Below are 275,307 nucleotides of genomic sequence, written 5' to 3'. Positions count from 1 at the left end.
CTCATCCAGCTTGGGCTCTGGCATTCAAGCTGGGCCACTCCTGTGCATGGCCTCCCTCCTTTCACTTGTGCTCTGACACCTAGCCCCCAGCATGAGTGCCTACCTTGCTCTGCTCCACATAATGGCTTAAGGACTGAATTATTCAAGGAGGGAAGGAAAAAGGAGAGCTCCAGAAATATTAGCTATACCCACAGACACTTTTTCATGAAATGTTTTAGTAACACAACGCAATATATCAGTATACTGGGTCATGCTGTGAAATACATTCTTACTGTGGGTCTCAAGAAAGGTTTGAAGGCCACTGACTTAGAAAGATTCTAGAACGATGGTACAGTAGCACCCCATTTAGTACATCGTTGTTCTCTGGACTGCTATCTCAGGAGAGACCCTGTCACCTGTGTGAGCACCCTATCAAAAAGGACACTGCTTCCAGGCAAGAGATGTGACTTTGGTGGGCTAATGGGAGTCACAGACCCGGGTTCTAGCTCTGCTTCAACCCTTCACTAGGCAAGCAATCCAGTTACCTTATACATTAAATATGCAGATGATATGGAACGTACTTCTCTCCCGAAGTATAAAATTAGGTAGCACATGAAAAGTGCTTTGAAAACTACAATAATTATCACAATAACTGGCATTTAAGGAATGCATCAGTCCTTTACACACAATATAATTTTGAATCTTTAACTGTGACATTCACACCTAATAGATGAAGTAACTGAAGTCAGTATTTGAACCCAGGTCTGTCCATTGGACTCCACCCTCAATCATTAAATGGTACTTTTAAAACTCTGCATGAAGATAAAAGTTACTGCGTTAGAGACAAAGGAACATCTATGTTCTGTTACAGAGTTTGAATTATATGGAGAATGAATGTTTTTTACCATTCCCCTTAAATATAATTCTTGTAAGTTCTGAGTCCTGTAGGGTCTCCCCTTTTTCTATGTAAATATAGCCAAAATGCAAGAATTTGAGACAAAAAGGGGCAACTCAAAGGCCAACGGTGGCACAGTCATTTCCTTAGCTCTAAGATGGCAGCCAAGGTAAGGCCCTTGAATGAAGTGGGTGATGGATAAATATGTTGAAGAATGAATAAATGAGAGCCCGGCTAGGTCTACAACTCTAGCAGCTGGCTGGGGTGGGGATGTGGGCTGAGCAGTGGCCCTCAGCCCCAAGGTGGGGGGCTGTCAAGAGGAGGGCAGACCTCAGGGCAGAGTCAACCTGGCATTTTCTGGGACTGGCCATGGCTGTGTGTGGGACTAAGTCTCTGCTGAGGGGCCTGGAGAGCTTTCCCAGAGCTGCTTCTGGGCAGTTGGATGGGGCCAAGCAGAGCTAGAGACCAGGTGTGGGTGGACAGGAGCAAAGTGTTCTTCACAAGACCATTAAAATCCACCTCGAATGTTCTATTTTTAAAAGCCAAACAGCAGCATTCTTCCTCCTGCCCCAAAGGGAACATCCCCAGAGCAGCAGTGACTGTACTGGTCGAGGACATGGTGGGTGGGACAGGGAACAGACTGAGCCACAGGGGAAGAGAAGCAGCAGAGGGAAAGTGTGCATCTTCCACCCCATAAGCACAATGCTACCCCCTGTAGACACATCAGCCACAGAGACCAGAAACCTCACCAAGCCATCACTGGTCCCCTGTGCCTCTCTCCTCAGCAGAGGAAGACCTGTGCATGGGAAGAGGGGCTCTTTATCTTTGCCAGGGATAGCACTAAGGTGGACAAGAGCAGGTGCAGACAGTACAGAAGCCCAAATTCTAGCCCAATAGCAGTTTTTACTCCCTAGGAACAAAGAAATGTGGGGAAGAAACTCCAAAAGGAAACAGCATGAATGACCAAATGCCACTAGGGTGGCGTGGCTCAGGAGTCAGGCGGATGGCACGCTCCACAGTGGACCTGGTCATGCCCTAGTTTCTTAAATTAACACTTTCCCCGTCTCCAAGTACCCATTACAGAGGTGGGGGGTGGGGCAGCGAGGAAAAGGGAACGCTTCCCTACTCTACACAAGGGAGATGAATATACCTGTATGCTCCGAGACACCTCTCAGGGACACCAAAACCTCCCTCTCAAGAATGGAGGTAGACAGATAATGAGAGGGGCCTGGGTATCACAGACAACCTGAAAGTAGTGCCACAGGGGCCCTCTGTGGCTGACAGAACGTGTGCTCCAAGGGGACTGCGAGGGAAGCAACAGCTGGCCGACGCAGCTGAGTTTTACGGGGAGATGGTCAATCTTGACAAAGTGGGTCCAGCACTGCTATTTCTATTCACTTCAAAGGAGCCTGATGATGCGGAATTAGAAGCCATTATCCTTTTGTCAGAGGATTCACCTCTATCCCTTTCTCTGGCAAAATCCTACCCTCTGCAAGCCTGGTTCTCTAGAGAACAGACTGGCAAGGAACAAGGAAAAACCCTGTCCTACTCTCACACCTCCCGTGACATGACAGCTTCTACTGCAGCACAAACTCCCAAGAACAAGGCCCTGTGGTGCGGGCGAGGTCATCCAGTCCTTGACCACCCCTGAGGATCACCAAGGAACTCATTCCTGTGTCACAGGGTGGTCTCTGGGGCTGGGTCCCGAGTCCAGATCACAGTGAGGTCTCCTGAACGATGAAGGTGGGGCTGATCCCCTGGTGGGCTGGGCCTTCCTCAGGCACATCCACGGCCTCCTTGTCTCTGCTGCCCCTCAGCATCCCGTTGCTCACCTTCTCCGGAAACACAGCCGTGTCCACAGAGAGATCCTGGGGAACACAGAGCAAAGGGAGTGGGTGGGGTGAACGTGAGGCAAAGGGAGGTGAAGGAACCTCCCCTTTCTCTTGCAGCAAAGGTGACCCTGCTTTGATCCTGGCTAGAAAGGAGGCCAACGAGGAGCAGGCCCGGGGATGAGCACGGGGCTGGGAGGACGGAGACGAAAGGCCAGCAGCTGCGGCCTCTCGGGCCGAGACCCTTCTGCCCACCAAGCCCCCGCTCCCCTGTGGGAAGGAGCCAGGCAGCTGCTGCGGGACAGTCCAGCTCAGGCCGATCAGCAGAGAAAGGGGGGCTGGGAGGAGAAAGAAAAGGGAGGCACAGGAACCCAGGAGGCCCGGCAGTAGCCTGAGAGGGAAGGGAGGGGCGATCTGACAACAGACGTGCTACCTGGCTGTGGGTTCTGCAGTGAAGTCGCTTCTGACAGGACATGGGCAGGAGGGCAACGAGTTTCGGCAACACTGGGTAAATGGTCCGAGGGTTCAGGGTCCGGCCCCGCATTCCGCCTGAAGACAAAGCGCTCCTGAGGCTCCTACTGTGTAACCAGGTCACTCCCGCAGCCCCCTGCTCACCCCCTTCTCTCAGGACTCTAAACCCCCAGTCCCCGCCCACCTCCTTGAGCTCCACCAAGAAGCGTGACTGTTCCAGGCACCCAGGAGCCCAGGATTCCCTGAGCTCCAGACTCCAGACCCCTGAGTGTCCTCCCTCAGCTGGTCCTTGTTTCCCTGTGCCCCCATGCCACAGCCCCTCACCACTGAGCAGACTGACAGCCAGGCCCACCACAATGACCGTGGTGGAGTTGTGAGCGCTGTACCATAAATACGACAGGGAATAGAGCCGCTGTAGCCCTGTGGGTCTGGGGAGAGCAGAGGGTGAGGACAATTAGCAATTCAGTGACAGGCATTCCACAGGCACCTGGCTCCACCCTCCTACACGGTCCTAGAATCCTGGGACCCAACACCCGACAGCTGGCCCAAGTCCTCTGGTGGCCATCCCTTAGCAAGGTCCCTGGAAAACCCCTCAGAAATGAGCTGTTCTCCGCAAGGAGAAAGAGAGTGAGCTCTGACTCACTTGGAGATAGTAGTCGAGGGCATCAGTGTGGCCATGGTGACAGCAGTCAGATTGCTGGGCAGGGAAAAGCTGGACCCATTAGAGGGAGTGGGCGCTCTGCCAGAGCCCAGGCTGCTCACTGTGCTCCCAATGCCGATCCAGAAGGCCATGATCAGTCCAGCCAACAGGCCCACGATGGCACCCTGCCCAGAGAAACGGCACACTCTCTTGTCTCAATGCCAGCCCCACCAAACCTTCGCGTAAGTTCCCAGCAGTCACGGCGAGAGCGCTGCCAAGTCGTTCCCCAGGTCCACCCCCGCACATGACCGTGGAGCCAGATGGGTCACTCACAGGAGGATTGGCACAAGGAAAGAACATCCCAAGGCAGAAGAGTCCGAGCAGCGGGCCCCCAACCATACCGAAGATGCTGATTGCTGCCTGCGGAGGACAGGGTTGAGACAAAGCAAAGAACACTCAGGCTCAGAGATCCCCAGTCTCACCAGCGTGGCACCGCTACCACCACTGCCTCAGAGCCCTACCTGTCAGATCTGTCCATCTGTTCTACCTGGAATCATCAGAACGCAGGATTCCAGAGGGCAGAAATGGTTAAGGGAATGTGCTCAGGCTTCTCCTGAGGCCGATCCTTAGATATCTCTCAGCCAACAATGACCCTGGGGCTTCTGGCTACTTGAGACTCTGTTCACAGCTAAAGGGAGCTCATCAAAGGGGAATCTCTGACACCTGCCCCTATGTCATTCCTTTCACAATAGCTGTCTTCTTCAATTTCTGGTTTCAATCAGCTCCTTTTCTCCCTTAAAAATTGCTTTCTTCCCTCCATAGTCATTACCTGCAGCACAGGTCCCATCTGGGAGGAAATATAGGCCATTCCCAGACAAAGCAGCCCATAGCCAAAGGCTGGGGAAAAAGAAAGGAGGAAACAAGCAGATGTGAGTTAACACAATAAAACAGGGAAAAGCAGAGCAAAGCTCCTTCCCCAGCCCAACTACTACCTCTGTGTCCCTGGAAACAGGGCACATTACCTCAGGCCCCACCTCCAGGTCTCTCCCACCCCGTCCTCACTCTTATGTGACTCAGAGACCTCCCCAGGAAATTCCCTGACATGTAAACAAGGTTGGTGCTTCATTGGGCAAGTGCTGAGCCCAGGCTAAAACTGGTGCTTCAAAGCAGATGGACAACAGTTCTTAGGGTGTGTCTTAGAAAGAACAAGGCTGAAGAGATGAGGAAGCATAATCCCACCGATGATTCTGGAAAGCATGGTGGCCCGGACTTCAGAGAAATGAGGGAACCAGGGTCGAATCAAGTCTTCCATTGTAACAGTTGCCAGTGAATTGAAAGCAGAGGATATGGTGCTGAAAGAAGAAAGAGAAAGACAAGTCCAGAAGCTGAGAAACGCAAAACAAGGGACCCCACTGAGGGACTAGCACCCTGAAGGCAGGCAAGGACGTGTGCAGCCCAAACACCATCCTGACAGTTGGCAGAAGAGGAAGAGGCCTGGGAGGCAGGGACACCTGGCCTTCTCTGAGTGGGGTACAGGTTTGGTTCAAGTAGATCAATTCCTGGTATCATAAAAGAATCCTTCACCAAAAAGGGGACTCTCCCAGGAGAGGATACACTCTGTCCCACACAGATGAGCTGCCCCTTGTCATTCACACAAGAACGAACACAATGAGAGACTCAGAGGGACCCCCGCTCCACCCATCACCTTGTGCCAAGGAGGGAACAGCTGTGTCAAGCCTGATGGAAAAGGTCAGAGTGTACCTTAGGGAGCCACTGAAGAGGCAGGCAACAAAGAGCCCAGGCAGGCCTGGCAGGCCTCTCAGGAGATCCATCACGAAGTACAGGACGAACTGCAGGCGGAGCAGAAACGCACAGCTCCCCTCAGAGAAGCCGCCCCAGGGCACGCCGCCCGCCCCTGCTTGTGTCAGGCAGCGTCTGGAGACTGCGCGCTAGCAAGGGGGCCAGGCACTGAGGGCAAGCCCACAGTAAGTGGAGAGAAAGCAGGCTCTGGAGAGAGAAGGACGCAGCCCACAGCCCAGCTCTGCCCCAGCGAGTGGTGTGGCTTGAGCATGCTGGCCGCCCCGCTGTGCGTCCTTCTCTCCTCTGTAAAATGAGGCTGTCGGGAGGCTCCCCACAGAGCAGGTGGTGCAGAGCGGTGAGTCAGTGAAGGTAGGTCCCCGCCTCAGTAGGGTGGGCACTGTGATTAGCTGGGGGCTGGGATCCTCACATGCTGGATTGCAGATTTCCAGAACAAGAAGGACCTTCCATCCATTTCCCACCCAGGGTGGGAGTCCCTCCTGCAGCCACCCAGACACTCCCCTTGGGGGGGTCCAGGAGGGGCGTCAGGGAGGCCTTCTCACCTGGTCAGGGGCTGCTTGAGTCTGCTGGGTGCTCATGGGATACTCCTGGTAGTAGGCGAACATGACCAGGCCAATGAGGCAGCCCATGCAGAGGACCACCTGCTGGCAAGGGAAGACGGCGTAGCAGGAGCTGCAAAAGAGACCAGTGCCAAGCAGGGAGACGGTGCTAGCAGGCACGTCCCCAAGCCCCAGAAAGCAACTCCACGTCCTGCCCAATGGGTGCGCATGTGCTCCAACATCCTGTCCCATCCCAACTGCCTCAGTGGAGCCGGGGCCCACACTTCCCCCAGCCTGTGCTCCCCGGTCTTCCTGGCCCTGCACTCACAGCACTGCAGCCTTCTCCGTGCGGGAACTGAGGTAGCGCTGCACCTGAGCCTGGTTCACTCCATACAAGGAGAGCATCATGAAGACACCCCCGAAGGCCAGCGTCCAGAAAGTGTGCCGCACAAAAGGGTCCGGATCCAGCCTGCCAGAGACACCAACATGTCACTGTTGCCCCAGAGACTCAGCCTTCCCCGCCCTCCTACAACAGGGGGCAGGGCAGAGAGATGGCTGCCAGGGCGAAGCTGGACTCAAGACAGGGCAGCAGGTTGGGTGGGGAGGGGGTGGCTCCATCCCTCCAACCATAGCCTCATCCCAGGTGCTAAAAACATCCTGACACTCAACCACCGGCCAGAACGCTGTGCTCACCCATCTCCACAGTGCCAGCCTCCCACTGGCCTCAGTGCTGCACTTCAACTTCCACAGCTTGCCCTCTGCTTACTACAGCCCTAAGCGCAGGCTCTAGATGGGCTCAGCTGTCAGGCACTATAGACCCCAGCCGGGGAAGGGGTGTACTTACTCGATTCCAGAGATAAGGCCATGCTGGGAAGCCACATCCCACACGTGCCCCAAACCGCCCACCTTGGCCGACCCCACAATGATAACCACCAGCTGCCCTAGGAACATCACCAGGGTCTGGAACACATCTGTCCAGATGACTGCCTTCAGTCCACCCTGCAGGGAAAAGACAGCACACCTGCCACAGCTGTCTACGAAGCCACACCACCAGCGAGGGCACCAGACAGCCGCCAGCGGTGTATAGCTGCTGAGATTCTGCCGACGTCACTCCCAGCCCACCCCCACCTTCATCCCCCACCCCCCACCATAAGCCCATCCCATCTCCTACATCCCATTTCACAGCACCCTAGAAGGTCATGCCCTCTCCTCACCTATATTCTTATCTCATCTACCACCCACCTATTGATCTTATGCCATCTTTTCCCTTTCCTCCCATCTCCCTCCCAATTTCACCTCTTCTCCCTCCCCTAAGACTAACTGCGCTTACCAGAGCAGTGTAGACGGTACAGACAATGCCTAGGGTCAGCACTGACAGCCAGAGATCAAAGCCAGTCACTGTAAACAGATAAAAGTCACATTCCTGTCTCCCGAGGAGGGTTTCCCAGCAGAGAAGCCAGAGAAGGCTTGGTAAGATATGAAGCATTTAGTCATTAAGGATGCTATAAATCATTTACCACAACGGAAAAAAAAAGTTTGCAAAGCTCCACCAAAAGGTGTTGATTAACCAATTCAGATGGGGCCTGGTAATGTTTGATTAGCTTTCCACCTCTAGTAGAGACCAGCCAAGGGCCCAGGCAGTGAAATAATACCCTGGTCAAGGTTGGATTCTTTTCTGCACACTCTCCTCTACCTGCCCCTCCCAAAGGTTCTTCCCAGCCTGCTGTGGCTGGGAGTCAGGGGCTGTGACTCCTCACCTGCATTGAGGGCCAGTGATGGTGCATAGAGGACAACCCCCATGTAGATTACCTGTCGGGTATGGAAAAGAGAATGTGAGGGGAAGAGGAAATGAGGGTGGGCAGAGAGAGGAGGAAAGATGGACCTCAGCTCCAATATCCCAATGGCCTCCCTTCACCTAGGCTCACCCCCCTCTCCCTTCTTCCAAAGTTTGGCTTGCTGCCACCATAGTATCTGCGCCGGAACTGGAAGGAATGGGAAGCAGGATGCCTCTGGGGGCTAGCAGGAATTTCAATCTTGCTAGTCTGAGAGCAAGGAAGGCTCCAGCTGCCTCAGCAAGCCTAAGTCCAGTTCCCCCTACCATGCATCAGGCTCAATTTCTATCCTCATTCCACTTACCATCTGGAAGATGAAGGTCACGGTCCCACAAACCCGCACAGCTTTATTGAACCGGAGCTCCAGGTACTAGGTAGGAGTAGATTTTTTTTTTTATAAAAAGGTACTTCTCTCCACTCCACCCCCAACAATTCACACAAAACTTCCCTCAAGAAACCTAGGAGCAGAGGAAATATCCAACTCGTATCCACTCTGGGCCCCACTCAGCACAGCACCCTTCTTCTCCCCCAACTCCCACCCCGCCCAACTTCAACCAGAGAGAACTTATAAACACACAATGTATTCCCTGTCACTCTCATCAGGCAAAGGAGATCCAGGGGCCCAGATCCCTAGGTGCCCTGTTCCTCCTCTCCACCCCTGACTCTGGGGGTCCTATGTGCTCCTCCCTACCTACCTCGTAGGCACTGGTGAGATGCAGGCGGTAGAAGATTGGGATGAAGACATGTGCTGGGATCAGCAGCCCCAGGAAATAGGAGCAGCCCAGGAACCAATACTGTGTCCCAAATCGGTAGATCTCGGACGGCACACCCAGGATGGCCACGGCTGACTGGAAGGTGGCCAGCAAGGACAGCGCCACAGGAAAGCAGCCCATTTTGCGGTCCGCCAACAGCAACTGGCCGATGGTATGTCGCCCCCAGCCACGATAGGCATGGTAGAGCCCAATGGCAAGGGAGAGGACCAGCAGCAGGACAAAGACCACATAGTCCACCAGGGAGAAGGTGGATGTGACCATGTTGGTGTCTGAGGCTGGGGGGAGGGGAGCGGAGGTGCTCACCGCCACACTCATACCCTCTCTGTGTCTGTGACCTGCAGCCACTTGCTGCTCCTGGGCTCTGGGCTGCCCCTTGGCTGGGCAGTGGCAGGCAAGTGGCTACAATCTGACTCCCAGCCACCGTCTCACCGTCCTCCTCCACCATCAAGTGACATTGTCCGGGTGAGCTGCAAAGAAAGCGGCTCTTAGTCAGGCCTACCCTGCCTTCATGGCCACCCACCCTTGGGCCTGTGCATCCCACACCCATCAGATTTGGGCCAGCCAGCTCCGTGGCAGCCCTTGAAGGTGTGGAGATACTGATATGGGTTTGGTAGGGCAGAGAGGGGAGGGAGGAAGCAGCAGACTGAGATGGCCAGGAGACAACTACTTGGCCAAGTCCTTTTTGGGTGTGCACAGCTGTGAAACTTAAGAACCTTCTTAGGTCTCCACCCTAGCAGTGAAAGAAAAACCAACTCTAGCCCATGGTTCTTCTCAGAATTCCCTGCCCCCACCTGCAGGCACAGACCCAGTCATTACAATGTACTAAGCCAGCAGAGCCCAGCCTGGCGCCACAAGCCAGCCGGGAGGAAGAAACAGAGACGAATGACAGCATGGCCTCCTCCACTCTCCCAGCCTCAGTACCTGCACCCCCGTGACCCTCAGTGTCACCGTCCGAACAGCAGCCCTTCTCAACACTGATCACCGGGGAGGCCACCTCCACGGCAGCGCCAAATTCCATTTCAGGCAACCCCAGGCCAACCACTCTGTTCTCCCAACACTACTTAATAAGGCCGGCCACCCACCTCTCAGCTCCTCCACCTATGACACCACAGTCAGTAGGAGATCCAGGAAGAGTGGTGCCTTTCAAAAGTGAGACAGGGGCCTCCCTGGTGGCGCAGTGGTTGAGAGTCCGCCTGCCGATGCAGGGGACACGGGTTCGTGCCCCGGTCCGGGAGGATCCCACGTGCCGCGGAGCGGCTGGGCCCGTGAGCCATGGCCGCTGGGCCTGCGCATCCGGAGCCTGTGCTCCACAGCGGGAGGGGCGGCGGCAGTGAGAGGCCCACATACCGCAAAACAAAACAACAACAACAACAACAACAAAAAAAGTGAGACGGCAACATGCTGGAGCCAGGGTTTCACAGTTACAATTACAGGGGCACTTTGGAAACAAGCAAAGCAGCCAGGGAGCTGCGGGCAAGAGAAAGTCAGGGAACGTGGTCCTTCCCTCGGGCGCAGACACCCACCTCAAGAAGCAATCCCTGCTCTGAATCAAAGCTGCCTGGAGAAGCTGTGTGTCTGCAGCTGGGCAGAGGCTGAGGATCTGGTCTGTAAGTGGCTGAGGTGAGGTGAGGAACTGGGAGTAGAGGGAAGCTCAGCAGCTATTTGTTCTGGACCCTTCAGGGAACCAATCGCTGTGGACCAAATGGCCCTATCACCCTACAGCCCCCAAACTCCAGCTCGGCCCTAGAGGCTCCAGAATGGGGAGCAGGGAGCTCACATTCAATAGCATTCTTAGATGGATTAGGCTTTCACTGTAAGTCACACTTGGCACTGTGTGCAAGGGGGAACTAGAAAAGAGTTGCTGAGAGATGGGAAAGTTGCTTTTCTAACTCCTGCACAAGAAATACTAATCCTCAAAGAATATACCTACATTATCCTCAGAACAAGGACCAAATCACAGTATGTCAAAACTTAAAGGAATCTTAAGAGATCACTATTGCAACTCCCTCATTTACCAACAAACACACTGAGGCCCATGAATTTAGATAACCTAACACGATGTTAGTTAACATTTTTTGAACACCTGTCATATAATCCAGCAGTGTGTTATGTACTTTATAAACGTTAACAATAATAAATAAGTAACCATACCTACCACTTTCAAAACACCATGTCTCAGGTTCTGTACTTTATATGACACTCTCTAGTTCCCTAGGGTTATACAGCATGATATAAAACAAGGGAGAAAAAACAATGCTGTCAGTAGGTATGACAGCTAATTCACCAGGAGCCCCTCCTTCACTGCTCCCAGAACAAGGGCTGGAGCAGAGTGTTAATTGCTGTCAGTCACTCCTGAAGCAAAGATTAAATTTCAACTAATCTAGAGAGAGATGAATATAAACTATGTCTTTTGTCCTTGTCCACTAGGAGAAAGATCAGCCTAGCTGTCTTCGGCTCTCCTACACTGCGTTCTTGGACAGATGTTGCCTGGCTGGCGAGATATGACCTCATGCAAACCAGTCCTGCACTCTGAACCTCCTGGAGCCAATGGAGAGGAAATCAGAGTTGGCAACTCTTGAATCACATGTTCTACTGAGTCACAAATGTTAGTCCCCAGAACAATGTTCCCAACAGGCCACTCGGGTTGAACCTAAAGAGGCCCTGGGCCCTTGTGCATTGCAACACCTTGAGTTTTCTCACTCCTCTTTGGCAAGTTTTTATTACTGTGAAAGTGGTGAAGGGAACTACCAGAGACTAAGGGGAGAAAAGATGCCTGCTGTGTGCACATAACACTGTGTAGAGGTAAAGCGTTAATGATACGGCTAGGCAGGTGGTTGGAGAAAGGAAAAAGGTCCAAGTATAGACAGGAAAACAGATGTACAGAAATGGAGACCCTCTACTGCTGGGGTAAGCTGGCAGGGTTCCTGTGGATTCTATTTGCATGAGATACAGAGAACTCTCTTGGATGGCTGAAGAGAGAGCCAGGCAAGACAGGAAAAACCTGACCCAGAAACAAAGGCTTCATTAGACATGATTCTAAGAACAGGATAGTGGCCTTCTAAAACTGCTACAGTGGGGACCTCCCTGGTGGTCCAGTGGTAAGACTCTGTGCTTCCACTGCAGGGGGCATGGGTTGGATCCCAGGTCGGGGAACTAAGATCCCACATGCCGTGTGGCGTGGCCAAACAACCACAACAGCAACACAGCAACAACCGTACACTGATCTAAACCCCATGGATTTGCATAAGAGGGGAGCCAAAAGTAAGAGATAACTTGTTTCACTAAAACTCTAACACACAGAGCACAAACAGCGGGCTGTGGGACTCTTTTAAAAAGTCCAAGATACACACAGACAAGAAAAAGAATCATCCTTCACCACCCTAACTCCACTCTCACTTTGGTCACAAAGTGAATTGCTTTGACTCCTGCAAAAGGCAAAGGTGCCACTGAAGGATAAACCTTCCCAAAAAGATGCCTTCAAAATCCATCTTTGTGGACTTCCCTGGCGGCGCAGTGGTTAAGAATCCGCCTGCCAATGCAGGGGATGCGGGTTCGAGCCCTAGGCCAATAAGATCCCACGTGCCACGGAGCCACGAAGCCCGTGCACCACAACTACTGAGCCTGTGCTCTAGAGCCCACGAGCCACAACTACCGAGCCCACGCGCCACAACTACTGAAGCCCGTGTGCCTACAGCCCGTGCTCCGCAATAAGAGAAGCCACTGCAATGAGAGGCCCCTGCTCTCCGCAACTAGAGAAAGCCTGCGCGCAGCAACAAAGACCCAATGCAGCCAAAAGTAAATAAAATAAAATAAATTAATTTAAAAAAATTGCATAGCTCCCAAGGAAATTACTAAAAAAAAAAAATCTGTCTTTGTGCCTGGAATTCCTCAAGCTCTGAAAGGCTTTAGGGGCTCTCATTAAAATGCTAGTAACTACTAAAGCCTTAGAAAATGTGCCAGCCCTCTGAAGGTAAATCCTTTCAGGAGATTCCAGACACCTGGGGGTAGGTGGAAGGGAAGCCAGGCTACTGAAGACGAGCTTTGGTTAGCTTTGATGAGCTTCTTCTAACCCTAACCAAAGCCAACACTCAGTCCCTCCCGGCACGGGGCTCGCTTGGCGCCCTTCGGTCAGGGCGCCGGGCCACCACGGGACAGCGCTCGTCTTTCCCTTACTTCCGTGGCCCAGCCAAGGCTAAGACGGTCCCGTGGTTCTTCCCGAAATCTGCATCGCTCCCTTTTTCTGGGAAGGCAAAGAAATGAGGAGTTAGGGAAGCATCTATCCCGCCCCTACCTCCTCGCCAGAACACAGGACGCCACGTGGTTTCAGGACTGAGCTGAAGGAGACAGGGTGCTCCGGCTCGTCCCTTCCCGACAGGGTTTGCCCTTCGCCCTTCGCTCCTCCATCACCCTTACCCTCTTTATTTCCTGGCTTCTCTCCTTCCCTCCACACGCGAGGCGGCAGGACTACTACCACCTCGTCGCCGGCACCTCCGATCTTCCCGGGCCCCCACTCTAGGGGCCGGCCCATTCCGCCCTTCACCTCTCCGCTCCTCCCCTCCCCTCCCCTCCTCGTCCCTTCCCACCCTGACGCCACTCTCCCGAGCCTCTGTGCTCCGGCCCACCCCCTGTCGGCCCGCCCCAGTCCGGCCCACCTGCCGGGTCTCCACACGTGGGTCCGGCAGCCGCCTGAGAGCCGGCCCCGCAGCGCCAAACCGGGTGACAGCGGGGTCCCGCCCCCTGCCCGCCCACGTCGCCGCGCCGCCATGTTTACTGAGGGCAAATGGATTAACCCCCAGCCGCTACGGATACGCGACTCCGGCTCCAAGCGCAAGGAACACGGGGCTGAGGGAGCAGTGACGGGGAGGCCTTCGCTTAAGGGGGAAAAGGAGAAGGGGGTGGTCAGTCCCCCGCGAACGAGGACTGGGGCACATAGAGAAGAGCGCTGACCTCCGCGACTAGCAGCGTCCCCTAGCCCTCCCCGGACCGACGGGCCCAACGGACTAGCCTGGCAGACTAGGCCACGCCCCGGCGAGGGCGTGACACGGTGGGAGGCGGGGCCACACGCGCAAGTCTCGCGATCAGCCAAGAAGGACAGAGGGAGCGGAAAATGGCCCTTCGCGGGCTCGACAGTCCTTTGACCGTGGTGCCCTGGGCTGCAGCCCTACTCCTCGTTCTGAGCGTGGAAAGGGCTTTGGCGCTACCCGAGGTACTGAAGCAAATTAAAGGTTGGGTTGAAACAGAGTTGCTTGCCGGCCCTCGGCTCTCCCCACTCCTCTGCTTCCGCGCAGCCCCGATTTCGTCCCTGGGGCCTCCCTAGACGTAGCCCATACAGCTCCCACTCCGAGTACTCAGGCCGCTGTCTCGCAGCGCCTTCTCCTTGCCGACGTCCAAAGACCTTCTAAATTTGACCTCCTTGCACCTTAAAATCGTTGAATAACTTTAAGTCGTTCTTTCTACAAACGAGACCTCTGGCCATTCTGCAAGCTTAACAGCGTACGAATGCCGTATATCGTGCGTTGGCAGGACTGTACTTTCTGTAATGCTTGATGAGTTCTTTGTGTACCTGCAGTCCTTTTACACCCGCCAAATCGGGGCTGGCAGATTGAGAAGTCATTGGAGAGGGCATAATATGTATGTCCGAATAGTGATTCTCAAAGATGAGGTCCTTCCCTGGACAAGATCTGGTACAGAAATTCTCTGGTGCGCTGTTTTGGCGCCTGGTTCCAAGGGGAAGAAATGCGTCTTCTAGTAAACCTGACATAAAGGTAGGACACGTCCATGCCCTGTGTTAGAGGATTTCTGGAGAGTGTACTGGCAGTTAACTTTTGATCCTTGTTTGTTTCTTGGCTTTTCTTTCTGGAGTCCTAACAGTTTTCTTTCTTCTGCAGATATGCATCCAGTGTCCAGGGAGTGTGCAAAATTTGTCAGAAGTGGCTCTTTATTGTAAGCAGACATCAGACCTAATGCTGCACGCCCGCTGCTGCCTGAATAGGAAGGGCACCATCCTGGGGTGAGGGAGGAGAAGACATCCCTGGATACTGGAAAAGAGTTCCCAAACCAAATTCTTCAAGGCTTGCCTGATTGGCTTTTGAGATAAATATTCGTGCCTGTTTTGGAGGCATCTAAACCATGAGTCTCAGACTTTTTAATCTGTTATAGCATTTTTGGCTAAGTAAACAACCCTGTGGTTCTTCCTGGTTGAAATGCATAAAAGTCATAATTTTTAGCATTTTTTTAAGCTTGTTTCTTTTGTTTATTGTCAACTCTTTGGCTTATTTACTGTGTGTCTGCATGAAATGACTCCTTTGGCCTGAAGGACACTATGGAATATGGTTTTCTTCCCCTTCTCATTAATTCATGTTTGTCTTTGATGCAAATTTCTCTTCTTGTCCCCTTATGCAGATTAGTCTCTGCATTGTTTTCCTCTTACACTCTTGAGAATCCACCTCTTATGGCTTCAACCATTATGCAGGTGTCTCCCAAAACTAGATCTCTTTTAGTTTCCTTTGACCTCTCTCCAAGCTCCAGATACATGTGGGTACCTCTAGGTTCCTGTTAAACATTTCCTCTTTCAGAGCACCCTCACTTCAGACTCAAAATGTCTCATGTCTTGCTTCCATTCTTCTCTTTCCCTCATCTGCCTAAATACTTCTTTATATTAAACTTTATGAAAACCAATTTTTTTCCCTTATTACTCTCTGGCTTTAAAATTAGACTTATAATTGTCTGTTGTCCTAGGATAAAGTTCAAACCAGAAACTACCATAGACTGGCCCAACCCACCTTTTCAGCATTACTTTCAATTATTTGTCCACCCAAACCCTTCATGAGGGTCTGGCAGCAGCCAGACTCTCCTACCTCCAAAAGCATTCCGCCTTTCTTTCTTTGTTCAAACCTCTCTCTTTACCTAAAATTGCCTTCCTCCACCAAATTAAAACATATCTGTCCTTTAATTCCAACATCTTTTGTGAATGTTCCCTACTACTAAAAACCAGAGTAATTTCTTTTTATTTTTTATTTCCTCTAATTCTTAGTGTCTGTACCACTCAAATTAATTTTATATACTGTTCATATTTTAATTTAATGTTGTTTTTATTTTTGGTGATGGTCTTGTTCCCCTACTACATTGTAAGCCACTTGCAAGCTAAGATACTGAATGTTATTTTTAATTCTCCGAAATTTTGCAGTTAGTAGGCACTCAGTAAATATTTGTAGAATAAAGGAACAGACAGCAATAGATACTGAATAAAAAATAGTGTGGCATGGACCTTAATATCCAGTAGTTTACATCCATCCAATCTGTGGTAGGAAATGCACTTGGAAAAAACTTTCATTTATGTGACTTGAATTTTTTTCCCATATGATGGCCTTTTGTGGATCTGAGAATCATAATATTACAATGTGAGTGAGTTTCACTAATCCTGACAAGAAACAAATTTCTTTCAATATATGCACAGATGCATAGATATACTGATAAGAATGGTACTGTCCGGTGGAACTTTCTGCCACAATGAAAATGTTCTGTATCGGTACCTTCCAATACAGTAGCCACTAACCACCTTAGTGGTTACTGAACACTTGAAATGTGGCTAGTGCAAATGAAAGACTGAATTTTTTAAATTTAAATTAAGTAGCTGCATGTTGCTAGTGGTGACTTAATTGGACAATGCAGGATTAAAACATCTACCAGAGTACCTAGGTTGTGGCCGCGACACAGCTGTGTTCAATTAATATTAGCTGATAAGGGGGTTGTATTAGCTTACCTTGGATGAAGGGGAGAGACACACAGTTTTGCTGATTACCTATTTCCTCAGGCTGGATCTCCAGAACTGCTCTCTGAAGGACCCCGGTCCATACTTTCCTCAGGCGCGTACTGCTATCATCATGTAAGTCGTTAATTATCCTTCCCAAAAGGTGATTATGGCAAAGGGTTGATGGGAAAGTCTTTGAGGATGGACTCCTAAAAGGATGTTTAAATATTGTCTACATTTGGACAACTCAGAATGAGAACTGGATTACCAGTCCAGAAACACACTGGATTACCAGTCACACACATTCATGTGTGAATGGAAGTAAGGTGCTTTCCTAGAGCACAGTGCTAACAGTGTGTGCTTTGCAGAGACCTGCAGGCAAACTCCCTCCAGGGTGACTTGGCCAACACCTTCCGTGGCTTTACCCAGCTCCAGACTCTGTGAGTAAGAGGTGTGGGGTGTGGGAGAGAACCAAAGAGAGGCAGTGCTGTGAACTCAGCAACTTCAGGCTGCATATTGTGACTGCCTGTGTTGTGTTCAGGATACTGCCACAAGATGTCAACTGTCCTGGAGGTATTAATGCTTGGAAAACTATCACTTCTTATATAAACAACCAAACCTGCCAAGAACAAAGGAACCTTTGCAACAGCACTGGGGACCCAGGTATGTTGTCTCACCTCCACCCCTCCAGAAACTGCCCTTCCTCTCTTGTATTCTCCGATTTAGATCAGAAAGACAGTAAAGTTGCTTAAGTTTCTTTTGTTTGGGTTTCTGAAGCTTTAACCCCTCGGAGAGAAAAGGTCTTAACCTTTTGTTAATATTTTTAAAATAATTTTATGATGATGATGACAATGTTCTGATTATCTGTAATCTTTCCTCGCTACCTTTGACCTAGAAACAGTTGAGAGAATCTAAGTTGAAGGAGATATTTGGGAAACATACCTAATGAAATCCAGTGATGTTCTCTGTTTTTCTCTGGCTCCCAGAAATGTGTCCTGAGAATGGATCTTGTGCACCTGATGGTCCAGGTCGCTTGCAGTGTGTTTGTGCTGAAGGCTTCCATGGCTACAAGTGTATGCGCCAGGTGAGGAATTAGGTCTTCTAATTAGGGATAAGAGAAATGCATAGAGTAAGTACCTCTCTGAAAGAAGAGCCATAAGACCAGGAGCTGATGCAAATCACCTAGAGAAGGAAACTATAAGAGAATTGCCCTGGGTGAGGGGACAGGTATGCTAGGAAAGAACTGGGTGTTAGGTTGTAAGCCCTTGGTGTAACCCTGTGTGAAGTTTTTTTGGTCTGTTATTCACAGGGCTCCTTCTCACTGCTCATGTTCTTTGGTATTCTGGGATCCACCACATTATCCATCTCCACCCTCCTTTGGGGGACTCAACGTCGAAAAGCCAAGGCTTCATGAACCACATAGGTCTTCCTACTGACTAAAGATCATCCCCATCATAGTCCAGCCAGGGAGATTTGCTTCCTAGACATCATTGGTCAGCGGATCCTCCCTCCCAAGGCAGAGGCCGCCGTCGGAAGGAGGATGGAAATTTGCACAACCCTGGGTGTTGTAGACCCAGTCCAGGAGTGGACTAGTACCGGTTCCCATTTGTGCTGTTGACCATAATAAACAGTTTTTCTTTTTTTCTTTTTCGTCTCTTGGTTGGCGTGGTAAAGGATACTTTGGGAGAGCGGGCTTTCTCAGGTATCCCATCGCTTCGCGCAGGGTAGAGTAGAGGAGGTGACCCAACCCTTTCGCTGCCCTGGCCCCGCCCCTCACGTTCCTAGCCCCGCCCCTCACGCCGCCAGCTGCCCGCGCCGCCGCAGTTTGCCGCCGCCTAGAGCGCTTGGGCTCCTGCGCGGTCCACGCCGCCCTTGATCCAGACACCGGCGCGGCTAGCCACGTGGACCGAATCCGGGCGCGCCGTCCTCACGTGGTTCTAGCATCCGCTGGGGCTTGCTGCGTTTCCCGCTTCTCTGTAATCACCCCGGCTTCTGAGCTCCGCTCCCATGGCGGCCCTGGTATTGGAGGACGGGTCGGTCCTGCGGGGCCAGCCCTTTGGGGCCGCTGTGTCGACTGCCGGGGAAGTGGGTAAGCAAGTCCGGGCTGGCTGCCGACCTCATCCCACTCTCTGCTGCCCCTCTCTGCCCAGCCTGCCCTGCCCAGACCCCGCCATTTTCCCGCCTGCACACCCCCTCCCCCGCCATTCCCCAGCCCGGCCCCTTTTATCCCTGACGGTCAGGGCAGCCTGCACTGGGGCATTATCCTCGCTCGGGGCAGTGCTCCGAAGAGTGCCCTGCCTAAGCCCCCGCTCTGCCTCTTTCTTGCAGTGTTTCAAACCGGTATGGTCGGCTACCCCGAGGCCCTCACTGACCCTTCCTACAAAGCACAGATCTTAGTGCTGACATATCCTCTGATTGGTAACTACGGCATTCCCCCAGATGAAGTGGATGAGTTCGGACTCAGCAAGGTAGCCACATCCAATGCTTTCTCTACATTCCTTTTCAAATCAGTAATTGTTAACTGTTAGTGAAGACACTGACATTCCGCTAGGCATTCTGGAGAAAGCAGGTACACACTAAAGTGATAGACAAGCACTCTGCAGGGTTTGTTAGGTAACACCTTGAGAAGCACAGAGTGCTGGAGGCGAAGGCGAAGAGTCTGGGCTCTAGTAAGGAACCAGTGAAAATTTTTTAGCAGCAGAGTGATGTGATGGGAGCAGTGCTTTAAGAGTGCGTAAATTAATGGGAAAGAGACTGGAAACTAGGGTCACACCCTTCTCAGTGATGGTGGGTCACAGTTCACCTACCAGACCAATGAAGTTGATTGTCATCTAAACCTGCTTTCCTTACCTTGCCTCATTCTTTACCACTTTTCAGTAGAGTTCTTACAGTATGTAGATAAGAAACTCAGTTTCCTTCTCAGTGAGGTTTCTCCTATTCCTCCTCGTCTGGAATTTGGAAACTAAGTTGCCCTCTGAGAGTTCAAGTAATAAAAAAAAAAAAAAATCAACACAAGTTAATTTTAGAGCAGCCATAGCCTCCGGTGCAGTATTCCTCAAAACTCACTTTGTCCTAATTCTAGGGTTACTGAGCCTTTAATTCTTAATATGCTTTCCCTGTCACCCTGACACTTGGAAAAGGAAACTCTAAGAAAGAGAAGTGCTTGGTATTCCTGGAAGAACCATTCCTCATCACATAAATTCACTGCATTCTGTATAAATTCACTGCATTCTAGCTTATAATGCACTATCTTGGTTAATTGACCTAAGTCTTCAGCTTTGTCAACTCTAGATACATGTCAAAGTTGAGTTTATACACTTGCAAAATTGAGGCCCTGACAACCAAGGTGAGTAAGGCCTCCTGGAGCCACCAGCCCACCACGGATGCTTCTGCAGCACATATGCTATAAATGCACTTGTCCATGTGCAGACACCTAGCCATGGAGGGTTCTGCCAAACTAGCCTTCAGATCCCATTCATCTTTCTTTAAACCTTCCACCACTAAGCAGATGTAGTTTAAATATGCCACTTTCTCCTAGATAAACAATCTGTTTCTCTACTTAGTTATTATAAACTTATCTATCGAGTAGCAAATTTACATTACCTTTTTTCTTTTAATTTTTTTAAAAATTTATTTTATTTTCGACTGTGTTGGGTCTTCGTTGTTGCATGCAGGCTTTCTCTAGTTGCGGCGAGCGGGGGCTGCTCTTCATTGCGGTGCACAGGCTTCTCATTGTGGTGGCTTCTCTTGTTGCGGAGCACGGGCTCTAGGCGCTCGGGCTTCAGTAGTTGTGGCTCACGGGCTTAGTTGCTCCGCGACATGTGGGATCTTCCCAGACCAGGGATCGAGTCCTTGTCCCCTGCATTGGCAGGCGGATTCTTAACCACTGCGCCACCAGGGAAGCCGTACATTACCTTTTTTTTTAATGATAATCCCTTACGAAGTGGGGGGTGGGGGTGGGGTGGGGGTATAATGCCTAGTATTGCACCCTGAAGCTTTGTTTTTATTTAGTAAGGTATTGTGCCGCTGCCTATTCTACACTATGTTTTTATCACACCCTGTGATTATGATATTGTTTTATCTACGTTACTTTATTATTTTCTGGTTCCCTAGGTAGCAAATTAACATTCTGAAAACAGGACCTTGTCTTTTTTTATGCTCGTGCTCCTCCCCCAGCATCTGTTATAGTGCCTGGCACCAGGTGGGCCCTCAGTAAACGCTGACTACTATCATGTGTCAGGTACCTTGCTCTTGAGTTCATAGTTCGCTGATGAAGACATCTGGACACATTTGTAATACAATGGAAATAGCAAGTCAAGTAGAAACAAAGTGAACTTAGGTGAGCTCTAAGGAGGAGACACAAGCTGCAGTGGGTGAGAATGGGGGTGACTTCATGGAAAAGGGGATAGAAGAAAAGGAAGGGAAAAGGAAAATGTCATTTCAATTACTAATCAGGCACCCCAGGCCCACGTGTTCAGTGTTTCATGCGGGGGACAGCATTGCTGATAAAAGGCAAAAGCATGAGGTGCTTGGCATGTTAAAGGAACGACAGGTCATTGAGTGTGGCTGGAGTACAGGGTCCATGGCCCTGCAGGAAGGTGTGTGGCCCTGGGCTCCTCACAGTCTCCTCCTCCCATCGACAGTGGTTTGAATCCTCGGGGATCCACGTGGCAGGACTGGTGGTAGGAGAGTGCTGCCCCACACCCAGCCACTGGAGTGCCACCTGTACCCTGCATGAGTGGCTGCAACAGCGTGGCGTACCCGGCCTACAAGGTATGGTGCAAGCACAGGGGTGTCTGAGTGGAGCACAGATACCCAGATGGAAAGAATCAAGGACTCTGTGGACTCTTGGGACTTGAGTCCAAGATTGTGATACAGTGTACCTGATTCCAAAGCTTTAGACTGGGGGCTGGAGCTGGGGGGAGGAACTGAGCTCTCACTCAGATGGAAAATTTCAAACATGCAAAAGGAGAGAATAGGATAATGAACCCCCAGCTTCATCAACTCAGGGCTAAACTTATTTCATCACCACTACTACAACTCCCAGATTATTTTGAAGCAAATCTCAGACATAATATCATTTCACCCACAGAGAGTTCAATAGCTGTGAAAAAAAAACCCTTGTGAAAACATGATCACAGTAACATTACGGTAACCTTTTAAAAATTAACAGTAATTCCTTAATATCAAATATACAAGGAATGTTTCAAATTTCTCCAACTTTCTGATTTTTTAAAAACTTTGTTTATTTGAATCTGGGTCTACGCAAGGTCTGTACATTGCACTTGGTTGATAATCTTTACTCTTTGGGCCTTGTAACCTATTTGACACAAACCGTTGATTTTCCTTTAGAATACCCCACAGTCTGCATTTTATTGATTACATTCCTGTATTGTCATTTAGCGTGTTCTTTTGTTCCTTGGTATTATTTTCTGTAAACAGATCTGGAGTGGTGGTTCAATTCATATGTGATATTTGGGGGCAAGAGTACTTCATGGTAGGGTACTTCCAGCAGGATAGCCCGGGATTTTTGATGCCCATGGAACAGTCACAGTGTGTGACTCAGGCTCTGAAATGGAAGTCTGACGTCATGCGTGACTGCGTTGGGGGAGTGATCTCTCAGAGTCTGCTGTTTGGGCAGGAGTGGACACTCGGGAGCTGACTAAGAAGTTGCGAGAGCAAGGGTCTCTGCTGGGAAAGCTGGTCCAGGATGGGACGGAGCCTTCAACCCTGCCGTTCTTGGACCCCAATGCCCGCGCCCTGGTGCCGGAGGTCTCCATTAAGGTACAGAGGTAGAGTGGGAGAGTATCCCAGACTAAGCACAGTAGTTATATTCTGCCCATACTGAGGGGTGAACACTTGAGGGAGAACCAGAAGAGGCCTCCAAGGTAGGGATTGTTGTGTGTGCACATTATACCTACTAATCACAGCTGTCAACCATCGCCCTTTATTCCTCAGGTCCCACGGGTATTCAATTCAGGGGGCACCCCTCGGATCCTTGCTTTGGACTGTGGCCTCAAGTATAATCAGATCCGATGCTTGTGCCAGCGTGGGGCAGAGGTCACTGTGGTACCCTGGGACCACGCATTAGACAGTCAGGGTGAGTAGCTTAGGTCTGTACAAGGTGACAGACAAACAGCATGGGTGGAAGGTCTGGCCCTCGGTCCAGTTGCTGAAAGTCAACATGAGCTGCAGGGAAGAAGGTGGAGATAAGGGCTTTTGCTCTAGTGGTGTTTCTCTCTAGTTGAACCACGGGTTTTGACATCATCTTTTCTGCCCACTCCAGAGTATGAGGGTCTCTTTCTGAGTAATGGCCCTGGCGACCCCGCCTCCTATCCCAGCGTGGTATCCACACTGAGCCGTGTCTTATCTGAACCGAACCCCCGACCTGTCTTTGGGATCTGCCTGGGACACCAGCTGTTGGCCTTAGCCATTGGGGCCAAGACTTACAAGATGAGGTGGGACTTGTGGGGAGAGGAAGTGCCCACACCTCTGACATGATGAGGTGTGGGGAGTCTTGGGACTGGGAGTAGAGTTGGTGTTCATTAGTGTTGAAATAGGAGTGCGGGTTGTTGAGAATCGTGAGATCAGCAAGAGCTGGGTTTGGTACAGTAGTGAAGGGAGGGTGAAAGGGGCCTGTGACTCAGTACGTTTCCATCTCCAGATATGGGAACCGAGGCCATAACCAGCCATGCTTGCTGGTGGGCTCTGGGCGCTGCTTTCTAACATCCCAGAACCATGGGTTTGCTGTGGAAACAGACTCACTGCCAGCAGGCTGGCTTCCTCTTTTCACCAACGCCAACGATCACTCCAACGAAGGCATTGTACATGAGAGCCTGCCCTTCTTCAGGTGAGCCTGGGTGGTTCTGGCATGATGACTGGATCTGTACGGCTTTGAAGCCCACTGGGACTTGAAGATCAAAAAGTAAAGTGCAGCAGTGGCCCCCGTCACCTTTCCCACTACCTACCTCCAAGGCTGCCGATGATGCTGGCAATTTTCGTGATCCACTCTCTTCAACAGTGTCCAGTTTCACCCAGAGCACCACGCTGGCCCTTCAGATATGGAACTTCTTTTTGATATATTTCTGGACACTGTGAAAGAAGCCACCACCAGGGACCCTGGGGGCCAGACAGGTAAGCACTTGAGTAGAACTGGGTTGTGGATCTAAGAATGGGCTCCAGGAGAGGCATAAGATGGACCTGTCTCGGGAAACTGATAGGTGTTTGGGAGGTTAGGCGGGAGGGCTGGAAGGCAGTCAGGCCAAGATGATTCATGTATGCTTTTTCTATTCAAAGGAACCCAGAATCACAAGTCCTGGCTTCTTCTGGTCCTGCCTCTGCCACTCGTTAGAGGCATGACTTGTTCTTGATTCTTCTGTAAAGTGAGGGGTTAATCTAGATGACCTCTCGGTCTCATTCAGCTCTAACACTCTATGACTTTCTTTGCCTCCATAGTTCGAGAGCGGCTGGCTGAGCGCCTCTGTCTCCGTGGGATTCCCACCCCAGGCTCTGGGCTTCCACCACCACGAAAGGTTCTGATTCTGGGCTCAGGGGGCCTCTCCATTGGCCAAGCCGGAGAGTTTGACTACTCAGGCTCTCAGGTAAAGCACGTGCGTCCCTGACCCTCTGGGTGTGTGGCCCTCAGGAGCAGACAGGGCTGAGGCATGAGCATTAGTTGTAGGGAGGAAGTGACCCAGGAGATCTGGGGAATGTGCAGAAAGGTGAGGTGGTGAGGAACAGAAGTGGGTTTTTAGGGACTGAGAGTCCAGGGAGGGGAGAAGAGGAAGAGAAATACTGGTCTAAGACTGAAAATCTTGCTTCTGCATTCGAGGCCGATATGCCCTTTTTGTCCCCCTAGGCGATCAAGGCCCTGAAGGAGGAGAACATCCAGACGTTGCTGATCAACCCCAACATTGCCACCGTGCAGACCTCCCAGGGGCTGGCTGACAAGGTCTATTTCCTCCCAATAACGCCTCACTACGTAACCCAGGTATGACTCGGGTGAGGCTAGACTGAGGAGGGGACCCACGTGGGCAGGGGGATCCTGTGTCACTCTGGGTTTTTTCAACTTCTCTTTTTTCTTTCTTTTTTTTTTTTTTTGCGGTACGCGGGCCTCTCACTGTTGTGGCCTCTCCTGTTGCGGAGCACAGGCTCCGGACGCGCAGGCTCAGCGGCCATGGCTCACGGGCCCAGCCGCTCCGCGGCATCTGGGATCTTCCCACACCGGGGCACGAACCCGCGTCCCCTGCATCGGCAGGCGGACTCTCAACCACTGCGCCACCAGGGAAGCCCTTTCCAACTTCTTAGATCCACTCCCTAACCCCAGGGTCTTAATGACTATTATTCCTCTCTCCTCCCTCAGGTGATACGTAATGAGCGCCCAGATGGCGTGTTACTGACTTTTGGGGGCCAAACAGCTCTGAACTGTGGTGTGGAGCTGACCAAGGCTGGGGTGCTCGCTCGGTATGGGGTCCGGGTCCTGGGCACACCCGTGGAGACCATTGAGCTGACTGAGGATCGGCGCGCCTTCGCCTCCAGGATGGCCGAGATCGGAGAGCACGTGGCCCCCAGTGAGGCAGCAAACTCTCTTGAGCAGGTTCGGGGCATGGTTGGGGTGGACAGGTGTTGTTTCCTTGACGTCGTATTCTCTCCGGGTCCAGGAGCCCTCCGCGCAGCGCGCAGTCAAGGCCTGATCCGTTTGTCCGTCTCTGCTCGTTGCAGGCCCAGGCAGCTGCCGAGAGACTGGGGTACCCCGTGCTGGTGCGCGCAGCCTTTGCCCTGGGGGGCCTGGGCTCTGGCTTTGCCTCTAACAAAGAGGAGCTCTCTGCTCTCGTGGCCCCAGCTTTTGCCCATACCAGCCAAGTGCTGGTAGACAAGTCCCTGAAAGGATGGAAGGAGATTGAGTATGAGGTGGTGAGAGACACCTATGGCAACTGTGTCACGGTGAGTGACGGAGGAGGGGCATAGCATCAGGCAGTATGAGCCCTTGTAAGAGCCGGGGTCCAGCTGATATCTTTGAGAGTTCGATGTCCCTCAGACCCAGGATGGGTGCGTCTCCAGAGGCAACAGGACCCTGGGATGCAGCCTTCTGCCTCTCCTGACTCCCTTTGGCAGTGACCACTCTGGGACTCTCCCTTCACAGGTGTGTAACATGGAGAACCTAGATCCACTGGGCATCCACACTGGGGAGTCCATAGTGGTGGCTCCAAGCCAGACGCTGAATGACAGGGAGTACCAGCTACTGCGGCAGACGGCCATCAAGGTGACTCAGCACCTTGGAATTGTTGGGGAGTGCAACGTGCAGTATGCCTTGAATCCTGAGTCTGAGCAGGTGAGAATCTAGGCCGTGGGGCTGATACTGTAGCTGTTGGACTGCCTTCCATAATTTTGGGGCCTCTAGGCCAAGAGGCCCTTTAACCCTACAGACCCTGGAGTAGAAGCTGGGATTATCTTCGGTAGGGTCGGAGGATGCTGCTTTATTTTCCTGCCTTTCTGAGACCTTTCCTAGGCAGGCCTTCTAAGCCAGTTATCTGGTAACTCTTTCTCTGTTCTCTGTCTTTGCAGTATTACATCATTGAAGTGAATGCCAGGCTCTCTCGCAGCTCCGCCCTGGCCAGTAAGGCCACAGGCTATCCACTGGCCTACGTGGCAGCCAAGCTGGCTTTGGGCATCCCTCTACCTGAACTCAGGTACAAGGGTTGGGGAGAGATCAGGGAGGAAAGGTGGTGGGGAGCTTAAAAAAACATGTATGGGACAGGGAACGTGGAAAGGACGTTGGCCTGGATGTGTGGGATGGAGAGAACTATCTGGAAGCTCACCATTTACATCTCCTGCTCTGTCCTCTGGCACCCTCACCCGATGGCTCCCAGGAACTCGGTGACAGGGGGAACAGCAGCCTTTGAACCCAGTCTGGATTATTGTGTGGTGAAGATTCCTCGCTGGGACCTCAGCAAGTTCCTCCGTGTCAGCACAAAGATTGGGAGCTGCATGAAGAGTGTCGGTGAGAGACACACCCCAGGAGCCCCCTACCCAGATCACCTCATGGGGTCCCACATGTCCCAAGGATCTAGAATGTCATAGAGTCAGTTCCCTGGCATGATCTTTCAGCTCCTATATGAGCAGCTTCTTGGGAACACGGTTTCTCAGAACTAATATTTCCAACTAAGATAGCAGTCCTCCTCAGGGGCGGGAATCAAAGACATCTGGAAATCTGTCCGAATACACATGCTACCTCCACTCCCCAGATGGCATGTCAAAAATCTTGGGATGGGGTGATAGCCATTGGACTGTCTCATTTCTCTCATGTTACGAATGAGTAAGCAGGTCCCACAGAAGAAAAGTGTGTGCCTGAGTAAAGGGCGGAGCCAAGAACTGAAAACTAGATCAGTTGCTAGTTGCTTATGTTCCTCTGTTTACAGTATGTTGCCTGTCATGGGTGAGACCAGTTCCATGAAACTCCACGCACAGCACTTCATGGCATTTTGCCCATGGCCTCGTCACTAGGCTGTTAATACAGTGACAGTTTGTTCTCCACGCTTGTTTAAATACTGATTGCTTCAGGGAAACGACGACTGCTGTTTTCCTATGAACACTTCTAAGGCCAAGTCAGCGCAGTGGCAGCCACGCTGAGCGTGTCTCCTTCTCTGGGCACTTCCTGCCATGGGCACTAAATGAAATGTTGTTTAATACAATGTCTAAGATCAGAGCAGGACATCAGACACCTTTTCATAAAAACAGGGACACTTAGTAATGAATAGTGAATGGGCATGATGGTCAGCCTCCAAGCAGTGGAGAGCGTGCTGGGATTGAGTTAGTATGCTTCCTTATACTGACCCTTTAAATTGCCTTGGTTTGTCCTGCAAAGCATTTCCATTAAAACAAGCATGTGCATGTACCAAAGTGCCACCAGCTAAGGGTAAGAGCATTTTGCTGTGTTCCAGATTTTCCATTAAGAGCAATAGTAGCCTTTAAACACGTAAGTCTAAGCTCAGATATGATCTCAGAATGTTTAGAAATCTTACAGGACTGCCAAGTTGTTCCTTCTGGAGATGAATTTCTGTTAACGTAAAAATTATAATAAACATGGGAATGAAGCCATAAAGTGTGGCTAAAAGAAGTGGATTGAAAATAGGACAATCAAAAATTGATTCCTAGATGAGACATTTAAGTATCTTACATCTATTTGCGTGTTCTTGGAGTGTGATCTGCCATGGTCACTTTTTGTAACTTTTATTATACAAGTAAGATACATGAATCATTGAGAAATTAGAAAAGATAGTTTAACCAAAGAAGAGTCATCACCTGTAATCTTGTCATACAGAGATTAATTTGGGGATATGTGTGATTCCAGGATTTTTCTAGGCCTGCATGTATTAGTGCATTGGGTTTTTCTTTTACCCAGAATAAAAACTTTTATAATATAACCACATTACAAAGGAATTGAGCAAAATCACTCATCCACTTACTTAACATTACTGGTACCATCTTGACGTTTTAAAAATTTTTTTAAAGAAACAAATGTTAGGATTGTAAACAGAAAAATACATTTGGTAAGGAATATTTGAAGACCCTAGGGTAAATTGTCAGAGGACATGAACAGAACTTTATAGAATGGGAAATCAATAAGCAGGGCTGGGGGATGGGGGAAGTTCCCTCTTTTTAGTAGTTATAAATCTAGTTAAAATGAGATAATAATTTTTGCTTATTAGCAAAAACTTTTAAATGATTATACACACTTCTTAGAAGATTGGTTAAATTTATACTTTGTATTGTAAAGCGCAGACTTCTATAAAGCCACTAATACTTATCAAGGGCCAGAAGATTTATCTTACCTATTGCCCATGCACTTCTGGAAATGTATCCTAAGGAGATAACCTAAAGCACGGAAAACATCACAGCCTCACTTAGAATGATGAACACGTCAAAACTAAATGTCTTACAGTAAGTGAGCAGTTACATTATGGTAAATCATACAGGAGTTAAACGGCTGGTAATAAAGTGACATAGAATGTGGGAACAAGCTTACCATGAGGGAAAAAGCAGGATAGAAGTTATATGTGTACTATAATCATGTATAAAACATATTTGAAAAAAGTCCAGGAGGAAGTACTCTAAAGTGATAGCTGTAAATGTGATTAGCTCTGGATGGATTTATAGAGTGATGGGATCATCTTCCTGTTACCAGACTTTTAAAAAGTTTTAAAGGGTAAGCCAGATCCCAAATGGTATCATCACAATATGAATAAAGCAAACCGAATAACTGGATAACCCAACGGGTGGGTGGGGCCTCTGTGATACAAGTGCAACATGTTCCAGTATCCACATGCCCATTGTAGGCATTTTAGTTTCATTTCACTAATAAACACAAAACATGAAAATGGTAGGGAGAAGAGGTGCAAGTGTAAGATTCTCAATGAAACACCATAAATCCCACAACCGTGGGACTTGACTGTAAACTACAGACATTCTGGGGACTTCCCTGGCCATCCAGGGGTTAAGACTCCAAGCTTCCACTGCAGGGGGTGCGGGTTCGATCCCTGGTTGGGCAACTAAGATCCTGCAGGCCACAAGCTGAGGCCAAAAAAAAAAAAACAAAACAACTACAGACATTCTGGGCAGCACGCCCCCAGCTGCCTCTGCCCTCTGGCCCTCAGTGCTCACATGGTATCCCTCCAGGTGAGGTCATGGGCATTGGGCGTTCTTTTGAGGAAGCTTTCCAGAAGGCTCTGCGCATGGTGGATGAGAACTGCGTGGGCTTTGATCACACAGTCAAGCCCGTCAGTGACATGGTAAGCGGCTCCCCTTCCCCTGGCAGTACCCTCGGGACGGACCCTGCTTCTCTCTGTCCCCAGCCCCTGAGCTTGCTGCCAGTAGTACTAGCAGCAGTCACTGGCGGACCTTTGCTGTGTTTTCACTTTGCTGAGAGTTCGGTGACTTCATTTCTCATGTTTCATTATTCTGAGGACGTATCACTAGATTTGTTTCTACAGATGGGGAAGCGGAGGCTTAGCTTGTCTGCCCTCTCCCCGTTAGGAGCTGGAGACTCCAACAGACAAGCGCATCTTTGTGGTGGCAGCTGCCCTGTGGGCTGGCTACTCGGTGGATCGCCTGTACGAACTTACTCGCATCGACCGCTGGTTTTTGCACCGAATGAAGCGGATCGTAGCACACACCCAGCTGCTGGAGCAACACCGTGGACAGTCTCTGCCCCTACCCCTGCTGCAGCAGGCCAAGCGCCTCGGCTTCTCAGACAAGCAGATTGCCCTCGCAGTTCTCAGGTCAGGGATGGCGGGGAGGGCCTCGGGCTGAGAAGTGCCGGGCAGAGAACCTTTGTACCAGCGAGGGGCCCTCGGAGGGGAGGGTGTGGGGAGCTTTGGAGGCCCCTGACCTTCAGCCCTGGGAATTTTCCTCTCTGATCCCTACCTGGGATCTCCGCCCTCTACTTGGTCCATACCCCACTCCCAGGGCCTACGTTTCTGACCCTTCTTCTTCAGCACAGAGCTGGCTGTTCGCAAGCTGCGTCAGGAACTGGGGATCTGCCCAGCGGTGAAGCAGATTGACACAGTTGCAGCTGAATGGCCAGCCCAGACAAATTACTTGTACCTGACATACTGGGGCACCACCCATGACCTCAGCTTTCGAACGCCTCATGTCCTGGTCCTGGGCTCTGGCGTCTACCGTATCGGCTCCAGCGTCGAGTTTGACTGGTGTGCTGTGGGCTGCATCCAGCAGCTCCGAAAGGTCCAAGAGCTAGTCTTTCCTATGGTTTTCTCTGCTGTTCTAATCAGCTTTGGCAGCTGCCTTCCACCCACACTCAACCCTGGCGCTTTCTAGTCATTGCTGCACCTTAACATCTATTACAGGGCTTTGGGTTGGGGGGGTCCCCTTAAGCCGTCCTGTGCCTCACATGTGGTTCCTCTCCAGAACTCTGTATCTGCTTTAACGATAGCTTCATTGCTGGTCTGACTTCCCTCCCAAGGCAGCCGTCCTGTACAGCAGTTTCAGAGACAGCTGAGGCGGTGCTCTCTGGAGTACTGCTTTGGCTTTACTCTCTCGGTGCTCTTCTTCCCATCTGATTGCTGAATGTCATTCCCCTCGCTGTCGCAGATGGGGTATAAAACCATCATGGTGAACTACAACCCAGAAACAGTCAGCACCGACTATGACATGTGTGACCGACTCTACTTCGATGAGATCTCTTTTGAGGTGAGACGGGTGAAGGCTGCCCGTTAGCCTGGGAGGCCAGTCAAGTAGGAGTAGCTGACGGACCTAAGACTCTTTAGAACTTGTGGGGTTTGAGGGTGAAGGCTGAAGAGCAGTGAACAAGAAGACTCAGACCCCTGACCCTGCCTGCTGCCGCCACCTGTTTCTCCTCCTGCACCGTAGGTGGTGATGGACATCTATGAGCTAGAGAACCCCGAAGGCGTGATCCTGTCCATGGGCGGGCAGCTGCCCAACAACATGGCCATGGCTTTGCATCGGCAGCAGTGCCGGGTGCTGGGCACCTCCCCTGAAGCCATCGACTCGGCTGAGAACCGTTTTAAGTTCTCCCGGCTCCTGGACACCATTGGTATCAGCCAGCCTCAGTGGAGGGAGCTCAGTGACCTAGAGGTGGGCTGGGGCCTGGTGGGGTCTGGAGGCTGGACGACGTCACGGGTGAGTGTGAGCAACCCAGCTAAGCTCCCTTTGCCCTTAGTCTGCCCGCCAGTTCTGCCAGACCGTGGGGTACCCCTGTGTCGTGCGCCCCTCCTATGTGCTAAGTGGTGCTGCTATGAACGTGGCTTACACCGATGGGGACCTGGAGCGCTTCCTGAGCAGTGCGGCAGCTGTCTCCAAGGAGCACCCCGTGGTCATCTCCAAGTTCATCCAGGAGGCCAAGGTGGGAGGCTGCAGACAGGTCTCTGCAGGCAGGCTCCCAGCCTCAGAGGCGACTCCCCTCTCTGGTCCTACAGAAGTTTGTAGGCACAGGGGGCTGGATAGGACGGGTTGTGCCAGGGCTCTTAAAGGAAGGGAAGCTTCCTGCAGGGGCGAGCGGGAGAAGAAGATGGCCCTTGCTCTACATCACATTGCCCTGCACGCCGCCCACCCCCACCACCCACTAGGAGATTGATGTGGACGCTGTGGCCTGTGATGGTGTGGTGGCAGCCATCGCCATCTCCGAGCACGTGGAGAACGCAGGTGTGCATTCAGGTGATGCCACGCTGGTGACCCCGCCGCAGGACATCACTGCCAAAACCCTGGAGCGGATCAAAGCCATCGTGCACGCCGTGGGCCAGGAGCTGCAGGTCACAGGACCCTTCAATCTGCAGCTCATTGCCAAGGTAGTAAGAGGGGGCAAAAGGCAGGGACCAGAGGTCCGTGGTGCCTCCTTGTTCTGTGCCGGCCCTGGCGCCAGGGAGCCCTCATCGGAGGAGGAAAGCCTGAGGGGCAGGGTCACAGCTCGAGCCCACAGTATTGTCAGGGTTTCTAATAGTCACCCTGCCCCCTGTCCCGGGTTGATGACCCACAGAACGATGAGTGGGGGGAAGAGCCAAGGTCCCTGGGATGGTGTCACAAGCCCACCTGTGGAAGGCCCGACCAGTCCCTCTCTGCCCAGGACGACCAGCTGAAAGTCATTGAATGCAACGTGCGTGTCTCCCGCTCCTTCCCCTTCGTCTCCAAGACCCTGGGTGTGGACCTAGTAGCCTTGGCCACGCGGGTCATCATGGGGGAAGAAGTGGAGCCTGTGGGGCTCATGACTGGCTCTGGAGTCGTGGGGGTAAAGGTAAGGAGGATTGAAGCCCGAGGTTATCAGTCAGCGGGGAGGCAAATAGTGGAGGGAGTTCATCTCCTGCACAAGCTATATGTCAGTCGGCATATAAACCAAGCACCTCCTGTGGGCAAGGCCTTCCTGGGCCGTCAGGGCAATAAGATGGTCTTTGTCTCTTAGGAGCTTCCACTCTAGTGATGGGAGGCAAGAGAAGTCGGGTCCAAAAACAGCTTGTTTCTAGAACAGTGTGTGATAAACCTGCATAATAGAGATAAAAACAAAATGCTAAAGGAGGTGCGACTTCCAGAGAGGGTGGTGACCCTCAAGAAGGCTCAAGAAAAGAAGTGGTATTTGGAATGAGCCTTGGAGGACGGTCAGGATGTGAGATTTGAGATTGGCCAAGCTTGTTGAGGAGGTGTTCCGAGGCCAGGGAGTAGCCTCGTGGAGACCGAGGGGAGCCCGAGCATGTTTGGGAAGCAGCTGATGATTGGTGGGTTCACGTGGAGCCGCACAGGGAAGGCTCACCCCGCTGTCTGGAGGAGGCCGAGAGAGGGGATTGAGGCCCCCCCACTGGTGCAGGATATGGGCCTATCACGCCTGGGCCTCACTCACCTCCTGCTCTCTCAGGTGCCCCAGTTCTCGTTCTCCCGCCTGGCGGGTGCTGATGTGGTGCTGGGTGTGGAGATGACCAGTACCGGGGAAGTGGCTGGCTTCGGGGAGAGCCGCTGTGAGGCCTACCTCAAGGCCATGCTAAGCACTGGCTTTAAGATCCCCAAGAAGAACATCTTGCTGACCATTGGCAGCTATAAGGTACAGAATCCGGGGGGTGCCTGAAGATGGGGGGACAGATGGCCTTGGCTCCCTGGGCCAGGGCTGACCTTGAAGTGGAAGACGGGAGAAACACAGCCTCATCCTCCTTCTTGGTTCAGAACAAAAGTGAGCTGCTCCCAACTGTGCGACTGCTGGAGAGCCTGGGCTACAGCCTCTACGCCAGCCTGGGCACTGCTGACTTCTATACAGAGCACGGTGTCAAGGTATGGGCTGCTCCTGCCCTACCCCACGCTGCCCACTCTCCAAGGGTGTGAGAGCACCCAGGAATTCTCTCCCTGTTCGCCTGCTTTTCTTGTCATTGTATAAATTATATATTCCACGTAGAGCAGTAGAACATACAGAGAAGCAAAGAGAAAAAAAGAATTCCCTCATGACCTCCCCACCATTGTTAACATTTTGGCATGTTTCCTTCCAGAATTTTATCTTTCTGCGTGAAGTGTGGGCTCATACCGCAGAGTCCTTGGTAACCATAGTGTAGATGCCTTTCTTGTCAAGAAAAATGCTTTGCCTGTAGCTAAGAGAGGTAGCCTGGTCCCCATCCTCCTCATGGGCTCCCGGGCCACCTCTCCTCCCTTCCGGTTGGCCTTCCTGGCCCCTGCCAGCCTCGGGTTGGCCCCGACCTTGTCTCTGGGCCACAGGTAACGGCTGTGGACTGGCACTTTGAAGAAGCAGTGGATGGAGAGTGTCCACCACAGCGAAGTATCCTGGAGCAGCTCGCTGAGAAGAACTTCGAGCTAGTGATTAACCTGTCCATGCGCGGGGCCGGGGGCCGGCGTCTCTCTTCCTTTGTCACCAAGGGCTACCGCACCCGGCGCCTGGCCGCTGACTTCTCCGTGCCCCTCATCATCGATATCAAGTGCACCAAACTGTTTGTGGAGGTAACTGACACCTGGGTGCCGGGAAGGGGGCAGCCAGCGTCAGTGGGGGAAGAGGGAGAAGTGAGCGTGCCCTGGGGCTGGGAAATCTCAGTACGAAACAGCTATGCTAGTGATCAAGTTTTGTGGCTGCAGAGAGAGAAGGTGGGTATAGAGAGGCCGAAGCCTGGTTTATGGGAAAACCCAATCCCTCTCTGCACCTCCCAGGCTGCCCTTAAGTCAAAGCTGACCGTGGTTCCCACTTTGCAGGCCCTAGGACAGATTGGGCCAGCCCCTCCTTTGAAGGTGCATGTTGACTGCATGACCTCCCAGAAGCTCGTGCGGCTACCTGGTAAGTGCATCTCTTGAGAGAACCTGGTTTCTGGACACTGGTAGAAGCTTGCATGGACCCTGGGTGCAGCACAGGATGGCCGTGGGGCCCACTCTGCCCTGGAGTGTACAGAGTGGGGAGGGCCCAGAATCTGCCTCACCCTAAGCTCTTTTACTCCTCCATCCACGATGCCCTTGACAAACCTCACCACCTCTCACTTGTATCGGTCGCTGCTTATTTTCCTGCCACCCCAGTTCACCTCCTTGATGCCCTGCGTGTCTCGGAATCTTCCTCTAATCTGCTGCCTCCGTGTTCTCCCAGGATTGATTGATGTCCACGTGCACCTGCGGGAACCAGGGGGGACACACAAGGAGGACTTCGCTTCAGGCACAGCGGCTGCCCTGGCCGGGGGCATCACCATGGTGTGCACCATGCCTAATACCCGGCCCCCCATCATCGATGCCCCTGCTCTGGCCCTGGCACAGAAGGTGAGCCCTTGTTCTCCTGCTTCCTGGTGACCCCCATGCCCCCACCAGCCTCCCCCACCTCCCTGAACCCTGCTCCCTCTGCCCCTCCCCAGGGGCCCAGGCCATGCATGGGTGCCACGCTGGCACCGGTGCTGAGGGGCCTAATCTCAACTGTACCCTCTCCAGCTGGCAGAGGCCGGCGCCCGCTGTGACTATGCCTTATTCCTCGGAGCTTCGTCGGAAAACGCAGGGACCCTGGGTGCTGTGGCTGGGTCTGCTGCAGGGCTGAAGCTCTACCTCAACGAGACCTTCTCCGAGCTGCGGCTGGACAGTGTGGCCCAGTGGATGGAGGTAGGGGTGGGCAGGTGGGAGGAGGCAGCCAACCAGTACCTCCTGGCTTAGGGCCCCACACAGTGGGCTGGCAGCAGTGAGTCAGGAGCTCTGTGAGGGCTTGGGCTCTGCACGGTCCCAGAATGTTCTTCCTGCCCCCAGCACTTCGAGACGTGGCCGTCCCACCTCCCCATTGTGGCCCACGCAGAGCGTCAGAGTGTGGCCGCCGTCCTCATGGTGGCCCAGCTGACCCAGCGCTCGGTACACATCTGTCACGTGGCGCGGAAGGAAGAGGTGAGAGCCCAGCAGAGGTGCCCCTGTTGCTTTCCCAGTAACTCCAGGTGATCAGGGTAGTCCTTGGGGGCAGGAGAGGGGCAGGGCACGAGCAGGGGAGCCTGGAGCCCGTACCCAGCACATCTGCCCCATGACTTTCCGAGAGGGGAGGTGGGCTGCGGGGACTTTGCAGGGTGGGGCCTGGAGGGAGGCCTCCTCGAGGTCTCCCTGCTCTCCCCCAGATCCTGCTGATTAAAGCCGCAAAGGCACGGGGGCTGCCGGTGACCTGTGAGGTGGCGCCCCACCATCTGTTCCTGAGCCGCGATGACCTGGAGCGTCTGGGGCCCGGGAAGGGGGAGGTTCGGCCTGAGCTTGGCTCCCGGCAGGATGTGGAAGCCCTATGGGAGAACATGGCCGTCATCGACTGCTTTGCCTCCGACCATGGTGAGAGGGCCCAGGCCGAACCCCCTCTGCCCGGGCGGGCTCGTGCCCCATCCTCACGGGCAAGGACCTTGGGTTCCATGAAGATTGGGCCTTGATCTGGGTAGGATCCCAGCCTCTAATACAGTTCCTGGTCTGTCATAGGTGCTTGATAAATATTTACTAAAAGAACGAATGAGTAAACTGTAAATGAGAGAATGTGGGTGAAAGGGGTGGGCCCCCAAAGATGACAGCAGTCCCAGTTTCCCTACCTTCTGATTCCCAGAAAAAATTAGCATCGGGGTTGGTAGTGAGGCACCATCTTGGTGGCGTGCGTGACCTCTCGTGTGTGGAGGCGATCGGTTCCGAGGGTCATGCTCTCTTCTCCCAGCCCCCCACGCCGTGGACGAGAAGCGTGGGCCCCAGCCACCCCCCGGCTTCCCGGGGTTGGAGACCATGCTGCCCCTACTGCTGACGGCAGTGAGCGAGGGCCGGCTCAGCCTGGATGACCTGCTGCAGCGACTGCACCACAACCCCCGGCGCATCTTCCACCTGCCGCCCCAGGAGGACACCTATGTGGAGGTGTGGGGTTGAAGGCCGGGGGGCGGGGGCTCCCCAGCCCTGGGAGCCGTTCCACGCCGCAGCCCGTGCCTGGCGTAACCCGTGACTCTGACAGGTGGATCTGGAGCATGAATGGACGGTCCCCAACCACATGCCCTTCTCCAAGGCCCACTGGACACCCTTTGAAGGGCAGAAGGTGAAGGGCACCGTCCGCCGTGTGGTCCTGCGAGGAGAGGTTGCCTATATTGACGGGCAGGTATGTGTGTGGCCCATGCTCAGGCCGGTCGTGACCCGCTCGTGCTATATTCTCCTCCCACCCCAGCACATCTCTGTGGTCCCACTACCCGTCCAACTGCCCTGGGTGCGGGTGGGTGCAGGTCCCCAGGGCATTTTTTTCTTCTCGCTGGCTTCCACCCCTTTAGGACCCCAGTCTGGCTCACTTGCCCGCCCCTGCCTTCTGTCCGCAGGTGCTGGTGCCGCCGGGCTACGGACAGGATGTACGCAAGTGGCCACAGGGGGCTGTTCCCCAGCTCACGCCCTCGGCCCCCGCCGCCAGTGAGCTAAACACGGTATGCGCGCTGCTTCGGGCTGGGGGGCGGGGTTGGGGGTACAGTCAGGCGTCGGGCTGGCAGCATTGGTGGTTCGGGGCAGTGGAACGTTCGTCACTTAACACTTAATATCCTCACCACCTACCCCCTCTACTGCAAAACATAGAATTAACTCTCAGTTTAGGAGTCTTCCCACAGGAAACACACCCCATTATTAACCCAAGCAGAGAGACGTCTTGGAGAGGCCAGTGGGCCCGCGCCTGTTGAGGGCAGCCCAGTGGGAGGCGGGGCTGAGGGGACATGATGGAGGTAGAATCCTAGCGGACAGGGAGCAGTTTGGCTTTTCTTGAGGGATTGAATTTGAGGAGGGTCAGGTCAGTACCCAGTGTTGTCTCTCCAGACCCCAGAGAGGCCCCGCCGGGGCATCCCAGCGCTTCCCGATGGCCGCTTCCACCTGCCGCCCCGAATCCACCGAGCCTCTGACCCAGGTTTGCCAGGTAAGAGGAAGGTCCTATGACGTGGAGGGTGGGGCCACCTGGACTTAGAGACGTGTCCAGATGGGCTCCTCTCCCCCGCAGTGTCCCAGGTGGGCTGAGGTTGGGGGCTTTGTGGCCTAGGAACTGTCCCAGCGCCCCCCAGCACCTCACCTCTGTCCACTTACCTTGTCCTTCCTGCTGCCCTCATCTGACCTGCTGTGCCCGCCTTTGCCTAAATCAGCCCGCCCAGCTTGAGGGAGGCATCCCACAGCTTCTTCTCACAGGCCCTTTTTTGTTGTGGGCAGCTGTGTTCCTCCGCCTGGGAGCTGGGATCCCATGGGGCAGCAGAGCGTGGGGTAAATCCAGGTTGTTGGTTGGTGTGAGCCTGGCCGTTCTCCCTGCCTAGGAGCCTTTTGCCAACTGGGAGGGTTCCGGGAGGGCACCACTGATCACACACAACAGCCCCTGTGGGAAATCACGTGTCCGTGCCCAGAGCTGCCGGTCCTTCCTGCCCTCACCTAACCTGCTGTAGCTACTGTGGTGTGAGTTGGTTTAACACAGACACTGTGGTCCGGAGTCCTGGGGAAGCGGGGGCTCTTCACACACCTCAGCCACAGGCTTACATCTGTCCTGTTGCCCTCTTTGTAGCTGAGGAGCCAAAGGAGAAGACCTCCCGGAAGGCAGCTGAGCCAGGTGAGAGATGCCCCGGAACACGCGCTCACCTTGGGGACCTCTCTGATCTGGCCTGGGTAGGAGGAACCCTCTGACCAGCCTCTTCCACCCCGTCCCTCACTCTGCAGAGCTGATGGGAACCCTTGACGGCACCTGCTACCCTCCACCACCAATACCTAGACAGGCGTCGCCCCAGAACCTGGGGACCCCTGGCCTGCTGCACCCCCAGACCTCACCCCTGCTGCACTCATTGGTGGGCCAACATATCCTGTCTGTCCAGCAGTTCACCAAGGATCAGGTGCCTGGGGGAGGGAGGAGGGGAACACCCAGAGCTTTGAGGACCTGGAGAGTCGGGGCTAGGGCCCCTGGGGGCCACCGCCTTTCCAGCTGACTTGGGATCTTTCTTAGATGTCTCACCTGTTCAACGTGGCACACACGCTGCGCATGATGGTGCAGAAGGAGCGGAGCCTCGACATCCTCAAGGTCAGGGTCAGGGCTGTGGGCTGGGGATCCAGGCCCGTGTCAGCAGGGCTGTGCGGTGGTCAGAGGGGTCTCCCTCCCCTGCCATAGGTCCCCTCGTGTGAGTCCACACCCTCCATAGGTAAGCCCTACTCTGGGAGGTCCTGCTCCTCTAGGCCGCCCCCACGCTTGCCCTCCTCCGATCGGTATTCAGCTGACTTGCGGGGCCCTGAGCACCAGCACACAGGCCCGCTGATCTGGTCACTTGATTGGTGCTGGTGTATTCGTGGGAGTGAAGTCTAGGGTATTTCCTTCTCTCCCAGAGAATGAATGTCTCGTTCAGACTCTTAACAATGGCTTTTTGGAGGCAGACCTTTAGCTCAGAGTGACACTATGGTGGAAATGTCAAGGCTACAACAGGTCATGGGAAGGTTTGGGGGACAGGGTTCTAGCACCCCTCTTGCGTAAGTTGGGGAGGCAGGCATCAGCCCACGCGCTCCCCAAGGTGAACACGTGTGTGCACACATGACTCCCGCCTCCCCCAGGGGAAGGTGATGGCCTCCATGTTCTACGAGGTGAGCACGCGGACCAGCAGCTCCTTTGCAGCGGCCATGGCCCGGCTGGGGGGCGCCGTGCTCAGCTTCTCAGAAGCCACGTCCTCCGTCCAGAAGGGTGAATCCCTGGCTGACTCGGTGCAGACCATGAGCTGCTACGCCGACGTCGTGGTGCTGCGGCACCCCCAGCCCGGAGCGGTGGAGGTGAGGCCGGCCTGTGTGCCGGGGCAGGATTGATTTGGCTGGACCCAGGGACACGAGGGCCCTCCTGCCCACACTTCCTGTGACTGCAGGTCTCAGTCGGGCCAGATGGGTGCGGGGACCCCAGGAGGAGTGGGACTGCGGCAGGGAGTAGGGGTCCCTGAGACGCAGAAGACAGGATTCTCCTTCCTCGTCCCCGTGTTCACAGCTGGCAGCCAAGCACTGCCGGAGGCCAGTGATCAATGCCGGGGATGGGGTCGGAGAGCATCCCACCCAGGCCTTGCTGGACATCTTCACCATCCGGGAGGAGCTTGGGACGGTCAACGGCATGACGGTGAGGGTGGTGGCAGGGGTTGGAGGCCTGCCTGGTGATGGTCTGGAGAGGGGGACAGTGGGGAGGTGGTTTCTGCATTTCAGCGCGTGTTGCGCGCATTCTGAGGTCTACGTTCTGGTTCTGAGGCCGAGAGCTTTAAAATGGGGGTGCGGGTGTGCTCAGTCTGGGGGCCCTCTTGGTGACCGGCTTCCTCCCCAGATCACAATGGTTGGGGACCTGAAGCACGGACGCACGGTGCATTCACTGGCCTGCCTGCTCACCCAGTATCGCGTCAGCCTGCGCTACGTGGCGCCTCCCAGCCTGCGCATGCCCCCCGACGTGCGGGCTTTCGTGGCGTCCCGCGGCACCAAGCAGGTCAGGCCCTGGGAGCCCGTGGGGGACCTGGGCTGGGCGGTCAGTGCCAGCACCACACTCACCCTGGCTGGGCCTCACCCTCCAGGAGGAATTTGAGAGCATCGAGGAGGCGCTGCCCGACACCGACGTGCTCTACATGACTCGCATCCAGAAGGAGCGCTTTGGGTCTAGCCAGGAGTATGAAGCTGTGAGCACGAGGGCTGAGGAGAAGCCAGGGCTGGAGCTGCTGGGCATCCAGACTGGCAGCCGGGAAAGCTGGGTCCCTCGCTTGCGACAACTGAGTGCGAGGACGGGGGGTGGAACCCAGGCTCGTGGGCTCGTAGCCGCCCCTGCCCGGCCGTGCTCACGGGGCCCCTCTCTGCCTCGCAGTGCTTCGGCCAGTTCATCCTCACTCCCCACATCATGACCCGGGCCAAGAAGAAGATGGTGGTGATGCACCCCATGCCCCGAGTCAATGAGATAAGGTGACGTGGCGTGAAAATTGAGGATACGCTTGGGGGCGGGGTCTGGCTCTGGGAGTGCACTCAGTCCGTTCAGGCTGTCGTGGGCACATGGTAACCCTTCCTTCTCTTGCAGTGTGGAGGTGGACTCGGACCCCCGAGCAGCCTACTTCCGGCAGGCGGAGAATGGCATGTACATCCGCATGGCTCTGTTAGCCACTGTGCTCGGCCGCTTCTAGGGCCCGACCCCTCAGCCTCTTCTCAGGCCCAGCTGCTGGGCATGGAATCCGGTGCCCTCCACGGAGGCAGCACACTTAGTAGATGCTCTCGGGCATCCAGATAGGTCATGTGCTCATACGCACACACATGTGGACCACGCTTCAGACGCTGGACTGGACTGGAGCTGTCTAGCATGGGGGTGGGGCCTCTGATGCTGGGGCCCAGTCGGCCCCGTCTCCCTTATTGCACCTGAAATCTGTACTGTTACTTTTCCACTGACTTAGTAAAACAGCTGAGCTGCCTCTGGTTCTTGCTTCCTTGCATGTATCCTGGCTTCAGCAGAGGATGTTAAGTGTAATAGGCAGAGCTTTCTTTAGAAAACGAGAATAGTTTCCCAAATACGAGAGCAGCCTTGCCGGGCAGGCTCATGTTCTGGCCAGGGGAGCAGCCAGTCCCCCATTTTCAGAGTGGTGGCTCTTTGGGGTTCTGGGCGGGAACATGCCATTCTACTGGTGCTCTCCGTGGCCCGCACTACACTGATAGGTGTCCAGCCCTCCTTCCTCAATTCAGGTGCATGAGTCGTGGTGAAGGGAGGGCTGAGCATCTGCGTCCTGCTAGCGGTGTTCATTATCCCGTAGGCCTTTTCTCTCCTCTGGTTAATCCTCTCCTCAGTGGCTGAGGTGGCCACTGCATCCTCAAAACCTCGCTCGGAGTTCTCCGGCTGCCGGTACTGGGAGGAGCCCCTCCTACCTACTATCCCTGGGAGCCCGCCTCACTGGACTTCTCAGCCTGGACTAGGGTAAGGGGGGCTGAGGAGCACTTCCGCTTGGGAACCCTGGGCTGGGGGCTGACGTGGAGTAGCTCAGGTATCTGCACGCTAGCGCTTCTGTGGATCCTTCAAAGTGTGTGAGCTCTTCCATTGCATGAACTTGAGCAGTGTTACATTTCTGGATCCAGCAGGCTAACTTACACCCTCTGGGTACAAAGCACCATGTGCAGTGGGAGTATAAGGATGAACAAGGTAATTCTCATCCTCAACTTGAGGCCTCTTAGGTGGTGAGACATCCAGCGACTTCTACAGATTGAATTGGCACACGATGGTCCAAACTGCTCCAACATCATTCAGGAAGAACCTGCTTTGTGCAAAGAGCTATTAGCAAGTTGCAGGGATGGGAAAAGGAGATGGAACTCGTTTTTTGAAAACTTAGCACGAGCAGGAACTTTCCACATATATTTAATCCTATGCCAAACGTCCAACCGTTTTACAGACGCGACACACTCAGAAGATTACCAGGTGGCTTAACCAAAGTCACATCGCTAGGATTCACATATCAGGACCGCTTGACTTCAAACTCACCTTTCTGTTAAAAAGGAATAAGTTATTTCAGGCTTTAAGGGCATTCAGAATCAGTGGGAGAGACAAGCCACACAAATCTGAACCACCAGAGAACAAGTCTCAGGTGTGTGTGGGGAGCTGGTTCTCAGAAGAGACCAGCACGGGTCTCCTGGTGTCACAAGGATCCCGGGGTTGGGGTTTGGGCTGGTTCCTGAGGAAGGGGCGAGCTGTGCCAGGTGGCTGGGAGGAGGGCGCAGAATCTTGCCGTCCAGCTTGAACATAGGAGTGGTAGTTCTGTGTCTGCAGCACAGTGAGGACGTACACCTAGACCTAGCAGGACCTTTCTGCTCCATATTGTCAGGCATATTGTTAGGGTTGAGAGTCTGATGAGCCAGACCAAGAGGTTTGGATGTAGATTCCAACAGAAATAGGAGCTTATAACTGCAGGCACTGTTTGAAGAAGGGTGGGACTAGGTATAACATCGTCTGCTCGTCTGGGTCGCTGAGCTGTCTCCAGTCCCCCTAATGTTAGTCCTTCCCAGGCTTTTCAAACCCCTGACCCTGACGAGTTCTCCCTCAGGTACCTGGAGGACCTGGTTGGTTGGAAAGGAGAGCATCATTTCTAGAACGCTGCTACTCCTTTCTAGGACTTCAGTTACCCTTTTTATGCTATTCAAACAAATCAGAGATTATTTTCCCAAGTACTAGGAATCTGTCACACACAGATTCCCACAGAACTCAGGGAGGCTTGTCCTCAGCGGAAGCGGCGTTTGCTGCCAAGAGGCACACACATGCCACTCAGCTGCTAAGTGGTGGGAGGTGTCCCTGCCCTGACCCTTTCTTTGGCTCTGCTAATTGTAACACAGCTCTAAGTTGAATAAACTTCTTTCTCCTACAACCAGAAAGGAGATCTTATGACACTGGGAAGTATAAAGAGACTCAGCAAGAAATGAAAACAGACCTTTAAAGAAAACACCCATGTGTGAGACTGTCCCACATTCATTAAGAAACACCCTCCTGTGCTCCATGGGATTATCGTTAACCACATAAAGTTAATAAAGTTTCCTGGTCTCCCTTCCTCCTGAGATACTTAAGAGATGTGATCTATTTTTTTTTAAGTTAACATGGCTCTAATTATGTGCCAAGCACTGTTCTAGCACTTTACAACTATTCACATTCTTTTTTTTTTTTTTTTTTTTTTTTTGCGGTACGTGGGCCTTTCACTGCTGTGGCCACTCCCGTTGCGGAGCACAGGCTCCGGACGCGCAGGCTCAGCGGCCATGGCTCACGGGCCCAGCCGCTCCGCGGCACGTGGGATCTTCCCGGACCGGGGCACGAACCCGCATCCCCTGCATCGGCAGGCGGACCCCCAACCACTGCGCCACCAGGGAAGCCCTTAACATTCGTTTTTACCTACTCTTGGATGAACTCTTTAAATATATTCCCCTGTGAAAAGAGGTCTGACCTAATGTATTTGCTTATTTCCTTGCAAAATAATTTCCCCCAACTCTTCACTGCCTATATCCTAGTGAAGAAGAAAATCCCTTCAAGACAGATATTCCGCTTGGAGCTTGAGCACCCTCATCCTATTCCTGCCACTTGTCGCAATGACCTGCAACCGTGGGCCAGTAAGTCAGTGCACCTTAGGGCTTTAAGTTGAAAGGGTAGAGTTGGAAGTTGCCAGTGTAGCATCGGTAGGCATGTGTAATTCTGTGACGATATCCTGTAGACTGTGGGGGACCTTGCTGGTGATGGTGCGGGGTCGAGAATGAGTGCCAGAAGAGCTGGGGGTAGCAGCCATCCCATCATTAGGGAAGCCAGGTAGGATGTTGTTGCACTAGAAGCAGATGATGGCTGAAGAGAAGAAACGAGAATGGATGTTATAAAACACTAAGGATAGGAGAGTGAAGGGTGGCTCTGTGGGGTGGGCTCTTGAGGAGAACGGGGATGGGTACAGACCAGCTTGGGGTGGGAAAGGATGAATTGTTTGGGCAGGATACTGTTCAGCTGCTGTGGGACATCTCTATGGAAATGTCAATAACAAAGCTGGGGAATTGAAACAAGTGCAACAGAGGTAAATGCTATTTATATGTGATAACCTTACGTGCCCTGAGAACAGAGACGGTATTCACTGATGTATCCCAAGCACCTAGAAAAGTATTGAGCACAGAGTCGGTGCTTAATAAGCACCTGTTGACCGAATCATCAACGTAAAGGTAATGAAAGCTCTTTAAATTTGTGCCTCTGTATTATTCACCGAGAGAATGGGAGCAAAAGCTGTCAGCTAAAACCTGAACGTCAGAAAGGGTTGGAGAAGAGTTCAGAAGAAAGCCCTCAAAGAGGCCCAGAATCTCAGATATGTGAGATATGGGGAGAGGTGTGGACAGGATCAGATCCTGCAGGAGGCCACAGAGAATGCAGTCTGAGGCACAGACCCGGTCTGATGCTTTGTGCGTGGGAAGGTGGCACCATGTTCACGGGCTTCGTGAGGTATTGGCTGAGAAGCTGAGGGTTGTTTGCCGAGGAAAAAAGAGGTGTAGGGATTAGAACCTGAAAGTCTAGAAAAGGCTGGGAAAGCTGTGATGGATCCTCAGGAGATTCATAAAAGGGTCACCAAGCAGGGCTCAGAGGGGAAGCTAGACGTCGTGAGTTTGTGGTAGGGTTAGGCAGGCAATGCCCAGGCAGGGCCACGGCACCTCACCCACCTTGGAGGACCCTCTCTACAAATAGCAATTACTTCCTCCTTGACAGACTCCTGATCAGCTACCACCAAAGGGTGGTGCAGGTTTGCCCTGGGGAGTTAGCCCGGAAGGCACTGGCTTGCTGGCCCATGGCTGGGGGCCTGGGGACTAAGATGGCACCTAATGGGCCTGTATTGACCCCACGCCCGTTCCTTCCCCATCTTTGCATCCGTTCATTCCTTCACCAGCGGGCGTTCCTGAGAGTCTGCTAAGTGCCAGGCTGCGAGCTTGGTGCTGCGGAGGCAAACATGAGGAAAGCAGCGCCTTCCCTCAGGGGCCATAAGCAACCTGCAGGGCAACCTCACCCACTTGCTGTGCCTCCCAGAGGTCTTGTGTGACTGGGTCCTGATGTGAACCCTGCCCTGGTGCAGCAGGTGGGCGAGGTGGACCAGAGCCGGGAGGTGAGCTCTGGGCAGACTCCACGGTCAGGGAAAAGGCAAGTTTGCTGTTGTAACGTCTGAAACCTGTGTATTTTGGTAAGCTTTAGCTGTCTTTTAGTTCCTGGATTCGGTTCCCTTTTGTTTCTCCCTAGGCTTTTTGTCTACCGTCCTTTGAAAATTTATAGCCTATCTTGGTTGAGCCAAAGGGAACGAGAATGGAAATGGATGTTCAGACTGTTTGGGTCAGAGAGAAAGTCAGGCAGTAAACCCTGCCACCAGGTGCCATGGGCACAGCACCAAACAGGATAGGAAAACTCAAAAGGGGTGCACCTGGAGACCCACCTACGCAGAGCTTTCCTGTTCTATTCTGGGAAGATTTTAAGAATGGAAACTATTCTGTATCAGGAGGCTGCAGCCTTCCCTAGGATCATAGCTCTAGGCTAGGATGGGGGAGGCTGTGGATGGCTGCACTTTTCTTCTCTCCAGTAATGAGGCTTCTACTTAGGAATTGACCATGAAATCTTCTAGAAATGTAATAGGGAAGAACAAATCTGACTCCACATTGGAGCTAGCTTTTTTTTAATTCGTTTTGTTTTATTTGTTGTTGTTGTTTTTACTTTTAACCTTTGTAGGCTATTAGGTTTGCTACAAGTTAAGAATGTTGCCTACAGCCTGAAATATACAGGAGAGCCCCAGAGCTCTGACCTTTAAAGGTATAACACTTTTCCATTCATATAGAGATTAAAAAGTTGCAGAACAGAGAATAACATTTGTCTTGTTGGAGGTTTGTGGGAACATTGTGACCAGACCTACCTAAACAGCTGCAAGAACAAAGCATTCAGGCACCAAAAAGTTTGCAGCAAACAACCACACCTCCTCTCCGTTTAGTATAAAAGAAGCCTGAGGGACTTCCCTGGTGACCCAGTGGTTAAGAATCCGCCTTCCAGTACAGAGAGTTTGATCCCTGGTCAGGGAACTAAGATCCCATATCCTGCATGCCGCGAAGTGCAGCCAAATAAGTAAAGAAAGAAAGAAGCAAGCCTGATTTCTAACTCCGTTAAGATGGTTCTTTGGGACACCAGTCCACCATCTTCTCAGTATGCTGGCTTTCCAAATAAAGTCACTATTCCTTGACCCAACAACTCATCTCTTGATTTTATTGGCCTGTTGTGCAGTGAGCAGTATCAGCTTGGTAACAGAGGGAGTGGGATTTCTGGCTCAGGAGGAGAGGCTGGGAACAGCTCATGAGCGGGCTGTGATGTGCCCTTCCCCGGGTGGCTACCACGGCCTCTGCATTGGTGCTCGGTACAGAGGGTCAGCCCAGACAGGAGGAGACCTGCCCTCTGAGTGAGCGTCGCCCAGGCCTGGGGCTGCTTCCGGGGGCTTCAGGATGCTGTAGCCAGAGAGCAGCAGAGGGAGGGTGGGGAATGGGGCGCAGGAGTGGGGTGCAGGCTCTGGCAACCTCCCCACGCTCCCCACCCACTTTCTCTCATCAGTCCTGGCAACAGGGCCTACTTTGTGGGATCATTTGTGATCGTGGCTGCACGTGCAGCCTCAGGCTCTGCCCCACAGGCACCTGGGAACTGCCCAGCACCCTTTGGAAGGTGTTGACCAGGTGCTGATGGGATGGCCAGGGGGCTCAGAGCAGGGACAGGGAGGCCCAGGGAACTCAGAGTTGGGGAGGAAGAGTCCTTCTAGTATAAAAGAAACTCTAGGGAATTCCCTACCAGTCCAGTGGTGAGGACTTTCACAGCCAGGGCCCAGGCTCAATCCCTGGTGAGGGAACTAAGATCCCACAAGCCAAGTAACCAGGCCAATCAGTCAGTCAATCAATCAATAAACTCCCTAAGTACAGTTCTCCACAGAGGTGGGGGAATCTGCCAGGAATAGGGGCAGGGGTCTTCCCAGCCTGACTCAGGGTCCTGTGATTCCCTCCAGTCTTCCAGCTGCCTGGGCTGCTACCAAGGCACAGGCCTCATGGGGGCGCTGCTCCCCCTCTGATAGCATGGCTCAAGGCAGCCAGGATGGGCCCACCGCTTAGGGAAGTCCCCGAAGGGGCGGCAGAGTCTCTGGAGGGAGAACACCGCTTTATCACCCTGAGCTTGCTCTTGACCACAGACAGGCTGCTACCCTGGTCTGCCGGGTCCTCAGCCCTCGCCCCTCAAACAGGAAAGCAGGGCCGCCCACCCATGACCAGCTGACCCAGCGGCCCCCCAGGTGAGCAGCTCCCTGAGGAGGGCAGGGCCTGCCCAGCTGCCCAGCTTTTCCCCTTCAGCACCTGCCCTGTCTCTGCAGCACGAGGCCCTCCAATCCACAGCCTCCCATTCTGGCTTTTCCGTCTGACTCCTTGGTCTCTCTCAAGCGCTCCTACAACTGCACTGAGCCCTCCCTCCTGTCCACCTCATCTTCCTCTGGCTTTCCCTTTTTTCTGGTACATCTCCACCTCGGGAGCAGCCCTCTCCCCTCTCCTCCCCTGGTTAACCAGCTGTGTAAAGAGCTGCCAGGGCTGGGCTGATGGATGGGCCCTTCCCCCGCTCTGCTCTTCCTCAGGCCTCCCCTTGTCCCCACGCCTCCCTTCTGGCCCTTTCTCCTCACCTCTGCCTCCACCACTCATTTTTACCATCAAGGAAGGACACTAAGGGGAAAGGGCCTTCTGGATAAGCAAGTGGAGAGGTGGGTCAGGGAGATAATAGGGGTGTGCAGGCAGCTCCTGCAGATAAGGCTTTCCTGGACTCCCTGGGGAATGCCCTATAAATGGGGGAGAATGCTCCCGATCCTTCTGTACTTCCCTGTCCCTGACAGAGCAACGCCTGGAGTGGGGTGGAAAAGCAGGGTGGTGTTGAAAAGGGCTGGGGACTTAGTGCAGCCAGAACTGAATTTGGATCTCAACTCTGACGGTTATTAGCTGCATGATCTGGGGCAGGTAAGCCTCAGTTTCTCCATCTGTAAAGCACAGATAATACTGTCTGCCTCACAGCGCCTGGCACCAAGTGTAAGCTCAATAAATGTTGGTTCCTGTCCCTGCTGTCAGGGTGCTGGGTCACCCTTTTCCCTGAAATCCCTCATAGATTCCACCCAAAAGGTAACCCTTTCCTACATGCCCTCTATATACCAGGCACACTTCTACCCACAACGTCATGTAACCCCTCTGTTTATAATTAGGAAAGCTGGAACGCAGAGGGGTTACCAGTGACCAGAGTATTAGCAGAGGGCCGAGGCAGAAGCAAGGAGCCTGAGTGCAGAGCCCCAGGATGGGCTAGCCAGCAGCAGCAGGTTGCTGGGAAGGAGCCGAGAAGAGTTTTGCTGAGAAACTCAACTGTGCAAGTGCCTCCCAGGGCCTGGGTGGCAGTGAGAGCCCAGGCTCTGCACCTGACCCTGTCACTTGCTGGGTGACCTTGGGGAAGTCCTTTTCCCTCTCTGAGGCTCGGCTTCCTCTTCATTTTGCAGGGGTATGGGACAGAGATGGACTGCGTGCGTTGTGAGGTCTCTTCCTGCCCTGAACGTTCTGTTCCCTCTCCTGCAAAGGGATCCAGCCTTGTGCGTGTAGGGCAGGGCTGCAGCTTAAGGCTGTTCATAGAGTAAAAATCTAGTCCTCGTTTTCCCCACTCTCTATTTCCTCACTCTTCCCCACCCCCATCCTGTCACTTGGGGCCTGTAATCAATGAGTCATAAAATGAGAAAGTAGCAGGAACTAGCAAAGCATGGACAGCAGCTGGGGCAGCCTTGGTGCCCAGTGTGAGGGACTGCTAGCCCTTTGCCCGCGCCCAGCCTCCCGTGCTAGACTCAGGCCAGCAGCGACTCACCCATCCTGGTCGAGGGGCCCCCAGCTGAAGATCAGAATGGGAAGGCCTATTTTCAACCGGTCCAAAGACCACACCGTAAAACAAGTAATGAAATCTACGTGTATTAACGTGGAAAGACGCACCCAGGATGTATGGCTGAATCATAAAAGCAGGTTACATGTTATCACCTATAATGTAATCCTCTTATGTTATTACGAAGAAGTCTTTGTACATACAAGAAAATATGGGCAGAGAGACTGTGAATACCAGTTCTCTCTGGGAGTAAAAGTATAGGGGAATCATTCACTTTCTACTTTATACACTTTCCTTTGATAGGTTTTTATTTATTTATTTTTATTTTTGGCCACACTGCACAGCTTGTGGGATCTTAGTTCCCCAGCCAGGGATCGAACACATGCCCCTGGCAGTGGAAGCACAGAGTCCTAACCACTGGACTGCCAGGGAATTCCCTCCTTTGATAGGTTTTTAAAGCGAACATATATTGCCTTTATAATTTAAAAAAATCAACACAATTTAATAATAAAGATATTTCCATTTTGGGGGAGAAGCCTTGCAGAAATATGCATGAGCTAATGAAAATGCTCCGGGTCTTTGCTTCAGGCTGGAGTTATATCAACCTATGATGGGAAGGCCGGTGGACTCCTGCACTATATCCAAAACAAAAGCACAAAGGGCTTGTTTTTTTAAGAGAAAATGAACAATCCCTTAAAGAGATTTGTAAGGTCAAATCTGTCGAAATATATGATTCAACGTATATGAGGCAAAGGGAGGATAATTGTAAAACAGGTCCTTGGTGTCCACAGCTCAAACCTGGACTTGGGGTTGGCTGCTGTGAGGCAGGGCTGGGGCAGTCGGGACGGAGGGCTGCTCCCCAGCACCTCACACAGCTTGAGAACAAAGCCAAATCAGCACCGTGGTCCAACCCCTCTCTCCCAAATGGCTGCAGCTTCCCGCCAACAAGCCCAAGGCCACCCTGGCCTGTGGGAGCCTTTCAGAATGACTCCAGTATCCCTCAGCTCTTTGCCATCCAGCTTTCTCCTATAACCAATCCCAGAATGAATGGGCATCTCCCTGAGCCAAGGACCCAGGCTCAAGCACACTGCCAAGTAGGGGAAGGCAGTAAAGGGACTGGCGGGTTTCAGCCTACATCAGAATGGATATTTGAGGGTGGAGAGGATGGAGAGGGTGGGAAGGGGGTAGGGGGGCTGTGCAAGGTCACTCTGGCTGAGGGATTCTATCCGTTCCCAGGTGACCGGTTCTGTGTCCCCCTCCTGAGGAGTCAGCACAGGGGCTGAAAGGTGCAGTTAGATACAAGTTTATTGGCAGAGCTGCGGCGGAGTCCTCCCTCTCTCTGGGAGAGCCGAGGGCACAGCACCAACAGAGGGATGGCCAGACAGACCCCCAAACAGACACATGGATGGTGCAGACTCATAGAGACCATAGCACAGCCACACAGGCACAGAGACACACAGGCCACAGCACCAAGACACACACACACACACACACACACACAAAACCATAAGGCTAGAACACACGGACAACGTGCAGGCTTTGGGGCTCCTGCATAGACAGAGAGAGAGCCACATGGGGAGGGGGCCCCTGCTGCCCTCCCCCAGGCTTAGGCACACCAACAGCACAAAGACAGGCAGATCCTCCAGCCAGCCAGCCAGCCAGCCTGCCACACAGACAAATGAACTGCACGGAAAGGAGGCTGGGGGCTCCCCCGAGCACGGGGAGCAGGGACCACAGGACTTCTACACACCCCGACTGCCCTGACTTCCCTGTTCAGCCTGACCCTGGCTCCACTCCCCACACACACTTTGGTCTTGCCCACTGGAGCTGGGGGGTTGGCAGGTGGAAGCGGGCAGAGAGGAAGGGTACGGACCCAGCTCCGTCCCTTCTCCGTGAGCAGGGAGGCAGTTGCTGAGAGTCCAGGGCTGAGCCTGGGCCTGGCAGTGGGGTGAGGGTGCGGCCGTGGCTCAGGCTTGGGGGGGCTCCCTGCAGCGCAGGCACTGGGCCATCTCAGGCTGGTACTGCTCGACCTGCAGGGTAGAGCTGGAGAATCCAAACCGGGAGCGGAGCCGGGATGTGGCTTCAGCCAGGACGGCTTCAGAGTCAGCCGTGGAGTCTGCGGGGGAGTGATAAGAGGCAGCAGGTTTCCAGGGGAATTGGGAACCAGCCAGGGGCCCAGATAAGGATGGGTGAAGGGGACCCAGGGGTTTGCATGGCATGAAAGCCAAGATTGAATGGGAAGCTTTATTTTCTCTATATATTGTATGAACAGTGTAAAACTGTCAAAAAGATCAGACAGACTCATCCCTAATCGACTAGGCTAACACACTAGACCGTCATTTTTCTATTCTCTTCTGCTCTTTGAGTATCAGTATACAGCTGTGTATTTCAGCAGCCATACCACCCGCTTTTCCACGACATTCCAGATGTTAAATATTCTGTTCTCATTGTCCCTCTAGAGTTACCATCAAATATCCTACAAAGTATAATATTTTTGGCATCCAAATTGCATGTCTCTGATTGCTTCTTGCATCTGGAAGAAACTCAAAAATTCTTTGTCAGCTTGTGAGTCACCATATATATTTTAAATAGTTGAACCATAATGTAGCTACAATTTTATATTCTGCTTTCTCTCTTAGCATTATACCATAAACATTTTCCCTAGTTGCCCTACAGTCTTCATAATCATCAATTTTTAAAAGTTACATGATACTCCACTGAGTGGAGGAACCGTAATTTACCTAACTGTGCCCCATCACGAGACCTGTAGGTACCAGTGACCTTTTAAAGGGTTGCTGGTTCCCAGTACTACTTCAGAGAGAGTGAAACCTCCCCGAGAGAAAGAGAGAGAGAGAGAGAGAGAGAGAGAAGGAAAGAGAGATACAAAAGACAGAGAGATGGAAACATTCGCAGTTAATTCAGACCATCTTTCTATGTTTGGATGGTGGTACGGGAAGGGAGAAATGTTTCTGGAAAGTAACTGGCTGGGGTCAGTGTGGACTCACCAATCGCCAGGTGTGCGGAGGCAACATGGTAAGTAAGCGTAAGGGACCACAGGTGCAGCTCGTGGGTTGCCCGAACTCCTGGCACTGACAACAGGGTATCCCGCACAGGTTCAAACCCCACACTTCGGGGGGTACCTGCAAGCAACACCCACCGTGTCTTATTGCCAGGGCCACTCCTGCCCAGAGGCCAGGACCCCACCTCCCCCATCCTGTACCACTCACCCTGTTGATCCCCACAGTTTACCCCATCCCTGAACCCTCCTTCCACCAATAGGCCTTCTCCCCACACTTTCTCCAGAGAAAACAGAGGCGCCTAGTCCTGGGGTGAGGTCAGAGAGGGCCCCGGGGGGTGGGGAGCAGTGGCGTCTGACTCACCTTCCATGAGGACGCGGAGAACATCTCGGAGGGTGGGAGCGGTGGATCCAAGGGCACAGATGGAGAAGAGAAAGGTGCTGATGGGGTCAGCTGCCTTGTACTGAGGCTGTAGAGAAAGAGAGCTCTAAGCCTGGGAATCAGGGACCTTTCAGAGGAAGACCTAGGGGCATCCTGGACATACAGGACCTGAGAGGCCCCTGAGAACCCTGCTGGGGTGAAAGGACTATAACCCTGGGCCAGGAGTCCTGGGGAGCTGGGAGATGGAGTGGGGTGGGTGGGGGTCCAGGGAAGGAGGGGCTGGGGGGTGGAATTGGGGGAGGAAGGCTGGGGCAGGCTTGCACAGATGGTACCTTGAAGTAGATGAGGATGGAGGCGGCCAGCACCCCAAGGCTCTGCAGAAGGTCCCCCAGCACGTGCACAAAGGCCGCCCGGACGCTGGTGTTCCCCAGGGGCAGGGGCTCCCCGGGCCCCTCCTCCAGCGGTGCATACTCTGCCCCCCTGGACCCGTGGCTGTGGTGGGGCCCGGCCTGGTGCAGCACAAAGGCCATTCTGAGGGGGAAGCAGAGCAGCTCAGCCCAGGTGACCTGCTTCCAGGCTCCTCTGCCCACTTCCACACCTCCTCCTCTCACCTCCCCAGGAGCCCTCTCTCCATCTATTTTCTCCCTATTTTCCCAGTCCCAGGAAAGAGACAATACGGTCCAAGAGAGACAAGTAATGCAGCCTGGGGGCAAGAATACGTGGTGCCAGAGGCGTGGATTCAGATCCTGGCCCTGCTACTAAAGTAGCTATGTGCCCTGGGCAAGTCCCCTGGTCACCTCTTGGGGTCTATCTGATTAACTGTATACCAGAAGCGATGCTACCTACCTCATGGGGTGGTTGTGAGCTTTAAATGAGACAGTGCTGATGACAGCCCCCAGCAGGGTGGCCAGTACACAGCAGGCCTTTAACAAAGGTCTTTTGACTCTGAATTTTAGGTCTCTACCCCAGCCCCTTCTCAGGCATCCCTAGAGCAGAGAGATGAGAACAGCATGTGCGTGCTGCGAGTCTGTCCGGGAGAGGAGAGCCTGCTCTCCCATCCTGGAGGAGGAGCCCTCGCCCTGAATCCCACAGGTGCCCGCTCCACACTGGAACGTACAGCAGATTGGCACAGACTGCGACGCTGGCGGTCAGCAGCATGGCACCCCCCTCGATGTGGTAGTCGCTGTGCAGCAGGCGGATGAAGGCCAGGTACAGGAGGATGCCAGTGACCATCCAGAGGGAGACCACAGAGGCCAAAGCCCCCAGAGTCTCTGCAGGGGAAGACAAGCTATCAGAGGGCTGCCCAGGACCCTGAGAGGTACCTTCCGGCAAGACTGGGTGGGTCATCAGACCATGCAGGGGCCTTACCTGAGCGGTGCCAGCCAAAGGTCATGGTGCGGGTGGCTGGACGGGTAGAGAGCCAGAGGGAGAAGAGGCTGCCCATCATGCTGCCCACATCTGCCAACAGGTGGGCTGCGTCAGTCATAATGGCCAGGCTGTGCGCCAAATACCCACCTGTAAGGGTAAAGCGATATATGGTCTGGTCCATTTAGAAAATATCATGCGGTGTGTGCAGAGGCATGGAAAAGAGACGGGGGGACACACACCAAAACGTGAACAGCAGTTTTTCTCTGGTAATGGGATTACATGTGGGTTTTTGGTTTTTTTTTCTTTTCACTCATTCACATTTTCACAGTTTCACAGTTTTTCTACAATAACATTTTTTTGACCACGCCGCACAGCTTGTGGGATCTTAGTTCCCCGACCAGGGATTGAACCTGCGCCCTCAGCAGTGAAAGCGCGGAGTCCTAACCACTAGGGAATTCCCCACAATAACGTATTTTAATAAGAAGAAAATAGGGCTTTTACAAGACCAGTTCATACTGATGAGCCAGCCCTGAATTCCCTTGGTGCTGTCCCTCGCCCTCTCCCACTTCCTGAGTCCTGGGCACCCACCTCCCCTGTCCCAGCCATCCCCACCTTCTCTGCATCTCCACCCAGGAACACTCCTGGGACTCCGGGCGGGAAGTGGCTTAGGCAGGCGTCCGGAGGATGGTGTTGGAGGGACTGCTTTCCGACTTACCGACTACTTCCCCGGCCATGAAGACGCAGCACACAGCACAGGCGGCACACAGCTGCCTCTGTGCCTGCAGCCTCTCAGGGGTGAGACCTGGCTGTGGCAGAGGGTCCCTGTGGCAGTGGTGGAAGGACATCTCCACGGGTTTGGGCTCCTCGGGGAGGGGCTCAGAGGGCTCTGTGAAGAGACTGAGGCAGGCAGCCCAGTTCAAGTTGGGGCCTGGTTCAAGGGCTAACCTGCTTCTCACTCCCAGTCCTGGATCCCCCAGACTGGCTTCATCAGATGTCCCACCTCTCTATCCTTTCCCAAGGCCTTGTGGACAGAGGGCCACAGGAGAGATGGGGCTAAATGGACAACTCAGATTCCAGCCTCCCTTTTCCTTTCACGTACAGAGCCATAGAATCTCAGAGCTCACATGGAAAGCACCTTAGAGACGTCTGGTCTACCACTTATTAAAGAATTAGAAGTATGAGGTTCAAAGGGGGAAAGGACTTATGGAGGCCACACAGCTAGTTGGTGGTTGAGCTGAGATTAAACTTCAACCAAATCAATTCATTATGATAGGCACCACGAAGAATACAAGTGGGATAGGATATCCTTTCTGACCTCTGGGAGCCTCTGGTGAACAAGACAAATGTGTACCTAAATACTGTGAGATGTAGCAAAAGGTAGCTATTGCCTTAGAGCAATTAAAGCACTATCAGGGCTCCGAGTGACATACTGACTCTAATGAGGAAATCAGGGACACAACTGAAGGAGGCCCCTGAGAAGGGCCTGGAAGGATGGGAAGGATTTTGATAAAGAGGAGGTGCACGTGCCCGGCGAAGGCAATAGGAAGGGGAAGTGGTGTGAAAGTGTGGGGTGAGGCTCAGCACATGGTCCTGGCCTTAGTGCCTCCCTGCTGGACCTACCTCCTGGTGCCTCCACTCCCAGGTCCTTCACCTTCCCTCTCCAAGACATTCAGCTAGACGTGGCCCTTTAAGAGGAGAGCAGAATGCTGGGACCCAAAAAGTCTGAAGTTCCTGGCACAGAGAGCTAATGGCCAGATTCCAGAGCTGGGTTGTCATGGGGAGGAGAGAGCGCAGACTGATGTGGCTGGGATTGGTGGCAGGAGGAGTGCTGGGTTTGGAGTCTGCCACATGTTAGCTGGACCTCAGTGTGACCATAAGCACCCAGCAGAGGCCACTTTAACTGCACAGTGCAGTAAGCCTCCCTGGACAAATGAATGGGGCTGGAGGCCTCACCTGGGGATGCCACAGGCTGAGCTCAGGCTAACAGAGTTTTCAGTCCTTTCTGGCTTAATTCTCACCCCCATTACTACCCAACCTGAACCCCAGGGAGAAGAGAACCTTCCACAGCATAAAGGACCTAAATAGAAAAGTACAGTTCTAGAAATACTTGTGGAAGTGTCACAAGAATGCCCTTGAGAGAAAATGAAGGCTCCAGATAGAAATGTGATCACAGCAGTAAAGTGGGGAAGGGCGCCTGGGGCCTTCTGGCTGAGGACAGCTCTGCCCAATGGGCGAATTCAGCTGTGAGGGAGATGGGGGCACATTTGGTGCTTCTAGGGAAAATTCAAGTGCTGGCAGGTAGATTAACTTCTTGGAATCCCCTTCCAAAACTTAGAATCTGGGTGTGTATGATTCCAGGTGTGTTTCCAGAGGAGACGGGAGATGAGGGTGGCTTTGAGATCCATCCTCATTCCTCAATGAGACTACCAAGCAGCGTATACGTACTGAAGCTCAATCTAGTGGGAGAGACAGAAGTGTCGCAAATGACTGACTATGCAAGGAGAAGCTGGGGCCAGGAGGGTTATGAACAAAGGACTTTGGAGCACAGGGGAAGGACTGACCAACTCTAAAGGGGATGAGGAGACCTTCACAGAGGAGGAGATGTTTAAGAGAAGACCTAGGTAGAGAAAGGAGCTCCAGACACATGGAATGACAATGACAAGATATGCAGCTTGGAGCTTAAGTGTGAGGAACCAGGGGAAGGGCTGAGGAGGAAAGTGATGGGCTCAAAGTAACATAAAGGGAGATACACTGATTGATTTAATCTTTCCTGATCTGTGAGATGGATGACCTTGACGATGGACTAGTCTGGGAGGAAGAGAAGAGAGGAGATGGAGGGGTCCAGTACAGACAAGGCCAGAGGCTCCCTGCGCAGAATCTTAGAGACAGGCAGGCAGGTAGGGAAGAGCCTCTTCCAGAAAATACTGCAGGATTTGGTGACTAATGGTCATATGAGAATGAAAACAAGCTGGGAGTCAGAGATGCGGGTCTGAAGAGTAAACAGAGGGTGAGTGGCTTTGAGGCAGTGGGCAAGATGCCTTTCCTGGCCCTGTAAGACACAGCGCGGCCAGGCATCAAGGTAGTCACCCATCAACAGGCTGCTCCCTTTTGTTTTGCATTAACTGGGCACTAAAGAAGCCTCATTGTTGGTGTGTAGGGGTGCGGGGAGCTACCTGCTGTGTGCAGAGAAGGAAAGACAACTTGCTCTCCCTGGCCCTCTGAAACCCCCGACAAACAACAAATAATACTGAGTAGGGTAGAAGGAAGACTGGCCTGAAGCAGAGTCGAAAGGTACATTAAGAGATGCCAGGGCCACAGCTGCCCCCGTCTGCAGTCCTCCGCGGGAGAGATTCCGACGGAAGTCTTCCCTCCCTTCTGCTCATCCACTCCCCCATCCACCCAGGTTTACGGCCCCCATCCAGGGAAAGAGCGAGAAACCCACAGAGGCACCACACCCGAGACAAAGGGAGAGGGGTTGGGAGGAAAAAGGAAAGATAGGGAGAGATGAGGAAAGAGAAAAAGCCGGAGACCCTGTCAAATTCCCGAGATAAACGAACGGTGGGCAAACAGACAAAATGGCCAGCGGAGGTGGCCAGGGAGGGCCTGGCGCGGCCGCTCGGAGGGACAAGGCGGTCGGCGGGCGCCGGGCGCGGGAGGCTGGCGGGACGCGGAGGCGGTTCTCCGGCCGCCCCCGGCCCGCTGTCCCGACCGCTCCGAGCGCCTCATTTCACACCTCGCCGCCCCCGGCCCCGTCTGTGCGTAGCCGGGAATACCCCCGCCGCCCAGACCGCACCTGCTCCTTCCTTACCGCCCCCTCGCTTCCCAGCGGCCGCCCGCCCCACAGGAGCCCGGAAGACCCGCTGCGGAGCCCGGGCCCATCGTCGGCCCGGGTGCCCACAGCTGGCCACTCTGGAGGGGGCGCCCCGAGCCCGGGAGCGCGGAGGGTAGGGCCGGGGGCCTGGGCGGCGAGGGGCTCCTACGACCCCGGAGCAATGCGTACATCGGGGCACCTGGCGCGGACTCCGGCCAGACGGAGGGGCAGTCGCTCGCGGGGAAGTCAGACGCGGCGGGGGCGGCGGAGGGGTCGGGAAGCTTGGGGGGCGGGCCGAGGAGCAGTTTCCCGGGACCGGGAGAAAGAAGGTAGCCAGGAGGAGGCATGTCGGGCTGTTGAGCGGCGGGGGTCGGGGCTGGCTGGGCGGGCCGGAGGGGACAGAACGCAGCGCCACAAAGCCGAGGGGGTCGCGGTGCGCTGGGCCGGCTGGCCGAGAGAGACAACGAAGTGGACGGAAGTCGGAAGGGTGGCGCCCCCCCCCCCAGCCGAGGGCCGACCCAGGTCAATCCTACCTCTTCAAACGCAGGCCGCCACCAGCGCCGCCGCGGTCTCGGGGGCTCACCAGGCGAGTGGTCTCAGAGCCCCCCGTGGCGGGAGAGGGCTCCATTTCCCCGCGGCCCCGACCGTCTAGGCCGCACCGAGGTAGGGAGAGGCGTGGCCAACCCCGCGCCAAGTCCGAACGGCCAGTCGACCCCTAGACTCCCCGCAGGGCCTCGGGGCCACCACAGTGAAGGGAACTGCGGCGACTGTGGCGCCGGCAGTCCGAACTGCAGATCCCGCGGCTGCTGGAGCCCCGCCCCGCGTGGGGCGAGCTCCCCAAGCCCCGCCTCCAGGCTCCCCAGCCTCTCCCCCCACGCCGAAGCCCCGCACCCGGAGCCCCGTCCCCGTAGGCATAGCCCTATTTCCCGGTGCCGGAGCCAGGTGGGGCGGTGGGAGCTCTCTGCGCCCCCGCCGGGTTCTAGAGAACGCCTAATCTCCATAGCCCACCCCTAGGCAGACCAGCCCCGCCCCTACCTAAGCCCTGCCTACCAGTTTCCAGCCGAGCTCCTCAAGCCTAGGGACCTTCCAACCAATCTTCAACCAAGGGACACCGCCTCGTGCAGGTCCGCGCCAGGGCATCCCACCCCCTCTCCTCACCACCCGTCACCTCGTGGCCCCAGCCTCCCCACACGAAGGCAGAAACAGGTGTGGAGGAGAGAACCAGAAAGAGAATGTGGGGTAAGCAGTGTGACAAATCCGGGAGAACTCCAGGGACTCTGGCCAGAAACCCCTCTGTGGCGGATGTGGGGTCGGAATTCGCGAGCCAAGTCTGCTGCCAAGCACTGTACCGCTCATTATTATTTATTTTTATAGAGACATGGGGCGGACAAAAAGCTTCCAGCTCTCCTTCAATCCATTATTATCCCTATTTTTCGGACGAGTAACAGTCCCAGAGGAAGAAGTGTCCGGGGTCATGCGACCAGTGAATAAAGGACTGGGACTGGAACCCCATCCTCTCTCCCTCCCCGGTTCAGGACGCCACAAGGCGACTGGAGAGAGCACACAGCCGCAGTTTTGTCACTTAGAGGCTGGGGCAGCCGAAAGGAAGAGCGCTCCACTTCTCTGGGGTCACAAGCCCCAGGTTCATGGAGGGAGGCTGCGGTCAGCTTGTCCTTACCTCCAAACCTGTAGCACCTTCCCGGGCATTACTTCATCTTGCCTCATTTTAACTAAAGCCCAGGGGAAGGAGTGACTTACAGCAAAGTCTGTGGCTGAGCCTGGAGTCGAAGCTTCAAATGCTCAATGTTCTGTGCCCCTCACATCTGCCACCAGTGTACAATGAAAAGCGGTGGTGACTGGATTGTGCACTCCAAGCTGTGACACTCTGTGAAGAGAAGGATCCGTAGGAGGAGGGGAAAGAGTAAGCATGGATGGGGAAGGTGGAGGGTGAGAGTCGTTAACTAGCCCAGGCAAGAAACCCATCAAACGCACCCTTCAGAATACCCTAGGCTTCAGAATACCCGTCAGAATGAATTTAGGGTTCTGGTGACAGTCATCTAAGCCCAACATTCTTTTTTTCAGACAATGAGACTCCGTGCGTACTTCTAAAAACAAAAAAAAACTGGAGGACGTGCCAGCTAGAGTGGTTGGAAGTGATGGGGTTAACCTGGGAGAGCTTCGCGGAGGAGGTGAGGCTTGAACGGATTAGGCAAGCTGGGCGGCGGGCTGGCTGTTCCGGCGGGGAGAGTGCGGCTTGTGCCAAGGTTTGCGGGCGGCGTGTGCTAAGCGATCGTACTGCGCCGGGAGCGCTGCTGCACGGAAGAACGAAAGGGTCTGCGCGCGCCCTCGGCGCCGCCTCCACCCACGCCCTGCACGGGGCCCGCGCCAGCCTGTTCTCCACACTCTTCCCGCAAGGCCCAGCCCACAGTCCACGCGGAGCAAGGGAGCGAGGGTGGGGGTGGCTTTCGTCCCCCAACCTCCCCTAGAGGCATGGGGCCTCAGCTCCCTCCGTGGGTTATAGCAAGGCGAGAGGGGAAGCCACCAGCAAGGTCACCTTGTTGGTCCGCGTCAGAGCTGGGGTGGAATTCATGTCCCGCTCGCCTATGTCAGGGCCCCGGGCACGTCCCGCCTGGCGCCGTCGGTTTTCGAAGCTCCGTCCGCACTGGGCCTGGGGCATTGCCAATTCTGAGAGCCTTGGAGCTGGGACGTGAGGGCCACTGCTCACTCCAGGGCTCAGATGCGGTAGCCTCGCCCAAAGTGGCGCGGGGCGGGCGAGCTCGAAAATGGGCAGAAACCGCGGGACCCTATGCGGGACGGGGTGTGGGGGGCGGGCTTCTAGGAACGCCTCGGCCAATGACGACAGCAGGGGGACGTGGTAATAACAATGGCTTCCTCCGGGATTTCCTTTCCTGGGCAGCCCGTGGCGCAGGGACAGCAGCCCCGGGTGCCCGGGAGGGGGCGCAGACGCCGGCACGTGCCCGCCCCGCCACTGCCACCCGGCGGGGAGCGAGAAGGCAGGACTGGAAAGGGGCGTCGGAGCAGACGGATAACAGGGCTGCCCTTCGCCTCCCCTCCATGGCCTTGGAACTCGCTGCCTCCAGAAGTCCAGTGCAACGGCAGGGAGAATACCAACAGTTTCTTTTGCTTGGAATTTATGCATGAAAAGCCTGGCAGTGAAACAGACAGCTTGCACCTGTTTCTCAAAGAACCATCAAGGCCCTATGAAAATCTTTGCAAAGGGTCCTCTTGAATTCCAGGTCTGAGGAAGGCATTCTGCATCTGGACAGGAGCTAGGAAAACTGTGCAGGAGTTAGAAGGACAGCTGAGGGCTGGTGCCCTGTATGGAACTCTAGTCTTCATTCAACATTTACTGAACACTTATTCCTGCCATGTGCCCTGCTATCCTAGCTGCGGATTCCTGGTGAACAAGATAGACGTGTTCTCTCCCATCCTGGCTTTAACTTGATTGCAAGAGATTTCTATTCTGCAGACTTTGGTTACTGATTTACCCACATGCTCTTACGCCTTCCTCAGATACCAATTTTCCCTAAGGTGAGTCCTTAGTCTACTCTTAGTTGTGGAGGCAGGAAGGCCTGATGTTCCCGAGAGGACAGGTCAGTGCCAGCTTCCAGAGCAGAAGGCAACAGAGCAGCTTAGAAGGAGGCTTCAGGGAGACCCAGGCTGGAACAGTTCATATTGAGAGAGAAGGAGAGCAAAGCCCAGTGCTGAGGTCAGGATTTAGGCTGGGCCAGGGATCTCAGGCAAGATTTGGAATCCAAGGCTGTGGGCAAGGGTTAACACTTGAAAGGGCCAAGCTAAGCTGAAGGGTATGCACACAGGTGTTACCCCTAGAAAGCCTTTCCTGACCCCTCCCACCCCTGGGTGGGTTATGTGCCCTTCCCTGGTGATCTCAAGGCCCACTGTGCCTCGGTGATGTTAGCACTCACCACGTTTTAACAAAATTGTTTACTTGTCAGTCTCTTCACTAGAGTACAAGCTCTCTGAAGACAGATGTTGTCTTTCTCAACACTGTGTCCCCAGCACACCATAGTGCCTGATACATAGTCCTCGATAAAGCCATCCCAGAAAGGGGGAGCTGATTGTCAGAGTGGAAGCAGGATGGAGGAAGCAGGATTTTAGTTGGAGATACGGAAGATGAGGGAAGGCTGCAGCTTACGTGTCACATCCTCAGAGAAGCCTTCCTGACCCCCCAAATCAGCCTAGTGCATGTTATGCATTCTCATTGCACACTTCTTTTCCTGCCTTAGCACTTATCCTACTGTAATTAAATTGTTATTTGGAGATTATTTCTTTTTTCACTTGGCTTCCAGGATACCATAATCTAGTTTTCCTCCTATTTCACTGACTGCTTATTTTCGGTCTCCTTTGCTGGTTCCTCCACATCTTCCCAACCTTTTAACACTGGAATATCCCAGGACTTGGTCACCCTCTTCTCTTACCTTCCTACACTTAGTCCCATGGAGATATCATCCAGTCTCAAGGCTTTAAATACTACCTAGAAACAGCAAGAAGCAATGATTATTGAAGCTGGGTGATGGGTACATGGAGAATCATTGTACTATTCTGTTTCTATATGTGTTTGAAAGTTTCTATTAAAAAAAGAAACTTAAAAAATAAATGGCAGCTCATATGATGATTCCCAGATCTCTCACTTGAACTCTGAACTCATGTACCCAAATGTCAGCTTGACCTCTCCTCTTTAATGTCTAATAGGCATCTCAAGCTTCATCAAAAACTGAGCTCCTGATCGCCACCCTTTATCCCAAACCTTCTCTTCCAGCAGTCCTCCCATGTCAGAACATGCGAACTCCATCTTTCCACTTGCTCAGACCGGAAGCCTTAGAGTCATCCTTGACTTCTCTATTTTTACCCCACATCCAATCTGTCAACAAATCCTGCTCCCATCCTTGTCTAAACCACCATCGTCTGCCTTCTTGATTACTTCAGTAGCCTCCTAGGTTGTCTTCCTTTTTCTACCTTTGTTGCCCTATAGTCTATCCTCAATCCGGACTAGGCAACTAGGCCAGATTTCATCAGTCTCTGTCTCAGTATCAGCCAAAGGCCTTCCACTGGCCTGCAAAGCCCTATGCAATCTAACCCTCTCTGATCTCATTTCATGCTACTCCCACCTCACTCCCCAGCCACTCTGGCCTTTGTGCAAGTGGGTCCTATGACATACCCGGTGTGTTCCACCCCAGGGCCTTTGCATTTACTTACCTCTTTACCTATAATACACTCTGCCAGATGTCTTCAAGACTCACCTGAGCATCTGCTTCAGGTCTTGAATCAAATATCACTTTTACAGGGACTTCCCTGGTAGTCCAGTGGTTAAGAATCTGCCTTCCAATGCAGGGGACATGGGTTTGATCCCTGGTCAGGGAACTAAGATCCCACATGCCACAGGGCAACTAAGCCCGTGTTCCGCAACTACTGAGCACACGGGCCACAACTAGAAAGCCTGTGAACCACAACTAAAAAGCCGGTGAACCACAACTAGAGAGAGAAGCCCGCGCACCGCAATGGGCGCAACTAAGACCCGATGCAGCCAAAAATAAATAAATAAATAATACAAAATATACATATATATATATATCACTTGTACAGGCCCTCTCTGCTTATCCTTTTAAAAAGTGCAGTCTTCCCTCAAATTTTTTCCATCTCCATCCCTGCTTTATGCTTCTCCATAGCAACTATTACCACCTAACATACTGAATATTTTACTTATCTTGTTTACTGTCTATCTCCTCTCACCAGAATTTAAGCTACATGATGGCAGAAGTTTTTGTCTGTTCTGTATGTTGCTATATCCCCAGTACCTAGAACAGAATCTGGCAGAGGATAGCACCTAATAAATATTTGTTGAAGGTATAAATGAATGTCTATCTTCCACATTAAGCTATAATCTATGAGAGCCGATTATCACTGTATCCGAAGTACTAGGCATAGAGGAACGATTAATAGATGTTTGTTGAGTAAGTGAACTGATTAATTAAAAGGACAGTTCATGAGGGGAACTGGTGTGAGAGCAATGGTATAGAGGTGAGAAAGAACAGGAATATTTAGGAGGAAAAAAAGACTGATGGTTATGGAAGGTTTACTTCAGGGCAATAGCAGACAATGCATTTGGAGGGATAACACGGTGTCAGATTGTAGATTTCATTGCCATATTTTAAGGGTTGTTTTGCACTCCATAGGCTATGAGCAAAGGAGTGGTAACGATGGTAACATTGCTTTGCTCTAGGAACACTGATCTGGTAACCAGTATCCAGGATGAGACTGGCAGTAGGGAGAACAGTTAGAAGGCTAGGACAACAGTCAGTGTGACATGGAAATCCTTTAACTGAGGCGCTTCAAAGCTGTGGGAGCTGAAAAGAAGGGGACGATGAAAGAACAATTTTGAAAAAAGAAATTCGTAAGATTTTTTGGCCTGAATTTGGGGGAAATAATGGTCCACAGCCCGCTGATGTTTGGGTTTTGAGCAGCATTATCTTGGAAAGAGTCATAACATTAACGTAAATAGAAAAAGCAAGAGGAACAGCCAGTCTGGGGGCAAGGTCATAAGCTCAGATTTCAGAGTGTGGTTTTGAGGCAATGGGAGACTGGCATGTGGATGACACTAAGCTGAGCTAAAGCAGAGTAGTGCCCGCTGAAGCCACGCCCATAGACTGCATCTCTGAAGTAGAGAGGAGAGAGCAGAAGCAGGAGCTTAAAGACCAAGCCATATAGAATATCCACAAAGAGGAAATGAAAGAAGGGAGAGGAGCCAGCAAGGGACAGGAAACTTATCAGAGATGTAGGAGGAGACATAGAATAATGCAGAGCCCCAGAATTGAAAAGACATGAAGTTGGTGGAGCTGAACAGAAAGGAGAGGAGAGATTTAAGGCCCAAAGTCTCTTCCCAAAGCAGAGCCTGATAGTTTTCACTTCATTCAGTCATACTGCCTGAGATTCTGCCAGTTATTCCTTTTGTGTTGGTTAAGAATTAAGAGGGTGAAGTATTAATAGTTGTTCTCACTATAAGCAGAATTATAGGGTTTTAATTAGATTGCTTTCCACCTAACCCATAGGGATGAGATAATTTTATGGAGGTAATCATTTTTATTAGAAATGTTTAAAGGAGAGGAAGTGAGAGAGGTAATGTTGGAGTTTTGACTGCTTGGGGAACACTGTGGCTATTTTGGAGGGCAGAGGGCACTGGGTAGAGGAATGAGAAAATAGGGTTCCAAGGGGCTGAGAAAAGAATGTAGAAAGGGGATGGAAGGATTCCAATGACAATTTCCAAATCTTCTTAGAGGGAGGACCCTGATTTACCCCCTTCCTCCCAGAGACAGAAGGAAAGCAATTTCTCTCTTCACAAAATTGGGAGGAGACAGGATAGAAAGAATGATGATGATGGTGATGATGACAATGACATAGCATTTACCACATGCCAAGCACTGTTCAGATTAAATATTTAATCCTCTTAACAACCCTAAGAGGCAGAGACTATTATCTCCATTTTACAGGTAAGGCAGGTGTGCCCTGTTAGCCTGCCCTTAGGTCTGCAGAGTCTGGGGTTGCAGGGCAGAGAGGACAGGAGTATAAAGCAGCTTCTCTAACTGGAAACCCTCTACCTCCCACCACGAGACGTCTGCCCTGGGGAGGACAGGCAAACAAACGGGGCCAGAGGTATTTTTAGTCACATGTAGTATGTATGCCTTCAGCTGGGGGGAGGGAAAGCAGGATATTACCTGACATCACCATGAAAGGAGGTGAATATCAACTACAGATTTGGTCTGTTTCTACACTTAGATTTTAAAGTGGAAAGGGAGCTGGTGTGTATGAGGAGCAGACACAGTATGGACACTGAACTTGGAGTCAGAAGACAGGTCTGGACCTCACAGGTTGACCTTGGGCAGGTTAATCCCTTTCTCTAGGCCACACTTTTCTCAATTACAAAAGGAAGGCATTGTATGAGAGTTGTTTCTGAGGTCCCTTCCAGCTCAAAATCTGTACGATTCTAGAACCTGGGGGTTGGGTGTGACAAATTATGATCTCTCTCTCCCACTACATATGTTGGAGAGCGTGATATTTTGGGTATAAATATACCAATGTCTGTCGTCTGTATGTGTATATTCCAGCTATATGACTAAAACTTTAGTTGTTTGTGGATAAATAAGGGATGCTTCTTGGTTTTCTCCAGGAAAGACCAAATGGCTCTGTGACACAGTAAACTTCTAAGATCACTGACTCAACATATGATGGGAGGGCAAATGATTCCAGAAAAGGTTTGAGTCTGTCATCATTCTTTAGCATGGTTTTTTCAAATTTTTTCCATTTTTTTTTTTTTACAACCAAATTTAATTTAGTCTTGACCTCAACCCTGTGAAACAGCACAGGATTTTACAGAAGAGGGAAGAGACTCAGAGATTAAGTGACTTGTCCAAGATCACACAGCCTGTTAGAGCCAGAGCCAAAACAAAGATCTAGGGCTTCTGACTCCTGGCTTGTACGTTCTTCCTAGTTGTGTGCATGGAAAATGGAGTCAAAAAGGGTCTGCTTCTAGGTAAAGGCCAAGTGGAGGCCCCTGGCCAGAGGATGCCAGCTGACCTGCTTGCTCTATTCCCATCTCTGCAGCTGCTGGCTGCAGTGTCAGCTCATTCAGAGCGGAGGCGCAGAAGGCTTAAAGATAATGGCTATTTCAAGAGCCACTATGATTAGAATTAATTAGAATGTCAGAGGGCAGTGATAAGAAGTAATAACATTCTGGAGCCTCTGGCAAGATGTGAAAGCTGTTTACTAACTCTTCTCAGAGCCTAATTTGCCGTCTTTCTTGGGCTCATTTCTATAAAGCAGGGATGGGCTCATACCACCTCCCAGGGCTGTTGTGAGGATCAAAGGAGACAATGAGGTAAAAGTGCTTCAGAAAAGGTACACAAAAGCATGCTTGTTCATTCAACTTAACCAACATTTATTGAGTACCTACAATATTCCAGATACTGTGTTAGGAACTGGAGGAAAACTAAGACAAACAAGAAACAAGGAGCCCAGAATCGCCCTTACTATCTCTCCTAGTGCCTTCTGTCTCTTCTTGTCTCAGATCATATGAGGAAAAGTGGGCTTTGCAGTCCTGTCCAATTCCCCAGCTATCTGCTTCTGTCCCAGGCAATTCTTGCTATGGCCCAAACTCTGGGCCTCCACTGGACCAGCAGAGGGCTCCCTCTGCTATAGTTCATTCAGCAAATCATTAATTCACTTATCATAAGCCAGGCATGGTTCTAGGTGCTGGGGATACAATGGTGAGCAAACATACAAGGTCCCTGCCCTCATGGAGTTCACTGTCTACCGGTGAAGGCAGACCTTAAACAAATCAACGTGAGATAAATATATATTCACAAATCAGGGTGAGGGTGTTAACGAAATGGGGAGAGAGAAGTGGAACTCAATTTAGAAGGACTCTCCGAGGAAGCACAAAGCTGAGAGCCACAAAGGATGAGAAGTCAGCTACGCACGCACGTAGCCTGGGGAGGAGCCCTCCAGGCAGAGGAGTGGAAGGGAACACGGTGTCTTCAAAGAACTGACAGAAAAGCAGTGCAGCAGAGACCAGAGCACGCAAGACAGTGGTACTCCGTAGAGCTGGAGTGAGAGGCAGGGGCCGGACCACACCGGGCCTGTAGACTGAGGTGAGACGTTCCCTGTAAATGCACTGCACTTCCAGTGCCTTCTGTTCTCTTCCCAGTGCTGGTAAAGAAATGACTCGGGCTGTTCTAGTTCTGTCCTTCCATGATGGTGACGAAAGGCTGGAGGTTAGTTAGAGAAATCTGGCATAGTACAAACCATCAAAAAATTGTTAGCTTTACCTCCTTTACTTTAGGCGACTAACCTCTAAACTCATCTAACCCAGAACCTATGCACTCAGTGAGGGATACCAAAGATTTTCATCCCCACCCCTACACTGATCACGGATCTACAGAAATAAACTAATTCAGTGGTCGTTGTGCCTGTTGCACATGGACTCTTTAGTTTGCTCAGATGGCTCACATCTTTGGGGTGCAGTATTTACAACTTAAAACCTAGAAGGGAAGGTAAATGTACACAGGTAACAGTAATAAAAGGAAGAGATAATAAGTCACAAGACAGGTAACAGAGAGATAGGTCTGAAACAATAAAGTTCTTTCAATTCCATGTTATAGGAGCCATTGAGTGCTCCTTTGTTACGAAAACCAACATCATGAAGTGGTAAATTATAAGGGATGCAAACCTGTAGGAGATCACAGGAATTAAGTAGAAATAGGTGCTCTTATGCCCTGCAAGTAGCATGTAAATTAGGGAGGTAAATTGGTACTTTTGGTAACTTTCTGGAAAGAAAGTTAGCCATGTGGATCAAAAGCCTCAAAAAAATTCGCTTTGACCCAATAATTCCACTTCCAGGAATCTACTCTAAAGAAAAAAAAAGATTTATTTGTAGATTTAAAGATAAGAATTTTCATAATAAGGTCATCATACTATCAAATGATTATAAACAATTATCCAATCTGGATTATATAATTATATTATGGTACATCCTCGTGATGTAATAGTATTTAAAGAAAGTTTCTGAAGAACAGTAATGACTTTTGGAAATGTTCAAGACATCAATTTAAAGGAACATGCCATCTTAATTACAATATGATAGGATAACTGCTTTTACAGAGGAAGGTGAGAACAATTGAGGGAATGAAGGAAAGTTTCCTAGGAATACTTACATTCGATGTAGGTCTTAAAGCATGTGTAGGAGTTTCCCGGCAGAAAGGAAAAAAAGGACCAAGTGGAGACCCCTAAATTCCGTAAAAGAAGGCTGAGAAGGTAATATACCTCTTGAGAAAGGTTTGTAGCAAACATACCTCTCGTACAGCCACGGTCTGCAAGCGCCGTTATCTTTCCTTAGGTGAGTTGGTGAGCCACGTCCCTGATCGAATGAGTCCCCTCCCACCCGAGAAGGGACGGCCCTGCAGGCTGCATCCGCGGGTGCGGTTGGAACCCACACTCCGCAGCCCTTGGCCGCTGCTGCCAGGCAGATCCCTACGCTCAGGCTCCCCGCGAGAGAAATAAGTCCCTCCCAGACCTACCTGCAGCGCCAAAAAGGGACCCCTAGTGTTGACGCAGCGCGCAGGCGCAGTCGGCCACTGGCCCGCTGCCGTGTGAAGTTTCACACCTTGATGGAGGTTGCGTGAGGCCTCCCCGGCTGAAGAGAGCGACTCCGAGGTAGACGCCAGGCTGGGTGGGGGTGGGGGGTCCACACAGAGCCAGAGGGGACTTGGGGAACCAGAGCGTTCCCTCTGAGCTTGTTGCCTTGGTTCTCCCAAGCCGCAGCCTCCCAAGCGCTCCCCCGGCCCTCTGGGGTCCTGCTCGCTGCTACCTCTCTGGTCTGCCCCACAGCTCCTCCTTTATCCCTTGATTCACCCCTCTGTTCTCCCTGAGGGACAGAGGTGGGAGGGTTTGAGCGGGGAGGTTAGGAGGAAGAAAGCGTCTGGCCTAGGTGCAAGCACTGCCTCCCGGCCTGGCTTTTGGACGCCTGACTTCTCTTAGGCAGCGCAGGGTTTCGTCTGACTTGCTTCTCCCTTGGGAATTGGGGATCGCCATGATTCCGCACCCAAGCTGTTCAGGGGCTGGGGCCCTGCTGGTCTTTCAAACCCAGTAATGAGCTTGGACAGGCTCGGGGCTGTTTACTTAAGGTACCAGTAGCTCTGGACAAAATCGATCTTTATGCAGGGTTTAGACCTCCTTTGGCTTTACCTCTGTAGAACGTGGGGTGTCTGGAGGTCTGTGCATCTGAAGGACACTGGGAAATGTGAGGAGAAGATGTTTCCTCTTTAAAATTCGAAGATCTTGTCACCTGCACTCTCCTGCTAGTCACAGATGCCAGTCACTGTTGTCTTATACTTGTCCCATTGTAGCCACTTACCTGCCTCGCCCCTGAAGGCGATGAGCTTCCTGTCACTGGAAGTTCGCTTCTCTGTGGCCTCACCTGTGGAAGTTCTCACAAATGCTGCTTCTCCTCTGACCCAGATCATGGCTCACGTGGACAAAGCAGCCCGCCCGTTGTCCAAAACTGGATCAACCCTCTATGCAGTGCTGGAACTTAAGAAGGGTGCTTCACCTGAAGACGTCAAAAAGGCCTACAGGTTCAGACATCAGCCCCTTATTGAATCCTGCAATTCTCCCCCTTGAACCCTTTTCCCTCTACCTTGCTTTCTGACCCATTTTTAAATCCCCAAGCCTTCACTTTGGGACCAGGTGGGGCCATCATCCTCTTCAGTGTGACACGAGAAGGAATGTGGACTTGGGCTGCATGCCTCCATCCTTTGTACCACATCTCATGCATTGTTTTTTCACCATCTAGAGACCTATCCCTGTCATTTACCCTAACCCTCCCTCCCCAGCCATTCCCATCCTCTCCCCACCCTCCTTTGGGTATTGCTTGGGTAGGAGACTGGCCTTGAAGTATCATCCAGACAAGAATCCAGGGGACCCTCAAGCAGCAGAAATATTCAAGGAGATCAACACAGCCCACTCCGTACTGAGTGACCCTAAGAAGCGGCAAATTTACGACCGGCATGGCTCATTGGGAATATATATATACGACCACTTTGGCGAAGAAGGCGTCACATACTATTTTACGCTGAATAGCTGTTGGTTCAAGGTACACAATTCTTCCTAGTCTCTTAAGAATAAGGAAGCAGGGGCAACCCTCCTCTATTAGGACAGCTAATCCCCCTCTCCTAGGACACGTGCTTCTGTTGTCTCATATAGCAGGTGCTGGAAGGATTGAGGGAGGGGAGCTTGAATGGAAATACACAAGAACTGCCGGACTGAAGCCATTCTTTCCCACCTTTTAGACGCTTGTGCCGGATTGAAGCCATTCTTTCCCACCTTTTAGATGCTTGTCCTCCTGTGTGCTCTGCTTACCTGTTGCTGTTGCTGCTGCTGCTGCTGCTGCTTTTGCTGTGGAACACTTAAGCCACCACCCGAGGAAGCAGCTAAGAAAAAATATGAGCCGAATGTCCAGAATCAGCCTCCAAGGCCAGGTGAGAACCACAGGCAGGGACTGGGATGAGAGCTGGAATAGGGGTGCAGGAAATGGTTGGGGGTGAAACTGTGAACTCCCAACTATGGGAGTCTCAAGTCAGTATTGGGGCAAAGTGAAGAAAGAGAAGGGGATACACTTGGTTTCTGAGTTTGTTTATGCCACACACTGACAGTTTGAATGTGATGTTGGCCTCCTATGACTGTTAAGCTTAACGAATGGGGTGGAAGTTAAGGAAAAGAATGGGGTGGGGGACTGTGCCTAGAAAAGGCAGTAGTCGAAGACAAGTTAGAGGACGCAGTTCTTTGCATTTACTCGAGAGAAAGGTAAAGTGCCTGAGATTATCCCCCTTATTCACACCAGTGCCACCTAGTGATGTGAGTGCATAACTGCAAGGTAACCATTTTTTCACTAGTGGACTAAAAACTTGTTACTAAATACGTGTTTTTCAAATTCCATCACAGGACACAGAGAACATTTTAGAAGAGGGGAAGATAATTCTAGTGATGATAATTATTAAAAGATGAAGAAGAGTGAGGTATGAAAACTGAAATGCAGCAATAATTAAAGGGTAAGAAAGAGAAGGTTAGACACTAACTTCAGATGAGTCATTAGTGGAAAGTTTATATCTTTATAGTATGGACTACAGGTATTTGTATCCTTACCTATAGGGGGTTGGCTTTAAATTCTGGGTGATCATTCCTTCTGGTTAATAAGATGCCATCTTCTTCTGCCCTTAGGTGCTGACCCAGTGATGGTGCCTTCTGCTGCCCAGTCCGCTGGACTCGGTGAAGAGAAGAGCAAGTAGCCCTGTCCTGACATTGACCCTGATTTTCCCCTCTACTTGTAAGACTCCCATCTTCAGAAGCATCGATGGCATCCATCCCAGTGAGGATGCCATCTTTGTACTTGATGGTATAACTGACCCTGGCCATACAGGGTCACCCAGCTATTCTTCTTTTTAGCTGCAGTCCCAATTTTAGTCTGTTAGAGAGCAGCCCTCGTATCCCTACCCTTGTGAGGTCTTAGGCAGTGATGACAGTCTTTTCCTGAGCGTTCTTTTTCCTGTGCTTTTCTTGGGATTTGAGCCAATGTCAGCTGGTAGGGTCAGCCACTTGCGATATCTCTATCAGGATCCCGATAGCCAAGCTGGATGGATCCTGTCCTGGAGCTGCCAAAGCAGCTAACCCTTCTTTGTTGCAGTTCTGTGTACCAAGAACTCTGAGTGTCAGCCACGTTCCTAAGCGAGTACACCTTTCTGGGGGCTGGTCTCATCTTCTTCGGTGCCCATGCCTTTGGCATTGCCAGCCTCATTCCATACCACATGAGACAACTCAGGAAAAATATCAATCCATTTGAGGCTTAGGGGTAGTTATCTCACCTTTGGATTCTTCCTGGACTGCGGCTGCCAGCATAGCAACCATGAGCAGGGCGCCTGTGGGTTGACTGAAGTTCACACCTCAGTGCCTGCCTGCCTCCGTCCTTTTGACCACGTCTTATGCAAGCTCATCCCTATATGTTTTGTTCTTAAAACTGGGGCATGAAACGTGTGATAGGGTAAAGATTGCACTTTTACAGACCCTTTCCCCATGTGTGCCTCATCGCACTGTCTCTTTGGTATCCTCATCACACCATTTCTCGTCTATGCAGGGTCAGAGTCTAGTAACTCCTCAAAGTTCTCTCTCCTGACTGGGAGAGGGGCTAAGGGATGTCAGTGAATAAAAGAGCTTTTGTCCAATCCCAGTGCATATGTTGGGCCCCAAAAAGACAAATTGTGCCTGGGATAGAGAAGAAGTAGGAGAAAAAGATAGAGGGCCAGTGTGCACATCTGAAACCAGCCTGCCTTGGAGAGCAGGAGTCCAGGACAGCTGTGGAGCTGGGGCAGAGGCTTCCCAGAGCCTTGTGATGATGACTTTGTCAGTGCTCTAAAATTTCCCTGGAGACTGATACCCCTGGTGCCCGAAATAGGTCCCTGGCATTCAGGTCCTTTCTGCCCTGCTCAGCTACTCACAATTTCCTAACAAATTTAAAGTCCTTGGAGTGGCTCCAGTGATGTGTTCATGGACCAGAATCCCACACTTTCTCAGGGGCTTGCTCATGAGGTAGTTCCAGGCCCTGGCACACCTGCCAGCTCCAGCCTCCTGGGCTTCTTTTCCTAGGCGGATATAAGAAAGGTCTGGGCAAAACCAAAAATGGGTCCAGAAGTGTTGAACCAGAGCCTCTCTCTCATCTCTGGTGCCCTTGTTCTGAATCACAGGGTTCAGAGGAAGAGGGCCAAGGTCACTGGCTAAGCCTCAGAGGCAGAAACTTTCACTGACTCTAGGTCTGGCAGGATCTTTCCTCCCACCCTGAGCCATGGATGGTACCTCTCATACAGGCCGATTCAGATTCTGTGTCACTGCCCTGGAAGAGGGGCCCAGGCCAGAGCATGGGGGTCAGGGGCTTACAGGAGCCCCCTAAGAGCCCCTTTGCTGTCCTACCTTCCACCATAAGCGGTGAAGCTCACCCCGCCTCTTGCTCAAGGGAGTCACCGTTCCTGAGTGAGTCAGGGTCACTCGGTGACAGCTGTGGCTCGCCTTACATGAGCTAAATTGGGAGCTGGAATGTCACACACAGATGCCCCTTGTTCCCCACCCCCACGTTAAAAAATAATCTCCTCTCTGGGGAGTGAGAGACAAACAGTGCCGCCCATAGAGTGGACAAGAGTGGTTTGGGAAACAAAAGGAGAAATTCCCAGGGACAGAGCCGTTCAGGGAGGGAGGGATAGAAAAAGCTACGTGTGCCTGGCTGGGGTACAGAGCAGAGACTCAAGAGAGACACAGAAGTGTCTGAAAACAGCTATTTAAGACAAGGCAAATTGTTAGAGGAAGGGACAGAAGAGATAGCAGAGCTATTTCGGGAGTGAGGGAGCACAAGAATCCGCAGACTGTCTAAAGTAAACGAGGAAGGGTCCAGAGGCAGTGAGGGAAGGCCAGGACCAGGGTCAAGGCCAGGGCAGGCACGATTGCTGAGGGGATGAACTTCACAGTGGGTTTCAAGCCGCTGCTAGGGGATGCACACAGCATGGACAGCCTGGAGAAGCAGCTCATCTGCCCCATCTGCCTGGAGATGTTCTCCAAACCGGTGGTGATCCTGCCCTGCCAGCACAACCTGTGCCGCAAGTGTGCCAATGACGTCTTCCAGGTGGGCCGGGGCAGGGGCAGGGCCGGGTAAAGCAGTGCAGACTCGTGGGAGACTTCTCATCAGGTCAGCGCTGAGATCCCAGGAGGTGATGGGAGATGGGTTCCATGAGGTGGGTGGTGGCTGTCCTGGCTGAAGAGCAGAAGAAGAGCCAGGGGTCCTAGCAGATCCCAAAGTAAGCATGAGTCAGCAGCTGCTCTGCAGGCTGGCGAGTACAGCCAGTGCACGGACAGCCGCTGGGATGCTGGTATCTACAGAGGAAAGGAGACCCCCTTAGAAACTGGGAGGGAAGTGATCCTGCACCAGGCTGTGTGACAGTCTGTGCTAGACTCTGCGTTCCAGTTTGGAGTTTGAGGTTTCGAGAACAATATGGAAAATCTGGAGAAAATAGCAGTGAGATAATGAAACATTAAAAAATAAACTGTGAGAAAGGCCCATGGTGACAGTGAAACTATTTGTATTTAAAGCAAAGCTGAACGCATCCATCTCTGGTGGGGGGGCAGAGTTAGACAGTGGGCAGGAGACTGGGAATCCTCCCAGCCGAAGTTCACACCTGTGTCCACCTCAGACTGGTCAGTAAAGGGACCTGCTGGTTAAAATGGATTGAGGTCACTTAAGCAGGGAAAAGGCAGAGAATAAATTGTACATCCCCCAAATGTAACCAGTCTTGGCTTATGTGTGGTCATGGAGCAAAGCATAGTTAATCAAGTTCACAGATATCATTTTAGCTCATGGTTTCAAAAATAAAAGCACATATCAGAATGCTTTATATAAATGGGTTTTCTTTCTTGCCCTGTGCCCTGGTGTAGGTTCTAGTAACCTGTAAAATGAACAAAAATCAGGGAGAGTGAGGGATAAAGGCATGTACACACACACACACACACCCTTGCAAATGAAGTAGAAACTCAGAATAGACCAGAGCTGGCTGGCTTAGTAGGCATGGCAGCGATAAGGGACATCGTGAGCACTTAGTCTTCATCTGTATCAGAAATTATGAGGAAATGTGTTGAACACAGTGATTTTCAACTTAACCAAGAAAATGTTTCCCTTTTAAGTTGTTTAGGGGCAGCATGTTTGGGGAAAATAATGGGCTGGCTAATTCAGGTCATTCCACAGCTATGCCCTGTGACCCACCCTTTGCTGTCTGCCATCTTCACTGAACTCCATGGTCTCTCCTGCCATCTTCCCATCAAGGCTTGTTCCCATCTCCTGTTCCTCTACGTGTCCAAACCTGCCATTATTTGGCTCCAGAGAACCTTGGAGCCAGTGATTTTCCCTCTCTGGGATCTGCTTATCCCGGGCACTAAGTCATGTACCAGAGGCTATGCCTTGCCCACTATCTTGGGTTTTCCCTCGGTCTTAGTAACGCTGAACATCCTTCAGGCTGAAATGCCTAGGAGGGAATGACAAAAAGATTTTGCCATCCCTTCTCATGAATTTGTAGTGAAACGTCTTTTCATTAGAGCCTGAAATATGTGAAAGCAAAACAAAGTTTTGAGAGTGAAGGTAACGTGTTCTGTAAAAAATTGGTCAGAATATTAAAGTGCCTGGCACACAGTGTCATTGGGTAGAGGACCCAGGGACGGTCCTACATATGGAGGCTAGAAGCTGTTCAGTCCCTCCTCTGTATCTAGACACACTGTTTTGGTTCCTTGAAGCTCTGGAATACTGATCTGGACCCTGAGAGACCTGGGAATTGTTTGGTACAAAATATTTGGGAGAGAACATGATTCCCAGAGCTTTGCGATGGTTCTGTGCATCTGGACTACTGTGTATCCTTTAAAGTGCCGGGCACCCCTGGGCCCTCCAAGGAGAGAAGTTGAACAGCTCATTTCCTTGCTGCTTTATTTGGGGTGGCCTGGTGGGAGGCTGACCCAGTTCTTCAGCTGCGCTATGTATACACATCTCAGTAGACCTCCCTCTGCAAGATGAGCATATTTAGTTTCTCACACATTGCCTCCACATTTTGACAACTCTAGGCATAATCAGATTGTCTGTTTTCTAAGTATGGGGACAAGAATAGGACTTGTGGTTTCTCTCTCTTAAAACTACTTAGGAAGAACACCCTTAGAACATTGCCTAGAAAGTTAATAGGACTTAGAAAAGTGATACCAGTATATTATACACCCACACACACACACTTTTTTTTTTTTTCAAACGCTATAGGAATTTATATCATGAAAAGTGAATCTTCACCTCAGGCCCTATGTAATTCCCTTCTCCATTACCAACTTTCTTGGGTACCCTTCCATGGTCCGGTACACGTTTCTGTGTGTGTGTATACACACACGTTTAAACTAAATTCATCGTATACCTGCCTTTGTTCACTCTCTTGGCCATTGTTTCATATCCACACATTCTGATATGCACCTTCGTTTTGGGGACTTCCCCGGCGGTCCAGTGGTTAAGGCTCTGCACTTCCACTGCAGAGGGCACGGGTTCGACCCCCTGGTCAGGGAACTAAGATCCTGCAGGCCTTGCGGCACAGCCAAAAAAACCCACAAAGTTAATGCACCTTCCTTTTTCATGGCTATATAGTGGTCCATTGTTGTAGCTGGGCCACAGTCTGTGTAATCTGTGCTCTGAAACATTTAGATGATGCTCAGTGTTCTGCTGTTCTAAAAACTGCTGTGATGGGCAACAAACAAGAATTTGGAGGGATTATGATCTTATAACATCAGGTTAACAAAAGAGCCAGGAAGCAAAATTTTAGAAGTTAAAATATTTCATTGAGGTAATTCCCTGGCAGTCCAGTGGTTAGGACTCCGAGCTCTCACTGCTGAGGGCCCAGGTTCAATCCCTGGTCGGGGAGCTAAGATCCCACATGCCACACAACACGGCCAAAAAAGAAAAAAAAATTTTTTTTCATTGAAAATGTTGAACCGTATTAAGGTTTGGGAGGAAGTCATCCATAATTCCCACCTCCTCCAACACAATTATTTTCATGTTTGCATATTATTTTCAAGTGCTTGTCTCATACATATTTTTACTTGGTTGCCATCACAATTTAACTAGTTTTCTTCAGAGCTGTGATACAGCTCTCTCTCTCTCTCTCTCTCTCTGAATTTAAACAGAATAAAACACCAAAACACCACATTAACCCCCTCTAATTTCTCTCTCTCTCTTTCCCTGCACTTGTACCCACTCAGCTACCAAGCATTTTGACTAGAGGAAAGCTGTCGGTGTGGGAATTTGACACAAACATCTTCCCATGTTTCTGAATTTGTAAACTCTATTCACTCCTAAACTACTTTAAAACAGCCTTCGGTTTATTTTTATACCTGCCCCCACTTCACTGTGGGCACTTGTTTATGAGCTGCAACCTGCTGTAATTTAACAGGCAACCAGAAGGGCTTGTAAGAAGGTTGATCAGAAACAGCTTTTCTGGACGGTGTCCATGTAGGGAGAGATTTACAGAGATGGGAATAGCAAGAAAGGGGCCTCCTTCTCTCATCAAGGCAGTCTGGGAAGGAGATGACCTCTTTTACTTCATCCCCGAATTCCACTTCTTTACTGGCTAATTGTTAGGACCTGCTGTCATCAAGTATAGGCCAGCTGGTGAAAACCCTACACAGCCTGTCTCCTCGGCCACTTCCACCTGCTACTGAGGGCACCAAGACATCCCCTCCCCAGCCCAGCCTTGGGCAGGTCTCCTTTTTGAGAAGTTGGTTCACTGAAATTTTGTGAATTGTGTTAACCTTGTAGCAGGCTTAGGATCTTCCTTTAGGGAAGAAACTGGGTTGAGTGGGAAACAAAATCATAGAGACTCAGCATTCCTGGGCTCAAGTCCCACCAGCTTCTTCCTTAATTTGTCATGTGATGTAAAGCAGGTTATTTCACCTCTTCAAGCCTGTTTACACATGTATGGACGAAACGGAGGTTTTATTTTATTTTTTTGGTTTTTTGGCCTCGAGGCATATGGGATCTCAGCCCCCTGACCAGGAATCGAACCCACGCCCCCTGCATTGGAAGGCAAAGGCTTAACCACTGGACCGCCTGGGAAGTCCCCGAAACGGAGGTTTTAAACTGATCTTTAATATCCTTGTGATTCTAACAATCTGATTTCACAAATTCAAGAAATGTCATTATGGATTTCCATTTTTTCAGGACTTTGCATTCTGTTACTAGCGTCCTACCTTGTCTCACTCTTCTGCTTACCAGCCCTCCTTTCAGCCAGGCTCCGTTCACAAACCCCTGTGCCACACTCATTGCTAGCTTCTGTCGGGCAGAGCTAGCTCACCACCCAAAACCCCTTCTCCACCCACAGCTCAGCTTTTGCCGCCAACGCCTGTATTCTTCTAAAGCTCAGAGGAAGAGGGCCAAGGTCACCAGACCAAATGTCTGGTCTTCTGCCACCATTTTCCCAGTTTCTCCAGTGTATTCTGAGGGTCTGGCCCAGAGGATTTGCATGGTCCACTATTCATCATTGGCCAGGCCAATAGTTTAGGGGAGGTAGCCTCCAACAACCCCCCTTCCATCCTGGGCCAGTATCCCCAATCAGCATCACTCTGGATAGCAGGAAAGTGGGAAAACATTCTGAGATAAGAATTTGATAGAGAAACTGCGTTCACAGAGCATCTTTCTAGATGGAACGTTTCTATTGGATGCCATGGACCATTACAAAAGAAATAGAAGCCACCATATAGCTCTTATGCCACACAAAACCCCTGATCATGGCCTAGAATTCCATGTATTTATTCCATTCCATTTTATCCTTCACAGTGAAGAAAGAACAGTTATTTCATGTCCTGTGGTTCTCTGTGGTCATATATTTTTAAGGTCTAGATTAGGATTTTTAATAACCATTTGTACAGTGCTTTATAATTTATAGAGTACCTTCACATGTGTGATTCCATTTGAGTTAGAATCAATGTTATTTCCATTTTACAGGGGAGAACACAGGAAACAGGTTACAGTCACACAAACAAAGGGACAGAGCAGGGACGTAAATCTAGGTGTTCTGTTTCCTAGAGTGATGGAATTTTCTCTACACATCACATTATTGGCCTGTGAAATTTTACTTTATGGGGCTGGCTCCCTTGTGTAAATGTAAGATTTAAGCAAAGTTATTTCTTAGTCTTGAAAGAGAAAGATAAACAGAAGCAGAAGATAGCTTATGCTAACTGGATATTGGTCAGCTGAGAGATCTTTAGCCCAAGGTGGAGACTGTCAGCTATGGAGACGTACTAAGGAAGTTGCCATGCGCACCTCAGAGTGTAAAGTTCCTGTTTGTGATGAGACCATGTGGGGACTCACGATCAGGGCAGGAAGTAATCTCTTTTTGTGCTATAGATCCCTTTTTAGTTTGTGAAGCCTATGGATCCTAAGGACAATGTATGTGTGTGTTTTTTTAAGAACAGGGTTTTTAAGTGCATAAATTATAACATATATGATTATAAAGAAAACCAATTGCATTAGAACACAGCATGCAGTCTCAGTGGGGGTGATATGCTCCAATTATATCTGTGGTATTAAAAAAATTTATTGCAATTTTACATTTTATTTATTTTCTGCTCTTATGTAAAATTTATTCCCCAGCTCTGTTGAGGTATAATTGACAAAATTATATATATTTAAGGTATACAACATGATCATGTGATATATCTATACATTGTAAAATGACTACCACAATCAAGGTAGTTAACACATTCATCACAGTTTCCATTTTTGTGTGTGAGGGGTCTAGACTCTCTCAGCAGATGCCAAGTACACAATACAGTGTCATTAGCTACAGTCACCATGCTGTACATCACCTCCCGGGAACTTCATTTTATAACTGCAAGTTTGTGCCCTTTGACCAACAGCTACCCATTTCCCCACCACAAGTCTCTGGCAACTGACTTTCTAATCTCTGCTTCTATGAGTTTGACATTTTTAAGATTTGTGGTGTTAAAATTTAATTGCGGGGGATAGCAATTGGTGGGGAAATGTCTTAAAATGCTCTTAGAAGAGGCAGGAGTGAAAAAAAGCTTGAGAAACGCTGGAATATAATTACCAAAATAATTAGAACATGTTTTTTGATAGAGTAATATATGTGCTTCTCGATAAACCATTAAATAATGAGATGGGGGACTTCCCTGGCGGGCCAGTGGTTAGGACTCTGTGCTTCCACTGCACGGGGCACGGGTTCGATCCCTGGTCAGGGAACTAAGATCCCACATGCCTCGCGGTGCAGCCAAAAAAAAAAAAAAGAGAGAAGGAACAGTGGGCCTAATAACTACTATAGTTTAGAAGTAGTGATAAGCATAAATTGTTCTTGGAGATTTGATCAACAACTGTGATCAATAATGTGATATGAAAATACTCGTTGGTGACAAAGTCACAGGTACTGCTAAACCTACGTGGTTTGTTGCCTACCTTCATAATTGAAGAAAGCGCTCAAGTTCTGCTCGGCACGTTAGTGAAAATGAAGATGTAATTGTTTTCCCATCGAGGCTCACAGACTCCTTAAGTTGTAGTCATGGATCTTTTGGGGGCTGTGGCCCCCAGGTTAAGTTCTCCAGCATTTATTCCCCAGCTCTGTTGAGGTATAATTGACAAAATTATAGATTTTGTCACACAAAATGTATACAGCATCCAGCTTCCGGTGTCTTCCCAAGCATCCAGGCTTGAAATGCCTGAATTGTCTCACTCCCTCCTTTCCCCACAGCCCACCCACAGCCAAGTGACTGGCCAGATTCCACCTCTGGCATCCCTAGTCTTTGCAGGATTACTGCCACTATCTGAGGGGAAGCCTGTGACCTGCACTGACTGTGGCTCTTGCTTCTGATCTATGCCTTTAGATCAGGAGCAAAAGCCATAGCCTCCTCTCCCATGTGTCCAAATCACCTCTGTTAGATTAATATTCTAATTTTCTCTTGCAGTTTAGAAACCTTGCCTATAAAGTTAAGTTCAGATCTTTACCCTTGGATTCAAAGCCCTCCATGTTTTTACCACAATTATTTTTAAAAAGCCCTTCTTGGGGGCTTCCCTGGTGGTGCAGTGGTTAAGAATCCGCCTGCCAATGCAGGGGACACAGGTTCGAGCCCTGGTCCAGGAAGATCCCACATGCCGCGGAGCAACTAAGCCCGTGCGCCACAACTACTGAGCCTGCGCTCTAGAGCCCACGAGCCACAACTACTGAGCCCACGTGCCACAACTGCTGAAGCTCACGTGCCTACAGCCCGTGCTCCGCAACAAGAGAAGACACCGCAACAGAGAGTAGCCCCTGCTCGCCATAACTAGAGAAAGCCCGCGTGCAGCAACGAAGACCCAACGCAGCCAAAAAAAAAAAGAAAAAAAAAAAAAGCCCTTCTTGGTAAAACCTACCTTTCTAGCTCCTCCCCCACCTCGCAACCCACGCCCGTCTCAGGACTCCTCTGTCTGTAACCTAAACTCCTATAGTATCTCTGGTCTCCTGAAACTCTTTCCTAACGACCATCTCCTGCTTCCTGTCTACCCTGTCTTCAAATGGTATCTTCTTAAACAGCTCCTCCCTCGCACTAGCATAGTTCCTTACGGTCTCCTAAATAGCATTTTCACTTGTTAACGCGTCTGGCACTCTAGCGCCCCCTTTTCATTCACGGCAGGATTGAGCATTGCACTTTTTAAAAGTAAAGGTTTTTTTTCTTCCTCCAAACCCAAAGTCCTTGTACAAAATTTGGAAATTATATTAAAAAAAAAAAAGAATCACCCACAATTCTATCACTCAATGGAAATGATTGCCAAAATGTTTAATTTTTATTTTATGTATTTTATAAAGTAATTTCATGGTCTATACAAAGATATTGGGTAAATGTAGATGACTACAAAGAAGAAATTTTAAAATCCTGTAAATCCCATCACCCATTTCAAAATTGGGATCCTACTGTCTATATAGACTTATATCCTGCTTTTTTCATGGGTCTCTCCCCATGTTAAGAACTGTTAAAGATAGTTGCATAATAATTCCTCTATAACTCATTTAATATTTACTATTAAATAACCAGCACGTTAAGTATCTGAAAAAGCAATTTTACTGTTCATTCTGGTTACAAAAAATAATACAGGTGTATTACATAAAATTTAAACCTCACAGATAATACAAATTGTAGAATGTATAAATCCATCTAAATACACTAGGGCTGTTTCAGAGGAGATAGGATTTCAGAAAGTGCTGGCATCAGGCAGGAAGAGGGCGATCCAGGGACAGCTAGGGACTGGCAAAAACAAGTGAAATACCGGATCACAGGAGCCAAAAGGTTAAACAGAGTGGGGTGGCCTGCAAGGTGTGAGAGGAGAAGGTTGTTATGAAAACCAACAACTCCCTTCCCCCACACTGGTCAGTATTCTTACCATAAATATATCCATTAAGGCTCATTGCTCAGAAAACATCAGCCTTTGAAGGGAGTTAGTGCTAAGTACAAATCCTCTTTTTAGATCTGAGGAAATTTGAGCCCTAAGAGAAATTATTTTCCCAAGGTCATAAATGGCAAATCCCAAACCAGATCTTCAGATCAGTTACTTTCCCTACATCATCCTGCATTAAATGCCCTCTGTTAAAATACAGAGATGTTGCCAAGAATGGGTAACAATTTTATCTACATATCCAGTACAGGTGACTTTCTCAAGGTAGCCACCTAGCATTTGCAAAAGGTTTGGGACACAAGACACACAAATTTTGATAAGGGGAGTCAGAAAAGGGTTAGAGCAAACATCCCAAACTTCATTCTCGTTTCACCTTCCTGATGTTTGCCAAAGCTGTGTACCACCTATGCTATGCTTGAGTATTTCTATTTAAAAGAACTCACATTTTTTTAACTTTTTATTTTACAATATATTGGAGTATAGTTGACTAACAATGTTGTGGAAAAGAACTCTTTTTTTAAATAAATTTATTTATTTTTGGCTGCGTTGGGTCTTCGTTGCTTCACACGGGTTTTCTCTAGTTGCGGCGAGCGGGGGCTACTCTTCCTTGCAGTGCGCGGGCTTCTCATTGCGGTGGCTTCTCTTGCTGCGGAGCACAGGCTCTAGGCACGCGGCCTTCAGTAGTTTTGGCACACGTGCTCAGTAGTTGTGGCTCACGGGGTCAGTAGTTGTGGCACGCGGGCTATAGAGCGCAGGCTCAGTAGCTGTGGCGCACTGGCTTCGTTGCTCCACGGCACGTGGGATCTTCCCAGACCAGGGCTCGAACCTGTGTCCCCTGCATTGGCAGGCGGATTCTTAACCACTGCGCCACCAGGGAAGTCCCAGAACTCACTTTTAAAGCTGAAATATTTGTCATTCTAAATGACAAAATCCATGAAAAATCATGTGTGGTTTTTTTGTGTTTTTTTTGCGGTACACGGGGCTCTTACTGTTGTGGCCTCTCCCGTTGCGGAGCACAGGCTCCGGACGTGCAGGCTCAGCGGCCATGGCTCACGGGCCCAGCCGCTCCGCGGCATGTGGGATCTTCCCGGACCGCGGCACGAACCCGTGTCCCCTGCATCGGCAGGCGGACTCTCAACCACTGCACCATCAAGGAAGCCCCAAATGTAATGTTTATGATGTGCCTGTCACTCTCCCCAAGATAAGTCACCCAGTTCACAGTGGGGCCACATTTCCTGCCTTGCCTACATCTCTTGCTACCAAAGGATCAAATAAGACTCTGGACTTGGATGCCCTCTATGTGCTGTAGGTGCTGCTGCACACGCATTAGGGTCCTGGTTGATGTAGAGCAGAAGGATTTGGAGAATTTTATGGAACCCAATTGCAGGAAATACATCTGAACATACAAAGTCACAGGTGACTGCTCTCTCCATTACTCTCTAGGAGTTCATGGTGTTCCAGCCAATTAGGATTAGGTTCGGCTGTAAAAGACAGAAAACCAAAAATAACAATGGCTTCAAGTAGGTAAAACTTTGTTTTTTCTCTCCAGTGAAAGTGTGGGTAGGTAGTCCAGGACTGTCTCATAAGAGACTCACTCCTTTTATCTTGTTGCCATTCTCGACATGTGGCTACTTCATGGCTCAAGATTGCTGCTTCAACCTACGCCAGTCCATATTTTTTTTTTAAATGTATTTACTTTATTTATTTATTTTTAGCTGCGTTGGGTCTTCGTTGTTGTGTGCAGGCTTTCTCTAGTTGCGGTGAGCGGGGGTTACTCTTCGTTGCGGTGCACGGGCTTCTCATTGCGGTGGCTTCTCTTGTGGAGCACAGGCTCTAGGCACACAGGTTTCAGTTGCTGTGACACATGGGCTTCAGTAGCTGTGGCTCGCAGGCTCTAGAGCGCAGGCTCAGTCATTGTGGCACACGGGCTTAGTTGCTCCGCAGCATGTGGGATCTTCCAGGCCAGGGATCGAACCCGTGTCCCCTGCATTGGCAGGCGGATTCTTAACCCCTGTGCCACCAGGGAAGTCCTGCCAGTCCACCTTCAATCCAGCCAGCAGGAAGGAGAGAAGAGGAGGAGTAGGGCATGCCCTTCCCATTAAAGATACTTCCTAGAAATTGCACAAAACATTTCTATTTATATACCATTGGCCAGAACGCAGTCACCTGGTCACACCCAACTGGAAGGGAGGCTTGGTCACATGGTCTTTATTCCATGTGTCTTGCTAAAAACTCAGAGCCTCTATTATTGAAGAAGAAGGGGTGAATATCAAGCAACAATAAGCAGTATTTACAAGTCTTTCATCTCTGCTGCTCTCCCCAGATTGACTTTCTCTTCCTTGCAGACCAGCCTTCTCTGTTCACAGTGTCTGACCCCTCACACTGTCCACCTGCACAGATTTTGGGGTGGCCACAATGTCAGCTTTTAGCCCAACTTCACAAGTCTTTTTTCAGTTCAAAAGCTGCACATGGTCTGGTCACCTCAGCCTCTGTGACTCGATTCCAAGTTCCTAGAGAGAAAATTTGATTGGTCCTGTTGGGTCAGGTGATCACCTCCTCAATTCTGAGCCAAGCATCGGTGGCCTGGGCCATGGCAGGGCTCTCCCTTTTAGGATGGGATGGAGCAAGTTCCCTAAGAGGTGTAAGCGGGAGGAAGTGGTGAGCAGCTCTGGTAAACCCTTCTTCTGAGCTTCCTCCTGTCATAACACGCAGCCCATTGGATGTGGTTGTCAGTTTGCTCTCCCTGATGGTAATGTGATGTACCTGTTCATGTTTCATCCCCAGAGCCTAGCAATTACCTGACACACTCAATGTTTACGGTAGAATGAATAATCCAATCTCGTCCTTAATTGTACAGAGGTTGAATGCTTGCCCAAATATGCATAGTAGGGCAGTGTTGGGGCAGCACAAGAACCCAGGACTACTGATTCCCAGTCCCTGGAGTGATTTTCCCGAATTACCCAGCTCGATAGGTCTGCCCCATTGTTCAGCACTTGTCTCCGTGCCCCTGACCGTGGCTGCAGAGAACGTCCCCCAGATGTGGCCTGTGAGAACCCCAGGCTGGAGGACTGCAACACTCAGAGTCCATTTCCTACTTTGGTCTTCCTGCTGAGGTCAATGTCTCCCCACAGCTCCAAGCTGGGCCCCTTTGAGAGGAGAGCTTGCCCTACCCAGGCTTGATCAAGCTAGGTTCTGGATGTAGGGACAGTCAAGGAGGTGGGCTGAGTAACAAGGCAAAGGTGGGAAAGTCTCCATGGCCACCCACCGGGAGCTGCTCTCAGAGGAGCGCGCAGCCATGGAAAAGAGCTGATGCTTCCTCTTCACCACTCTCCTACTCCCCAGTCCCCGTGATATCCCCCCTGCCTCCTCCCAGTTCCCCCATGACTCACTGTGCCTTTCTCTCACGCTCCCCGTCCCCACAGGCCTCAAACCCTCTGTGGCAATCCCGGGGCTCCACCACTGTGTCTTCAGGAGGCCGTTTCCGCTGCCCGTCTTGCAGGCATGAGGTTGTCCTGGACCGACATGGTGTCTACGGCCTGCAGCGGAACCTGCTAGTGGAGAACATTATCGACATTTACAAGCAGGAGTCCTCCCGGTGAGCTGTTAGGGCCTCTTGTTTCTCTAAAGTGCAGGGCCTGGGACACAGGCAGGGAACCCATCAGGGCCAGAAGAGAGGAGCTGAAGCGATCAACCTGCCTCTTCAGTTTAGTGATGAGAGGACTGGACCTGAGAAGAGGAGGGACTTGCCCCCAGCTCGTCAGGTCACCCAGCTCAGGCAGCCTCTGATTCCTGGTTAGTGCTTCCCCCTCTTCACCTCGGAAGGGGCTGGCCATCCACCAGCAAGGTCCTTGCCAACCCTCCATGACGTCCCGCCCCACGGGACTTCCCTGCCCTGGAATAGAAACTACTATTGGATCTAGGTCTCCACTGTGCCATAGCTCTATTCCTCAAAGGAAGAGCCCCGTGGAAGTCACTCGCCTGCCCAGCCACAGCACCAGCTGCAGGGGCAGAGAAGGTGGCGCTGGGCACCTGAAGAGAAGGTGTTCATGGAGCCTCACACTCTTGCCCCCCACCCAGCCTGGCCCCTGACCCTCCTGCCACCCTGCCCGCTACCCTCCAGGCCGCTGAATTCCAAGGCTGAGCAGCACCTCATGTGCGAGGAGCATGAAGATGAGAAGATCAATATCTACTGCCTGAGCTGTGAAGTGCCCACCTGCTCTCTCTGCAAGGTCTTCGGCGCCCACAAGGACTGTGAGGTGGCCCCACTGCCCACCATTTACAAACGCCAGAAGGTATCAAGCAGCAGAGGGAGCAGGCGTGTGGGGGTGGGGACATAGGACAGGGTCTCAAACTATAGCCTCTTAGTCCACTTGGTTTCAAAGGCAGGCAGATCAGGGCTGAGGTCCCAAGTCTATGCATGACTCAGTGTGTGACCTTGGGTAAGTCACTTGTCCTCTCTGGCCCTCACGTTCCTCACTTGTAAAATGGGGATGAAAATGCTTACCCCTGAGATCTGTAAGGATAAAATGAGAAATGGATGCAGTATGGTGGACTCTCAAGGCCATCTCACTGTCACACATCTAGATTCTACATAAAACATAATTTAAAAGTTAAATTGGTAGACACGTAGGAAGCAAAGGAAAGCTCCAAGTGCCGGTGAGGTGGGGAGAGGAGGAGGGGAAGTGGGATGAGAACAGAACCCTGAGTGATAAGCACGGAAAAGGCAGGATTTCCCACAGGGCAAATTATTACTGAACTAGAGAGATGAGATTATGCCTCCAAACTCCTAAAAGGTGGGGGGCCTGCAGTGAGGACCCCCAAGGATCCCAGCTTAAACTGGAATCCCAGGAATCCCTAAAGTGGTCAGTTGTGCCACCTGGCTTTTGACAAAAGCAAATGCAAATTCTGCCTGGAGGAAAAACCCTCAATTTAGGCCTTGGGTTTTTCTTAGATTAAGAACAACAAAAGATTATCTCATGATTGAAGATACACAAAGAAATTCAGATACTGGAATTACTGAAGAATGAAAAGTCACTTTGCATAAAATACTTTAAAATGGAATTTAAAAATAAGCAATAGGGACTTCCCTGCTGGTCCAGTGGTTAAGAATCTGCCTTCTAATGCAGGGACCAGGGTTTGATCCCTGGTCAGGGAACTAGGATCCTACATGCTGTGGGGCAACTAAGCCTGCACACCACAATGAAGAGCCCGTGTGCTGCAACAAAGACCCTGCATGCCACAAGTAAGGCCCAATGCAGTCAAAAATAAATAAATAAATATTTTAAAAAAGCAATAATAGACTATCAAAAATGCAGATTTGACAAAGAACCAAATAGAGCTTTTAGAAACGAAAATATAATTGTTGACATAAAACATTCAAAGGATGAATTAAATGACAGATTTCTCTCAGGAAGAGAGGACTGGGGAATTCCCTGGCGGTCCAGTGGTTAGGACTCCACACTTTCACTGTTGAGGGCCCACGTTCAATCCCTGGTCAGGGAACTAAGATCCCACAAGCCACGGGGCATGGCAAAAAAATTTTTTTTTAATTAAAAAAAAAAAGATGGGTAAGAGGGGACTGAAAAAACAACTTAGAATACAGCACTGGGAGATGAGGAGGTTGAGAATGAGAAGGTCTAACATATATCTAATCAGAGTCACAGAACAAGAGAATAAAGAGAATGGAAAAGAGGCAATATTATCCTAATGGCTAATCATGAAGAATTTTTCAAAATTGATGGAAGACATGAATCTACAGATAAGGCATCTAGGCCAGTGCCTGGCATTTGGTGGATATTTGGTGAATGTCTCTTCCTTTCTCATTTGGTGGTGGAGGACTTCCTCTCTCCACCTCCTTCCAGAATCCATAGAGTGTGCTTCCACACTTCTTGAATGGCTCCAAACTCTCTAGATCTCTGTCAGAGCTGCCCTGAAGATGCCCTAATGGTGGAGTGGAGGGGGCAGTCCTTTCCTGGGCAGCCTGGCCAGGGTGGGAGGGGCACAGATCTTGACTAGGTCCTCCAGCCCTAAGTGCTGGCCTGTGTGTGTGTGGCAGAGTGAGCTCAGTGATGGCATCTCGATGCTGGTGGCAGGCAATGACCGTGTGCAAGCAGTGATCACACAGATGGAGGAGGTGTGCCAGACCATTGAGGTGAGACTGGGATGGGAGGGAGGGAAAGTTTCTGGACTCCTGGAGGTGGATCACAAGTAGTGGGATGTGCTTACCAGGCTGTTGGTTTGAATCCCAGCTCTGTCCCTGACTAGCTCTGTGACTTTGGTCCAGTAACTTAACTTCTCTGTGTTCAGTTTTTCTTGTTTTTAACTATATAAAACAGTGATGAGAGAATGATATGTTAGCTACCTCATTGGATCTTTTTGAGAATTAAATGAGATAATACAAGTAATATAGACAGCACTCATGAAGCTTCTTTAAAATATAGTGTTATCTGCTGAGAGAGTAGATCTTAAAAGTTCTCATCACAGGAAAAAAAAAATTGTAATCTATGTATGGTGCTGGATGTTAACCAGACATATTGTGGTGATCATTTCAAAATATATACAAATGTTGAATCATCATGTTGTATACCTGAAGCTAATATAATGTTATATGTCAAGTAAACCTTAACAAAATATATATCATTATTATTACTGAAAAGATCTGGGAATCAGCAGCCCTTGGCTGGAGTTCTGTCTCTGCCACTAATTTGTGGTGTAATCGACAGGTCACTTTTCTTCTTGGCTGTCTGTGACTTCAATTAAGTCGGGAGTGGGACAAGTAGCCCCGTGCTCTCCCAGTTACGAGGTCTCATCCTTGCTTCCGGTCTTTCAGGACAACAGCCGGAGGCAGAAGCAGTTGCTAAACCAGAGGTTTGAGGCCCTGTGTGCAGTTCTGGAGGAGCGTAAGGGTGAGCTGCTGCAGGCGCTGGCCCTGAAGCAGGAGGAGAAGCTGCAGCGCGTCAGGGGCCTCATCCGCCAGTACGGAGACCACCTGGAGGCCTCCTCTAAGCTGGTGGAGTCCGCCATCCAGTCCATGGAGGAACCGCAGATGGCGCTCTATCTGCAGGTGGGCTTTGGGGGATGGTGTCAGGCTGCCTAGTGGCTGCAGTGGGGGCCTTGGCACAGGGAGACGGTGTTCAAGTCCTATCTCTGGCACCTACTTGCCCCACGGCCTTGGGCAAATCACCCCCTCTGAGTCCATTATTTCCTTAACGAATTGGGACGCGCATCCCCACCGACCCCGCAGGACTGTGTTGGGCATCAGAAATGGGACTTTGCCAGAGATTGGCACAATGCTTACTCTCACCCTCTTTTCTTCCCTGCAGCAGGCCAAGGAGCTGATCAATAAGTGAGTAGGTGGAGTGGGAAGGTGAAGGAAGGGGCCGCGGGGGCTCCGCTGCCACCGGGAGGGGGTGAGGGTGCTGGGTGCTTCCAAATGAGCCGCTGCCGCTGCGGTTGCCGCAGGGTCGGGACAATGTCAAAGGTGGAGCTGGGTGGACGGCCGGAGCCGGGCTATGAAAGCATGGAGCAATTCACCGTGAACGTGGAGCATGTGGCCGAAATGCTGAGGACCATCGACTTCCAGCCAGGTGAGGGAGCGAGGATGGGAGGGGGCGGCGGGCCGCTAGGACTAAGCGTCCAGACCCTCCAGGTTGGGGGTCGGGGGATGGGTGCAAGACGGCCAGAGAATAGGGGACTCCAGCTCACCCAGCCTTCCTTCCGCGCAGGCGCTTCTGGGGAGGAAGAGGATGAGGAGGTAGCGTTGGACGGGGAAGAGGGCAGCGCAGGGCCAGAGGAAGAGCGGCTGGAGGCGTCGGAAGGTGAGTGTGGGCATTGGCGGGGTCTGCCTGGTACCGCCCCTACCCCGGCGATCTCCCTCTCTGCTGCATAAAGGATCGCTTGGGGCCCCTACTCCCAACCTCAACCAGGAGGGGTGCGCCCCCTAGCGCGCGTGCTGAAGTACAACTTTCTTTCCCACCATCCATTCCTCTGGGGGTTTGGGAGTCCGAGTTGGGTGGGGAAGTGGAGGAGAAACCCTCCAGGCTGGGGAAAGGGAGTGAGCTGGGCTTCGGAGTTGCCTTGTCTCTTTGGAGCGCCCGCCCACCGAGCTTTCTTTCCCGGGGACAGGCCTGCACTGACTCGCCCCTGTTGGGGAGGCTGCGCACCGGCGGCCTGGCGCTCGGGTGGTGAAGGACCTGAGCAGGGACCACCCGCCACCCAGCTCGGAGCGCCGCCGCGGGGAAGGGGCTCAATAAAGGGCTAACGCGTCCCGACCCGCAGCTCCTTTCACTGCTCACTCTCTCAGCCTCGTCTTCGGCGACGATCGCATCACCATCCATCCCAACCTTCTCCTAATCTGGGACCATTTCGGGGGCGGAAGTGGAATGAACCCCTGTTGGGCACCTCCTCGATATCAGGCACGGATTCGCAAGCCCAGTGCCAAGAGGGTCGGTGGTGGTGCGGCGGCACCGGTGCTTGAGTTCCTGGGAGACTTGGGGATGATGGGGACCGCAGGACCCTGGCTGAAAGCCGTTCTCGCGGAGCCCTCCCGCAGCATCTGGTCCCCTCTCGCCGACCTGGGAGCCCCACTTTCCCACGGGTTTACACCCTGCTGTGGTTCCCCGCGCCCCGCAGCAGAGGCCAACGGCTCTTCGGCACTTTTATTAAAAACTAGTAATGCGGAGAGTGCTCAGGGTATCCCTAGGCCGCTCTAGCCCCGCGGGACTGGGTCAGTTCCTGTCGCGCACGTCTCAGCCCGGGGGTGGGGGTGGGGGTCGAGATTTTCGGGGCCCCAGACCCCGCCGATCACTTGCCCACCGAGTCGAATATGATGCGGTTCTGCTCGGCGCGCTCCCTCTGGCTCTGCGTCCGCGCCAGCTCCAGCAGGGTCCGTAGCAGGTGGAAGGTGAGGTCAATGGACAGCGGAGGGTCGTCCCGTCGCGGCCGCTCGCCTGTGATCGCGGATCCCCATCGGCCCTGTCCCGCGCGGCGCGGGAAGCGCTCCGCCAGCAGCAAGAGGAGCGCGCGGGCCCCTCCACCGTGGTTCCGTGTCCCAGGGCTCCAGGGCAGACTTGGGTCCTGGACCCCGGCCGCCGCCGCCTCCGGGCTCCACTGGCTGCTCCCCGGGCGCAGCTGTGCCAGGAGCAGCAGCGCCGCCAGCAGCGCCGCGCGTCCCGCCGGCCTCATGGTACCACCGGCCCTGGACACACAGGCGCAGCGCAGGGTGAGGCGCGCCAGGGGCAGTCGCAGGGGGAGCCACTCTCCTTCCCGCGCACTTCCAGCGCCCCTGTCGGGCCCCTGCGACTGCTGCCCGGTGCCCACAGCCTTCCCTCCAGCCCCAGCCGCTGCCCAGTCCTGTGCCACCCTTTTCTCCCTCCCTCCCTCTTGGCGGGTCGCGGTGGGTGAGCTGAGCGCAGTCCCGGTGCTGAGGGAGTCTGGGCGGACGCTGAGAGCCACTCACAGTTTGCCGGAGAGCGTCTGTACCCTGCAGGAAGGAGCTCCCGTCTCGGTCCCTCGGGGCGGGCTGAGGGCGCCTTGGGGAACACGGGGTCTGTCCCGGGACTGCTGCCAGCCTTATATAGCGCCAGGACAGCTCCGGCTGACGTCAGCGAGGAACATGCACTGATTGTAGAGCAATGACGGCCGCAGCTCCGAGTCCGACCCTTGCGGCTGCGAGACCCCGTGGGGCGCGTCTCTGGAAGTGACACCTGGCTCAAGAGAGGGAGAAGCCTGTTGGGGAGTAAAGATTGCTCCAGCCATGAGAGTCCTTCACCTGTTTAGAACAGCCAGCAGTGACCAGGGGGCCTGTCCCCAGACCAGACTAGTCCAGATCTGCAGTCTTCTCTGACACTTGAAAGGAAGACTGGACCGCGGGGGCTGTCCATGGTGCTGACCTTGTCCTCAGCCTCCAGAAGGGGCCAGAGGCCTCTGGAGAACGCTGTCCTGCTCAGACCCAGTCCCTTGCCCCAGCTATCAGTTCTGTAAATGGAGACAATCAGGACAGCACTGCTGGCACTCAGCTACCATCATGGTGCCCACCCAAGAGGCGTCTGAGGCAGCTTAAGCTGCCAGGATTTTTGATGTCATTCTAGCCCCAGGATCTAAATTCTAGGGCTGTCTGACTGAGGCACCATAAAAAAGAGGGCCTCTGGTCAGGGTGCTTTCAGACAACAAAAGGCTGGTCCATCTGCTTATAGGTTTGCCCCAAAGCAGGAGTTTAGCCAAGTTAATTTTTCCCCTGGGAATCACAGCAGCAGTATTACTTTATCTTTGACCTCCAGGTTAAGATCACTGGGTAGGAAGTAAGGAAACTTGGTCTTAAGTGTTTGAGCTGCTACAACAACAATACCATAAACTGGGTGGTTTATAAACAAGACATTTATTTCTCACAGTTGTGGAGGCTGGGAAGTCCAAGACCAGGGTGCCAGTAGGTTTGGTGTCTGGTGAGGACCTGCTTTCTGGCTCACAGATGGCGCCTCTTGCTGTCTCATCACATGGCCTCTTTTGTGAGTGTACTGATCCCATGAGCACTCTGCCCTCATGACCTAATCACTTCCCAAAGGCCCCACCTCCTAATACCATCACCTTGGGCATCAGGTTTTCATCATATAAATTGGGGAGTATACAAACATTCAAACTATAGCATGTGGGTTAAAGTTTCTACTCTGCCTGTAACTCATGGTGTGGACAGGGCACCTCACCTCTGTGGACCTCAGTGTCCTCATCTGTAAAAGATTGGGCTTAGTCATCTCCAGGCTCTCTCCAAACTCTAGAAAACGGGACTCCGCAGTCGGTTTCTGCTGGGTCTTACTCATTGCCTCTGCAAGTTCCAGATTTTACCTATTTAGAAATATATTTATGGGGGCACCATACAAAGAGCTTGAGGGGCTCCCCCAAAATTGGAGCTAGACTAGGGCTGGGAAGGGTTAGAAAACCAGATGTGTCTATGAAGAGTGGGGATGAGTGGTACTTGCCGGGATATGAGTGTAAACTGAAGGTGACAAAATCATATGGTTCAACAAGTATTTATGGAGTGCCTACTATGTGGTGGGTATAAGACCATTATAAAGGTTTTAGTGATTTCAGTAGGAGTCAGGTTACATTTTAGAGTGAAACAGGCCACTTCAGAGTGCTAACCCCATTAAGTTCTGACCAGCCACCAAACCCTGTGAAAACCAATGTGCCCACTTTGAGGAGGTGGTTTGACCCTTCCAGGGTCAAGCTGCATCACTGCAAGCTTGAAATGATGGAGTGAGGCAGACTTAGAGCCGATGTGCCTTCCAGGACAGGTAGGAGTTCCAGATAACAGCAACACACTGGACGACAGCCAACCTAAGGAACAGGGATGGTACCGTGAAGAAGCAGCAGAACAAGGACAAGCAAGCAGGGAGAGATGGGAAAGTACAGTGGGATAAAGGGGATTATTTCCAAGAATGCCCAGATTTAGCTCTCCTTCCTTCAGCCCCCACGGAGGGATGTGTGGCTCAGACGAGAGGAAAACCAGCTCGGGTTCTGGTGCCAGCCCAGAGCTCTGTCTCCTGGACAAAAGCTCCAAAGTTAACCCCCCCTCAGCCGCCATCTCGCCATGCATGGCTCCATTATTCATACTCCTGTCCAGGCTCCTTCTAAATACACATCTGTCCGTCTTGTACAGCTGAGATCTCATCTTCCGAAAAATGTGCTGCCTGCCATATAAAGCAGCACCTCCTTCTCTTTATTTTAAACATACCTTGCTCTAGTTCCAAAGAGCACTGCAAGGACCCTAAAGTTTCATTTAGTTCATAAGTCTATACTCCTTTTAGCTGTGCTACTCATGTCCATTTTGAGCCTGTCCCCTCTGAAGAGTTTCATGTTTTTCCCTGTTCCCAAAGCCCCCACACCTCCAATAATTTTAACCACTCATCTTGGTTGCACTATATATTTTTACTGAGATTTCAGCAACTACCTTTATTATCTAGGATAAAATAATATTTTGCAGTGGACTAACCTGACCACGTTCCTACTTGTCTCTTTGGTCTACCTTTCTGCCTAACCTAGGCTGTAGCCCTGCCCCTGCAGACATGCCATCAAAGGTAGAGAGCCCAGGTGGGATGGAGACAAGGACTGTGGAGCAAGATCCTCCCTAGGAAGATGAAAGAAGTCAGCGGGCAGACACTCTGGGATGCTCTGTAATAAAATGCTCAGGAGTCTGAGGAGCTCTGACCAGGGCAGAGTGTTCTGGGGGGTCTAAGGTAGTTCAAGGTTAAAATGAGAATCACTTTGTCTCCAACCGTTCATAATGTGCATCTTCCTTGAAGGGTGGTGTGGGGATCTGTCATACCTGTAATGAAGAGGGACCAGGTAGAAGTTGGCTAACTGCACAGCAGGCCAGAGCTACAACAAAGAGAAGGTAAAGGTTGGTGGGCTGCCTCCATCACCTGACCCCAGACTCCCTGCCTTGCCTGGTCTGCCTCCAGCTTCTACAGACAAGAATACGTTGCACAACTGGGTGAGTGCTTCCCTGAGTATGGTGCCCATGTGGGAATGAGAGAGTAATCCCAACTGAGGGATTTCTGTGTCAGGAGGACCCCCAGTCCCTGGCACTTCTGGACTCAAGAAAGAAGAAGAGGCAGCTGAGGTGTCAGCTCTTACATAGTAGTTGGTGATGAGAGCATCAGGATAATCCTGAGGAGACAAGAGAAGGAACAAGTGAACATTTGCATTTCCAGGTAGCTCAGACCTCCTGATCTGAGTATCACATAGAGACTTCTGCTCAGAGAAGACACCCCTGCACCACTGCCCCTCAGCTCCTCTCCTCCAGAGCTGGGGCTCTGCCTGCACCTCCACCCTTCCCATCCCCATGAAGCCTGCCTCATTCCCCTGGGCCTGCCGGCCTGCCATCCAGAAATCATCCCCACACCTGCCCAGCTCACCTGCTGGAGTTTGGCCCAATTGTCCTGGGCTGACAGTCCATTGAGTGTCCCTACCAGTGAGAGGAAACAGCCCAGAAAACATGGGGCAAAGCCCCCCTAGGGAAGAGAAATTAAAGCACCTAAACCCCTGCCCTCCCTTGACACAGCTCACCCTCCCCAACTCCCTTTCCTTGTGCTCACCTGATCCAACAGCATCTTCTTTAGTGCATCCACCTTGGTGGTGCCAGGGATGAGCCGGTCCAAAACCTTGTACCAGCCTCCTACTACAGGGCCCTGAAAGTAACCCCCAAAGAGGGGAGCAGGGATGCAGAGGGGAGCATTAGGCCTTTACATCACAAAGCTCCTCCCCCAGGGGGAGCAGACACTCAAGGCTGGCTTAGATGTGAGAGGGTCCAAGGGAAACTAAAGGATGACAGGGAACTGAAACCACTGTCCAATCCACCGGCAGCCCTGCTGTGGGCAGAACTTACCACAAAGCCACAGCCCACGGAGACCATGGTCAGGGTCCGGCCAGTCTTGTGTGCCTGCAGACCTCGCCTCTCCACCAGCTGCTGTGAGATAACATCACCCAGGCCCATCAGAGACCCTGTGCAGGGTACACAGGTGTTGTCAGGACACCTCCCAGGGACAAGCTGCCATCCCAAGGAGGGAGGTAAGTCTGCTCACTGAATGAGGCTCTGGCACTCTGAGGCCAGGGGTTTCATTCTGGGGCAAATGGCCAGTCTTTCCTGCTGCTTCAAGGATGGTAACACCTCCCCAAGGGTGGTGATATTTAATATGTGTCCTGTTAGAAACTGGGATGAGCAGCCTTGAGCAGGCCAGGGCCCAAGAACACTGCACTGAGCAATGAAGGAAAGTTGGACTCAGAAACCGCAGGTAGGGGAAGGAGAATCTGAGGTGCCAGGGGCTGAGATGCACTGACTGTCGGAATTGGAAAGGCCTTCCAGATGTTTTTGTGCAAACCCCTTACTCTAGAGTTATGGATGGAAACGAAGGTCCAAGACCTCACATAACCAGTAAGTGGTAGAGCCAAGGCCAAGGACCAGGTGGCTTGATTTCCTAGACAGTGTTCTTTCCAGGACGCCTTACTATGAATAGATCATGTGCAGAACGCTAAGGGATCCTGGGGTTGTTTCTCCCCCCAGCCGAAGGCAAGGCCCTGGCCAATGTCTTCACCTTGGTTTTGGGATCTCTGTTTGTGGAGAACAGCAAGAATAACTCTAAAACATAAGTGTTCAAATGGTCCCAGGCAGGAGGATGCCTGGCTGAGCTGCTACGAGTTCCTGCAAGGAAGGATCCTGTCACCTCCCAGCACGGTCAGGTACACCCAGACTTCCCATTCACAGCCTCAGACTGAGCTGCCAACAGGTATTAAGGCCATTTCTCCCCAGGTCTTTGCACCCGCTTCCCCTCCCCTCACTTGCACAGACACCCAGCTCCAAGTAGCACTAGTAGGACACCCACACCCAGAAACCAAGACAGAAACCATCACTGTTTGGGCTTCCCTGGCTGGTGGCGCAGTGGTTAAGAATCCGCCTGCCAATGCAGGGGACACAGGTTTGAGCCCTGGTCCGGGAAGATCCCACATGCCGTGGAGCAACTAAGCCCGTGCGCCACAACTACTGAGCCTGCGCTCTAGAGCCCACGAGCCACAACTACTGAGCCTGCGCTCTAGAGCCCACGTGCCACAACTACTGAAGCCCGCGTGCCTAGAGCCCGTGCTCCGCAACAAGAGAAGCCACTGCGATGAGAAGCCCGTGCACTGCAACGAAGAGTAGCCCCTGCTCGCCGCAACTAGAGAAAGCCCGCGTGCAGCAACGAAGACCCAACGCAGCCAAAAAAAAAAAAAAAAGAAACCATCACTGTTTACAGAGCCCCCGTCAGTGATGGTGGTGTGATGGTTTCTAGCAAACACACACTTCTACTAGGGCCACTTGGGAGTGACTGTATGACCTTCTGCTTGCCTGTCCATCACAGTGAGTAATGAGAGTCCCCTCCAGCCCCATAGCCACCACTGTCCCTGTGCCCTCAATTAGCACTGGGCAAACACATCCTCATCCTTGGCCCGGAGCTGGCTCTGACGTCCGTGCTGGCTGCACACTCATTGCTCTTCGCCCGCACCCCTGCACAGCCCTGCCCCTGTGCAGCCTCGTCAGAGGCAGCTGAGTAAGGCTGAGAGCTGGGGTCGGGCTGGGGCACCCACAGGTGACCTAGGCTGCTGGCCTCAGCTGCTGGGACCCCCAGCACACCCACCAAGGGAGGCCTGCCTCTCCTCTCCCTGAAACTCCCAAAGTGGTGGAGGCCCTTCCCAGAACATGGCTAGACATGGCCTCCCAGAGGGCAAGGACAGAATCCTAGACGTCTTTGTTCTCTTATCCCCCACCATACCGAGCCTGGCAGGTGCTCAGAAAATAAACTGGGAGAAATGTCAGAGGTACCACCCAGACAACAAGACTGCCCTGGGAAGGGCACAGAGGACGCCAAGTGTAGCCCAAAGGATGCACCCAGGCTCAAGGTGTGAGGAGCAGTGGGGCTGAAGGCTCGCTCCCCCTCCACAATTGGCACTGAACACCCTATCCCCTCTCCCTAACAACTTGGGGTCACCAGCTGCGTGCCCAGGGAGGAGAGGGAGCTGTTGTGGCCATGCACAAGGGAAGAGTGACCCTGACGAGGCCTGGGGAAGGGGGAACAGAAAGACAGTCACTGCTTAAATGAAGGGACTAACAGTTTGACATTTGGCAAGATGTTTACAGTATACAAAAGGGCTCTCATACATTTAATCCTCACAAAAGGTCTGGAAGGTAGAGGTCACACCCCCATTTAATGTCTTTGAGAGATGAGGTGACTTGCTAAGGAGTGGAGCCTCAAACCAGGCCTTCTCTCAAGGGGGTACAGGAGGCCAGGGAATCCCCAGCAGAGGCTGAGACCTGGGCTCAGGGGCCAGTGGGCACCAAGAAGCTCCTGTGGCTGCTACTCATGGGGGGTTCCTGCCCAAACAAGGCCCCAAAGGCTTGCATATCAAAGACACTTCCTGGACTAACGCACTTCTTCTCTGTCTTTCACTCCCCAGAATGTGACCACCTCTGTTCCTTGTCACCTTGTGGGGAGGGCAAGCAGCAATATTCTTGGGAAGGAAACAGTCACAAAGAGAGGGGTGTTTTCACTCTTCACGGCTTACCAACAGTCACACAAGCTAAAGGCAGAGCAGGAGTGAAAAGCAAAGTCCCTGACATGCAGTCCCACAGTCCTGCAACCCTGCAGCCTTTGAGAAAGATGGATTCCAGGCCCCCAAACCATGCCCATCAGGCCTGAGAGACAACCAAGCAGCAGGAGTGAGCAGGTGGTGTGTAGCCTGTAGCCCTGCCAGTTCTGTCCATTTCAGACAGAACCATGCCCAGTTCCTCATCTGGAGGAACACAGATCATGAGGCCCCGTGGGCCTGCAGCAGCTCCAGGGAGCTCTAAGGCTTTGGTCTAAGCACAGAGCAAGGCCTTTTTTGGTCAGAGTGATTGAGCAGGAAGGGCTGACATCCAGATTCCTCATCCCACCTTCCCCAACCCAGAGCCCAAACAGACCCCAACCGTCCTAGGCTCTGGGAGTCCTCTTGGACGTATTTGGTTGACCTGGACCCTCCAGTGCTCTGGCTCCCCTTTCCTTGGACTAGTTTCCAGGGCGTTGGGACTACAGGCCTGCCGAGACATAATGCCTGAGCCCCGATGGGGCAGGACAAGGGGCTGCCGGGCGGTGATGCCCCAATGCCAGGCTGGGCGCAGAGCCCAGCGGGCAGACGCTGGTGTGGGTGTGACATCATGCCCCTGGGTAGGTGCCAGTTCTCATGCCGTCACTCGCCACCAGATTCAGCAGAGTGGGGCGGGGGGTAGGGGTTGGGGAGTGCCTGCATCTGAGCACAGATCTATTTGGGACCACCTTCTGCCCGCTAGTGGAAAAGCCCCAACTTGCATGCCCTCATCCTAGGCATGGGTGGGGGTAAGTTCTCTACTTCCCCTATTTTGTTCCTCTCCTGGCTTTTGTGAGTTGAGTCTTAGATGCAAGAAACCAAAGTATTAATGGAAGATGAGAAAACTGAGGGGCAGGAGGTTGGAATGAGGAGAGGAAACTGTCCTTGACTATGGGAGGCCTGGGTCGGCAGGTGTAGCTGCTGGCAGGGGGCCAGGGTGCTGTCTCATTCCTCTCCAGAAGTCTCCAATAATTAAATAGCCGCCTGGGGTAGGGGCTTGGTCTGGCGGAGCGTGGAGGGAGCTGAAGCCCAGCAGTGACAGGGGAGCACCTCCTCTGGGGTCCGTGGGAGTGCTCTCCCCACTCCTGGCCTGAACCCTTCCCACTGCTAGAAAGTAAGACAAAATGCAGGGTTCTGCAGCTTGTCAGGTACCTAAGCCCAGACCAGCTGGAACTATACTCAGCATTCTGAGGTCCCAGGTGTCTCAATTGCAGGGCAGTGCATTGGGAAGTGCCCCAGGTTCTAATGCCAGCTCCACCACTGACCATGAAACCTCATGCATATCACTCCTCCCTCGTGCCTCAGTTTCCTTCTCTGTAGTATCAGGGGCTGGACTGGATGGTCTCTCATGCCTGTTGAGCTCTCACATTCAGATTGCAGGGAAACCAGTGTCTGCAGAAGCTCAGCTGCTTCCACAGCAGGACCAGAGTGGCCTAAGATGGATGGAACTGGGCCCCCTGGAGACTGGAAGGGCCCTTAGGAAAGGATGAGAGAAGGCTGACTTAGACTCTGCAGAACACACAGCAGACCTTTGCCCAGGCTGCCCTGTTCCTGACTCTGGCTTGGCCCAAAATAGGTGTACCAGACACTTCTTTTGAACCATATCAGATCTTTTTGATTCACTTATCTCTTACTGCAGCCACCACTGCAGTTCAGCTGATGGGTCCTTGTCTCAGGCCTGTGCCTTACCTGAGGCTGAGCTACTGGTGCTTTACCTGGGGATGATGCCTGTGCAACCTGGTAGAGCACAGAGCACGGGCATCAACATCCCATGTGGCAAACCTTTGACCAACGTGGGATGGAGCCGGTGGGTAAAGGTTTCTCCTTTTCTCCAGAAAAGACTATTCACCCATAAAGTCCTAAGAGGCATTTCAAAGAGCTTCTCAGTCAGTTTTAAGGGACTGAGCAGCCATGTGCCCTAAGCAGTGTCCATTTGATAACGCACCCTTCTGTTGGCTGTCCCTCTTCCCTCTCTCCCCACCATGGATTACTTCCTAACAAAGTACCGGCAAAGAAGCTTCAGACTCTACTTTTTGGAGAACCGAGGCTAGATGGTTATCCATGTTCCAAATTTATGGCTAGTGGAACAAACCCAACCCAAGCACCACTATAAAAATAAGAGCTTGTTGTTCTTGGGTTGCCAACACTCATACAAAGGGCCAACTCCTGGAGCCTTTAAGTTTCTTGAGCATTTTCTGATTTCTAAAGCCTTTTCAGAGATAATCCCTACACTGACTCTGTGAGGTCATATAACTAAACTCAAATTCTATACGAGGAAACTGAGGCTCAAAGAGGTTTATTTTCTTGTCCCGATTCACACAGTTACTAAGTGCTATGGCTCTGAGATTCAAACCTTGGTCTTCTAACTCCAAGTCTGAAATCTCTATTCTGTTTTCCAGTGTGATGAGCTATGCCATGGGACCTTAGGAACTACTGTGCTGGGATCTAAAAACAGCTCAGTGAGCTAAATCCACCTCCCCCCTTTATTAGTTTGATTCGAGTACACTGAGCAGCAGGGAAGGAAAAGTCTGAAAGGTCTGGGAAAGTCTGAGAAAAGTGCTACCTAGAGGTTGCTTCAGGGCTGAGATATTGGCACAGCCTCAGGAAGACTCGGGGTGTGGAGCCACAGCACTCCAGCACTGACAGACCAGCACCCCAGTTCAGCTACGTATCTGCACTCGGACCCCTTGGAGCTCTAGCTCCTGCCTTCGTCAGCTGCAGATCCCTTGGGTAAGGAAACACAAGGACCATCCTTCCCTCCCTATTCTTGATGGCCACAAAGGGGAGGGGGGAAACTTCCTTCTGGCAGTTAGGGTCCCTTGGGGAATCTGAGGCTGGGCAAAGGGCCCAGCATGTCAGTTCCCATCACAGCCACCCAGTACAGCATGAGTCACCACACACGCAGCCAGGTGAGTCATGCAGGCTGACGGACACTCTGAGGACAGGATGGGGGATAGCTGGGCACAGGAGGCTGGAGAGGGGCCCAGGGAGGAGCAAAAGACTCCTTGGCCAGTCACTCAATGAAGTTCCTAGTGCTGATGTGGGGCTATTCCAGTAACAGGAATTCTGTTGTATCCTGGCTTTCAGTAGCATCCCCCCACCCCACCCCTTTTTAACAGTCTTCCTCTCAGAAGCCCATGGTCCTCATTAGAATCCTGTTCCCTTCCTCTAAACATAGGCAAGACCTTATCTTAACTGGTCACTCTCGCGCTGCCCCAATAGTCACAGGCCTTCCAATCCTTCCCCCTATAAAATTTATCTCTGTGCCATCTCCTCTCATATTAGCTAATCTGCAAAATGAAATGAAAATAAATACAGGTAAGTCACTGGGTTACCTTTGTGAGGTCGCTACTCAATCACTGGATTTAGAGTAAAAATAAATCCTTGATTAGTATATTGTTTGAGGATACATCCATAGATAGTAAACTATAAGAAAAGCAAAAGAATGATATAAACAAAACTCAGCAAAGTGGTTATTTCTTAGGATGTATGAATTAGGGACAGGCATTCAAGGGGTCTCAAAGCTGGGTACTGATACAGGAGTATTCAGTTTACTTTTATTTCAATGGTACACACATATCTTAATCATTTTTTTGTGTGTATTAAGATATATTTCACAATAAGAACAATACTAAGAAAAATAAACTGGGGTAAGAGTCTGATTCCAGCACTTATTAGGTGTGCGATCTAATGTGGACCCAAGTAATCTTAGCCCACTTTGTGTCCCCACCTTTGTGGGGACCCTATGAGATAATGTGTGCTGAAAGTGTTTTGCACACTGTGAAATGTTAAAGGAGCCTTTGTTATTGTTCATTTTCTAAGTTAAGGCCTCCTCGGGGCAATGCCTTTCTTTATCCTAAGGGGATGACTCCTCAGGTTTGTGAGGACTTTCAGATCCTACTTTATAGCCAGGTCATCTATGCATAGCCCTTTCCTTAAGAACAGCCTTGGGGACCCTCCCTCCAAAACAGACTGGGGTGAGAGCCAATCCTTCAAGGGGTCTGAATAAAAGCAAATAATGATGGCGGGGGTGCAGCGAGCTTCTGCCTCCCAGATCACCCTGCGCTGGTACCACTAGGTCCCACAGGGACACTTACCAGCTGTCAGGACCTGTACTTTCCACGGGTGAGCAGTCAGAGCCCGCTGGTATGCCCGCCAAAGTGCCATGCTTTCTGTCAAGGCGAGAGGAGAGGGGGGTCACCCCCACTGCCCCTCTCCACAGTTAAAGAGACTTTTGTCCTTCCCTTGTGCCCACTCCCTCTTCCCCTCCCGCTTCTAAATGGGCAGAGGCTTCCTGGACAGCTTCCTGTCACAGGGATCCCCTTAGGCAATCGGGGACGAGAGGAAGGCTGTGGGCGGCTCTGGAATATCGGTGGCCGCCACCCGCCACCCCACCCCCAGCCCTGAAGCAGGTCTATCTGGGGGGCCTCTGTCCCGACCGAGGCACACAAGAGGACAGGTTTGCTCTGGCTTTCACCCAGAGCCTGGTCGGTCCCCAGATTCAGACTCTCAGTTGGAACCACCTCGCATCCTTCCTGAGCCCAACTCCACCCCAGAAAAACGGCCTCTGACTCCCTGGACCTGGAACGGTCACAAACGCTGCTGCCGCTACGGAATCGCTGCGCTTTGAGCGGGTGACCGCGGAACTCTCGCTACTCACCAGCGCGCGAGCTCAGCCCCTCCCACGTGACCTGAGCGGCGGAGGGACTTCCGCCCCAAATCCCGCCCCTTCCGCTCGGCTGACCCCTAGGCTTTCCCCTGCATCCAGGGCCGGAATGGGAGTGGATTCAGCCACTAATACCGTGGAGAGGGGCTCGGCTCGGTCTGCGCTGAGTCTTGGTGCGGGGCCCGCCTGCCCACGTGGGTCCGACCTCTGTCTGCTTCTGCCCCTTCTCTCCCTGCTGCACGGGCCTCTTAACCTGGATAGACTCTCACTGTTCCCGCATCCCGGAACTGGCCAAGGTCCAGACGTCGTTCTCGGTCTCAGGAATCATAGTTTGGAAACTATTAGCCATAGTTAAATGCGTGCGTGTGTGTTACTTTTTTTTAAAAAAAGTCTGTAAGTTCTTCACTAGCCTCAACTGTGAGCTCCTGAATGGGTGGAACTGGGTCTTGTTCGTATTTGTCGTCCTCATAGCAACTAGTTCAATGCTTTGTGCACGGTAGCCTTTAGAAATGCTGCGTAAAGATGACTGTTCCATGGAAATAATTCGGATTACAGAATCTCCAGTTTAGATACTAGTTTCATAACTAGCGGGTTTGCAGCCTTGGTCATCAGTAGACTTGAAGTTCCTCATCTGTTAAATTAGGAGGTTGGACTTTGTTTTTCAAACTGGGCTCCTCAGTTTTAGAGCTTTATAGATGTTTGGGGAAGGGGTATCACAGGTTCTTCTTTACCTAACCTTTTAAAAAAATACACGTATACTTCTAGAAAAAGCCACATTTAAACAAGGGCCCACAACTAAAACTGTTAGGAAGCCAATAGATGAGGTGATTTCCTAATCCCTTTCCAGCTCTAACATTCTAAAATTTTGTGAATATACTGCAACATCCTTTCTAGGGTAGTGGAAACATTCACAAGGCTGACAGCCTTTGCTTAATCATCCCTAGGGAGCTCACACTTAAGGAGGCAACCATATCTGACTCTTTCAGGGTCTTTACCTGGCTAGCTCCAGCCCCAGTTTACTCAATTCCTATATGATTAAGGCAGGGAGAATCCTGTAACAGATAACTGGAGAAACACAGTAAGGAGGCAAGAGAATTCGATGTCACAAACATTTAACTAAAGCTTTCTATATGCAAAACACCATGCTAGAGGAGTGAATTTACACTAGTAATAGGAGACCAAATGTGCTAAGTTGGAAAGTTGTATTCTGAAGTCAGACTGTCTACCACCACTCAGTAGTTAATGTGGCCTTATTCAGACTGCTTAACCTCTCAGAATCTTATCTTTGTCAAGTAAAATGGGGCAATACCAACCTCATAGGGTTAAATTAAGTAACATATGCTAAAGTACTTGAAATAGATCAAGTGCCTAATAAACTCTCATTTAACCTCTTTTCCTTCCTTTTCTCTTGGGAGCGCATGGGAGAATAATTTTTACTGGAGAAATCTGGGAAGCCCCATGGTGGAGGTGGAATTTGAGCGGGGGCCTTGAACAATGAATAGGACTTAGGTGCAGATGGTGGAAAAGGACACTGCAGGAGGAGGGAATAGTGTGAGCAAAGGCACAAAGGAAGAAAAGTACAGAAAAGTACAGGAACCTATGGATAGTATCAAGTATATATCAGGAAGAAAGTTTGGAAGGGGAGTGTCCTGGGGCAAAAAGGGCTTATGGCAGAGAAAGAGAGCAAGGGCTGAAAGCATTTTCCTGCTTTTCTTTTGGAGGATGAGATTAGGGCAGAGACCCAGCAGCAGAAGCAGGGCTGCCAACACCAACCTACAGCCTCAATGACATGGGTCCCCAGGCCCCATCTTTTCTACCACTGAAAGTGGGATTTCCTGAGGCAGTGTCAAAGGGCTGTTGTGTAGAATGAACAAAGCTCCTCCGCAATGGAAAGCACTTCCCTACCAGTCCTCTCAAAAAGAAAACTGGCATAACCTGAGCTGGCACAATAGGATGGGGCATACTTGGCCGCTTTGCATTGACGTGAGTTGTCTCTCTGCTGCTAATGGTCTGGGTTGCCTCCAAATCTGTTTCCTCTTCTGTACAGGGGAGGAACTGAACTACTTGATTCCTTTCCTCTTAAAGATTTTCTCACATAATGCTAAATTCCCTACCCTGAAGAAGCAGAAAGCTGTTCCCAGATATTTGGCCAATCAGTCTACAGTGTCAAAGTGTTCTGTTCCAGGTAGGCACTGAACTAATCTCCACTCCCTTAAATAGGAGCTGGCTATGTGTTTTTCTCTATTTCCTGAAGTCATCTGACTACTCCCTGCCCCAAACCTCAGGTTGTACTCTTCTACATTCCAAGACTATGGTCTGCTTATTTCTCCTTGTGGGGTCTATCCTTGCTTAAGAGGCAATATTGCAGTCACCGTGAGTCTGCAACATCCCACAAGAGGATTCTAACAAAATGAGCTATAATACACTACTGTGCTTGGGTTTGAAATACCTCCTATAGTTGACATAGTGTAGCTAAATATGTTTAATAAGTCAACAATGTGACAGTATAATGAAGGATCAAAAATCATGACGTGTAAAAGAATGGTTAAAGTAACTTAAGATATTTAATCTAGAGAAGAAAAGACTTGGGAAACACATGATAGCTATTTTTAAATACTTAGAAGGGCAATCATAGGGAAGAGTGACTAGATTTCCTAACACCCATGGTAAAATTTATAGAGGTATACTGTGTGACTTGATATAAAGGAAGATTTTTTAAAAATGACTGTCTAGGAGTGCTCAAGAAGGGTCAGATGACCAGTGATTGGGAATATTCATAAGCAGGAGCAAGTAAGATCTGAGCCACTGTTCTGTTGGCAGGGTGTCTGTGGTGTGTTCCTCAGTTAAGTAAGTACTATAAGCAGCTTCAGTGCAATGAATTACCATCACCCCCTTGTGGGCCTGTGTGTTGGGTACTCTAAAGAGGAAGTTAGGAAGGCAGTAATATTGGATCCTGGAATATAGTCAGACAGGAGCCTTCATGCAGATACCCTTTCCAGTTCTCCAAACACCCACTCACATGTGGTCTCAAAAACACCCAGTACCTTTACTTAGTTTTACCCACTTCACAATATGCTCAATATGAGCAGTTTGACTCCCAAGCCTAGGTCAGGCCTGAGTGTTTCTCGTGAGTCATAGTTTTATGCTGAGGAGACTTGAGAGTTTGTGGAGGGAGAACCCCCTTGCCCGCGGGGGGCCGTGATGACAGAAGAAGTCTGTGGAAAGAGGGATCTAAGGAGTCCTGGGGAGGCAGGTCTAAAGGTCCAGGCCTGGCAGCATCACTGTCCAGGAAAGCCCCAGTTCCTATGGCTGTGTGCATGGGGCCAGTTGTTCTCGGCAGACTTCATCCTGAGTGTTCTGTGGGGACCACGACTAGGGGCCAGGCAGAAGGCGATGGCTGGTTGGAGGGAAGCCAGGCCCTTTAGTGGGGGAGGCCGGCTGGAACATAGCATTGAAGTGGGCTCGGCTTTCAAGCTGCATACGGTGGCCCAGTGGACAGGTGAGCGCACGGACAAAATGGATCCGAACTAGCCCTGACTGCCCCCCAGAGACCAGCCATCCATAGGAGTCCAGGTTTGGGCTGAATCGTACCTGTGAAGAGAATAGAAAACAAAAGAGATGCTCACAGTTGTTGCTTTAGGGTGAGTCTTAGCTCTAAGAGCAAAAAAAAAAAAAAAACCACAAATCTGAAAGGATAGGAGGACCACGATGGGGTGAGAGGTAGGAATGAGAAGACGATGAATGAGGTATGTCTATCATGCTCTGGAGGATGAGAGTGCCGGAGCTGTTTCCCCCGCCTTAACCGTCTCCATTACCTTTTCATCTCCCATTTCATTGCTCACAGGCCCAGAGTTGGGAGGAAATGAGATGAAGGATGGCGAAGATGAGAGATAAGGTTCCTACCTTATGAATAGCTTCCAGCTGCAGCCGGTCCAGGCAGAGCCGTGTTTGCCCCTCTCCCTCCTGCATGCGCAGCATTGGTTCTCTGTGGGGCAGACCGTGGAATGAACTCTGGGGAGGAGGGTGTAATAGGAGAGAGAAAGAGAGCAGCTTCTTAGTTTTGCATCTTTCTGCTGGAACTCCTTAGGACTCCCTACTATACAAGGACTCAAGTTTTTTACTTTTTCTAATGCCACACCCATTCTCCTGGCCTCAGTTTACCAAATCTGTGTCTTGAAAGAGCAAGTAGTGATGGTTGACGGTTTCAGCGTAAGTTCGAGCCTTGGGAGGGTTGGGGGCCCCAGATGAAGCAGAAGAGTGGTCCTGACCTTCAGGACTGTCCTGATATGGCATCAGATCTGCTTTATATATAGGCTAGAAAGAAGAATGTTAGATTAGGTTCTATAATACTGAAGACTGAATAAAAGTAAAAGAGAAAATTGGTTTGGAGCAGGAAAGACTGTAAGTAGTATGTTTAAACATATGTTCAGATGCACGAGGGTAGGGGAGATTATGTATACCTCTATTCTAAGACTTCCAGGGAGAATATCAGGGCTGGGAGACCTAGTACTAATTTGTACTCTGCTGCTAATTGGTAGCACTAATTTGAGAGGTCATGTGGATTAGGACCCAACAGATAGTGCTGCTATTAAATATTCATATACGTACGAATCTTCGATCTACAGGTCGTTTGACATTTATTGGGTTCAGTGCCATATCAGGCAATATAGCTGCAATGAGCTCCCCAGATATATCTCCTGCAGCTATTGTCCCGAGCCAGTCGGATCCTGAAAGACTCTAATAGGAAGAGAGAGATATTTTTCATTCATTCATTCATTCACTCATATTTATTCAGTTCTGTGAACTGGTAACAACTTCACAGTCTGAGGGGGGAGAGACATATTCGCACAAACAAATATGAGTTTATCATAACCCATATCCCTGAAGATACAATTACCACACACCTATCTTCTCCTTTTATCCAAAACTACTGCCTCTGGGACTTCCCCAGTGGTCCAGTGGTAAAGAATCCGCCTTCCAATGCAGGGGACGCAGGTTCGATCTCTGGTCAGGGAACTAAGATCCCACATGGCGCGGGGCAACTAAGCCAACATGCGCCACAACTACTGAGCTCACGCGCCTCAACTAGAGCTCATGTGCCCTGGAGCCTGCGCACCACAACTAGAGAAGAGAAAACCCGCACGCCACAACTAGAGAGAAGCCCACGCGTCGCAACGAAAAAGATCCCGCGTGCCTCAGTGAAGATCCTGCGTGTCGCAACTAAGACCCTACGCAGCCAAAAAGAATAAAACAAATTAAAAAATATTAAAACAAAACAAACCAACCAACCAAAAAACCCACTACTGCCTCTTTCTGACCACCACTAGGTGAGTAAAGGGACCGTTTTCCTGTGTAATGAAGGTTTGGAAGAGAGGGGCTCACCCAGACAGTGCCTTTTCGAGGAGCAGTGAAGTAGGCCTTGAAACCAAGGTAACCAGCATCAATATAATGAATTCCACAGAGTCCATAACTGTAAGAGAAAGAGAACAGAAAACCTTCTTTTTTCTAAGGTTAGATTCATTTCTTCCCCCACAATTCAAACTCTCTCAGTGAAACAACCCTCAACCCTCCTCTCCTCACAACCATCTGGCACAGTGCACCCCAACCCTTAGGGCCTGTCCCCAGAGCTCCTCCTCTCTCCATCCTGCCGTACGAGGCATAGCAGTTGTCCTGGGCCACAGTGACACCATTGTAAGGGAGCAGCCAGGCCAGCTCTGTACTCAAGAAGCGCTTGATAGAGTTTATTGGTTCATAAGGTCGTCGAAGGTCCCAGAATTTGATTTTCCGGTCACTCCCTGCAGAGACTAGGAAATGACTGTGGAAAGATGGGAGAAGAGAGAGAGGATCAAATCTGAACAAGCCTGGAAGAGTCAGCCTGTCCCAGTCTTCACCTCCCACCTCCACAACTCTCCTATTCTATACCTGTTAGCTTTGCACCATTGAAGGGTACGCACAGCCTGGTCATGGGCTAGGAAACACTGGAAGGGGTAGAGCTTCAAGGAGCCATCAGAGAGCCGTATCCGCTGCAGAGGCGAGTTCGTGGGAAGGTTCCAGAAAACCACCATGCCTGAGGTAGGGACAGAATGCGTAGGTATTAGAGCCAGGTTCTCCCTTCTTGTTCTAATTCCTTTCTCTGGCTCCTAGGGTCTATGTCGTCTACTCTCAGACTTGATGCATTATGAAAGGCTATAGAGATCATGATTAGCTAGTCAACATTCCCTCCACGGTTTAAAGACTCAACCTGATATTTTTAGTTCCAATTCTCATCAACATAAAAGTAATAGCTTAGTCTGAGATCTGCAGTTGAAAGATAGGTTGAATGAACCCAGTGTCCTCTACTCCCTACTAAATAAAAATAAAGGGATTTTTAAAAAAGCATAAACCTTCCAGGACAAGGGTTGGCAAACTACAGCCCATGGGCCAAATACAGCTTGCTGCCTATTTCGGTAAATAAGTTTGACTGGAACACAACCACACCCATTTGCTTACCTAAGGTCTGTGGCTGCTTTCACTTTATAATGGCAGAGCTGAATAGTTCCAACAATGGCCAAACAACCCACAAGGCATAAAATACTCACTATCTGAACCTTAAGAGAAATGTTTGCCAACTCTGCTCTAAGGCAAAGAGAACAGGCAAGGAGCCAAAAGCAACAAAATGTAGAGGAATAGAAAACAAATGGACAAATAGAAACTAACTCAGCTGATCCAAAACAAGCTGACCCCTGACCAGGCTGGCAGAGGACGAAGTAATCAAAAGTATAACTTTGATAAAAGTGAAAGACAAACTAAAGAACAATAAGAATTTAATAAACAAAAGTGGGGGGAACCGGGACTTCCCTGGTGGCACAGTGGTTAAGAATCTGCCTGCCAACGCAGGGGACACGGGTTCGAGCCCTGGTCTGGGAAGATCCCACATGCCGCGGAGCAATGAAGCCCATGCGCCACAACTACTGAGCCTGTGCTCTAGAGCCCGTGAGCCACAACTACTGAGCCCACATGCCTAGAGCCCGTGCTCCACAATAAGAGAAGCCACCACAATGAGAAGCCCGCGCACCGCAACAGAGTAGCCCCTGCTCGCCGCAACTAGAGAAAGCCCGCGCACAGCAACGAAGAGCCAACGCAGCCAATAAATAAATAAATTAATTAATTAAAAAAAAAAGTTGGGGGAAGCATGTGAAGCTAAAACCCCTTTTATACATAAACTCAGGAAATGTAGCATCTATGAGCCTTTTTGAAAAAACTTGACAGTGAATTACAGCTAAGCAATATAAGTAATTCAGCAATGGAGGGGGAGACCGAGATGAAAGGACTGGTGGAGACAGGCAATCGTTTTCAATACAGAGTTAAGATTAAGTAACTCTGGGAATTAAGATAGCAAAACAGCACTGAGTATCACATACCTTGACAGTGTAAGAACAAGACCACCAAAAGAAACACAATTAGGAGATTGTGAGGAGGATGACAGGAAGCAGTGTACGAGTGCTAATTCCCTTATCACCCTAGCAGAAAGTCTGCTGGTGTGTCTAAAAGTGAAACTGTCATTTAAAAACAATAACAACCTAATAACGCCAATTACTTAATGTTATTTATAATTTTTTACCTTTTTCCTTTTTAATCTTAAAAGTATCTTTATGGAACTAATCTCTCTGTGGTGAAAGAACATTTATTGGGACCTTAGCTAATTTTTCAGTTTCACTTGCCTTTTCCTTCCATAAAGTTAAAGTATAATTAAACTTAATACCTTTTAATTTAAAATAGTATCTAGAGTATGATCCCATTTTTACAGAATTCTTTATCTCTCCATCTAATCTTTTTATCTTTATACATGCATAGAGAGCAGCATGAAATGATGTTTATCTACTCAATTATTTCTTTCTGAGTAGAAAAATTCTAGTGACTTTTTTTCTCTTCTTTGTGTATTTTTACACTTCATGAAGAGTTACAAGTATATAATGGCGAACACTGAATCAAAAAGGAAACCACAACAGAAAAACAAGCATATATAAAAGTTTCAAGAGCGGTAGCTCCTTATGCTCTGCTTTGCTTTTCACCATTATAATATCCAGCAGCCAGGTGGTGGTGGGGCCGGGTGGGTATCCAAGCCAGGCTAAGGCACTGACCACACTCAGAGGGGTCTGATGCTTGCATAGACCCCACCTGAAGGGTTGCCACACATTGGACCTGCAGGGACAGGAGAGACAAGGCTAGGGTTAGGGATAACTACTGTTTGGAACAAAGGCTCCAATCCTTGTTTAATCCAGCAGGAGGTGGGAGATTTTTCAGGTGGAAGGAGACTCGCTGTGGAGTCAGTAAGGGAGGCTCAAGAAGATGGAGCCTTGGCTAAGGTAGCAGGTTCCTCACTCACCTTATAGATGGCAGGCTTCACTGCATCTGTGAGGGAAGAAGAGCAGTAACTGACACTCTGCATCCAGAGGACTGAGGTCCTAATTAGGCCTTGCTCTTAGGCCAGCACCCCTAGCCCTTTCAGCCATGCCCTTCCCTCACACTCTTCTCTCTCTACCATCAAATGTATGAACCTGCCCCCAGATTCTCCTTTCCTCCTGTTCTATATGATAGTGCCCTTCCTCCTATCAGAATGGCTAACCCCTCCACTCGGCTCTCTTCTCATCCCCTCCTTTTCCAGAGCGTGGCTCATTTGGTTACCCTCCCCTTCTCCTGCCCTGTCCACTTTCTCTCTCCCTATTGGGTCACTCTCATACTCACATGTAAACAGGCACTCTTGTCTTCTACCTAAATCAAATGAACAAACCCAAACCCTCCTTTACCCATTCTTCTTTTTTTTTTTTTTTTGGCCGCGCCACGCAGCACGTGGGATCTCAGTTCCCTGACCAGGGATTGAACCCACACCCCTGCACTGGAAGCACGGAGTCTTAACCACTGGACTACCAGGGAAGTACACCTTTACCCCTTTTTCACCTCCAGCCACCGCCCTCATTTATATGATCCCCTTCACAGCCAAACTTCTGAAAGAATTGTCTATACATTTCTGTCTTCACTTCCTCACCTCCCACTCCCTCCTCAGCCAACTCCTAACACCAGACCACCGAACACGGGATTTCTCAGGGTTCAAACCTAGGTGCCCTCTTCTTTAATTACTCAGTGCTGTTGAAAAACAAATAAATTCAACCAAATAGGAGCTGCATTTCCTGCCCCTTCCTCTTTGTGTTCACCTTCACAAAGGTGAATATAGAGGGAGAACTCTATATTCTCTCTCTCTCTTCACAACAAAGAGAGTGTGTTTACGTGTATGTGTGGTGGTGAGGGCAGGAGAGGTGGAGGACAGGATCTGGGGAGGAAGAGGAATATGGCGGGGGAGACAAGCCCCAGGCGCAATCCTCAGCCTTCAGCAGCTCTTTACACAGCCAATTAACTGTGGTAGCAAGAGGGGGAAGACCTGAGAGCACAGGAGAGCAAGGAAGGCGGGGAGATAAAAGGTAATGTGCTGAAAGAGGGCAGTTACAAGACTGCAAAAGAGAGGACTGCGTGCAGGCTGCCAAAGAGAGAGGTCAAGAACAACACGTGTGAAGTCAGAATGGGAGGAGTGACTCGGTAAGGCTTTGTACTGGAGAGACTGGGCCTGGAGGAGTTTCAGGGGAGACAGACAGGCCCTGCTAAGCTGTGGCCACAAATCCAGCAGCCCCATTCTCCTTGCTGTGCTACTCACCTAGGGGCTGCTGAGCCAGCAGGGCCTCGGGATGGGGCAGACTGAACAGCAGCACCTTCCCATCTGAGCAGGCAAGAGCCAGGAGACCCAACCGGGGCAAGAGAGGAGCCTAGAGGGTGAGACCAGATCTGCACTGAGGCTTGCTGCCTTCAGGCACCTCTCAGAAAACTTTTCAGGTTCTGGTCCCTGAAAATATGATATGGAGTTGCTGGAAAAACTCCACCCACCACTCTCTAACCTCCCTCCCTCCCAGAGCCAGCCCCTTGGTCCTGGCTCTGAGTCCTAGGGCCATCCCACAATCAACTGGGAGGTACCTTCCGAGGGGTGCCTGGAAGTTCCCACGCTCCACTGGGGCAGAACTTGAGGTCCCAGATGCAGCCGTGGTCACAAGCAATCCCATAGACAAAGTGGGCTCTGTTGCCAGGACTGAGGAGAGAAAGCATGTGGGGAGAATGGGTGGGAAGGAGGGGCCTGGAGCTGCCAGAGCCTGCGCTCCCCTTGTCTCAACCCAATCCGAGCCTTGCCCCCTTCCCCTGCCCAGCCCCATCCTTCTCTCCTCCTCAACCACCCTCCAATGGCAGTGTCCCAGCCCCACCTCACCAGCTTTCTTGCTGCAAGGTCCCAAGGTCCCAGAGCTGGAGCAGCCCAGGGCCCGAATAAAGCTGGCTCAGTGGGTGTGTCTCATTCATGTCAGGACTGGAGAAAAGAGCCACATACTGCGAGGCTGCTGCCCCCTCTGGCACTGGGCACCAGTCCAGAGCCCACAGCGGTCCCCCCGTAAAGAAAGACACATCCCAGCGCTCTGGGTGTGCTGTGATAGAGCTAAATCTAGAGAAAAGTCAAAGATGGGATGAAAAAAGGAGTTAATAAAAGGTAGTAAGGACTTCAGTAGATGAATGGATAAATAAACTGTAATACACCCAGACAATGGAATATTATTTCACACTAAAAAGAAATGAGCCATCAAGCCATGAAAAGACATGGAGGAACCTTAAATGCACATTACTAAGTGAAAGAAGGCTATATACTGTATGATTCCAACTGTAAGATATTCTGGAAAAGGTAAAACTATGGAGATAGTAAAATGATCAGTGATAACCAGATGTGGGGGAGGTGGAGGATGAATAGGCAGAACTGAGTATCTTCAGGGCAGTGAAAATACTCTGCATGATACCACATTGATGGATACATGTCATTATACATTTGCCCAAGCCCACACAATGTACAACACTAAGAGTGCACCCAAAGGTAAACTATGGACTTTGAGCTATTATGATGTGTCAGTGTAGGTTCATCAACTGTAACAAATGTGCCACTCTGGTGAGGGATGTTGATAATGGGGGAGGCTGTGCATGTGGGGGGCAGGGAGTATATGGGAAAAACCCTCTCAATTTTGCTGTGAACCTAAAACTGCTCTTAAAAAAGAAAAAAAAAAAAGTAATGCGAACAGAATGGGAGCTCCACCTGGAGCTCCTGTGAACTGACTTAAGCAAGCACCAGAACACCAGTCACAGTCTACAAGTGAAACCAGTCCTGGCCACCATCTGTATCTTCCTCCTTTCCTTCCCAAAGTCTGTCTAGTCCTAGGCTTTCCTTCAAAGATGACAGGTTGTGCATTCCGGTTTACTACAGTGTTCTCTCTAGGGCCAGTTTGTCTAGGTCTATCGGAGTAGATGTGACCTTGAAAACTGGTTTTACCCTAAACCTCCCTAGGCTCCCTCAGTCTGGCCAGCAGCGATAAGCACTGCACATTCGAGGGGGCTGACCAGATCTAGCCAGCACTCCTACCCTTGGGACCTATTGGACCAGCATTAAGGGAAGAACAGGGCCAACCTATCATCCCTTTCAACAATCATTTTTCATTTTCCTGTCTCCCAGAATCAGAAAAAGAGGTGCAATCGTCACCTGTTTATTCGGTAGAGTGTGCCATCTTCAGGAAGTCCTTCACGTTGTACAGAAAACAGTGGCGACTTCTCCTCCTGGGGCAGGTAGTGAGCTGCCTCACTGGGGGAGGGCAAAGGGAATAGCCTAAGTTTGGAAGAGTTTCATCCATCCTGGGATTCCCAATATAAATCTAGAGTCCTCTGTTACCCTTCTGTCTCCAGTGGTGTCACCCCCTCCTAGATTTCAAAGATGTTTCTTCAACTTACAGTTCAGGTAACAATTGCCACTTCCAGGCTAAAGGAATCCATTCTGCAAACTCCCAGTATGAATGCTTCTGTTCTCGGCTGGAGAAACAGAAGCATCATGAATGAAGGAAGAGAGAAATTCTAGAGCAGCGCTGCCCAACAGAAGCAGCACTGCCCAACAGCAGCTCCCAGTGATGGGAGCGATCTATCATCTGTGCTGTGTAACACGCTAGCCGCCAGCTGCAAGTAGATACTGGGCACTTGAAATGTGCCTAGTGCAACTGAGAAACTGGACTTTTAATTATATGTAGTTAATTGAAAATGAAATTTAAATGGCTTCATGCAGCTAGTAGCTACCATATTGGACAGCACAGCTCAAGGGCTCTCGCCTTGGACTTCCTTCGTGGCGCAGTGGTTAAGAATCCACCTGCCAATGCAGGGGACATGAGTTCGATCCCTGGCCCGGGAAGATCTCACATGCCGCAAAGCAACAAAGCCCATGTGCCACAACTACTGAGCCTACGCTCTAGAGCCCACGAGCCCCAACTAATGAGCCCGCATGCCCCAACTACTGAAGCCCACGTGCCTAGAGCCCGTGCTCCACAACAAGAGGAGCCACCGCAAGAGAAGCCTGCGCACCGCAACGAAGAGTAGCCCCCGCTCGCCACAACTAGAGAAAGCCCGCACAGCAACGAAGACCCAATGCAACCAAAAAATAAAATAAAATAAAAATTTAAAAAAAAAGAGCTCTTGCCTTTGGAGCAGTGCCTTTTAGTTATGAATGTCTTCACAGTGTTCTACGCTGCAAGTGCCTTGCGCCCTTCCCATAGCCCCACTGCTAGATAGTCCTTTGCACTCCTCCACCACCCTTTCATCCTCAGCCCCCGTTCCCCAAGCCTCACAGGTCCTTGGTGAGATGAAGGCACTTCCAAACAGGAGCCATGATGTGATTTGGTAAACCATTGGGAGCCACTCCCCGGCAGTGTGGCTTCTGCTTCTGAGGATCAAATTGAAGAGAGTGTAAGGGAGAGAATCTCATAAGCTGGAGAAAGTCCCCAGGAGACCGCTTTCCCAACTTTTACTTTTCTTGGCATTACTTCCTCTCCAACCTTTTACCTATCAGCATCTTAAAAGATTTGTATCTCAACCATTACAATGACTTCTTCATCTTCTGCTCTTATTCCTCCATCAAAACCGCAAAACCTGCTCTCTGTTTTCTGTTCATCATCCTTGGCATGTCTCCATGGCACCTGATTCAGAGGACTCCTTTTGCTTCTTGAAACTCCTGCCCTATGGGGTAGTCTCTCCTTATTCCTCCCATGTCTCTCCTTATTCCTCCCACGTCTCCTTCGCAGGCTTTCCCTCCTCTGATCCATTTGGTCAGTGACAGTATTTCCTAGAGGCCCTCTGTCTCCTCAGCCCTCAATACACGTACTCCTGGTAATTTCATCCTATGTCTCATGGCTTTGACCACCATTTTAATGCCTGATTATCAAGGCTGCATCTTAGTAAATGTAAATGTTACTCAGTCTCAACTTTTCTACAAATTCTAGACTCAGCGTGGTGCTGAGCCGTATTAGAGCCTGAGGCAAAAGGGAAAATCAATTATATGGTTTCTATCTTTATTTAAATTTTTGATATTTTCTTCACTACAGATTTGTTGCATTAATTTTGATTTTTAAAATGTTGCATCGAGATATTTATCTTGATTACTGGGGGTTTTGGTGCTCCCTTAAATGTTGCATCTGGGAGAAGTAAGGCACTGGTCCCATATATCTGACTGGCAAAGAGACATCTCCAGAAGGATGGCCCTTGATCTACCAGCACCTCCAACTCGACATGTCAGAAAGTAAACTCATCACCTCGCCTGCCCACCTTCCCCCGTCCTGAGTCCCCCACTCTTTCTGTGTGCCCAGGTTCAGTGTATGAGAGCACCATCAAAGCTGGAAACTCTTACTCCTTCAATTCCCAACTGCTATTAATTCTCTTATATATCTCTTTTATCTGCCTCCCCGTCTTCTCTTCCTTCACTGCTTAATTTAGGCCCTCACTAACTCTGGAGCACTAGAGAACTGAAGCTGTCTTTATTGTCAACTGCAAATTAATATATTTTCCTAACTGATCATGTTATTTTTCTACCTAAAAACCTCTGTTGTATAGAGTTTCTGTTTGGGATGACAAAAGTTTTGGAAATGGATAGTGGTGATGGTTACACTACATTGTGAATGCACTGAATGCCAATGAATTATACATTTTAAAATGATAAATTTTGTTTTATCTACTTTACCATAATTAAACACACACACACACACACACACACACACACACACACACACACGCCCTTTGTTGGCTCCTATCAGTTTTAGTCCTTTCATCTTCTCTAGTTTAATCTTCCCCACCACTTTACCCCAGGCCCTATGCTGCAGCCACAACCAATTTCTGGGAAAACCATCCCCTCTGGCAAACTTCTATTCCTTTCAAGACCTAGCTCAAGTATCATTTCTCCATGAAGTCCAAGCAGTTAATCATCCTTCCTCTATACGCCTAAAGCAGATTGTTCACTCCTGATGCAGCACTTATTACACTGTGAGCTTTGTAAAGCAAGACCTTGTCTTATTCATGCTTGTGTTTCCTAGCATAGAGTAGATGCTCAACATATGAACGAATAATCTTGTTTAGTTACACCCGCAGCCCCTACAATCTCAACTGTGTTTGAAGTTGCTCTTTTTTCCTTTTACCTGTTTTGGCCATCCTAGTTACTAGGCCAAAGCTTCCCTTCTAGGCGTCCTGCTGACCCCCTAATAATCCTGCTATCCCCATTCACTCCGTCTATTCAGGTTACCCCTGAAGTGGATGCTCGTGCGGTGCTTCGGGGCACTGTAGGCTCGGGGTCAGACGAGCTCTCGCTTGGGGCCTCACTTTCTTCTCCATCTTCAGCCTCAACCTGGAGAACGAAGTCTTCGTCCCGTGCGGTGTCATCCTCTTCTTCTCCATAATGACAGGCTGCCTGCTGCTGGTTCTTCTTGGGTTTGGTGGGGCTGCTCACCTTGGGGCTCTCAGGACAGGATACTGGAGCAGGCAGGGCTGTTGAGAGCTCTTCAGCCAGTTCCTGAAGATACAGAAGTGCCCTGTAGGATAGGGCAGAGTCAGAGCAACACTCACAGACACTTAACCGAGAGCCCACTGTGCCCGACACTTGGCTGATTCTTATCTCACTAGATCCTCCCAGTGACCATGCGAAGTGGCTATTAATTTCCCTTCCCCTTTGATAGATGTAGAAAGAGAAATCCAGGAAAGTTAAGTGACTTGGCCAAGATGATTCAGATCACATATGTGGAATCTGAACCCAGTTCTTCTGACTCCAAGTCCAAAGCACTTTTCACTCTACCACAGTCAAAGATCATTGAGGGCAAAGGGAAAGAATGGAAGGGCACATATATACTGACACATATTGGGCAGTAAAATTGCAATGAAGACTTGGAGGACACTGTGAAAAATGCGATAGGATATGAGGTACAGAAAGGAACCTCCCAGATAGACAAATTTAACCACAGATAAAATTGCTGTGGTAAGAGTTAGAAGATTGCTCAAGTCCCCAGAACCCAGACACCACCCCTGCTTACCTGACACCTCATCACAGTCCACTCATCTCTCCAGCATCTGCCCCACCCTCATCCCTTCACCCAGCCCCCCTCCACCAAGCTGTGCCCCGAAATCCTTACACTTGGGCAGCCCTTCGGCGGGGTCGTTCCCCAGGAGGGGTCTCAAAGTCCTCAGGGGGCCTCTTTGGATGTGGAGACTCTGGCTGATCTAGGCCTTTTGACAACTTCAGCAGTAGCAGATCTGCCTTGGACTTTCGACCTCGTTTCTTAGGCATGGGGGTGGACAGAGGGTTGGACTGATCTAAGAGACCAGGAACCCGAGGGGCTGATGGAGAATTAGGCTGCTGGGGCCTTTTGGGGCCTTTCCGTGTCCTACCACCTCTCTTCGGGCCAGGCTTTGAGGCCCTAGGCTTTGGGACCTTTGACATCTCTGAAGAAAGATCTGTAGAGAAGAATATGGGTCTGTGAGATGGGACCAGAGCTCAAGCCTCTTTGGAACAGATTACATCATACCCAAGTTTGTAAGGTCCTATGAGCTCAACCTGCTCTCGTTCATCTTAAGCTGAGCATGGGGAGATAAAAAGCTGAAAGGTCAAGGGACATACCTTGCTGTTCCAGTCTGGAGAGGGTTTCCTGTTCTGGAGGGAGCCTCCTCTCATCAAGAGAATCCTCAAATCCAGGCAAAGGGGTAGATAATGATGTCTCTATGGAAGCCTCCACACTGGTTGTTTCTGAAGAGGCCTTGACATCAAGCTGTTTTAGCACCTCTTGTCCAGGAGAGTCTACCACAGTCATGTTCCCCACGGGGCCGGCCTCCTCCAGAGCAACACAGCCGACCCCGTAGGGATCCATCAGCACCCCCTAAAATGGCTGCGCCTGCATATAAGAGACATACAAGTGAGTAGAAGGTAAAAGCTATTTGCACTGGCTCAGATTTTTCTACTTTCCTGTCTTTCTCTTCTCACAACCATTTCTCCAACCTCCCCCCACCTTCCCCACCAACCAGAAACCCAAGCTCTCTGATCATTCATTCATTCAGCAATAATTACTAAGCATATTCTATATGTCAGGCACCATTCTAGGAACTGGTAACATGACAATAAGCAAGACAGACAAGGTCCCTGACCTCACGGAACTCACATGTTAGTGGAGCTGACAACAGACAAACAAGCAATAATAAAGCTACCATTTATTAAATGCTTACTATGTGCCAAGTATTGTACTAAGTGCTTTATTTAGATGATTTAAAGTGAGTGAACAATTATTTAACTCCTCTCCCTGAAACCCAATGAAATGAATCATCCCCTCCCCTCAAAAAAAAAAAAAAAAGAGAGAGAGAGAGAGAGAGAGAAAATCACCTGTTATGAATGTAGGAAAGGGCCGCAAGTTTCTAGAATAGACTGTAACGAATAGCTGCCAGATACTATAAAGTTTACATCAAATTGAAGGAGGACAGGATGACTAGATCTGACATCCATCTTTGTGAATATTAGTCAAGGTACAGATTTATTTAAGAATAAGTAATTCTCTAGTGTCCTGCTAGCAATCTTTCAGCTGGATGGGGGAGGTGGTAGCCTATGAGACAATTAAGGAACATCCTACTACATTAAGAGACCATTTCCACACTGAAGAATAGACTAAAAAATGGTCATGAATCTTCATTTTCTTCAAACCCAGGAAACCAGCTGTGCAACCATGGACCAAAGTAAACTGACAGAGATAAACAACACTGACTACCAACCCAAAAACCTGAGCAACACAGAACTCTGCAAGGGCCCAGTTTCTGGCCAGAATAACCTACTTGTCTGTAACAAAAGGGAAGAAATAGCTCAGATCCCAGGAAGAACCCCTCCATAGGTCTATATATGTCTTAAGGATAAAGAACTCATCAGCCTCAGTGGAAAAGTGTGCTAATACAAATACCACAAGAAATATCATACAAATTAAAGTTTCCAACTGTCTCTCTTGAGGAAGCTACAGTCTATCATTATAAACTATAACAATAGCCAACTCTTTAACTCAGGTGCTAAGGATACATTATAACATCATATGCTAGGGATATAGTATAACACTATCAAGGTAAATTGAGGTCAATGAGAATCCACCTACATTGTTCTCTGGTAAACAGCAAACCCTGAGAGAACTACTCCATTCAAAATTAGTAATAAGCAAAAAGGATCCAATGGGACCTATGCATAGTTACTATGGAAAGAATATAAAGGACACAAATGAAAAAGGTGAAAAGTACCCTTTCAAAGAAAGTCTCCAGAAAACAAGAAATTTTCCAACAAAAGCTTCTATTCTTTCAAAAAAGCCAAAGAGACTGTGGAATCCAAGATTTAAGAGACCAAAGAAGAAATAAAACAATGGCAAGGCAAAAAAAAAAATGAGCTGGCAGTTATAAGGAAAGAAACTGAGTAAAAGAATAAAATCAAAGAAATGAAAACCAGAGAAGCAAAATGCTGAAACTATACATACTACTGAAAAGACAATCAGTGATATGAAAGACATGTTTGAAAAAAACCACACAGGTTGTAAAGAGATAAAAGTGATTAGTGAGAAGATGATATGGATGAAAAGAGAAAGTGGAAAGCCAACATATGAATAATTGATGTTCCTGAAGAAGAGAGAAGAAAAATGGGAACAGAAAAAAAACATGTTCAAAGACCTAATAAAAGAAAATTTCCTGAAATGAAAACTAGAAATGTGTACTTTCCTAACATAAAGGAAGATCTCAGTCTATAGATCAAGCGGGCTTATGGTGCAAAAGGAAGACAAAAATCAATAAATACTCATTAAGACCAAGAAATACAAGTGAAGATACTAAATTTCTCCTACAAAGAGAGAGAAAAAAAAATCAGGTCAGCCTCAGAGTTCTCAGAAACATTTGATGCCAGAAGATAAAGAAACATTAAAAGGATCAAGAGAATTCTTTACTTAACTGTCATTCATGTAAAGGTAATGGGATGACATTCTAAATATGCAATTTTCTAAAAAAATACACTTGAAGACCTAATTTAGCCAATGAAAGATAAATCAATATAAAGAACTTGCTAATGGAGAAGTTGTGTTATTAAAAGGCTGGCAGTAAGGATTTAACCCAGTGACACATCATTAACTGTGGTAACTACAGGTATAAAACAGATTATAAATTAAAAATTTCAATGTCCCACAATGTAAAAATACCAATATTCTGATTGTAGTAGATTGGGGCAAAAGAAGTTGTTCTTAATTTTGCTTCTAAGGCTGACAAATTGAAAAATATAGATTTACTAATACCATTTTTTTTGGGGAGGTTGCACCGTGTGGCTTACGGGATCTCAGTTCCTGGACAAGGGATTGAACCCTAGCCACGGCAGTGAAAACCTGGAATCCTAACAACTAGGCCACCAGGGAACTCCCTACTAATACCATTTAGATGTATAATAGAACTAAAAACAGTATACTATATTGCTTCCAAAATACCCAATAGGGCTAAGAAACGGAAGGAATTTTTTAAAAGACCACATAATAAAAGATCATTAAAAATAATGGAAGCACACACACACACAAAGAGAAAAGAAAAAAAAAAAAACAACACAAAGGTGACAGAAACAAGATAAATAAAAGGAATTTATTACAGGGTATTAAATGGTTCACATCAGTGGTTCTCAAAGGGTGGTCCCAAAACTAGCACATCACTTGGAAGTCAGTTAAGTGCAAACTTCCAGTCCTACCCCAGACCTACTGAATCAGAAACTCTGGGATGGGGCCAGCACTTCATGTTACAGCAAGACTTTCAGGTGATTCTGCTGCATACTCAAGTTTGAAAACCACCTGCATAGAGGATCACTGGAAGGGTTGGGGACAAAACGTTTAGGAACAAGTACTTGTCAAATTGAGAAGTTGTTTACAGCTGCTGGTTCAAGAACCACATGGCTTCTCCTCTGCCATGGTGGGGAGCCAGCAGCTGAATCAAGAAGCCCCTGCCATAGCTGATGGCTCCATAAATAAGCTGCTTCTGCAATAATCAGAAAGTGACCAACTGAGGAAGACTCTTCTCTGGCTCCCAGATCCAGAGCCGTATCACTGCCACTATCTGCAACAGCAAAATGCATGCCTTCTGGCCTGCCTCCTCTCTAAACTCAAGTCCAAATTTGAGTTCCTCAAGAGCACATTTGATTGGCAAGGCCTAAATCATATTCAGAATCTTGGATGGAAAAATTCCAGGAAATGAAATTTCTAGCTTTCCAGGCTCTCAGATGGAGGGTGCTCATTCTCTCACATCCCACTTACCCCAGGGTAGAAAGTAGGATCAGTATTTTCTCAATTCCTCTCCAGTGTCAATTCTTGACCAATAGTCCTCCCCATCTTGTAAAAACCTTGTTCCTTCCAAGCTCGTAAAGTTCAGCTAAATCACTGCTAGTCACTCCACTGTCACACCTGAACCTTGTCAGCATATAAAACCTTTTAACCTCTAAAATCACTAAGACACCCAATATCTGATCACAACCTCCCATCGTTACAGCTAGACTGCTCAACTACTATCACTATATCTATTCTTTAACCACATTAATTAATCCACTGATCTCTCCAATTTCTCCCTATGTCAGCCACAAACCATCTAGTTTAGACTTCTTTATTTTAATCAGACTCTTGTTGATATTACAAACTTTCTTTCTTTTTGTCTTTTTGTTCCACAGGCCCGGCAAAATTCAAGCCTGGATGAACCAATCACCCATCTTCTCCATGGGAGCATGTAAGCTAGTTGAGCACTAGCGTTCTAGTTGAGCACTAGTTGAGCACACGTTCTCTCTAATCAGCTCCCATACCCTCTCTCCTCCAACGTCTGATACCCTAGTCCTCAGCAGATAACTTAGCCTCAGATTTCTTAAACAATCAAAAACCATACTTCAATTTCTTGTCAGATAACCTAACACTCCCTGCCTCTGAGCCCCTCATCCACTTTCCAAAGCCAAACTTTCCACTTGTGTTCTAGCCCCATGCCCCCTCCTGCCCCACCGAAAGAAAATGAAGATGTTTATCCTTTTCCTTTCCATTGGCTCCTTCTAAACAGAATTTAACGGGAATTCCCTAGTGGTACAGTGGTTAGGGCTCTGCGCTTCCACCGCAGGGGACACGGGTTCAATCCCTAGTGGAGGAACTAAGAACCCGCATGCTGTATGGTACGCCACCCCCCACTCCCGCCAAAATAAATAAAATATGTGCCTCCCCAAAATAAATAAATAATATAAAATTTAAAAAATAAACATTTAACTATTTTTTAATTTTCATCTTAACACAAATACAACTATCCTTCAAACCCAGTTCTCCAACTAATATCCTCCTGCCCCTCACAGTCAAACTTTAAGAGCTGTCTGCCCTTGATGTTTTAATCACCCTGCTGCATCCTAACTAGGAGATTGCCCTCAACTCATCACTGAAGCTAAAGTGATCCATAACTGTTGTGTCAATTAGTCCAATACTCTTCTCAGTCTCATTTAACTTGACCTCTCAGCAGCACCAAGGCTCCTTACCACTTGTTTCTTGAAACATTCTCTTTTCTTGAGAAGTAATTCAAGTCCAGTAACCTTCCAGATGTTTACAAAATTTCCTGTCTTTTACAGGTGTCTTACACCTGTTTGGTAGCTTTTTTGCTTGTTTGCAAACTCACTTTTGTCTCTCCAAAGTATTCAGTTTAGTTTGCTTTCTTTTCTTTTTTAGAATTGTTTTTATAAAATCTTTAGTTGATACAAAATACTTATAAATAAGTGTAGAATATAAAGAACAACAATAAAACACCTGTATATCTGCCATGTTTCAACTTACTTTTAATAGAAACAGTAACTCTTACATACTCAAATTTCCTTAAAATTTAAATATATGTCACAATTATATAAACATAGTGACAAATCAACTTATATTAAAAATGTTCGAACCAATACAATGACTCTTGGCAAGCATTCAGTTCAACTACTTAGAGTGACCGGGCCTATAGGAAAAAAATCTACAGGCTTCGAGAATTCGGTGTGCTATGGGCATCAGTAAAGTATGCTTTATGCAGGAAATGGAAAATGTCAGTTAACAGAGGGAGCTAGTTAAATGGAATCAGTTAAGAGAATTTCTACATGTCTTAAAGATTTTTCCATATCATTTTTCCACATACATCTTTTTCATTCTTCTTAGTTACTATATGGTGTTCCATAGGATTATAGTTTATTTGGGTATTTCCCATTTAATGGACAATTGGATTATAATACTATTACAAATAATACTGCAGTGAATATTCTAGTATAGTTCTCTTCATTAATGAGAAATTATTTTTCTAGAATAATCATCTGAAGTGGAATTACTGTACTGGGTTAAAGGGTATACACATTTCAAAATTTAATAGATACTGCCAAACAGGTCACCAAGATGAAAAGCAATTTATACTCTTACTAACTGTAAAAATGGGTATACCCATTTTACCACCCCTTGTCAATCTTTGATTTTTGCCAGTCTGATGAGTGAAAGAATTCTTCCCTACTGTATTTATTTGCATTGTCCTGGTAATAATTGAGATTAGCAACTTTTTATATGTTGGACATCTGTCTTTTATGAATTGCCGATACACATAATTTGCCCACATTTCTACAGGACAAATTGATCATTCCTTATTTATCTGTGCAGTTATTTATGTTGCAAATATTTTCTCTCTTTATCTACCTTTTAAAAAAACTTTGCTTATGTTTCTTGCTAAACTGAAGTTAAATTTTATGAGTTAAATTTCTCAGTCTTCTCTTTTCTGGCTTCTGTTTGTGTCTTTTTTTTTTGGCCATGTTGCATGATGCGGGGATCTTAGTTCCCTGACCAGGGATCGAACCCGTACCCCCTGCCGTGGAAGTGCAGAGTCCTAACCACTGGACCACCAGGGAATTCCCCTGTTTGTGTCTTAAAAAGGCATTTCCTACCCCACTGATATAATATCAGAATATAAGATATCTTCTTTTATTTTCTTCTAATAATTTTTCTAGTTTTGGATTTTACATGTAGCTCTTTAGCCCATCTGGAATTTTCTTATCATAAGAGATACGGGTATTTACTTATTCCATATCTATCTTCCTTAAAAGTTTCATGAGATAGGGCTCTTGTCTATCTGACTCACTATTGTATCTAGAACCTGGTACGTGGTAAGCACAATAATTAACCTTTGTTGATTGAACAACCTTCTCAAGGTACAAAAATCTCTAAAAGGATTCACTTCTCATAGAAGGCATGGCATTGGTGGTTAATTTCTATTTTTGACTACACAATGCAAATCCTGGACACAAGTAAAGGATGTTTAGTAAATGTGTACCAGAGTTTATGAAATTTTGCATCGGCACCCCAACTTGTCTGGTTCCCATGCTGCTCCAAGGCTGCCAGCCTGATCTCCCCAGATGTGGAAAATGATTAGATAACACTGCTCCTCAAGTATGGAGTTACTTTACACACACTGTTTGGTCTAATACATTGTCTCCCAAAGTGTTCCTATGGTACAACTGGTGGTATGCAAGATGATTTCTGAGATACAAAAATGAACCATTTTATTTGACTAATTGTGTTTTTATTTTAACTTGTATATATAAAAAGAAAACTATAACTAATCCATGAAACCCATGGTTTCATCTACATTGTTTAGATCAAGACTAAAGCACTTAAATCTTAAAATTAAATCAATTTAAAGAAAATTACTAAGAAAACAATACTACAGTTGATAAGAAGGGGTGGCCAAAAGAGACGAAGGTACAGGAATGACAGATTTGTGTAACAATATGCCCCTGGGACTATAAGCCTTGGCCATACCCTGCACCCCTCTAACAAAGTGAGTTACCACGGGTGAAGCTGAAGTCACCACCTCTGCCTTCCCCAACAGAAAGCCAAGTTGCTGCGGGATAAAAGGACTAGATTGGGAAACATAACTGGCCCCTGGCTGCGCCAATGAGGTTGCAGCGCGCGGGGCACAACCCCCAGGGTTAGAAGAGCCTCACCGAGGAAGAGGCTGGAAAACAGCAGAATGAAAAGACCGACCCGCTACCTCTCTAGAGGTGACCGCCTGCCCTTTCTCAGTCCTGGGCGTCGGGTAGCTTTCACCACTAGCCTGTTCGGGAAGCGAGCCCTGAGTTTCGTAAGGCTGAGAACTACGGTAGGTTCGCAGAGTCCGAGGGTTGCAATGTAGGCAGCGCGGCGGCCGGGACACAGGACGAGGTGTTACAGACACCGCGTGGGGAAAGAAGGCGAGACCCGAGGAGAGCAGAGATGGGGGATGCACGGTTGCCACCGTAGGTTAGGGAGGTGGGGACCACGACGGTTTCCGGAGGAGTTCAGGGGCTGGAGGTCGCGATGCTGTGCAGAGGCGGAAAAGCGGAGCCGGAGTTGGTTCCCAATATCTTAGTGCTACCGAAAAAGAAGTGGGGTGGGGGGGTAGTAATCGTGGGGCCCCGCACATCCCGCTGTGGTACACTCACCCTCACCAAAGTCCTTCCGGAAGTCCAAGTTCGAAGATGGCGCCGCCTGTCTGGTCGCCGTTTTATGACGAAATCTGGTAGCTACTCTTCATTGACGTCCCCCCCCGTGTACAAGGTAAACACGTGGGCTTGGTTGGGAGTTTGTGCCCCAGGACGTTTTCTAGTAGACTATGTATCCCATAATGCAGTGCGGCGAGCGTCCCGAGCCCTGTCGCAGCGGGCGCAGCTCCCGGGCCTTAGCGGCGCAGGGGACGCCGCTGCACGGCCTTATGGGAATTGCAGTGTCCCGAAGGGAACTGACGCCTGCGCGGTGATAGTCGTCGCGCCCCGCCGGTTCCCACGCGGCTTCTACTCGAGCCTCGACACTGCGAGTGCCCAGGCCTGAGTGTCGCTCCCGAGCGCGGAATCCTGGCTTTCTGTCGAGACTACCGGCCTGTGGCGGGCAGGGACGGGCCGATGTGAGAATATTGACCTGCAGCCCCGCCGTCGAGCCGGAGACTGGAAGACAAAGGAATCCTTGCCTCGGGGGACGACTCCGGCTTCCCCCTCAGGGCAGCCCCCAGCAGATCCAGCCACTAGTGAAGTCATGGACCCAAGACGGAAACACAGTGAAAGGGAAGAGCAGTAGAAAAACCTGGCATGGGGACGCTCTACTCAAGTGATCCTCGGGCTTGGACCCACCCCTTGGTCGTAGGCCTTGCCCCACTCCCTCCCTGGGAAGTAGGATGCTGCTGGAGAAAGAATGTAACAAACTTCCGCCCTTTCCTGAGGCATTTAAAGCTGTGTAAATCTCACAGGTCTCCATACACCGAATAGTGTGGAGTTCAGGATGTATAAACAAACAGGAAAGGGTGGAGTAAACCAATCTTTCTCTTCCCAGATAATCTCATCTATTAAATTACCGTGGTTACACAAAACATTTAAGAAAAGCTTGGGAGAAGCTAGCTAAGATTTAAAATCTAGAGCAAGGGGGGCTCCCGTCCCATTTGCCCTAAGTGGCCTAAAGACAGCTAAGGCTGCGCTGTGGCTTAGGACTGACTTCTTTCTGAGAGTGCAAAATCGGGTGCAGTCGAGGCTGCAGTTCCTCTAATACGGGGTATCTACAGTGCTTGTCCGATGAACAGCTCTCAACTTGATAACTTCAAGCATTTATTTTTCTATTAAAATTGTTTTCAAGCATTTATTTCTGTAATGAACAAATCTGACTCTTCTCCATTCCTGTTGCCTCAGATTAGACTATCTTTGACTTCCCCTAAAGCAAAATCTTTTTTATACTAATAATTGTATTTATTTTGGGGATAAGACATTCACATGGCTGCAAATTCAAAAGATACATAGGATATAAAGTGAAGAGTACCTTTCACCTGTCTCCAGCCTCCCAGACCACATCCACCCAGGCAGTTTTCTTGTTACAGGTCCAAGATACTTTCTGTATTTATACACATGCAAATACATATATATCTCCCCCTCACACACACACCTTTTTTTTTTAACCTTTTGGCCGCGCTGCGCATGTGGGATCTAGTTCCGCAGCCAGGGAATCTTTCCCCCTTTTAATTCAAACAGCAACTACACACACTGTCCTGCACCTTACTTCTTTTGAGTGTACCTTGGAGACTATTCCATTTCTCTATATAAAAACCTTCCTTATTCTTTGTTATGATTGCTTAGTATGTAATTATATGAATGTAGTAATAATTAGCCCTTATTATTAATGGATATCCAGGTGGTTTCCAGTCTTTTGCTATTATAAACAATGCTGCTATAAATAACTCTGTATCTAAGCTACTTCAAATGTGCAACTATATGGCTAGCATTAAGTTCCTAGAAGCAGAATTGCTGGACCAAAGTTTAGGTGCATTTGTGATTTTGATTGATAGGCAATCTCTTTTTAATTGATCTGGTTCTCTGCCTCTAATCTCTACCAGCTACCAGCTAAAGCACAGAGCTCACCCTGTTGAACCTCTGCTTAATTTTGATGATTGAGTGGTATGCTCAATATGTAAAAAAACATGAATTCATCATAATCTTTATAGAGAGAAAGCCAAAAATGCAACAACTTCTCATTGTATGCCACTGGAAGTAACCAGTGATCAATCCTGAAAACTGGCAATTAAAAGGAAAGAATTAAACATTTATCTTGCCTTTCCAGTATGGACTGTAATTCAGAATAGTAACTGATGAGAGGGCGTTCTTTATAGAAGATTATTAGCTAGTACGTATGGAATGATGTAATTAGGAAAAAAAATTCACCATGTTGCATCCTCTAAAGAAATAATTCAGGCAACAATAAAAGTGGATGAAACCACTAAATAAAAGTTTGTTGGGAAACTTTAAAACACCTAGACCCTTTCATCACTGAAAATGGACCAACCAACCTGATGGCAAGGCAGTATGAAACATACTCAACCTGGTTCCTGGCACAAGTCTATGTCATGAGAAAAGAAGGGGCGGGGTTGGAGAGACTGCTTTTGATTACAAAAAATTTAAGACAAAATAACGACATGTAATATATGGATTTGTTTGGATCCTGATTCAACAGTAAAAAGCTGGCTTTTGAGACAATCAAGGAAATTTGATTATGGCTTGGACAATAAGGAAGAGTTTAATAAGTGTAATGACATGGTAAGCTTCCATATTTTTTAGAGACATAATGACGTTTGGAGGAGTAAAACGATATAATGACTGGGATTTGCTCTAATACAACTTCAGCAAGGAAAAAAAGGGAAACAAAAAAAGCATATGTGGCGAATCTTGATAATTACTACATTTGGTGATGGGGATTCTTTGTATAGTTCACTGTACTTCTATGCTGCTTGAAATTTTTCAATAAAACATACACACACATACACACACACACACACACACACACACACAAAATGGATGACTCTAACATATTTTTTAGGCTAACCACAATGGTTAGACTCTCACAATCTGGACCCAATCCAACCTACGTTAGCAGCTGTATCACTAATTGTCCACATAAGCCGAGGTTCTAGCTTTACCACACTACTTGACACTTTGGAATTGGCCAGTCATTTTAAGGCCTATTCTGTAGTCTAAGTTATTTCCTCTGTTCACCTGCGTTCTCATTCTTTTCCAACTGGGAAACTTCTTATCCTTCAAGGACTAGGTCAGATTTTACCTGTGAAGTCTTCTCCAACCTCACTAGATCTCCTGGCAACATCCTAGGTTACTTCCAATGAACTCTGTTCATACTACTAGTAGAATGTATCTCATAGTGTAGATGTCATCTGTCTTCCTCCATCATGATGAGTACTCCTTAATGGCAGATAGCGTAAAAATTACAGGCACAGTCTCTAGATCCAGAATGCCGGAGATCACATGCCGGTTTAGTTAGTGTTACCTTGGGCAAGTAACTTAACCTCTCTGTGCCCCAGTGATCTCATCTATAAAATCACACTTCATAGAGTGGTATTAATCTTCCTAAATGGATAAAACAGGACTACAACAGTTTATGACACACAGTAAATACTCAATACTAAGGATACAAAATATTAATATATTAATGTGTAACTATTTAACGTAAATATCAATATATTGGTTTAACTTAAATATTAATGTAATAATAATACTAAAATACTAAGGATAGGACTCTTATTTGTCCTTATTATACTCTTCCTCATGTCTAGCTCAGTGTCTGGCACATAGATACTCAATAAATGGTTGATGACTTGGATAGTTTATGGTCTCCATACTGACCTTCACTTTGGCCCCAAAGCACTGGCATGGAGGTTGGTAGCAGGTGCTAAGAGGGGCTGGACAGTCTGGACTCCTAACCTAAGTGGTGGCAATGCTAAAAGAGATAAAAGGCAGCAGAGTTGCTAAGTGTAGGGAGTATGTCATTTATTGACCCTGTGTTCACCCACTCACTGGTCACTACTCTTGACTCGCAGCACAACAGGTACAGAACTGCAAGGGATCATGCCCAGCTCCGTGATCACCAGATCCACCAGTTCTGGGGGGGTCACATCATAGACCAGATTCAACAACCGTAGGGACGAGTGGTTCTGCCAGTCAGCCAGGGCCACACGTTCTCCTCGCTCACACAGCAGATCGTCAGGGTCATCTGCAATGGGAGGTGTACCCTTTTATGTACTTTTAAAAAATAAGCTGTGGGGCTTCCCTGGTGGCGCAGTGGTTGAGAGTCCGCCTGCCGATGCAGGGGACACGGGTTCGTGCCCCATCTGGGAAGATCCCACATGCCGCGGAGCAGCTGGGCCCGTGAGCCATGGCCGCTGAGCCTGCGCGTCCGGAGCCTGTGCTCCGCAACGGGAGGGGCCACAACGGTGAGAGGCCCGTGCACCGCAAAAAAAAATAAATAAATAAGCTGTGGTCTTCCCTTGTGGCACGGTGGTTAAGAATCCACCTGCCAATGCAGGGGACATAGGTTCGAGCCCTGGTCCAGGAAGATCCCACATGCTGCGGAGCAACTAAGCCCGTGCGCCACAACTACTGCGCCTGCGCTCTAGAGCCCGTGAGCCACAACTACTGAAGTCTGCACACCTAGAGCCCGTGTCCGCAGTGAGAAGCCCGCGCACTGCAATGAAGAGTGACCCCCCACTCGCCGCAACTAGAGAAAGCTCGCGCACAGCAACTAAGACCCAACGCAGCCAAAAATAAATAAATAAAATAAATTTATAAAAAAATAAAAATAGAAAATAAATTGTACTTCAACCTCCCCTCTCCCTCCCAAATCTTCTCAGGTCCCTGGAACCTTCTCTCCTGCCCTCCTGGGCCTCCTTACCTAGCTCATTAGAGACAAAGGCATCAGTCTGCACACGCTCACAAAACTTGTATGTTTCACAGCAGACCAGCACTGGCACATTATGGGCCCGTGCCACCAGGGCCAGCTGTGCTGTCCCTACCCGTGACATCACAGACCCGTTGGCCAGGAGTGCATGAGCTCCCAACAGCAGCTTAGAAACCTATTTTGGAGAGTAGAGAGGAGGAAAAAAAATGTCATGTGTGACCAATGCAGAATAAGGTTCCCAATTCTTACCCAGGACAGCAATATTAAGGCAATGGGTAACAAATCTTAATAAAGGCTCTTGGAAAACACCTGACCGTTGACTCACCGCACCACCCACAGGAAAACTAAACTCTTTAGTCCTGTTCCCTCTCATTGGCTACTAGTTTTATATAAGGTTCTTGCAATAGGTAGACATGCTGTATAACGTGCTGTAGATGCTTCTCCTACTAAATATAAACACAGCTGTATAATTCTAGTACTTCTAGACAATTGCAACGTTGGGAAGGCAAGACTATGTCTATACTACTATACCCTTTTACTCCAACTTTGGAGTTCTTTTCCTCTGCCCTCACCTCTGGGAGCACATAGGAAGCTGCAGGAATCAGCAGGTAGGAGGCAGGGACCCCAGCACGGACCAGAAAACGTAGTGTGTGCTTTCCCTCCAGCCGTGGCCGGCTGTCCACCACTACCACCCGAAACCGCCGGCCCTTAGCCCAAGCCTCCTGAAGAATTCGTGATACCAGAGATGAGCTAGAGTGAATGGAGAGGAGGATTCAGTTATAGATGTCACTGACTGATGGTCAGCTCATTCCTAAAGGGCAAAGGGGCAGTTCCTTCTTCAAATCATTTCACTCCCCAATTTTCTCAGTCACAGGGTCTGGCCCATACCATCCATATACCAGGATTACATCTCCATTACTGATCTTCTCATAAGCAGAGCGTGAGATTGCCTGAGCTGCAAGCACAATCTTCTCTTGCACATATCGATCGATGGCTGCTCGAAGTTCTGACTTGGCCTAAATGGAGCAAGATACTTATGAAACAAAAAAACAGACACAACCCTTTGATTATCATGCTGGATGCTTGAATATGCATATAATGACAGGCCTAAAGGGGGCCCAGGTCAGACAGACCCACCATCTCCTTAACCCTTGACCAGGCAGACCAGAGAGTTGCCCCTTCTGGGACCCCCAACATGTTTCCAGCTCTATCCCCCAGGTGCATGCCTCGCTCATTCCTCATACTCATCACCTCCTCTTCCCGCTTGGAGCTGCTCACACCCGTGATCTCCTTGTTAAGGAACTTGATGGCGTTGTACATGCTCGCTGACAGGGGACGGCACTGAGTCAGGAAGCTACAAAAACAACACCTTGCATCTGTGCAACTCTTCACAGCTCACAAAGCTTTCACATTTAAAAACATTTTTTTTTAAAGAGAAGACAGAAAAATGAAAATAGAGGTAGAAGAGCAAGAAAAAGGCTCCAAGTGCAATATAAATTCAGTATTTGGCATCGTTAGTTTTCTTGGCTTTGTGCATGTTAGACCTGGTATTTCTACTGATAGAGTATTCCTATAGTTTCTCATACTGTTCAGTTTGACAGTCCTCAATAGTAACTAATACTAATTTTCTAGGGTGTCAAATTCAGAACCAGGCAGATCCATCTCCTGACCCTAAACATGGTCCTAAAGTAAATCGCTTGAGGAAATTGGATCCCAAAGATTACAGGTGGGGAATTTTGAAGTGTGTCCACATTTCACTGGAGATCAAAGAAGCTTAACTAAAAGAATTGTAGGCTGACTCACATGACAACTTCTTTTTGAAAGGGTTTTTTATCTTGAAGATTATGAGTTTGGAGGAACTAAGGTGATTGGCAGTGGAAAGAATCAGAACGTGTGAAATTCCTTGAAAATTTATTGACTTAAATAACTTTGTGTTACACATACTAAAAAAAAAAACCCTTTATGCTTTGAAAAAAAGAAAAACAAAAAGGGTCTAAGAAAAGGACTGAGCAAGGTGGGGTGGGAGCGGATGTGCCGTGGTCATCCTTACCTGAAGTAGGGCTTTAGTTTATTCACTAGGTCCCTTGACAGTTCTTCACTGGGAGGTGTGGTGTAATCCTGAATCACCTGTAGGGTACACAAGTTGATCAGCAAACTGCGCCCTAACAAAAGTCTCTGAAAGGGGGACAGGGTAAGCTTCTCTGAGGAAAGTCTTCTGAGGGTGGAGTCATTCCCTCTTCCCCCCAGAGATTACTCTGGGTGAGAGAAGCCGGGGTAGTGTTGGGGAAGGTGAGGCTGGATCATAAGAGATAACAAGATGGGACATACCTGCTGCAAGGCACGAAGCAAGGCAATGCACCGGGCATTGGAGCCACTGACCAGGCCCTGGGAGTACTGCAGGCCGAGTCGCACCATGGCTGGGTGGATCACAGAGGATGGGATGCTGATGGGATGGCGGTGTCACACACTTTGCAAGGGAACTTGAACACCTACCGCCCACCTTCCCCTGATGAAAAGGAACCTCCTTCACTCGCACAGACACCCCCATTTGAAGAAGCATGCCTTGTGTTCATGCTTCTTTCCACAGATCCAACCTCAAGTTTCCAGTCACTTTCAAAACAGAATTACTAAAACTCCTCATGCTTAAAAGTTATGACAATTTCATAAGCTCCTACCTCATAAACTGGGTTAGAGAGTTTTGTCTGCTGTACTGGGGTAGGTGGGAGAAGAGACTGACTTTGGATCCATAATCCTTTCGTGTAGGAACCTTGACAAAACAGGGGAACAGGACCAAGGGCCCAGAGTTTAAAACTGTGGGATAATGCTGGGAAGGAAGAAGATGGTGAGCCAAATACCCATCCTTTTCCAGGGTCTCACTTCGCCCCGAGCACCTTTCCTCCCTCTATTCCATCTCCCTAGGCTCTTTCTGGCCACACACCAAACCCACTTCCTACCTGCTGTCGTTCTGGTTTTTTAACAAGCCTCCTCAGAAGCGTGGGGTCATCAACCTGACTATGCTCGGGTAGACGCTTCACTCCTAGAAGATAACAATCGTGTTTTCAAGACACTGTAGGTGATAATGAGAAATCTGCTTTCAGGGCATAAGGGACATCAAGAAAGATTTAAGAGAGAGATGGAAAAAAACAGGAGAAAAGAGTAGAAAAAGAAACAGGGGTAGGATGAGGTTAAGGAGAGAATTGTGAACTCTGGGAACCAAGGTGAAAATTGGGAGCTGTTTTACTGTGGGGAAGCCTGAGCTAACATAGGCATTTGAATCAACAGAGGTCTTGAAGTGAAGATACCTGAGGGGGTTTCTCCAGCTGTGCTGGGGCAGGCCTGAGGAGGTGGGCCTCCTTGGTCCCCTTTTCTTGCCTGCTTCAGGGCCCGCTCAGCCTCCTGCTTGGCCCGCCTTTCAGCTCGAAGTTCAGCCTTACTCCGACCTGCTGGAACTTTCTCCTTGGCACTGCCCAACTGACTGTCCAGTCCAGGCAGGTCTTTGGTCGGGCCTGCTGAAGGTAGAAGGAAGAGGTGCCCAAGCCCTAGGTAGGTAATAGCTATGCCCCAACCAAAGCTTCTTTTCCTGTTTATCTAAACTTTTTCCCTTTTTACTTGTTCAAACCAACTTTGTCCTGTCTCCCCCTCTTCTCTCCCACCACATCCCTTTACCAGCTCCACACCCCGGCCCTTTAAAAAAGCCCCCGCACCTTGACATTGGGCTGCAGAGACAGCAGAGCCAGTTTCTGGTTCTGCCCCCTTTTCCTCCTTCCGTTTCTTCTTCTGCTGTTTCTTTTCCTTCCGAAGCTGCAGCTTTTCTTCTTGGGTCATCTCCCTCCCCCCTGCCTAAGACACAGACATAGAACACTAACCTTCCCCAACAATTCCAAAAATGAATAAACACTACTGGATACTTACTAGTCTCCCACAGGATCCCTAATCCTTCCTAAGTCTCAGAAGCTACCTGTTACGAGCTTAGAGCCCACAGGGATCGAAGTTTCTCCTGCAGATCACAGTCACATTACCATTAGGGCTGAAAAAGCTCTGTAAAATCTCTTGGCTTTACCAAGAAATAAAGTGAAACGGGGATGAAGATTGGGTCGGAACGAAGTTGACACGGCCTCCTGCGTACCGCCTGACAGGCGGCTAGGGAGGGCACCCGCACTTACCCCAGGCCGAGGAACAAGCTCCGCCTTCATCCCAGATCCCGAGTCTGCATCAGAAAACAGGGCACAAAGTGAACCAGAGAGGCTCCGGGAGGGTTTGCGGGGACACGTATTCGGCGCTGCTGGCTGCTGGGTCTGCATGACCACGGGTCCGCCACCAGGCGGGAGGTGAGCCGGGGATCTGCGTGGGGGACGCAGTGCGCGGCAGGATCAAAGGGAAGGGGGGCGGGGGAAGGAAGAAGCACGCACACCTCCCGGAGGAACAAGCCGGTGCGCGGCACGGAGTGCGCCCGAAGCAGTGCGGACCAGAGTCCGGCGTGGCGCGGGAACCGAACGACAAGGCCCAGAGGTACTCAGGGCCCATCAGTAGCCGTCCGAGGCCCGTCCGCTCGCGTACCTGTTTGTGTGCCCGGCCCTTCACTCACCCTCGCGAACAGCCACGGCCACGGCAGCCATTATCCTCCGTCCTGGGCTCCGCCCGCCTGGGTCGCAGGGACTACAAGCGCTCCCTGGGCCGACAGCCTCGGCGCGCAGCCCCAACCGGACTACAAGCCCCGAAGTGCTCTGGGGCTCTGCCCCTGGCTACGGGTCGCGATAAGGGCCTTTTCAGCTTTGGGCTCCCAATCGCGGCTGTCGGCTCTTGCCCTTTAGACTACAGTTCCCAGGATGCCGGGGGCGCTGCGCCCCAGAGCGGACTTCCCCAGCCCTTCCCACCTCTGATCGCAAGTCCCCCCCCCCAAAATGGCGAGCGAGGCTGCGGGGACGTGCTGAGGAGCGGAGGCGAGCGTGCAAAGCCGCTGTGGCCCTCAGAGTCCGGACCCTGCCGGGCCCTGCCGCAGGGAACATGCACTTTTCCATTCCTGAAACCGAGTCCCGCAGCGGGGACAGCGGCGGCTCCGCCTACGTGGTGAGGAGCGGCCGGAGCCCGGCCGGGTAGGGGCGGGGATAACGGGCCGGAGCCCTCTCCGAGCGGCCTCCGAAGTCTGGCCGCCACCTTTCGGGCCTGGTGACAGGCCGCCGAGTCCCGACGGCCTCGATGGGAGCTTATATTACGTCTCAGATTGATCCAAAGGTCGCCCCAGCTCCTGTAGTTCCTTTGTTCGGCCGCATCGCCTCCCCCGGCTGGGCCGCGGCTATTCTGGTGGGCGTCCCTGGCCTCTTGGGGAGGAAGACTGCAGCCTGAGCGCCCGGGTTTTCCCCGACTGGTCCTTCTGCTTTGGGACCTGGCTCTGGAGAAAATCGTCTGGGCACCTTTGGACGATCTCGGCGCGTTGCTCAGGCGGAGCTGTGGCAGGCAACTTCCGGCCAGGGTTCTCAAGCCCCGCCAAAATGGCGAGCGAGGCGAGCGACCCTAAACAAGATCGCGACCCTAAACTGCTTGCCTGCTTTTGTGTCCTCAGGCCTATAACATTCACGTGAATGGAGTCCTGCACTGTCGGGTGCGCTACAGCCAACTCCTGGGGCTGCACGAGCAGGTGGGACTAGCACCCCTGCCTTGAGGCAGCTTCAAGCCCTTTTCTACACCTGGGCATCAGTGTCTCCATTTCCCTCCCCGTCGCTTTCTCGTAGGCTGTAGTTCCCCTTTAATCACTGCCACAGGGAAGGATTTGGTGCTTTATCTCATCGTCTGACATTTCCGGGGAACTCCCAGGAAGCTTAATGTCTGCCCCTAACTGCTCCTCCCTATACTCACATACTCCCTCCTTTCTTCTCTGTCCCCATCTTACACAGCCTGTACACTGCCTGTGCCTGTGCATGGAGAAAACGACAACCCTCCCCCCTAAGCTGCCAAAGCACTTTCCTCCTGTCATCTGAGCTGCAACTTGAAATTCTTTTTTCCTGCTCATATTGATACAAACCATTCACCAGTTTCTGTCTGTGTTCCTTGACTCACCTGAGCGGGTGTAGCTGTTCCAGCTATCCTTATGTGTCTGTGATGTAATGTTTCTTTGTTCTCCTCACCAGATTCTGAGCTCTGTATTTAACTCGGTACAGAGTCCTGGTTTTACTGATAACTAGTTGTGCAACCCTGAGCAAGTTACCTGATTTCTTTGGGCCTCAGCTTCTGCAACTGAAAAATAGAGTCATTGATCTGCAAAGTCCTTTTAAGTCCTAAAATACTTCGTGAATATATTTAGCTATTACTTAACTGTGCACATAAACTTTCCTTACCAAGCCTTTTGCTTCCTATGAGGGTTCAATGAACACAGCTTTGCTAGATAAGCAAGGGTCTCCCTAGGCCCTGGCCCTATACAAACCCTTCCCACACTGGAGGAACAGACTTGTACACTGTAAGATTGGAAAGAACATATATCTAGGACAGAGGAACGGCTCCCTTGGGATGCTGCCCCTGCCAAAGGAATGATTTCCTGGATGACCAGGGTAGATAGGGGAGCAGGGACTAAGGAAAGGGAAGGGGAGCCCAAGAGAACATTATGAATGTGGATTGCCTCTTCTCATTTGCTATGTTTATGTGAAGAGTTGTATCTCTTTCTCCAAATAGCTTCGGAAGGAATACGGGGCCAATGTGCTTCCTGCATTTCCCCCAAAGAAGCTTTTCTCTCTGACACCCGCTGAGGTAGAACAGAGGAGAGAGCAGTTAGAGAAGTACATGCAAGCTGGTGAGTGGTTGGAGGGAACTTTAGGCTGATTCTGTTGAGGACTATGGAGAGAGACTCAAAACAGCTGCTTTTGTAGAAGGTCCTGAAGGAATCTGTACATCTGGGAAGCCTACTGTTTTATCTATTATTTAATTAGCAAAAGTAAATAGCATGCAAGGATGCTGTGGTATCTAGGTACCAGCAAAGCAATTTGGGCACTGACATCTATGAGGAATACTAATATGGCACTAACTAGTCTTAAAGCAGTTTCGATCGGTGGGGAGAACTTAACTTGTATCTGATGTGCTTTAGATGAACATTATTTTTCCCTGGTTCTATAGACTGGACTCAACTAGATGGTAGCCAAGGGTGGGGCAGGTGAAGAATTTATGCAAACAGCGAGTGAGGTGAGGCCAGTTGGGAGATGTGACAAGCCACCATCAGCCCAGGAAAGGGGACCTGGGGGGGCTGCCAAAAAGAGAACTGGGGGGATCCAAGAGGGAATCATAAGTTATTAGAACATCATTCTCTTGTCCCCACAGTTCGGCAAGACCCATTGCTTGGGAGCAGTGAGACCTTCAATAGTTTCTTGCGTCGGGCACAACAGGTAAGGCTTTGGATGGGACCAAGTTTTAAGGGAAGCACCTTCCTGCAGGGCCACATCATTTTAATGAGGTGGGTACAGAGGAGCCATCCTGGCACCTTTCTGTATGGAATGGGGCTTCTGCTGTACCAGTGAAATCAAGGAAACCCAGTCTATAATTAAACAGCTGAGAATAAAGTCACCAGAGGGACCTACAATACAACATAGTTGGGAAGGGTCAGAGCTGGACGCTGGGCATGTTGTTAACAAGGTGCCTCCCATTCCCGTGTATGCTCACAACCAGGAGACACAGCAGGTCCCAACAGAAGAGGTCTCCTTGGAAGTGCTGCTTAGCAACGGGCAGAAAGTTCTGGTCAATGTGCTAACTTCAGATCAGACTGAGGATGTCCTGGAGGTGAGGCGCTTGTTCTGCACTGCTCCTCCTCCCCCTGCACCCCAGGTTCCCAGGCTTGGGGTGATTGGAACCATCCAGCATGATGAGCTGTATTTCCTTCCTTTTTCCTAGGCTGTGGCTGCAAAGCTGGATCTTCCAGATGACTTGATCGGATACTTTAGTCTCTTTCTAGTTCGAGAAAAAGAGGATGGAGCCTTTTCGTGTGAGTTTGTCTGGACTTTACAGCTTCCCTCTGTTTCCACTAGTGAACTTGCCTGTCTTCCCCAAGAATGTGGCATTTCCCCAGGGCTTCTCGCTTGATTTCCCTCCCCTGAGTTTCATGACATTTTCTTTTTCTTTTCTTTTTTTTTACACCCATAGTTGTACGGAAGTTGCAAGAGTTTGAGCTGCCTTATGTGTCTGTTGCCAGTCTTCGGAGTCAAGAGTATAAGATTATGCTAAGGAAGAGGTCAGGGCTGGGCTTGGAGGAGGGAGAGGGTGCTGGACTGGATTATGGGGCCACGTATTGAGACAGAATAATCTGGACAAGGGGGTAGTGCTGGGTGTTTCTACCAGGCCTCCCAAACTTCCTCCAACTGTATCACCATTAGCCCCATAGTTCCAGATTGCTCCGGTTTTGCCCCTTTTCCATTCTGCCTCTTGCCTTCCCCCAGCTTAACCCCATTACCCCTTTCCACCCCTTGGCCTCACAGTTATTGGGACTCTGCCTATGATGACGATGTCATGGAGAACCGGGTTGGCCTGAACCTGCTTTATGCTCAGGTGAGCTTGGAGCTGCCTCAGAACCCTTCCCCTGAAAATGGCTCTGGTGTCCCTCTGCCAAGAAAACTCCTTTCGTATCTTTACTGCCAGTTCATGGGGAAGTTTCTAGAATACTCTCAGGGCATCTGGCACAACCTCTACTCTCCCTGCTTTGTAAGCTGATATGGTCAAGGACTCAACTGCGAAGAGCTTGCTCAAATGTGGGGTGAGGGGTCAGGCTGGACAGAGGTAACTGGACACTCTTTGGGTCTCTGACTGGGAGCCCCGAACACCCCACCCCTTGTCTCCGCTGCAGACAGTATCAGACATTGAGCGTGGGTGGATCCTAGTCACCAAGGAGCAGCACCGGCAGCTCAAATCACTGCAAGAGAAGGTCTCCAAGAAGGAGGTGAGCCCTGCCTCCCTGTCTCCCTCCAAGGGGTTGCTTCCTCTGGGCTGTCCCACTTCCCCTCCTGACCCGTCCCGCCTGCTGACTGGGTTTCAGTTCCTGCGGCTGGCCCAGACGCTGCGGCACTATGGCTACTTGCGCTTCGATGCCTGTGTGGCTGACTTCCCGGAGAAGGACTGTCCAGTGGTGGTGAGCGCAGGCAACAGTGAGCTCAGCCTCCAGCTCCGCCTGCCTGGCCAGCAACTCCGTGAAGGCTCCTTTCGGGTCACCCGCATGCGGTGCTGGCGGGTCACCTCCTCTGTGAGTTGGGGTAGGAGGGGGAGACCTTTGGGATGGAGGCCCGGCAAGCCTTGAGCTTCGGGAATGGGCTGGAGTGGGTCAGGGAGAGGTACATCGGTCAGAATGAGCTCAGCCTAATTCTTACCCTTCCTCTCCCAGGTGCCACTGCCCAGTGGAGGCACAAGCAGCCCAGGTCGGGGCCGGGGTGAGGTGCGCCTAGAACTGGCTTTTGAATACCTCATGAGCAAGGACCGGCTACAGTGGGTCACCATCACCAGCCCCCAGGTGTGAGCCCACCCTCAGGCCTCCTCTGGAGCCCATTGCACCGTCTCTCTTAGATACCCAAGTCTAGGGCTTCCAGGACTCCATGTGAGTGGGAGCCCTTGTCTTAGGGGTGCTGGGCTCAGGATGACCACCCAGTCAGGCTGAGCTCTCTCCTTGCCCTCAGGCTATCATGATGAGCATCTGCTTGCAGTCCATGGTGGATGAACTGATGGTGAAGAAATCCGGCGGCAGTATCAGGAAGGTAAGCAGCAAGCACAGACCCAGCAGCTGCGTGGCTGTGCTCTCCCTGCCTTTTGTCCTCGGTGTGATGCCTCTCCTGAGAGGGAGGGGAAGGGACTGGGATGCCAAAGGGGGTGATCAGCCCTTATCAGCGCCTCATGTCTCCATTCCCAGATGCTACGCCGGCGGGTGGGGGGCACCCTGAGACGCTCAGACAGCCAGCAAACAGTGAAGTCCCCACCGCTGCTTGTAAGTACTACTCCCTGGTCAGTCCCCCAGCCCCCAGGCCTTGCATCACCTCCCCAGTGAGGTCTCTGACACCTCTGCCTCCTCCTCCCCAGGAGTCACCTGATGCCAGCCGGGAGTCCATGGTCAAACTCTCAGTGAGTTTCCCACGAGGGTTGGTGAGGTTGGCGTTTGTAGGGGACCTTAGGGAGGCTTGAGCCCTCTGACCCCGACCCTGCCTTTATTACAGAGCAAGCTGAGTGCCGTGAGCTTGCGGGGGATTGGCACTCCCAGTACAGATGCCAGTGCCAGTGACGTCCACGGCAATTTCGCCTTTGAGGGCATTGGAGATGAGGATCTGTGATCTCCAGAGCTCGGATGTCTGCCCTCTATCCTGGAGGAGTGTTCAGAAACTTGCCCTGTGCCTGTATCCCCCAAACTGGGGTATTTTTCTTCGTATTGTCCCCTTTTCTCCTCGGCCAGGGGCCTCCTAACCTGCCTTCCCTTCCCCTCCCCAGGGCTGGCTATACAAAGGATCGCTCAGAGCTGGCCTTCAATGCCAACTTAGCATTTAGTATTTTGCACAAAGTCCACGGGACCATGGCTACCTGCCTGGGGAGGAACCACAACTCCCCCCAGGCTGCTTCTGGCTTCTCGGGGCCATGAGCCAAGGGGATGGGCAGAGGTCTGTGTATGGTCTGGCCCAGCTCCCCGTCATTAAACTCAGCCTGATTGCTGCCTACCTCTGGTTCCCTCTCACTGCCCCTGCTCCCCCCATCACAGCATGGACTGCTGTGCTACGGGTGAGGCCAAGCGGTGCTTGCCACTGCCAACTCAGCATAGACGTGGCTTTGTTAGTGTTTCCTTTATTATAAAGCACTGAAATAAGTTAAATAAACAGGTGCGAGGCTGGACAGTCCCCCAGCCAGTTCATCCACCGCCACTGGGAGCAGTGGAGGTGGATACAGGACCCTTCTCACTGAGCTTATGAAGTTGCATCAGTCAAGGCAAGGCCCCCCTGGTCCATATGGGCCCCCGCCCATGGGGTTTGGACTGGTCCGTATAGTGCCTAGGTTAGTCTGTGTGGAGCCCCTGGCCAGCGGGGGAGGAAGGTAAAGGTGGCTTCTGGTCCATCTGTGTAAAACATACAGGAGGGTCAGGGCTAATTCATAGAGCCCTAGGGGAGAAGGACCTAGTTCAGGGTGAGTCTGTGTGGAGAGCTCGGCTACCAGTGGCACCCAGGGCTGTTGGGCCCCGAGAGCTCAAAACAGAGGGGGGACTGTGAGGTGGCGCCCAGCCCTCAGAGGCAGAGAGGCCAGGCCCTCCTGCCCCACCATGGCCGTGCACCTTCTGGTGCCGTTTGTAGTTGTCCCAGTGGCCTGTGGTATAGGCGCAGGTGGCACAGCGGAAGGGCTTCTCGCCTGTGTGCCGCAGCATGTGGCGTTTGAGGTTCATGCTCTGGTTGCAGCTGTAGTTGCAAAGACTACACCGAAAAGGTTTGTCCCCAGAGTGGATTCGACCGTGACGCTTGAGGTTGGCCAGGTTGCCACAGGCATAGGGGCAGAGGGGGCACTTGTAGGGCTTCTCTCCTGTGTGGACGCGCTGGTGCCGTTTCAGGTTATCCAGATGAGCAGAGGCATAAGGACAGCGGGCACAGCGGAAGGGCTTCTCACCACTGTGCGTCTTCATGTGCCGAGCCAAGTGGTTGGGATAGTGAGTGGCAAAGGGGCAGAGGCTACAGGCAAAGCCTTTGTCACTGGGGCCCTGGGGTCCACCACTGGCACCACTTCCAGTCTCTCCTCGCATGCAGCGCCCACATGTGGCTGCTCCCAGCCGACTACCCTCCCCCTCTTCCAGCTCTTGTCCACAGTTCCGGCAGGTCCAAGGGAACAGCAGCTCTGGCAGTGGTTCTGATCCAGTCCCACATAGGCCTTCCCCTTCACTCCTCAGCTGCCCACAGTCCGGCAAGAAACTGGCACCGCCTGGTGGCACATGGAGGCTCAAATCTGGAAGCAGCAGGGCATCTGTGGAGACAGTGAGACCTGGGCTATGAATCCAAGTCCCCCTAAGGCCACCCACCCACGTCCCAGGTTCTTTGGTCCCTGGCTTTTTACCTTCAGGTCGCCGGGGCACTGCCCCCTCCTGCTCTGTGGGACTGGGAGGCCGGGCAGGACGTGGAGCACAGCAGCGGAAGCCACAGGTCGGGCAGGGAGGAGTGGGGGGCCCCGCATGGGTGCGCTGATGCCGCCTCAGGTTGCCCAGGCTGCTGCAGGCAAAGGGGCAGTGGGGACAGCGGTAGGGCTTCTCGCCAGTGTGGGTGCGAGTATGTCGCGTCAGGTTGACGAGCTGGGCTGAGGCGTAGGGGCAGCGGCCACAGCGGAACGGCTTCTCCCCGCTGTGTGTCTGCATGTGCCGCTTCAGGTGGCTCGAGTAGTGGGACACGAAGGCGCAGAGGCGGCATGAGTATAGTAGCCGTGGGGGCAGCGGGGGCCCCCCACCCGGCCCTCCTGCCCCACAACACGGCCCCTCACCTGTGGGCCCCCCACACAGCTGGCAGGCTGGGCCTGGCCTCTCACCCCTGGCCTCCCCTGGACCCCTGGCTGGCTCCTCAACTTCACTCTCCGCACTTAGTGCCCGGCCGCCCCCAGACTCGTCGTCGCTCAGCCCATAGGGAAGCCCAGGCCTGGCCCCCAGAGAGTCTCCTGGTGAGACAGACATGAGAAGAGACATCAACACAGGCTAGGAACAGACTCCAAACTCCCTTTCTCACTTGCGGTCTCCCCACTTGCTGGGCTCCACCCTTCTCTTCAATCAATGATCCTAAAAATTCAACACAAATCATCTACCTCCAAGTCTGGACTAACCTAGTGATGACAGAGTTGTACATAGGACCAATGAATGGAAAAAGATCAAGGGCTCACAGTGGACCACATACTGAAATGAATCAATAATTAAATAATTAACTGATTCTTGGGATAAGTAAAAATACACAAGGCAGAGGCCTGATACGTTTTTCTAGTGCCTCTATCAGTAAGGACTCTTAGTTTTTATTTTATAACCACCTCCATACTATCTCAAGAGGCAAAATTTGGAGGGAAGGGCTTCCCTGGTGGCGCAGTGGTTGAGAGTCCGCCTGCCGATGCAGGGTACACGGGTTCGTGCCCCAGTCCGGGAAGATCCCACATGCCGCGGAGCGGCTGGGCCCATGAGCCATGGCTGCTGAGCCTGCGCGTCTGGAGTGCTCCGCAACGGGAGAGGCCACAACAGTGAGAGGGCCCGAGTACCGCAAAAAAAAAAAAAAAAAAAAATTTTGGAGGGAAGAGGAAACAAAGTAACACATGTAATACCACTTCTAAGCCTAAAGGATGGATTCTCTTTTACATGGATTTCCTCAATGACTTTCAAAATCATCCTTCAGAAGTGGCATTAGTGGATAGGTAGTGCAGCAAACTAGGTTGGGGTGATGCTAAGATCAAAGGGAAGAGGAATGTGGAAGGATATTTGAGGGCAGAGACTAATACCTCCATACAAGAGGAGTTTATGCTGCAGGTGAAAGGGAGTTAGATTAGATATAAGTACTAGCTTGAATGAGGTTGCTTCCCTGAACCTCTTAAAAATAAACTCATCTAAGGAATGGGCTAGGGAGTGGGATAAAGTTATTAAAAGGGCATTTACTTTTAACCAGTTGTTTCATGTGATTCCTCTACCGTCCTATTCATACCACCTTTGAACCAGGCCTCAGAACTTGACCTCAACAAAGTGATGGACCATCAGGCAAACGAAGAAATCTAGCTCAAATCTAAACTGAACCAGCCCCAGTGGCAGGAAACGGTGTTTTGCTCACTGGCACTATACTCTAACCCGCCTCCTAAAGGCTGAGGTTCCAGCGGTCACTTCCTTAAGTCAGTCCCCCAAACCCACCTTCAGAGTCTCTCTCGAAGCCCATGAGCTGGTCGCTGTTGCCGTCACCTTCCTCCTCTTCCTCTTCTTCCTCAAACTCCAGATCCTGGCCTAGTAGTAAATCACTCTCCAATACCAGGGCCCCGGGTCCTTCGTCGAGGGAGTCTTCAGTATCCACTGAAGAGGGGAAAAGGCTTGTAGATCCTCCCTCAGGAACTGTGCCCATCATTCGCACCCGGGAAGCTAGCCCTCGCAGACCGTACTTCCCGCACTCGTAGACCCTCTCGGGTTCCGTTAGTACCTCGATGGGAAGCTAGGAGTCCAGATCGCCCACCCCATCCCTCAAGGGTCCCCCTCCACCCAGACCTGAACCCACACCACTGACCCCACCCCCGCTCCTCCCCAGCTCGCAGCCCCTGACCCCTGACCCCTGACCTTTGACCCCCTCGCATTTCACGGGCTGCGGGTGGCTTTGCTTCCTTCGGGGCATCGTGACCGGCTCCAGCCCGACGCGCCTCCGGCCTGCGGCCGCCCGGCCCCGCCCCTCCCAATTCGGTCTGCCCGCCCTTCCTCTCAGGGCCCGCGGGCCGCCCCCATGCAGCGGCGCGGGCCCCGGGCAGCCCCCGGCCCTGGCCCCGGCACCCAGCTCAGGCCGCTCCCGCCGCCGCCGCCGCCGCCGCCGCGTCCATTCATGGAGCCCCCTACCCCCGCCCTACGGAGACCAGCTGGTACCTCCGTACTCGCTTCCGCTTCCGCTGTCGCAGAGCCACACGGGACGCGTAGTCCGTGGAAAGCAGAAGCCCCGAAAGCTTCCACAGCGTGACCAGGAAGTGATTGTGACGGAAGCAATCGGGCGAGCCAATCAGGGATCAGATGAAACCTGGCCGGCAAGGAGGGCAGGTCAAACCGTGACCCTGGCTTTAGTCTTAAGGGTCGCCTGGCCGGTCCTGACCCCTCCGTGGAGGAACAAGGAAATCGTTCCTCACCCTAGGAGGGGGTAAGGATGAGCCGCGACGCCAGGCCAGGCTGCCAGCGGCTCAGGGAGTTACCATACCCGACCCCCTCTCCCTGAGTCACACACATCACACGCAGGCAGGTAGGTGGGCAGGTGCGCGCGCGCGCGCGCACACACACACACACACACACACACCGCACACACCACCTCACCCCCCCCCCACACACACACCCCCACACACAGGGAAGGGCTAGGTCGATGCTACTGGTGGGGGCCAACTATGCAGCCAAGGCATCCTGGGTGGCTGGTCTGGACAGGATGGCAGCAGAGAAAAAAGGACACCATGGGCACGATTAGGTTTTGGCCTTTAGTCTGAAAAAGTGTTGACTGAAAGTGTACAACAGAGAGCGGGTACAAGCGGCTGGGGGCCATGGAGCCGCCAATAAAAAAGAATGTCCTTAAATAAAGTTCACAGAGTAAAAACCAGAACCACCAGTCCTTCCCTCCAACACAACAGAGCACAGGCACAGAACCGGTGATGAGCCCCAAGGAGCAAGGAGGCGGCTGGGGAGGACAGCAGAGGTTCCCAGGCTGCTGTGTGGAGGGAGAGCCCTCTTTGGAATGGGCTGAGCAAAGCCACCCAGCTCCCCCTGCACACCTCATAACCACTGCTAAGGCTAAAGGAAAAAGACAAAACTCAGTCTCAGTCTGGAGGGCTCAGAAAACAGTCTAGGTGGGCAGGGGTCTGGACAACCGCTAGTCCCGCTTGGCCTTCTTCTTGTTGTCACTGTTGCCATTTTCTTCAGCCTCCTCAGTAGAGAGCACCTCCTCCAGTTTCCGCTTGCCACTCTCTGGCTGAAGTGCTGCTGTGTTTCGGGGCTTGAAGCAAATGATGATGCAGGTCATGTTGTCACATCCTGTACCGTCCCCAGAAGTGTCTGGTGCCAGGCACTGATCCAGCAGCTACAAAAGGGATGGGGTAGCTCAGCTTCAGAGTTTGAAAACCTTCCTGGGAACCTAAAGTCTCAAAGGGCTGGCCTTGCTGAGACAGGGTGGCAGAAGGAGGGGAACAGGCAACAGGTGTCACAAAACAGGCCACTTGCTAGTGCATGAGGCATAAGGATAAGTCAGGGAAATGAGGGAAAGTGAAACTTTCTAGTCAGAGTTTAGTATCTGTCAGTAATTAGTGATACTCCCAGGCTCTGGTCTTAACTCAGGCCAAAAGAGAAAACTCTGCATACACAGACCAGACACCCTCTCTCCTCTACCCTGGGACTTACCTCTTCCACGATGGATGACAATAACCGAAGCTCCCCATTTTCATCACGCTGACTGATCTTCGATTGAATAAAGTCTATAACTTCCTGGCTGCTCATCACATTCCTGGGGTCAAAAACAACAGTAAGAATCTTCTTTAGTCCCAGCAAGGCAGAGTAGAGGATAGAGGTCACAGATGGCTCAGGCCAACGTAAACACCCACAGAGATTTTTCTCAGCTTTGCCTTAGGCTTGGGGGTCTTGACACCAAGCTGCTGCCTACCTAGGCTCTAATTCTAGAGCAGCCTGAGAAAAGGGGCTGACTACAGCCATTAGAAGGAAGATAAAGCAGCTCAGAGCCCTAGAAGTAATGCTGCAGGGGAAAAAAGGGAATTTTAGGGTTTTCCGCCAGTGCTTACCAGATGCCATCACAGGCAATGACCATGAATTCGTGATCGTCAGTGAGAGTCAGCACCTTGATGTCAGGAAGGGCCGAAATCATCTGTTCCTCAGGTGGCAAGTTCTTGTTTCTCTTGTAGAAGTGGTCTCCTGAAGTAAAGGAATGGATGGATGATGAGTAAGTAGTTTGAGCACTTCACACAGATTTGTGTTTGAGGCCAGTCAAACCCTGCCATTTATTTCCCTTCTTTACAAAGTTCCATAATCTAGTGGAATGGAGAAGTGAGTTCTAGTTTTTCTGGTTTCAGCCCTGTCTTTGGGTTGCTGAACCTTAGGTCAGTCACTAACCTGTTTTTTCATCATCTAGAAGTGATACCTATTTTACCTATTTCATAGCGATGATTAAGGGACATAGGTAGTAGATACAAAAATACTTGGAAAGATAAAAAGGCCATGAAGATTAAAGTTTGCTATAGGTAGTCTGGAACAGAGAACAAGACCCCAGAAGTTTTTCCCATAGTTTCTTGGCCCTTACCAATGGCTCTGGAGAGGTTGAGGCCACCATTGACTCGCCCATCCATGGTGACCTTGCCACCAGCATTCTTGATGCGTGCTAGCTCCACTTCATCCTCCGGTTTGTGGTCATAGGACATGTCTAAAGCTTTGCCAGCCTCAGACACCACACAGCGGGAGTCTCCTGCATTGGCTACGATCAACTGCTTCCCTCGTATCAGAGCCACCACTGCTGTTGTACCACTGTCAGAGCCAGGCTTAAAAGGAAGAAAAGGACCATCATGGGAGCTTCTGGACACCAGCTGTAATCATTCCCCTATGTCTTCTCATCTCACTAGGACCACCAAGAGCACTTTAATAGACAGGAGGAGCACAGCTTTAATCTTTCCAGATATAGCACGCTCTCCCCCTTTTCTGAGATAATTCTACCCGAAAGGCCTAACTCCCCTTGCAGAGTAAATCCTTCCATGACCGTGACTTCAGTGCTAAGATAGGAAGGGACGCTTCTCCCAAAATCAAAATCAGAGAATTCACACTTGGCCTCTTGGCTTTCCAGACTCATTGCCCTCCTTTCCCCACACACCTCCTCTTTGCCTTCCATCCCAGGCACCATCATCTCCTCTTCTTCGTCCTCATCCTCTTCAGCCTCCTCAGTGTCATCCTCGTCTTCCTCATTCTCTGCCTCTTCACTGCTGTAGCCATCTTCTTCCTCACTGCATTCCTGCCAGAGGGACAATCCCAGGCTACTGAGACTGAGATGACCTCCTTGCCCCCTCCCCTCAACTCACGCTCAGAACCAAGAGGCCCTGACTGAACATAGATCCTTAAAACACTGAAAGATGCAAATATATGATCATGACAGAAAAATGTGGAGGACGGGAGAGAGGACTAGGATGGATATAACTAATATCCTGAACTAGGTTCAGCGGTCACCAGCAGGAAACCTCAGGCAAGGCCAGAGCTGCTAGCCAAAAGCACCTTCCAGGCAACATGACCAGAAAATAAGTTGCCCAGAAAAACCCAAATATCCAAAGTAACAACCACCAACTTCTTGTTCTCTCTCCAGGAGACAGACTCTGAAAGGCCAGAACTAGATCTGTTTGTTATAATGTCAACAAAGGAAGAGGTTAAGAGGGCTAATGGTACCTGTGTTGGTGGAGATAATGAATTTTAAAAAAGCTTAGACTGTAGTTGGGGGATGATGTCAAAATAGACAGAAAAGAGTAGAAAGCTATGCACGGCGACCAACCAGGCCCTCTCTACAACTTCAACGTCTATCTGCCCCCACTGGGCCCTTACCTCGCTGTCTTCCTCCTCCTCCGCCGCCTCATCTGACTCATCCTCACTGTCCTCAAAGAACTTGGACTTAGCAACTCGAGGCAGCTTGTCGGAGGCTGAAGAGCAGGAAGGCCCAGCCTCACCAGTGGGAGTGCCAGGCTCCCCACCTTGGCCTGCCTCAGTCCCACATTCCGAGTTGGAGGAAAGGCCCGTGTGAGCCTTGGCTGTGGGGCCATTTTCCTCTGAAGAAGTTTCCCTAGATGGGTCCCCAGGTCCTGCCTCGCCATTGAGGCCCTGGGACCCTGGTTCCTCGCCTGTCCCAGCTCCAGATTTGCTGTGGGGAGCACCCTTGTGACAGTTCTGCCCGTAGCGTGTCAGCAGCTCTTCAATAGTCATGGTAGCCTCTTCATGCAGCAGTGCAGCCTCCTCATTGTCCACTGCAGGGGAGAGGCTAAATCAGCACCCCATGCCAGACTCCTCATGGAATCAGTCCCTTACTACCTCCACAGCCCTTGCAACCTGAGTTCCAACTTCCCCACCACCTCCCACTCCTAAGGCTCCTCTCACACTTATCAAATCTCAGAAGAACAGCCCTTTGCTCCCTTTTCCTCAAGTAACATCAGCCTCCAGAGACTTCCTTTGGTCTTTGTCTTGCACTCCCTTCTTAGTCAAAGGAATACTAGTTACTATATGTGTTCCCTGTCACCTCTCATTTTTTATTGGTAAGTTGGAAACCCTAATCTGGCTAAGGACCCAGGAAGTCCACAATGCTACTAGTCCAGGCCTAGGGCTCAGGCTTAATGACTGGCTGCTATGGCTAAAGGCAGCTCCAGTCTTAAAAAATAGATCACATAAACATTAAAATGAACCAGAAAGACCCAATCGCAATGACAAAAGATGATGTATATAAAAATGCTTACAACTACAACACTATGAACTCAACAAAGGTTAATCCTCTCTCACCTTTTCATAACCACCTGTAGTACAGGAGATTCTTTAACATGAGGATTTCCCAGGTCCCTAGGAAGCCATCTTTCAGAACTGACACACAACTAATATGTATTAAAGAGCAGTTCTTTAATATGCCAATTTCCTTTCAAACAAAAGACGCCACACTCACCATCATCTTCATCAGCTACTTTTTCTTTTTCATCCTCATCCTCAGTGGGTCGCCCTGCAATCTGCGCCAGCTCCTTAATGACTTCCTCAGTGGTCAGTTTGGCATCGATAGCCAGGAAGGCATCTTCCAAAGCCTGAATATAATCAAACTAGTATGAGGCAAGTGTAGGAAGAAGTACGCGGGTACAAAATGAACTGCCTATACACAAGCCTGGGCACGAGGATGAGATGCAAATTAGAGTGTGATCCACCAAGCTGTGAGACACTCACAGACAAATAAAAAACAGTTTAGAGACTTAGGAATCAATAAGGTAGCTCTAAAAAGGATCAAGTGGGAATAAGCTCATTTTAGGTACAGAATTCTTTAAGAAATACAATAAGAAGAAGCTGGGTGGCAATGAAAAAGGAAAAGCCAAGGACTGGAAAAAAGGGGAAAGTCTGCAGAAATGGAGAATGAACAGTGTGGGAAGACAGACCTTCTGTAGCTTGCCTTCTTTGTAGGCCTTCTGATCTTTGATGATATCAGGAAGATATTTGGCACAGTACAAGGCAACTTCCTCCCCTAGAACAAAGGTAAAGTCACCCAGAGCATAGCTTCACACACATAGAAAGTGATATAATATCAGCACACCATTCTAGAGTGAATCCCAAGGATTGAGGAGATGAATGTCTTAGCACAACTGAAACCTATTTAAAAGACAATGTTTCGGGAAGTTCTGACCAAGAAAATGGATTTCACCATCACCTCTCTCAGGGCTATATTAATATAGCCCATGTCTTTTCTCGCCTGTATACTTAGTTTTCAGTGAAAAAGAGATAAATGCTAATGTAGGAAGAGACTTCTTGGATTGAAACAAGGCCTGGTGAGATTAAGAACCAATACACTATCCTCCTGGGAAGGACGAATGGCAGAATAGAGAAAAATAGCACTAGGCAGGAAATTATATCTGAGGACCAGAACCCTGGAAAGTAAAAGAACAAAGGACCTGGAAGTGGGGTCCTAGAATGTTACCACATGATCTGCTAAAGTTACCTCCATGTCCATCGTAGACAGAAAACATAGCTGTCTCACTGTCCAGCTCAGGAATACAGTTGTGAGCATCCTAGGAAAAAGAGCATAATCAGCATTTCTTAAGGTCAAAGGGTATTCTTCCTTGTGCACCTCAGGTCATTAAGGATTGCCTTTACACCTTAATCTCACTAACCCTTCCCTGGCTGACCTACATGGCCTAGAAATAAGAAAGGAAGATGGGATGATAAATAAGAATAGTACACAGGAGGGAGAAAGGAAGGGAGGGGGAAAAAGGAAAGGAAGGAGGGAGGGAAGAAGGGAAAGAGATGAATCAGGTCACTACCTCTGCAGTCTAGCAGCCTCAGCCTAGGAGATCTCAGTCCAGATGGCAGAATGTTTGGCTGTTGGAACTCTAGACCTGACCCTTTTGGATTTGTGGCAACTATGGGAAGAACCAGAATAAAGGATCTTCAAAGTCACTTCCAGACCCATTCTATGAATCAGTGAACTTAAAGGAAGAAAATGTTAGGGAAGATAGCAAAAAGCAACCTGAGGGCATTACCGACCTAAAAAGTTTCTAGGAGAATCCTAAGACAGCCTGAGTGAAAGCACTAGAAATTGGTAAAGCTACATACATTTAATACTCCCCACCCCCCCAAAACCACCATCTAAACAAATTACTCCCCTTTTCTCTTAAAGTTTAACTCATTTAAGAAGTTACCCCCAAGGCTAGGGGGAGGATATATTTACAAAAGGAATCTTTCCAACAAATAGTTATTAAACTACACTGTGTGTAGTACTTGTTAACTGGAATTTACAATGCCCCATTAAATCAGCCATCCCATCTCCTATCCCCAGCTGGAACTGAGATACCATTTAACTCTGAAGGCACAGCACACCTGAAGAGAAATTTGCAATGGTCCTGCTACACGAACGTTTTATTTGGGAGGCTGGGCTTGATCAAATTCTCCTATTAATAAAACTGCCACCCAAACTAATATTCCTGGCTAAGCCAAAGTTCAGGCAAGACTGTCAGACCTAGATAAAAGGGTACTGCCGCTTACCCTGCCCCATCTTGGAAAACAACCCAACCTTCCTTTCAGGTATTCTCTACAGACAAAAAGGATATAATTAGCTATTTACTTTTTTGTGTGTGTGTGTGTGTGTGTGGTACGCGGGCCTCTCACTGTTGTGGCCTCTCCCGTTGCGGAGCGCAGGCTCAGCGGCCATGGCTCATGGGCCCAGCCGCTCCGCGGCATGTGGGATCTTCCCAGACCGCGGCACGACCCTGTGTCCCCTGCATCGGCAGGCGGACTCTCAACCACTGCGCCACCAGGGAAGCCCCTAGCTATTTACTTTGATTAGTTAGTAAAGTTAATAGTTCTCCTTTGTCTTTCAGATATTAGTATTTAAAATTTTCTAATTATACTGATAGTCAGGAGACCTGAATGTAGTAGTTCTGTTGTCACTAAAATAAGACTATTCCTTAATTATACAAGTCTAGAATATAAAACTTAGGGGGCTTCCCTGGTGGCGCAGTAGCTGAGAATCCGCCTGCCAAGGCAGGGGACACGGGTTTGATCCCTGGGCCAGGAAGATCCCACATGCTGCGGAGCAACTAAGCCCGTGCACCACAACTATTGAGCCTGTGTCCCGCAACTATTGAAGCCCACACACCTAGAGACCGTGCTCTGCAACAAGAGGAACCACCACAATGAGAAGCCCGCGCACCGCAACTATAGAGAGCCCATGCGCAGCAAAGAAGACCCAACTCAGCCAAAAATAAATTTAAAAAAAAACAAAAAAGGGGCTTCCGTGGTGGCACAGTGGTTGAGAGTCTGCCTGCCAATGCAGGGGACACGGGTTTGAGCCCTGGTCTGGGAGAATCCCACATGCCGCAGAGCGGCTGGGCCCGTGAGCCACAACTACTGAGCCTGCGCGTCTGGAGCCTGTGCTCTGCAACAAGAGAGGCCGCGACAGTGAGAGGCCCGTGCACCGTGATGAAGAGTGGCCCCTGCTTGCCGCAACTAGAGAAAGCCCTCGCACAGAAACGAAGACCGAACACAGCCAAAAATAAATTAATTAATTAAAAAAAAAAACTCACTTTAAAAAAAAAAAACAAAAAAACAAAAACTTAGGGTTTTAAAGTAGGGAAGGAGAGCACTGAAAAGGAGCTACTCTTTCTTGTATTTCCCTCTGATTGTCTCCAGGAGAAAGTGCCCCAGAAGCTAATGGGCGTCCACAGAAGGCCTCTGATGGCTTATCTATGGTCATTGACACAACTGCCTCTTAGCCTCATCCCCAGGATCTAGAAGAACACCACACACCAAAGGTCATCTTCTTCCTCTCTCCCTCTTCCAACCGCTCTACCACCAGCCACACTGACCTCCCATCCCTCTAGACCAGGGTTTATCTTACTGGGCCTTCCTCTCCTATCACCAACATCTTAGCACTTTCTTGCCTTTTATGATTGTCTTTTACCACAGCATCCTCTACAGTGGTTCTCAGACTTTAATGTGCCTAAGAATTCATTTGTTCATTCATTCATTCATCAAATATCTGAATATCCATTATGTGCTAGTATGTGTTCTGGGTGCTCAGGATATATCAGTGAACAAAATAAAGACCCACACTTCATAAAACACTTATATTCTAGTGAGGGATATTAGACAACAACCACAATAAATAGGTAAATCATATAGAATGATAGCATAATTCACATGGGAAGATGGTAATGCTATGAAATAAAGAAAAAGTGAGAAGGGACGGGTTGGATGACAAAAGCAGTGAGAGAATGGGCATGGGACACAGTATAGCACAGGTATGCCAAACCCATAAGAAACTGTACCTCAGCCGTCACTACCTTGGTCATGCTGTGAGTGTCTGATTAGTTTCAGCAAAACAGTTGTGTCACATTTATGTTGATTTTAATTCTGTTGATTTTGTAGTTTGGTTTGTTGGCATGTAATTTATGTCCAGTTCTATGTTTGTACACATATGTCCAGTTCTATGTTTGTACACATATAAGTAACATTACATTAAAATCATTTTAGTGAATATTGGAGATCCACAAATATTGCTTTCCTTAAAAAAAACAAAACACAAACAAAAAAAAATTCATGGAATATCTCCAAGATATTTTGTTAAATAAAACAAAGTGCATAATGATATATTTAGTAAGCTGCTTTCTGTATAGGAGGGAGCACAGGAATAGACATTTGCCTTCTCATACTTTAATACTACAAGGACACACAGAAAACTAATAAAAGTAAACTGTGGGAGGGCATGAGGGTGCAGACAGACTGATGGGAGCAAGACTTAACCATGGGAATGTTTAGCTTTTTCAAAAGTAAATGAAATGTCTTTTTAAAAAGACTCAATATATGCTAAAATTTGAGAGGCTGGTCCAACTAATTTCACTTTTTTGGTAGATGAGAGAGGAGCACTCTTCCTGTCCACTGCTTCCCAGTGGAACAAGAGAATCAACTGGTCTTCCTCTGTCCTGCAACGTACTCTAAATCACAGCTGTATCATCTTTTTTATAAAAATAGATTTTTATTGGAGTATAATTGCTTCACAATACTGTGTTAAGTTTCTGTTGCACAACAAAGTGAATCAGCCATATGCATACACATGTCCCCATATCCCCTCTCTCTTGCATCTCCCTCCCATCCTCCCTATCCCACCCCTCTAGGTCATCGCAAAGCACGGAGCCAATCCCCCTGTGCTATGCTGCTGCTTCCCACCAGCCAACTATTTTACATTCGGTAGTGTATATATGTCGATGCTACTCTCACTTTGCCCCAGCTTCCCCCTCCCACCCCATGTTCCCAAGTCCATCCTCTATGTCTACCTCTTTACTCCTGCCCTGTAAGTAGGTTCATCAGTACCGTTTTTTTGTTTTGTTTTAGATTCCATATATATGCATTAACATACAGTATTTGTTTTTCTCTTTCTGACTTACTTCACTCTGTAAGACAGACTCTAGGTCCATACACCTCACTACAAATAACTCAATTTCGTTTCTTTTTATGGCTGAGTAATATTCCATTGTAAATATGTGTCACATCTTCTTTATCCATTCATCTGTTGATGGACATTTAGGTTGGTGTACCATCTCTTTTGAACCCACACCTCTATTTAAAAAAATCTTTTTGACTTCTCATCTGTTCCTCACAAGATCATGTGACTTTGAAGCAGATCTAGCAACACTGAACACAGGAAAAAATATTTAACCTCAATAGTAATCAAAGAAATGAACATTAAAAAAACAAGGAATTATCCTTTTGTGCAAATTAGAATGATGAAAAAGATGAATAGTATCCAGTAATAATAAGAGTGAAGATAAAAACACATTCTCATGTACTCTGATCAAACAGGAATATAAATTACTAGTTTTCCTGGACGGCAATTTTGTAATATGTGCCACAATGTGCATGTCTTTTGATCTAGTAATTTGACTTCTAAAAGTTTATTTTATGGGACTACTGACACAAGGAAACAAAGATAGGAAGAATGTTCATTACAGCATTACTTATAATAAAAAACAATTATAACCATCTAAATTTCCATGAATAGGTTAGATTACAAACAGTACATCCCTCCAATGGAATATATGCAGCTGTCAGAAATAATCAATATGTATTCATTCAGAAATGAGTTCACAATATATTGTGATAAAAAGCAAAAAATTAGGTATCTATGTATATGTCAGAAGTCTGTAAGATCACACATCAAACTTAGTGGAGGGTGAAATCTGAGTAATAATTATATCCTACTTTTCAAGATTTTTATTTTTATTAGCCATATCGTTCCATTCTGAATAATGACCACAACAAAAGAAACCTATGATTGTCCTTAAGCTGCCAAGCTACCATATACTGTGTGATCTCTGGTCAGCTATCCATTGGTGTGCCTCAATTTTACCCTCTATAGTATGGAATAAGAATATCTACATTACTCATATCATCACAGGACTATCATGATGATGATGTAAAACTTCTTTGTAAACTGGAACATAATATATAAGTATATATATTCTGCTCTGAAATTCAGTACCTGGTTCACATTTGTCTTCTCTATCCTTTTTCTCAAAGAGGAATGCCCACAATAAAGACTCATCTTATGCCTTGAGGTCTCAGTTCCTAAAACCACTCCACATTACCTTCTCCTCAACTTCTTGGTGAGGTTTTGGATCTATATCACTTGGAACTGCTCTACCTTCTCTAAGCACTTCAATTTCCCCCTTACATCTTCAATCATAGCTTACATACCTTTACCTTTGTCTGTCTCTGTCCTTTTCTGAGTCAGAGCTAAGTACTGCATATTTCAACTCTGTCTCTTAGCAATCTAGAAAAACTCATCCAACCTTGTATAACCCGACCAAATGCTTTCTTCACACTTGAATCAGAGCCACTAAGTATCGCTAGTCATAAAATGTCATGAAATCATGTTGATTGTGGTGACTACTTCCATTTAGCACTTTTTTCTCTATTCTGCGTTGACTCTTAAATATATTAACCACGGTCAGTCACAAACCTTTCCCACATTATTCAAGCTCTCAATGTTATTTTCCTTTCACTCACAGCAGATGAGCTAACCTCTTACTTTACTTATATCAAGGTCTTATTTCAAGATCTACCTCATCTTCCCTATTCTAACTCAAAATTTCTCCATAGTTGTATCTAACATCTCCTTCACTTCTGCCTCAGAAGCAATATTTCTCCTCTTTTTTAAAATAAATTTAGTTATTTTTGGCTATTCGTTGCTGTGCGCAGGCTTTCTCCAATTGTGTGGAGTGGGCTTCTCACTGCAGTGGTTTCTCTTGCTGCAGAGCACTGGCTCTATGTGTGCAGGCTTCAGTAGCTGTGGCACGTGGGCTCAGTAGTTGTGGCTCACGAGCTCTAGAGTGCAGCATCAGTAGTTGTGGCACAGGGGCTTAGCTGCTCTGCGGCATGTGGGATCTTCCCGGCTCAGGGTTTGACCCTGTGTCCCCTGCATTGGCAGGTGGGTTCTTAACCACTGCACCACCAGGGAAGTCCCTCTCCTCTCTTTCTAGATTAACATTTCCTCTTAAACTCAAACCCTTCTCCTTCAAGATCATACTTCACGAAGCAGGCAGTCACTATAACAGCAATCCAAATAGCCATTTTGCAGGCTTCACTCTCCCCAACGGCTGTATGTAATTAAATAGTACAAACCATGTCAGCTTTCTCAAAAGTTCTCTTGGGTTCTGTGAAGAACTATAGTTCTATACCTCCAATTGCCTGTTTCTACAGGATATCCCTTCTCCACCTCAAGCTTAATATATGTAAACAGGAACTTAGCAGTCTCCAAAAAAATCAGAGCTTCCCCTACATGTCTTATTTCTGTCAATGGAATCCTAACTCTCCTAGCAACACCTAATATCAGTCCTCCTTGACTTCCTGGCTGTCTTCCACCAACCGTTACTGAGTCCTGCTGACTCTTCCCTCATAACTGTGATCCTGGATTACTTTATTCTTAATGGTATTTTAACTCCTCTCCTGTCTCTACTCTCTGCCCCCTGTAATTCAGCCTACATACATCCAGCTGCCAGATTAATCTCCCTAATATAACATTTTATTGCTAGGCCCTTCAATGGACTCTACTGCATTAGATTAATTCCATACAAGTTACTGGCAATTTAAGGCACTCAGTAATCATTCCTATCCATCTCCATAACCTAACCTCTTTAACTCATACCATTCCCCAAAAGAAACTACTCTTGACACTCTTGATACTGAACACCCTACCCCAGCAAAGTAGTAAGCATGCCTGCTTCAGTCTTTCCTCCTATCCTTTCGTCTAATACTTTTCTTCTCCCACTTTCCTCCTCCCCATTTGTTACCATTTATACTCTTTCCTAAAGGTCCAGTTAGTCTCACCACCTCCAAGAGATCTTTCTTCAACACACCAATACTCTGTGATCATTCCCCACCCGAACTCTTTTAATATTTATTGCTTCTACCAATAATTTGGCATTCAGCATATGCTATCTTGTATTGTTATCCAACATTCCATAGGGGAAAAGGGAGTCCTAGGTCCAAAACAGCATGAAAACAGACTGTCTTAAATTTCTTTACAGCACTGGGGCCTAACAGTATGTTCTGTAACACAGCAGGATGTTTACTTATGATGGTGAGTTCCCAGCTGCCTCAGAACAAATATCTTAGGGATACCTCCTCTTTCATTTACTACCCAAAACCTAAAGTTGTATCATAACACAATAACCACTGAGGTGGTATGAAAGAAATGATGCAGAATACACAGATCACCTGAATGAGGGCTCTTATGTCTTGCTTTACTAAATTATATATCACATAGCCCCTTCTGACCTTCTAGACACCAGTGGATCTGCTATTAATAAAGACCTGGTTATCTTTCCTGATGTCAATTTCCTAAGGTTACAAATACATCCACAAAGGCTCCTGTGTCACTTGATCAATCATTTAGGTTTATGATACTTAAATTTATCTAAATCTTTGCAATTCAAGATAAAACTTTTGAAGGTGGTTGGAAAGGGAACTACATTTTTGGTTTTAAAAAGTCATGTATTACTGTCTGACTTTTAAAATTATATGCATGTATTACCACTGTGCTATAGACTGAATGTTTTGTGTCTCCCTAACATTCCTATGTTGTAACTTCATGGCCAAAGTGATGGTATTTGGAGGTAGGGGCTTTGGGAGGTAATTAAGTCATGAGGGAGGAGCCCTCATGAATGAAATTAGTACCCTTATAAAAGACCCCAGAGAGGTCCTCTGCCTTGTGAGGACACAGCTAGAACACAGCCACTATGAACCAAGAAGTGGGCCCTCTCCAGACACCTTGATCTTAAGCTTCCCATTAGGGTCTCAAAGAGATATTTACACACCCATGTTCATAGCAGCTTTGTTCAAAAGAGCCAAAAAGTAGAAGAACCCATGTGTTCATCAACAGATGAATGGATAAACAAAATGTGATATATACATACAAAGGAACATCATTAAGCCTTAAAAAGAAAGGAAATTCTGACACATGCTATAACATGGATTAACGTTGAGGACATTATGCTATGTGAAATAAGCCAGTCATAAAGACAAATCTGTCTTTATATGAGGTACCCAGAGTAGTCAAATTCATAGAGACAGAAAGTAGAACAGTGGTTGTCAGGGGCTGGGGGAAGGGGGAATGGGGAGGGGTTTAATGGGTATAGAGTTTCAGTTTTGAAAGATGAAAAGAATTCTGGAGACTGGTTGCACAACAATGTGAATCTACTTAACGCTACTGAACCGTACATTTTAAATGGTTAAGATGGTAAATTTTATGTTACGTGTATTTTAGCAAACAAACAAACTTCCTACAAAGAAAAGCCCAATCTCAGATGGCATCACTGGTGAGTTCTACCAAATATTTAAAGACTAATTAATAGCAATTCTTCACAAACTCTTCCAAAATACAGAAGACGGGGTGACACTTCCCAACTCATTCTATGAGGCCAGTATTATCCTGATACCAAAGCCAGACAGACATCACAAGAAAACTATAGACTTAATATCATTAAGATAGTAATACTCATCAATACATCTACAAATTCAGAACAATTTCTATCAAAATCCCAGATGCCTTTTGTACTGAAACTGACAAGCTGATCCTAAAGTTCATATGGAAATACGAGGGACCCAGAAAAGAAGAAACAAGAAAAGGAACAAAGCTGGAAGACTCGTACTTCCCAACTTCAAAACCACAAAGGTATAGTAACCAAGACAGTGTGGTACCATATATCAATGGAATGGAATTAAGAGTCCAGAAATAAACCCTCATATTTATGGTCAATTGATCTTAAACAATGATGCCAAGATAATGCAGAAAGGGCAAAGAATACGCTTCTTAACAAATGATGGGGACTTCCCTGGTGGTTCAGTGGTTACGAATCTGCCTTCCAATGAAGGGGATGCAGGTTCGATCCCTGGTCAGGGAACTAAGATCCCACATGCCGCGGGGCAACTAAGCCCTGAGCTGCAACGCCCTCGCCCTCTAGAGCCCATGCGCTACAACTAAAGAGAAGCCCACACGCTGCAACGAAGATCCTGCGTGCCATAACTAAGACTCGATGCAGCCAAATAAATAAATAAATACCTAAAAAAACAAAAACAAACGACACTGGGACAAACACATATCCAGATGTAAAAGTTTGAACTTGGACCCCTTCTTTACACCATACACAAAAATTAACTCAAAATGGATCACAGACCTAAATGTAAGAGCCAAAACTATGAAACTCTTAACAGATAAACTGGACTTCATCAAAATTAGTAACTTTTGTGCTTCAAAGGACACCAACAGGGGCTTCCCTGGCAGTCCAGTGGTTAAGACTCTGCACGTCTACTGCAGGGTAGCACGGGTTCGATCCCTGGTTGGGGAACTAAGATCCCACATGCCCACATGCTGCTCGCCATGGCCAAAACAAACAAACAAACAAAAGGACGAAGGATCTGAACAGCCATTTCTCCAAGGATACAGAAACGGCCAATAAGCACAAGGAAAAATGCTCAAATATCATTAGCCATCACGGAAATACAAGCAAAACCACAATGAAACATCATTTCACACCCACCAGAATGGCTATAATTGGAGGAAAAAAAAAAAGATAACAGGTGTAGGGAGGAGGTAGAGAAACTGACACCCTCATATACTGCTGGTAGAAATGCAAAATGGCGCAACCACTTTGGAAAACAGGCAGTTCCTCAAAATGTTAAACGTGGAGTTACTATATGACCCAGCAATTCTACTCCTAGGAATATACTCAAGAGAAATAAAACTTATTTCCACACAAAAATTTGAACATGAATATTCATAGCACCATTATTCATAATAGCCAAAAGGTGGAAATCCAAACCACCATCAACTGATGGAGGAATAAACAAAATGTGCATACAATGGAAGATTATTCAGCCATAAAAAGGAATGATGTACTGATTGATTCATGATACAACCTGGATGACCCTTAAAAATGTTGTTTAGGGGCTTCCCTGGTGGCGCAGTGGTTGAGAGTCCGCCTGCCGATGCAGGGGACATGGGTTCGAGCCCTGGTCCGGGAAGATCCCACATGCTGTGGAGCAACTAGGCCCGTGAGCCACAACTACTGAGCCTGCGCGTCTGGAGCCTGTGCTCCGCAACGGGAGAGGCCACAGCAGTGAGAGGCCCGCGCACCTCGATGAAGAGTGGCCCCCGCTTGCCACAACTAGAGAAAGCCCTTGTACAGAAACGAAGACCCAACACAGCCAAAAATAAATAAACAAACAAATATGGGGTTTAAAAAAAAAAAAAAATGTTGTTTAGGGGCTTCCCTGGCGGTGCAGTGGTTAAGAATCTGCCTGTCAATGCAGAGGACATGGGTTCGAGCCCTGGTCCGGGAAGATCCCACATGCCACGGAGCAACTAGGCCCATGTGCCACAACTACTGAGCCTGTGCTCTAGAGCCTGCGAGCCACAACTATTGAGCCTGCACACCACAACTACTGAAGCCCGCGTGCCTAGAGTCCGTGCTCCGCAACAAGAGAAGCCACCGCAATGAGAAGCCTGCACACTGCAGTGAAGAGTAGCCCCAGCTCACCGCAACTAGAGAAAGCCGGCACACAGCAACGAAGACCCAACGCAGCCAAAAATTAATTAATTAATTAATTAATTTAAAATATATGTATATTGTTTAGTAAAAAGCAACCAGACATAAAAGGTGACATATTTATATGAAATGTTCAGAATAAACAAATCCATAATGTAAATTAGTGGTTGCCAGGCATTAGAGGAGGGGGGATAGGGAGTGACTAATAATGGCTACAAGATTTCTTTTTCAGGTGATGAAAATGTTCTAAAATTAATAGTGGTGATGGCTGCACAACTCTGTGAGTATATTAACTATTGAAATGTACACTTTAAATGGATATGGTACCTGAATTATATCTCGATACAGTTGTTTAAAAAGGGACCTGTATATACATTTTCAAGTACTATGCATGATTAAAGTTGAAACACTCCATCTCTGAACTAGACTTAGAGGGAGACAGAAAACAACTCCACTGGAACTGGTACTCAGTTTACAGTGTCATTAAACATCAGTGATGCTTTCAGTTCTAAAGATTTGTGCTTCCAGACAGCACAATTTTAATGGCAGCTAACAGTGGCAAGAACTACTGATCAGATCTGTCAAATTTCTACACTCGAATTCAAGCCCTTACCTCTGAAAGTATAATTCCAAGATGGTAACCCAATAGAGGGTCAGGGGTTCAGAAGCAGTATTAACTGCTAGGGGATTGGGCAGCAGAAATAATGTAAAATATTCTTGAAATCTTGAGAAATAAGTTCTGACTGTAACTTACAGTTGCTTGAAAACTTATAAAGGAATAGTATAGTAGAAAACAATTTCTTTATATTAATGGACATACATTCGATATCATTTCATGCTAATTTTGAATTGTAAAGAATAGGAACTGCATGCTGATCAAAAAGAATGCCCTTTTATGAAAGTTGCTTAACTGTATCCTAGACAAAGGAATTCTGATCTGGTTCAGTAAGTAAAAAGTGCTTTAAGCTAAGATGAGACACTAATCTGAGGTACAAACAATAAATGCTCTTCAGCCTCAGATGCCCTCTCTCCAGGGGAACCCCACAGCATGCTTGTGGTATCTCATTTTATATTTCCCCTATTAATATAATGATTTAAACTGTCATGCATGTACCTTTAAGAACTTTCTGCTCAACATTATCTATATTCAATTCTAGATGACCCTCTGTGATCACTAATAAGCCAGCTTCTATATGGCAATAAACAGCTAGCCTACTCAAATTTATACTCTAGGTATTGATGCTGCCTTTAAAAGGGACAAATATAAGATATAGATATAGATATAGATATCCTAATTCCCCACAGGAAGCAATTTTGTCACTTCCAGAGAACCTCATAACCAAAAACTAAAAGTACTCTAGTCTCTTTGAGACTACATCAACTAAAACTGTTTTCAGATTGGACTTCTCATTAGACATCAGAAACTCAGAGCCTTTCCATATATATTTCTCAGGCACCCTTCCACAACCTACCTGTTAACCCCCAAAATACATACCTCAACCAGCTTGAGGGTCCCTCCAAACCATGGAGAAGGAAGAAGGGAAGGGAACATCAACTGTGGTATTTTGATTACCCCTCCTCAAAACACCCTGGTTCCACAGCAAGAGGGGCTGGAGAGAGGCAGAAAGTATAAAATGCCAGCTATTGATAGTTGCCATTCTTGCCTCAAGAGAAGGGATAAAACGGTACTCTCTAAGGCTGACTATACATCAGTCAGGATTTCAGTAACCTTTATAATGTGTATGGGTGTGATAAACTTACCTCAACTAAATCATTAGGACCAGGCAAATAAGGTCAATAGAATTAATAAACTGGTGAAATTCAGCCCTAAAGGTTAAGAGGGACAGGAGTACACTTTCTGAAAAGGTAAGATTCACTCAAGAGGCTAGAAGTCAGTTCTCTTCTTGCCATAGCAAAGAAACTATGTTACACTTCAGGGAGAAAGGAAACAAAGCCAGAAGCAAAAGTATCAATGCAGCAGAACAGGATCCCAAACAGGACTTCAAGAAGATTTGATTGGGTCTACTTAACTATTCAAACAAAGGGAAATTCAGAAATCGCATAATAAGATTTTAAAACCCTAAGTGGTTATCTCTCAGGAGGAAGATTAGGATCTAAGGAATAGTCTAGCAAGATCTCTACAAACCAAACAGCCCCTGATGAAAACAGTTATGTTCTAATTACCAGAGGAGAAACCAAAAATAAAGGGAAATGCCCTGCAGAGAAGAAGCAAACAGTACAGAATCACTGGGCAAAAGACTTGGAAAATTGATTATCCAAGCAACTCAATTCATAAAGAAAACTAGAAAGAGTAACAAAGAAGTGGAACAACCACAGCAGAGAGGAAAGTGGAAAATATGGAATAAGAAACCCAAAGGAAAAGCCTTACTGTGACATGAGATAGTCACCTCAAATCTTACAATATTAACAGAAAATGCCATAGAACTGGAACCTCCAAATTACCAGCTAACCCAAACCCCAGACTGACAATGAAGCTACATCCAGATATTTCTACCAGCCAGACAATTACATTTACCAAGCACCCAGTAAACTCAATACTGTGCACCATAGAGAAATCTGTTGACACAGATGAGAACAGTGTGTAGTATAGGTCTTGAACAATTTTCATCCTACAGATTCTTTCCACCAAGGCACAAGTAACCTAATCTCTCTGGGCGTCGGTTTTTGAGCTGTAAAATGTGGTGAGATGAACTGTATAGGATCCTCTCCATTCCTGAGATTTTAAGCAGATGATAAAGTCTGCCGTGGGTATAAAATGTGAGGCTGAGAACAAACCATTTAAGTTTATACTGTCATTCCAGAGCTAACCACAGGGAGGAGTGAGGGATTTGATGAAATTCCCAAGGGAGACTTTTGGCTGTTACCTGAAGCCCACCTAGTAAGTGGATAAACCTTCGATCCCAGACATAATTAGCGCATTTCCCTGGCTCCTCTGTCTAGACTTCACAAAACTCTTCACAAAAACACGTCTTACACATGTCTTTCTTCCTTTCCCTCCTACCATAGTTTTCTCTGTTCTCCTTTGTAGTTTCACACCCATTTGCCCAACACTACTCCTTTTTATCCAGAATTTTCCCATTTTTCCCTTTTATCGATAGTAAATTTTTCTATAAAAGAAAAATCAGTTCTCTGTAGGATAAGAAAAAAAAAGTTGATGAAATGATTGAAAATCAAGGAAACTATAAGCTACAACAAGCACAGGCAAAATGACAATTACTAAGTTTTAGAGAAATTCCGAGTGAGAAAAAAACATCAGGCATCATTTTAAAGGAAATTATAGTGACTGACACAGTTCAAGGCTTCCAAAGGCCAAGAAAGGCCCTGAAAGAATACAAATGAGTGACAATTCTTGGAGGTCAAGTCAAATCTCTGAAATTAACATGTGGTGCCCAGGGCCAGGCATCCAGGTATTAAGATTTTGAAGCGGACTATTTGCGTGGCTTCCTTTCCTGTCAAACTCCTCGTCCAAAGACGCCTCACACATCGCTTTTTTTTTTTTAAGTACAGTCATTCACATCTATCCGCCTCTCTCTAGCAAAAGTCAATGGATAAATAGTCCCTCTCTTCATCTTTACTCCCACATTAAACTTCACACCGTTTACGAGCCTGGAGGGCTAGTCTGTCACGAGAGGATGAAGCGAAGGCACGGGGAGGTCGGTCAGTGGGCGGAAGGTGCCTCTCCCCACATGGCCGAGCCCTCGCCGCCAAGCGGGCCACCGTCACACGGTCTCCTAGCACCGGCAGCTCCCTCTCGGCCCCGGCCCCGCTCTCGCTGTCGCCCCCCAATCTGCCGCTGCGGTCACAGGCTCTCGATTCGGACCCTTCCCCGGGGATGACCCCATCCCCCCCGGCTCCCTTTCTCCGTCAGGTTCCCGCCCTACAGCCGTCAGCCTATGGGCCCCTCCCGCCTCACCTCCATGGAGACGCGCCAGCCTTGCATGGCGGAGAAGCCGTAGGGCAGCGGCAGCCGCGAGGCGCCAACCCCGTCCCCAGAGCACTTCACCGTGTTGGGCTGGGAGAGGTAGGCACCCATGGCAGCGGCTGACCGGCGGCCTCAGAGGAAGGCGAACGGAGCGCGACCCGTGCCGGCGCCGGAGCCGGAGCCCCGGGTGCGCGCGTGTCAGGAGTGGGCCCGGCTGCGCGGCCGACGCAAGGTGCCGGTGAAAGGCGCGAGGCGGCCCAGGTGGCGGTAACGGGACCGGAGCAGAGAGGGAGCGGAAGCGGAAACGGCGCCGCTTCAGACCCCGCCCGGCCGGCGCGGCGCGGCGCGGCGCTGCGGGGAGTCATTTCCTTAGCAACTCGCCCCGCCCGCGGGGACAACGGCCCGCCCAACCGCCCTCCCGCGAGATTGGCGCGGCCACGCCCACCAACGGCCGCGGCCTGCTTGGAGCACACTGGGAGGTTGTTCCTCGCCAGTATCTCTCCCCAACTGTCCCCCACTGTCCCCCGCCTCCGCTCCTCTACCCCGGCCTCTCGCGTTTTGTCTGAAGCTCTTTTGTGCGGGACCTGGTACTTCCGGTTCATCTTCCAGCGTGTCAGCTCGCTCTCCACCGCGCCCTCAGACTCCCTCAAACCCCGCCCCGTACAGTTCAATTAAAGTTGGCTCGTGTTCTGAGCGCAAGAAGTACCCTGGCCAGGCTTTGTGAGGCCTATGCGAGTAGGATGTGAGAGAGTCTTTCTGACAAAAGAAAATGAAGACCTCGATCTGTGACCCAGTCTATACTGGTCGAGAAGAAATCAAAGGAGAGTGGAAAAGCTGTTGCTTGAGGTCCTCAGGATGCCCCAGGCGTGCGTTATACCAGGGGGAGAAGGGAATAATGTTACAAGGTTGCAGGGTGAAGAATGAAAGTAAACTGCTTTGGTGAGGGTTTTTGAGGAAACTATCTGGCCTCGTTGGAAATTGATTTTAAGTGGTAATATTAGGTAGGATAGAGATGGTCGCAAGCGCCAAAATGGGTGACTTGGACTTCACTGCTATCCTGGTGTAGCACTTGGGGATTGTTGGTCTAGTCTTCGTGTACAGTGTAGATTGGAGGGAGAGTCTGGAAACTAACTGGTGAAAGGGCTCTTAATCTAAGCATGGGACGAGAAGGGCAGGGACTAAGGTGGGTGGCAATGGGAATAGAGATAAAGGAACAAATTAGACGATAAGAAATGGACAGAATTTAGTAACAGATTGGATTCAGGGGGTGGAAGAGAAAGGGAAAATTCTCAAAGGATAAGCAGATTAATTCTTTTAAAATACAAAGATCATGGCTTCCTCCTACTCTTCAGATAGTCCAAATTCCTTAACATAGTTTACCAGACCCTTCATGCTTGAAAGGCTTCTTCCATGTCTCTCCCATTCCTCTCCATTTCCACTACCCAGTGCTTCAGCAGTATGTCTTTGGGTTCCTCCATGCTTTCTCTTCCTATGCTTTCACCCATGGAACAAACCTCCTCACCCACCCACCCTCATCATTACTACCTTCAGGAAGTCTTTTCTAATATCCCTACAATGGTTTGGGTCCCCACTTGTGTGTCTTTCCTGACAGACTATAAGCCTTTAGGAAGTCAGAAACTCTGTCAAACTTACTGTTGTATACCCCAGCATCCCTAGCACAATTCTTATCTGTGCTCAATAGTATTTAAATGCTTGTTGAATGAATGAATATCACCAAGGTTTTGACTCTGAATGACAAAAATTGGCAGAGCCCGTAACAGAAAATGGTGTGATGGGGGCGGGGGGCGGGGGTGAATGCTAGTTTGGTTTAAGGTGACAACTAGATATACAAACATTGCAAATATTGGCTTGAAGTTAGGCTATGAAGGTAGGAGGTGTTAATTAGGCCTGTTGGTCATCGTGAACCTGGATAAGTTCTCTTACCAAGGCAGTGTTAAAGGAGCATGAAATTACTCGGCCTCTTTTTTTTTTTTTTTTTAATTTATTTATGTTTTGGCTGTGTTGGGTCTTTGTTGCTGCACACGGGCTTTCTCTAGTTGCGGGGAGCGGGGGCTACTCTTCTTTGCGATGCATGGTCTTCTCATTGCGGTGGCTTCTCTTGTTGCAGAGCACGAGCTCTAGGTGCGTGGGCTTCACTGGTTGTGGTACATGGGCTCAGTAGTTGTGGCTCGCGGGCTCTAGAACGCAGGCTCCGTAGTTGTGGTGCACGGGCTTAGTTGCCCCGCAGCATGTGGGATCTTCCCGTACCAGGGCTCTCACCCATGTCCCCTGCACTGGCAGGCGGATTCCTAACCACTGTGCCACCAGGGAAACCCGCAACCTCTTTTTTTTTTTTTTTTTTTTTTTTTTTTTGCGGTACACGGGCCTCTCACTGTTGTGGCCTCTCCCGTTGCGGAGCACAGGCTCCGGACGTGCAGGCTCAGCGGCCATGGCTCATGGGCCCAGCCGCTCCGCAGCATGTGGGATCTTCCCGGACCCGGGCACGAACCCGTGTCCCCAGCATCGGCAGGCGGACTCTCAACCACTGTGCCACCAGGGAAGCCCCCCTCTTTTTTTTTTTCTTCTAAGAGTGGAATGTGATGTTGTGGGGAAAAAAGCGTGAGTTTTGATATATATATTACCTATGTGGTCTTTCACAAGTTACTTATTCTCTCTCAGACTCAGTTTCTCATCTATAAAACAGACATACAGTATCTACTTTTTCGGATTGCTTTAAGGCTAAGAGGAACTGAATATAAAATGCCAAGTTTACATAAATGTTGTATTATTATTCAACCAAAAATCTACCATTCATTAGGTATACATATATACAAGCTAAATATGGAATGGAAATAACATTAAATTACGTTCACAAAAAAAAAAAATAGACGAAGGCCTGAAACAAAATGGGAGAAAAACAGATAAGGAAAAAAGTGGGAAAGAAAATATTATTCAAAAAAAAGTGAGGCAGCGGGAGGGCAGTGGTGCCTCTGAGAGAAGAAATGGAGATACTAAGGGACTCATGGAAAGAGGTGGGAAAGAGACAAAGAATATGAAGGTTATCCTCTCCCTATTCCATCTCCATTTCCCCCAAACCACTATATTACACTTCTGAGGACACAAAGGTTTCATACTTTGAGGAAAAAAAATTTTTTAACTAAAAATACTCTAAAACACTGTATTCGCAGATTGATTTTCATGAGTCTTTCTGTAAACTGTGAGCTTCAGAAATCTGACCTATCACACATAGTAACAGAAGCAGCTTCTGAACATGTACTTTAGGGGCTGGCCTGAATATAAAAAGGGTCTCTAAAATATATACCAAGTTCACACAACAACTAGGGATAAAGGCATGGAATTGGTTTGTTGTGGGTAGAAAATAACTAATTCTAAGCATTTGGCGATTCCTATATATATTCACAATATTGAGGTATTGCCTTTGCCTTATTTTTAAAAATAATATTTATTTATTTATTTGCTGCACCGATTACAGGATCTTAGTTCCTGGACCAGGGATTGAACCCGGGTGTCAGCGGTGAAAGCACCAAATCCTTAATCACTGGACTACCAGGGAATTCCTGATTTTTATATTTAGAATTAGATTGCTTATATTTTCTTGTTGCTCAAATTGATCGAATATTGAAAATAAACTGACAAATACTTGTCATTTTTAAAACTACTTTTGTCTGTTTCTATTAGCCTCTCATGAGTTTCTTTCCAGTTATCTCTCATAAGAGAAAGAAGAAAAGAGAAGAAGGTAGCTTAAGCCAGTGTTTTTCAAGTGTGAGTAATTGTGTACCACTGAGACATACCTACAGATCCCAAGGGATTTAAGGGACCATCCCTCATTCCCCCCCACCCCGGCCCCCAGGGCTGGGCAACATTGCCTTAAAAGTTAAATGCTAACTTCAGAGTATAATGTGATACCAGTTAAATTGTAAACTTAAACATAAATTCAGGATCACTCAAAAATATAAAATGTTAATCCAGATGATCCAAAATATGCTAACATACTTATATTATAAAACTTAAAACACAGTGTTTTAAAATTCTCATAGAAGTGCTCATTTCGGCAGCACATATACTGATCCAGCAATCCCACCTCTGGGCATATATCCAGAGAAAACCACAATCCAAAAGGTTACATGCACCCCAGTGTTCATTGCAGCGCTGTTTAAAATAGCCAAAGATATGGAAGCAACCTAAATGTCCATTGACAGAAATGGATAAAGAAGATGTGGTACATATATACAATGGAATATTACTCCATAAAAAAAACAATGAAATAATGCTATTTGCAGCAACATGGGTGGACCTAGAGATTATCATACTAAGTGAAGTCAGAGAAAGACAAATATATGATATCTCTTATATGTGGAATCTAAAAAGAGGTACAAATGAACTTATTTACAAAACAGAAATAGAGTCACAGATGTAGAAAACAAACTATGGTTACCCGGGGGTGGGGGGAAGGAGGGGAGGGATAAATTGGGAGATTGGGACTGACATATACACAATAGGAAACTAATAAGGGGCTTCCCTGGTGGCGCAGTGGTTAATAATCTGCCTGCTAATGCAGGGGACATGGGTATGAGCCCTGGTCCGGGAAGATCCTACATGCCGTGGAGCAACTAAGCCCGTGCGCCGCAACTACTGAGCCTGCGCTCTAGAGCCACAACTACTGAGCCCATGTGCCACAGCTACTGAAGCCAACGCACCTAGAGCCCGTGCTCCACAACAAGAGAAGCCATCGCAATGAGAAGCCCGCACACTACAACGAAGAGTAGCCCCCGCTCGCTGCAACTAGAGAAAGCCCGCGAGCAGCAACAAAGACCCAACGCAGCCAAAAATAAATAATTTTTTTTAAAAAGAAAATTAATAAGGACCTATTGTATAGCACAAGGAACTCTACTCAATACTCCGTAATGATCTATATGGGAAAAGAATCTAAAAAAGAGTGGACATATGTATGTGTATAACTGATTCACTTTGCTGTACAGCAGGAACTAACACAACATTGTACATCAACTATACTCCAATAAAAAATTTAAAAAAACAAAAAAAAAATAAAATTCTCATAGAAGACTCAGAGTGCCTTGGAAGTTCAAGACCCCCAGAGGGTAACAGACCACAGATTGAGAAACCTAACCTGCATGTGGAAGATGTTAAGTGAGGAGAGAATGAGAAAAAGGCAAGAAATTGAGATGTGAGTCCTCCCAAGCTAACCCCCACCCAGGCTTTTCTTGGGGTTCCTAATTCTGTTTTTGACCATATCCAGTTTCTGATGACATTGTACTATTCATAAAAGATTACCTTTGGAAGCTCAGCAGTTTTTATGCTACATTCCATTCTGTGTGTGATTAGAGGTGAAAGATTGGTTCAGGGAGGGAAAAAAAAAGTGGGGCAAGATTTAGTGCTAAGAAAGAAGGAATATAGATATTTTGAAGTTACTAGAAAAGGGAAGAAGTCCATTTCTGAGGTTCTGTTCTAGCCCCTACTCCTCTTTGTACTCATAAGTTTCAATGGGTGCCCAATAACTGAAACATTTTCTAAAGTCAGAGAAGTGTTATATTTTACAGTCACAGTTTTATATTTCTAGAAGGCAAGATGTAAATTCATTTTGAAGCAGTCTGCCTTTACTTAGGAAAATCACCAGGATGGGCCCACTACACATACATAAAGCAAATACCCACCTTTATCCTAAAGAAAATCATGAAATGACCATTAACCAAAATCCAGATATTTCAGACTGAGATGCCGAGGTTAATTTATTTATTGGTGTTAAAATCTGTGTCTTTCACAGGATTGTGCCCTTGCAGGGAGAGAGAGATCCGTTTTTCTCCGTAAATAATTATATAGACTGGAATGTTTCTTAAAATCCTTATTGTTCTTAGGAGACCAATGTTTTTATTTGTTTATTTTTGGCTGCATTGGGTCTTCGTTGCTGTGCGAGGGCTTTCTCTAGTTGCAGCGAGTGGGGACTGCTCTTCGTTGTGGTGCAGGGGCTTCTCACTGCAGTGGTTTCTCTTGTTGTGGAGCACGGGCTCTAGGCGCGCAGGCTTCAGTAGTTGTGGAACACGGGCTCAGTAGTTGTGGCTCATGGGCTCTAGAGCGCAGGCTCAGTAGTTGTGGTGCACGGGCTTAGTTGCTCCACGGCATGTGGGATCTTCCCGGACCAGGGCTCGAACCTGTGTCCCCTGCATTAGCAGGCGGATTCTTAACCACTGCACCACCAGGGAAGCCTCAATGTTTGTTTTTAATTCAAGTGTTTGCTCGCAGGTGATCAGAAAACTGGAGCCACCCTGAGGTGTGTGCCAGTCTTTTCTCTATACCTCACACCGGACAGACTGGTCTGAAAAACTGTATCTCACAAAGTGGAGTTAGAGCCAGATTATCTGAAGCCTGGAAAGTGTCCACAATTCCTGGGATTGCATCAACCAGGTCAAGGTGGAGGTGAGTTTTTCCCCCTAAGGAAAAGGATAGATGTTCTAGAGTGAAAATAAGCAGGCCTTGAACTGGAAAAGAAAGATTCTCTTTGGACTCATGCCTGTTGCTGGCATCAAGACTCCAAGACGTGGCACAGTCTGGAGATTCCTGTTGGGGAAACTGGGTGGGCTGAGCTGGCTCTGCCTTACCAGGAATCTGAAGAAGAGCCGCTTCTAGTGGCAGTTGTGGGCTACTCTTTGTTTTTCATGTCTATGCCTCTGTGTCTTGTTAAATAGCCTGGACTGAACTGAGCTTTGGGGAATCGAGTGAGGAGATCTATGTCCATTGGGATGGGGCCATGTGGGGAGCCTGAAGGAGGTGGTGACAAAGTTCAAGAGCCGCAGTGGTTTGGAGCAGGGACAGCTGGCAAAAGTGATAGTAATTTCCTGTGAGGATCTGTGGCACACTTAACCATTCCTTAGAGATTTCTCAGAATCCTTTAGTAAGAGAACTCCTTTGCTCTGTTGGCTGCTGAGAACTGAGGACACACAAGTTGAGTCTGACAGATTGGCCCAAGAGAACCAGAGTGTTACTTAGAAAAATTCTGCTGGTTTTTGTAGTCACCAGGAGGGCAAAAGTTCTTAACTGAGGCTCACATTCCAAGTAACAAATGACCTCACATTTGTAATCTCTTGGCTCTTTGATTTGCTAAGGAATAAAGATCAAACAGTAGTAATAGGAAACCTGCCAGCTGGAATCCTGCTACCCTGTCCACCAAAATGGCTTTCTTACCACTGGAAGATTGTGCCAACTCCTCCTCTCAAACGGTTCTTTCCTCAACCTTGATAGTTTCAGCATGAGTATGTTTAGCCGAGATCTTGAGAGGATCCTTCTGCAGAGCTCCATAGTTCTCTCTGTGTGTATCTCCATCCTTTCTGGCACTCTTCCCTGAAAATGTTAGCCACCTTGGCCTCGCTGAACTCCAAACTCTGTCTTCCCAGTACAGTGAGATTGTCAGGCTCTGTTTAGTTTCCTCTTTCTACAAGGTGGCCTGAAAACACTTTCTAGGCTGTAAGCTGGGGTACTCATAGGATTCACTTCATTTGTTTACCTTCTTTCAGGGATCACTATCCTGTGCTGCCTGTTGTCCAATGTCTGAAAGTTGTTGCTTCATATATTTTGTCCAGTTTTCTAGATGATTAAGGCAGGAGGGTAAACGTGGTCCCTGTTATACCATCATGGCCAGAAATGGAAGTTTTCCTAAGCAGTTTTATAAATTGTTATTTATAACTATGTTTTTCAGTGAGATTGTATGGGTGGTTTAAAAAAAATTCCTTAATTGTTTCTGGTATATCAAAATGTACTTTGCCCTCACTAATGATATTTTGGATGGGGATAAAATTCTATGTTTATAGGGAAGTCTTTTTTTTTTTTCCTTTTTTTAAGAAGATGCCGGGCACAGGAGTTTACCAATCAATCCATTTATTTTTGCTGTGTTTGGGTCTTCGTTTCTGTGCGAGGGCTTTCTCTAGTTGTGGCGAGCGGGGGCCGCTCTTCATCGCGGTGCGCGGGCCTCTCACTATCACGGCCTCTCCTGTTGCAGAGCACAGGCTCCCGACGCGCAGGCTCAGCAGTTGTGGCTCACGGGCCTAGTTGCTCCAGGGCTCGAACCCGTGTCCCCTGCATTAGCAGGCAGATTCTCAACCACTGCGCCACCAGAGAAGCCCCCTATAGAGAAGTCTTTTATCAGTCTTCACTGTTGTTTCATAGGTAATCTGTTTTTTCTCTCTCATCTCTGGTAGCTTTTTACAATTTTCTCTTTATCCTTAATGTTGTGTAAATATTCCTATAACGTGCCTCAGCATGTGTTTATTTTATTAGTACTAAAGGCTTATTTTTAAAGTTTGATGTCTAATGTCTTTCATCAATATTTTAAAATTTTATCTCTTGCATTTTCAAACACTGTTTCACCATCATTCTGTTTATTTTCTTCTAGAACTCTCATTATACATGTTGGAGCTCTCCATCTATCCTCCCTCTCTCTTAACTATATATATCCTTGTGTTTCTGTGCTGCATTCTGAGTAATTTATTCTCTCTTCAGTTATACCCAGTTTAGAGCTCTTACTAACGTCTTATTTTCACTGTCCTGTTTCTCTTAGTCCCAAACAAAACAGGCAAGGAGTTCCTTTGCTTGTTTTTGGAGAGTGTTTTGTTACTTTCTTTCCAAGTTTTCTCCAGTAATAAACAAGTGTCCTTATCAGACTCTCTAGTTTTTTTCACTTGCTCTCTTAAGAATGTTTTTCCTAGAGAGTCTCTTCTCTCCCAGATGTAAAAAACTTTGTAAAAACAAAGATTTCAATTCAGGGAGTTCCCTGCTGGTCCAGTGGTTAAGAATCTGCCATCGAGTGTAGGGGGCGCAGGTTCGATCCCTGGTTGGAGAACTAAGATCCCACATGCCATGGGGCAACTAAGCCCGCGCTCCACAGCTACAGAGCCCACTCGCCGCAACAAAGATCCCATGTGCCAACTAAGAACTGATGCAGCCAAGTAAATAAATAAATAAACAAGCAAATAAATTTTTTAAAATAAAATAAATTCAAACTGAAAAGCCAGAGGTGAAGTGAAGGGAAGAAAAATAACACCTATGTTGGAAATCTTCGACTCTTACTGCTAAAAAATGAGGCATATGTCACAAAACTTGGGGTACAAAATCATGTTTTAGGTCCAACTTCCTATCTTCTGAGACTGGAGAGTCAGAGAAAAAGAAGGTTCAGTCTTCTCTGGATTGTTCCTGCTTCCCTTAACATTCCTATTCATCCTTTATTTACTTATTTATTTTTATAAATTTATTTATTTATTTATTTTGGCTGCATTGGGTCTTCATTGCTGCACGCAGGCTTTCTCTGGTTGCAGCGAGCGGGGGTTGCTCTTTATTGAGGTGTGTGGGCTTCTCATTGCAGTGGCTTCTCTTGCTGCGAAGCACGGGCTCTAGGCTCACTGGCTTCAGTAGTTGCAGGACATGGGCTCATAGTTGTGTCTCGCAGGCTCTAGAGCGCAGGCTCAGTAGTTGTGGCACACGGGCTTAGTTGCTCTGCAGCATGTGGGATCTTCCCGGACCAGGGCTTGAACCCATGTCCTCTGCATTGGCAGGCGGATTCTTAACCACTGTGCCACCAGGGAAGCCCCCTATTCATCCTTTAAAACCCAGGTCAGGCAGACATCACTCTTGTTCTCTGAGAAACTTTATGTATTAGTTTCCTATGGCTGCTGTAACAAGTTACCACAAACTTGGTGGATTAAAACCCCACAACTGTTTATTTTCTTACGGTTCTGGAGGCCAGATGTCTGAAACTGGTTTCACTGGTTTAAAGTTAAGGTGTCAGCAGTCCTGGTCCCTTCTAGGGGCTCTAGGGAAGAATCCATTTCCTTTCCTTTTCTAGCTACTGGAGGCTGCTTGCATTCCTGGGCATAAGGACAATCTCTTGCTTCAGTGGTTACATTTCTTTCTCTTCTGTAGTCAAATTTCCCTCTGCCTCCCTCTTTTATGTGCACTTGTGATTACATTTAGGGCCTATCCTAATAATCCAGGACAACATCTCCATCTCAAAATGTTTAATTTAATCGCATCTGTAAAATACCTTTTGCCATATGAGGTGATATTCACAAATTCCAGGGATTAGGACATGGGTCTCTTTGGGACCATTATTCAGCTTATGACAGCTTCCCCTGTATCTTTCTTCTGTGAAGTCAATCAGGTCCTTCTCTATTCAGCCTATGGAACTTTATACATACTTCTGTTGTACTTGTTAAGTATTGGCACTGTTTTGTTTACACAGATATCTTCCTAAATAAATATGAGCTCTTTAAGGACAGGAACTTTGTCTTATTGATTTGTCTGCCTAGCATGGCACCTAGCATGTACTCTTACTAGCCAATAAATATTTGTTTAGTTAAATTGAATTTTGTTCTCTGATTCCAGCCTGGCTGTGAGCTGTGAAATAATGAAATCTTAGACTACTAATGCTACAAGGGATCTCCAAAGGCCTTTCCTTAAAGTCTGAATCTATGTTTTTTCAGGAAATAATTTTAGATTTAGGAAATTTCTCTCTATTACTACAACAAAGGTAAATTCAGTAAATGAAGAGAAACAAAAGGGGTTTTAGCCCAGAAAAAGCTGTGGAATGACCTGATAATTATTTTAAACTCACAACATCCCTGTGAAATAAAATAGGTATTAACTCTATGCCAGTAAAACACAGAGCAAAATAAATAATAAATAAATTCGATTTGAACATAATTGAATACAGTTGTGGAAATCTAATAATCTAAAAATTAATAAATCTAATTCTTAATTTAGATGAGCTGCTTTTTTTCTTAATTTCCCAGTGCCCCTATTTATCTATCATGTTTATTTTAGAAGTTGACTCAATTTCTTATGACATGACATAGAGGTGTAGGGCAAATCATGTTCCCATTTCATAACTTAAACAATGAAGCTCAGAGGCCTAAGTTATGAGGCAATGTCTGGACAGGAATAAGCATGAGCTATGATGATGGTTACCACCCTTCAGCCTAATGATGAGCCAGGCTACCTGCATCAACATCACCTGGGCAGAATTTTAGGCATACAGATAATCAAGTCCTCCCCGGCTCCCAGATTCAGATTCAGTTGATTCAGGTAGGGTCCTGGGAAGGTGTATGTTTTAAAGCACCTCTCAGATGATTCACAATTATCACGAAATCTAGGTTTCTTTTAGTTTGAGGTCCTATAGAAATGTAAGTGCGAAGCTTGAGGCAAAGGAACATTTTTGTTCCTTTGATTATGTCTTCATTCGGAAAAGAATCCACATCACATTCCTAGAAGAATGATCAGTTTGGAGGTGTGACTAGTGAGTCGCACACTGAGGAAGAAAAGCTTTGAGCAAAAACCCAGTTGATTTTCTAATTGCCCTGATTTATGGAAACCAAGATCTGAAAGATTTTGGACAGTTTTATTGAGGTATGATTTTCACATCATAAGATTCACTCACTGTTAATTCAATGATTTTTAGTAAATGTATAGAGTTGTGCAACCAGCATGTCACAATCCAAGCTACAGTCCACTTGGGAGATGAGGTCAGCAGGTCACTTGGGAAGCTTAGAAATTAGTCATATATATATGGGTATTCTAAAAGCATTGCCTTTCTTTATTATACAATTATTTAATAAATTGTTTCTTTGTTAAATATTGTTTCTTTTTGGAATAAAATGTATGTACATGTGGCACAAAGTACAAAAGGCATAAATGGGCATACAAATAGTTTCCCTCCCACTCTGTCACCCAGCCACCTGTCTTCTGTTCCCAATAAATTAGTTCTCGAGGTAGATTACTAACCTGAAATGAAAATCTTTAGGCAAATTAGGTTTGAAGTGAGAGTGGAGCATCCAATATTATCTTGGAGCTTGGGCAAGTAGTGCTAGAGATAAATATAACTGTCATCCTGGTGATGTATTGGAAGCTCATCAATGGACATATTTTCTAAAGGATGGTGTAGAGAGAACAAAGAATATAACTTTGGACACATTGACAGGCACATTAATAGTTAGGAGGGGGAAATTTCCTGGCCGTCCAGTGGTTAGGACTTGGCACTCTCACTGCTGGGGCCTCACTTGGGTTTGATTACTGGTCAGGGAACTAAGATCTCACAAGCAGTGTGGTGCGACCAAAAAAAAAAAAAAAAAAAAAAGGAGGGAAGAACAGAACGTAAAGGAGAAAAAATTAGGAATTGAGAGAGAAATGAAATAAATTTGTATTATGAAAAGTAACAGAGGAGTTTTAAGAACGTGCTGTTCAGTGGTCCCAAATGCTAAAGAGGTCATGGAGAATGGGAAATGAGAAAGGGTTTTTGGAATAAAGGTTTATAATAAACTGAGTGTAAAGTTTCAATGGAGATAGAGATAGGATGGGATTCACAGTGTAGGAGATTGGGAAGACAATGGGATTTTCCTAATATACAAAGAGCTCTTACAAGCCAATAAGAAAAAGATGATCAACCTAGTTAAAAATATGCAAAGAACATGTACAGGCAAGAAACTGAAGAGGAAATGCAATTGGGCAGTAAACATATGAAAACAATGGTATTGGAGCAACTGGACATCCACATACAAAAAAAAAAAGAATCTAGACACAGGCTGTATACACTTCACAAAAATTAACTCACAGTGGATCATAGACCTAAATATGAAATGCAGAACTATAAAACTAGAAGATAACATAGGAGAAAATCTAGAAGACCTTGGGTATGGTGATGCCTTTTTAGATGAAACACCAAAGACATGATCCATAAAAGAAATAATTGATAGCTGAACTTCAGTAAAATTAAAAACTTCTGCTCTGTGAAAGACAATGTCAAGAGAATAAGAAGACAGCACAAACTGGGAGAAAATACTTGGTAAACAGACATATGATAAAGGACTGTTACCCAAAGTACATTAAAAAACCCTTGAAACTCAACAATAAGAAAACAACCCAACTAAAAAATGGGCCAAAGACCTTAACAGACACCTTAGCAAAGAAGATATACAGATGGCAAATAAGCATATGAAAAGATACTCCACATTATATGTCCCAGGGTAATGAAAATTAAAACAATGGGATACCACTATACACCTAGTAGAATGGCCATAAACAGGAAAAAAGACAAATGCTGGTGAGAATGTGGAGCAATAGGAACACTCATTCATTGCTGGCGGAAGTGCAAAATGGTACAACCACTTTGGAAGACTGTTCGGTGGTTTCTTATAAAACTAAACATACTCATAATGTATGATCCAGAAATTGCACTCTTTAGTATTTACCCAAGGTAGATGAAAACTTATGTCCACATGAAAACCTGCACATGGATGTATATAGGAGCTTTATTCATAATTGCCAGAACTTGGAAGCAACCAAGATGTCTTTCAATAGGTAAATGGATAAACTGTGGTACATCCAATGGAATATTATTCAGCACTAGAAAGAAATGCTCCATCAAGCCATAAAAAGACATGGAGGAAACTTAAAGGCATATTACTAAGTGAAAGAAGCAAATCTGAAAAGGCTACGTACTGTATGATTCTGACATTCTGGAAAAGGCAAAACTATGGAGACAATAACAAGATTAGTGGTTGCCAGGGATGGGTAGGCAGAGCACAGAGGAGTTTTAGGGCAGTAAAAACACTCTTTATGATATTATAATGATGGATATATGCCATTATGCATTTGTCTAAACCCATAGAATGTACAACACAAAGAACCTTAAGGTAAACTATGGACTTGTGTGATTATGATGGGTCAATGTAAGTTCATCCTTGGTAAAACCTATACCATTCCGGTGATTTGGTAATGGGGGAGGCTGTGCAAATGTGGGGGCAGGGGTATGTGGGAAATCTCTGTACTTTCCTCTCAATTTTGTTGTAAATGTAAAACTGTTCTAAAAAAGTCTTTTAAAAAAAGGATGTTTAACTTCCCTACTAATTAAATATATGTAAATTAAAACAGTAGGATATCTTTTTTTTTCCTTAATATATCACCAAAGGTGAAAAGATTGGTAATATTCAATGTTGGTAAGGATGTTGGGAAGCAGGAACCCTAACATACTCATGGTGATATGGTTATTTGATATCTTTTTGAAGAGAGACTTGGCAATATCTACTCAAAATGTCCTTAGTCTTTGACTTAGCAATTCCACTTTTAAGAATGAGTAAAATCATTTTCACAAGTAGGCAAAGGTGTATGTAGCAGAATATTCATTACAGCTTTATCTATAATAAATAATGTTGGAAATAACCTCAAAGTTCCCTGGTAGTTATTAAACATTGGCACATTTGGATAATGGAATACTCTACAGTAGTTAAAAAATTATAGTGCTGTATGTGCTGCTGTGGAAAAAAGTGAAAAGAGTAAATTGAAAAAGATTATGTGGTATACACTTGCCTTTATTTTAAATTATATATACATAGAAAAAATAAATATGGAGAAATATATATCAAAGTCTTAATTATTCTGGTGAACTAAGGTAAGAGATTTTCACTTTCTACAGCAATTGTTAATTCACAATATTCATAGGATTGTTGTGAGGATTAAGTGAATTAATATGTCATAAGGCAATTAAAACAGTGGAATATAGCACATACAAGCTACTATATAAAGTTACATTATACTATGTTATTTTTGAAATAGTTTGATTTGTTACAATAAGTATGATTTTTAAAGCAGAAAAAAAATGATGTGGTGAAGATGTAGGCAGTATTTGAGCATTTTATTTTTTGGCTGCACCGCTGCAGCATGTGGGATCTTATTTCCCCCACCAGGATTCGAATACACGCCCCCTGCATTGGAAGGGCAGAGTCTTAACCACTAGACTGCCAGGGAAGCCCCCTTGAACATTTTCAACATGAATGAAAAGGGACTTCCCTGGAGATCCAGTGGTTAAGACTCCATGCTTCCAGGGCAAGGGCACGGGTTGGGGGGGCGGGGGGGAACGCGGTGCAGCCAAAAGAACAAACAAAAAACATACAAAAAAACCTCAACCAACCAACCAACCCCCCCCCCAAAAAAAACATGAATGAAAGGTTAAAAACAAAACGAGAACTTGAAGATGCTAATGGGTCCTCTGTGCAGATTTGAAAGGAGCTAGTTGAAAGGTAAAGGTTGATAATACTAAGAACCAGACAGAAGAGAATGGGAAACTGTAATAGTAGTATCAACGGATACTTAATGAATGTTTACCATACGCCAGGTGTTCAGTTGCTTTGGAGTCTACCTGGTGAGATTAATCTGGACAGGAGGAGCATCCTTTCCTTGAGATTAGAACAAAGATTCTTTTTTTTTTTTTTTAGAACAAAGATTCTTAACCTCAACTCCCTGAAACTGTATGCTACATTTGGTGGGCAAATGCCTTTTAAAAATATCCAAAACAAGGTCCAGATTTCTAAAAGAGTGTTTGAGCACTCTCTTTCAAAGGTGAAAGAATCAAGGAACGATAAAAGTTTGATTTAAATTTTAAGGTGTAGAGATGGAAAATGAGGGAATTTTTGCCAGATAGCCTTCTATCAGTTAAATAGGATTAGAGATTCCCTTTATGGACAGATTTGGTGATTATGACATTTCCAAGTACTGATGATTGATTCATCCTCCTCCCTCCACAATACATGTCTAGGAGTAGAGTTAACTTCTTTTGGGCTCCTGGTTTGGTTTTCGAAGATCAATGGGCTCACCCACAATCTATCATTTTTTCTTTTCACCTCCTCGCAGTCAACCTCTTTCCAAACATCTTTTCAAGGAAGTCTTCTTTGATAAATCTTAACTGTTTCGGATTCTAGATATAGTTCTTACCAACTTTCGGTGAATAGCTTAATGCCTCTGATTCAGTATTTTTCCATTTGGCAACTATTACTGAATGAAAATTTCAATTTATTACGAGGATCAAAAGATATCTGTGAAAACCTCTTGCAAAGTTTCGGCTAACATCAGTACTATCCAATTACGAAGCGTTAACTATTCATTTTCAGTGTTAATGTGTTCAGTAATTTTTTAAAAGTTTTCTGAAGAATTGGTGTTCTGCGCAGTCTCACCCCCAAATACTGAAAGTGGGTGGGCGCTCCTCTCAGATTGAGGCTACGTCTTTCGCTCCTTTTGTCTTTGAGTCGGACTAGAACTGTCATGGCGCCTTCAAGAAGAGGGGGAAGGCCTTCCCTTCGCCCAGCAGAATCATCGGGGGCACCAGGACCGGACAGAGGGGTGGACAGAGAGACAGGCCCCAGTTGAGACCGAAAACACCGAACCCTCCAAGAGGTCTCAGCCGGACAGGCTCTAGGGGAGGAAACCGGATTGAAGACTACCCCTGCGAGCGACCGTCTGCCCGGGGCACCGCCCACCCTGGCCGCCCTGTCCAATGGAAACCCAACGGCACTGCGGCACCGCCCATCTGTTGGTCCGGACGCCGCGAAGGCGGGGCCCGCAGTTCGGTTGCGCCGCGGAGCGCAGCTGTGAGCGAGTCTTTCTGATCCGGGGCCCCGGAACCCGAGCTGGAGCTGAAGCGCAGGCTGCGGGGAGCGGAGTCGGGAGGTGAGCGCTGAGGGGACTGAGAGGGAGGGAAGGTTTCGGCTAAAGGACGAGAGGGTCGGCCTCCGCGGCCAGGACGGTGGGACCCCGGCAGGCGGGTGTCTGGAGGTGGCCCTGCTCACTCGACAGCCAAGGCCCGGCCCGCCGGAGCCGAGAGTACACCTCGGCCCCACAGTCCCTGCTCGGCCCTCCCCGACCGTCCCCGAGCGGCGGCGGCAGCGCCCGGAATTCTGCGGGCGCGGGGCGAGAGGCCCCGGCGTTCATGTCGAACTCGGGCTGACGAGAGGCGGGGCCGGCGGCGGGGGCGGGGGCGGGGGCGGCGGTCGCGGGCCCGGCGGCCTGCGGAAGCGCAGCGTCGGGGCCGCGCCTGCTCGCGGGGTCGGCGCGCCGACTGCGCGGGGGCGTGGCCTGCGCCCCTGACTGCGCCGCGGGGCTGGCCTTTGGTGAGGTGGCTGCGGCTCGCTGCAGGGCCGGCCCCGGGGCCCGACGGTCCCTCGCTGACAGCGGGCTAGGCGACCTGTTGGAGTGTGAAATTCCTCCCCGAGCTTGCTTGTTCTGCAGGTCTCAGGCCTTCTTTGGTCCGCTGAAGGTGAGGGCGGGCGAGAGGCCTGTGAGCTGTTGCTGAGGAGTTGAAATGCTGAGAAGCTGCAGCCCCCAAAATGAAAAACTTTGCAGGAGAAAACTTTGCAACGACTTACCTACACTGCACGGAAGTGAACACTAGGCATCTCGGGGTGGCGAGGAGATTCCCTTGAGGGGCGTCAATGGCCTTTTCCATATGTGATCTCATTTAAACCTCTGAACGACCGACCCTGAGACAAAAACTCCAGTGTTGCCATCAGCAGGGGGAGTGCTGGGGGATCTTGGGCATTGCCTTCATTTTGCCTACGGTGGGGGGGGGGAGAGATTGGGGAGGGAGAAGACAAGCACATTCGAAGAGCGTCTATGACTGGTGAAGGTTTGCCCTCTCTTGCGGTGCCCTGCTGTGGATTAATTGTGCCCTGGGTCCAGAAATTTCTTTAGAGCCCATTGGCTACAGGCTTCCTGTATTAGAATTCCACTGGTATTTCTTATAATGTAGCTGGAAACTTTACTTAGCTGTTCAGATTAAGGATGCATTCTATAAATAAAGTAACCCATATGAACTTTCTTACCATTTTTTTTAAGCTACTTTTCAGGTAGATTACTAAGACTGGTTGATTGAAATCTATGCTAGGCAAGGACCGAGAAAAAAACATAGGCGAAATGACATCTTGCCAGATTTTCTCTGTAGTGCTTTGTTTGCCCTCTGATATTTACTGGAATGTCATCTAATAAAATCTCCTGGCTTGGGTTAAACACAGTGTAGGTTGGGGGCAGAGATGGGCAGAAGAGGGCATCTGAGAGTTCTAAAAAGAAATGAGGGCTTTTCAGAAGGTTGGCGTTGATCAGAAGCCTGTGTATTTTGAACTGACTTACTGGAGCAAATGTACTTTACAGGGTATCATTTTCATCCTGGCGAGCACTCCCTTGAGCCCAGCACACATCAGATTCCAACTCCTTCACGGCCTTCGTTCTTAGAGATATGGGATAACATTCAGGGATTGTCCTGTGATTCTTAAGTTAGTGACATTTAGCTTTTGAGGATTCTTTTTCTTTAAGTAGCCATGTCAATGTATAATACTATACACTAGTTAGTATAAAATGTTATACTGTATAGTGCTTTTTCCTATAATGGCTGTGTCTTGAGTTATTTGTACTTGAAAGGAATACCTATGTCAGAGGATGGAGGCTTTGAGCCATGTGAATGAAATGAAAACTGGAAGCTTAAAGTCTTAGCTCTGCCTTAAATTTGCGGCTTTATGAGTGTGGGCATCTTATTTATTTTGTTCACTATTGTATCTCAAGCACCTAGCTCAGTGCTTGGCCCGCAGTAAGTGCTTAATAAACATTTGTTGAATGAGTGAATGAAAAAAAAAGTGTTGCTAATACCCACCCATTTGCCACACTCACATCACAGGGAGGGTGAGGTCATCAGGGATGAAGTCGCTAGCCACTGCCAGTCACCTGGCCCAAGGGTAGCCTCATCATGGACTGGCAGGCTCGTTCTGTGCATAGGAGAGATGGACAGTGAATGCCAAGATGAGTTCAAGTAGAATAAATCAGCTGATTGTTTCAGCTGAATAAATTGGTTGAGAGTGCTACAGCTCTAGATCTAGAGCTGGTTCAGTGGAACATTTGGGGGTCTGGAGTCATCTGTTCCGAATAGTGCCCATGTACCTTGGTTCTTGAGCACAGTGCAAGAGGTAGGTGAGGATTCACAGAGAAGGCTATCGGGTAAGTGTTTGCTGAGAAGGAATGAGGCCCCTGATTTTGCTGTTCATTTGGACCTTACTAAACACGGGTTGTACTACCGTAAATCTTGTGCTTGCCACTCCTGGGTGAGTCATTTTTTTTTAAGTGATAAAATATGTTTATTAACATAATTAAGCATAGCAGCATATTCTTTAACTTAAAATATACTTCAGTTGCTCACTGACCTGGGTGAGTCATCTTCAACCAAGATAGCTCCCCTTCTCTGGACTAGGAGAGTAGTTAATGTTTAGGGTTCATACAGGACTAATTCTGATTTTGGATTTAAAGGAAACAAGGGAGGTACATGTTTTGTTTTCTTTTTAACCCCAGATTAGGTTATTAGGATGCAATCTTTATAGACTCTATCCTAACCCTCTCTGCCTTCTCCCATCACCCTTGCTCCAACCAATGCAGGCCTGAGTGTTTGTTCCAGCATGTCGGAGGGGGAGTCCCAGACAGTACTCAGCAGTGGCTCAGACCCAAAGGTAGAATCCTCATCCTCAGCTCCTGGCCTGACGTCAGTGTCACCTCCTGTGACCTCCACAACCTCAGCAGCTTCCCCAGAGGAAGAAGAGGAAAGTGAAGATGAGTCTGAGATCTTGGAAGAGTCACCCTGTGGGCGCTGGCAGAAGAGGCGAGAAGAGGTGAGGTAGTAGTAGTGTTACTCTAGAGAGTGAAACTAAGAGGTAAAAAGTGGAGGGGCAGAGTCTCAGCGGGGCAGACCAAACTTTAACAGGTCAGAGCCTGGGAGAAGATGATCGTACGGAGTATTAAAATAGAGACTTTGTGTGGTAACTTTAATTCCCTTTCATTTGAATTTCTTCTCAGGTGAATCAGCGGAATGTACCGGGTATTGACAGTGCATACCTGGCCATGGATACAGAGGAGGGTGTAGAGGTTGTGTGGAATGAGGTACAGTTCTCTGAGCGAAAGAACTACAAGCTGCAGGAGGTAAGTAATGGTGAAAGAATGCAGCCTGTGGGATGTTAGAATGCTGGTGTAAAGAGGAATTGGGGTTGGGAAGCTACTATGAGAAGAGTACATTGGGGTTAGATCATTTCTAGGGGGGATAGGGAATGGCTTTTTAGGATGATAATGCTTTCTGAACCCTGTTATCCCAATGTCTCCCCTGCTTCCAGGAAAAGGTCCGTGCTGTGTTTGATAATCTGATTCAGTTGGAACATCTCAACATTGTCAAGTTTCACAAGTATTGGGCTGACATTAAAGAGAACAAGGCCAGGGTAAGAAATTTTTCCTGAGCTTACTGCAAAGAGACTAGCTACACTTACTGTTCATTCTATATTCAGAAAAAGATAGTTTTGAAACAGAGCTGGAATCAGCTGCTGTTGAGATGAGAGTAGGGCTATGACCACCACCTGTGCCTTTTGTCTGGTTATAGTCGGGACAGAAATCAGTGAATTTTTGTTTCTTCCTTCCCGTAGCTCATATTGCTCAGCAGTTTTCATTGCCCTATTAAATCTAAGGAAGTGATGCTAAGAACGAAAGAGAGATACTTCATTAAGAAAAACACCAGGCTTCCAAATTTTATGTATATGTTGTATATGTGTTACCTAGGTAAGGGATCATTTCTACTATAAGGCTTTATTTGTGTGCTTTGCCTCTCCAGGTCATTTTTATCACAGAATACATGTCATCTGGGAGTCTTAAGCAATTTCTGAAGAAGACCAAAAAGAACCACAAGACTATGAATGAAAAGGTATGGAGGGAGAGCAGAAAAAGCTTTAGGCTGGTTTGGAGGTTTAAAAAAGATTATGTTAATTATGAAGCTGATCAGGATGGAATGGAGGGAACTGGTTGGAGGGTTAAGAGAGGGGATTACTGCTGACCCTTGGATCAAACTCTGTTCCAGGCTTGGAAGCGTTGGTGCACACAAATCCTCTCTGCCCTAAGGTAAGTAGGATCTGGTTAGTGTCTTTCCCATATTTATTCCTGATTTAGTTCCTCCAAACAGATTTCAGGGCACTACTCTGCCGTTCTTTTCTGCCTCTCCCCACTTTCTTTGAGTCATATACTTCAAGATTAGGCCCCTATCGGTCTTTTAAAGGGTTCATCCTAATGCGTTGACCACGATGCTGTCTCCCACTTCTTTCTCCTAGCGCTTATCCAGCTATTTAACTCATCAGGCATAATGGAGATTCAGAGTGTGGGTATTATCTTTGTGGTGACCAGCAGGAGAGCAGGCCCTTGCTCCTCTTAGCCCTTGGGATCCCCCTGCCCTAATTTCCCAGTGGCCCCTCTAACAGCCCAGTGCCCCCACAGCTACCTGCACTCCTGTGACCCCCCCATCATCCATGGGAACCTGACCTGTGACACCATCTTCATCCAGCACAACGGACTCATCAAGATTGGCTCTGGTGAGGGGAGGGAGAGGTTCTGGGCAGGGGAGCCTCGGGAATTTGGGAACCATGGGGGTAAGATGAAAGGAATGGGGGAAGACAGAGCAAAGTTCTGAGGTGTGGGCTGCTGATAAGAGAAAGGACCTTACTAGGGGTAATTTATAGAGAGAGGCCAGTCAATTAGTGGAGAAGGTGTAGGGTCTAATCTTGTACCTTTTTGGAGGGAAACTGGGGTTAATACAGAGATCTTGACAGGAGGTTGGGAAAGGGCAAGGGTTGGGTGTAAGGTATGATTTGAGCCCCAGGGGCCAGACCCTACCAAAGGAGGTTCCAGGCTGTGCCTGCTGTGAGTGCTTTCATTTGCTGTGTATACGTGTGCAGTGTTTAACATTTCTGTGTGCCGTGTCTGTGTGTTGTTTGTGTGTCCATTTGTCTGGGGCTTGGCTGCTCCATCGCTCACAACTTTTCTCTGTTTTCCTCCCTCCCGCTTACGGGCTGCTCTGTTCCCAACAGTCTTTCATAGGATTTTTGCTAATGGTGAGAGCTCCCTCTGCCCTACTTGGGGCGCTGTTTGTGCTTCCTCTGCTCCCCTTTGCGGCTGCCCAGTGCATGCAGTCGTGGGAGCAAACACCGTTCCCCTGCCTAATTATGCCTGCTTGGCTTCTGTGCTACCAGCCCTCCCCATGCTTGCTTTTCCATAACCTGCTTGTTTCCTGTGGATTCTGCCTGGCTGAATCCACATCCAGGATTCTTAATCGCCCTCATCATCAGGCTGGTTCCCTAAGTCATACTGTGCTCCCAGACTCTCTGTGACTTGTAGTCATTGTTTATGATCCGAGTGAGTCCAAATTGGGCCTGGCCCTGGTTCCTCGTTCAGCTCTGTGGCAGGCAATGTTGAGGAATAAGAGAGTAGAGCAGGGGTCTAAAAATTTTTGTGGATTACAAGTGAAACTGATTTAAGGGTATTGGTTCAGTTTTGAGCTGTTTTTGAGTTTCAGTCAGTAAAGGTGGGTAAGAAGGAGGCTGTCTACTTGGTTGTATGTTAATCCTTCTTATCCATCTTCATCCAAGTTTCTGAGATCTCTTAATTGCTACAGATTAGGAAGGGCTGCCTGTGTTTTTACATTGTTTGCAGGGTGGATGAAAGAACTAGACCAAACGTTTTCATGTGATCTGGGGTTAGGTGTACCTGGGCTTTGGGGAAGGTAAGCAGGTCACAAGTGGGTTTTTCCTTAGACTGTGTTTTTCCTTGCCAGCCCAAAGCCCCTGTGTACCTGTTAGTTTAGTGTGGAGCCTTTGCTGCTACTGAGTTAGGGACCTTAGATGAGAAGCAGTAGACCTGAGAAAGGGGAGATAGGTGGTGTTCATGTTTAGTCTGGAGTTCATGATGGGAAAGGGATAGGTTTGCGCCTGTTGAGGGTTAGAGACTTCAGGAGAGAATTTGTCTTTTGGGGGCCTCTCTCTGGAGTTAGGCTGTGCTTTGTTGATGGTGGTCAGATTGTGGGTATCTCCCCTACTCCCAGTGGCTCCTGACACTATCAACAATCATGTGAAGACTTGTCGGGAAGAACAGAAGAATCTCCACTTCTTTGCACCAGAATATGGAGGTGAGGCATCCCAGTTTCTCTGCCCTGTGCCCATACCCCAGGTTTTCCACTTTACAACCTGAGGGTCGGAGGTAACATAACTGAAACTTTCGTCCTTCTCTACTGGCATGCAAAAAGTTAAGACACCTCTGCCATGCCCTGCCCGGATCCTCTGATTCACCAAAGCTTCTCTGTTTTCCCTAGAAGTCACTAATGTGACAACGGCAGTAGACATCTACTCCTTTGGCATGTGTGCACTGGAGGTGAGGAGACCAGAAGGGTGGGTAGTGGAAAAGAGTCAAATTAGAAGATAGAAGGGAAATGGAGGGTTGACAAGTAAGGTACTGGTCTTGAGGGAGTGATTGTGGGAGCACTGAGGTTCTTAGGTCTCTATTTTTCCTTTTTATTACTCCTCACCGCAGATGGCAGTGCTAGAGATTCAGGGCAATGGAGAGTCCTCATATGTGCCACAGGAAGCCATCAGCAGTGCCATTCAGCTTCTAGAAGACCCATTACAGAGGGTAAGAATCTTCAGGATCACTCCTCCTTAACAGACTTTGAAATGTCTTCAGATTTTTCTTCCTTTTACCTACTGGGAATATGCTCTCTTCTAAGAGTAAGAAAACATAAAGCAGAAAGGGCACTCAAAGTAGTGAACATTTCCCTAGGTGTTTTTGGTATACACATACACACACACACACACATTCTCTCTCTCACAGGTTAGGGGTTTAAGATGGGTAATATTGGGGGGCTTCCCTGGTGGCGCAGTGGTTGGGAGTCCGCCTGCCAATGCAGGGGACGCGGGTTCGTGCCCCGGTCTGGGAGGATCCCACATGCCGTGGAGTGGCTGGGCCCGTGAGCCATGGCCGCTGAGCCTGCGTGTCTGGAGCCTGTGCTCCGCAACAGGAGAGGCCACAACAGTGAGAGGCCCGCGTACCGCAAAAAAAAAAAAAAAAAAAAGAAGATGGGTAATATTGGGACTAAAGTTTGTGTGTTAACTTAGGTTTGTCTATGTGGAGGCAAACTACTTTGATGGTTACCTCAGGTAATTGGTATACACTCTCAGACAACCATCTTGGTATGTATTTTTCTTTCATACAGGCATGACCATTATTGGCACACACCCTTTTGTTTATTTATTTATTTATTATTTATTTATTTGGCTGTGCCGGGTCTTAGTTTCGGCACGTGGGAATCTTCATTGCTGCTTGCAGGATCTTTGTTGCGTCATGCGGGATCTTTAGTTGCGGCACGCGAACTCTTAGTTGTGGCCTGTGGGATCTAGTTCCCTGACCAGCGATCAAACCCGGGCTCCCTGCATTGGGAGCGCGGAGCCTTAGCCACTGGACCACCAGGGAAGTCCCAACCATCTTGATATTTTTGAACAAATCAATCAGTTTGAATTACTCAAACCAGTTATTTGGGGTTTTATATTTATATAGTTTTAGTTAGGGAAAGTGCCCTGAAATAAATGAGCGAAGATTTAAAGGATATAGGGCGGGACTTCCCTGGTGGCACAGTGGTTAAGATTCTGTGCTCCCAATGCAGGGGGCCCAGGTTCGATCCCTGGTCAGGGAACTAGATCCCACATGCATGCCGCAACTAGGAGTTCACATGCCGCAACTAAGACCTGGCACAACCAAATAAAGCACAAAACAAAAAATGGAAAAATTAAAAAAAAAAAAGGATATAGGGGTTATGAATCAGGAAGTAGACTATAGTAAGTAGGGTCTGGACAGGAAGGTCCAAACAAGGTTAGTTTGTAACTCATTAGATGCTTATAAAAGGGAGGAGGATAATATGTATAAAATGGATAACTAATAAGAACCTGCTGTATAAAAAAATAAAATAAAATTCAAAAATTCAATAAAAAGGGTGGGGGAAGAGAGAAGAGAAGGAAGATTAGTGGGAAGTCTTGAGGCTAGTGTGGAATAAGTTTCTGGTTCAGTGTCAGGGTGGGCTGTTCAAGTAAGAGATTAGGTATATGGCCTTGTTGGCCTTCCAGATTGAAAGGAGGAGAGCAGGTTAACTGTCATGGGACCTGTGGGGTTAGAGGGAGCATGGGGAAATCCAGTGAATTTAATAAATGATGTAGTGGACAAAGGAAATTGTGGTGGTAGGCTTGGGAAATAAAAAGATGGTAACTATTATTGACCACAGTGGGTGAGTTTGGTAAGAGAGAGGTAAATTTGGTGAGGGTTGGAGAAGGTAGGCAGTGAGTGGGCTAATAAAGCAGAGAGATAGAAAATAAGAAAAAAGAAATCATAAGTTTGAACAGTAAAGAAAAAAAGCTTGCGATTGGGGAGCAGAAAAATAATGAAAACCAGAAAGACAGTGAATGATACCTTTCATATAATACCTTACAGTTTTCGAAGTCCTTTCATAAACATTAGCAATTTGTTCCCTCAGCCAGTGCTGAGCACCTAGTATGCACAGAGCCTTGTACTAGATACAATGTGAGAGAGAGAGAGACGAACACAGTGGAGTGCTTGCCAGATGCCTGCTCCACTCCCTTGTTCCCCATTCTAGGAGTTCATTCAAAAGTGCCTGCAGTCTGAACCCGCTCGCAGACCAACAGCCAGAGAACTTCTGTTCCACCCAGCACTGTTTGAAGTGCCCTCGCTCAAACTCCTTGCTGCCCACTGCATTGTGGGACACCAGCGTGAGTCCTCTTGACCCTCCTAGGAATTTGTTTTTCCATTCTGGAGCCTTGTAACTCTCACTGGCATGTTTCCTTTCCTCTTCTACTTCCAAAGGGATTCTTTCCGTTCCTCCCCCACCCTCCCCCAGGACCCCTTGTGCCTTCTGTGATATTAATCTGAACTATCCTTCCATAACTTCCCATTCCATCATGCCCTCCAGACATGATCCCAGAGAATGCTCTGGAGGAGATCACCAAAAACATGGATACCAGTGCTGTACTGGCTGAAATCCCTGCAGGACCAGGAAGAGAACCAGTTCAGACGTTGTGAGTAACTAACTGAGAGGTTCTGAAAGGGACAGATTGGTCATTCCCACCCTGAGGTTTCTGTCAACTGTCCATTCTCTGGGAGTGGTCGAATCTGCTGTTTTTGCCCGTTTCCTTCCTTCCATCTTCCTTCTCTTTTCTTCTCCAGGTACTCTCAGTCACCAGCTCTGGAACTGGATAAATTCCTTGAAGATGTCAGGTGAGAGAAGAATGAGAAAAAAAGCTTCCTTGAGGAGGCAGGGGTGGGTGTCCTAAGACATCCACGGAGCCCATGCGACCTGTCTGATCTCCACTTAGGAACGGGATCTACCCCCTGACGGCCTTTGGGCTGCCTCGGCCCCAGCAGCCACAGCAGGAGGAGGTGACATCACCTGTGGTGCCGCCTTCTGTCAAGACTCCAACACCTGAACCCGCTGAGGTGGAGACCCGCAAGGTGGGGCTGTGTGGGTGTGGCTGTGTCTGTGGTCGTGGTGGAAGGGAGAGAGGACATCTCAGATAAGGCTTTGTCCTTTAGAGAGAAGAATGTGTTTCTGCTCCCTGGCGTTCATGTCCCGTGGGCTGGAAAGGCTTCCAGCTCTTGGGGGTTTTTTGCTCACTGGTCCCTACTCTAGTGACCCTCTCTGTCCCCTCTCCCTAGGTGGTGCTGATGCAGTGCAACATCGAGTCGGTGGAGGAGGGCGTCAAACACCATGTAAGGCTCAGGGCCAGGGCTGCATAGGGCTGGGTGGCCAGAGGGTGGGGAAGGGGAGCCTCATTTTCTGACTGTCCTACTCTCCAGCTGACGCTTCTGCTGAAGCTGGAGGACAAACTGAACCGGCACCTGAGCTGTGACCTGATGCCAAGTGAGTCTCTCCTTTCCCTCAGAGGATGGAGAGTCTATGAGCCTTATCTGTGAGGGACATATTCAGGGGTGGGTAAGGTGACAGGGCAGTAACACGTTGACTCACATAGAATGAATATCGTCGCCCCTAAAATTGGAGGGTGGATCTGACAGTTTTGCTTGTGTCATTCTTTCCCAGCCAGGGTCACCTGACTGGGGCTGTTCCAAGGGCCCTGTGCCCCTCGGTGCTGTACTGTACTCACCCTCTCCTGTTTCTCTGTCAGATGAGAACATCCCCGAGTTGGCGGCGGAGCTGGTGCAGCTGGGCTTCATTAGCGAGGTGAGGTTTCTGCCTCCTGCCGCCCCCGCTGCCCCGGCTGCCCCCGCTCTCCTCCGCCTGGTCTCACTGAGCTCCTCCCCTTTAGGCGGACCAGACGCGACTGACTTCTCTGCTGGAGGAGACCCTGAGCAAGTTCAATTTTGCCAGGAACAGCACCCTCAACTCAGCTGCTGTCACCGTCTCCTCTTAGAGCTCACTCGGGCCCAGCCCCTAATCTGAGCTGTGGCTGTGCTACGACATGTGCTACAGCCTTCCTGCCCCTTCCCCCCAGACAGTATTACCCTGTGAAGCCCCTCTCTCCTTTATTATTCAGGAGGGCTTTGGGGCTCCCCGGTTCTGAGCATCACCCTACCCACCCCTCCCCTTCTCTTCCATCCCTCTGCACTTTGTTTACTTGTTTTGCACAGACGTGGGCCTGGGCCTTCTCAGCAGCCGCCTTCTAGTCGGGGGCTAGTAGCTGATCTGCTGGCTCCCGCCCAGCCTGTGTGGAAAGGAAGCCCACGGGCGCTGGGAGCTGAATTCTACAATCCCGCTGGGGCGGACGGGGCGGGAGAGAAGGGTGGTGCTGCAGGGGTGGCCCCGGGGGGCCATTCGATTCGCCTCAGTTGCTGCTGTAATAAAAGTCTACTTTTTGCTACGCGCGTCGTGTGGGTGTGTGGGTGTGGGTGGGTGTCTGTGTGTGTGTGTGTGTGTGTGTGTGTGTGTGAGAATGGGTGTGGGTGTGTGTGGGCGCGCGCGCCTGCCTCTCCCGCCAGGCGGCGCGGAGGTTGGGCTGCAGGTGCTCAGGGAGAGCGGAACTGGCCGGGGAGCGAGGGCGGGGCCAGGGCAGGTAGAGCTGCCCCGCGGCCGGCCAGCGCTGAGGAACCGATGAAGTGCCGCTGCCGCCTCTGCGTTTTCGGTAATTTCTGGCCCCTCTGGTCGCGTTCTCCCCTGAGCGCCCACCCTGGACCCGCCCTACGCCCCGTGGCCTACTGGGGGCGGCAGCGAGGGGCCTACGCCGACTCGGCCGTCTCCTCTCCCGCTCAGGCCTGCCCCTCCCCCCGTGCTTTGCAGACGCGGCCAGGGGGCCCCGGCGGCTCATGCACGTGGGCCTGGCGCTGTTGCTGGTGGGCCACGTGAACCTGCTGCTGGGGGCCGTGCTGCATGGCACCGTCCTGCGGCACGTGGCCAATCCCCGCGGCGCCGTCACCTCGGAGTACACCACCGCCAATGTCATCTCCGTGGGCTCCGGGCTGCTGGTGAGCGGGGGCCGGGCCGTGGGGCGGGCGGTTGGCGCTGGAGAGCGGCGCGGGCCTCAGGTTTTGTTTCTTCCAGAGCGTTTCCGTGGGACTTGTGGCCCTTTTGGCATCCAGGAACCTTCTTCGCCCACGACTGGTGAGGGGATTTCTGGAGCTTTAATGAGGAGGCCAGGAGTCAGGGAAATGGGGGCTGGCTCAGCTTCATCTCTGGTGGGAGGAGGAGCCCCAGATGGAGTAACCTAGGTGTCAGTGGGAGAGGCAGCCACCCCCAGGCTGCTCACCTTGACCTTCTGCCCCTGCCAGCACTGGGCCCTGCTGGCACTAGCTCTGGTGAACCTTCTCTTGTCTGCTGCCTGCTCCCTGGGCCTCCTCCTTGCTGTGTCATTCACTGTGGCCAACGGCGGCCGCCGTCTTATTGCTGACTGCCATCCAGGACTGCTGGATCCTTTGTTACCACTGGACCAGGGGTCTGGACACAATGACTGCCCCTTTGACCCCACAAGAATCTATGTGAGTCCATTCTCTTCCCAGCCTTTTCGCGGTCCACAAAGCCTTGGTCCTGCCCTTTAATCGCCCCTACTTGCCACTCCTGCCCTGCTTCCTCTAGCCTCCCCCCTCTTCCTTCACCTTTTAGGATACAGCCTTGGCTCTCTGGATCCCTTCTTTGCTCATGTCTGTAGCTGAGGCTGCTCTATCTGGTTACTGCTGTGTGGCTGCGCTCACCCTACGTGGGGTTGGGCCCTGTAGGAAGGAAGGGCTACAGGAGCAGGTAAGGAAGATGCACAGGAAGGGTTCATTCAACACAGAATGTGTTGTAAAGATGCTGAATTATATACAGGGCTGGAGTACTAACCCCACCCTCTTCTGTAGCTGGAGGAACTGACAGAGCTTGAACTTCCTAAATGTAAGAGGCAGGAAAATGAGCACCTACTGGATCAAACTTGAGAAATCCGGATATCACAGAAAAGTTGGGTTTAGGGACAGGTAATGGGCCAGGAGGATTGTGGCCTGGGAAAGGGTGGTGGCAGGGACCACTCTTAGAACTGGGTTGGGTCCTTTGCTATGCTGCTTGCCCTCTGACGCAGGCTCTTCCTTCTGTCAAGCAGGTGCTGATCCGGAGGCTCAGTCCACAAGGATCTTCCACTGACCCTTAGGATATGTTTATATAATAACAGTTGTAATAAAAGAACTTCTACTTGATTATGATTCCTTTTGGGGGAAAGGGGCGCTGGGCTAGTGTTGGGCGTGAACTTGATCAAAGAATACAGTGGTCTCAGTTACTTACAAGACTTTAATGAGGGATGGAACCTACTAACTCTACCAGTTACTGAAAGGAGAAGCTGGTGCTGGGCAGTCCCCCGCACCACTGACTGATGAACTTCAGTACGTCTTGGCACACAGGGCTGTGGGAGGTCTGTGAGGAAACAGAGAGCATGAGGGGAACTCAGCAGCGCTGGGAAAAACATTCCTGATACAAAGAAAACTTGTTCCATCTCAGTGTGGGGAGCAGGGTTCAGGCCTGCACCTGCCCTCTTGACACCACCTCCCCTACCCTGCACGGCTGCTGGTGGGTTCTTCAGCGCTGTTCTCTCTACCCCCATCTCTCAAGCCTTCCTCTCTAACCTTGATGGCCATAAGGAACTTATTCCAGTTGTCCTTGTTAGCTGCCTTCCCTGGCCGCTTAAATTCAATTTTGTTCCTCAGAATGGGGTATCCTGGAGGGGTGGGGGGAGAAAAAAAGATGAACTGGAGTTTGCGATGGATTGAGGGGGAAGAATGAAGAGCAATTTAGGGGTAGAAAGTAGGATGTTCTTGTCTTCTGCATCCTTTACTGAATCACAGTAAAACAGTTTCTTGATCCTGCTGTTTTTCCCTCCTTTCCACCCACCACAGAATATGGGGTGCTGTAGGGTTCTGTACCTGTAATGAGGCAGGGCAGTGCCCGAACTCCAGTGCTGGCCGCCACCAGGGAAGCCTCATAGACACCGCGCTCATCCCGAGGTAGAACCTGCTCCAACCGCTGGTCCATTGAGATTGTGAGCACCCAGTCTCGAACCTCTTCTCTCTGAGCCTCCTGGGAAGGACAGAGCAGCTTCACGCAGGGCAGGGCAGGGCAAGTGGAAGGTGGTGGGTAGAGGGTTTGCTGAGCCGTCATCCTGTGTGCCACCTTTCACCCACAAACGATCCTCCTTGGATTGGCGGTCACAGTCACAGCCTTAGCTTTTTCCTCTGCTTCTACTTTCACTGAACGAACAGTGAGGGCTGAGGCCCTTCCAGAGACTTTGCTGACTGATGTCATTACAAAGTGTTGGGAGGACCATCCTAAAGTGGCCTCCCTTTCTAGTGCACTCACACTCCTGAGGCCTCCTGTTCTCCAATCCTGTGCCCTTACCGGGACGTGCTGCTTGGCTGGGAGTGGCACCTCAAAGGGAATGTCTGTATCCTGAAAGTCAGAGTGGTCAAGGGCATCCAGAGTCCCTTCTTCAATTGCCTGCGGCAGAGTGGGCAGCCATGAGATAGGCACAGGGAAAACCTCCCAACCTCTGGGCACAACTGCCCTACTCACATCGGTCAGATCCAAAAAGCGGTTGAGGAAGATGAAGGCCATGTTCTCCCAGCCAACTGCCTGCACCAGAGAAAAGGTGCAAGTGGGAGTGAGCAGATGGGCGTGGCTGTTTCTCCAGGATGCAGGGGGAGAACCCAGGAAGATACAGGAAAATGACCTCCTCCATAACGTCAGCCCCACGCTCAGCTCTGCTCTACCTGAGCAGCTGGGATTTCCTACTTTGCAACTTTTGATTTCCTTCTCTCCTGGGCCCCGCCCTTGCTTGGCCCCATTGCTCACCTTGGCAGCAATGCCTGCTTCATAGAAGGCCTTGTCTGCAGGTAGTAGCTGGGTGTGACGTAAGAGTGAAACAGAAAGCCTGGCAGCCACAGTTTCCTATGGATTAAAGTCAAAGCACTATGATCCTGGCACTATGTGACTGAGCTGCCAGACCAATGGTCTTATAACTAAGGCAGCCATAGAACCAGAAGACCAACAGTCAATATCAAATTGCTCTGGGTCATGCAGTTCTGGGTCTTAGTTTTTGGGTTTTTTTTTTTTGCGGTACGCGGGCCTCTCACTGTTGTGGCCTCTCCCGTTGCGGAGCACAGGCTCCGGACGCACAGGCTCAGCGGCCATGGTTCACGGGCCTAGCCGCTCCGCGGCATGTGGGATCTTCCTGGACCAGGGCACGAACCCGTGTCCCCTGCAGCGGCAAGTGGACTCTCAACCGCTGCGCCACCAGGGAAGCCCCTGGGTCTTAGTTGTTTTTTCATCTGCGCAAGAGAACTGGACCTAGGTTATTTCTAAATTTCCTCCCACCTCTAGAATTCTATTGTCCAACTCCAGGAAATAAATATACAATATACTATCATGGATAAGCCAAAGGTATGTATATATTATAAGAGGTCAATGCAGAAATCATGGAATTTGAATGTTTGAGCGTAATGAGGCTGGAGCTGTGTGGGCACAGAGCCCTAAGAAGGTCAGAGGAATACAAAGAAAACCATCTCAGCAAGGGTAAAGAGAAACTAGGAGAGCAGTGGGCCAAGCTTGAGACCGTCCAGAACTTGAATTCATTCAACTTCACACATTTGAAGATGTGTCTGTAAGACTGAGAGCTCCTCCCCACTCTGTCTCACCAGCTGTTTGATGCTCTGGGCCGCAGAGCGAGTGGCATAGTAATGAGCGATCAGCAGCATGGTCTCGAACTCCTCATGGGCTGGAGAGTTTGCCTCACTGGACTTCACCAAGTTTTCACACTAGAGCAGGGAGAGTGCACAACCTGGGTCAGGGGTCAGAGGAGTGCCAGGGCCAGAGTGGTCAACTGATGGCCACCTGGACAGAGGAAGGTAGAGTCTGAGGGTGAAGGTTTATGTGCGTGAAAGAAAAGACGAGGACAGGGACAGGCAGAGTAGCCTGTCTGAGCTGTCCACCCGACTTCCTCACCAGGTTGAAGAGGACGTCCCGAAGGTCAGCCCAGTTGTGATAGGCCTCGGCACTGTTGGTCCCAGGGGAGCTCACCATGTCAGTGAAGATCCTTCTGTAGATGTTGAAGTTCTGGAGGTGGAGGGGGAAGGAGAGCTGAGTGAGAAGAGCACAACTAGAAGAGAAAGTCAGGGGAAGTGGGGCCAAAGAGGAAAACCAGCTATAAACGTGCGCGCATGCGGAGGAGCTATGGGACGCTGCTGGAGAAAGTGTTATTTTAAGAGAAGAGGAAGAAGAAGGGCAAGAAAAAGCGATTTCTTCCTATCTGGCGCTCTGTGGGTGTGGGCAAATGTGGGACTGTGAATGTGCAGTCACATTGTTAACGGGGTGACAGTGTCCGGAGAGCTGTGATGCTCAGATAGGAGAGCGGTGCTCGCTCTGGAGGAAGTTAGGAAGGCCCTAGAGGTGTGTGCGGGTCATCTCTGAAAGACTGTTCCCTGCGTGTTAGCTAAGAGCACGGGGAGGTTGTTGGGTGTTCCTTCCAAGGGTAAATCCTCTAGAGAGGCTGTACATTCCTGAAGAGGCTGGGTGGAGTCTCTGGGGACGATGATCTCTAATGAAAGAATCCTTTGAGAAGACAGATCCTGAGGGCGTGAGTGGTTCTTGAGGAGAAGGTAAGAATTTCCTTGAGGAAACGTTCACCCCAAGGAGCTGGCTGATACCTGTGGGTTAGCAGGGGCTCCGTGTTGCACATACAGGGCCAGTGCCTGGGCACAGCCACCCTCTCGGATCAGGTGAGTCGCATACAAAGCCACGTACTTGTGCAGAATCTTGTAGTTCTGTTCCAGGGGTGCAGGAAAAGCAAGGGGAGGTTGGGGTCAGTAAGACCAAGCAGTGAGGGTGGGGTGGTGACTTGAGGCCATGGATTTGTTTAGGCGGCCAAGGGCATATGCAAGCCAGGCCCAGCTAGGCCTCTGACCCCACTGTCAGAGTGTGAAGACTGAGCTCTCTGACGCTGATGAGGGATCTCTGGGGTTTGGGCTTTGGAGGAAGTAAGAGAGACAGCTCTGGGACAGGTGGGAAGTCAGAAAAATACACAGAAGAGCTGGGAGTGGGATGAAGAGAGGAGTACCTGCTTGGTAGCTGTTTCAATGCACTTGTCCCACTGGCCCTGCTCCACATATAGGTCCAAAGCAGCCACCACATCCACACCCACCAGCTACGGATCAGTTGAAAAGACAGAGTTACACGAGGAGAAGGAGAGAGAATCTCTTGAGCTTGCCTCCTGCTGACTCTGCCAATCTCACCGAGTCCACTTTGCCCTGGTTCTTGAGGAACTCTTTATAATGCTGGTCCACATAGTCTTCATACCTGTGAAGAATGTGCAGAGATCTTGCACTTCATGTTCCTGGGATGCACACCCTTCCCATGAGAACTTTCTCCCAATCTTTACAAAAGGAAGTAAAAGAGAATTTCTAGTGAGAAGGGGTCATGAACTTACCGGGGATCTAACTCCTTAGCCACACGCTTGGCCTTGTTCCATTCCTCACCCTCAATGAAAGCATCGATCGCTTCCTTGACTAGGTCCAGGTTCAGATAGAGCTCTGCAGCCTGCACAGTGGAAAGTCAGAGACGAGATCATCTTTCCCCTCCCTCCCCAGTCTCCCCTCTGGGAACTCTCTGGGAACTCTGGGGAAACGGAAATGCATGCCATGCCTGCCAGGAGACCCACTTCATACAGCTTTCTGAGTGCAGGTGTCACCCTTCCACCCATCCCTGTGCAATCTATTTCTATTCAGTCCCAGCACGCTACTTACTGCACTGTGCTTTCCAATTCCAATCAGCTGGGGTCCCACAGCCCGAACTACTTCCAGACTGCGTTGGGGAGGTAGAAACTTGATGGAGAGTTCAGCTGCCTGAGTGGTTGAACAGAAGATAGAAATGGGTAGGAGAGACAAATATTGCTGGGGGGTCCTCGACCTGCTCTGTTTTATTCCCTCCAGTTGCCAACTTTCTTGCACTCTCCCTCACTTTCCGCCCTCTTGGGCAAATCCTGCCTCATGGTCCATCAGAGCCTTTAAATAGAGGACCTATCTCTTCCTCTCAACTCATCCTCTTTCAGACACTCATCGCTGTCTGAGATCACTGCATTTGGTCCTGTCACCTTTGACAAACTGGTTTCTCAAGTTCTTTGTCCCAAACAGAATCTTGGTAGCATGGTACAGAGAAAGAACCCCTAAAATCGGAGCCCAGGGCATTCTGCAACTATTTGTTTTAAGCTTTTCTGAGCTTCAGTTTCTTCACCCATAAGAGTGATGGTCAGGGCTTCCCTGGTAGCACAGTGGTTAAGAATCCGCCTGCCGGGGCTTCCCTGGTGGCGCAGTGGTTGGGAGTCCGCCTGCCGATGCAGGGGACACGGGTTCGTGCCCCTGTCTGGGAAGATCCCACATGCCGTGGAGCGGATGGGCCCGTGAGCCGTGGCCGCTGGGCCTTCGCCTCTGGAGCCTGTGCTCCACAGCGGGAGGGGCCGCATCAGTGAGAGGCCCGCGTACCGCAAAAAAAAAAAAAAAAAAAGAATCCACCTGCCAATGCAGGGGACATGGGTTCGAGCCCTGGTCCGGGAAGATCCCACATGCTGCGAAGCAACTAAGCCTGTGCGCCACAACTACTGAGCCTGCGAGCCACAACTACTGAGCCCGTGAGCCACAACTACTTAAGCCTGCGTGCCTAGAGCCCACGCTCCGCAACAAGAGAAGCCACTGCAGTGAGAAGCCCACACACCACAACAAAGAGTAGCCCCCGCTCGCCGCAACTAGAGAAAGCTCGCGTGCAGCAATGAAGACTCAATGCAGCCAAAAATAAATTAAAAAAAAATAAAGTATAGAATCTTTAAAAAAAAAAAAAAGAGTGACGGTCAGTCTAGGTTTGTACTGTCCAGAACAGCAGCCACTAGTCACATGTGGCCAGTCCCAACTGCGATGTGCTGTAACCTTAAATGTTCAAAGACTTTAGTATGAAAAAAGGAATGTAGAATACCTTGATAAATTTTTATATTGATTGCATGTTGAAATAATAGTTTCAATATATTGGGTTAAACAGAATATAATTATTTTCACCTGTTTCTTTATACTTATTTGAATGTGGGGCTACTAGAAATTTTAAAATTACATGTATAACTTAAACCTTTGTGGCCTGCATTATATTTCTACTGGACAGTGTTGGTCTAGATGACCTTGGAGACCTCTTCTAACCCTAAAACTCAGTAATTCTAAAAACCCAAGTGTTCCATGAGTTCACTCTGTTTGCACTGTGATGCTGACATCCTCACCAGATTTTAATTTCCACATGGTCCAGTTTAGCTATAGTCTATGCTAATCCTCCTGGTCTTCCCCCACCTATTCTTGCCTTTCTTTCTTTCTTTTTTTTTTTTTAAGGTTTTGGCCACACCCCATGGCATGTGGGATCTTAGTTCCCCGACCAGGGATCGAACCCACACCTACTGCACTGGAAGGCAGAGTCTTAACCATTGGGCCGCCGGGGAAGCCCCTTGCCTCTCTTTCTTTACCTGCCAAACCCTTCAAGGCTTAAAGTGCTCCCATCCAGGAAGCCACCCTCTGACTAATCTGAAGAAGGTATAGTCATGAACAGACCCGAGTAAACAATGCCCCAGAGTAAGATACAGAAGATGCTTAATACTTGATTAAAACCTGTTAAACTCTCTTAAATAGTCCTCAGTCCTTTCTACTTCCTTCCCCTCCAACTTCTAGGGGCTATTCAATTACAAGGCCTCACAAACCTAAGGGAAATTCTGCAGGGGCATCAGCACACCAACATTGTATTCAGGGGCTGATCCATCTCACCCCTTCATAACTCCTAATACCATATTTCCCTGCATCTAAGGCACATCATTAAAATGTACATGTATCCCTATCTCAAAGACACCAAGAATCTATCGTAGAATTGATGAAACATATTAGCTTGGCTTAATCTCCTAGAGGCTTCTTCTCAGGAGCTGCTGGGTAGACGAGGGGCCTCTGCTTTTTTCATGGCCTCCATCTGGCCCAGCTCCAGGGTCTGGATTTGCCCTTCCAGCTTTGATCCCAGGCCTACCTCCTCCCTCACAAGGGCTCCCCTACCCCAGCCCACAGAGATCTCACCCTTCTCTGAACTCTACTTGAATCACACACTTCAGTCTTCACTAAGTTGCGATATTAACTAATTGAGCCACATGTTAGTCTACCTTCCCCCAATTTCTGGCTCTCCGGGTTCTATGTTATATCCCTTTTTATAGCCTTCATAGGTTCTGGATCTAGCATCTAGCAAGCACTCAGTAGATACCTGCTACCTGATTGAAAACAAAAAGACACAGGAGGAAAAAGATGAATGTCTGAGAAGGAATGCTGGATGTGAATGGGGGCCTGGAAGCATAGGGCCAGGCAGGTGTGGCAGCCTCACCTTCATCCAGCACTTCTCCACCAGGCTGCTGCTTCCTGCATCCCGCACTTTGAGGTAACAGTCGACTGCACGGCTGTATTCTCCAGCCTGCTCCCACTGTCGAGCTTGTTCCACCAGTCCCTCCATGCCCCTGTGCAGATGAGTGTGCTCGTGACCAGGAATGGGGAGGGGCAGCGTGGCCGATTCTGTGCACACCTTCTGACCATCCACCCCCAGCCCTGCCGACATTTCCGGGTCCCCTGGCTTCATACCTGGCCCCCTTCTTGGTAGCTTCTCGCTCATACTCCTCCTGCAGTGCCTCCAGCTGGCCAGGCATGTAGTCCTTGCAGATCCGCAGGGCATCGCTCCATAGTCCAGCCTCCTGCTCAGATTTCCAGGTATCAGGATGGTTAGCGGCAGGCATGACAGCTTTCCAGTGCCACTCAGGTGCCATGGCCCACTGATCCCTAGGTCCTTGAACTTCTGTTCCCCTTCCTCTTTGTCTCCTTCCCCTCCCCAGTGTTAACCTCCTGTATCATTCTCAGTACCAGGCTCAGTGTAGTGCTCTGTGGGCTCTCACATCCTCTCACCCTGCCCTCATGGCCCTGAATCTGCTGACCCACCTTATAGTAATTGAGGGCCAGGCCTGGTCTCTGAGCCCGAAGCAGCAGCCCTTCTGCTTTCTGGAAGTCTTTCTCCTCCAAGGCCCCCCGGGCCTGCCCCACGAGCACCTCAGCGACACTGTCAGGGTCGTGGGCCTCAGCCACACGCTGAGCTGCCTCCCAATCCTGGTTATGGACAAACCTGCTCCCAGATGAGGACAGAGAGGAGGCTGAGTACAGGAATGAAGCCTCCACTATGAGAGGCAAAAAGCCATGTCACTGAGGGGGTATAAGATTTATTGGTACTAGGTTTAGATGAAGGTGAAGATGACAATGAAAGATCCTGGGGCTGAGTCTGGGAGGACAGGATTAAGGAATTTACGGGGTAACTCACATGAGGACTGCTTCCTTGGGTTTACCAGCCCTGATGAATTCAGCTTCAGCCTCTTCAAATTTTCCCTAGACGGAGAGAAAGGCAGCCACACATGATGAGACAGAGATTGGCATCACAGGCAGCCATGAGACAGGAGGTTTGAATGCCTGGCAGCAGTGGTCTAGGGGAGGGGAAGGAGGGCTCTGTGGTCAGAGTCAAAAGCAATGGAGAAGAATCACATCCATACCTCATCCTCCAGGTACATAGCGTATCTGAGATGAATCTCAGGGGTTTTGTGCTTGAGGGCCAGCCGAGAGAGTTCAAAAGCAAATTCAAAGGAGCTGAAATGGAAGGTGCAGATAAGGTTTGCTTACTCTATACTTCCTTTTATAAGGGGAAAAGAAAAACAGAGGGCAAGGATTGAGGGGAGGAAAAGGCACAGATTAAGAAAGACAATCAATATGAAATGATAGAGAAGCACAGAGAGCACAGCACTGATAGGGAGGAAGGACTTCTGGTGCTCTGACCACCTCCTCCTGAGCCACGTCTACACTAGCAGAAAAATAATCTTCCCAAAACAAGTAAAACTATCCGTAGCAGTCTGACTCAATGCAGGATTACTACTGGTGTTCTTAACATTTACTTAAGAAAAGCTCACTTTGGGCAGAAGACCTGAATAGACATTTTTCAAAAGAGGATACACAGATGGTCAACATGAAAAGATGCTCTAATCATTTAATCATCAGAGAAATGCAAGTCAAAACCACAATGAGATAACAACTCGCACCTGTAAGAATGTCTATCATCGAAAAAGGTCTACAAATAGCAAATGTGGGTGAGGATGTGAAGAAAACAGAACTCTTGTGCACTGTTGGTGGAAATGGAATTTGGTGCAGCCAATAGGGAAAAGAGTATGGAGGTTCCTCAAAAAACTAAAAAACAGAACTACCATATGATCCAACAATTCCACTCCTGGGTATATATCTGAAGAAAACAAAAACACTAATTAGAAAAGATACATGCACCCCAATGTTCATAGCAGCACTATTTACAACAGCCAAGATATGGAAGCAACCTAAGTGTCCATCAACAGATAAATGAATAAGGAAGATGTGGTACATATATACAATGGAATACTACTCAACCATAAAAAATGAAATTTTGCCATTTCCAACAACACGGATGGACCTGGAGGGTATTATGCTTAGTGAGATAAGTCAGACAGAGAAAGACAAATACTGTATGTTGTCACTTATATGTGAAATCTAAAAAAACAAATCAAACAAACGAATATAACAAAACAGAAACAGACTCACAGATATAAAGAACAAACTAGTGGTTACCAGTGGCGAGAGGAAAGGGAGGAAGGTCAAGACAGGGCTAGGAGATTAAGAGGTACAGACTACTATGTATAAAGTAAATAAGCTACAACAATACGCCATACAGCACAGGGAATATAGCCAATATAATAACTTTAAATAGAGTATAATTTATAAAAATATTGAATCACCATGTTGGACACCTGAAACTAATATTATAAATCAACTATACTTCAAAAAATTAATAATTTAATTTAACTTAATTTAAAAAAAGAAAGAAAACTCATTTTGCATTTAATGGAATCACACTTCCATTACTCAGAAGTAAGTTACTGGCTTAGTGCATTTTAGCTTTAAAAGCTGTTCTCTTTCCACCTTTCTCCTTAGAACAGCCAAAGATTAAACACCATTCTGAGCCTCCTGGGGAACAGGAGCAGAGTTACTAATTCATTCTTGCCTCTCTGTCGGGTTCTTCCAAGGATCTCTCCTGACCACATTTCTTCACTCTTGCTTCAGCCTCTAGAAATGCTTTTCAGTTATACACCAATTTTCTTTCTCTATATAGAGGCTCTGTCTGGAATGGGGCCAGCAGAGAGAAGGCTTGGGGCCTCACCAGTTGTCAGCAGCATGGTCAAGAGCAGCTTCCAGGAGTCCCAGCTTACTGAGCAGTCTAACTGCAGCCTCACCTCCCAGGCTCTTTGCCCACAGATAGGCCACGTGTTTGTGGGCATTAGCTCCTCCGTGAGCCTTGGCCACCTGAAAAGCAAAGCCACTTGGCAATCCTCCAATACAGGGGTACATGGCTGCTCCCTTCTCATCTCTGACCTGACCTCAGCTTGGAAAAAGATCAGGTGCCTCTCCTAGAACAGTAGGAAGAGGGCTAAGTTTCAGGGTCTATTAACCTGATTAGGGTCCCAGGATGGATTTCAGGTCGTTCACAAACCATTAAAATTGTATGTGAAATTTTGTGCGTAGGTGTGGACTTTTTTCAAAGACACCCATGACCAGTTTAGAATTAGACAGTTACTTGAGAGTGGGAAAGAGGGATGGATGAACCCTGTACATCCTTATCCAGTAAGGGTAAGAAATCCTTACCCGGTAGGCCTCTTCCCAAAGCCCATTGGACCGGTACATATTCACTGTTGCCTTCCACTCCTGGGCCTCGAGGTAGTGATATTCAGCCTCCTGTAGTCGGCCTTCAGCCTCCAGCTCCTGGGGAGAGGTGGATCAGGATGGAGAGAGGGGGAGATGGAGCCTGTTTGGGGGAGAGATGGGCAGGGGCAGGAGGAGGGCTCACCTTGCCCAGATGTAGGTGTGTGTCGCTGAGGAGATCTGGGTGGTGCTTCCCTACCAGGCGGATCATATCATCATACAACTTGTGCTTTTTGAACATGGTGATGGCAAGATCAGGCTCTTCCACTGTCACATATAGCCTGGGGACAGGAGATATACCTGCGGCCTCCTAGACCCAGATTCCTGCTGCTAGAGTCGTTCCTAAGGGCTTCTGTCACTGCCTTCTGGGCAGAGGGCACGTATCTGCAGACCCCATCCCTCCCTCTAGCCCTGAAGCCCCATCTCCTGCTACACCTCCCCTGGGGCCACGGCTCACCTTTCAGCCTCTCGGTACTTGCCCTGCTTCTCCATCTCCTGAGCCTGGGTGATGTAGAGCACCGACACATCTTCTGGTCTCATGCACTTCATTGCCAGCTGTGTGGACACACAGAGCCAGGGTAGCTTCAGGCACCAATTCCCAAGGGAAGCAGAGGGAAATGCAGAGCGGACAGGGAAGTGGGGCTTCAAGGGAGCCTGTTTTCTCAGGAACTCTGAACCTTCCCAACAACCACAGGCATTTGGTTAGTGTCACTCTCCTAGTCAGTTCAGGGAATCCCAAGTCCATAATGAGCAGAGTAAGAACTACATTCTGCTAAGGCAGGAGGGTCAGAGACACCCTGTGCTGGGGGCACCTGTTCCCACTACCTTACTCCTACTGTACCCACTGGGCTCTGGGAGCAGAAGCGAGAATGGTTACCAGTGTGGCTAGAGCTTCAGCAGAGGTATTTCAGATTCCCTAGCCCCCAGGCCCATCTGCTGTGTTCAGAATCGCAGGTTTGGGAACAAGGGCCTCTCTTCATCCTTGCCTTTCCCCATGGCTAGGGATCAAAGTTACCCAGACTGTATTTTGGTACTCTTCCTCAGCTTTCAGGGAACCCAGCGAAGTGGGGATATCAGAGACTAAGGAAACTGGCAACATAACCACAAAGGTGGAATTCTCTTCTCATGAACTCCACCCATTCCCTACCTTGTGGGCTTGCTCCCAGCGGCCAGCCTGGGTGTACATGTCTATGGCATCTTTCGTCCGGTCTCCCTTAGTGTAGAGCTCCTCAGCAATCTGTGGTTGAGACAGGCAGAGGCAAAAGGTCAGAGCATCAGAGTGAAAGCAGCCTGTAGGAGGAAAGAACAAACCTCAGCTGGGATGGAGCAGAGCCTGGGATACCATTATCCTATAGGCACAGAGAAGACAAGATGACTACAGGTGTTTCAGACTTTCTACTGCTTTGAAAGAAGACCAGCCTGAAACAATATGAGGACAATACAGTGGGAGTTTAAGAGGGCCTCATGTTTCTGCAATGCAAGGCAATTCTATACTGTAACTATGTTGGAGTTCTTCTTCTTTTTTTTTTAATTAATTAATTTATTTTTGGCTGCGTTAGGTCTTCATTGCTGTGCGCGGGCTTCTCATTGCAGTGGCTTTTTTTGTTGCAGAGCATGGGCTCTAGGTGCGGGGGCTTCAGTAGTTGTGGCTCGTGGGCTCTAGAGTGCGGGCTCAGTAGTTGTGGTGCACAGGCTTCGTTGCTCCATGGCACGTGGGACTTCCCAGACCAGGGATCGAACCCGTGTCCCCTGCATTGGCAGGTGGATTCTTAACCACTGCACCACCAGGGAAGTCCCTATTCTTTTTTTTAAATTTTAATTTAAAAAAATTTTTATTGAAGTATGGTTGATTTACAATGTTGTGTTAATTTCTGCTGTACAGCAAAGTGATTCAGTTATACGTGTATATATATATTCTTTTTCATATTCTTTTCCATTATGGTTTATCACAGGATATTGAATATAGTTCCCTGTGCTATACAGTAGGACCTTGCTGTTTATCCGTCCTGTGTATACTAGTTTGCACCTGCTAATGTTGGAGTTATCCATGAAGCATCACTCATGCTTGCACAGGAAGAGAGCTAGAGGCTTGCTTTATATGTCTGGGAGGGGGGTCTATGTTATGTTAGAATGAAATGGGGGAAGTAAACCTCTTTCTTCCCATTCAGGGTGGTGACATTGTTGGGTCCCAGAAAGAAGGATTTGGAACACTTCTTGCTTTGGGTTCCCTCCTCCTCATCCTGTCCTGCATTGCTTTAGGCTGCAGAAAGGGGCTCTCCCTCACCTCATACTCCTGCAGAGACGCATAGTGTTGGGCCACACGAGGATAGTATTTGGACGCAGTGTTCTGGTCCTGTAGATCTAATATATAAATTGCCTTCTTCCACTGGCGGGCACCCAGGGCAGCCTCAATTGCCTTAATGGAGCACCTGGCATAGTTGGGAAAGGTGTAAATATGTATGAGGAAAGAGGAAAATAGATGGAGGTAAAGGGAAACCTCAAGCATACTCCAACCTACATTTTGAGATCTCTCTTATTTTAGTAAGGCCCTGGCACCCTTACTTTCCCCATCACCTCTCATCTCATGCCCAAATGTCCTTTGCACCCCCAGACCACCACACCTGGCTTCAATGTAGTGATTAATGGCCGCATCAAGCTGCTTCTGCTGCACCAGGTGGTCCCCCCACGCCTCCTCTAGTCTCACCACCTCCACTGGAAATGCCAATCGAGCCAGCTCCACCGCTGCCAGAGACAGAGAGGGCACTCAGCTCAGACTTCAGGAGAAGTGAGATAGAGAAATGAGGCATGGAATACAGGTGAGAAGTGGAGGGACGGAGGAGCACTGAAGACAGTCAGCCTGAGCAGAGGCACAGAACAGGTGTGGGGGACTGTTTGGGCCGCAGTCCACAACACTGAGGGATGGGCTGTGGGTGGCTCGTACCTTTCATGAATGCGTTGCCTTTACGGTAGCACTCCAGGGCCCGCTGTGGATTTCGAATCTTCTCAAAGAGATCACCTGCCTGTTAACACATTCCGTATTACTACAGAGATACCCTTACTACACAAAAGTCAAGTATCAGCCCCCAAAGGAGGCGAATCAGCCACCAGTCAGGGAGGGCTATGCACTCCAAGACCCCTCTGGGTAGGAAAGGGGCACTGAGCCCTGGGGGTAAGGGACAGGAATAGGAAGCCATCCATACCCTTTCATACAGTTCGCTCTTGATAAGGGCGGCAGTGATGTGCTCTACCAGCTCTGTGGTGGCCAGCAGTTCCTCTCGGGTCAGCACCAGCCGAGCAGCTTTGGCGGGGAGCCCAGCTTTGAGGTAGAGGCTGATGGCTGCTAGCCCGTCCCCTTGGCTCTCCTGAAGTTCGCCTGCTCGCTCCTCTTGCTGTGTGTCCATCAGCCACTGGTAGTAACCCTGGCGCAGCTTCTCTAGGGCTGGGTGTCCCTGGACACGCAACAGAGAAGACCAGGAGTCACATCCCTCCTGCCCTGCTGCTTCCCAGGCTTCTCCAATCCCACTTTAACAACAGAAACCCTCCCAGTCACCAGTGTCCTAACTCCTCACCATATCAGGTCCCGGCCCCCGCCCTGTTGCAGTTCCTACAGTCTCCTTGACAAGAGGAGGTTTCTGATATTGGTGGGAGTGAGTTCTGAACAACTGTGGGGAAGATGGAACTGGTACCTTGGCCTCAGCCACAGCGATACATTCGTCCCAACGATGTAGCTGCTGGTACATGTCCATGGCCTCCTCAACAGCGTTCTAGGGGAACCCGGGCAGAGGAAAGAGGGACACCAGGAAGATACGAGAGTCAGAAATCAGCAGGCTCTCCTCAGCCCAGCTAAGATGCCAGCCTGTGTGGACTGAAAGCCTCATCCTTTACGTATACACAAGCAGAGGTGAATTTAGTATGAAACTAAAAGAAACTTAAGCTTCAGGGCACCTTATTTGCACAGGTCCTTCCAAAGCAACTTTTCTTTTTTTTTATTTTTATTTTTATTATTTTTTTTTTTTCCAAAGCAACTTTTCTTAAAGAGGGCTCCTCAAATTGTATAAGCTTTGGGCCTCACAAAATCTGGATCTACCTCCACGCACAAGAATTGCAGAGACAGGCTCCGGAGTATACGGGGAGACAGCAGACTTTTTATGAAAGAAAGAAGTAATTGTAAGAACTAACACAGAGGAGGGAATTATGGAGGAGTGAAATGAACTGTATAGACCTTTCTGAAAGTTCTCCCCAGACCTTTGGTAGCCCAGCTGACCAGTGCTCATTCCTCCTGAGTTTGCCTCTGTATTTTTCCCTCTCTGATCCCCTCTTCCATCCAGTTCTTCTGTTCCTGTTACCTGTTCTAAGAAGATCATTTCGGCCAGCTTGTAGTTCTTCTCCAGCATGGCTAGACGTGCTCGGACCTGATAAAAGTCTGTTCCTTCTCCACCCTGTGGGGAAAAAGGAGGTTCTGCTTATTCTGTTGGTGCCACGGGAGCCATTCTGTCTGTGTGGCCAGAGAGACATGGAGGCTAAAAGGCTTAGGAAGCTGAAAACCTTCATGGGGCTTAGAGGCTCGAGGTTTGGCAAGCAATTCCAAAATGGTCTGACTTGAAGGTAGAGGTGTGGGGGGCAGGGTAGAGGAAGTTAGCTATGGCTGGAAAGCTAAGAGTCGTGGGGCTGAGTACCAGGAGAAATCTCAGCTTGAAAGACTGAACGAATCAGGAGAATACTTGCATATTCCCGAGACACTTGATCTGCAATCTCATTGGTCTCACGTAGGAATCGAGCTTTTGCTACATGGCCCAAAGCAGAAAAGCACCTATAGTATGGAAGCAATAGCAGTAATATTATAATAGAATCATCATTAATTCATTGGTTCAGCAGATATACTGAGCATCTATTATATGCCAGAAACTGTTCTTGCCACTGGGGACACAAAAGGGATAAGACAGATGAGGGCCCAGCTCTTAGGGAACTTACTTTCTAGTGGAAACAATTAGTAAACAAATAAACAAAGATTATTTGAAAGAATGGAAAATAAAACTAAGGGGACTCCTTAAGTTGGTAGCCAGAGAAGACCTGTTTGGGGAGCTGAGCTGAGACCTTAATACAAGAAAGAGCCAATCATGACAAGATGGAGAAAAATTATTCCAGGCGGAGAGAAAAGCTAGTGTAAAGGCCCTAAGGCAGGAGTGAGCTTGGCACACTCAAAGGGACAAAAGGATGCCAGTGCGGCTGGAGACTAATGGGCAAGTACCCGATATGAGACGAAAGCAGAGGCCAAATCTTGTGGGGCCTTAGGACATGCAAAGAGTTTGGGTTTTATACAAAGTACAATAGTAAGTTACTGGAAGGTTCTGAGCAAGAAAATGATACAATCTAATTTATGTTTTTAAAAAATTACCTCAGCTGCTATGAGGTGAATGGATCATAGGGGTTTAAGAACCGTATCAGTGAGACTAATTAAGAGGCTTTGCAATAGCATGTAGATGGTGGTGGTCTATTCCAGGGTGGACACAGTAGACTTGAACAAATAAGAGATTCAGGATACTTTTTTTTTTTTTTTACAATCACATGGATCACTTTTTATTTTTAACATATAGAATTTGACTTTGTGTTCATATATATATATGCATGTACACATGTACAAAATACTTGTATCTGTTAGCATTTTCTTTTTTTTAATCTTTATTGGAGTATAATTGCTTTACAATGCTCTGTTACTTTTTTCTGTACAACAAAGTGAATCAGCTATATGTATACATATATCCCCATATCCCCTCCCTTTTGAGCCTCCCTCCCACCCTCACTATCCCACCCCTCTAGGTAGTCACAAAGCATCAAGCTGATCTCCCTGTGCTATGCTGTGGCTTCCCACTAGCCATCCATTTTACATTTAGTGGTGTATCTATGTCAATGCTACTCTCTCACTTTGTCCCAGCTTCCCCTTCCCCAACCCCTGGGTCCTCAAGTCCATTCTCTGCGTCTTTATTCCTGCCCTGCCACTAGGTTCATCAGTATTGTTTTTTTTAGATTCCAAATATGTGCGTTAGCATATGGTGTTTGTTTTTCTCTTTCTGACTTACTTCACTCTGTATGACAGACTCTATGTCCATCCACCTCATTACAGGTAACTCAGTTTCATTCCTTTTTATGGCTGAGTAATATTCCATTGTATATATGTGCCCCATCTTCTTCATCCATTCATCCGTTGATGGACACTTAGGTTGCTTCCATGTCCTGGCTATTGTAAATAGAGCTGCAATGAACATTGTGGTACATGACTCTTTTTGAATTATGGTTTTCTCAGGGTATATGCCCAGTAGTGGGATTGCTGGGTCATAGGGTAGTTCTATTTTTATTTTTTTAAGGAACCTCCATACTGTTCTCCATAGTGACTGTATCAATTTAGATTCCCACCAACAGTGCAAGAGGGTTCCCTTTTCTCCACACCTTCTCCAGCATTTATTGTTTCTAGATTTTTTGATGATAGCCATTCTGACCGGTGTGAGGTGATACCTCATTGTGGTTTTGATTTGCGTTTCTCTAATGATTAGTGATGTTCAGCATCTTTTCATGTGTTTGTTGGCAATCTGTATGTCTTCCTTGGAGAAATGTCTACTTAGGACTTCCACCATTTTTGGATTGGGTTGTTTGTTTTTTTGATATTGAGCTGCATGAGCTGCTTGTATATCTTGGAGATTAATCCTTTGTCAGTTGCTTTGTTCACAAATATTTTCTCCCATTGTGAGGGTTGTCTTTTTGTCTTGTTTACGGTTTCCTCTGCTGTGCAAAAGCTTTTAAGTTTCATTAGATCCCATTTGTTTATTTTTATTTCCATTTCTCTAGGAGGTGGGTCAAAAAGGATCTTGCTGTGATTTATGTCATAGAGTGTTCTGCCTAAGTTTTCCTCTAAGAGTTTTATAGTGTCTGGCCTTACATTTAGGTCTTTAATCTATCTTGAGTTTATTTTTGTGTATGGTGTTAGGAAGTGTTCTGATTTCATTCTTTTACATGTAGCTGTGAAGTTTTCCCAGCACCACTTATTGAAGAGACTGTCTTTTCTCCACTGTATATTCTTGCCTCCTTTGTCAAAGATAAGGTGACCATTTGTGTGTGGGTTTATCTCGGGGCTTTCTATCCTGTTCCACTGATCTATATTTCTGTTTTTGTGCCAGTACCATACTGTCTTGATTACTGTAACTTTGTAGGATAGTCTGAGGTCAGGGAGCCTGATTTCTCCAGCTCCGTTTTTCTTTCTGAAGATTGCTTTGACTATTTGAGGTCTTTTGTGTTTCCATACAAACTGTAAATTTTTTTGTTCTAGCTCTGTGAAAAATGCCATTGGTAGTTTGATATGGATTATATTGAATCTGTAGATTGCTCTGGGTAGTACAGTCATTTTCACAATGTTGATTCTTCCAATTCAAGAACATGGTATATCTCTCCATCTGTTTGTATACTCTTTGATTTCTTTCATCAGTGTCTTACAGTTTTCTGCATACAAGTCTTTCGCCTCCTTAGGTAGGTTTATTCCTAGGTATTTTATTCTTTTTGTTGCAGTGGTAAATGGGAGTGTTTCCTTAATTTCTCTTTCTGATTTTTCACTGTTAGTGTATAGGAATGCAAGAGATTTCTGTGCATTAATTTTCAGGATATGTTTTGAAGACCCTGGATCAGTGTCCCTAGGACTTGCTGAGAGTCTATCTGTGAGGGGATGGGAAAAAAGGGACCAAGGATGACTCCTCGGCAAAATAGCAGCAGCTGACCTTTAAAGAGCACTTCCAACCTGTGCTCTTCGCACAGGTCCTCTCATTTGCTCTCCACTACCACTGCCATTTTTCTTTACCATCCTGCAGGGTAAATTCTGTTATCATCCCCATTTCATAGAGCAAATGGAGAAACCAAGGCTTGGGAAGGTTAAGTTAACCTCTTTCAAGTTACACAGCTGGTAAATGGAGCCAAGATTTGAAATCAGAGAGTCTGGAGTCCCATGTTTGTCCTATAAATTACACTCCTATACAACACCTGGAATATACAGATCAACACGTGGATTGTAGGGTATGAGTATTAAAAACTTTGAAGGGGCACCTAGTTACAAGATTGGGGAATGACAACAATAAAAGACACACCCTTATGTGAAGTAACTCAGAAAAACAAATATCATACAATATTGCTTATATGTGGAATCTAGAAAAATGGTAGAGATGAAATTACTTGCAAAGCAGAAATAGAGTCACAGATGTAGAGAACAAACTTATGATTACCAAGTGGGGAAGGAAGGGTGGGATGAACTGGGAGATTGGGACTGACATATATATACTACTATGTATAAAACAGATAACTAATGAGAACTTACTGCATAGCACAGGGAACTCTACTCAATGTTCTGTGGTTACCCAAAATGGGAAAGAAATGTAGAAGAGTATGTATATATATATATATATATGACTGATTCACTTTGCTGTACAGCAAGAAACTAACACAACATTGTAAAGCAACTATAGTCCAATAAAAATTTAGAAAAAAATAAATAAAAGACATACTCATAATCTAGGATGGGAGGATGTTTGGAATAACTGTACCACGGAAGGGTTCTATGACATCTGTTGGCATGGGAAGGGAAGTGCTGCCTTAACACTGGGGAGGAGCAGCCCACGGGGAAGATACCTGCGTGGCCATCCCTCCCTCCTAGCTGCCTGGCACCTTGGTTCTACAGCCCAACTCACCTCTCAGCAATGTGTAGCTGCCTTGCTTCCAGTGACAGCTTACTCAAGGTTTTCCACATTGCCTCTGTTTCTGGGGTCATTTCCAGAGTCTCCAAGAAGGCTGCTGCCCTGGAGAGGGAAGGAAGCAAAGCACAAGGAATGAGTCCAGGGTCAGGAAGACACCGAGGAATACTAGCGATGGGACAGGAGAGGAGGGGGGCAGGCAATTGTTTGTCCTCTTTGTCTAATCTCCTCCCAGGACACCACGTTCTTTTTAGACATGGTCAGTTTTACTATCCATCCCAGGTCCTCAGAACCAGAATTTCCCACCACCTTGCTGGTTACCAGTCTAGCCCCTCACCTGGTGTAGTTGCCGTCATCAATAGCTGTTCCAAACTCAATAAGGCCCTCATCCAGTGTGTAGGCAACTGTAGTCACACCTTCAGTCACCATCACCTCGGTCTTTCCCCCGCCCCGCTCCAGACCTACAACATCACCCTGTAAAAATTCAACACCCCCATCCCACCAGAATTCCAAGTTAGCATTTCCACTGACTCAACTGCAGAAAAGACCCACCCTCATTCAACCCTACTGCTCGTACACTGAGGGAATTACAGTGGCCCCTGTTTTTCTAACATTTAGTTTCTCTCAGGCAGATAAAAATTCCCTATCTATGGTAATATCCTTGGGTTAAAGTACACTCATAGCTATGATGGCACTAATGGCTAGGGATAAGTTGACAAAGTGTGACATCCACTTCTGCTACTGCCAGCAGTACTGCCAGCAGTACTCTTTCTCAGTATTCTTAAAGGCCCTCCTGTTAAAATTCAACTTGAACATACTTCTTAATATATTGCTGGGTTCAACTGAAGAAACCACTAGGAATGCTTCCTACTCCCTCCCCCGTCCCCACAAAAAGAAAGCAAGAGAGAAAGAGGTCAGTAAGCTAAAACCGAAAAAACATGAGCAGGAAAAAATGGAAGGTGAGCAAGTAGGAAGAATACAGTTGCCCTGAAGGCAAACACAGTATTAGGAGAATAAACTTTGGGTCCTCCAGCAGGATGGGAAGGCCAAATCTAAGGTTCCCTCATTAAACTGGGGATCCTCTCTTCAGTAAAGGGAACCAAAGGGGTACAGGTCATTAATATGCCTGATTCCTGCAGAGGCAAACACAAATCATCTCTGGACGAAAACATGCCTATTTGAGGCCCTCAGGATTCCAAAAGATTACATTCAATGTAACATGAGTTCACAATAAAAAAGTACCAAAATATAAGTTAACAAACAGTTAACCAAAAAGTTAAATGAGTAAACAATACCTATAAATAACAGTTTTAGACCTCCATGGGTCTCAGATATCAAAAATAATAGTTATGAAAAAAGACAGTTATGATATATAAAATAATTATGTGTGAGATGTTTAAAGACCTAAAAGATGAAATGAAAAGTTAAGCAAGGGACAAGAGACTATCAAAAATGGTCAGTCACGTTGGAGAAAGAACCAAATAAAACCTTATGAAAAATTTAATTTTTGAAGTAAAAAACTCAATAGATGGTTTAAATAGCAGATTAGACAATGATGAAAATGAATTAATGAACTAAAAGATGTATCTTAAGAAATTATCCAGAATGTAGCATGGAGTGAGAAGGAGAAAGGAAATATGAAAGACAGGTTAAAAAGGTACAGAAGACAGAACAAGAAATCTAACATATACCTAATTAGAGTTTCGATGGAGAGACTGGAGAATATGATAGAAGAAGCAATGTTTAAAGAGATTATGGTTGGGAAATTTCCAAGACTGATAGAAATATGTGTACTCACAATTACAGGTAGCACAATATATACCAAGTAGGATAAGTAAAAAGAAATTTATAGCTAGACACACTGTGGTAAAATTTCAACATGCCTAAAAAAAGATTTTAAAAGCAACCAGAGAGAAAAGACAGATCACCTATATAGAAAGGGCTATTAATAATCTTGTCAGAACAAAAGAAGTCAATCAATGGGACAATATTTGCAAAAGGCTAAGAAAAAATAACTGTCAATCTAGAACAGGGGGGACTTCCTGGTGGTGCAGGGGTTAAGAATCCGCCTGCCAATGCAGGGGACACGGGTTCAAGCCCTGGTCTGGGAAGATTTCACATGCCGCGGAGCAACTAAGCCCGTGCACCACAACTACTGAGCCTGCGTGCCACAACTCCTGAGCCTGCGGTCTAGAGCCCGTGAGCCACAGCTACTGAGCCCGTATGCCACAACTACTGAAGTCCACGTGCCACAACTACTGAAGCCCAAGCACCACAACTACTGCAGCCCACGCGCCTAGAGCCCATGCTCCGCAACAAAGAGAAGCCACTGCAATGAGAGGCCCGTGCACTGCAACAAAGAGTAGCTCCCACTCGCTGCAACTAGAGAAAGCCCATGTGCAGCAATGAAGACCCAACACAGTCAAATAAAAATCTAGAATTCAGTACTGAGTCCAAGTACCTTTCAAGAGCAAAGCTCTAAATAAAAACATTTTCAGATAATCAAAACCTGAACGTTTATCATCACAAGACTTTCACTAGGGCTTTCCTGGTGGCGCAGTGGTTGAGAGTCCGCCTGCCGATGCAGGGGACACGGGTTCATGCCCCGGTCCGGGAAGATCCCACAGGCCGCGGAGCGGCTGGGCCCATGAGCCATGGCCGCTGAGCCTGCGTGTCTGTCTGGAGCCTTTGCTCCGCAGCGGGAGAGGCCACAACAGTGAGAGGCCCACGTACCGCAAAAAAAAAAAAAAAAAAAAAAAAAGACTTTCACTAAAGAAACTTGTAGGATAGCCTCATCCACCAGAGGGCAGACAGTAGAAGCAAGAAGAACTACAATTCCGCAGGAAACTAAAAACCACATTCACAGAAATATAGACAGAATGAAAAGGCAGAGGACTTTGTACCAGATGAAGGAACAAGATAAAACCCCAGAAAAACAACTAAATGAAGTGGAGATAGGCAACCTTCCAGATAAAGAATTCAGAATAATGATAGTGAAGATGATCCAGGACCTCAGAAAAAGAATGGAGGCAAAGATCGAGAAGATGAAAGAAATGTTTAACAAAGACCTAGAAGAATTAAAGAACAAACAGAGATGAATACAATAACTGAAATGAAAAATACACTAGAAGGAATCAATAGCAGAATAACTGAGGCAGAAGAATGGATAAGTGATCTGGAAGACAGAATGGTGGAATTCACTGCCACAGAACAGAATAAAGAAAAAAAGAATGAAAAGAAATGAAGACAGCCTAAGAGACCTCTGGGATAACATTAAATGCAACAACATTTGCAGTATAGGGGGCCCAGAAGGAGAAGAGAGAGAGAAAGGACCCAAGAAAATATTTGAAGAGATTATAGTCGAAAACTTCCCTAACATGGGAAAGGAAATAGCCACCCAAGTCCAGGAAGTGCAGAGAGTCCCAGGCAGATTAAACCCCAGGAGAAACATGCCGAGACACATAGTAATCAAATTGACAAAAATTAAAGACAAAAATTATTGAAAGCAACAAGGGAAAAATGACAAATAACATACAAGGCAACTCCCATAAGGTTAACAGCTGATTTCTCAGCAGAAACTCTACAAGCCAGAAGGGAGTGGCACGATATATTTAAAGTGATGAAAGGGAAGAACCCACATCCAAGGTTACTCTACCCAGCAAGGAACTCATTCAGATTCGATGGAGAAATCAAAAGCTTTACAGACAAGCAAAAGCTAAGAGAATTCAGCACCACCAAACCAGCTCTACAACAAATGCTAAAGGAACTTCTCTAAGTGGGAAACACAAGAGAAGAAAAGGACCTACAAAAACAAACCCATAAGAATTCAGAAAATGGTAATAGGAACATACATATTGATATTACCTTAAATGTGAATGGATTAAATGCTCCAACCAAAAGAAACAGACTGGCTGAATGGATACAAAAACAAGACCCATATATAAGCTGTCTACAAGAGACCCACACTTCAGACCTAGGGACACATACAGACTGAAAGTGAGGGGATGGAAAAAGATATTCCATGCAAATGGAAATCAAAAGAAAGCTGGAGTAGCAATACTCATATCAGATAAAATAGACTTTAAAATAAAGAATGTTACAAGAGACAAGGAAGGACACTACATAATGATCAAGGGATCAATCCAAGAAGAAGATATAACAATTATAAATATATATGCACCCAACATAGGAGCACCTCAATACATAAGGCAACTAACAGCTGTAAAAGAGGAAATCAACAGTAACACAGTAACAGTGGGGGACTTTAACAGCTCACTTACAGCAATGGACAGATCATCCAGACAGAAAATTAATTAGGAAACAGAAGCTTTAAATGACACAATAGACCAGATAGATTTAATTGACATTTATAGGACATTCCATCCGAAAACAGCAGATTACACTTTCTTCTCAAGTGCACAAGGAACATTCTCCAGGATAGATCACATCTTGGGTCACGAATCAAGCCTCAGTAAATTTAAGAAAACTGAAATCATATCAAGCATCTTTTCTGACCACAACGCTATGAGATTAGAAATCAATTACAAGGAAAAAGAAGTAAAAAGCACAAACACATGGAGGCTATTCAATACATTACTAAATAACCAAGAGATCACTGAAGAAATCAGAGGAAATAAAAAAATACCTAGACACAAATTACAACGAAAACACGATGATCCAAAACCTATGGGATGCAGCAAAAGGAGTTCTAAGAGGAGAAGTTTATAGCAATACAAGCCTACCTCAAGAAACAAGAAAAATCTCAAATAAACAATCTAACCTTACATCTAAAGGAACTAGAGAAAGAACAAACAAAACCAAAGTTAGTAGAAGGAAAGAAATCATAAAGATCAGAGCAGAAATAAATGAAATAGAAACCAAGAAAACAATAGCAAAGATCAATAAAACTAAAAGCTGGTTCTTTAAGAAGGTAAACAAAATTGATAAACCTTTAGCCAGACTCGTCTAGAAAAAGAGGGAGAGGACTCAAATCAATAAAATTGAAGTGAAAAAGGAGAAGTTACAACAGACACTGCAGAAATACAAAGCATCTTAAGAGACTACTACAAGCAACTCTATGCCAATAAAATGGACAACCTGGAAGAAATGGACAAATTCTTAGAAAGGTATAACCTTACAAGACTGAACCAGGAAGAAATAGAAAATCTGAACAGACCAATCACAAGTAATGAAATTGAAACTGTGATTAAAAATCTTCCAACAAACAAAAGTCCAGGACCAGATGTCTTCACAGGTGAATTCTATCAAACATTTAGAGAAGAGCTAACACCCATCCTTCTCAAACTCTCCCAAAAAATTGCAGAGGAAGGAACACTCCCAAACTCATTCTATGAGGCCACCATCACCCTGATACCAAAACCAGACAAAGATACTACAAAAAAAGAAAATTACAGACCAATATCACTGATGAATATAGATGCAAAAATCCTCAACAAAATACTTGCAAACAGAATTCAACAACACATTAAAAGGATCATACACCATGATCAAGTGGGATTTATCCCAGGGATGCAAGGAGTCTTCAATATATGCAAATCAATCAATGTGATACACCATATTAACAAATTGAAGAATAAAAACCATATGATCATCTCAGTAGATTCAGAAAAAGCTTTTGACAAAATTCAACACCCATTTATGATAAAAACTCTCCAGAAAGTGGGCATAGAGGGAACCTACCTCAACATAATAAAGGCCATATATGACAAACCCACAGCAAACATCATTCTCAATGGTGAAAAACTGAAAGCATTTCCTCTAAGATCAGGAACGTGACAAGGATGTCCACTCTCGCCACTATTATTCAACATAGTTTTGGAAGTCCTAGCCACGGCAATCAGAGAAGAAAAAGAAATAAAAGGAATGCAAATTGGAAAAGAAGAAGTAAAACTGTCACTGTTTGCAGATGATATGATACAGTACATAGAGAATCCTAAAGATGCCACCAGAAAACTACTAGAGCTAATCAATGAATTTGGTAAAGTTGCAGGATACAAAATTAATGCACATAAATTTCTTGCATTCCTGTACACTAACAATGAAAGATCAGAAAGAGAAATTAAGGAAACAATCCCATTCACCACTGCAACAAAAAGAATAAAATACCTAGGAATAAACCTACCTAAGGAGGTAAAAAACCTGTACTCAGAAAACTATAAGACACTGATGAAAGAAATCAAATCAACAAACAGATGGAGAGATATATCATGTCCTTTGATTGGAAGAATCAATATTGTGAAAATGACTATACTACCCAAAGCAATCTACAGATTCAATGCAATCCCTATCAAATTACCAGTGGCATTTTTTACAGAACTAGAACAAAAAAATCTTAAAATTTGTATGGAGACACAGAAGACCCCGAATAGCCAAAGCAGTCTTGAGGGAAAAAAACAGAGCTGGAGTAATCAGACTCCCTAACTTCAGACTATACTACAAAGCTACAGTAATCAAGACAATATGGTACTGGCACAAAAACAGAAATATAGATCAATGGAACAGGATAGAAAGCCCAGAGATGAACCCATGCACCTATGGTCAACTAATCTATGACAAAGGAGGCAAGGATATTCAATGGAGAAAAGACAGTCTCTTCAATAAGTGGTGCTGGGAAAACTGGACAGCTACATGTAAAAGAATGAAATTAAAACACTCCCTAACACCATACACAAAAATAAACTGAAAAAAAATAAATAAATAAACTGAAAATGGATTAGAGACCTAAATGTAAGATTGGACACTATAAAACTCTTAGAAGAAAACATAGGAAGAACACTCTTTGACATAAATCACAGCAAGATCTTTTATGATACATCTCCTAGAGTAATGGAAATAAAAAATAAACAAATGGGACCTAATGAAACTTAAAAGCTTTTGCACAGCAAATGAAACTACAAACAAGACGAAAAGACAACCCTCAGAATGGGAGAAAATATTTGCAAACGAATTAACGGACAAAGGATTAATCTCCAAAATATATAAACAGCTCATGCAGCTCAATATTAAAAAAAACAAACAACGCAATCAAAAAATGGGCAGAGACCTAAATAGACATTTCTCCAAAGAAGACATACAGATGGCCAAAAAGCACATGAAAAGCTGCTCAACATCACTAATTATTAGAGAAATGAAAATCAAAACTACAACGAGGTATTACCTCACACCAGTTAGAATGGGCATCATCAGAAAATCTACAAACAACAAATGCTAGAGAGGGTGTGGAGAAAATGGAACCCTCTTGCACTGTTGGTGGGAATGTAAATTGATACAGCCACTATGGAGAACAGTATGGAGGTTCCTTAGAAAACTAAAAACAGAATTACCATATGATCCAGCAATCCCACTACTGGGCATATACCCAGAGAAAACCATAACTGAAAAAGACACATGCACCCCAGTGTTCATTGCAGCACTATTTACAATAGCCAGGTCATGGAAACAACCTAAACGCCCATCGACAGACGAATGGATTAAAGAAGATGTGGTATATATATACAATGGAATATTAGCCATAAAAAGGAACAAAACTGGGTCATTTGTAGAGACGTGGATGGATCTAGAGACTGTCATACAGAGTGAAGTAAGCCAGAAAGAGAAAAACAAATATTGTATATTAACGCATATATGTGGAACCTAGAAAATTGGCACAGATGAACCGGTTTTCAGGGCAGAAATAGAGACACAGATGTAGAGAACAAACGTATGGACACCAAGGGGGAAAAGTGGGGTGTGTGTGTGTGTGATGAATTGCGAGATTGGGATTGACATGTATACACTAATATGTATAAAACGGATGACTAATAAGAACCTGCTGTATAAAAAATAAAATAAAATTCAAAAAGAAAAAAAAAAGAAACTTCTAAATGATATTCTTCAAGAAGAGGAAGAAAAGTAACTCCAGAGAGAAGATCAGCAATGAAAAAGGAAAAGTTGAACAGAGAAACTGGCACTATGACGGTAAATCTATACAAATTTTGTGTGTATAAAATAACAATGTCTAACTTTGGGGATAACAGAAGGGAACCAAAATACTAGACAACAGTGGCAAAGGGGAGGTAATCCCATTTAATCTTTTAGGGTCCTTGTATTGTTTGCAGTGCAGGGGGGGGCGGTTAGATGCTGATTAACTTTAGACTTTGTTAATTTAAATACATGGTGAACTTTTAAGGGTAACTGCTATAGAAATAGGATGTATAACCTTCTGATCTAAAGAGTACTCTAAATACTCTTCAGAGTATTTAGAAAAGGACAACCCCCCAATCCCCCCACAAAAACTCAATCAGTCTAAAATGAGGCAAAAAAGGAGAAAAAAAGAGATATAGAAAGAACAAAAAGGAAGTATCAAGTGCTCTACCCACACCCACACCAGTCATCCTAGCCTACCATAGGGGCCTCTTTTCTCTGTTTGCATAGGCTCCTCCCGGATTTTGGAATATTACTTGTGTGTGTGACGTTGTTATGGGATAGGAGAGAGGGTCTGATCAGCAGTCTTAAAAAAATGGAACTATGAATGGCTTTTGTACCAGAGAATCAGCACACAAGGAGGTGATATGGAACTACTCCTCCTGTTGGGGATCTTCCAGCCTAAGGGAACTTCATGTTATGACTTGGTGAATTCCCACTATAATAGAGACCCATACTCCAAGGGTCTAATATAATGTCAGGAATCTGAACAAGGATGGCTCTGGGGCCTGGTCCACTGTGGGAAGGAGTCTAAGTGTCACCTGCCAACTCCATTAAAGAGATTATGAGTGGTGGGCAGAGAAACCAAGCAGACTTCAGAGCCGACTCAGGTTCTAATTAATCAGCTCAACACTATGGCTGAGGTGCCCTGATGTCAACATACCCTGATAGAGGACATGGTGACTCTCTCAGGTGCCTCAATGTTGTACCACACACACAGGTTGTTTCGGTTCTGAGCTACCAGCACATCACTTCCTGGGACCCATTGCACGTAGGAGCAGAAGTTGAGGATCATTGTCTTAGAGCAGCTTTCAATATCATATAGGTGCAACTGAAGGAGGAAGAAGTAGATAGCACAATTAAAAGGAGATATGGGTGTCTTCTCATCTTGACAATTTTCCTAATGGTGAAATGTGGTGAGCTAACCCACCAGTCACGTACATGCTAAATTTCAAAGCTTACTCATCTTCAACCATAATCCCTTCAAGTTTATGCTGAGTTGACATATTCTGACTCTGGCCAAATAAGAGATGATCAAAAGAGCAAAGGTCTACACTCTAGGAATTTAAGTTAGGTGAAGGTCAGACTTTTTTTTGGCTGCGCTGCAAGGCATGTGGGATCTTAGTTCCTGACCAGGGATCGAACCTGCACCCCCTGCAGTGGAAGTGTGGAGTCTTAACCAGTGGACCGCCAGGGAAGTCCCAGACTTTCATTCTTAGAATAACTCTGGGCCAGAGTTACCAGCCTGGATTACACAAGTAAGGGCACCAGTCAAATTAAATGGTCTGGAAATTTGTGATGGCTTTCGCATCACAATGAAAATGAAACAAAAAATCACCAGAGAGTCCCTTTTGCCCCTGAGGTTGAACTCTTTGGTGGTACCATATTGAGATCAGAATCAATAAGGGGCTAGGGGGAGACTGTCCTCAAGCCAGCTTCAGTGCCATCAGATAAGTGTAGCTGAAGAGCACTGGAGCAGTAGGTGTGGGTTAAGGTCAGCTAGGCGTGAGGAAGAGGAATGCAGGCGTAAGGATGTTTCATGAGGATGTTTCACAAATATGATTTGTGAATATTAAGAGAGACATCAACTCCCAAATTCCTCTCTTGACTTCGGTGCCATCATGACACAGCCTCCTGAAGGGTAAAATGGGATGGGTGGTGATAGCAGATACAAAGAATGTTGATTCTTCTGTGCCTTTTGCTATGCTAATGGCATAGCCCCAAGAAATTATGTCCTATCCTGCCTCCCACAGTCCCTGCTGGCAGCTAGTACCACATTCTTTATGGACCAGTCTATGGCTAAGGCCTTAGCAACCCTCCTCACACGAAGTTTCCGGTCCCTGAAGAGAAGCTTGTGCCCAGTCTCGTTAAGTTCCAGCCAATCCACACGGCTCTCATGGCTGATGGTGCCAATGTTGTAGCCACCAATCAGGTCCACTAGAGAGTAAAGGAAACAGGGTTAATCACATACAAGGTATGAGGTGGCCTGTGAAAGTCTGGCTTTAAGAATGTTGCATTAGTCTAGAGAATGTCACTCAGGAATGTAAATGGGCAGTACAACATAACTTTGCTAAGATGCTGTATTTCTTCTAAAATTATAGAGGTTTTGTTTAACTCTGCAGTTATTAACTCAAAAGATCCAGACTCATCAAGAAATGTGATTCTTCTCTGGGACTCTTGGAGTTGTCTCAGAGCAGGTCAGAACTATGGAGCAACTGGCTTCTGTTCTCATGATGAACCACAATTAGAGCAAACACACCAGTGAGAGAAAGCTGATGAACGAAATGACCCTGGTGATCATACGTGCTCCAAGGAGTTACCTGCATATCTGACTGGCAGTGATATAAGAACACTTAGGGACAAAGAGTGGTGAAGGCACACAGACAAAATAGGAGGAACCTCTAACTAAAGTTAGGCTGGTCAGTGCAGACGATGAATATTAGTTTGGTCTGAATTTCATAGGCAATATAAGAAACAGTCATGCTTAGAACAGACCACTCAAGGTTGGCTAGGGTGCTTTCAGGGAGTCTCTTGAACAAAGCCCATTCACAGGTCTTATTGATATACATTATCAACAAGCAACGTGCCTGCTTTTGTTACCTACGCTTAAGCTGAAGACCAAATGCCAGCAGATGTCCACTACTGGGAAGACCAACTTAAAAATGAATTTTCCTTTAATTAAAAAGCAAAATGATAAATCCATGTTTTAATGCCCCGATTATAAGTACAACCATAGAATGCTAGAGCTGTGGGGACCCTATTTCTGTGAGCACCCTGAAATTACACACAAAATTATGCATGTAGATATTTTTCTGGGAAAGGATCTATGCTTTTAATTAGACACTCAAAGGGGTCGATGACCCAAAATGGTTAAGAGAAGAACTCTGTCAATGTACATTGAAGATAAGACCTACAGAGAGAGGTGACTTGTCCAAAATCTCACAGCTCACAGCTTACTGCTGAGAGAACTTAGGCCACTGGAACTTAGAACTTAAGCCACTGGACTGTATTATTATTTCTATTATAGATACTTACATTTCTGAGCTCAGCAACTTCATGTGAAATAGAAAGTTCATGAAATGTAAAAATATCTTAAGAACAGACCCATATGTATATGGAAACCTGATTTATGAGAGATGACATTACATACTAGTGAGCGAAGAATGGACTTTCGAGCAATGGTTAAACATATGGAAAAAAAATAAAATTAGATTCCTACCCACATTATGCACAAAAATAAATTCCAGGTAAAAAGCAAAATTTTAAATGCCAAAATACAGGAGGGAGTAGGGAGGGATTTCTTAAATAAGACCTCAAAACCCACAAACTATTTATTAAAAAGTGGTATATACAACACTGTAAATTGAACTATACTTCAGTAAAAAAAAAAAAGTGATAAAATGGACTACATTAAACTTAAAAATGTCTAAATACTAAGAAATGCTGAAAAGGAGAGAAAAGACAAGCCACAGGCTGAGACAATAGCTGCAATGCAAATAATCATCAAAGCCTATACACACACACACAGAACTCCTTCACGTAAATAAAGAAAAGACAACCTAATTTTAAAAATAGGCAATGGATGTGAACTGGCAATTCACAGAAGAAATCCAAATGGCCAATAAACAAATGAACAAAAAAATGAAAACAATGAAATATATTTTCATATACATCAGATTGAGCCAAATAATGAAGTCAGGCAATTTCAAGCACTGGAGAGGAAGTGGAACTGTGACTGCTGGTGGGAATGTAAATTGGTACAACCTCTTCAGAGAGCAATCTGGAAATATTTTAGTGAAATTGAAGATGTACCTCTTTCATGATTCAGCAATTCCATGCTGGGTATAAACCTTAGAGAACTGAAATACTGTATCAGTGAAAAACTAACAAATGTCCATCAAGAGAGAAGAGAGAAAAGATCCAAGGTAAAAATAATGAAATGTGAGGATTTGACAGAACTGGGTATGGGTACACAAGTAATAATAATATCATTATTATGAACAGCTAACATTTATTAAGCACTTATTATATACTAGGCACTAGTCTAAGTGCTTTTCGTATGAAGTAGGTCCTATTTTTATCCCCATTTTGTAGATGAGGTACATTTTGTAGATGAAATTGAGATACAGAAAGGTGAAGTAATTTACCTAAGATTACACAGGTAGTAAGTAGAGAAGTGGGGAGATTTGACTCCAGAGCCCTGTTCTTAATACCTACACTACCTGGATATGTTATTCTCTAAACTTTTTAGAGAATACCATGCTATTCTTTATACTTTTTTCCTGTGCTTAAAACATTCCATGATAAAAGATTAACTATTAATATATACAGTACAATTTATAAATGTGAACATTTGTGAAATGCACATAAAGTTTGTCATCACTACTTATTAATGACAAACTATACAGAAAGTAAGGCCCCTTCCAGTTCTAAGAATCTGTGATCCTATGAAGTCTAAACAGGAAAATTCTTAAATTTGCTAATGGTTCTTTTCTACAATTCACAATTTTCCAGCCCTGAGATATATGCCTAGAGAACGTGAATAATTGTATGGGCAGGCCTATACATACCAATGCATCTGTATCTAGACTTCTAGATATAGACATATGGATTTAAACATTTCACATATCCCCTGTAAGAATGAGGTCACACATTTACCCGATGCCTCTCAGATTCCTGGATTCTCCACTGCACACAATCCTGTGACATGGAAGTGCTTTATAAACATCTATTTTGTTATTACAATTATGAGAGAGTCTTACTCACCTATAGCAATAGTCTTAATATCAACAAGATAAGCCAATTTCTTATTATCCTCCGTTCCTCGCTGGCGCCTCTCATTAATACGGACACTGAAACATGAAGGGTCAGGTGAGGCAAAATGGGCTTAGGTAGCTGGGATGTTTAATAGGAGCTCTGAAATACCATACGGGATGAAGATTTTAGATTAACCTGAGGATATAGGAGATAGAAGTCAAAAGGAATTCTTTTGGGTTTCAAAAATTTAGAGAACCTTGTGGGGTTACCTGATGAGATGGGGGTTCATGAATTCAGTACGTACAGAACCCAGGGTATCATTACTCCCATATTCCACCAGGGTTAGCTCTCCAGCATTGAAGATCATGCATACCTGGGGGTGAACGGAATTGTTATACAGTGGAAAGATTACATGAAGAAAGAGAAAAACAGTCGAGGGAGGTGTACCATGAGTTCAAAGTGACACCCACCTTTCTGTTTATTCTATTCCTCTGCCTATTTCACCCTCCCACTTTATCTGCTGTTTTCTCAACCCCTTGCCACTTGCCATCCTGCTACACAGAAGCTAGAAGGAGGCTTATCAGGACAGTGATGGTGAATCAAGCTCTACTCACATTTTCATTTTCAAAGAAATACTTCTCATTGCCACCAGATCCCTGCCAAGCTACCTGTTAAGGGGGGAAAAGACATAAGGGACAATGTGGATAACTATCCAAGACGATGCTGAAAGGACAGGGTGGGATGCAGAGAGATGGAGTTGGGGGAGGCTTTGACATTGCACAAAAGAGATGCTATGTCAGATTTTGCCCTAGTCCCTATGCTTCTGGGAGATGGTGTACAAACAGTCCAACAACGGTGATTCATATTCCGGGATTCTAAGCCTCCCGGGTCTCATCCCCTGAAGCCAGGTCCCCAACACCAGAATGTTAGAGCTTCCCATGGAGATCTTCCCCCAGGGACTCTGGCTTGCCTGAGTAGCACCTCAGGACGCCCCATCCCCACCTCTCCATTTTTGGTTCCTACCTCACTAAGGCGATTAGTGTTCAGGTCCCCCAGCAACAGTGTGTCTGACGTGTGGGCCACCAGGTAGCGTTCTTTTCCCAGGATTTTCACCTCTTCCACCTCATAGCCATAGTGTGACTTGAGTACCACTCGGGTCCCCGATGAGAGGTTCTTCACAATCACCTTGGCAGGAGACGAGTCTGAGCTCCCCAGGCTTCCCCCAATCCGAAAGAGGGGTGAACATGCTGTGCCCTTCGCCCACCTTCACAGGGCTAACTAAACAAAGTATCATCTTTTTTCCTTGCCTGGCCTAGGATATCCTTGGTAAAAGGGACACCTCACATTTACATAATGCTTTACTATTTATGAAATACTTTAATATATTATCTCTTTTGATGTTTATAATACATACGATTCTGAAAGTTCCACTGGGTTAAACCAATCACTCTCCCTATGTTCCTGTAGCTCTTTGTACAAACTTTTATGATAACTTTACCACAGTGTGCTGTATTATTTTCTGATATGTCTGTCTCCTTTGCTAAAACGATCTTCTCAAATAAGGGACAATGTATTACAGATAACTATCTTTGAATTCTCAATGCTTAACAGTGCTGACACATAAAGAATGGATAAATATTTCTGGAGAAAATGGAAGACTAAAGGAATCAATGAATAATAAATGAAGGAAAGGAGGGTGGAGGTAGAGAAAAGAGAAAAGTGGGCTCAGAAACTAAGAAATGAGCTTGCAACATCATACACAGTGAGTTCAGAGGCCTTAGAACAAAAGAATTCAGAATTATAATCCTATTTATCAACTTCCCCAGTTGCCATCCTATAGGCAGTGAAGTTTTAAACCAGGAAGGTATAAATGGCAATCTCTGTACCCCTTAAACCTGGTGGTTAATCCTTTTCTTACAATAAGCTGTAAGAACTATAGCAGGAAAGTTGCCAGAGAGTTGCCCTGACACATTCTATTCCTCAGAACAGCTCTGCCAGAGGTTGATTTGACTCTGTGCTGAGGCCAGACCGCAGGGAAGTACTACAAGGATGAGTGAGCCATGGCAAAATCTCAGTGTGGCAGGCTATCAGCCGCTTACCTGGCTAGGTCCCACATACGTCAGCTCAAACTTATTCTTGTAAATGCTCCTTCGGAGGCAGCAGTCAAACTGTTCCACTCCACCACAGAGTGTGCCCTGGAGGGAAAGTGACAGCATAAAGGGTAACACACACAGTACGTAGGCATGTAGAGGGTATTTAGAGATACTCTCAAATCCTAGGTTCTAGAATCTACAGAAGAGTTGGCAGTAAAAGGGCTGGTAGTTTTTGGAAGTACCAGCAGGAAAGAGGTGGCAATTGCAGGACTCAAGAGCATCACATAGTGATGGGATATAAGGGAGAAATCATCCCTGCCTATAAAACTCTTGTCCCATGTGGCCTCCAATAAGGTATGCATTTCTCTTTCCCCTGTAACGTCAGAGTTTTAGGTTGTGGTCAAAAGGGAAGAGGACATTCTCTAGTGTCAGGAGAGGGTGCTTTAGGAAAGGTGGGATTTTTCTTAATTTGAAAAAAGTCACCAAAGCAGAAAGGGGTTACTAGTCACACACCGCACAGAGTCGTGAGCCATCCCGCTTCCAGGCCAAGGCAGTGATGGTGTATAAGTTGGCAATCTCCTTGGGCTTTGCCTCTTCCCAGATGCTTCTTCGAGGGCTCCAGTTGAGTACCCGAAGTCTGAAATTAAGTATGTGGCTTTTAGAAGAGTTGGAGGCTGAGAAAAACTGAAAATGGGCCTGTAACGGAAGGAAATTAGTCTTGCTACATCAGAGAACAGAGGAAATAAAAGAGAACAGACAAGTTGGGAGGTGTAGTAGGAGAGGACAAAAGTGTTCAAAGGAAGTAAATTGGGAAAATCAAGTCAAAAGTAAAATGGGGTAAGAGAGATAGGAGTGGAGAAAATAAAAAGAGATTGTGGCTGGTGAGAAAAATGAGCTGTTAGCGATAGAGAAATATGGAAAAAGAAAAGAGAAATGGTAGGAGTCAGAGAAGAAAGAAAGGAAGAGACAGACACACATGAGACTGAAGGGGACAGAAAGACAGGACTGACAAAGCTGGGGTTAAAAGCGCTCCAAGGAAGAGATGGAACCCAGACTCTAGCTATTTATTCACCGTTCCATCATTCATTCATTCATTCATTCACCAAACATTTGAGCACGTATTATATACTAGATGCTAATCTAGGCCCTGGAGACTTAAAAAAAAAGAGAATAATAGGCCCTCTTCTCAAGGGCTCTTCAATTTAACCAGTTAGATACAAACACCAAACTATAATATAATGTGATAAACACTAAGCCAGTGGTCTGAAAAGGGGCAAAGGGAGCACAAAGAAAGTGGAGATGAATTCTGCTGTGGAACCCCGGGGAGAGGCAGAGACACAACAAGAGCATGGTGCACCTTGGAACTGCCGACACGCCAATGGACGGTGGGAACAGGAAGAGGAAAGTGCACGAATTAAAACCTAAGAATCACTTGATTCTGATCCAGTCTCCCACTCTGGCTGAGAAGCAAAACTGGACGAAAGAAGAGTGTACACAGGGAAAGCAGGCAGAAGCTGCAACTGGAAAGGAGACCCACCTGTCATAACTTCCCAGCACAACAGACTGGCCCCCAGGACTTGCTGCAGCTGTGGTGAACTCCCGTTCCTGAGGGTCACGGCTATAGTCAAAAGTTTGTAGCACGTGGCCTTCCTTTCCATAGGCCACAATCCTCCGATCACAGCCTGCAGCCACAATGCTGTTGGTTGCCCAAGCCAAGGCATAGGGTGGGCATGGGTGGTTCACCAACTTCCCCTAAGACAGAAGTAGAGGGTTTCAATCACTCTGACTCTGAGGACTCCACCTCAGAAACTTCTCATTCCTAGCATCTGACACACTCACTCTGACAACCCTGCTCTGCAGGAATCTTTCTCCCAACACTTTCCCACCCTAACACATCTTAACCCGAAGACGTCACAAATTATCTTTCTGTCTTACACTCACGCACACATCTTTTATGACATATATACACACTTACTGATCTTGTGTTCAAGAGGGAACCTCAAAATACGTGTGTCTGCAGATCTTTAATATTCACCTAATAAGGCCCCCCCAAAGGAATCTGTCCTACACATTAACCAATACCATATAGGCCCACAGGGAGCATATGGCCCCTTTATTTCAGGAGGGATACATTTAATGATTACACAAGTAATTCTTAACATAAATGATTCAAGCAATAGAGAATTACATAGATTAAAACATGAACCTTCCTTTAATCCCCCATATTTTCCCTCTCAAGAGTAAACAACCCTTTTTTCTATGAATTTATATACATAAATATATATTTTACATAAATGAGAATAATTTTCACTTTTCATTACCCTCGGAGTCTTTATTTCTCTTTGCCTCAAGGTCCCTTCCACCTGATTCATCCTTTCCCATAAATATTAAGCTCTGGCCTCCGAAAAACAAATCCTCTCTGTGGCCTCAGCCAGGTGTCTCTCTGCCTGAGGTCTCATTCCTCTAGCCTCCTCTCCCAGCACCATGATCTAAAGTCCTTAGATGTCCAACCTCCTCTCGGAGAGTTCTTGGGATTTCCTTCTCCCCCATTCCAGAGCATCCTTTATTCATACCTGTGACTCTCCAGAGCCTTCATCATCAAAGAAGTACCTAACAATGGTGCCATCTGCATGACCAGAGAGAATTCCTTTCCCAGAGCAACTAAAAAAGGGGAAAAGCAGGAAAGGAGAGAAATACAGGAAGACATTAGAGCATCCTGTCTCAACAAGAAAGTCCCCTTTGTCTGTCAAACACTACCCTACCTGCGGTTCCTGCTACCAGCCCTCTCCATCTTTCATACTATGGTCCCCCAGTCCAGAGTCCCCTATAGCTTTTCCTACCATTTCCAAGCTTTTGGGATACTGCTCTTCCTTACTCACTTCGTTGTCAGGGACACCACGTAAGAATCTGTCCCATAGATGGTAGATGATTTATTAGTTTTGGTGTTTGCCAAACGAACCTGAAAATGGGAGAATGGACAAAAGTCTGGTTAGGCTACTTTCAATTTCACCCAGGTCCTAAGGAAAGAAAAAGAAAAAAACAAAAACTGTTCCCTGGGTAGTCACCCCAGTACACAACTTGACCCTAAGGGAGAAGATTAACCATATACCTCTTTCCAGAACCATTATCCCCATGCACAATATCTCCTGTATTTCTCTTCCCTCCTTTACCTTCCCTTCAGCCAGTCCAAAGACAATGATGTATTCTGCTGGCCACTGCAGACAAGTAACAGCACTCTGTAAGAAAGAAAGAATGAAAAGGATAAATCTGTCTATGTATGTTAGCACTTTGATAACAACCTGAGCCTGAACATCCCACCACATGCCACCACTCCAACCACCTGTAGGGAAGGAGAGGAGGGGACACAACTGGGCTCTAAGGAGGAAAGCACAGGGGGATGAGCAGCCAGGCAGTACCATTCACACAGTAGGAAAAGTCAGAGCCAGATGTTAACAAAGGCAACTTCTCGTTGTATTTATAAGCGGATATACTGATACATGCTTGTTCATCCTAATCTCCCAGGGACTGGTTTGAATTTTACCGTCTGGATGAACTTGTTACAGATGACTTTCTTGTCACCCCTGTCAAATAAAAGGAGGGACGCATATTACAAACCACTTCCATGAATAAACGGGCACAAATGATGCTGGGGGAGGGGAGGAATTGTAGATACCTTCCCTGGCCCGCTAGTGTTTCCTACCACTCCATAGAAGCCCTCAAAGGAGCCTGAGTAGCTTTGGAAGAATAACAAAGACAAAACATCACTCCAGGCTCCCCAGGATCTCACAGGGCCTCCTTCTTGATCTAAGACTGACTCTTCCAGGGATGGGATCATAGAACACGTGGTGCATGCAAAGGTAGGGAAGCTACAACAACGGACTCCAGAGGGCCTCTGCCTTCCAAGCCCCAGCTGGCTCCTCAACCTCTCTATTCCCCCCTTCCCAGTGAGGCATTTCTTCCTGCCTTTCCCTTCTTCTCTGGGACACCCCATCTCCCAATCTCTATCCTCACCAATCTTCTCCAATCTTGTAGACATAGATGATGTTGTCAGTCTGTCCTATGGCAATCTTGGTGGAATCAGGAGAAAAAGCCATGCCCTTCACCATATAGCTCTTCCTGCCATACTAAGAGTCAAAAAGAAAAAAGGAAAGAAAAAGAAGTAATGAGTATCCTTAAAAGGGAAGAAAAGGTGGACTTCCCTGGTGGCACAGTGGTTAAGAATTTGCCTGCCAATGCAGGGGATATGGGCTCGAGCCCTGGTCCGGGAAGATCCCATATGCCGCAGAGAAACTAAGCCCGCGAGCCACAACTACTGAAGCCTGTGCGCCTAGAGCCCGTGAGCCACAACAAGAGAAGCCACCACAATGAGAAGCCAACACACTGCAACGAAGAGTATCCCCTGCTCGCCACAACTAGAGAAAGCCCTCACGGAACAACGAAGACCCAACGCAGCCACAAATAAATAAATAATAAATAAATAAATTTTGATATATAAAAAAAGAATACTGTGCTCTAATCTACAAAAAGAAAAAAAACGAAGAAAAGGTGGCTGTGTGACTGTAGTGGGCTTGAGGGCTTTATACTGAGAAAAGGAAGGGCGGGCCATTTCCTATGCCTGTGGCTAGGAAGCAGGATAGGAAGTTTTCTAGATTTATAGGGTCCCATCAACAGATTAAGGTACACATGAACGTTCCCTTCACCTTCATGTCAGCTGGTTTGGTGGAGAATTTATCTCTTCGCTCCCCATGTTCATCATACAGCAACACCACTCGGTCCACTGCGCAGACAGCAAATTTGGCATTGTTCTGGGACCATGCCATGCAGGTGACCTTTGCAGCTCCATCCTGCAGAAGCAAAGGGGCAAAAATAAACCCAGGTGCTGGTCTAGAACGCCAAAAGCATTTCTAGTTCCATTACTTCTAGTGTGACTCTGGTCAACTTTCCTTCTAGCACATTCCTTAAAACAAAGAGATCCCCATAATCCGTCCAGGTCTCCAAGGCCACAGAGCCCCGGATGGTGAGAACAAAGTGCTTCTAGAAACCCATAATGCAAATGCACTAAGAGGTGACATGGAAAATCAACTGTACCAATGTGTCCCTGCAGTGGCCTCCTTATTCCCTCATTCCCCAGGTCTGCTATTGAAATAAATGCAAAGTTTTGGTCTTTAGCCATTCATTCAATTAATGTTTTTTGAGTACCTTAATAAAAAAAGGCACTTGGCCAAGGGCTAAGAGAGAGACAAAGAGCAAAACATGGTCCCTGCCCAAGGATCTAATAAGATGGTACAAAAAATGGGAAAAGCCCCATAAGAGAGGCACATATAAAGCACTGTAATAGTTTGGAAAAGTCTGAGATAATTTTCCACTTAAATGATCAACATTAAGCTTTGAAGAATGGATACAGTTAGGTAGGGAAATTACCTGAGGTAGAAGGAATGGCATGAGCAATGGCAAGTTCTGGTCAATAAATAGTAATTTAATTTAGCTGAAACTATACTGTAAATAGCAGAATAGAGGAGGTAAGTCAGGAAAAACAGACAAGAGGCCAGTTCAACAAGGGTCTTTGAAGCTAGGCTGAGTTTGGGCTTATTTGGTAGGAAAGGGAGAGACAGTGAAAGTTCTGGAATGGGAATTAAAATAATCAGAGTTGTGACTTAGGATAAACAATGCCACTTTGGTTTTTGTCTTTTTTTTCCCTTAACAATCCACTTCACAGAAGCCCAAGTTAGAAGCGATCAACTCCCAGTGAATTATTCTTGCCATGTCTGTCCCTTCCACCACCAGCCCTGGTGGTCTGTGGTTCTGCACTAAGGATTTCCCTCCTTGAAATAAAAAATTTAATTTCTGCTCCAACTGTTTAACTACTTGGGCTCTACAGCCCTGGCTTAAAACATTGTTAATTTTTACTCCTAAACTACCCACTTCCAAAGTCAGAGGTAAAAAAGGCATTTTTCATCAAAGTCCTCAAACTGGAGTCAGAAAATAGCCACACCACCACCTTTAGCCCCCTCCAACTCTTGACTAAATTAGGTTAGGAGGGTAGAGGGCTTATCAATTATTGCCAATCATCTTCCTTAATCATTTTGCCCAATCCTGGGCATTCAACCCTTACCTGCATCATGACATCATCTTATTTTGAAAGATTGAAGGAAGATTTCATTTCCAATTATTCCATTAGGGTAAAGGAATTTTAGAAATACAGATTCAGAGAACAGTTTACTGAGCAATGAGCACACCTCTCTTTTGTTCTAATTTCCTTCTATTCTCTTAAAGCCACATTCTCTGTGAAGCCTTCCTGATTCTCATAATCAATCAATTCTCCTTTCTCTACAATACGTACCTCACAGGACTGTAGCGAGGATTACATGAGGTAGAGAACAGAATAATAGCTAACCTTTAACAAGCATGGACTAGGCACTTTGCTAAGTGCTTGATACGCATTATCTCATTTAATCTCATAACTGAGGTAGAAGCTATTATTATGCATCTTTTACAGATGGGGAAACTGAGGCACAGAAAGGTTAAGTAATTTGCTCAAGTTTACAAACACAGTTTAAGTGGCAGAACCAAGATTTAAACCCATGTGTGTCTGACTCCATAATCCACAACACTAGCTTCTTTACTTATGCTGCCCTGGTACACCTTAAACATTCAGTTATGACAGATATTCTTATTAGCTTTCTATTATTTTGTCCTTTGCATTTTGAATGTCCTTCTCTCGTCTATCAGTTTTCACGCTGCTTTTCAGTTTACAACGTTCTCTTGTGTATACTACTTCCTTTAATTCTTCCCCCTAACCCCCTAAGGCTGCGATTATTATTACTCCCGTTTTCCAAATGTAGAAGTTTGGGTGAGTGCTCAGAGAGCCTGTGTGATAAAGGCTAAAGTCAGGGGCATCACATCATTTATTTAAAGTAGTGGGGCGCTAGGACTTGAATTCTGGCCTCCTGACTCCGAAACCCAGCCTTTCTTCACCATGTTCTAGGGCTCCTCCCTCAGTGTCCAGCCTCTTCTGAATCTGAGATCTTCACCATCAGAACGAACGGTGTGGTCGTTTGCACTCCTTTAGGTGGGGCTTACACCTAAAGCGCTCATTCGAGAGGTGTAGATTAATGTTCGTTGTTTACACGTGCGCCTCTGCCTCTAGTACGAACCTCTTGAAGGCAGGGGCAACAGCTGAGCAAGTTCTGGATCCCCTGGAGCCCCACCATGGGACCTGGTACACAACCGATTCGTTAATGGAACGAAGTGAAAGCTACGGTGCTCAGCACTCCATCTCACCTACGCAACACTCTATGGACGTAGCAGAGTCCGAATCACAACTATAGCCTTCGGTCTTCTGCACACAGTAGGCGCTCAACGTTTTTAAACTTCAGTCCCCCACTCTTCTTGCAACATTAAGGCGGGCGAGGGAGGGAAGAAGCACGCGACTCCTCACCTGAGGGCTCAGCAGGGTCCTCAGGTGCTTCAACTGCATGACGAACACCTGTCTCTCAGATGCCAACAGACAGCGGACAACTCCCGTGGTTACCTGGACAACCCGCCACGCAGCCGCAGCGGCAGCCGCTGACGCAGAAGCGACCTGAGCGCGACACGCGTCGCAAGGTCACCGCGTAGGTTCGCAGCGAAGCAAAACAGAACCCGCGCAGCCGCAGTGAGGTCTAGGGCGGGACCCCACGCGCGCAGAGGGCTTGATGAATTCTCTCCTCGACCAATCCCATCGTGGCATGCAAACCCAAACTCCAGCCACGCCCACAAGCCTTCCGCAATCTCCGGGGTCCTACGTAATCGTAGTCTCTCTAGCTGTTCGATGTACGTAAGCGTGGCTGAGTGCCTTCTTTTTTTATTTTTTTTTATTTTTGCGGTACGCGGGCTTCTCACTGTTGTGGCCTCTCCCGTTGCGGAGCACAGGCTCCGGACGCGCAGGCTCAGCGGCCATGGCTCACGGGCCCAGCCGCTCCGCGGCATGTGGGATCTTCCCGGACCGGGGCACGAACCCGTGTCCCCTGAATCGGCAGGCGGACTCTCACCCACTGCGCCACCAGGGAAGCCCAGAGTGCCTTCTTTTAATCTGCACAACCCTGGAGGAAAGCAGGGTAGTTGCTATTATAGGCCTTTTACAGTTGACGGAATTGATCCTAAATAGGTTATGTAACTTGCACAGGATCACAAGGCTGATAACGATGGGTAACAGGGAATACTCAGTATGTGTCTGCCAGGTACCGTGCAAAGTGTTGCACATGCATTGTCTCCTTTAATCTCAAAGCCACCTTTTGAAGGGGATAGCATTATTAGTCCCATTTTACATAACATGAGACTCAGGATTAGAGGGGTCACTTGCCTTAGCTAACATAGTGCGTTAAGGACGGGACTGGGATTCGACTCAGAGATGGTGCATTTAAACACCCTTTGTATTCCTTCTTAACTTCTAGCTCCCTATCTCCATCCCATGCTACTACATACCCTGTGACACTCCTATCCCCAGAAATGATGATGTATCCAGAGTCTTCGGAAGCAGTGGTCAGAGAGAGGTAAAACACCCTACTTTTGAAATGGAAAATGGTGAGTTTAAGACTGCTGCTTAGATCAGGATGCTTTATGGTTTAGGGCAGAGGGCAGACCAGAGCTTGGCTCACCTGACAGGTGTAGTCTTGTGAAACCCGGGGGTGGAGCTTGGTTAGGTTTAAAAGATACTGACTGACTTCTTGATCTTTGTTTCGATTGGGGTCCCTTTCAGAATTATTGGTCTAATTTCTTGTAACATACCAGAGAGATCAAGATGCAAAAAAGGACAGTTATTCATAAGCCACCTCCCGGAGGATCATACGTGGAGAAAACTGTTACCTTCCAGACAGTGTAGCATATGCTGTCCAGACAGATTCTCAGTTCTGAAGTCTTTCCCACAGAGTGCTTGCAAATGTCAACAGGTGTTTCTTTCATTGGCACCAACCTCCCCGTGGAACTTAGGAAAAAGTAGAGGACAGTCCCTATTTTCACAGGAAACAAGTAGGCCCCAGAGCCCAAATTATAATTCTTTTTTTTTTTTGTTAATAGTAATGTTTTTTTAAATTTTTATTTATTTTTGGCTGCGTTTTGGGTCTTTGTTTCTGTGCGCAGGCTTTCTCTAGTTGCGGCCAGCGGGGGCTACTCTTCCTTTTCGTGCACGGGTTTCTCACTGCGGTGGCTTCTCTTGTTGCGGAACATGGGCTCTAGGCACGCGAGCTTCAGTAGTTGTGGCGCACGAGCTTAGTTGCTCCACGGCATGTGGGATCTTCCCGGACCAGGGCTCGAACCTGTGTCCCCTGCATTGGCAGGTGGATTCTTAACCACTGCGCCACCAGGGAAGTCCCCCAAATTATAATTATTTTGACAAGAGAGTTCCAACCCCAGTTTTATTTCCAGAATCCTCCTCTGGATATAATGGCCGAGAGTGAATATAAACTCATTTATTCTTCACAATTATTACTGACTTTGACCGAATGAACAGAGAGACATACAGACAAAAGGGAAAGCAAGGGCAGGGAAGAATAGGCACAGAAATGCATGGGAGAGGAACACCTGGCACCCAGGGATCCATTAGTGTAGCTGTTCTTTCATTTGTCCCAAGACCCTGTTCAGTCCTTTTCTGAAAATTAGCTCAGGGTTGATGAAATCAGAGGAATAAATGGTGAGGAGCTGGGCTGCCGATGTGGGCAGTGAAGATAAAAAGGCTACTGGCCCTCTCATGTGCCATAACCTTAGTTTCCATTAGTACATGAAGAATTTATATCCTCTTTTTTTCCTGCTCCCCCTTCTCACCCAAAAAAGGAAAAGGATCTAGGGCCTTGGTTTTCTATGCCTCTTTCTGGCTCTGCTCCACCCAATTCCAGGCTGGAGAATCAAAGCAAACACCTTCAAATAAGAGTCTGCTCCTGTCAAGTTGGTGGTGGTGTGAAGGGCCCTTGTAGTCAGGGGAGAGACAGTGGAGAAATGTTTTCAGCATGTTAGACAGTATCCCATACAGTCGGCTCCAGTTTGTCCAAGAAACTTTATTGGAAAAATGTCCAAGGAGTGAGATCACCAGCAGCTGAAGGGGCTGCCAGGTGAGAGGGGGCGCACCTGAGGCTCCATGGAAGACATTGGAGTAGTGCAGTGCAGCATCTGTCTCCAGGCCCAGACAATTCCTTTTATTTGCTGGGGGAGGTGGCGTACCCACAGAAACACTCCTCTCTGAGACCCAGAGGCAAGATGTGGGGGCAGCTGGGGATGCCAAGGATTCTGATGCAGGTGAAATGGGGGCCCCATTTGGGACCTAATGGGATAGGGTTGAACAAGTGACTCTCTCCTGGACCTGGGGGATGGAAGGACATATCCCATCTGATATCCACTCCCCAGGTCCAGGGGCTCAGACCCTAACAGACCTACCTTCTGGCCCTGCTCACAGTGGAAAGAGAATGGATGCCAGGCCTGAGATTGTGGGAGTGTCATTACCCTCTGGGAGACTGTGGGATCCTTCAGTCTTGGGCAAATCACCATCTTGGGCTCTCCCTGACCCCATCCCCATCCCCAAGATGTTAGTGCATCTGTCTTCTGGTTCTGTTTCTTCACTCATACGTCAATGGTGTTGATGGAGGGTGAGTTTTTCTGTGAAAGAAGATGGCTTGAGTCTCATTTCAGGAAGGCGATAGCCTCCTCCATCCCAAATTTCCATTCTCCCTCTTCTCTTGCCCCTCTGTGGCCCTTCTCCCTTTCCCTTACTGCTTCTAGAGGCAAAATCACCCTTCCCTCCCTCTCTGGCCGCACATCACCTGTCTCGCCCCCACTGGCCTTCCCTGAGGACTCTGTTCCGGTCCCTTCCCCTTCTCCTTGGGGTTATTGTTGGAGTCATTGTCCTTGATGATGTCATACTGACGGCAGAATAGCCCAATTACAGCTGAAACACAACAATACAATCTGAACCTTGATCTTGACCTCCCCACTCACAGCCTCGAAAGGCAGTGAGATACCCACACAGTTTCTAGAAAATCCGAGAAGAAAATCTTTGAATTCCTGGTCCCCATGCACAGGCACCACCTTCATCATCCTCTCTGGGCTCCCCAAAGCCTCCTCTCCCTCTCTTCAAACTTTTCCTGCCCATCCCTCTCAACTAAACATCTCCCCACGCCACTGCTCTCACCCCCTTTCTCCCAACAACCTTCACCAACTCCCACCTTCACTGAGCCCCACTCAATCCATGGTCCCCTGTCCAGCTGCTTACTCACCAGCCCACATGAGCAACACCACCACAATGATGACCACTTCCCCCGTCTGCAGAGGTCGCTCTCCATCCAGACCCTCCACTGTGATGTCACCTGAGAAGGAAGGAGACGGACCCCAGGTTACAGGGAGCAGCTAGAGAGCTATGTCTGTGCAGACAGTTAAGGTTGGAGACGCTGGGGATTAGAGCCAAGGAAGACCCATCACAGCGTTGTCACTGGTAGCCCCTCTCTGGGAAGCTGTTGGTGGACAGGTGGTTAGAGACCAAAAAGCCGGGGGGCTGCAGGTCAGATACTCACTCATGCAGGCTGCAGCTGCTGTGAACTGAGGCTGGGTAAAAGGAAGCTTAAAAGCCCTTCCCCCAAGGAATTCATTACCAGCCTGTCTATACCCGGTCCCCTGCCAACCTGCTTTCCTTCCTTTTCTGGCAGTACAATGAATTAAATCATCCTTCTATTCATCTAAGCTAGACGGCTGCTTGCTTTGGGGAAGTAAACAGGAGACCAAAGACCAGGTAAAGAGCCAGAGAATCAAAGCTTTAGGGAGCAAGGAATACCTGAGACCCTCACCTGGGCTCGAGCTGTTTGAGGGTAGCCGGTCAGAACCCTTGAGAGTTCGGAAGTGCACCCGCGGCCCTGGGGGGCTCTCTCCCCGAAGGCCGATGCTCCTGACCTGCACTGTGTAGTCACTGTCTTCAGCCAGGCCCCAGAGGGCACAGGCCCGAGTGGTGGTGTTCACCTCCCGGATCACACGTTGCCCCGGTCCATTCTGTCGCTGCAGGGAGTTGATGAGAGAGGAGGACAGCCTCACCCTGGTCCCAGGCCACCTCCTGAACATCCAAGCACTCCAAGGGAGTAAGGGTGAAAAGGGCAGCGTGAGCCAGGGAATCCCAGCTCCCAGATTCTCCCACAGCTGGGAGGGGAGCTGGGGTGGGGAGGGAGGTGACAGAAGGAATGTTCAGAGATCCAAGGACATGGGTTGGGGTAGCAGAAGGGTGATTCATACTTGCTGGGAAATGGAGTAGCCAATGACGATGTTGCCTTCTGGGACGTCCCAAGACACAGTGGCCGAGTTGGCTCTGAGGTGAGTGACTGTCACATTCACAGGAGAGGGAGGCCGGTCTGCGGGTGCCAGTGCATTAACCGGTTAACAGGTTCCACCCACAGACTAACTCTGGTTACCTCCCACCCTCTCCCCCTTTACGCACCTGCTCGTACAAAGCCCAGGTCACAACTGACCAGCAGGAGGACAGTGGGGCTTAGATATGGAGAGAGGGGCATTAGCGAAGCCATGGTCCCCACCGAGCCCTCTGGGAGGCACTGGGGCATCCGTTTGACATCCAGGCGGGGGTCCTGGAGGTGGCAGGAGTTGTGGGAGGGTCAAGGACTTGCCAGAACGAGCGGGTGGGCAGCAGCTCTCCCGGTCTCCCCACGGCCCACAGCAGCCCCAGAGCCCCCCTTTTCCCCATGCCTTCCTGGCCCCCGCCACATCCCGGCGCCCCTGGTGCGCGGCTCTGCTCTGCCCACACCCACCTCCGCCGGTCCTCGCGGTCGCTCAGGCCTCGGGGGGCTGCTCGGTGCCCAGAGGGCGGCCCATCGCCCGACTCCGTGGCGCTGTCCCTACCCCATCCCGGCGCGGGCCCGGCGAGGCGGGCGGCGCTGGACCGAGCTGCGGGCAGAGGGCGGAGGCGTAGCGGGCGCGGGCCGCGGGGCTGCGAAGCCCCCCGAGCTCCGACCGGCCGCGCAGTCTGTCCGAGAGCAGGGGGCGGTGCCGGCGCGGCCCGGAGGCTGGCCTGGGTCCCCGGGGCGGGAGGCGGTGCGGTTGCCTCCGCCGGCCCCTGCAGCAGATGTGACCGTCCCGGCGAGCCAGCCGCCGCCTTCTGCAGAGCTGGCCCCCGTCGCTCCGCCGCAGCCCGGCCGGGACGTGCGGGCCCGCCCCGCCCAGCTGGGGTTCTCGCCGCCGTCATCAACGCCCCCCCAACCCGGTTCTTTCGGAACTCCTCCCACGACCCTCTCATTGGCGGCCTCTCGGGCCCCCAAAGCTCCCGATCCCGGCTCTGTGTGATAAGCCCCGGCAGGGGCGTGGGGGGCGGGGGGATGTCGGGAGAGGCGCAGGTGCGAGGGTCTCAGGCACCTGGGAGGCCTCTCCCTCCCCAGATGGAATTAGCCGAGTTGGGAAGTGGAATTCCACCTCCGGTGCCGGAGGGGACAATGATGGAGATAATAATTATTTTGACAATCTCCTACTTGTAGACTGCGTCAGCTTTTAAGTATCTTCCCCATTCATAATCTGATCTTGATTCCCTTCATTCTCTCAGTCATTCTTTCATTTATTAGGCAAATATTTATTGAGCGTTCTCTATATGTCTGGCATGTTAATAGCTGGAGATACGGCGATTATTAAGGGTGCTGGGTTTATAGGGGAAATTTAAAGAGAGACGACCTGTTTCTTGTCTTAGCTCTGGGACTTACTGTGTGGCCTTAGACAAAGAGGTTAATCTAAGTCTCAGGTTTCCCACCTGTAAATCAGAGCATCCAAAACCTCACAGGGCTGTTGTGAGGATCAAATGAGACAATATTGGGGAACGATCTTTATAAAGCTTATAACACTGTGTGAATGAGAGATTATGATTAATTGCACCAATTTGTTAGTTACTTCATTTATTCAATAAACATGTAAATCCTTAAGTTATTTCATGCTTTGGTTGAGCATGAGATCTGGAGTGAGAACCTGGGTGTGGGTCCCAATTCTGTCAGCTGTGTGATCTTCAGCAACTAACTTAACTTCTCTGAGCTTCAGTTTCATCATCTGAAAAACGAGGGTGTCAATATCATCATCTTTTTAAAAAAATTGAACCGTAATTGATTTACAAAGTGTTAGTTTCAGGTGTACAATAAAGTGATACATATATACATATATTCTTTTCCAGATTTTCTTCCATTATAGGTTATTACAAGGTATTGAATACAGTTCCCTGTGCTCTACAGTAGGTCCTTATTGTTTATTTTATATATAGTAGTGTGTATCTGTTAATCCCAAACTCCTAATTTATCCCTCCCCCCCACCTTTCCCCTTTGATAACCATAAGTTTGTTTTCTATGTCTGTGAGCCTATTTCTGTTTTGTAAGTTCATTTGTATCATTTTTTTAGATTCCACTTATAAGTGATATCATATGATATCCGTCTTTCTCTGTCTGACTTACTTCACTTAGTATGATAAATTCTAGGTGCAAATGGCATTATTTCATTCCTTTTAATATCTTCTTAATGTATCTAATGAGATACTGTATGTGCAAATGCATTGTTCAGTGTAAATAAATGTTAGCCAAACTTGTATTTAGGGCAGATACTTTGGTTTCTAATTCTCATTGCAATATTTCTATTTCTGTGGCAATTTCCCCTGTAATATCCAGTTCAGTGCGTGCACCCCTGGGGCTCTGAAGCTTCTGTTGCCTTCCTTCTGAGAGGAGAGTGAAATGGGGCAAGTGGGACAGGGAGGACTGTGTGTGCTGAGCATGTGATCAAGCCATGGCCCAGGTCCTCTGACCTCTGCTGACCCTGAGAACCCTGATCTCTGGCCTCCTGATGCATCCTGGTTCCAGAGCACTCGTGCCCAGGGATCCTTTTTGCCCTGGGCCTGGGTATTGTCCTTCCGGGCTCCAGGCCCTCCAGAGAAGAGGGCATTGTCTGAAGGGCAAGAGTAACGAAGACCCCGCGTCTTCCTCTTCAGGGACAACCAGAGGCTGGGGAGTCTGGGTGCCTGTAAAGAGGGACCTGGGGAGCCCCCGTGGGTGACTAGAGGGCTGAGGACCTAGTGACCAGGAAAGGGTGCAGGCAGAGGTGTGCAGAGAGGCCAGGGTACTTGGGTTCATCACCACTGTGGCTCAGATAAGGCCCCGCCAACTGGAAGCAGTGTCAGTGTGACAGAAGGGGCTATGTGGCTGAAGAGGGAGGCACAACAGTGTGTCCACAGTGTCGGACCATGCCAGGCACAAAACAGTTTCAACGTGTGATTGAGACCGCGGAGCCTGGCAAGTGGGAGGTGAGACCCTTTCTCCCTGTTGGCCTTCTGTGCTGATTCCTAGAATCCTGTCTCATCTGGACTTCCCTGCACCCCGGGTTTCTGCTTTCCCCGTCCTCCTTCCCATCTTCCTTCCTGATTTTCTTTCTTTGATAAGCCCAGAGTACCAAGTGCAGGCTAAATCATTTTTGTGTGTGTGTGTGTGTCCCAACACTGTGCCTGCTGCCACACCCACCTCCAGTTCGGCAGACGTGAATGAGGCTCCCTGCCATTGACCTTGTCCCCCCTTCCCTCTAGTTGTCTGGGTATGAGGCAGCCCTGCCCATCATAGAGAAGTCAAACCCACTGACCCAGGATCTGGACAAAGCAGATGCCGAGCAGATTGTTCGATTGCTGGGGCAACGTGATGCTGAGATCTTCCAGGAGGAGGGACAAATCAGGCCCACATGCCAGGTGACTCAGCCGCATCCCCTGGACACTGCAAGTAACGATGCCCACTGCAGCCCCACCCCACCTCAACCTCTGCCCTCTCAGACCATGGTCTGGGAGCCCTTCCCCCGCCCCCCCAACCCACTGTCCTTTTCTTGGCTGTTGATGCCTGCCTGTTGCCTCCAGTGAGTCACCTCTGACCACCATGGTATAAGCGGCTGGAAAAGTCCAGGAAGTGCCGAAGGTACCAACTCTCCACCTGCTCCCTGCTTAAATTCGTGTTTCCCTCTACTTTTCTCTCTTCTTGGTCTCTATTTTTCCCTTTTATAAACTTCTATATCCTATTGTCATCTTATTAATCAACAGTAATTATAGTAACTATTACTGCATAATACTACATAACTGACCACGTACTTTCACACCCATTACCTTCACAAAAACCTGTAAAGTTGGTGTTATTGTCTCCATTACTTTTCGGATGGGAAAACAAAGACTTAAGATAATCACAGTAGCTTTTGCCCAAGTACACGCAGCTAGTAATTGCCAGATAATGCTGCTTCCTATCTGTGACAAAGCTGCTTTCCGTCCTTTCTGCAATAAGTAAGGGTTTTTGGGGTTTTTTTGGCTGCGTTGGGTCTTTGTTGCTGAGCGCAAGCTTTCTCTAGTTGTGGCGAGTGGGAATTACTCTTCGTTGTGGTGTGCAGGCTTCTCATTGCGGTGGCTTCTCTTGTTGTGGAGCGTGGGCTCTATGCATGCGGGCTCAGGAGTTGTGGCTTGCGGGCTTAGTTGCCCCGCGGCATGTGTGATCTTCCTGGACCAGGGATCGAACCCGTTTTCCCCTGCACTGGGAGGTGGATTCCTAAGCACTGCCCCACCAAGGAAGTCCAGTAAGGGTTTGAATAAGTAGCTAAACCAGAGTTGGGGATCAGACTGAAGTTTCTTTCTCAAATCCAAGGTTCTTTCTGCTACACCATATTCTCTATGTTCTGTTCGCTTTGGGGATAAGAGGGGGGTTCTGTTACCAACCAAAAAGAGAATATGCTTCTCCCAACCTGGAGACCTAGGCATTTTTCTTTTCTCAGGAGCCTGAGGGGGGTGCTGGTGGGGCTGAGTGGAGGGATACCTCTGGCAGGATGGCATTCCTCATGTCGGTGAGTACCTTGATCGCCGGTTTTCCTCTCCGCCTTCTTGGAGTGAACCTCAGGACCATAAAGCTCTTCATAGCTAAGCTCCTAGGTGGACCGCCTCCAGCTCCGGCTCTCTTTCTTCTCCAAAAGCTAGATCTCAACATGGAGTCCCATTTCTTCTGAGCCCATCTGAGCCCCACCAGTCTATTGCCAATGTCTGTACATCCCACACACCCCTAATCCATCATCTCCAAGCAGCATATTTAAGAGTCAGATTCCAAGCAGTGCTGGCTTAAGCACTGACCTAAGAGAATCATTATACAGCCTCTACCCTCAAGGTGTTGAAAATCCAAGATAATTGTTCCTTCCCTGTCATTACTACTCCATGTTCTCTCCGACTTGGCAGGTCTCCTTTAACCAGCTGATGAAAGGTCTAGGACAGAAACCTCTTTACACCTACCTCGTTGCAGGAGGTGACAGGTAAGCCAGGCTGGCCTATGAATATTTTGTTTGGCCTAACTAGTGTCTTTTAGAAACTGAATTTGAATGCTTTCAGGTGGAGATGGTGTCCAGTTTGCTCTCCACTTCACGTACTTATGTTGCCTGACTAGCCCTCATAGGCATTGAAGTTTTTCAACCCTACAGAGTGTTTATCATGGTGCCCAACAAATAGTAGGTGCCCATTCAGTGACAGTTTTCTCTTCATTTCCATCTCTCAAAGCAGCCCTAATAAACCATAGGTTTCTGCTTCCCAAGCAGTGCCACTGACCTTGAGTCTGTCCTCTTAGGTCTGTGATGGCCTCTAGGGAGGGGATGGAAGATAGTGCTCTGGATGGGATCGAGGAACTGAAGAAGTCTGTGTTTTCCACTGACAGTCAACCATAGACCTCTGTCTGTTCCTTCTCGTGGGGACATCAAAGCCCCAACATCCAGCCAAAGCCCATCCCCTGCCTCCTCCCTGCCCCCCAACTCCCTTCCAGCCACCCCCCACCTCATCCTGGCCCTGACATCCCCACACAATATGTTTATACCCTAGAATCCTCTTGGTGGCACTACCTCACCCATCCTCCTCTCCTAGGTGGCTGCTGGGAAGAAGAGGGTGATTGTCATCGGCATTTCAGCGGGACTCTCTGTGAGTGTGAAGACGGGCTGGGTGGGTCAATTTTATAGGGAGGCAGGGAGTAGGAGTGGAACAGCATGGAAGATAAATCAACAAGATTTAGCTAGAAAACAGAAAGGGCTTGTGTAAGGAATTTTGATTTTACTCTCACTGATTAGGATCCAGTTGCATGAATGTGGGACAAGGGGGGAAGGGATCTTATCCCACAATAACTGTGTACCCATCCACTCAACAATCAAAATAGATAGAGTAGTCCAGGGCTCAGCAAACTATGCTGGCAGGTCAATCCAGCTGCTCCCTGTTTTTGTCAATGACGTTTTACTGGAACTCAGCCATTTGTGTTTACATATTATCCATGGCTACTTTGACGCTTCAACGGTAAGACTGAGTCATTGGACAGAGATCGTAGGGCCCACAAGCTTAAAATATTTGCTTTCTAGCTCTTTACAGAAAAAACTGACCCCAGACTAGTCCCTTGCTACTTAACGTGTGGTCCTTACACCAGCAACATCAGTATCACCTGGGATCTGTTAGAAATGCAGAATATCAGGCCCCCCCACACCAGACCTACTGAGTCTGAATCTGCATTTTAGCAAGATTCCCAGGTGGTTTGTTTGACATGCACTGGGCTAGATGACCCTGAGTTTCCGCTCAGCTGTGCAGCTCGGACTCTCTGAATTCACTGAGCAGGACCTGGACCCCAGCAGATGTGGAATGAGGCACACAAGGAGAGCAGGACACTGACCTCATGGAGCTGACAGTTTAGTTCTGTATCTTCAGACTTTACCACGCAGAAGATTTCCATGGGAGAACCTGTTAGAAATGTAGGTCTAGGGAATTCCCTGGCGGTCCAGTGGTTAGGACTCAGCGCTTCCACTGCCAGGGCCCCGGGTTCAATCCCTGGTCGGGGAACTAAGATCCCATAAGCTGCACGGTGTGGTCGATAATAATAATAGTTAATTAATTAAAAAAAAATGTAGGTCCATGGGGTCTCCCCTTCAAATTCAAATCCAGTAGATTTTAACTGGGCCCAGAATCTGCACTTAAACAAGCATGTGCGGGGCATTCTGATGTACGTGGGCCTCGGGCAGAGCTAGAGTAACCCCCCTCATCGAACCCTCCCCTCTCTCCCTACCACCAGGCTCCCTCTGTGGCAGCCCAGATGGACTACTGCATGGGTAACCCAGCGGTCTTTTTGCCAGTCCTGATTGGTTTCCACCCAGTGAGCATGGCCAGGTGAGCCTTCTGTAATGAAAAGTCGTACACAGAACTTCTGTAATGAAAGGTCACGGCCAGGCCCCTGGGGGAGGCTGGGAGGGAACCTGTGAAAATCTACAGGATAGTCACAAAGGAGAGGGCAGGGCAAATATGCTCTTGTTCACCAAATCTCAGAATATTAAAGTAAATAAAGGTGCAAACGAAGCAACTGACAAAGGATTAATCTCCAAAATATACAGGCAGCTTATGCAGCTCAATATCAAAAAGACAAACAACCCAATCCAGAAATGGGCAGAAGACCTAAATAGACATTTCTCCAAAGAAGATATACAGACTGCCAACAAACACATGAAAGGATGCTCAACATCACTAATCATTAGAGAAATGCAAATCAAAACCACAATGAGACATCACCTCACACAGGTCAGAATGGCCATCATCCAAAAATCTACAAACAATAAATGCTGGAGAGGGTGTGGAGAAAAGGGAACCCTCTTGCACTGTTGGTGGGAATGTGAATTGGTACAGCCACTATGGAGAACAGTATGGAGGTGCCTTAAAAAACTAAAAATAGAGCTACCATACAACCCAGCAATCCCACTACTGGGCATATACCCTGAGAAAACAATAATTCAAAAAGACACATGCACCCCAGTGTTCATTGCAGCTCTATTTACAATAGCCAGGACATGGAAGCAACCTAAATGTCCATCGACAGATGAATGGATAAAGAAGATGTGGCACATATATACAATGGAATATTACTCAGCCATAAAAAGAAATGAAATTGAGTTATTTGTAGTGAGGTGGATGGACCTAGAGACTGTCATACAGAGTGAAGTAAGTCAGAAAGAGAAAAACAAATACCGTATGCTAACACATATATATGGAATCTAAAAAAAAAGTGATTCTGAAGAACGTAGGGGCAGGACAGGAATAAAGATGCAGACATAGAGAATGGACGTGAGGACACAGGGAGGGGGAAGGGTAAGCTGGGACAAAGTGAGAGAGTGGCATGGACATATATACACTACCAAATGTAAAATAGATAGCTAGTGGGAAGCAGCTGCATAGCACAGGGAGATCAGCTCAGTGCTTTGTGTCCACCTAGAGGGGTGGGATAGGGAGGGTGGGAGGGAGACGCAAGAGGGAGGAGATATGGGGATGTATGTATACGTATAGCTGATTCACTTTGTTATAAAGCAGAAACTAACACACCATTGTAAAGCAATTGTACTCCAATAAAGATGTTAAAAAAAATAAAGTAAATAAAGGGTGTTCCTAAGCTTAGGAAGTTTTTTGTTGGTTGGTTAATTTGCATATTCTCTCATTTCAGAAAGAATTGAAGGCAGCTTATAAAGGTTACATAAAATATAAGAAAGCATACATTTAAAATGGAATGAAGAGGCAAGGAAAACGTGGGTCAGAGGATAGAATCGGCTCAAGAAAATGCATACCACAAAGATCTGTGCTTTCATCTGAGGTGGGTCCCCAGCATCTTTTCAAAGAAGGAATACTGGGTGCTGACTGGCCTCCTAGTCTCCTTTGCCTAGCTCCCTTATTTTAGGCCCTTTCTCCTTCATGCCAGGAGCCCCTTTGGTCCCCTCTGGCTACTCACATCTCCCACCCTGTTCCCCTTTCCTGAGATCCCTGTGCCTCCAAGTCACCTCCCTCTTATTCTCTGTCTAAATGGCCACTTCGATCTCAAAGAAGGCCAGCATATATTTTTTAAATTTTTTATTGGAGTATAGTTGATTTACAATGTTGTGTTATGAAGGCCAGCATATTAAACCAATACTGCTCAGGTGCGATTCTGTGAACGCACTGCCTTGGGAGTGTTAATAAGGAAGGTTCTTGTATGAGAGGTCTGATGTTGTAGGTTTGAGGTAAGGCCCGGAAATACCTACTTTTTGCAAGCATCCTTGGAGATTCTGATGCACAGCCAAGCTGGGGAAACTCTGCTAAATGAACCATCGGAGGGGGCCACCCAGTGAAGCTGAGGGCTTCCTGTCACCGGAGGTATTTCAGCGAAGGCTCGCTGACTACTCAAGAGCAGCTCTGTGTGTATTTAGTGTGGTCTTGGGGAGACGGACAGCTGAGTTCCGAGAGGCTTTTTCAGCTCCCAGATTCCAGGCATGTAGTGTAATTCATACGAAGGTATAAATGATCTCTTTTAATGGAGGGCTTTCCTCACCAAAAATGTATCTGCTGCAGTGGATGCTAATTTCAGGGACCGTGACTAAGTGAAATGAAGGATTTCAAACAATGTAGGCGTGGAGATCTTCCAGTTGTTCCTTAAATCAGTGGCTCCCAAACTTGGCTGGTCTTCAGAGTCATCTGGGAAGCTTTTTAAAAATACAGATTTGGGGGCTCCACTCCAGAACTACTGAAGCAGACTCTCAGGGTGGGTGTGGAAACCAGAAATGGGTAGTTATTAAAAAAAAAAAACCTCCCCAGGTGATTTTGCTGACCTGCCAAGTCTGGGGATCTCAGTTTTCAACCACACAATAAACACCGTTGCCTCTCTCTGCAGAGGAGACATGGCAATAGGACCTGTGCAAGGACCAGGACACAAGAAAGTTCTGGTCTCAGGCTGGAACTTTTTACTTGAGTGTTGGCTTTGCTCTGGGCTCAAATTGCTGAATGTTTTATTAACCCTCATCCTTGGGGTTCAGGGACACAGTGCCCCTATGAGCATCAAAGCACATCTCTCTAGGAAATTGTTGACCTCTGACCCCAATCTCAATGTGGTATTTGGTCCCAACTCTCATCTGAGGCCCTTCCTTTAGATCCCCACACATGATCCCCCCTCTGTCTCTCTTTGGGCCCCAGAAATGACCCCATTGAAGACTGGAGTTCGACATTTCGACAAATAGCAGAGCAGATGCAGAAACTGCCGGAGAAAACGGAAAGCTTTTGTGCTCAATCCTGCAACTGGGGTGAGATCTGCCCCCACCCCTACCCCTCACACCCACCTCCGGACGGCTTGCCACTTAGGGCCTCTGATTTTAGGTTTTGTTACATCATGTCTAAATTCCTGGTGTCGTGTATCTACTAAAATGTTGTAAATCAAATCCTGTTTTCTCGTTTCGGTTTTCACCTTAAGATGTTTTATTTCCATTCGGACTCTGTCTCTTAAATAAGTCATCATTAAACACCTAAATGGTCTAGGGCAGTTTCTATATAAAGAAGCTCTTTTGCATCTGTGTGTAGAAAGTATTGCTTCATGTCTCTTTTATATGTTTCAGTTTCAAATATGGGCTTTAAAGAAAAAATGGGATGTAGTTTCATTCTTCTGCCTAAGACTCTCCAAAATTGGTGTGGCCCTTCTAAGCCTCTACTGCTCCTGTTGCTTTTTTCTCTGGATTGTGGCTGCATCTCACTAACATCATCTGCCCTTCCTTTGACCTTACAAGGGCCTTAACCAAACCCCTGCCCTGCCCCACTCTGCCAGGGATGGGCACATCTGTGACATTCTCTTTGATCTTCCTTTTGCGAGATAGAAAGGCAGGAATTCCACATTACACACAAGTTCTGCATCTTTCATCTCCCAGATGCTCATCTCTCCTCCTCTCTACAATTATTTACTTTTAATCTCCTTTTCTCAGACACTGCTTTTATCATTCTTCTTGCTGTAATCTCTTTATCTTTTTGGTGTGTCATATTATATATCTGTATGGTTACAATCAATGGCTGCTTCACTGGTCTGTCCAAGGAGCATGAAATGTAGTGTTTGGATTAAAAACTGTTATTTAAAAAGTGGGGGATGGAGGAGGGAGAAAGTACTTGGCAAACAAAAACAAAAACAAAAACAAAACCTCTCTGAAAAACCCTTATCCCCAGCTAACAGGACACTCAATTATTCTGGCTTCCTCTCCAGAGTCCTGAATGTACCATAGAAATGACCATAAGTGGCCCTTTCCCCCTCCCCTCCCCTCCCCTCCCCTCCCCTCCCCTCCCCTCCCCTCCCCTCCCCTCCCCTTCCCTTCCCTTCCCTTCCCTTCCCTTCCCTCCTCTCCTCTCCTCTCAGTTAAGCCCTCAACCAGCACTCCTCCTCACAGCACACTGGGGGCCACCAGTCCTACAAATGCCTGCTCAGTGGCCACTAAGCAGAGCGCATGTCCAAGAGCCACTAACCAGATTGCATGCACAGTGGTCACTAACTAGTAAACTCCAGGACCTTCCTTCCTCTCCCAGTTTCTCCTGGGTGTCATCACTCTGCAGCCTGAGGGCCTCAGTGGCTCCTCCCACATGAAGGGTGGAAGTGCCACCAAGATCCTGCTGGAAACCCTGTTACTGGCAGCTCACAAGACTGCGGACCGGAGCATCGCAGCATCTCCAAGGTAGGGAGGATCTGGACCAGAGAGAGATCAGAGTCAGGCAGTGGGTGGGAGGGTGCAGGCAGGGGAATGGCAGATCCAGATCTGGAGGGTGCGCTGGTAGCAGCAAGACTGCAGCCCTGCCGTTCCTTCCCTGGGAAAGGAACTGGCAGGGGGATGCCACTGTTCCCATCACACAGTCACAAAGTCTGGCTTGTTTCCAATGGACCCTGGGTTCCTCAGGTCCAGACCTGATCCCTGTGCACACCTGGGACATCCAAAGCTAACCTAGCTTCCTAGAGTCTTTGATGTGGGGATGGTCCAGGCCATGCAGGGTAGAGGTCATCCTGCTGTGGGCCTGCCTCCCTCACCAGGGTCTCTCGCCTAGCTTCCACGTCGCTCACTTACCCCCTCGTCAACTCTCTGATCCCACCCTCCTCCCAGTGCTCTGGATGCCCTATTCTTCTCTCTGCTCTTTAGTCTTCTTCCCGCTGAAGCCCACTTTGCCCCTGTTGAATGCAGTCTGGCTCTGCTTATCGCTCCCCCACGAGGGACCAGCAGAACTTAGTTTCAAGGGAATTGCACCTTCCCCAGGGTGGGAGGGACTCAGGCTTTCTGAGGGGGCACTGGGCCTGCCCTGGGAGCTGGTGGACTTTCTCCCAGATGCCTTCTGGAAATCCTGCGGACATTTGAGTGGGCTCATCAGGTGACCTAGAGTCAAAGCCCCAAGATCACCACCCTGATGAAGCAAGTCAGCACCAGGTGTGTAGATGTGTATTTGGAGGGGGGAAGCGGCCTGGATGGGGAATGTCATGAGAGCAGGGGAGACTCTACGAGACATGATAACATGGGGAGGGTAGCGGGTCTGCGTGTTGGAGGGTCAGGGTAGGCTTTTGGTTCGTTTACTCCTGTGTTCTTCTGTGTGTGTCTTTCTCTGATCTCTGGATTTTCTTTACTGTGATCTCTCATGTCCTGACCTCTGACCCATTCTCAGCCTGGAGAAAAAAGGCTGAGTATACCTGGTTGGCTGGCAGACCCTGGGCATCATTGTCATCATGGATGGAGTAGAGTGCATCCACACCTTTGGTGCTGGTGGGACCCCGGTGTTGACTTACTTCCCGATTCCTCCTGATCCAAACCAACTGGTCTGCTCTCCAAATTCTTTCCTACTCCCAACCCATGGAGGCTCCTCCTTCAATGTCCATCCTGCCCTATCTAGATAGGCATTTCAGTCAAATGCTCCTTCCTTTGAACCTCACTCAGTCCTTGATCCTTCAGCTCCCAGCCCCATGCTTAGCTATGGCCTCCCAAGTGTGTTACTGCTTACCCTGCACCCCACTTGCCACTTTCCTCCCAGCCCCACTGACACCTCCCCAAACCTAGAACCCTCCTCTCCTTTGAAGCCCATCACTCCTCTCTCCCTGTCCTTAACCTTCCCAGATTTCCAAGATGTCCATGGCTTTCTCATTGGTGATCACAGTGACATGTTTAACCAGAAGGCTGAGCTCAACCAGGTGGGAAGATGATGGGGCTTGGGGAAGTTGGGAAGATAACTGGTGTGCAGAGGGTGGGAGAAAAGAGGAAGGTGGAAACAGGTAGGGGAGTACAATGGGATTCCCTTCTGGAGAGGGAATATGGGTTAAAGGTCATGAGGCCTTGGGGCAGCACAGGAACAGTGTGGAAAGCTCTGGATTCACCCCCCAAACCTGGCTCTGGTCCAGTGCTCTTCCGTCAGCATGCTGCATTATCTTGGGCAAAACACTTTACCTCTTTGAATCTTGGTTTTTACATCTGTAGATAAAAGCTCTGCATTATGTCCTCTAAGGGCCTCTTTGGTCTTCAAGTCTATATGCTGGAGTTTTCCATGGAAAGGACTCTCTCCTCTTTCTCTGCCCCAGGGTCCCCATTTCTCCTTCTCCCACGAAGACTTCTTGACCTCCATCCTGCCATCCCTTGCAGAAACTGACACCGTGCTCTTCATTTTGACCCTGGATGGTGAGAGGGATGATGGGAGTGGTGGGGTGAGGGGATGGAGGCAGCTGAGTGACTCAGAGGAACTATCACTTTTCTGGGTCTTAGGGCAACTGCTCAGAGGGAGGGACAGGAGTGTGTGTCCTGACTGGACCCCAGGGGAGGAGAAAGAACAGCTGAAGAGCCAGGCTTTCCACTCTGACGCCCTGCCCCTCTCCTAGACAACCTCAAGGAGGTGCAGATGCTGGTGGAGCAGGTGAAAGAGAAGACCTCCAACGTCCAGGCCTTGGCACACAGCACCGTAGGGCAATCGCTGCCGGAGAGGGTCCAGCCTTGAGGAGGGGACCCGGGGCAGCAGTTACAGCCAGGGCTTCCTGTAACTTCCATCGCGGTTCCTGCTCCTCTCTCTCTCCAGACCCCTCTGAAGAAGCTCTTTCCCTCCATCGTCAGCATCACATGGCCACTGCTTTTCTTCGAATATGATGGGAACTTCATCCAGGTATGGGGAATGAGGAGGTAATATCTGCAGTGAGGGGCACAGAGGAGGAGGGATTCCAGGAATTAGAAAACCCAGGGCCGGAGGGTAGAAAGCTTTGTCTGACTTCCACAAAGCCAGCTGGGCAAGTTCTAGTGTTACCAGGTCACTAGTCAGAGTTTCCAAGTCAATGGGCTACTGCATTCAGTTCTCTCGAGAAATATGCAAAAGTACAGGATAGGCCGCCAATCACCTGACAGATACTCATTTGTCCTTTGTCACAAGTTAATTGTCGATACTATAGTCATCCTCACTGTCCAAAAGCCTTTAAGACATATTTTTTTGCAAGTTGTCCTATGCTGAGTTCACTGCAGATAATAGTACACTGATACAGTCCCTGTTTACTAATGAAATTGTGATCCAGTACAAGCATTGCTAATAACCGTAGAAGTAATGATCACTTTGGGTGCACTTTGCAGTTTAGCGTTTGGAGTGGGCAGCAGGACGTCTGGATGCCAGTTCAGTTCTGCTTCGTGGCCGAAGAAAGAAAGCAGTTTTACACATCTCTGGTCCTCAGTTTTCTCACACGACAGCCCTCCATCCTCCATGGGGCGGAACCAGGCCCATGAAGGGTTGCCCTGGAGAGATGTGGCCTCATCCATTATTCAAACTACTTCCTCCAGGAAGCTTCCCAACTTAACCAGACAACAGCTGACATGCTCCTTATCTGCCCTCAGAACTCAATGGAATTCTCTCCTCTCCCCCGGAACAGGGGATCCACACTCCTTTCAATGTGTATCTTTGTCTTTCCTTCCAAATGGTGTTCATTGGTCATATCCCTACTTCTTTTGGCATGCTTTCCACATTCATTGTCACCTTTGAGATTTCACATCTTCTAAGAAGTCTTTTCCAATGAAACCCACATCTTCTAGACCCCTCCTTTATGTTATATACCCCATCATACTTATAGGTTCCATTGTATAGTCATAATACCTAATACACAGAGGCCTTTGCACTTTACACAATATTTCAGGTATATTATCTCAGTTCTCTTAACAGTCTCCTAAGGAATGTATGTTTAGTGTCCCCATTGCCCAGATGAGGAAGATGAAATTAAGAGATTAAGGGATTATAATCATGACCACACAGATAAGACAGGAGTCAGGATTTGAACTCAGGTTTTGGGACTCTAAATCCATGGTTTACTTCACCATACAAGATAAATTTCAACCATATTCATGAATTGAGCCCGATCCATTTATTCATTCATTCAACAAATATTTTTAGAGTACCTGTCACATGCCCGATAATATCCCAGGGATAGGGGATATAGCAGAGAATGATGATCTGTGATATTTTAAAGAACTGTATTTTTAAAGAAAATTGTAATAACAATACATTTTTTAATTGTCAAAGCTTTAGAAAATACAGAAATCAAAAAAAGGAAAAAAATCATCCATAATCTACCTTCTTCCAAAAACAAAAACAAAAACCACTCAGACAAATTTTGAGACTGTCTCTCTACTTTTTTATGCATATGTAAAAATAGTTATATAAAAATAGGATCATACATGACATGCTGTTTTTAACTTGCTTCTCTTTATTTAAAATTATGAACACCTTTCTGTACTAATATATCTACATCATCATTTTTAATGTCATGTGTTCCACGGTATGTGGACTGTAATTTGTTTACTCTAGCCCAAGTTGTCAAACACTATAGTTTCAATATTATGGCTTTTTTTAAAATGCTGCACAGAATATCCTTATACACACATTTGACTCTCTCATTAGGGTAAACCTCCAAAAGTGGAATCAATGGGTCAAAGGGTGTTTAAAATTTTAAGGCTTTTGATGCTTGTGGTTACCTCCAAAGAGGTTTATAAACAAAGTGTAAAATTGGTTGTTCCCCACAACCTTAAAATACTGGGTAACATTGTTCTTTTTAATCTTCGCTAATCAGCAAAGGAAAAAAAGTGAAACAAAACGAAAGGCATTTCCGTGGTAATTTATATTTAATTACTATGGAGATTGGCTCCTCAAAGACATATATACGCCATTGAATTTTTTTCTTTATTGTACTGCTTCTTCATATCTTTTGGGCATATTCACCCAATCTTTTTTTTTTTAATTAATTTATTTATTTTTGGCTGCGTTGGGTCTTCATTGCTGCACGCGGGCTTTCTCTAGTTGCGGCGAGAGGGGTCTACTCTTCGTTGCAGTGCACGGGCTTCTCATCGCGGTGTCTTCTCCTGTCGCAGAGCACGGGCTCTAGGGTGTGCGGGCTTCAGTAGTTGTGGCTCACGGGCTCTAGAGCACAAGCTCAGTAGTCATGGCGCATGGGCTTAGTTGCTCCGCGGCATGTGGGATCTTCCCGGACCAGGGCTCGAACCTGTGCCCCCTGCACTGGCAGGTAGATTCTTAACCACTGCGCCACCAGAGAAGCCCCTCATTCTTTATTAGGGTATTTTTTTTCTTACTAATTTATAAGAGAGAGTGTATATAGCAAGGACAGTAGCCTTCTTTTGCTGTTCCATGTTTTCCCCCAGTATGTTATTATTAATTTCTACGTTTTTGATGTAGAGACATTTAATTTACATTTTGGCATAGTCAAATCTATCAATCTTTGTGTGTTTCTTTTTTTCTTGATTCCGGTTTTTATCTTTTTAAATGTACTGAAATTGAAATACAGAGGCTTCTTTTAGAGCTTATAAATATTTCGTTGTAGAAATAGTTTGATGTAACTCAGCCCACACTTTTATTTTGAAAAATTTCAAATCTGCAGAAAACTTGCAAGAATAGTATCAATGATACTATAGTATACTATAGTATACTATACTATACTAATAATACAGCGAACACCCATATGCTTTTTGCTAGATTCACCACTTATTAACATTTTGCCACAGCTGCTTCATCTCTCTTTACCCCTGAATCATTTGAAAGGCGATTGGAGATATGATACTTGACACAAGTTACTGTGTTCCCTAAGAACAACAGGCATTTGTCTATATAATTATAATTATCACACTTGAGAAAATGACAATTAATACAACACTATTATCTCATATACAGACTATATTCACATTTCCCCAATTATTCCTGTGTTGTTTTTATCTTCCAGATCCAGGATCTGAGCAAGGATAATGCGTTGCATTTCGTTATTGTGTTTCTTTAGTTTTCTTTAATCTGCCTGAGTTCCTCAGTCGTTTTTGATCTCTTTCATCAAAACACTGATATTTTAGAAGTCTAGACCAATTGTTTTGCAGAATGTGCCTCACTTTTGATTTGCCTGATTGTTTCTTCATTATATTCACGTTAAATTTTGGGGCAGGAGTCCTGCATAGATGAGGCTGTGCCTTTATCAGTGTATCACATGTAGAGGCTCCTAATATCAGTTTGTCCCTTTATTGGTGATGCTGCGTTTGATCATTTGGTCAAGGTGGTGTCTGTTAGATTTCTTTGTATCTTATTCCTCAGCAATCTTTCACCCACGGTTTTAGCATCCACTAATGATTCTTGGTTGAATCAGTTATTACTATGATGGTTTTAAAATGGTGATTTTTCTATTTGTATCCTTCTGTCTCCATTTACTAGTTGGCATTCTTCTGTAAAGAAAATCTTTCTTCTCTCCCCCCCTTATCTACATTTGTTTGTTTAGTATTGATATGGACTCATGCATTTTTGTTGTTGTTGTTGTGTGTTTTAATCCATTCCTGTCATTATTCTTTTTTTGGTGTGGGGGTACGCGGGCCTCTCACCACTGCGGCCTCTCCCGTTGTGGAGCACAGGCTCTGGACGCACAGGCTCAGCGGCCATGGCTCACGGGCCCAGCTGCTCCACGGCATGTGGGATCCTCCTGGACCGGGACACGAACCTGTGTCCTCTGCATCAGCAGGCGGACTCTCAACCACTGCGCCACCAGGGAAACCCCATTATTCATTTTAATGCTCAAAATGAGAGCTCATTCAAGCTGGCCTTTGTGTTCTTGTGACATATCTATCCACATTAGCATTTGAACACTCTGCTGTATTTCTTTTTGCCAAAAAAATTTTTTCTTGTTCTCTTATGCAATATACTCTTGTGCCTTGCATTTTTGCTTAACAAAATATACTGAAAATCACTCCACTTCAGTTTAAAAATCTCTTCTTCATTATTTACATTTGTGTTTGTGTGTATTTGTGTGTGTGTGTGTGTGTGTGTGTGTGTGTGTGTGTAACCCAGTCATCTCCTATGCAGGAGCACAAAAATGTTGGGCCACATTCACCTTATACTTTCCCTGGTTCCAGCCCTGGAATCAATCATTTTCCAAGGAGCCCTGGTTGTTAGTTGAGATTGGTATTTAGAAATCTAGGTGCTAGGTATGCTCACTGCTACTGGTTTGTTTTGCCTCTAAGCCCTTTCAGTAGAAAGAACAAGGAAATATATATATATATATATATGTGTGTGTGTATTCACACACACGTACTCTCCTCCAATATCATCAGTGTATTTACCCATTTGTTCAGTCCTACAGTACATACCGAACAGTTTTGGAATTGCTACCCTAATACGACTGTCATCAACAAACTTACCAAGAAGTGGTTGAGATTTTTGCAGTTCTTTTTGTCCTTTGATCACATCCCACTAGATAAAGTGTTCAAAAGTCACTTTCATTAATTTTTTTCTTTCTCTCTGTGGTTATGTTATTAATGTGATATATAGTTAGGCTCATTTATTTTTATTTGTTTTAAATTTTAGAGTTTTTTTCAGTTTTTGGTCTCATTTTATCTTTTGAATATGTAAAACATAACATGATTTAAAAGTCAGAACTGTATAAAAAGATGTCCCATTTCCTTCTCTATTCCTTCCATCCCATTCCCACTCATCCCTGTGAGAAACCAATTTCATTACTGACTGACTTATCTCCTGTTTCTTTTTACAAAAAAACGTGTGCGTGTTCGTGTATGCTTTGCATTTCCTTCTTTCTTTCTTTTTTAAAAAATTAATTAATTAATTAGTTTATTTTTCGCTGCGTTGGGTCTTCATTACTGTGTGCAGGCTTTCTCTAGTTGCAGAGAGCGGGGGCTACTCTCCGTTGCGGTGCACAGGCTTCTCATTGCAGTGGCTTCTCTTGTTGCGGAGCATGGGCTCTAGGCATGTGGGCTTCAGTAGTTGTGGCGTGCAGGCTCTAGAGCGCAGGCCTATGGAACTCTTCCTCATTATTTTTCACATTTGGGTGTGCTCACACATTTGCGAGGGTTATTCAGGCAGTCTCTTACGTAGGGCATTTGAACTGTGTGTTCATGTAAATACATGAAATATACTCATTTTCTAATGGTATTGTGGTCTTGATGATCCCTTGATTTTGAGTCCTTTATAAATTAGAGATATTAGTCCTTTATTTCTGCTATACAGTTGACAATTGAACAAGGCGGGGGGTTAGGGGCACTGATCCTCTGCACAGTGGAAAATGGTGTAACTTATGGTTGACCCTCTGTATCCATGGTTCCTCCCTATCCACATTCCTGGGATAGGATCATTGTAGTACTGTACTATTTACTATTGAAAAAAGTCTGCGTATAAGTGGACCCTTGCAGTTCAAACCCGTGTTGTTCAAGGGTCAACTATATATTCCATTTTCTTTGGGTTTTAACCATGCAAAAGTCTTTCCTTTAATTTTTCTGGGGTAGAACTTATCAATCTTTTATTGAATTTGGATCTTGATGAACAGAAAGCTCCCCTCACGCCATACCCACTCCATCTGTGTTTTCTTTTAGTACATGTTTTCTTCTAGTGAAAGTGATCTTTCTCTTGCTCTCTTTTTTTTAAAACCATTTTTTAAATTAAAATAGTTAATTTACAATGTTCTGTTAGTTTCAGGTGTACAGCAAAGTGATTAAGTTATATATATATATTCCTTTTCAGATTCTTTTCCATTATAGGTTATTATAAGATATTGAATATAGGTCCCTGTGCTATACAGTAGGTCCCTGTTGTTTATTTTATATATAGTAATGTGTAAATGTTAATTCCAAACTATCATTAAGTTTATTCTTGTGTATAGGGTGAGGTATGGACCCAATTTTATATTTTTCTAAATGACTATCCAATTGTCCCAATATATATACTTAAAGTTAATCTTTTCCTGAGTGATTTGAGATGCTACCTGTATCAAACACTCAGTTCGCATGTGCACTGGTTTATTTCTGGACTTTCTTTCTGTCTATTGATGTGCTGGTACCATACTGTTTAATTATAGATGCTTTATGGTAAATTTAATGTCCGATAGAGTTAGTCCTCTCTTCAACACTCTTCTATAGAATTGCTGCCCTTTTTCCACATGAACTTTAAAATGAATGTGTCTAGCTTCAAATTATATAAAATTTAAAGTATTTTTTCGTTAATGGTAGTTAATGGTATAAATGGTTGGTGATATAAATGGTTAATGATATAACCCAGATTTGATTGATCTCTCCCCCACAGGGCAGTCTGACATGCAGCCTATAGCATCAGTACTGCATACTGGCCAGCTTCATTCTGATTGGTCAGATTTCTATTCTTATACTCAGTGTCTTTGTCGATCACTTGTTAAGTATTTTCAGTATACCCCCTGCTAGGGGTTTGTGTGACCAGCTATTTATAGAGTTGCAGAATAAGGAGGTAGAAGTAGTAGCCTGTTTCCTCAGCCTGGCTAGGACCAAATACTTAACCCCCTCAATTCCTTTACTGGACTCCTGTTGCCCTCAAAGTTTGGTAGTAGATATTATAAGTGCAAGATATGAGGGCCAAGAACAGGTGATAGTTATTCCCACAGTACCACGTGTTTGTATAACATTTCAGTTTTCATTGTGCTTTCACATCCATTATCTCATTCATCCGGGAAAAGATCGTGGCAAAGTAGGAAATGCCCTCATCACTAAATCAGGAGACCTGGGTTTGGGTCCTGATTCTACGTCTCACTATCAAGTTTACTTCTGACCTCTAGTTTCCATATATGTAGAAACAGGGATAGAAAAAACCTATTCCATAGGGTTGTTATAAGGATTAAATTGAATTAATTTTTCAACAAACATGTATTGATCGGTAATCACGTGTCAGCCATTATCAAAAAGACTGGGGCTCTTGAGCAAAATAAGACACCATCTCTGCTCTCAAGGAGCCTTTAGTTTAGTGGAATGAATCCCAGGATTTCCACTTCTCCCTTGTCTGGTACCTCAGTAACAAGAGGAAGGTGCTGATAAGAACAAAATCCTACTGTGGAAGGACTCAGGGAAGATATCTGTCTACCAAGGGCCAAAAACACAAATATGTGGGGAATTCCCTGGTGGTCCAGTGGTTAGGACTCAGCACTTTCACTGCCATGGGCCCAGGTTCAATCCTCGGTTGGGGAGCTAAGATCCTGCAAGCTGTGCAGAACGACCGAAAAAAAAAAAAAAAAGAAAAGAAAAGAAAAAAGAAAGAAAACCCCACAAATATGTGAAGCTGCCAGGTTTGCCGGGAATGGCCCTGGCTGATGGAGCAAATTATGTCTACTTTTTTGGGGGGCGGGCCGTGCTGAGCATCATGTGGGCTCAGACCCATGCCCCCTCCATTGGAAGCATGGACCCTTAACCACTGGACTGCCAGGGAAGTCCCTATGTCTGCATTTTTGATCCCTGGATTCCTGTCAGATAATAAGGCCCTGTTCACTCTGCTGCTCTAATGTCCCCTAATTTTCAATATCCCCGTGTGTCTGCCCTATTTAGAAGTTCCAGCATGAGCTAAGCACCAAGTGGGTGCTGAATACGGTGAGTACAGGAGCCCACGTGCTTCTTGGGAAGATCCTCCAAAACCACATGCTGGACCTCCACATTTGCAACTCCAGGTTCTTCTGGCGGGCTCTGGCCGTGCTGCAGCTAGGACATGATGGGATGGGGCTGGGTGGGGCCTGGCTTCAATGCCTAGGCTGCCATAGGAGGGTGTATTTCAGAGGTATGTAGATGTGAAGGGGTAAGGATTGACTTTTCTCTTGTGCCTCTCCTTGTCCTTCTATCAGGCCCAGCCTCTCCTCTAAGGAGTATATGTGCACACATGGGTGCGTGTTTGCGCAATTATAACTATTAGGCAAGATTCTTTCAGTTACACATATGTGTGACAGAAATCCAATTTGTACTGGTTTAACTAAGCAAGGCAAATGATTGGTTCATGTAACTGAACAGTAGCTAGATCCAGAAACGCAAAATGACATGCTCCAGAACTTTCAGCCCTTAGCTCTGCTTTCCTCTGTGTTGCTCTCATTCTCAGGCAGGTTTTCTCCACTAGGTGGCAAATTGGCCACTAGCAGTGCCAGCCTAACATCCTACCAATTTAGCAACTCTGGCGGAAGGAGAGTTTATCTGTCCCTGCGATTCCTGCAAATACCTGGGGGAGGGTCCTCATTGGTTTGTCTTGGGTCACATGCCCAACCCTGAGCCAATCACTGTTCTCCAGGGGAAAGCAGCCCTCTGCCCAGGCCTGGGTCACCCATGCTCTCCCTTTAAGATGGCAATGGAGGAAGGGGCATGAAGTGAGCCTCAATCAAACAGTGTGGCCTGAGAATGGGGAAGCAATAATTCCCCAGAGGAGAATCAAGGTGCTGATACCAGGAGGAGGAGGCATGGATGCTGAGCAGATAGCACAACAGATGGTCCTGAAAGTAGGGTTGCTAGATATAGCAAAGAAAAATATAGGACACTGGTTAAATTTGAATTTCAGAGAAATAAAGAATATTTTTTAGTATAAGTATATCCCATGCAATATTTGAGACATACTTATACTAATTTTTAAAAATTATCCATCTGAAATTCCATTTAACTGGGTATCCAATATTTTTATTTGCTAAATCTGGCAACTCTACATGAAAGGAACCCATGAATCGGCATTTAGTGAGCAGCCATCAGGGCCCTAAAACAACCTTCTCGAATGAGTAAAACCAACCAACTGGGAAAAAAAATCCTTTATGCTTTTCTAGTTCCTGGAGTTGGGGCAGGTAGGGGGAGCCAGAGCTACCTATGATCCAGTCCTTGCCATCCCAGAGTGGCCCATCTAATGGAGGAGAGACAAAACCAACACTTGAAACACAGAACAATTAAGCGTCAAATTGCATGATCCTTACTGAAGTCCAATAGAACATCAAAGAAGGTAGGACCTATGCACTATAGTAAAGCAGAAGACTTCATGGAAGAGGTAATGTTTGAGCTGGGCCTACTGGTTATGGCTTGGAGAGGTGAAGGACTGAAGGGCACTTTTGTTAGAAGGAGTATTAGCCAAGGCCCAGAGGGGGGCTAGGCATGATATGTGAGGGACACAGGTTTGGAGTCACTTTACAGAGTGGTGAGGGAGCAGGAAGGGGAGAAACTGTGGAAGATTAAAAGCCAGACAGGAATTGGGACTTGCCAACACAGCTAGATCTGTGCTGTCCAGCCACCAGTCACACGTGGCCATTGAGCACTTGAACTGAACTCCAAATTTTATTTAAAGAGTGAAGCATGTAAAGTTTTCATTAAATGCAACTCTATTCTTTTGGTAGGACTCTATTTCACTTTTGCATTGAAATTCAGCACCTGAATTGAAATGTGCTGTAATTGTAAAATACAAACTGGACTTCAAAGACATGGTACAGAAATATTGTAAAATATCTCACTAATAATTTTTAATACTGTTGACATGTTGAAATGATATTTTGGATATATTGGATGAAATAAAACATGACTAAAATTTATTTCACCTGTTTCTTTTTTAATGCTGTGCTAGAAAATTTTAAATGACATATGTGACTCATTATATTTCTATTGGACAGTGCTGAGCTAGATGGAGAGGAAAAGGGTGGTGAAAAAAATAGAAGCAGTGTTTGCAGATGAACTGTCTTACAGCAGTATAAAGGATGGATGTGGTTAGGTAGGAAACCAGAGGGAATGAGTTCAGTTTAAGATGACCAACCTTTGGGATTGCGGGGACATGGCCAAAAATACGACCAATTTGCCATTAATTCTCCAGTGTAACCCAGCCAACCAAGGCCCACCACCAACCCTTTTACCCCAGTTTTCCTTTACAGCTGGGGATTGTAAGTTTGGGATTGCCTACAGGGACGAATTCTCTACAGCTGGTCTTCGAGATCCCAGACTCCCATTCTCCCTTGACCCCATTCTCAGCTCCCATGGCTTTCTAGCCCAGCATGGATGTTACCACTTCTTCCACAGCGGTTCTAGGGACAGCCCAAATCTCGATGCATCGAGAGCCTCCTCCAGGCGATCCACTTCCCTCAGCCACTGTCGGATGATATTCGAGCAGCTCCCATCTCCTTCCACGTCCAGGTTGCACAAGAGAAGGAACAGGTAACTCGCGAACTGCTAGTCATCTAGCAAACACTTACTGAGTACTTACGATGTGTCAGGAACTTGTCTCGGCACTGAGTTTACAAAGCTCAGTGACACTCTGCAAGGAACTCCCCCTGGTCATGGAGGAGACATGATTGTGACAAGTAGTCAGAGAAGTGTGAAAAAGGTACTACAGGGGTGCCGAAAAGGAGTCTTCAGTTTTGCCTAGGAGGGGAGTCAGGAAAGAGAGGGAGAACTGGGTCACGAACCAGTCTTGATGAATAGGAGTTTTCTGGGTCAGGATGAAGGCTACTCTCTGCTCTTGACCCACCTCATTTCAATTTCTGGTGTTTGAAAACTCCCTTCTATTCTTTTTTTTAATTTATTATTTTATTTATTTATTTTTGGCTGCGTTGGGTCTTCGTTGCTGAACGCAGTCTTTCTCTAGTTGCGACGAGCGAGGGCTACTTTTCGTTGCGGTGCGCGGGCTTCTCATCGCGGTGGCTTCGCCTGTTGTGGAGCACGGGCTCCAGGGTGTGCGGGCTTCAGTAGCTGTGGCTCGCGGGCTCTAGAGCACAGACTCAGTAGTTGTGGCACACGGGCTTAGCTGCTCCTTGGCATGTGGGATCTTCCGGGACCAGGGCTTGAACCTGTGTCCTCTGCATTGGCAGGCAGGTTCTTAACCACTGCGCCACCAGGGAAGCGCCTCCGTTCTATTGTTGCATCCAACCTGGTATCTTCTGACTCCCACACTGAATGCCCTAGCTCCTCCAGGGTTCTTCCTCAGACGACCTCACTTTCTCAGGCTTCAGTTCTCGCTGCCTCCTCCCCACAGGTGATCCCCATAGCCTTGCTGAGCCTCCTGTTCCGGTGCTCCATCCCTGAGGCCCAGGCATACCTGGCTGCAGCTCCCTCTGTCCGTGAGGCTGTCAGGAGCGCCCTCACCCGGCCAGGTCGGAAGCGCAACGCCGACCTCTTGGAGACCCTAGATCCTGCTGTGCCGTGAACTGGTGTTTCTGGGTGCGTGGAGGGGGCCAGCCCACCCCACGGGGACTTGTTGGGCCAGCAGCACGTGAAGTGGGAGGAGAGGGCCAGTCTCCAGGAGCACCAGCCGCCCAGGCTGGGGAGACAGCGTCTCTCTCCTTTGGGGAGATCTTGCTGTTCACCCAGTGGTATCCACTTTCCCTGGCATATTCTGATTTCAGAAATAAAACTGAATGTCTTGTTTCAAAAAGTTAGCTTTCTACTGAGATCAGAGTCAATAGATCAGAGGTGGAACAAGATGAGTGGCATGGGTCGGTCCCAATAGCAGTTTTGTTTCTTTATGTCTCCACCTGCTTCCCAACTCCATTTCAGTGGTCACTGACCCAAACCTTATTCCAGCTTCTTTATATCCCCCCATCTCCAACATGTAGGTGCACACGTGCACGCACACACACATACTTCACTCCTACAAAGAATCACACAAGCAAGGAGAGGTGGGAACTTAGATAATTCCAAGGAAAGAGGAAGAAGTTGTGTCCCCAACATAGGACACTCAGAAAATAACAATCCCAATTAGGCATGACAGGATCATCACTAGAATGAGTGCTACATCCACACACTGGGCCATAAAGTGAGAGTTGCATCCCTACCCAGTGTTTGTAAAGGGAACATAAGGAACTCTGAGGGTGCCAGAGTGGGACCCAACACACACTAGAGACCCCACTCTGAACATTTTAGACCTCAGCTGTCACCTGTTTTGACAAATCAAAGGCACCCTCGCTCATCCCAGACCCATGCCAGCTCTTCAGTGCCTATGACTGTGACCATGGTAGTAGAGAGCTGGCTCCCCCTTGTGGTCAAGAAGTACCTAGGCAATAGACACTCAGGAACTCTCTCGGGACAAAACCTCTCTGAAGCTCACTTGAACCTTTCTGCAGGAGGGTGACGGCTAAGGAACCAAATAGATTTCAGTTTTATGAAGACAGAGTATTCAATCTTTTAAAGACAGCCATAAGTTCCCTCTCTATATCTGTGGGCCTCCGGCCTCTGTCTGAACTCTTTTCCTGTTCTATTGATATATCTACGTTTACTTTGCTACCTTAGGTCTTTAACCAATGCCCCTTTCCTCAACACCATTCCCCTAGTGCCTTCTGACTGCCATCGATTTGGTTTTTATCCTCCACAAACACCTCTTTCTAACTCTACAACTCAAGAGGAGTAAAGTTAGGAAAAGATCCTGCAGAGGCTCTCAGCTTCTCTTTACCCACAACTCTCCCCCATGCACTTGAATTATGTGAATTCGTCTCTCATCCTGGCATCACGAGCAAGGTCAAGTCAGAGAAGATACCCAGCTTTCCAGGGCTGGAGGAGGCAGAGCCAACATGTGCAGTAGCCCTACTCCCACATGTGGGATGGATAGGGTGCAGGGTCAGATTTCCCCAAGGCTGGATGCAGAAGGACACTAGAAGTCCAGAGGTTCTTTCTTTCTTTTTTTTTTTTACTTGCCAAGTACTTGGATGGTGCAAAGATATCAAGTGAATTCAATTCGTATACAGTTGCATGTGATACTCAGGTGTTATAAACAAGGTGGTATACTTGCTCCCCTTGGGAAACTTTAGAGGCTGGGCTACACTCTGGCATTGTAGAGGAGAAAAAAATGACTAAGATCTGATCCCCACCCCCTAGGAACTCACAAGCAGATATGAGCAATTGCAATACAGGACAGAGATCATTGAGGTGGATTCCAACAGCAGGCTAGGTACAGAGAACTGCCAGAATTGTTCTGAGGATATTACAGGGTAGGCCAAGAATCAAGGACAGCTTTGGAAGAAGGAGGTTGGGGTGGAGTGAGGGAACATTCAAAGAAAACCTGGGAATGTTTGGAGGTTTGCATGGGTGTGTGGATCCAATATCAGAGAGTCAGGTCATTGTCAGTGGAACCTGAGCTCTAGGAAGAGCTAAAGAGATTCAAAGATTTTTAAAGACCTATCCAGATGCAAAAGGTAGGGTGACAACTTTTACCACTGTTTAGAGAAAGCAAATATCTGAGGGCAAGAACAGCTAGAAAGTAATCTGTATCAACACAAGACAGTAATTTCTCCTGAAATGACTAAAAGGGTCTAACCCAAAAGACTGGGTTGGATTGTGGAGGATGAAGGAAACAATTTCCTGTTATATCTATTTACTAGATCAATAATAAGAGGTGCAGAGGCAGAAGATATTTGGATATTGCATATACTTCGTATTTAATGTATTTAAAGATGGAACTCATGATCTCTCCCCCAAGTCAGCTATTCTTTTTATAACTTAGGTGGTCTGGAATATTAGGGTGGAGCAAGTTCCCATGGGACAGTAAGGTTGAAGGAGGATTTGGGGACCAGGTGAGAGGTAGAGGGGCCCCAACATGGCTCTACGGATGGGCCCTAGAAGCACAGCAAACTCTCTAAGATCCAATGTAAACTCAGGTATGGTATAGAGAGGTAGGTCAAATCCTAGGGCTGACGGGACAGGCACTGCACCTAGGTCGCAAAATGCTTTCATCCTGGAAAAGAGAAGAACTGGGCTTAACTGTAAACTAGTGGCTGGGGTGCTGTGGTATGAGAGAGATAGGAAGAAGAGCCTTGAGCACCTTGTAGTGCCAGAAAGTAATGACGTCCTCATAAAAACAAAAGGATGGGGTCATGTCAAAGGGACCCAGGAGTCCACCTGAAAGAGCTCTCAGTGGCCAAAGCTGGAACAATTTGAGCAATGATATAAATAATGCCGTATTGGACTATAACACAAAATAGAAATTAGGTGTACATGAGTTCATACTGTTATAATAAAATAATTGAATAAATAAATAAGGAGCCAAATCTCCCTAACACAAGAATTCCAAATAATATATGTAGATATACCCCACTCCAGGAAATGGAGCTTAATAACCTCTCACTCTCTACAACCCCTGTATGGGCAAAAGTAAGAGGCTTGCTTCCAAAGAACAGAGTATTGAAAGAGAAAAATAGAAACTTCACATTGGAGAAGTCTGGCAAGCACTACCTTAACCGAGTACTGGAAATTAGTGTCACCAATTGATATCATGTACCACCTGATACGATGTAACGAGAAGGGCATGTCACCTCAGTATTCTTCCCCAAACCTCGGTCTAAGCATAAGGAAAACATTAGAGAAACCCAAATTTAAGGACGTTTTACAAAAGAACTGCCTAGTACTCCTCAAAACAATAAAGGTCATAGAAAACAAAGATTGAGAAACCAAACAACAGTTGTTACTGTATAGGACCTACAGTACTCAAAGGAGAAATAAACAAATCCACAATCATAGTGAAACTTTATACACTTGTCTTAGTAACTGGTGGAACTATATTCAGTATCCTGTAATAAACCATAATGGAAAAGAATATATATGTATAATTGAATCACTTTGCTATACAGCAGAAATTAATACAACATTGTAAATCAACTATACTTCAATAAAATAAATTTTTTTAAAAAAGAGACAAGAAAGAAAACTATCAGGAAAAAAAAAAAAAGAAAGACTGAGAAACCATCACAAGATCAGAGGAGATGAAGGAGGCATGACAACTAAATACAGGTCCTGGACAAAAAAAGGACGTTAGGGGAAAAACTGGTGAAATTCGAATGAAGTATGGAGTTTAGTTAATAGTGAATGTACCAATGTTGTTCACATAGATTTTTCAAATATAATAAAGTTAAAACATTAGGTGAAACTGGATGAAGGACACACAGTAACTCACTGTGCTATCTTTGCAACATTTCTGTAAATCAAAAATTTCCAAGATAAAGTGTTATTTTCTTTTAAGGTCAAATTTATTGTCATAAAGTTATTCATAATACATTATTATTTTTTTCCTTCTTGGTTATCTATTTTAAATACAGCAGTGTGTATGTACATTTCAATCCCAAACTCCCAGTCTATCCCTCCCCCCAACCCTTCCACCTTGGTAACCATAAGTTTATTCTCTAAGTCTGTGAGTCTGTTTCTGTTTTGTAAATAAGTTCATTTGTATCCATGTTTTTTAGATTCCACATATAAGTGATATCATATGACATTTTTCTTTCTCTGTCTGACTTACTTCACTTAGTATGGTAATCTCTGGTTGCATCCGTGTTGCTGCAAATGGCATTATTTCATTCTTCTTAATGGCTGAATAATATTCCATTGTATATATGTACCCCACTTCTTTATCCATTCCTTTGTTGATGGACATTTAGGTTGCTTCCATGTCTTGGCTATTGTAAACAGCGCTGCAATGAACATTGGGGTGCATATATCCTTTCAAACCATGTTTTTCTCTGGATATATGCCTGGGAGTGGGATTGCTGGATCATATGGTAGCTTTCAAATAAAGTTTAAAAAAAAAAATTAAAATTACTACAGTAACAAGTATGTGGGAAGAGGTAAGTAGAGTTATAATATCCTAAGGCCCTTGATTTATCCATAAAAAGGATAAAGGTTTTGATTAATTTAAGAATTTGATAGGTTAAATGTGCATATTGCATTTTAAAAAGAATCCACTAAAAATGGGGTTGGCGAACTCTTTCTATAAAGGGATGGACAGGAAATATTTTCGTCTTTGCAGGCCCCCTGTAGTCTTTGTTGTAACTACTCAACTCTACTGTGGTAGCATGAAAGCAGACAGACTGTGTATAAAATGGGTGTGGCTGTGTTCCAAAACTTCTTCATTTACAAAAATAAGCAGCAAGCTAGATTTGACCCACCTGCCACCATTTGCCAACCCCAGCACTAAAAGAACAGAAACAGACAGTATAACTTCCAGTTAGTAAAGGGGAAAATAGAGAGATTAATTTAAAATACTTAGTTGTCTAAATAAAGACAAGAAGAAAGAGAAAAATATAAAACAGGAAAAAATAGGAAGTGCAAAGTAAAAGGGTAGATTTTGGTCTAATTATTTGAGCAATTACATTAAATGTAAGTGGAATACATGCTCCAGTTAAAATCTATTTATTTTAGATGTATCACTTACAATTAACATATATTTATTTTATTCAAGTATAGTTGTTTTACAATGTTGTGTTAATTTCTGCTGTACAGCAAAGTGTTTCAGTTATATAAATATTCTTTTTCATATTCCTTTCCATTATGGTTTATTATAGGATATTAAATATAGTTCCCTGCACTATACAGTAGGACTTTGTTATTTATCTATTCTATATGTAAGAGTTTGTATCTGCTATTCCCAAACTCCCAATCCATCCCTCCCACACCACACCCCCTTGGCAACCACAAGTCTGTTCTCTATATCTGTGAGTCTGTTTCTGTTTTGTAGATTAGTTCATTTGTGTCATATTTTAGATTCCACATATAAGTGATATCATAACAAATAACATATATTTAGATTTTGGTTTATTTTGTATCCTATATTACAACAAAGGGATATAGAATGGTCGAAAGTAAAAGAGTGGAAAAAGATATACCATGCAAATACCAACCAAAAGAAAACTGCTATAGCAATACTAATATTAGACACAGTAAGTTAAGGCAAAAAATATCACTAGAGATAGAAAGTCAGCATAGTGATAAAAGATTTAATTCACCAGTAATAAATTATGATTTTAAATAACAATTAAAAATACATAAAGCAAGGGGGCTTCCCTGGTGGCGCAGTGGATAAGAACCCGCCTGACAATGCAGGGGACACGGGTTCGAGCCCTGGTCCGGGAGGATCCCACATGCCACGGAGCAACTAAGCCCTTGCATCACAACTACTGAGCCTGCGCTCTAGAGCCCGTGAGCCACAACTACTGAGCCTGCGTGCCACAACTACTGAAGCCTGCGCTCCTAGAGCCTGTGCTCCTCAACAAGAGAAGCCACCACAATGAGAAGCCCTCGCACTGCAATGAAGAGTAGCCCCCGCTTGCCACAACTAGAGAAAGCCCGCACGCAGCAAAGAAGACAAAACACAGCCACACACACACACAAATATATATATATATAGTAAAAATCTACAGTACTCAAAGGAGAAATAAACAAATGCACAATCATAGTCGGAAATTTTACACACTTGTCTTAGTATTTGGTGGAAAAGAGCAGACAAAAGCTTAGGAATAATATAGACTTGAACATCAAGATTAACAGAATTGGACTTACCTGGCGATCCAGTGGTTAAGACTGTGCAATTCCACTGCATGGGGCACAGGTTCTATCCCTGGTTGGGGAACTAAGATCCTGCACGACCAAAAAAAAGATTAGCAGAATTGACCAAATGGACTTAGACTACCATCACCACCTTCCACCCCGCCACAGGCAGCAGGGGAACCTCTGAAGAGACACTATTTTTAACACTTGCAGAATACGTCTTATCTTTAAGCACAGATAGAATTTTTTAAATTGACCATAAACTGCGAATAAAGTCTTAAAACTATTTCAAAAGATTGAAATTAAAGTATATATTCTGACCACAATGCAACTTTGGTAGACAACTAGAAAATCTTATGTCTAGAAAATTTTAAATTTCTACTAAATAATCTATGGATCAAAGAAGAAATCATTGTGGAAATTAGAAAATAGTTGGAACAGAATTATAACAAAAATTCTATGTATCATAACTTGTGGAATGAAGCTAAAGTAGTAATTAGGAGGAAATTTATATCTTCAAATGCACAATTAGGGGAAAAGAGCTAAAAGTGAATGATCAAGGCATTCATCTTAAGAAGTTAGGGGAAAAAAAAACCCAGCACAATAAATCCGAAGAAAGTAGAAGTAGTTATATGTCAATTATATCTCAATAAGCCTGGGGGAGGGGGAAGAAAGTAGAAGTAAGGAAATAATAAAGACAAACGTATAACTTATTGAAATAGAGTACAAATATACAGAAAAGTTCATTCTTTGAAGGGATTAATTACAATTGATAAATCTCTAGCAAGACAGATAAAGGAAAAGGAAGAGAGAGAGAGAGAGGGAGGACAGGCACAAATAACCAATATCAGAAACACAAAGGAGACAGTACTACCTTTGAATAGCTTTATGTCAATACATTTGAAAATGTAGATTAAATAGAAAACTTGCTAGAAAATATGGCTCTCCTAAGCTGACTCAAAAAAAACACAAAAACCCGAAACAAAAACAAATTGTCAATAGTATTATAACCTTCAAATAAGTTCAATCTGTAGTCAAAAATCTTCACTCAAAGAAATCTCCAGGCTTGTATGGCTTTGCCGACGAGTTGTACCAAATGCTGAAGGATCAAATAGTTCCATCTTCTATAAACTCTTTCGGAGCATAAATAAAAAAAGAGGAAACATTCCCCAACTCATAAGTCTAGTATAACCTTGATACCAAAAGCCTGAAAAGGACAGAGCAAGAGAGGAAAATTACAGGTTGGCTTCACCCATAAAAATAGGTCACAAAAATCCTAAAAAACATTAGCAACTGGAATACAGCAATACATTTAAAGACAAAGTGCCCAATTAACTTATGAAGGTGTGTTCACACGTTAGTAATTACTAGTAATCAGAGAAATTTAAGTTAAAACCACAATGAAATATCATTACCACATATACCAGGTTGGCTAAAATTAAACAGCCTGACAATACCATGTTGGCATGAAAAAAGAGCAACAAGAACTGCTATTCACTACTGGTGGAACTATTAATTGACATAACCACTTAGGAAAGACAGTTTGGCACTGTCTACTAAAGTTTGAGTTACACCTACTCTATAACCTAGCAATTCCACTCTTAGATAGGTACTTCTATCAGACATTCCCAAATTGTGATTCCTGACCAACAGTCTCAGAATCATTTGGAAACTTCCTAGAAATGCCAAATTCCTGGCCTCCAGTCCAACTTAAGCAGCAATCAGTGCCCAGCAATCTGTGTTTTAACAAGCCCTCCAGATGATTCTGATACATGTTAAAGCTTG

At 47.7% G+C, this 275,307-nt stretch overlaps 18 protein-coding genes, 1 long non-coding RNA gene and 1 other non-coding gene across 56 annotated transcripts in view; 9 read left to right on the top strand and 11 right to left on the bottom strand.

Moving 5' to 3' along the window:
- Positions 1-13,547, bottom strand: part of SLC5A6 (solute carrier family 5 member 6) — a 15,003-nt gene extending 1,456 nt beyond the window's left edge. The window contains exons 1-17 of one of the 3 annotated variants that reach the window (XM_067703445.1): positions 13,429-13,547; positions 12,950-13,016; positions 8,699-9,243; positions 8,308-8,373; positions 7,929-7,980; positions 7,502-7,569; positions 7,016-7,170; positions 6,500-6,640; positions 6,175-6,304; positions 5,576-5,664; positions 5,054-5,166; positions 4,644-4,711; positions 4,148-4,234; positions 3,818-3,999; positions 3,499-3,602; positions 3,137-3,252; positions 1-2,742 (exon numbers count right to left, since the gene is read on the bottom strand). The exon at positions 1-2,742 is cut by the window's left edge and continues 1,456 nt beyond it. In XM_067703445.1, the coding sequence (XP_067559546.1) occupies positions 2,590-2,742; positions 3,137-3,252; positions 3,499-3,602; positions 3,818-3,999; positions 4,148-4,234; positions 4,644-4,711; positions 5,054-5,166; positions 5,576-5,664; positions 6,175-6,304; positions 6,500-6,640; positions 7,016-7,170; positions 7,502-7,569; positions 7,929-7,980; positions 8,308-8,373; positions 8,699-9,091 (1,917 nt within the window). In that variant the 5' untranslated portion in view covers positions 9,092-9,243; positions 12,950-13,016; positions 13,429-13,547 and the 3' untranslated portion in view covers positions 1-2,589. Of the gene's footprint in view, positions 2,743-3,136; positions 3,253-3,498; positions 3,603-3,817; positions 4,000-4,147; positions 4,235-4,643; positions 4,712-5,053; positions 5,167-5,575; positions 5,665-6,174; positions 6,305-6,499; positions 6,641-7,015; positions 7,171-7,501; positions 7,570-7,928; positions 7,981-8,307; positions 8,374-8,698; positions 9,244-12,949; positions 13,017-13,189; positions 13,349-13,428 lie in introns of those variants that run through there. The other 2 variants (XM_067703444.1, XM_067703446.1) reach the window with 2 other exon arrangements.
- A 13-nt stretch (positions 13,548-13,560) lies between these two features.
- Positions 13,561-18,171, top strand: ATRAID (all-trans retinoic acid induced differentiation factor). 2 transcript variants are annotated; one of them, XM_067703456.1, is made up of 7 exons: positions 13,561-13,982; positions 14,665-14,786; positions 16,590-16,661; positions 16,895-16,966; positions 17,068-17,189; positions 17,513-17,610; positions 17,836-18,171. In XM_067703456.1, the coding sequence occupies exons 1-7, from the start codon at positions 13,884-13,886 to the stop codon at positions 17,938-17,940; spliced, it is 690 nt and encodes a 229-aa protein (XP_067559557.1). In that variant the 5' UTR covers positions 13,561-13,883; the 3' UTR covers positions 17,941-18,171. The 2 variants fall into 2 exon arrangements, with proteins under 2 accessions (XP_067559557.1, XP_067559558.1); XM_067703457.1 differs by lacking the exon at positions 13,561-13,982 and adding an exon at positions 14,083-14,541.
- Positions 18,172-18,330: 159 nt separating this feature from the next.
- Positions 18,331-40,900, top strand: CAD (carbamoyl-phosphate synthetase 2, aspartate transcarbamylase, and dihydroorotase). Of its 6 annotated transcripts, XM_067703441.1 has the most exons (45): positions 18,332-18,615; positions 18,855-18,994; positions 21,170-21,299; positions 22,168-22,310; positions 22,485-22,626; positions 22,813-22,984; positions 23,191-23,376; positions 23,548-23,660; positions 23,982-24,127; positions 24,385-24,516; positions 24,889-25,122; positions 25,248-25,469; positions 25,669-25,857; positions 26,091-26,215; positions 26,396-26,526; positions 29,202-29,314; positions 29,559-29,803; positions 30,020-30,266; positions 30,633-30,731; positions 30,912-31,136; positions 31,222-31,404; positions 31,628-31,846; positions 32,122-32,289; positions 32,902-33,084; positions 33,204-33,308; positions 33,744-33,983; positions 34,230-34,311; positions 34,612-34,778; positions 34,944-35,108; positions 35,250-35,381; positions 35,603-35,804; positions 36,172-36,362; positions 36,457-36,597; positions 36,809-36,910; positions 37,290-37,386; positions 37,671-37,721; positions 38,014-38,058; positions 38,166-38,335; positions 38,446-38,520; positions 39,042-39,254; positions 39,460-39,585; positions 39,784-39,939; positions 40,025-40,126; positions 40,309-40,403; positions 40,516-40,900. In XM_067703441.1, exons 1-45 carry the CDS (start codon positions 18,534-18,536, stop codon positions 40,616-40,618), a joined length of 6,729 nt encoding a protein of 2,242 aa, XP_067559542.1. In that variant the 5' UTR covers positions 18,332-18,533; the 3' UTR covers positions 40,619-40,900. The 6 variants fall into 6 exon arrangements, 3 of the variants coding, with proteins under 3 accessions (XP_067559542.1, XP_067559543.1, XP_067559544.1); XM_067703442.1 differs by lacking the exon at positions 37,671-37,721 and having other exon boundaries at positions 18,333-18,615; XM_067703443.1 differs by lacking the exons at positions 18,332-18,615; positions 18,855-18,994; positions 21,170-21,299; positions 22,813-22,984 and having other exon boundaries at positions 22,171-22,310.
- Positions 40,901-43,110: 2,210 nt separating this feature from the next.
- SLC30A3 (solute carrier family 30 member 3) lies at positions 43,111-60,312 on the bottom strand. 8 transcript variants are annotated; one of them, XM_067703450.1, is made up of 10 exons: positions 60,002-60,312; positions 59,440-59,759; positions 59,206-59,332; positions 54,352-54,533; positions 53,637-53,783; positions 53,386-53,539; positions 52,601-52,799; positions 52,251-52,356; positions 51,876-52,010; positions 43,111-50,986 (listed from the first exon to the last, which is right to left on the bottom strand). In XM_067703450.1, exons 4-10 carry the CDS (start codon positions 54,479-54,481, stop codon positions 50,838-50,840), a joined length of 1,020 nt encoding a protein of 339 aa, XP_067559551.1. In that variant the 5' UTR covers positions 54,482-54,533; positions 59,206-59,332; positions 59,440-59,759; positions 60,002-60,312; the 3' UTR covers positions 43,111-50,837. The 8 variants fall into 8 exon arrangements, with proteins under 8 accessions (XP_067559551.1, XP_067559552.1, XP_067559553.1 ...); XM_067703451.1 differs by having other exon boundaries at positions 59,615-59,759; XM_067703452.1 differs by having other exon boundaries at positions 59,440-59,756.
- Positions 60,313-69,498: 9,186 nt separating this feature from the next.
- On the top strand, positions 69,499-71,033 carry DNAJC5G (DnaJ heat shock protein family (Hsp40) member C5 gamma). The gene is made up of 4 exons (XM_067703866.1): positions 69,499-69,611; positions 69,916-70,129; positions 70,367-70,514; positions 70,978-71,033. Exons 1-4 carry the CDS (start codon positions 69,499-69,501, stop codon positions 71,031-71,033), a joined length of 531 nt encoding a protein of 176 aa, XP_067559967.1.
- Positions 71,034-73,178: 2,145 nt separating this feature from the next.
- Positions 73,179-90,288, top strand: TRIM54 (tripartite motif containing 54). 2 transcript variants are annotated; one of them, XM_067703433.1, is made up of 9 exons: positions 73,180-73,696; positions 85,441-85,613; positions 86,139-86,310; positions 88,074-88,169; positions 88,848-89,081; positions 89,341-89,363; positions 89,480-89,604; positions 89,743-89,835; positions 90,143-90,288. In XM_067703433.1, exons 1-9 carry the CDS (start codon positions 73,529-73,531, stop codon positions 90,151-90,153), a joined length of 1,095 nt encoding a protein of 364 aa, XP_067559534.1. In that variant the 5' UTR covers positions 73,180-73,528; the 3' UTR covers positions 90,154-90,288. The 2 variants fall into 2 exon arrangements, with proteins under 2 accessions (XP_067559535.1, XP_067559534.1); XM_067703434.1 differs by lacking the exon at positions 88,074-88,169 and having other exon boundaries at positions 73,179-73,696.
- Positions 90,289-90,660: 372 nt separating this feature from the next.
- Positions 90,661-92,852, bottom strand: UCN (urocortin). Its single transcript, XM_067703439.1, has 3 exons — positions 92,716-92,852; positions 91,476-91,722; positions 90,661-91,214 (listed from the first exon to the last, which is right to left on the bottom strand). Exon 3 carries the CDS (start codon positions 91,199-91,201, stop codon positions 90,821-90,823), a length of 381 nt encoding a protein of 126 aa, XP_067559540.1. The 5' UTR covers positions 91,202-91,214; positions 91,476-91,722; positions 92,716-92,852; the 3' UTR covers positions 90,661-90,820.
- Positions 92,375-102,824, bottom strand: MPV17 (mitochondrial inner membrane protein MPV17). 5 transcript variants are annotated; one of them, XR_010934100.1, is made up of 9 exons: positions 102,746-102,824; positions 102,262-102,336; positions 95,397-95,512; positions 95,107-95,199; positions 94,927-95,022; positions 94,646-94,678; positions 94,335-94,387; positions 93,203-93,346; positions 92,375-92,854 (listed from the first exon to the last, which is right to left on the bottom strand). XR_010934100.1 is itself a non-coding variant. In XM_067703436.1 (9 exons), the coding sequence occupies exons 2-8, from the start codon at positions 102,329-102,331 to the stop codon at positions 94,043-94,045; spliced, it is 555 nt and encodes a 184-aa protein (XP_067559537.1). In that variant the 5' UTR covers positions 102,332-102,336; positions 102,746-102,824; the 3' UTR covers positions 93,024-93,346; positions 94,002-94,042. The 5 variants fall into 5 exon arrangements, 4 of the variants coding, with proteins under 4 accessions (XP_067559539.1, XP_067559537.1, XP_067559536.1 ...); XM_067703436.1 differs by lacking the exon at positions 92,375-92,854 and adding an exon at positions 94,002-94,136 and having other exon boundaries at positions 93,024-93,346; XM_067703438.1 differs by lacking the exon at positions 94,335-94,387.
- A 3,028-nt stretch (positions 102,825-105,852) lies between these two features.
- GTF3C2 (general transcription factor IIIC subunit 2) lies at positions 105,853-126,957 on the bottom strand. Of its 3 annotated transcripts, XM_067703413.1 has the most exons (20): positions 126,715-126,957; positions 118,852-119,122; positions 118,367-118,688; positions 117,487-117,772; positions 115,547-115,641; positions 114,666-114,743; positions 114,421-114,519; positions 113,116-113,343; positions 112,830-112,941; positions 112,516-112,624; positions 111,555-111,581; positions 111,196-111,221; positions 110,882-111,011; positions 108,753-108,897; positions 108,484-108,645; positions 108,213-108,300; positions 107,439-107,567; positions 106,992-107,144; positions 106,734-106,841; positions 105,853-106,421 (listed from the first exon to the last, which is right to left on the bottom strand). In XM_067703413.1, the coding sequence occupies exons 2-20, from the start codon at positions 119,096-119,098 to the stop codon at positions 106,203-106,205; spliced, it is 2,763 nt and encodes a 920-aa protein (XP_067559514.1). In that variant the 5' UTR covers positions 119,099-119,122; positions 126,715-126,957; the 3' UTR covers positions 105,853-106,202. The 3 variants fall into 3 exon arrangements, with proteins under 3 accessions (XP_067559514.1, XP_067559515.1, XP_067559516.1); XM_067703414.1 differs by lacking the exon at positions 111,555-111,581 and having other exon boundaries at positions 126,715-126,956; XM_067703415.1 differs by lacking the exons at positions 110,882-111,011; positions 111,196-111,221; positions 111,555-111,581.
- A 3,607-nt stretch (positions 126,958-130,564) lies between these two features.
- Positions 130,565-136,228, bottom strand: EIF2B4 (eukaryotic translation initiation factor 2B subunit delta). 5 transcript variants are annotated; one of them, XM_067703423.1, is made up of 13 exons: positions 136,074-136,228; positions 135,652-135,695; positions 135,193-135,328; positions 134,791-134,997; positions 134,443-134,525; positions 134,164-134,255; positions 133,817-133,931; positions 133,539-133,615; positions 132,740-132,842; positions 132,377-132,504; positions 132,061-132,238; positions 131,483-131,663; positions 130,565-130,804 (listed from the first exon to the last, which is right to left on the bottom strand). In XM_067703423.1, the coding sequence occupies exons 1-13, from the start codon at positions 136,102-136,104 to the stop codon at positions 130,605-130,607; spliced, it is 1,575 nt and encodes a 524-aa protein (XP_067559524.1). In that variant the 5' UTR covers positions 136,105-136,228; the 3' UTR covers positions 130,565-130,604. The 5 variants fall into 5 exon arrangements, with proteins under 5 accessions (XP_067559524.1, XP_067559525.1, XP_067559521.1 ...); XM_067703424.1 differs by having other exon boundaries at positions 134,791-134,994; positions 136,074-136,226; XM_067703420.1 differs by lacking the exon at positions 136,074-136,228 and having other exon boundaries at positions 135,652-136,022.
- LOC137206298 (small nucleolar RNA SNORA8) lies at positions 132,955-133,055 on the top strand. The gene has a single exon (XR_010934612.1). It is a non-coding gene; the product is annotated as a small nucleolar RNA SNORA8 (small nucleolar RNA).
- SNX17 (sorting nexin 17) lies at positions 135,671-142,146 on the top strand. 5 transcript variants are annotated; one of them, XM_067703432.1, is made up of 15 exons: positions 135,671-135,816; positions 137,049-137,123; positions 138,152-138,269; positions 138,791-138,855; positions 139,136-139,246; positions 139,358-139,448; positions 139,607-139,694; positions 139,939-140,008; positions 140,304-140,396; positions 140,493-140,696; positions 140,835-140,960; positions 141,124-141,201; positions 141,354-141,428; positions 141,521-141,562; positions 141,655-142,146. In XM_067703432.1, the coding sequence occupies exons 3-15, from the start codon at positions 138,260-138,262 to the stop codon at positions 141,766-141,768; spliced, it is 1,167 nt and encodes a 388-aa protein (XP_067559533.1). In that variant the 5' UTR covers positions 135,671-135,816; positions 137,049-137,123; positions 138,152-138,259; the 3' UTR covers positions 141,769-142,146. The 5 variants fall into 5 exon arrangements, with proteins under 5 accessions (XP_067559533.1, XP_067559531.1, XP_067559529.1 ...); XM_067703428.1 differs by lacking the exon at positions 135,671-135,816 and adding an exon at positions 136,348-136,555; XM_067703429.1 differs by lacking the exon at positions 135,671-135,816 and adding an exon at positions 136,597-136,720.
- Positions 142,147-142,254: 108 nt separating this feature from the next.
- On the bottom strand, positions 142,255-145,935 carry ZNF513 (zinc finger protein 513). The gene is made up of 4 exons (XM_067703426.1): positions 145,740-145,935; positions 145,326-145,481; positions 143,519-144,106; positions 142,255-143,428 (listed from the first exon to the last, which is right to left on the bottom strand). The coding sequence occupies exons 1-4, from the start codon at positions 145,792-145,794 to the stop codon at positions 142,602-142,604; spliced, it is 1,626 nt and encodes a 541-aa protein (XP_067559527.1). The 5' UTR covers positions 145,795-145,935; the 3' UTR covers positions 142,255-142,601.
- Positions 145,936-146,612: 677 nt separating this feature from the next.
- PPM1G (protein phosphatase, Mg2+/Mn2+ dependent 1G) lies at positions 146,613-167,049 on the bottom strand. Of its 4 annotated transcripts, none has more exons than XM_067703419.1 (10): positions 166,988-167,049; positions 151,858-151,927; positions 151,301-151,386; positions 150,826-150,958; positions 149,727-150,142; positions 149,011-149,148; positions 148,450-148,684; positions 147,935-148,064; positions 147,540-147,642; positions 146,613-147,222 (listed from the first exon to the last, which is right to left on the bottom strand). In XM_067703419.1, the coding sequence occupies exons 1-10, from the start codon at positions 167,003-167,005 to the stop codon at positions 147,016-147,018; spliced, it is 1,536 nt and encodes a 511-aa protein (XP_067559520.1). In that variant the 5' UTR covers positions 167,006-167,049; the 3' UTR covers positions 146,613-147,015. The 4 variants fall into 4 exon arrangements, with proteins under 4 accessions (XP_067559520.1, XP_067559518.1, XP_067559517.1 ...); XM_067703417.1 differs by having other exon boundaries at positions 166,946-167,035; XM_067703416.1 differs by lacking the exon at positions 166,988-167,049 and adding an exon at positions 166,395-166,703.
- Positions 167,050-182,770: 15,721 nt separating this feature from the next.
- Positions 182,771-193,957, top strand: NRBP1 (nuclear receptor binding protein 1). 2 transcript variants are annotated; one of them, XM_067703406.1, is made up of 19 exons: positions 182,771-182,918; positions 185,664-185,893; positions 186,078-186,200; positions 186,389-186,490; positions 186,877-186,966; positions 187,120-187,160; positions 187,530-187,624; positions 188,120-188,143; positions 189,130-189,213; positions 189,397-189,455; positions 189,615-189,713; positions 191,722-191,854; positions 192,055-192,160; positions 192,309-192,359; positions 192,458-192,593; positions 192,798-192,851; positions 192,939-193,002; positions 193,265-193,320; positions 193,406-193,957. In XM_067703406.1, exons 2-19 carry the CDS (start codon positions 185,684-185,686, stop codon positions 193,508-193,510), a joined length of 1,632 nt encoding a protein of 543 aa, XP_067559507.1. In that variant the 5' UTR covers positions 182,771-182,918; positions 185,664-185,683; the 3' UTR covers positions 193,511-193,957. The 2 variants fall into 2 exon arrangements, with proteins under 2 accessions (XP_067559507.1, XP_067559508.1); XM_067703407.1 differs by lacking the exon at positions 188,120-188,143.
- A 126-nt stretch (positions 193,958-194,083) lies between these two features.
- On the top strand, positions 194,084-195,758 carry KRTCAP3 (keratinocyte associated protein 3). The gene is made up of 7 exons (XM_067703408.1): positions 194,084-194,218; positions 194,374-194,558; positions 194,635-194,694; positions 194,862-195,068; positions 195,193-195,327; positions 195,429-195,542; positions 195,665-195,758. Exons 1-6 carry the CDS (start codon positions 194,188-194,190, stop codon positions 195,501-195,503), a joined length of 693 nt encoding a protein of 230 aa, XP_067559509.1. The 5' UTR covers positions 194,084-194,187; the 3' UTR covers positions 195,504-195,542; positions 195,665-195,758.
- A 77-nt stretch (positions 195,759-195,835) lies between these two features.
- Positions 195,836-237,836, bottom strand: IFT172 (intraflagellar transport 172). Of its 2 annotated transcripts, XM_067703404.1 has the most exons (48): positions 237,626-237,835; positions 234,888-235,031; positions 234,199-234,311; positions 233,729-233,768; positions 233,358-233,423; positions 233,067-233,146; positions 232,761-232,848; positions 231,725-231,939; positions 230,701-230,824; positions 230,194-230,289; positions 229,118-229,279; positions 228,709-228,762; positions 228,364-228,467; positions 228,104-228,189; positions 225,162-225,274; positions 224,001-224,168; positions 215,472-215,608; positions 215,132-215,239; positions 211,137-211,221; positions 210,758-210,850; positions 210,098-210,175; positions 209,612-209,860; positions 209,353-209,431; positions 209,033-209,153; positions 208,696-208,840; positions 207,559-207,648; positions 206,869-206,966; positions 206,557-206,692; positions 206,355-206,471; positions 205,873-206,015; positions 204,188-204,281; positions 203,962-204,026; positions 203,589-203,769; positions 203,238-203,347; positions 202,987-203,116; positions 200,349-200,447; positions 200,033-200,142; positions 199,839-199,902; positions 199,664-199,750; positions 199,254-199,370; positions 198,553-198,663; positions 198,246-198,365; positions 197,404-197,499; positions 197,125-197,184; positions 196,951-197,049; positions 196,479-196,632; positions 196,182-196,273; positions 195,836-195,972 (listed from the first exon to the last, which is right to left on the bottom strand). In XM_067703404.1, exons 1-48 carry the CDS (start codon positions 237,662-237,664, stop codon positions 195,883-195,885), a joined length of 5,250 nt encoding a protein of 1,749 aa, XP_067559505.1. In that variant the 5' UTR covers positions 237,665-237,835; the 3' UTR covers positions 195,836-195,882. The 2 variants fall into 2 exon arrangements, with proteins under 2 accessions (XP_067559505.1, XP_067559506.1); XM_067703405.1 differs by lacking the exon at positions 199,254-199,370 and having other exon boundaries at positions 237,626-237,836.
- A 2,359-nt stretch (positions 237,837-240,195) lies between these two features.
- Positions 240,196-242,765, bottom strand: FNDC4 (fibronectin type III domain containing 4). Of its 2 annotated transcripts, XM_067703409.1 has the most exons (6): positions 242,630-242,765; positions 242,428-242,543; positions 241,992-242,196; positions 241,428-241,517; positions 240,975-241,099; positions 240,196-240,810 (listed from the first exon to the last, which is right to left on the bottom strand). In XM_067703409.1, exons 1-6 carry the CDS (start codon positions 242,748-242,750, stop codon positions 240,775-240,777), a joined length of 693 nt encoding a protein of 230 aa, XP_067559510.1. In that variant the 5' UTR covers positions 242,751-242,765; the 3' UTR covers positions 240,196-240,774. The 2 variants fall into 2 exon arrangements, with proteins under 2 accessions (XP_067559510.1, XP_067559511.1); XM_067703410.1 differs by lacking the exon at positions 240,975-241,099.
- Positions 242,766-243,719: 954 nt separating this feature from the next.
- Positions 243,720-267,652, top strand: GCKR (glucokinase regulator). The gene is given in 20 exon segments (XM_067703412.1): positions 243,720-245,464; positions 245,741-245,907; positions 246,059-246,116; positions 246,955-247,023; positions 247,406-247,479; positions 247,788-247,857; positions 248,078-248,131; positions 249,261-249,355; positions 252,170-252,239; positions 252,241-252,276; positions 253,562-253,680; positions 254,320-254,418; positions 254,651-254,748; positions 255,097-255,170; positions 255,555-255,651; positions 255,849-255,952; positions 256,043-256,126; positions 263,830-263,975; positions 266,298-266,436; positions 267,254-267,652. Coding segments are annotated over 20 exon segments (1,884 nt in total). The 5' UTR covers positions 243,720-245,404; the 3' UTR covers positions 267,425-267,652.
- Positions 267,653-271,280: 3,628 nt separating this feature from the next.
- LOC137205701 (uncharacterized) lies at positions 271,281-275,094 on the bottom strand. Its single transcript, XR_010934263.1, has 3 exons — positions 274,534-275,094; positions 273,535-273,612; positions 271,281-271,761 (listed from the first exon to the last, which is right to left on the bottom strand). It is a non-coding gene; the product is annotated as an uncharacterized lncRNA (long non-coding RNA).
- Between the last annotated feature and the right edge of the window lie 213 nt (positions 275,095-275,307).

This window comes from Pseudorca crassidens, chromosome 14 (genome assembly GCF_039906515.1).
Source record: "Pseudorca crassidens isolate mPseCra1 chromosome 14, mPseCra1.hap1, whole genome shotgun sequence".
NCBI classification, from domain to species: domain Eukaryota; kingdom Metazoa; phylum Chordata; class Mammalia; order Artiodactyla; family Delphinidae; genus Pseudorca; species Pseudorca crassidens.
Note: the sequence above shows the minus strand (reverse complement) of the source record. Positions and strands in the feature narration are given on the sequence as shown.

What these genes read in the sequence shown, in the direction of transcription:
- GTF3C2 (XM_067703413.1), bottom strand. Translation starts at nt 119,098, where the DNA reads ATGGATCCCTACGGGGTCGGCTGTGTTGCTCTGGAGGAGGCCGGCCCC. An exon ending in CGCCGAAGGGCTGCCCAAGT is followed by an intron (nt 117,773 to 118,366) that starts GTAAGGATTTCG and finishes CCTATCCTACAG; the next exon opens with GGCACTTCTGTATCTTCAGG. An exon ending in CAGGACAACTGCTATGCCTC is followed by an intron (nt 108,301 to 108,483) that starts GTACGGCAGGAT and finishes TTTCTCTTACAG; the next exon opens with TTATGGACTCTGTGGAATTC.
- EIF2B4 (XM_067703420.1), bottom strand. Translation starts at nt 135,789, where the DNA reads ATGCAGACCCAGCAGCCAGCAGCGCCGAATACGTGTCCCCGCAAACCC. An exon ending in AGCTTGTTCCTCGGCCTGGG is followed by an intron (nt 135,329 to 135,651) that starts GTAAGTGCGGGT and finishes TCTGTGTCTTAG; the next exon opens with GCAGGGGGGAGGGAGATGAC. An exon ending in TGCTTCGTGCCTTGCAGCAG is followed by an intron (nt 133,616 to 133,816) that starts GTATGTCCCATC and finishes TGTACCCTACAG; the next exon opens with GTGATTCAGGATTACACCAC.
- PPM1G (XM_067703416.1), bottom strand. Translation starts at nt 166,514, where the DNA reads ATGGGTGCCTACCTCTCCCAGCCCAACACGGTGAAGTGCTCTGGGGAC. An exon ending in AGGAGGAGGAAGACAGCGAG is followed by an intron (nt 149,149 to 149,726) that starts GTAAGGGCCCAG and finishes TCCCTCTGGCAG; the next exon opens with GAATGCAGTGAGGAAGAAGA. An exon ending in TGTCATCCATCGTGGAAGAG is followed by an intron (nt 147,223 to 147,539) that starts GTAAGTCCCAGG and finishes TCCCTTTTGTAG; the next exon opens with CTGCTGGATCAGTGCCTGGC.
- FNDC4 (XM_067703409.1), bottom strand. Translation starts at nt 242,750, where the DNA reads ATGCCCCAGTGCCTCCCAGAGGGCTCGGTGGGGACCATGGCTTCGCTA. An exon ending in CCTGGGCTTTGTACGAGCAG is followed by an intron (nt 242,544 to 242,629) that starts GTGCGTAAAGGG and finishes TGGCACCCGCAG; the next exon opens with ACCGGCCTCCCTCTCCTGTG. An exon ending in GGCCAGTGGGGGCGAGACAG is followed by an intron (nt 240,811 to 240,974) that starts GTGATGTGCGGC and finishes CTTCTTTCACAG; the next exon opens with AAAAACTCACCCTCCATCAA.
- CAD (XM_067703441.1), top strand. Translation starts at nt 18,534, where the DNA reads ATGGCGGCCCTGGTATTGGAGGACGGGTCGGTCCTGCGGGGCCAGCCC. An exon ending in CTGGAGTCGTGGGGGTAAAG is followed by an intron (nt 32,290 to 32,901) that starts GTAAGGAGGATT and finishes CTGCTCTCTCAG; the next exon opens with GTGCCCCAGTTCTCGTTCTC. An exon ending in GAAGCTCGTGCGGCTACCTG is followed by an intron (nt 34,312 to 34,611) that starts GTAAGTGCATCT and finishes GTGTTCTCCCAG; the next exon opens with GATTGATTGATGTCCACGTG.
- MPV17 (XM_067703435.1), bottom strand. Translation starts at nt 102,331, where the DNA reads ATGGCACTTTGGCGGGCATACCAGCGGGCTCTGACTGCTCACCCGTGG. An exon ending in ATTGGGCCAAACTCCAGCAG is followed by an intron (nt 94,679 to 94,926) that starts GTGAGCTGGGCA and finishes TTGTCTCCTCAG; the next exon opens with GATTATCCTGATGCTCTCAT. An exon ending in CTGGTCCCTCTTCATTACAG is followed by an intron (nt 94,137 to 94,334) that starts GTATGACAGATC and finishes TCATCTTCCTAG; the next exon opens with GGAGGATCTTGCTCCACAGT.
- KRTCAP3 (XM_067703408.1), top strand. Translation starts at nt 194,188, where the DNA reads ATGAAGTGCCGCTGCCGCCTCTGCGTTTTCG. An exon ending in ACCTTCTTCGCCCACGACTG is followed by an intron (nt 194,695 to 194,861) that starts GTGAGGGGATTT and finishes TGCCCCTGCCAG; the next exon opens with CACTGGGCCCTGCTGGCACT. An exon ending in AGGAAGGGCTACAGGAGCAG is followed by an intron (nt 195,328 to 195,428) that starts GTAAGGAAGATG and finishes CCTCTTCTGTAG; the next exon opens with CTGGAGGAACTGACAGAGCT.
- SNX17 (XM_067703427.1), top strand. Translation starts at nt 136,685, where the DNA reads ATGGGAGCTTATATTACGTCTCAGATTGATCCAAAGGTCGCCCCAGCT. An exon ending in TCCTGGGGCTGCACGAGCAG is followed by an intron (nt 137,124 to 138,151) that starts GTGGGACTAGCA and finishes TTCTCCAAATAG; the next exon opens with CTTCGGAAGGAATACGGGGC. An exon ending in TCTTGCGTCGGGCACAACAG is followed by an intron (nt 138,856 to 139,135) that starts GTAAGGCTTTGG and finishes GCTCACAACCAG; the next exon opens with GAGACACAGCAGGTCCCAAC.
- NRBP1 (XM_067703406.1), top strand. Translation starts at nt 185,684, where the DNA reads ATGTCGGAGGGGGAGTCCCAGACAGTACTCAGCAGTGGCTCAGACCCA. An exon ending in TTGGCATGTGTGCACTGGAG is followed by an intron (nt 189,456 to 189,614) that starts GTGAGGAGACCA and finishes TCCTCACCGCAG; the next exon opens with ATGGCAGTGCTAGAGATTCA. An exon ending in CTGCATTGTGGGACACCAGC is followed by an intron (nt 191,855 to 192,054) that starts GTGAGTCCTCTT and finishes CATGCCCTCCAG; the next exon opens with ACATGATCCCAGAGAATGCT.
- TRIM54 (XM_067703433.1), top strand. Translation starts at nt 73,529, where the DNA reads ATGAACTTCACAGTGGGTTTCAAGCCGCTGCTAGGGGATGCACACAGC. An exon ending in GCCAAGGAGCTGATCAATAA is followed by an intron (nt 89,364 to 89,479) that starts GTGAGTAGGTGG and finishes CGGTTGCCGCAG; the next exon opens with GGTCGGGACAATGTCAAAGG. An exon ending in GACCATCGACTTCCAGCCAG is followed by an intron (nt 89,605 to 89,742) that starts GTGAGGGAGCGA and finishes CCTTCCGCGCAG; the next exon opens with GCGCTTCTGGGGAGGAAGAG.
- IFT172 (XM_067703404.1), bottom strand. Translation starts at nt 237,664, where the DNA reads ATGCAGTTGAAGCACCTGAGGACCCTGCTGAGCCCTCAG. An exon ending in AGAGCGAACTGTATGAAAGG is followed by an intron (nt 209,432 to 209,611) that starts GTATGGATGGCT and finishes ATGTGTTAACAG; the next exon opens with GCAGGTGATCTCTTTGAGAA. An exon ending in TGGAGAAGTGCTGGATGAAG is followed by an intron (nt 200,448 to 202,986) that starts GTGAGGCTGCCA and finishes TCAACCACTCAG; the next exon opens with GCAGCTGAACTCTCCATCAA.
- ZNF513 (XM_067703426.1), bottom strand. Translation starts at nt 145,794, where the DNA reads ATGCCCCGAAGGAAGCAAAGCCACCCGCAGCCCGTGAAATGCGAGGGG. An exon ending in GAAATGCGAGGGGGTCAAAG is followed by an intron (nt 145,482 to 145,739) that starts GTCAGGGGTCAG and finishes TCCCCTCTTCAG; the next exon opens with TGGATACTGAAGACTCCCTC. An exon ending in CTTCGAGAGAGACTCTGAAG is followed by an intron (nt 144,107 to 145,325) that starts GTGGGTTTGGGG and finishes CTGTCTCACCAG; the next exon opens with GAGACTCTCTGGGGGCCAGG.
- SLC30A3 (XM_067703447.1), bottom strand. Translation starts at nt 58,075, where the DNA reads ATGGAGCCCTCTCCCGCCACGGGGGGCTCTGAGACCACTCGCCTGGTG. An exon ending in GGCGGCCTGCGTTTGAAGAG is followed by an intron (nt 54,534 to 57,980) that starts GTAGGATTGACC and finishes TGCCTGCCTCAG; the next exon opens with TCTCTTCACAGAGCCCTCTG. An exon ending in CCATCCTCATCTACTTCAAG is followed by an intron (nt 52,357 to 52,600) that starts GTACCATCTGTG and finishes CTTTCTCTACAG; the next exon opens with CCTCAGTACAAGGCAGCTGA.
- DNAJC5G (XM_067703866.1), top strand. Translation starts at nt 69,499, where the DNA reads ATGGCTCACGTGGACAAAGCAGCCCGCCCGTTGTCCAAAACTGGATCA. An exon ending in GACGTCAAAAAGGCCTACAG is followed by an intron (nt 69,612 to 69,915) that starts GTTCAGACATCA and finishes TTGCTTGGGTAG; the next exon opens with GAGACTGGCCTTGAAGTATC. An exon ending in TGAATAGCTGTTGGTTCAAG is followed by an intron (nt 70,130 to 70,366) that starts GTACACAATTCT and finishes CCCACCTTTTAG; the next exon opens with ATGCTTGTCCTCCTGTGTGC.
- ATRAID (XM_067703457.1), top strand. Translation starts at nt 14,434, where the DNA reads ATGAGGTCCTTCCCTGGACAAGATCTGGTACAGAAATTCTCTGGTGCG. An exon ending in AGGAAGGGCACCATCCTGGG is followed by an intron (nt 14,787 to 16,589) that starts GTGAGGGAGGAG and finishes CTATTTCCTCAG; the next exon opens with GCTGGATCTCCAGAACTGCT. An exon ending in GCGCGTACTGCTATCATCAT is followed by an intron (nt 16,662 to 16,894) that starts GTAAGTCGTTAA and finishes TGTGCTTTGCAG; the next exon opens with AGACCTGCAGGCAAACTCCC.
- UCN (XM_067703439.1), bottom strand. Translation starts at nt 91,201, where the DNA reads ATGAGGCCGGCGGGACGCGCGGCGCTGCTGGCGGCGCTGCTGCTCCTG.